Below are 288,358 nucleotides of genomic sequence, written 5' to 3'. Positions count from 1 at the left end.
TGCCCGGCTTTCCTTCTGTGACCCCTGTGATTCTGTGCCCAGCTTTCCTTCTGTGACCCCCGTGATTCTGTGCCCTTGCCTACCGTGCCGTTCACCGCTCCCGTTCCCGCTGCTGCGTCCCCTGCAGCCCTCGCCCCCCCTGACTGCCCATTCGCTGCCCCTACCTCCCGCCTCCCAGCTGCTCCTCCCTCCCACCTCCCCATATATGGCGGCCGCTGCGCGGTGAGGAGAGCGACCCTTGACCTTGTTAGGTAGGTTGCTCCCCCTCCGCACAGCACCACCTGTGCGTCCTGTCCCTGCCCCAGCTGCCGCTGCTGAGGAAAGTTGAGGCCCTCCTCCACCCGCAGGCTACCACCTGCGCCTCATCCCTGATGGCCAGTGGGAGGCCTTAGGTCTGTTCTATTGTTCATTGTACTGCCCTTATCTTTTCTTTTTGCTGTCTGTCTTCCCCCTGTGCCTGTATTTTCTCCTGTACCCTTCTGTCCTTCTGTTCCTATTGTCACCCCCATGATTCTGTGCCCGTTTTCCTTCTGTGACCCCCGTGATTCTGTGCCCGTTTTCCTTCTGTGACCCCTGTGATTCTGTGCCCGGCTTTCCTTCTGTGACCCCCGTGATTCTGTGCCCTTGCCTTCCGTGCCGTTCACCGTTCCCGTTTCTGCCGCTGCGTCCCCGCCCCCCTGAACTTCCACCTTGAGAACAACAACGACACCAACTCCTCCACCCTGATCGCCAACCTCGGACTCTGACAACTCGTCACTACACCCACCCACTCCGCCGGCCACACGCTTGACCCCATCTTCTCCGCAAGCTCCCACGTCTCCTTCAACCACACCACCGAGCTCCACTGGACCGATCACCGCTGCATCCACTTCACCTTCCGAAAATCCACCACGCACCACGGCACCCAACAGATGCCGCGCCGCTGCTGGAGCAAAGACACCGAAGCTGTCCCCATCACCCTCGCCCGAAGCCCACCCGCAGATCCGACCGACCCCAACACCGCCGCTCGCAACCTCAGACAGTGGATCAACCACTGCGCCAACATCCTCGCCCCGCTCAAGAAGCCCTCCAACACCCACACCAGCAAGAAAGCCAGCTGGTTCACCGAAGACCTCCAGGCCTCCAAGCGAACCTGCTGAAAACTAAAAAAAAACTGGATCCGTGAACGAACACCGGAAAGCTACACAGCCCACAAGAACGCCACCCACAGACACCACCACCTCATCAGATCCGCCAAAAGGACCTCCTTCAAAGACCGCCTAGACAACAGCGCACACAACAGCAAAGAGCTCTTCAACATCGTGAAGGAACTCTCCAACCCCAGCTCCAACACCAACGACATCCCATCTTCACAAGACCTGTGCAACTCGCTGGCCACCTTCTTCCATCACAAGTTCGCAAACATCCACAACAGCTTCAATGCCGTCACCACCCCGGCAACCACTGAGACCCCCGCTCCCACGACCACCACCCACACCAACCGCCTGGACCAACATCAACGACGACGACACCATCAAGATCGAAAGACCCCTGCCCACACCACATCTTCAACAAAGTCAGCAGAACCATTGCACCCCGTCTCCGGAAAACCACCAACATCTCCTTCGAGACAGCGACCTTCCCGGAGAGCTGGAAGCACGCAGAGATCAACGCCTTACTCAAGAAACCCAATGTGGACCCCAATGACCTCAAGAACTTCAGACCCATCTCCCTGCTCACGTTCCCGGCGAAGATCATCGAAAAGGCCATCAACAAACAACTGACCAGCTTCCTCAAGGAGAACAGCATCCTGGACCTGTCCCAGTCTGGGTTCCGCAGCAACCACAGCACTGAAACTGCCCTCATCGCCGCCACCGATGACATCAGGACCCTGCTAGACAACAGAGAAACCGCGGCCCTCATCCTCCTGGACCTGTCAGCCGCCTTCGACACGGTCTGCCACTGCACACTACGAACACGCCTCTACGACGCCGGAATCCAAGAGAAGGCCCTGGACTGGACCTCCTCCTTCCTCTCCGGCAGAACACAGAGCATCCGCCTCCCCCCCTTCCGCTCCGAAGCCACCGGGATCATCTGCGGCGTACCCCAAGGCTCATCCCTCAGCCCAACGTTGTTCAACGTCTACATGGCACCGCTCGCCCACATCTCACAGCGGCACGACCTCAACATCATCTCCTATGCCCACGATACCCAGCTGATCCTCTCCCTCACCAAGGACCCCCACACTGCCAAAACCAACCTCCACGAAGGAATGAAGGCCGTCACAGACTGGATGAGGAACAGCCGACTGAAGCTGAACTCGGACAAGACGGAGGTCCTCATCCTCGGATCCACCCCCTCGGCCTGGGACGACTCCTGGTGGCCGACTGCACTAAGAACACCCCCAACACCCACCGACCACATACACAACCCAGGGGTCATCCTCGACTCTCCCCTCTCCATGACAAAGCAGGTCAACGCCGTCTCCTCCTCCTGCTTCAACACCCTCCGCATGCTTCGCAGGATCTTCAAGTGGATCCCCACCGAAACAAGAAGGACGGTCACCGAGGCCCTCGTCAGCAGTAGACTGGACTACGGAAACGTACTCTACGCAGGAGCCCCGGCCAAACTCCTGAAACGGCTTCAACGCATCCAGAACGCCTCTGCACGCCTGATCCTCGACATCCCTCGTCGCAGCCACATCACACCCCACCTGAGAGACCTGCACTGGCTCCCTGTCAACAAGAGGATAACCTTCAAACTACTCACCCACGCACACAAGGCACTCCACAACACCGGACCAACGTACCTCAACAGCCGACTCAGCCTCTACACCCCCACCTGCCAGCTCCGCTCCGCAGACAGCACCCTCGCCACCATCCCCCGCATCCAAAGAGTGACCACCGGCGGCAGGTCATTCTCCCATTTCACCGCCAAGACATGGAGCACCCTCCCCATCCACCTACGGCAGACCGAAGACCTTCCGACCTTCAGAAGACTTCTCAAGACCTGGCTCTTCGAACAGTAGCAGCTCATCCCCCCCCCCCCCAGCGCCTTGAGACCCTCGCGGGTAAGTAGTGCGCTTTATAAATGCTATGATTGATTGATTATTCAAACTCCACTCAAAATGCTCCTTATGACATCAATTCTACAAATAAAACCTGAGTTTCAATCTCACCAAACCTTCTACAAAGCATCCAAATCTGAAATACCTTAGTCTACCTCCAGACAAATATCTGTAATCAAAGAAGAAAATAACATTCTCCAAGACTATCAAACCTGATTATGCCCTGGCTGTGACACTGAAGCAACACTGATCTCCACATGTGGTGATGTTAAAACCACAATTCATTCGAAAGTGGTAACAGCATTGTTACTACTAATATCCTCTGCCTTTGATGTTTTCCATCATTCTACATTACTTTAACTTGATAACATTAAAGTGAAAGAAAGTGCACTGCAAAGGATTGCATACTCCCTGACCAATCCCTCCTTGTTTCAATGTATCCCTTTGTCTGTGCACTATTCAACTTCAGTGCGGGTGTCACTCACGATTCGCCCATGCCCCCTCCTCTTCGGTGTTTACCTTAGCCTCTACCTGATCTTACCTCCTCCTTCTTCGCCAACAACCCCAAAAACGGCATTACACAAATCATACAAAAGGTTTGAAAATCTATCAGTCCTTGAGTGTCCAAACAGTGGATGCCAACAAACTCCTCAAATTAAAAATGTCAAAAGCAGAGAAACTCTCATGGGGCAAATACACCAATAATTCAACAATATGGCGTCAAACAAATGTCCCTAAGAATTCTGACCCCCCACAAACCACTCAACTTAATTGAGAAATCTAGGGCTGATAATGTCCCTCATAGCACAACTGAATCAGATTTCCCAACAAAACTTCATATGATGAGATGTCAGCACTGAAGTTTTTTTAGACATCTGTTTGTCAAAAAGTCCAAGCGACCACCTTTCTGGTGCAGATGTTCTACACAATAGAGCATATCGCTTCCTACTCTGTAATAATGAAACTACCCAACAGCTTCAGTAATAGATCCACACAATACAGCCAAGCCATCAGACTCAATGCAGTGCGAGTTGCTGCTAGTACTCAGTAGAATGGAACCAGGAAATGGTTCCACTCATCACTGCCATTTGTGCTGGGTGTGCGGTCCAGTTCACTAGCACCCAGCATGAGTCACTCGTGCTACACGCACTTGTACGTACACAAAGGATTTAAAAACCTGGCAAGCGGGGCTAAACAGGTAATATTCAGGCACCGGTGATGCGATCTAAGGTTATTAGACAAGATGAGCCCTTGATGCAGTGAGTATAGTATAGCTGAAGGGACTCCTGATAGCAGGATTCTCACACATGACTTCTTAGTTGTATTTATTTGTACATGCAGAGGGTGACTACAGTCTCGCCTTGCCACTGGAGGACCTATGAAGCAATAGTATTGCTTTTTATATGCACTTGGTGTCTCTTTTTTATGTATTGTGTGGTATATCTGTTGTATTCGAGTGCCCGATCACAGGGCGTTTAACCACTGATGTAATACGTGTTCACTATAACACTATATGGAGTACCCTTTCTTTCTAGGAGCACTGGCCATAACCACATCAGGGTGGTTTTTAGTAATATGCATGACCCTCCATTTCAGCCATACTGTTGCGGAGGTCATAACCTCTTAGAATGTGCCATTTACCATGGTAGGTTAATTCTCTGTTTATAAGTTTCACGTAACACAGAACGTAACACCAACAGTTGTGTATTCCTTGGTCCTGACAACAACCACAGGGAAGGGTGGCTTGAAACATGCACACCGTTAAGAAAGTAGGATCATTAATTCCAAATACACTTTCTACTGTTCGTCCCCGTTTTAATTTTACTGTCTAGAACAAAGTTTTCCTACCACAAAGGTATTTTTTACCTATAAAGAACCCGTCCAAGTCCTATCCCCCATCATTTTATGTAGACTATACAGTGCTCCAGTCTAAGTCACTGGTAGCAGCACACCACGAAGTACCGAGTGATGAAGCATACCATCATGGTAAACCCCTGGTGGGCGAGGGTTACTAGATTCCTGCAAGAATAAAAAAAGCCAACAATCATCTAGAATTCGAAGAGCACTAAAAACCTGGTTCTTCTATCAACATGATCACACAACACAGAAATTAATCGGTAGGGTCTGTCATGCCAACTGCGTATATACTTACGCTGCTGTGCAACACATGCTGTTTATGTGAGGCTCCCAGTTCACCGGACCATGTTTAAAGCACATCTTCAGACATCGAATACCCCAACAACCTTACAATTCACAGATTTCCAGAAATCTGATGCTAACTGCAGCGCTTCGTGGCCTCTTGGGAATGAGGCACTACATAAATGGAATAGAAGGACACTATTGAGTATTTGGGTCATTATCTCTCTGCTCTTCTTCATAACAGGTCTTGCTACTTGGGGATATAGCAAATATAACCAAGCTAGTTCCATTGTATTTTATAAAAAAAAAAAAAAAGGTACCAAATGAAGAGCTGCAACACAAATAGCCTTTCACAAATAAAGACGACAGATAAGCCTGATATTTAATCAAGAACAGAACTGACCTACGCTACCTCCAGTGTATGTGCACGTGTAAGTGGTTGTGCTCAACCAAGGTGCCTGCAGTAGACAAATAGAAGCCTTTCCGGATTAGGAAATCAAGACACTCCTAGTGGATTTGTCTGGAAAGATCAGTGGAATGGAAGCACGTACCAATTTATAGGACGTTGTGACCATGGGTCAGTTTTATCTGCCCCTGGTAGAGATAAGCGCAATTCTGAGACCATAAATTCTTTGGTTAAGGGAATGCAGATGCTACTCTTCCACTTGCTTGATACTGAGAAAATTAAACTTTGATCACATTGCAAACTTGATGTAAAGATTTGGGTGTAAAATTATTCTCGCACTGAGAAGATTCACATGGGGGGGTTCAAGACTATCAGAGGTCCTAATGTGCCTATTGGCAATGGGGATCTTGTGGCAATGATAAAAAAAATGATTATAGCACGTAACGAGGCCACAGATGCCCGTTCCAGGAGTTCAAGCAGAGACTGTTGCTGCCCCATAAAATTAGGAGAAGTCTCAGCTTGGCATGAAGTATAACCCTGGCCTACTGTTATTAAAACTACAGAGTGGCCTAGTCACCAACTCTTCTGAAATGAAACCCCATGGCCTTGTGAAGGTACAAAGAGCAGCCCTCTGACATGTAAGGAAAAAATTCCAGAATTTGGAAAGGAGAGAGTTGGACAGTAGCCATCTCTGGCCACACTTACAAACAACATGAGCCCAGATCATTTGAGAGGAGATGTCAGGCTCCTTCAATTCATCTTTATTATTATCGTCCAAATGTTCCTTTGTCTGAGAGGTGGTTAGCCTGCCAAGCAGCAAAACATGCATTAACCAGCATTTGCTGTAGCTATTTGTGTGTCTCAGTTAGGCCCACATAGAAACGATGCCTTCTTTCATCATGTACACATTTCTTAAGTTGCCTTCCCTTTCACACAATAACCTTTAATACACATTTGCGTGCATGACAATGTTGGATTAGTTTCTCTGAAACTGTTTCGCTTACAGATTCCGCTTCAGTTAACATGATCACGACTCCTTGAACACTGCGTACAAAACCTCGACACACATTGTACAAATGTCGTTCTATTTTTCATCCATGGGGTGACACGGCCATCTTTAGACCATAACAATGCTGGATTGCACAGGAATCGCAAGAATGCTTTTCATTATAAGCCAAGCACTTCCAGGTTTCGGCAGGGGAGTGCTTTGCTGTCATTAGTGAGGTCTTTACACGCTGAAGCTCCGGCCCAGCAGCTTGCTATCTCCGCAAGGGTGTTCAGCTCCTGACCAAGATGGAGAGTTACATTCTTTCCCTTCAGGTAACCGGGTTTGGATCATCCAGTACAGAAATTCTTGGCAGAACACATACACACATGCCCTAGACTCTATATTGTTTTATATGCCTGCATATATACACTGTAATAGCACAATGGTGGAGCTTTTCATTTTATTCACTGTTTTTGTGCTTCGAATTACTTTAATCTGCTTCTGTCTATTGTTTACTGCAGCACATATATTTTATGAAAGAATCACACTGTTTCAATAAACATTGATAATGTCACTCTGTGTATTCCTTATATATTTATCTGAGAATAAGATAGCACAATTGACTGAGCGAAAGGGTTCTGGATCTGTTACCACTATTCCTGGGGACATCAGGGTTGTCATGTTCAGTGGTTGGGGGATCGGGATTGTCATGTTCAGTGGTTGCCAGAACCATTGACTACCCTACAGGACTTATAGAGGCACTGTGAGCTAGCTGGTCTATAGATCAATATATCCTGGAGGGTGCATAGAATCAGTCTGGCACCATCCCAAAGGTTATGCAGTCTACAAATGTGCAGTTTCAACCGCAGGGTGGAAACTACCTGACAATTTATTAGAATGATCAGTTGTGGTCTGTAATCCATTCCCTTTAGATGGTGGTATTTCTCAACACACTTACACTCTTCCATATTGCTGAGAGTCATGCTACCAACCCCAAATCCAAGAACATGGTTCATATGAATCCGGTTTACACACAACTCTTTCAGCCTATTCCCGTCGGCGTTTCTGGGAGCTATCATTAACAGGGCCAGGCAAAGGAGCATGCGGCCGAACACCTCAGCTGATGAAATAACAATTCACTCATGGCTTGAGATTACGCCTGTGTCAGTTTAGGTAGTCTTTCTGTATGGTATGCAAAGCCCAGTGGGGGGACATGGACTTGCCCACCACTGCTTGGTCCCTGAGCTCTTGGAATCCAGGCCTAAACCCCAACAGGAGTCTCCCTAGTTTCTATCGGGTGGCAGAAAAGCAGGGCACAGGGATACCATAAGGTAATGGGCATAAAAGAGAAGTACAGTCCCTTAGCATCAGGAGCTACTGTGCAGCCTTTGTTCACTGAAAGTGGTTGGGTTGCTTACCTAACAGACAAAGCTAAACATCAAGCAATTAGGACGTTCATAAGGAAAATCACATGGTGGTGGACGTGTAACCCTGCCCTGAGTGGCCCATCTGCAGTGACATCTGGATCCTTGGTAATGATTTTTGGTCATGAGTGAACATGACCATGCTCACTCATGACCAAAAATCATTACCAAGGATCCAGATGCGTGTGAGCTATGACGCCAGCCTGTCTCATGAACTGCTGACTGCTTAGACCTGGAGGGGCACCTAAAACTTAATTAGTAGTGGGAAGAGGCCCGATTCATCTGGGTCACAAGAGTGGTACCTCCTGGCCCATCCCAGTAAAGGTCCGCTGCTTAACTCGGCGCTTGGCCTGCAATGAACTGTAGGTAGCATGAGGATGTACATGCCCCTGAGAGAGGGTAAAGTGCAGGAGAAATAGCATGAGCAGCTGCATGTGTGAATTAGGGGTTGCCTGCGGGATGATAAAGCACATAGCAGATGCTGTGTGATAAGGCATGAGTGTGCTAAAATGTATGTGTGCCCGGGAAGAGGCACAGTACATTGGAGACTGTACATGTCTGAATGCATGTGTAGGGTAATATGTGCGCTTGTGAAGAGCACAATACCAGGAAAGCACTGGGTTCCATTTTGGGAGACTGAGGGCTTGCTAGAGGAGCAGGTAGTGGTGACAGTTTCCCCCAGACAGATTTGTGGCTTGCTACTTTTCTGAGAGCTGGACGGGACACACATTAGAGGAAGGAACAGCTAGCCTCTTAAGTGCATTTCAATAGCAAGGAGGTAATTGGTCAAAGGGGCCTGGGCACAACAGAGGAAGTGGATGGATCTGATTTGAGAACCGAAGTGTAACGCTGAGGCCCATTGGTAAAATTCTGAAGCACATATCACGGAGGCTGACATCCAGGTGTGAACCTCTAGCCACTCCCTTGGTCAGTGTTTGGGGCTATCAAGATTGGAGACTGTCCTGGTGTGAAAACACGAACTTCAAATGCAGAGACACTAAATCACAAGTATGTCTGGAAAGGAATTATTCAACAAATCAATGAGAGGAGGGACTAGGAGCAATTAGAATGAGGTCCTGAACCAATGCTCCTAAAAGTCATACATTATTCCAATGGATGGTTACAGTTCCTACAGAGTGGAGGGGGAGATTACAGCCAACAGATAAGCTGTAAATAGTGGGGAATGTCTCCAAGGGTCAAGTGAGTGTGCAGAGTAAGGAAAGAGTACTCCTTAATGTGGTATCTAGTGCCCTCACACACCCTTGCGGATGTATAGCATCATCATTGGGCAAGGTTGCTCCTCATGGGGGTGGCGCTGCAGTCCCTCACGGGCCCTTGGTTAGGGGCTCTCTGGCGGAGTTCTTTTAAGGAGTTGCCACATTTGTGAGTGAGGGTGTGTGGGTAGGGAAGTGCTAGTGAGTGCTGGTTTAAAATGAGACAGGGACCTAAAAATATTTAATCAAAAAGGTCCCTGGTACAGGCTAAAAAGTTCACGGGGATGGAGATGCACAGTAGTGCTGCTATGAGAGGGGAAACAAGACCAAATAGAGTCCCACTACTCTCAACCCGTGTTGTGTATTAACAAAAGTGAATGTGAAGAAGGTCTACATGTTTCGCGCTGTTAGATGGTCCCTATTGGATCCAGGAGTACTTCGTCAGGACCAAAGAATGGATGAAAAATAGGGTTCGGGAAAAGACAGCCCGTAATCCTATATGTTACCTGGGTCAGGTTTGCTTGACAATAAATGTCCAGAATCCGTTTTTATACGTAAATCCTGTTCACAGCCTAGAGGGAGACATAAAAGCAAGGGAGGGGGGGGGGGGAAAGGGGGAAGGGGGAAAAAAAACCAATAACATATCAAGGTTTATATGATATTCTGATGGCTCAAAGGGGGGCACTGGTGCACGAGGTGTGCTTAGGTGCCTTGTGCATGAAAAGGACAACAACCGAGGTAATATCATTGTGATCATGCAGAATTGTAATGCTAGAGGTGTATCCAGCATACAGGTGAAACCCACGGTGGTGGTGGTAGGTTCCATCCTTAATCATCATCAGACATACACATTTATGGTCGTGCCATATTGAAGACCCGTAGTTCGTAGATGCAGGCAAGGGTGTGGTGGTGGACAAGAGGTTCAAAGGTGCCCACCATGACGGGTGCCCTAGTTCTAATTCACCTGGGCGTGCCTGGCGGTGATAATACGGTGATCTATAGTAATTCTCACGCTGTGACAGGGAATGGAAACTGGCCGTGGATGGATTCAATGGCCTCGTTTTAACTGTGGCGGAGAGGAACTCTGTGACGTATCGGTGATATGCAGCCTGGCAGACAGTGAGGACTGCGGTGCTACCGCGAGTGTTAGGGCGGCCAACGTGAAAATCTATATAACAAGCATTTGCAATGCAATAGGTCTCGCATTTGCGAAAGTTTGAGCTCTTGGCATTTTAAATTACAATGTCTTTTATTTATGTTTTGATAATTAACACATAAATAATAGGCATTATCATTTACAATGTCAATAGCTCAAACTCTTGTATGCGAGACCTATTGCATTGCAAAGAAGCGGCCACCATTGTCCCGGCTACTTGGAAAGGGAAAGAGCCCATGGCGCCTGAGTGTCGCATAAAAGCATGTTGTGCCTGCAGTAGGAGAAACTCATTAAAGAAAATAGTGCACGCAGTGTAACAGCAGAAGTAAAAGGGCCAGTCCTCATGGGAGACTACAAAAAATGAAGACAAGGCGGTTCTAAGGAGGGACTAACAAGCCTATTAACAAATCAGAAGCCAGCATTTCTGAAGGGTAATGACACAAACCATTGAAATATATGGGCGGAGAGTGGGCGGAGCTTCAAGGCCATACTTGAATACAGCATACCTCGCAGAGCAGCGCATGCGCGTCTCCAGGCTCAACCAAAAAAAAAAAAAGAGTTAAATCAAAAAAAAAAGATGACGCCTTAAAACATGCCATGAATATGCAATGTGAATGCATGGGGAGAGGGAGTTCTCCCATAAATCGGAGTCAGCGAAGTGAGCAATGGGAAGGCCCATTTACCCCCTTTACCCATGTCGAGTATACACACTCACTGGAGGCCCTCGCGGGGCAGCACCCGCAACACGTGCTGGACTTGTTCAAGGTGGGGTGCAGCAGAGATATGCATGAGGTGCTCCACCTGCATTCATTTCAGTCCAGACATTGGTCTGTGACTTGCATGTCCTTCAGGCCTTAACTGAGCACGTTCTGTGAGCGATGAAAGTATGTACTAGTCTGCCTGCTGAACCTGTCCAACAAAGGATCACACTTGCACCCTCCTGTGCGAGAGAGAATCCCCCTTTGCTTCTACTATGCTGTGCCTGTTCTGCGAGGAAGCCAAGCTTGCACTACTGATGTTCAATTTGTATGTGGCCTGTGATGGTTAAAACTTGCTCTGCTACTGTCCTATCTGTTCTTGCCCACTGAAGGAGTGTAGCGCTGTTTCTGCCGAAGGTTTAACTCTTCTCCGAAGAAGTGTGTTACTACTGTGAAGACAACGGACTTGCATCCAACTCGAGCTGTGGATTGCTACTCCCACAGTGTGCTGTAGCACAGGAATGTGCTTGGAAACAAAGTGCCATGGGGTTTGCGGCAGTTACAGAAATGTACAACTGAGAACAATTTTTCTAGTTCAGTAAACTAGGAGGTCATTCCTATTGGTGGTCTTTGATGGGTCTTAACTTCATCTAAAGCTGCTGAGCTAGTAACCTTACTCTGGCACACTTGAAGCTGCAGTCCTGTGTTTGCAATGTAATGTTTATTTCCATGGCAACAGATACCCGTATAAACGGAGTATTAAAACTTCAAGTGACAGCAATAAGAGTTGTATCTTGAGAATCCCTGCCTTTGGTGGCCACTTTCAGTTAACTAATAAAAAAGTAACCAAACGGTGCATAACTGCTCGGACTAGGCAGGTTTTCCAAAACATCCAGCTAGTTTTAAAGTGTTTTTCAATCCTCTGATCTTGTAATTCGGAAATAATGTGAAGGCGCCAATGGGCAGCAGCATTGTGTTCACTGCACGAGTCTGCATTCTCACCAAAACTAAACAGCGAAATTTATGGCACACTCTAGAGATGTCAAGACAGTCCATGTAACAACCCACTGACACCAGAGGCGCTTTCTGAAGAGCACCATAAAAGCGGCGAGCACAGCTTGGAATCCCATCTACACCCAGCACTTGACCGTTCGCAGAGGTCAGGCAGGACAATGGAGCGGGCGGCGGATTTCCTGCCTTCTCCTTGACCCCTTCCGGGGTTATATTGCCTCTGTAACAGCATTTTCCGAGTCACATTTTGGAGAGAATGTTTGGCTAAGATCACGTTGTTAACGAAGCATATTTCCAGCATCAATAGAGCTCTGTTTCCGTCTTGCACGTGGTCCTCCTCGTCTCGAGCGTGCAGAGCGGAGGATGCGTAGCCCGTTTACAGGAGGCACCGGCAAGCAATGTCTGATACGGGTCTCGTCCGCTCATCGTTCTTTGCAAATTTCTGCTCATCCAACTCTGCGTTTCTGTTGTCAACATAAGCCAGGCCGCCTAAGCAGCAGCTTCAAACAAGCGTGACCAATTGTTAAAATGACTTTCCTTTAAAATTGACAAGCTAAAAAGGGAGAGAGTACGATATGTGAGGCACTTTCAATCAGTCCAGGCTTCTGCGTTCTCTCACGTTGCATCTTGATTATTAGATTTCGCCAGTTGCTTCTGGGCGTAAACACCAAGCACGCAAATTGCTGGCGGATGGCACATGATAACGGATGGCACATGATAAAAGGTCGCTTGCTAATTGTGTGCTGCTTTTTACCTCAAACTCCATAAAATCAGTTACCTAAAAAAAAAGCATTTGCAATGCAATAGGTCTCGCATTGATGCGAGTTTGAGCTATTGACATTGTAAATAGCAAAGCCTTTTATTTAGGTTTTTATAAAGAAAACAAAAATAAAAGGCATTATTATTTGCAAATGTCAATAGTTCAAACTCGCGTCACTGCGATAACTATGGCATTGCAATTGCTTGTTAACTTCTAGTCTTGAAGCCGGAAGTCAGGCGCGCTTGCCCGGGACGTGGGCGGGGCCTGCTCCGGCAAAGAAACCGGCGTTGCGTGCTAACGCGGGGCTCCCATGTGGAAGGGAGAGCCCCGCGGTGGCGGCCGGAGTGAAGAGAAGCCCCGGGTCCCAGGAGGGGGCCCGGGTGAAGAATGCGGCGGCCGAGGATGACCACAGCAGCGCGGGGCTCCCAGGAATGCAGGAAAGCCCCGCAACAGAAGTGCTGCAGCCGCGAGGAGGAGCCGCCCCCCCAGAAGAGCAGCCCGGTGAGTAAAGAAGGGCTGGGGGGGGCTCCGCGTGGGCTATTGTTGCTCTGAATTGCAAAAGTACACTTTGCGCCAACATTAGCCCACACGGAGCCTCCAACGGGGCTGGCATGTTATCGGAAGCGGGACAGGAGATGTGCACATCGCGTGTGTGCACGTGCGCGTACACCAACTCAAATCCGCCAAGAGCCTGCGCGTGCCCAACTCCTGTCCCACTTCCGAGGCAAGTCAGCAACAATAGATCTCGCTGGCGGACAGCAGCGCTTCGCGCTGCGTTAGCAGGCGAGACCTAAAAAGGGAGCATGAAACTCCCAAATTACAAAACTGAAGCTGTACATCAGCTTGGAGAAGCTTAGCACAAGTTCAGCTATTGTGACCAGGACAGGTCTACCAGACATCCATGTGGGGGGGGCAACCCCCAGCAGGATCAAGAACACAAGCCTAGAACCTGTAGCACTAGCTTCTGCCTGACAAGACCAGTGGACCCTGTGAGGTGAAGCTCGCTTGGAGGGAGTAATAGCCAGTGGGGATCCGGTTGTGTGAATCCTGGGAGCAGGGTTTGAGATTCGTGTCCGTTGGCACCGTCGCACTGATTGGGCAGCCAGCCTGTGTGCAAAATCCATGAACCCCTTGCCAGGTGGTGTCAGCAATGGGGAAAAGGACTTACCAACCATGGTGCTGTAGTGTGAGAGATGGAGGGCTGCTAGCTGATACAGCACCCTGACACATAGAGGGTCGTCACCTTGTTCATGCACTCTGCGATTCCCGTTAAAGTGGAGGTTACAGTGAAGAGAGAGGACGGTCGCCCTTTATATGCTGTTGTGACCCTAACTGTGTCTCAGGAGGAAAGGGCTGTGAAGGTGGAAGAGGGCAGTTGGCCATGACCTCACATCCAGAGTAGAAGACACAGCAGGCTGTAACCTGTGGAAAGTGAGAGCAACAACTTCAACTTGCCTGTCCGGGAGTATCAAAGACATGCCTCTGGATCCCAGGAGAGACTTACCACATCTGAGAAGTGCCAAGGAGGGTGGCCACCATCATTGTAGCTTTCCGCTGTCTGGGTACAGCCGAGCTGTTGAAGGGTGCCCAGGGACTCTGAACAGCCACTCCACAAGACCAGGTAAGATTGACCAATGAGAGGGCCCAGGGCAACTTGTCCTGAACTGACATGCTCCTGTGTGGGGACTCAATGATCTTGCTAAAGAGCCACATACAACGTCTGAGACTTGAACACCTTAGCAGGGCCTAACTTGGATGTTGCCACGTGTGAATGGGGAATAACCTTTAGCCACACACATGGAAATGGGACTGGAATGCTGACCCTCTTAACAGTAGTGGGTTTGCTTCAAAAAGGCTGTGCATATTGTTTGCAGTGTCTTGTATTGTACTTTGTATTAGTAGATAAATACTGCTTTTTACATAAAAGCAATTATATGAGTGGAAAATTGTTTATTGGGTTTGCTGGATGTATTTTGAGTTGCAAGTCTGTGCTCGCCCTACACCTACCTCCTCCTGAGAAGCATTGGATGGCTCGACCCTCGCTATCAATGAGAGTGAAGTGTTGAAGGGGCACTAGGCTCAGAGCCCATAGCAGGCAGAGCCCAGGATATCAGAAGTGAAAGAATTCAAGCGCCACTGTTGGGCCCAGTATATCATGCTTGCCCTGTGGCCCTCGGAAAGGGGTTCTGACAACCAGTGAGGCAGAAATGGTTTGGATAAAAATATTGATAGGTCGTACACATAGGTGGAAATGTTCACTGAGGTTAAGCTAAGCTGCTCAATATAGTCTTCAGTGTTGGAGTACTGTTCACCACTTTTTCCCCATGAAGGGTTAAGTGCTAAAACGAATAAAGGTTTTGGAGAGGGCCGATCGCAGATGATTATGATGGATTTTGAGATATTATCCAGAAACGTGGCAAGTGAGATCTGTTAAGTGCCTATAGCAGGCCAATGTAGTCCCTCAACAAGAAGCTTGCAATTAACATTATTGAACACCCAAGGTATCATATCTATGGAGTTTATAAACATCAAGCAAAGTGCAGTATCCCAGAAAGGAATTTGGTACTATTAACAGAGAATTTTCCAATCGACAACAAAAGGGAAGAAAACGGTGAGAAAACTTAGAAAAAAATAAAGGCAAAACAAATAAAATAAGAAAATAAGGAGTACAATATATTTATTGGTAAGTACGTAGTCGTTCTGCCAACATTAGTAACCTACTTAAAAAGCAATGATCCTTGAGACACATGTATTTGTTCCTTTGCAAAATAGTATTTGCTTAGTCCTGTTTTCGAGAGTGGGAGAAATGAACTTCGTTGTACCAAACATTATTGACCTACAAGTGATTGTAAAACGGCTATAGGTTCATCCACCAAATTGTAACCTGTAGTAAATACAATCAGCAAGATTACAGCGGCCATTTCTGCAGGGTTCATGTGATATTTTGTGGTGCATCCAAGAATTTGAATGAGTCCCCGTGGCGCAGAAGAATGAGGGCACTCAGTCATGAACACGGTGACAGGGCCTGCTAAACTTCTATTTTTATACCAAACCTGCCTGCAAACTGTTTTTACCTCTTTTTATTAGTTAGATACGTGCAGAAATGACTATATAGGCTCATTTCTGATAATGATTTAAATATGGTATGCAGAAAGAGGTCTTCTTAAGGTCAGGACAGATCCTTTCCACTTGCGTTCGAAATTCAAAACCTTCAGCAAACCCGGTGTCCCACTTACTTTGCAGACTTTTTGCACACCATATTTAAATGGCCCAACCCCACTGGCACAGTGCATTTCTTCAGGAACGTTGGATCTAGTTTATCGACCATCAATCTAGTTGAGGGACTTCCAAAATCCCTTCTGAACATTTGTGGAGTTGTCTTCAGCCTGACAAAGAAATAAAACCAGTCACATGCCCAAAATGAATTCTGAAATCTAGTATCCCACTGAGAAGCAATGCTGAGACCGCAGTGTGCTATCTAGGCCTCTAGGGTATATGGAGTATGAATTGCTGATTGCTCCAAGCGAGTATTGGACTCTGTCTTTTTGTGAATGGGAAGCCTTGCAAGTGAGACCAGTCTTTTGGTGGGTGGGTTTTTCTGGAAGTTACGTTGGAACTGCCTCCAGTGGATGCGATCAACGTGAAAAACTGTTATTTTTATTTTTTTTAGTTTTAAAAGAAAGTTTATTGGGTGTAAATATAAGATATGACAGCAATACAATACAGTATATAATGACAATATAATATAAATAGGTTTTATACAGCAAGGAAAGTAGGGTAGATAGGGAGGAAAAAGGGGGAGGGGTAAAATAAAACCAATACTGGTATAACTGGACTATTATGCAAAAACATAATATTTAAATTACAGTTATTTCTCTACTATAAACTTAAGAATATAATTAGGACAGAAATAGAATACAATAACAAATGAATAACAATAACTTCAAGGAGGTTTGGAGACTTCCCTATTGGCCGGCGTATGTATAGGTAACGACTGAGCGGACGTATTCAGAAAATTAGTAATGGGTAACCATAATCAATCACGTTTAATAGCAATTACAAACGGGTGAACATAAGCCCTATCCAATCTGTGATTATAACAAATTCCATACCACCAGGCTTGAAAAGAAACATTGGGAGCATTCTTCCATGACTTAGTAATTTGTTGAAATGCAACAGCTATAAGTAATCAATAATGGAGACATTAAAAGTGGTGGAAGAGGACCAAACTTCTGAAATACTACCTAGAAAAATATGGGAACAAGAAAAAGGAATATGCGTATGAAAGATTTTGTTAATTTGCTGCCACACTTTGATCCAAAACTGATAAATAACTGGACATGTGAATAACATATGTTTAAGATCTGCTACAGGGGCTGGGCAGGACCAACAGGTAAAGGGAATGATAGGGTCAATACAATGTAGTTTGGCCGGAGTGATTAAAAGTCTATTATATATGAAAAATAACGTTTGTGCGGTATTTGCTGCCCTAGAAGATCTCCTTATTTTGGACCAAATTTTATCCCACGATGGAATAGAAAAGGATGCGTCTAAGTCAGATTCCCAACTACATTCTACTTTAGATTTATCACGAGTATGAACAGTTTCTCTTAATTTATTATAAATTTGAGAAGCCGAGGGGGAAGAGTTTAAGAGTGAAAGTGTAACAGGGGACGATTTAACATGAGCGGAGGAGGCCAGGAGAGTATCATAGGAACGTTGAGCAGCCAGAGTCAATAATATATACTTAGAATGATAGGAAGAAGGGAGAGAATAACGTACTTGAATTAAAGAGAAAGATATACAAGTATCACCTTGAAAGAGTTGGTGAGTCCATTTAAGACCAAGATTGAACCAGTCTTTCCAAAAAAGAGCTCTATTGTTAATTTTAATGTGATTATTATAGCAAATCGGGGATTGCAAAAAATGGTTGCGATCATCTAAGCCGTCTAGTATGAGCGGATGAAAAATGTTACGAATATTTTTAAGAATGGGGAGAGAAAATCTTGAGGGGGTATTAGATATAGATATAAATTCTTCAAATGAGAGAGATTGAATGACATAAGGTTCAATCTCTATCCATAAAGGTAAAAATATAGAATCAGTCATATTCTGAGATAGCAGAGAAGAGGAATATTTAAGAAAGAAGGAAGTATGATACGAAGAAAAATCAGGAAAATTAACTCCACCCAAATGTTTAGGTTGTTTAAGTTTGGAAAAAGACATCCTAGCTTTTTTGTTTTGCCACAACAATTTTGATAAAATATTATAGATATTTTTGTAACAAGATTTAGGAATATTGATTGGAAGATTAGATAAGAAAAATAAAATTATTGGAACTAACATTTTCACAGAATCTAGTCTACCCCAGCAGGATAAAAATAAGGGATGCCATTGTGATGTGGAATCAGTTAGGTTTGATTGGAGGTGTTTTAGATGAGTGAGACAGTTTGATTGGAGGTGTTTTAGATGAGTGAGACAGTATCTTTAATATTTAATATTTGTGGAGAAGTGTGGCTCAGTGGTTAGAGTGGCAGACCTCGATGCAGAGCTCTGGCCAGGGACCAGGGTTCGATTCCCGCCTCGGCAGGTCTCGGGCTCATAAATTCCTCTGACCGGATATTCTCGCCTCAATGCCTATTCTAATCATGGGTCCCACGCTGCAACTCTGGGCAATAGCTTGCTTAGTCTCCACAACGGCCCCCACAGCGCGAGGGATGCCTGGTTTCACCACGGGGGTGCCCAGGAGTGGACACTTCACAAGGAAAACCAGGAAGGGTTCCCTTGCGGTATTCGTACAAGCGCCGGGAGACCCCATGCGGGTAGCTGCGCGCTATACAAGTACAAAACATTTATATATATATATAATAGAGGGAGTAAACCATAGGCCTAAGTATTTGATTTTTGTAGGGCGCCAGTGAAAAGAGGAAGTTAAAAAAATCGGCATGGAAACAATACTTATTTAAGGGAAGGATTTCACATTTGTCAACATTGAGTCTATATCCTGAAACTGAAGCAAAAGATGAGACCTCTGAAAGAAAAGCTGGTATAGAAGTTTGAGGATTAGATATAAATAAAAGGATATCATCGGCGTAAGCTGAAAGCTTCAGGTGTTTATCGCCATATGGAAAACCTGTAATATTCTTGTTCATCTGAATTTTAGATAGTAAAGGTTCTAAAGCCAAAATAAATAAGGGGGGGGGGGGGAGGAAAACCCTGTCTGACACCTCTGAAAAGAGTTAATGAAGAGGAAACAAGGCCATTGGCTAGAATAAATGATCTAGGAAAGGAATAAAGAAGTGAAACATAAGAAAGAAATTTAGGGCCAAAACCAAACCAAGTAAGTGTTGAAAAGATAAACTGCCAATTAACCCTGTCAAATGCTTTGTCAGCATCCAATGCAACAGCTGCTAATGAGGAACTATAAGAATGGAATTTACTAAGTACATTGAAAAAGAGACGAGTATTATCAGAGAGGTGGCGGCCCTTAATGAAACCACATTGTTCTTTACCAATTAATTGTGGGGGAATGCTGTCTAAACGAAGCGCAAGAATTTTCGCAAATATCTTATAATCCAAATTAATTAAAGAAATAGGTCTGTAATTCTTACACAATGTATGATCTTTATTGTCTTTAGGAAGAAGACAAATCAAAGCTTCTTGAAATGAACCTTCAGATTTTTGGGATGCCACAAAAAATAAGAATAATTTATGTAATTTGGGAATGAGTAGATTGGAAAAATTTGGATGAGGAGAAGATTCAGGTGTATACAATGAGCGATAGAAATTGGAGAATTCTAAGAGAATATCTTTGTCTTTATGGATAATAGTATTAGATGAAGATACAATAGATTCAATTTTAGTACGTTCCTTTTGAGATAATTAGCAAGAAGATTGCCAGATTTATTTTGTGCACTGTAGAATTTAGCGCTGGATTTGAGTAAGTACAGATTTGCAGATTCATTAGAAAGTTTATTAAAAGAGAGATTGAGAAGTTCCTTTAAGTCAGATTGGCTCTTAGTTAAGTAATAAAGGTGTTCCAATTTTTTAATCTGTGTATTAAGCAATTGTATTGAGTGAGAGGCTGCACGCCGTTTTTGAGCAACAAAAGAAATAATAAAGTCTCTGGAGGCAGCTTTAAAGGAGTCCCAAATAAGTTGAGGGGATCACTGGGGAGATTCATTTTCATCGAAAAAAAGGTCGCAAAATCAAGAAAGGCTGTTGTGAATTTAGGATCTAGTAAAAGAGAATTATTAAATCTCCAGCGTCTAGTGCCTTTAATGGGAGGGAGTAGGTCCAAACTTAGTGAAACTGCAGCATGGTCGGAAATTAAAATAGAGCCTATATCTGAATGAGAAATGTGTTGAGTTAGGGCTTTGGAAATAAAAAGGTAGTCTATTCGGGATTGTGAAGAGTGAGCAGGTGAGTAATAGGTGTATTCTTGTAGCGTAGGATGACAAAGTCTCCAGGAATCCACAAGAGACCTTTGAGAAATAGTGGAAGTAAATTGAGAATGCATGATAGAAGGAGAGAATCTGGAGTTAGATCCTCTATCAATAAAGGGGTCCACAATCATATTACAGTCACCGCCAAAAATCGAATATTCGTCAGTATATTGCATTAAAGAGGAAAGGATTTGGGGCCAGAACAGTTTATCTTGGATAGTGGGAGCATAAATATTGAAAATAGTGAGAGGAATCTTATTAATCAATAAGGAAACTGCAACCCATCTACCTTCAGAATCATTATCTTGTCTTATGAGTCGAACATCCAAGCGTTTATGGCAAAGAATAGCAACGCCATTACGTTTTCCTGAACCTGGTGATGCAAAAACATGGCCTACCCAATGACGTTGTAGTTTAGTTATCTCAGTAACTGGTACATGAATTTCTTGCAGTAAAGCAATATCTCCTTTTAAGTTTGCAATATGTGATAAAACTCGCTGACGTTTAATAGGAGAACCTAAACCTTTAACATTCCAAGATATAATATTTAACGACATCTAAATCTTATACATTATAATCAAAAAGTTCTTGAGAAAAACTATGGTATGTGAAGGTGAAACATAATGCATCATTCGTCCAAATATGGATAAGAAGAGTTGTCGCAGAGAAATAGTAATTATAGATACACAAGAGTATAGAATAGAAAAAGAAATGAGGATGAGAAAAAAGATGACATGAATAAGAAAAATAAAAGAAAGACCAGAAATTAAGATGAAGCAAGAGAGTAGGGAGAAAAAGGGGGAAGGAGTGAGCATAACAAGAAATCAAAAGACAAAACAAAGCTAACATATGATAAGAAAATACGGTAATAAGAAAACGTAGCACAAAAGGACAACAGTGATGGGGTAGGTGGAGCCACATGGGGAAGGTCGGGCGCCGAACGGGAGACCGTAGGACAAAAACGACACAGAGAACATCATCCAGGAAAAAATGAAGGAAATAGAGAACAGGGGAAACACGAAAGTCGCAACCTGGTAAAAGAGAAAAAATAAAATATTAATTAATGCAGAATTTTAGAATTATACAAACAATTACAAATATAGTAGAGGGTAAAGAAATGTACAACTAAGAACAAACGATAAACAACAAACAGTTGGTAGTGAGATAATCAGGTGATATTATGCCTTAGAAGTATCCATAGAATCTCGTCTACAAGAGTTCAAAAATTGTTGAAGCATAGCAGGATCTTCATAGTTGGTCGTTCTATTATTGTAGGTCACCTTGAAGAGGCAGGGATGAAATAAGCCATAGCGAGCATTCATGCTGCGAAGTACTGGTCTCATATCTAAGAACATCTTCCGACGGTCAGCAGTTATTTTGGCATAGTCTTGAGCAAAAAAGAGATTTGATCCATTCCAAGAGATTTTTCCTCGCTGTTTGGCAGCATGTAGGACCTTAAGTAATTCATTGTACTCTAGGAAGTACAAAATGACTACTCTAAGTTTCGCCGAGGAAGATGAAGAACGAGGGTTTTGACCCAGGCGATGGGCACGTTGGATATTCAATGGTGGAGTATCAGGAAAACCAAGAAGAGTTGGAAGAAAGGATTGAAAAAAGGATATTGGGTTAGAACCTTCAAGGTCCTCAGCCAGACCATAAATGCGTAAGTTGTTACGCCTATTTCGATTTTCCAAATTTTCAACCTGTTTTTTGAGCTGCTCTATTTCTTTGTGAATAAGAGGAACTTGAACAGTGAATTCTTGAACGGAGTCAACTCGTTTCTCCAGGACATCAACTCTTTGTTCAGTATGAGACCAATTATCTTCCAAGCTCTGCAAACGAGTATTAGTTTCTTCCATGTATGGTTTGAGAGCGCGAATCTCCTCAAGGAGAAGTTCCAACAAAAGAGGCGAAGAAGAGTTAGTACGAGAACGTGGATTTGTTTTTCCTTGCTTTCTTGGCTTGGAGGATGATGTTGATGGTATTTTGGATCCCTGTTTGGAGCCCAGACGAGACGTAGAAGAAGATTAGCTTTTTATAGCAACAGTATCATTTGGAATATCATCCATGTTCTCTTGCAGGATGTTAAAGGGGTTGTAATCCTCCAAAGATGCATCTTTTGACTGCAAAGCCTCTTTACGACTAGCACGGGACGTTGCCATGGCGCATACAGTAAAAAGGCGTTCTTCAACCCAACCTGGAGAATAAATTATAGCAATATGAGCTTTCCAAAAACAAAGTAATGCACGACGCCACTGTATAGAGTGCACGTGAGGAGAAGAAACACTGGCAGTAGCTCCGGAACTCCCAAAAATTGTCACTCAAAATAAAATGAGAGAAGCAGAGAACAAAGGAAAATATCAATTAAGTGCCAAACAGCCAATATGATGAGGAGAAAAAGTGACGCAAGTCTGGAGATAGCAACCGTGAGGAGCGTCGGAGTACAAAATGACACTTAGTTCAAGAAAGCCAAGTAATGTTGCTTAACATGAGAGGAGAAATAGTAGAGACCAAAGTAAGAACAACAATTCCATGCCAAACAGGCATTGCGATGAGGAAAAACGTTGTCTCAAATATAGAGGCAGCAGAATTGAGGAGTGTCAGAGGACGAAATGGCACTTAGCTCAGGCAACTCAAATAATGCAGGTCAAAATGAGAGAAAAATAGGGCAGACTAGAGGAAGAACGGTATTTCCATGTCAGGCAGTCATTTTGGTGGAGAAAAACATTACCTCAAGCACAGAGGCGGCACACGCGAGGAGCGAGTTAAAAACAAAATGGCGGCCGCTATTCCATTTCAGCCACGAGCGATGAGCAAAGGCAGGAATACATCGTTGGTCTCACCCCACGTCTTCGCGCACATCATGGTGAATGGAGCAGCATTTCCGCCGATAAAATACACCGCTTTCACGTTCCAAAATTCAGTTAAAGTGTCCTGGAGAGCCTCCGCTGCCTCACGCCACTGCGGAGCTCCCGGGAACGGCGGCCATCACCGAAGGCTCCCAAGCCACACCCCCGTGAAAAACTGTTATGACCACAAAAAATGCAGTACTTCTACTGCCGAGCATTGCAGTTGGAGATTGTGAAAATCGTACTATATACATATATATATATATAGTAAAACATATTTTTATTGGCATCTATGAAAATCACATTAAGCCAGTCAATCCCATTACTGAAGTAGGCCATCTTTTATGGTATGAAACATTGCTTTGTAATACAATGTCTTCACATTGTAGGTAGACACATTTGCAGGTATATACGCCCCATTACATCGAGCTACTCGACCTGCCAGTACCGTAAGAATTTCTAGGATACCGCACTGTATACAAATTATTCCTTCTGTCTGTCAAGTGTATTTCTCTCAGCTGTGAGTATCTATAAACAGTTTATGTTCTGGCCCATCTCAGATAGGGGCTCCAATGGGGAGGACTCCCTAATAATGCCTCGCAAACAAACCTAGGAACAAACATGTTCTGGGTGGTGTGTTATCTCCCAGGATCTGAAAAGAACCCATTCTAGGCACCTGTTTAACTGGCTAGGTGGTGGTGGTGGTGGTGGGTGGGGGGGGAACGGGAGGGAAAATCTTGTCGGTCAGCAGCTACTCTATGTATATTTACTTATAGGGGAGCCGTTGTCTTCCGTATAAGCCATCTCAGACATGACCGATTGATCGCCTACCTCAGGAACAGCTGCTTCTATCACTAGTCGGTGTTACTTAGTGTGTGTCCTCTCACTCTACTGATCCCTAAACTATCAGTGTTTCATTTGCCCCCACCCCAGTTCAGTATTTGTCGCGGTCGGCTGAATTTTGTTCTCACTTGGATGGTCCCAACTTTCTAGGGTTGCCCTCCACTGCTCTGCAATAGGATGTCTACGTAGCCCCCTTGCCTTGCCTCTAACCAGAACCCTCCCCTCCGCACCAGCCCAGTATGTAACGTCTTGTCTCCAGCAACTCACCACTGGGCCAGTGGTAGACTTCCAGGCAATGGCTATCCTTCTTCTGCTAACAACTAGAGCCAGATCTATAATTCTGTTTCCAACTTTGCGTTTGGGCGGGCGAGGGAAGAGCCCCAGTAGGCAGACCCCAACCGTTGGATGAATCGCGCGTCCTAGTGTCTTACACACTGCTGCTATCTCTTCCTCCCATATTGGCACCAACCCGGGACATGCCCGTGTCATATGCATAAAGTCTGCATCTTAGTAACTACATCTGGGGCAACTACAGGCCTCTGGGAATCATGTGTAAATAATTAAACTGCATGAATTTAAACCTCGTCTTTTGAGAAACCATTTTGGGGTAAGCCAGGACCCTGTTCCACTCTGGTCAGAGAACTCCTCTAATACCAGTTCCCAAAGTTCACACAAATAGTTTAGAGGGGTACGGATTGCCTCTGATAAGGAACAGTAAAGCCATTTCCCTATGTGGTCGACTGATCCCAGGGTAATAGGGAATGCAACACTTGATGAGTTGTTGGCTCTTCCCTAGGCCTGGGCAGTAAATTCCACTCCGCTGAGTTTGCAGAGTTTTCTGCTCTCCGCGCTCCGCCGAGCTTGCAGAAAACTCAGCTCTACGTAGTGCAGAATTGTTTTCTTCTCTGCTTGTGAACGGTAAGTTGGCAAGCACGAGCTTCCGCTCGGGTAGAATTTCTACCTGAGCGGCAGGAAGATCAGCACGAATGGCAGTTTGCACTGCACTCTGCCACTTGCGGAACTCCGCAGAGTTTTTCTGTCACTTTGCGGATTTCCGGCTATAGCGAAACTGCGCAAACTACACCCAGGCTTACTCTTCTCTGCCCTTTCCCCACAATTCCTTAAAAGTCCGTATTAGGGCTTCATATGAAAGGAATTGGCCAGAAGGGGAGACCTGTGTCTTCCACTAAGTCTTCGAAAGGGATAAGGGAATTCTGGTGGTAAAGATCTACCACTGTGTCCAATCCCACCCTGGACCAAGTTGATAGCTGTTCAGACTTAAAGATAGAGATAGGATCCCCGTGTGGTAATCCTATCAGGGGCAAGACCGGTGAATACCTGGGAGCATCCATTGTTTTGAACACCCCTTATCTCCAACATTTTGGGGCTGTGATTAGAAGTTGCGATCACCACGGTATATCCACCGCTGGGTTAGGCAATTTAGCCAACAGTCATGAAATCTCCAGGCCTATGCTGTGCCAGTCAGGGTCTGTATTTCAAAGCAGGCCCATCCGCGTAGTGTAGGCCGGGCCCCACCCACTGACAACTAAACCCCGTAACTTGTTTGTGGGAGCGCGGTCTCCTCCCTTGATCGGAGAGGAGATACTGCTCCTACCTGGCAGTGTGTGTTTTGTGTGACCGGGCTCCGCCTCACTCCCCGGGCCTGCTGATCATTGCGGAAGACTGTTCTAGGCTATGGCCAGGCTCCACCTCCACCGCTACGACAAGTTCCTCTCTCTTCAGCAACAGGCAGTACCGTCTCTGCCCTCAGTGCAAAAGGCCGTGTGACTGGGCAGACCGTTCTTTACCGTGACAATTTGGAGTGCATCTCCAATTCCTCCATCAGCACGGAGCCCTCCCTAAGCCTTGACTCACTCCTCCATTTCACCCGGCATCGATTCCCCGCCTGTCATCTCACAGAGGTATCTGGCGCTGTCTGGCTATTCTTTTTGTTTTGGCGCCAACCCTGCCTGTCACACGTCTGCAGAAAATGCAGGGATCCGGTCTGATAGATCAGGATAAACATGGGCCAGCATGGAGCTGCAGGCTCACGTGTCCACCATCTTCGGCAGTCAAGCCGCGCCCCGTGGAATACGCACAACATGATGGGCAAATCGCTCTTCCAATGTTCGAGCAAACAACAGTTTTGATGCTTGAACAATCAATGTCACTAAGAGCCAACATGCAAGGAATGTCAACTTCTTTGGATTCTCCGGAAAACAATAGCAGATCCAGTGCAGATGCCCATGTCCCTCCTCATCTGGTGCTAAACCAAAGGAAAATAAACAACACAAGGAACATACTTATGCAATTCTAGGTGTCTCATTCTCAAAGAAAAAGACAAAAGCCACTGAATGCTATGGAGACTATATGACCCCATCACCAAATGGGGAAAAATGAACTAAGTTCAAACCGTATCATCTGAAACAAAATGAAGTGTACCGTAAAAAGTTTATACTTTTTTTTTACTCAGCCGCATTATTTACAGACATAATGCCTTGCCTTGTTTTTAATCTACCAATGTGCAAATAATCATATAATGTGTTATCATTTATATGCAATATTTTAAGCAGTATTTTATGCAAAAATGTTTTATATATATATTTTGCCATGCATTTCATTCAATAATATATATATATATATATATATATATATATATATGAGTCCAAATCCCCACTCAAACAATGAAAGAAGGGTCCGACACCGCCAGGATACATACGGGAGGATTTAATTCAAAGTAAATTCACAGCGCAAACTGGGTAACAATGTGGCAGACGCGTTTCAGCAATTCAGCTTTCTTCAGTGCCTGTTACAAACAAACAAGAGTCTCGCACCTGGTGGCTTTTTGAATATTCACTTGACCACTCCTGAAGTTTTGCTCGAGGCTCCTCCTTTACCTTTAAAGGGATATTACAACTTGCGCTGTTGAAACGGACTGCTGCATGCTGGGAGTCGTAGTCCATATGCGGATCCCCCTTAAGTAAGTGGGAAATACGAAAACACCAAGTGGCATCCCATCAATGTGGCCTCCGGACTACACCCAACCACAGCTTTCCGTTAATTAGATGTCCTCACTGAGACCCCTCGATGCTCCCTGCAGTCAGTGCTGCTCCTCTCTCCCCACGCAGTAGTGTCTTCACTCTGTGATGTTTAGATCCGCGCAGGGGGGCGCCGCGTTATGCATTTAAACAAAAGTCCAAAGGTTGCTGGCTAACGCGGTGCTTCCTGATCGAGAGGGCGTGTCGGAAAGCCAGTGCCTGCAATACTGGCATAACATAGAGTCCAAATCCCCACTCAAACAATGAAAGAAGGGTCCGACACCGCCAGGATACATACGGGAGGATTTAATTCAAAGTAAATTCACAGCGCAAACTATAAATATATATATATCTCAGGAAACTGTTCCAGCCCCGCCACATGCAGACACAAGCGGGGTAAGTCTGGCAAGGACCTCTTGAAGCAAAAATCCGCTCAAAGAATCAGGAACAAACAGGAATTCAATGCAAGTGCAGATTTATTCGGCATTGTAGTATCCAGCATATTCATCGGACATAGTGTTCGCCATTGAAGCGTTTCGCTCGCGTCCGTGAGCTTGATCACATGACGCGCTTAGGGACAACCATAGCTAAATTACAGCACATGCACTAATTCCCTTAGAAAGTGACTACTTCGTGCATGAATATAGACAACAGACTTCAAACATGGTAAAATTGCCTTGAAACTACCGACAGTGCTACAATCAGTATAAAGTCAGAATATAGATATAAAATCTACTCTAAAATCATGTAGGGTCAATTAATTATCGCTGCAAACACACATGAGCTTTTTAAAATGACATATTATAAATTAATCAAATAAATCGTAAAAATACGGTATTAGCATGCTATGTGTCCCTTGTTGTAAATAAACAACAAATGCTATTAAATGTCAAAAAAGAGAACAATGCATGTAGACCTCACCTATATACAAATGCACATAGATGTAATAGTTATGCTGCAAATATGCCAATGAGCATAAAAATGGCTAACAATATGTCTATATGCAACAACCATTATTGAGATACTCATTATCGAGTAGGAACCAATGCGGAAGAGAAAAAAATGCAAGTGCGATTAGTAATCATCAACAGTAGAACAGCAACTATCATTGAATAGGATGCAAAAGTGCAAAATAGGATGGTAACGTATACACTGCTGAATCATTCACATATATGAATATTCCCCTAAGCATTGGTCTTATCTCAATAAGCAATAACAGATAGCAGCTTAAACAGAATGTGCAACAAAACACATAATAGAATAATGATGACATCAGAGAGAATTCCCATCATAATAACAAAATTCTAAAACAATGTGCAAATAGGTAATGAAAAATAGCAGCTCAATCACATGTGCAAAATGGCGCAAATAAGGTTGATCATAGCAGCAAAAGGGTTACTTGTCACAATAGCAATCGCTATAATAATGTGCAAATTGGTTTAATATGTAAGATAGTGCAAAATGACGCAAAAATTATATGATGGTAAATTCCGATCTTAAACCGATGTGCAAAATGGCCATTTGATAGTGTATAGCAGCAAAAGAGAACAATCTGAAAGAGAACTATCAGGTCTATGAATGAGCATAAAATACCAAGAAGTCTGAAAAGTGATTTAGTGCATTGTGAAAAAAAGTGCAAAAAACTTTAAAAACATTAATGTATTGATTAAGGGAGGCGGCTGGTAAAGTCTGTTCAAGCCTGAACAGCTATACCCAAAATTACACTCATTGAACCAGTTCATTAATAAAATAAAGAATGGTTGGCAAGACCTTAATAAATGTCAGTTCTAAAACAAAAGTCAGAAAGACACCAATCTAATATTGCATCATATCATAGAAAATGGAATGTCTAAGGCATATTTGACATCAGTTCTAAAACAAAGGTCAGCAAGACAGTGATCCAATGGGGAAGCACATAGAGCATGTTTAGAGAAAATTATGTAAATCCTCGCTGTTATTAAGACCATTGGGCATCTTAGTATCTAGGGACAGGATGAAGTGGGTCTCCAATTGACGGAGAGTTTTTTCACGGTTACCACCTCTCCCAGAAATGGGAACAGCCCCTAAGACAGTATATTCGAGATCCTTAAGTTTATTGTTATGGACCAATTCAAAATGCCTCGCCACCGGATAATTGGGATCCGAATTGACGATTGCCCTGACATGCTGTAAAATGCGCTTATGTACAGGGAGCTTAGTACTCCCAATATAGTCAAGCCCACAAGTACAGCGTAATTTGTAGATCGCAAATTCTGTACGGCAAGTTAAGTAGTCCTTAATGGGAACTCTTTTATTGTCCAATACCGTAATATAGTCAGTGCTATTGGTTGCAAAAGTACACGCCCAACAGAAATTACACTTAAAAAAGCCCTTTTTGGTCAGCCAAGTAGTTTTGGGAATGATTTCTGGGCTCGATTTAACAAGGGTATCCCTCATCTAGGGTGCCCTTCTAAAGGTAATTGCCGGTAATTCTGGCAAAATAGATTTGAGTGTCATGTTGGTTAATACAATAGGCCACTGAGTGTAAATCATATTGCGTATCTGTTTCTCTTGCTGACTCAAAGTGGTGACAAATCTCACATTGGTTACATCTGTCTCGGAATTGTGTTGAGCAAGTGATGTCAGTTGTGCTTTTTTTACAATCAAAAGGTCTTCCCTAGACAGCAGATTAGCTTTAGTAAGTGCTAAGTTCAAGATTTCTCTAGAATAACCTCGATCGAGGAAGCAGACAAAGGCTTCTAGTTGGCATGTCTGACATTCTAGTTCCTCACAACATAAACAGCGAATCCAAAGGAATTCGCCGTATGGATTACTACGAATGGTATGGCGGGGATGGGCACTATCCGCATGTAGAATGGAATTCCCTGCGGTAACCTTCCGATGTAATTTGGTATGTAATTTGCCCCCACTAACATAAAGAGACATGTCAAGAAATTCAGCTTTAGCATCATCAATGTTTGCAGTAAATTTCAGATTCAAGTCATTGGTATTAATAGAATCAACAAACTCATTGGCACTCTGTCACCCTTCCAAATCATATAGATGTCATCTATATAGCGCCAGAAATACATCACATTGTTAGCCCATTCAGTGTGGTAATTGGCCCTTAGGACAAGTTCCTCCCACCAGCCCACATGTAAACATGAATAGCTGGGGGAGAAACATGCCCCCATAGCCACGCCTCTCAACTGCTGATATACCTCTGTGCCAAACAGAAAAAAGTTGTTGTACAGACAGGGTTCAATCATCATTAGCAGCATTGTATTATGGTCTCTCATACCGATATCACTTTTAGATAAGAAATATTTTGCTGCTGCTAAGCCATCTGAGTGATTAATACTAGTGTAAAGCGATTCTATGTCCATAACAACTAGTAAATAATCCGACTGCCACGTTATTTTCTTGATCTTGTTTAAAAAATCTGGAGTGACAAAAGATGGTAGCGCTAGAACAAAAGGTTGAAGATAATAGTCCACATATTTGGAAACTTTTTTCAGTAAACTTTTTTGTGCGGATATTATTGGCCTACCAGGGATAGGGTCTATTTTTTTGTGCACCTTAGGCAAGAAGTATAGAATAGGTGTCACTGGAAAGTCCACTTTTAAAAAATTCAATTCATCTTTAGTTAAAAGGCCTGGTCGCTTCCCCTGCAGTAGGCATTTAGTTATTTTTTCTTGAACTAGTCGCATCTCTTGTCGTGAAGATTTTCTGTAGCACGAAGTATCACTAAGATGTCGATTGGCTTCTGCAAGGTATTGATCTTTATGCCAAAACACAACATTGCCGCCTTTGTCAGACTTGTTGATTATGATATCATGTTTTTTCTTAAGTTTATTCATTAGAGTATGGTATTGGGCATTCTTAAATTTGTGAGTTCTTGTTTTGGAATTGACGTGACGGTTCAATTGTTTCAACTCTTCAGTTATTCTCTCACTAAAAATGTCAACAGCATCTTTTTGCATAAGAGGTTGAAAAGTGGATGAAGGTCAAAAGGGCTAGGAGCTGGTTGATTAGTGTTTATGCCCATATCTAGTAATTGTGCTTGGGTGGACACACTTTGACCAGTTTCTGGTTCATTATCCGAGAGATGAAGAAACGTTTGTAGCAGTGGAACGTCATTTACTTGTAAGGTCTCTACGGTAGCTTTTTCTACTTGCAGGGCTTTTGTCGAGGAGGAGGTTTTATTCAGTTGGAAGAATTTGAGTTTTATTTTTCTAATAAATTTATACAAATCTATTCTCGTATGATTGTAGGAGAAATTGTTTGTTGGACAATAAGAAAGTCCTAGACTCAGAATTTGAATTTCAGCATTGGATAATTTTTCTTTAGTCATATTGATTACTGTTTGATTTGGAATGTTTTTGGATTCCTCCATTTCTTTCCCCTGTATCCTCTGTTGGAACCTCTTGCGACATTTGACCCGCCTCTCTCTCCTGCTATGGTTGAGGCGTGTTCTTGTTGCCCTTGCTGTGGAGGAGGATTTCTTGGTCGCAAGGTTTGTCTCCGATCCTATCTGATAAAATTTAGCTCCTCAGCTGGTGTTATTTGATTGATAATCATTGCCATATTATTAGGTATAGTGTGTCCATTGTCCTCAGAATCACTATTAGAGGTAAGGGAATCGATATCTGAGTTCATATTAGCTGATGGACTGGCCCCAGAGTCACTTGGCTCAACAACAACATTCAGCTCCCAAGCAAGGGTAGATTACATAACAGAGAAACCCTTTAGGTGCTGTGATGTTGAAAAAAGATGAACAAGAAGAACTTTGCGATTAGCAACAATAGTATTCAAATTGACTTTTATAGGTTCAAATCAAAAGGATGAAAATATGTAAAATGAAGGGAAGCTTTAGAAGATTATGGAGATCCGGTCTCATTGACATGTTCTTGTAGTAATCTGATTCCTCAGTCACCTGTTGTAAAGACTCCTCTACTTAAATGAACACAATGTTCGAGGAAAGCAGCTCCATCCACTCTAGGATGTTTCTGGGCTAAGAAGAGTGATTCAAGGATCCATGTTGCAACACTTCAGGAGCCAGGATACTTGAATCCGGTTATCTTCACACAGTCTACATTCTGCAGTGAAAATGGGTTGAGATGGTGTACCTCATTCTGTGTAGACTTCGCCAAGCACTTTGTTGATTAGAACCAGCTTGTGCTCTTGCAAGGTGTTTTACTGACCCAGCAGGCGAATCACTTTTCTGCAGATTCCTCAGCAGAAGTCAGTGTCAAATCTTCTGGAATTCTCCAGAATGTGAAAGGATTTTCCCCCTTCCTCGTCTTTGCCCTACTATCATTTCCTGATGGCCAGTGTGCAACAATGGATTCAAAGATAAAAATCTGCACTTTTTTAAACACACGTCAGGTATTGAATACAGACATGAAAAACAATGAACAAGTGTGTCAAAATACATAATGCAATGGTTTGAAGGAACCCACTTGTGGGCTCACCACTATGAGCCCATAGGTAGTCAAGGATTCATGAATGGTAGTCAAGGATTCAAAAGCATACGGGTGCACCCTTAATGTAACCTAGACTTTGTTTCTACCTTAACTTTGATGAATAAGTTACTTACCTTCAGTAACGGCTTATCTGGTAGAGACTAGAATTGAAAAAGTTGAAATAAGTGATTCATATATTTGGATGAACAGGTTTACAGAGATAAATGTGGAATAATTATATGATCGCCACAAAGGCGTAATTTAGCTGTGCATTTGGTTGGGGCGAGACGTCGCCCCAGTTTTGAGAATGTTCTTACCCAGGTGCCATTTGGGCAGGGCACCTCACCAATCTGTACGCACTCTGCTGAAATAATGGACAAGACTCAGAGAAATAATAAGATGGTGTGCATCCCTTACCCCTAAAAGTTGAATTCTTACAGAAAGTATGCCCGACGTTGGGATTGCACCCGTAAAAAAAGATGGAAGAAAGAAGAAAAAGTAAAGTTACTAACATTGTTTGAATCCACACAGGGCGAGACATCGTGGTTCATCAAATAAGCCGGCGTTTTATTTACATGGAAATGAACTTGAAAAAACCTTTGTGTGCACTTAGTAACAATTTAATTTTGAAAATAGACGTTCAAGTTATATTAATGATTCGTAAGCTATGATGAAGGGTTATACGTTTAATGTTTTTATTATCGAGCTGTTTATTATTGAGCAGCACTATGGGAAATGAAGTTCTCTGCATTTGAAATTGTGCTACAATTTAACTATGATGGCGGGAAATTAGAGAACTGTGAGCCAATCGGAAGTCATGAAAGAAGGGAGCATGTGATCAAATAGAGGTCGAACTAGGGAGGGAATGATTGTTTGTTGAAGTCAGCTGTGCGGGAAGAGAACGCCCTGGTAGATGGGAGATGATGCGGGCCGCTTTTAATATCTTTGGCAGGTACGAAACGGTGCTGTTAGTTTCAAGTGATGTTGGAGTACAAGTTGCGCAACAGAGGTGATAAGAAATGAACGTTAATAGCAATGTTTAGATAGGGGTGGCCGGAAGTCATGGTGAATGTATGGAATAACTCAAGTGGGGGGGAGAATAGCACGTTATAGTGTGGAGATATGTGCGAGTGAAAGTGAGAGGGTGAGGTTAGAAATAGCGAAGGATTGGGTTATATATGAGGGGAAAGGAAGGTTAAGTGAGGCTTATAGAAAGTGTAAGGCAGTTTGAGCACGCAAGGAAAAATTAGAAAAAACAGCATGAGTTAATCGGGGCGATAGAGCATAAGACTCATGTGGCATGATCTGTTTGAATCACAGTTTCATATACCAGATGGAGTATTGTCCCGCGGGTACAAAAGTGAGTTACAATAGACTTGGGGTAACAGTTTACGTTGCATGTATGGTTTATTGGTTTAGAATTGCACATTATTCTTTGAGGGACGTTTATGGGGGCAAAACGCGTATAGCACTTAGTAATGGAGTTTGAAATAAAACAAATTTCGACCGCAGATTAGTAATGTTACACTACGTATAATTATGGCTTAAAATGATAATTTTTAATGTTTTGCTTTTTTTATTGTTTTGCTTGTTATTACAGTGACCCCTGACGAAGGGCAATTTAGGCCCGAAATGCATTGGGTTTTATACAAATAAAATACTGTCTTGGATGAATTTGCGTCATTCATGTTTTTGGAAGAGGTTCGGATGGCCCACCTTGAACATCAGAAAACAGAAAATTGGCATTCCATTCCACGTGTGGAAATATATAAAATTGAAAAAGTTGAAATAAGGGATTCATATATTTGGATGAACAGGTTTACAGAGATAAATGTGGAATAATTATATGATCGCCACAAAGGCGTAATTTAGCTGTGCATTTGGTTGGGGCGAGACGTCGCCCCAGTTTTGAGAGACTAGATCTAGCCACAGACCCCTTACCTTAGAATTATCCCCAGGTGTCAGACTAGATCCAGAATTCTTTCTACAGCAGTAGAGGTAGAGGCTGGTGAGCAACTCTGTAATGTCTTCGTCCACCGGATGTAACTTCGTTAGAGTCCATATAAGCCCTTCTCTGATGCACTGATGTCAGTTTATGCCGCGACTACCTTCCGCGCTAAAATGCGGAGCGACATATAGAAACTGCTATGAAAATTGTGTGCCCAAAAAGAATCCCCTTTATGAAAGACGCTTATATCAGTATTAACGGTTGTTTATTGTGTGAGATTTATATATTTTTCTTTTTACCAACTAAAAGCACAAGGGTGCATAGTAGGGCTCTGGAAGAAAAGGAGAATAAGTTTGCAGAGCGGGGAGGATGGGTGGGTCGGTAAGGAATCTGTGGCTAGATCTAGTCTGTACCAGATAAGGCATTACCAAAGGTAAGTAACTTATTCGTCTGATAGAGACGTCTAGCCACAGATTCCTTACCTTTGAATAGATACCCAAGCAAAACCATCCCAGAGGAGGGTCTGCAAAATGATTCCAAGAAATATACCGACTAGGCTATCCGGTCTGCCTACGAAAAAGAGAGACTGCGTTCCAGGAAGGGAGGGGTGAAGAAAACATCCCACCAGAATACTCAGGGAGAACCTTGTACGGAACCGAATCTGCAGCCGTGCAAAGACATGGGAGAAAATGAATGGCAGAGAACCAGACAAGTGGGGAGAACACTCCATATAAACATAGCACCCCAACACCCCCCAGAAGGACAACTGGACAAAGCGACCGAGGCAGAAGGCAAAGGACAACAGCTAAAACCTCTGGGCTAAGCCCCCAGCCAAAGAAGTAGGCATGGTATAGGGCTCCAACCACAAATAGCTGATAAAGCATTGCGAACAATAGCAATAAGTATGGCCATAGACCACTAAGGCAGAGGAAACACTTAGAGAGAGAGGAGGCTCTTTAGGACTATGCAGCATAGAATCCCAAGAAAAGAAGGTATAAAACACATTTAGAGAGATATGGAAAATTATATATATGTTATGTATGAACATAAACAAACAGAATTCACACTGCACAATTATAGGTGCCCAAAAGGCTACGTACAATGACCCTAACAGCAGCCATGGGTGGTCGAATGCGAGACAATGGCAAACTGGGAACCAGTCACAATTGCCCCATCTAAGGGGAGAGGGTGGGACGAAGTGCCCAACCCAGAAAACCGATGGAGCAGACAGAAACAGCACTACCGACAGCATGGTACGATTAGACAGGCACAAGACAATTGAAAAGAAAACCGCAGAGGAGAAACAACCCAGCTAGAATAAAGACCACAAAGGAGGACTTGAAAAAGGGCTACAGGTGGATGAGTTCAACACCCAGGAGGGCTATACAGGCAACCAGGTCATAGCGTAAAATAAATCAGTATTGGCAGACCAATGCCAGAATGAAAGTCCAACCAAAGGGCCAGTGTAAAGAAGAGAAGGAATAGATAGTGAGGCAGTGCACACAGCCTAGAAAGCAGAAAGCCAAAAGCAAGGTAAAGTCCTCGTATGCTCGGGACAACCAGCGCCCGGTCAACAAGCCAGGGAACAACGTAGGTGAGGATTCAGAATCCACCCAAGATCATACTCGGTAGCCCATACTACTAGGCGGACTGACCAGCCTCAGAGAAGCCGGAGGTACGTAGCCAGGCCCGTCGTCAAAGAGCTACCGAAAGTGCCATTGCCCGCCCAACAGAATCCGTTGTATCCATGCCACCACGAATCAGCAATGTAACTGCCTGATGGGCATACTGGATCAGCTGAGCAAGAGTGTCCCGAGAGACAACAGGGTACAAAGGGGAGAAGGCGCGAGACCAAATCCCACAAAACATGGGAAAAACGTCCTAAAATACAAGTCGTATTAAGGGACCGCAAAGCAAAGCTGGTAGCAGAAAAGATATACCGTCCCAAAGTGTCCAGTCCTTTAGATTCCCTGTCCGGAGAGACGTCGGGCACAGCGCCGATGTCGGGGGAGGCTGTAACAGCCTGAACCACAAAGCTTCATGGAGAAGGGTTACAGAAGAGGCAGAGTGGGTCTCCAGTGGCAGGATGGTGCCTATGAGCAACAGACCGGACCCCCCGGAGGCCCTTGAAACGGTCTTAGACTAAATTCCCAACAGAATATCTAAGAGGGTTTCACTAAAGGGAAGCACAGGCTCAGTTCTCAGCTGGCTCTGCTGAAGCACCCCAAGTAGGAGATCAATGGTCGCTTCCACAGAAAAAAACTGGAGCCCCAGAACAATATCAACTCTCCGCAAAAGCTGAGCAAAAACCGAGCTGGCCTCCGAAGTGAGATGAGGAGGAGAAAACAGGCCAGAGGATGGGGACGAGTCAAGGCCACTAGCGTTATCAAGGTCAGAGACCCAATGAAACTCCGGAGGGGGCTCATCTTTTGGAGCACGCACATCACCAAAATACCCCTGTGCCATGGAGAAAAAAAGCAGGGGGCTTACCCAAAAGCAGAGGAAGGTAGCCCGAAGGAGACTGATCCACCGACACCAATACTGATGTCGACCGGCGTCGAGAAGATTACACCTTGGCATCGGAGAGACGAGACAAAGAGGTGAGCGGTGTCGTCGACGGATTCAATATAGGAGTCACAGGTGGCAACCCCAAAGGGCTGTGCACTGGAGCCAAAAGGAAGTTTAGCACAGATTCGGAGGGCCCCGCTGACATCAAGGGAAGTCCTGCTGGCGTCTAGTCAGTCTAGGCCTCACCAAACTCCTCGGGCAGAGAGGTGCTCCAGAGGGAGGTTGATAGCCAAATATGGCATGAAGGGAGAGATAGTAGTCCCTTATCTGAGCCACAGTCGCCTGGGCGCAGGGAAAAACCGGAAGGCGTGGAATAGACACTTGCTCCGACTTCGATATCAGAGGATTACAAAGTAATTCAGGGACACTGCGCATAGGCAGAAAGGTCGGAGAAGGCCGCGGTGCTGAGCGCCTACGACGTGACTTACCACGCGATAGAGAGGATGAAGTACTTCGGGAGCTGGCCCTCGACATGTCCTCAGAGGAGGAAGATTACCATGACTGACAAGTTGCTGATGACCACTGTGCATCCACCAGAGTCATTTGGCGCTACTGCAGCGCTGACAATCTAAGCTGAAGACATGAGCCGCACCGTTCAGAGTCAGGGTGGGCGCCTAAACACTACATGCAAATAGGATGAGGGCTTGACATTGTAGACCCCAGAACCTCGAAGATATCCAGAAAAAAGCACACTGTCATCGACAACGCAGAGAGAGGCCTAAAAATGGCCAGAGGTACCGCACTTAGGATCCGCGTGGAAAAGAAGAAACTGACGCCAAGGGCTCGAACGACGTTACATCCAGTGGACGACATCATTATGGAGTAGCTCGGCACCCTCTACCCACGCACAGAGGTACTGCTGTAGAAACATTTCTGGATCTAGCCTGGGGATAATTCTACAGTAAGGAATCTGCGGCTAGACGTCACTATCAGATTTTGGAAGTACACTTGGATCATTTGGACACAAAGTGTGTTTACACAGGTCCCCTCCCTTTGGGCCTATTTTATCTGTAACTTTTCTCATCCCAACAGTATCAATGTTATGGTTGTGTAGCAATTTCTTTTAGTCTCTGCTTTAAAGGGCTCTAAATAGATTTGATATCTTGTGTAATGCTCATTCCCTTACTGACCATTTTTCTTCTAGTTTTAGGTCTAGTGATGCAAGCTTGAAACATAATGTTGACTCATCCCAATATTCATATGAGTATATTCAAAGAACCAATGTCTTTGCAAGGTTTCTAAGCTGCTGAGAACCTTACATTCTTTCCTATTTAATCACTGAAGGACTTCTATTATAGTGCTCTCACAAAAGGTCTTACCAAAGGACCTTGATAGAGCAGGGTTTTAAGAAAATAAAACCTGCTCGGATTAATGCCCCAGTAACCTTTTTACTAACAGTGTGTGGTGAAAAATTAACGTGCAAAACACACCCACATATGGGAGAAACGCTTTGCGCATGCGTGCACTAATGTATGACCAGACTAGGCCGTATTTCCTGAGAGAGACGCCTTGCGCATGCGTGCACTAATGTGGACTAATGCATGAAAAGACTAGGCCGCATTTACGCATTTTGCTTTCAAGAAATAAAATAATGCCGCTTCACACTAATGCTCCTGCTTAAAATAATAACATAGGCTGGTGCAAAGGTGGATGGTAAACAGTGAAAAGTGCATTTCGTGAAATAAATAAATGTTTATATTTTATTCATTGTAGTATGGGCCTACTTGGTACGACAGTTGGAAAATAGAAAAAGGAGAACAAGCAAAATTGTCTGAATGAAGGCGCAAGAAGTCAAGGTTGACCATTTACACCACGCTATTATGTGCCTGCCGAGTAACGGAAGGATGGCCGTGGAACCAAGAGAAGAGAATACACTTCTTCTGCTGAACAAGCACTGAAAACAATGTTGCATATGAAAGGAAATGGACATTGAGACGGTGGGAAAATAGTGGGACAAAGGATGTTGTTAAAAACACGGACATGACATGGTGGTGTGATTGAACACCCCCTAAATCAGCCAATGAGAGACTGAGTTTCTGCAAATGTTTCAACTACTATGGGTTGGACCTGGGGGGGTGGAGTTATTGATTAGTTGGTTCATGGTTCGAGGTTCATGTGCGGGTGGCTCGTCTGCTGGAGAGTTAGTGGGAGATCGTCCCTGTCCATCGGTTTACTGAGAGAGGCCTAGCTTTTTTCCTGACCCTGCCTAGATCCTTTATGCGGTCACTCTTTGTTCCCTGACTCTATCTCTGGGAACCCCCACTATCTCTTGGGTTAGTATAACTACATGATTTCGTACTTTACATAATTATTTGCAGATGTGTTTTTGTCACTGAAACTTATGTCTCTTTACCTATCCACTCCTTCATATGCATTTGCTCTTTGATAGGAGTATGACACTGTGTGCATTTGATGATGTTCTTTTTCTCTCCATGAGAATTTACCTTTGTTTGCTTTGTGAACCTGTACGCAATGAGCACTTACTTCTCGCATTATTTTTCGATAAACTTTATTAATCTTACCGAGAGTCTGTGAATACTTAGACAATCTAGATAGATAGATAGTTCTTAATATTACCATCAACTTCTCAACTATTGGTCCATCGACCAGAGGAAAGAGTTGGTGTGCATGATCAGTAATGTATTTAGAGTGTCAACAATATGAGCCTGTAAAGTAAACAACTGATCAACGTCTCTAACCCCTTCTGTGCCACGCCCTTTCCCCCTCCTGTGCCGGGCGTTACATTAGCGGGCGGGGTTCATGACGAGATAGTCTCGTCATGAGCACAGCGCAACAGTGCTCCATGACGAGACTATCTCGTCATGGGCACAGAAGAGGTTAAACCTGAACCCGAGCGCAACAGGGATTTCAAGAATTGGGTGAATGAGTATGGACCATTTATATGTGATGTTATTGAGTATCAATCCCTGATTAAGATCAGCGCTGGATCAGTTTTCTGGTAGCAGAGGGTGGTTAGTTATTGATGAGTTTGGTAATAATGATTGATTATTGATTATTTGTTCTTAACGTAAAAAGTTAGTGGTTTGTGTTATGTTGTCCAGAAGTACGTGTACGGAGTTACCTGAGATCCCGGGATGGCATTTAGCCTGAAGTAGGCAGAGGAAGAGTGTGGATAAAGAAATCACACTACAGAAGTACTTTGGCTGTTATGATACCGGGCTACGAAGGGCTGTAGGTGTTATATTTAGGGACTATTTCGTATGAGAGTAGATTGTTTGAAATAGTGATGGGTCCACTCCCGAAACTCTAGCCTTATCCCTAGAGGAGTACCAAGACCTCTTTTACACCAAAAAGTCCTCTTGCGAAACTTTAGCCTTAGAGGAGTACAGAGTCCACCTGTAGCTTGTTTGAGAGGTAAAATAGCGCTGGTCGTTATTTCTTACTTGCAGCGGAAGAAAAATCTCTTAGAAAAAGTGAAGACTATCTCATTAATTAGTGGAGCAGACAAAGTAGCATTGTTTGTATGTTGTTTCTAACAAGAATATTGGTTAAGAAAAACCTAGAAATACATTGCTGTATTATTTTGTGAAGGGAGGGTCAGTAGCAGGAGTAATACTGACGTCACAAAAGGTCGCGCTGGCATTGGTCAGGCAGCGGGCGTGTAGTGAGACCTGATTGTCCGGTTGGTGTGAGCTGCGCTAGTATTGGTTGAGACAGGAGATACGCAGTGAACTCTAGCCGGTTAGTGTGAGCCGGGCTAGTATTGGCTGAGATAGCAGTTACGTAGAGAGCTGTGATTGGACGGTTGGTGTGAGCCACGCTAATATTGGACGGGCATTAGTATATAGAATAAGTGGAATTATGGTTGGTGTGAGCCGCGCTAATATTGGACAGGCGTTAGTAAATAGAATAAGTGGATTTACGAAAGGATTTCCTCGTTTGTTTTGCTGAAAATATTTTAGTGAATGAGTCTGAAAAATGAAGTTGATTAGTAAAATAAAGAATTTCTTTAAAAAGGACAAACCAATAGTGACTAGAGAGGGAATTCCTATTCCACCTCCAAGAACGCCTGCTTCTTTTATGATGTTAGAACGTGGTTATCATACGTGTACTTGGTTAGAGAATTGGGTGGAATACACAAAGGATGATGGTGTTATAGCATTTCCAGAACATTATTTGCCTAATGTAAGGATTCCACAGAATTTGAGAGACCGAATGAATTACACCCGAGCCAAATCCTAGACCTACACAGTATGAAGCGCTAAAGTAATGGAAAGTTGAGGCATACAAAAGAGAGAAATTTAGAGGTAACAGAAGATAGAGAAATATAATGTCTAGATATCCTTTTGAGTGAAGAGAAAATAAAATGAAAAGATGGAGGAGAGCTGTGATAACTGAGGGTGTGTACCCATGGTTAGTTACTGTAGAACTGACAGGAGGCAACTGTAAAGAGAAAAAGAAAAATATAGAAACATCAAGATTAAGCTATGACCCTAATGATTCTGATGAGTTGTTAGATGACTTTTTGACTAAAAGACCTCCGCCATATCAGGAAAATTCAAATGGAACAGTTCCAAATGCACCTTTAATGGGAACCCCAATAAATCTGCAAGTTCCACAAGTCCCGACAATAACTAGAGTAGTACAGGAGAATGAAATGGATAATTTAAGAAAAAAAAATGTTTAATTCTTCCTATTGACATTTTCAAAAGAGAAACAGTAACATCAGTTACAAACAGCCAGTAGTCTCATTTTGTAAAATCAAAGCAGTATCAGCATCATTAAACACGTACAAATCACATTTCCCCCCAACCCGATAAAAAAAAAAAAATCACAAAGTACTTTTAGCAGCATGCAAATGGAGTCATAAGGAATCATACGAACACCCAGTGATGACACCAACTGAAATCGGGGCCTGTGATGTCCAAAATATGGAGTCCAGTTTAGGAACGAATTCCAACGGTCCGACTTTGAAATCCCATCCAACCAAACCATCCAACCCCCCCATCCCCTAGGCAGCCTGTGTGTTCTCTGCAACAGCCTGTCTCTCCCGGGCCCAATTAAGAAAAGGTTCCCAAATGTCACGCAGTCGTGATGTGGGAGGCCTAAGTTCCCAAAAGGTAGTTAGCTGTGAATGTCCATACGCAACATCCCTGATCCACTCCTTAATGGAAGGCACCCTCTTTCTACCCCAGTGTACAGCCACTAGCCGTTTAGCAAAAAGAAGAAGTAAAGCATGCAATTTACGAACTTTAACAGGAGTGTCCTTTACATAGCTCAAAAGACCTAGTTGGGGATATAAAGTTGCAGGTACACCAGTTATCTGATGTGTCAGTGTGAAAATCGTGAACCAGAATGTCGAAAGCCTCGGGCAGTCCCATGGCAAATGGAAAAAGTCGGTAGGAGTAAAAAGACAGCGCCAACAGCTTTCGTCAGCCCTAAGTCCCATGCGGTGTAGGCTCATAGGGGTTCTGTAATAGCGGTGGAGGAACTTAAAGTGAATTAGACGTAGTTTGTAGATTGGGGAGAGCTCGGAGAGCTGGTGGCAACAGTACGACCACTGTTCCTCAGTAAGCGGTTCTTGGAGGTCATTGTTCCACGCCTGAAGTGCCCTCAGCTGTGTCAAGGGTGCTGTGTTTTGTATATCTGTATATAAACGTGTAACAAGTTTACGAGGCGAGGGTGACTTCAACAAGTTTTCCAAGGCTGCCATAGGCGTCGGGGAGCACGGGAATCTTTCGTGTAGGGATCGACAGGCGGCCCTGAGCTTATAATATAAAAATAGTTCTGCGAAAGGCACTGACTGGCCCTCCTCAGCAACTGGTGGAGGACGGAAATAGCCATTTGGGTAGAGATCTGCGAAGGTGCGGAGATTCAACTTTTGAGCCACAGTCTTGCCAATACTATCCCCGAGGTGAGGCAATAAAGGGTTATGCGCTAGCAGTATGAATGGGGCATAGAAGACGGGGATACCTGCTCTTTTCCGCAGCTCTTTCAACGCCCAGCGGAGAGCTTCCACAGTGTCTAAGTCTTCCCTAGGGCGGTGACAGGGCTGATACAGGGCAACCCGCAGCGGGACAGGTGCTGCTACATCAGTCTCGACGGCCACATGTGGCTGAAAAGGGGTCGGGTGAATACAATAGTGAAGGAACTGGGCCTGCGCGCCACAGGCATATAATTGCATATATGGAGCACCCAGACCGCCCTGACTCAGCAGGAGTGTTAAAAGATCCCAGGACACCCGAGCCTGCCCACCCGCCCACACAAGCGAGATCAGCAGTGTTTTAAGAGTTAGGAAAAAGGTGAGTGGGATCGGAATATTGGCAAATAAATAAAGAAATTTAGGCAAGACTATCATTTTAGCGAGGGCTATTTTCCCCGCCAGAGAAAGGGAGAGTCTGGCCCACAGTGCGACCTTATCCCCCAACCACGTGATGGCATGCCCGTAGTTTAAGTTCCACACCTCCTGCAGGTTTCTACTAAGCCAGATGCTCAGGTATTTGACGGAGTCTTCTTCCCACTTGAGAGGGAATTCGGAGACAACTGGGGCGGTGTTGTCTGTCAAGGGGAAAATAACTGACTTGGCCCAATTGATAGAGATGTCGGATAGGCCGCCGAACCTGATGAATTCCCGAAGGAGAGGGTCGAGATTTACCGCAGGGTCAAGTTCATACAAGGTGACGTCATCCGCATATAGGGAGATGAAGAGACTCCTGATACTGAACCCGATCCCCCGGGCCGTATGATGTTGTCTTATACGCGCTGCGAGCAGTTCCATAGCGACCGCAAAAAGCAGGGGAGACAGTGGGCAGCCCTGCCGGGTGCCACGCGATATAGAGAAAGGCTCAGATAGGAGGCCGTTCACCCGGATCCTAGTCATCGGTTGGGTATAAAGTAAGCAGATGAGATTTATGAATAATGGACTGAAGCCCATGCGGCCTAGAATGGCAAAAAGGTAGGGCCATTCCAGCGTGTCGAACACTTTAGTAGTGTTGAGGAATACCGCCGCCGCTTGCACATCTGGGTGTAAGTAGTGTAAAACTGAGAAAGCCGCCCTAAGGTTCGGGGACGTTGCCCACCCAGGAATAAACCCAGACTGATCTGGCCTTGCGATTAAAGGAAGGAGGGGTTGCAACCTGTTCGCAATCAATTTAGCAAGGATCTTGACATCCACGCTGATTAAAGACAGCGGCCTATAGGAGTAAATCTCAATGTCAGGCTTCCCAGGTTTCAGTAACGTTATGATTATTGCTTCCCGCATGGAGGTTGGAAGGATGCCGTCAGTCTGGGCCACCTCGTACACCGCCAATAGATGCGGAGCAAGCTCCTCCGCGTAGGCTTTATAGAAAGCAGTAGTTAGCCCGTCGGACCCGGGGGCTTTATCAAGCGGCAGGGCTCTGATCACCTGAGCAACATCTTCCACCGTAAAAGGAAGATCTAAATAGTCTCTGTACCGCTGATTAAACCATACAAGCTCGAGGGAATCAAGAAAAGATTGCATACCTTCAGGGCATTCAGATTGGGTGGCAGTATAGAGTGTGGAATAAAAAAGGGAGAATTCGTCGAGAATAGCCTTCTGTCCTCTAATAAACCTATTGGGACCATTGGCCAGCTCAGGGATGTAAGCAGTGGAGCGAGGGGCTCGGACCATCGCCGCTAGTGTCCTCTCCGGCCGGTCTCCCTCTCCATATCGTCTGGCCTCAGCGTATTTGCCCAAAAACGTGACCTCCCGTTGAGCCTCCTCCTCAAAGTCTAAAAGTTTGGATTTCAGGAGGGACAGTGCGTCAGAGTTGTCAGAAGCATAATAAAGTGTTTCAAGATCCCCAATTTCCTTTTCTAGGGAGGCAAGTGTACCGCGAATAGCTTTCAACACCCCCGCCTGTCGAGCTATGCATTGACCCCTAATGTACACCTTAAAGGCCTCCCAAAGGGTCGCCACGGAGTCCACCGAGCCAGAATTGAGGGTGAAATATTCTAGAACATCTGCCCTGATCTCTAATGTAAATGCATCAACTAGGAGCGCATGCGTTGGTAACCGCCATGTAAACATACGGGTAGGAGAATCGGGGAGCGCCAGATGCAGAAGATAAGGGGCATGGTCAGACCGGGACCTGGGCAAGTGCAACACCTCCATGGCCCAAGTGGCAACATCGCGCGACAAGCCAGAAGTCCAACCTCGACCAGGCTCCATGATACTCTGATATACAAGTGCCCTCTCGAACCCCTGGGTGTCTGCATCGCCAAACATCAACCAAATTGCAGTCTGCTAAGATGGCGTTTAGCGCTGCGAGTCGGGTGTAAAGTGCGGGATGCCCCCTTTCTGTCTAAATCATCATTTAATACCACATTAAAATCACCCCCCCATATGATAGTTTCACAACTGGTTGCTTTAACTCTGGCCCAAATGTCCTGAAAAAAACTGGGAGCGTCTACATTGGGACCGTATAGTGTAACAATAGCGACTGAGGTGCCTCTCAGTGTACCCAGGAGAATAATGAAACACCCCTCTAGATCTGTATGTATATCCCCTTCCTTCCATTCTAGGCCCCTTCTAATCAATACAGCAACACCGTGGGAATAGTTAGAGTATATAGAGGAGTAAATCTGACTCCAACGGTTATGTCTGAGCCTAGGGGATGGTGTAACATTAAGATGAGTCTCCTGCAACATACAAAGATCAATATTGTGCCACACCAAATATGCCTGGACAAGTCTGGACTTTCTGCCATCATTCAGACCCCGGATGTTCATGTTAACAAATTCAAATTGGCTGCGTGGTGGCTAACCAGGTACATGTGATCAGGGCAAGGGCGAGAGTGCTACCACTAACAGCTGCAATTAGCTGATTGCATGCAGACAAGTGACGAAATGACATACTGGCGAAAAACAGAACATACCCCACCCACCGCCCACTCCAACCCCCCAATCAGGTTATAGAACACCCACCCAGAAAAACAAAAAAGACTCAAAATACTTAGTGTCACTGAAGGGAGCTCTTCCACGCGGGCGTGGTGGTGCCGGCGATCTCCCCCGTAATGAAACAGGGTGGCCGAGAGTGCGTAGGAGAGCACCACAATAATAATCAGAACCAAACCGAACAATCAGGGACAACCCGTTACCCAGTCTCACACCACCCCCCTGAATTGACCGTGGGTCAGTCAAAACTGATTTAAGATGCCCAGAGCTCTCCCTGTCTAGTAGCTAGAGGTGCAGACATTGGTAAAATCACAATACCCCAATCAGTCGTTATCATGGAGGCGATCAGCTTGTGGCTCTGTAGAGCAGTCGGTCTGCTTACTCCTCTTGCCTCCAACATGCTTGGCAAACTTCAAGGCCGATTTCGCATTCGTGAAGAAGTGGGATGTGCCATTGTGTGTCACTTTAAGCTTTGCAGGGTAGAGCAGTGAATAAGGAATCTGTGCCTGGAGCAAAATACGGTTAGCTGGCAGGAATTCGCGCCTTGCCGCCTGCACAGCCGGAGTAAAGTCGGAATCAAAGGAGATGTTGTTCCTTTTGTGTGCAATTGACCCCTTTTTCCGGGCCAGACGAAGGATAAGGTCACGGTCTTGATAATTCAAGATTTTTTCAAGTATGGGCCTAGGTGTTGCTCCAACCGGTGGTTTAAGACCCAAGGAGCGGTGGGCCCTTTCCACCGCGAAGACAGATGATAGGTGAGGATCAAAGAGTTCATGTAGCAGGTCCGCAACGTAAGTCTCCATCTTGGAAATGGCCATAGTTTCCGGAATCCCGGTAATACGCAAATTATTTCTACGAGACCTCGCTTCCAGGTCTTCGTTTTTGGCACGGATGATACCCAGAACTCTGTCCATGTGGAGCAATTGTTCTTTGGTTTCTACCTGGAAATCATGAAAATCCGAATGGCGATTTTCCAACACGTCCAGTCGTGTCTTGTGTGTCCCTACTTGCTTCTTGACCACATCTAGTTGGGAGGTGAGGATGTCCATATTGGTGTCGATATTACGTAGACTGGCCAGCATCTCTAACCTGAGGGTGCGTAAATCTTCCCATTGATCCTCAGTCTGTGCATCAGGCAGTCTACCCATGCTGGTCTCAGGGTCTGATTCAGCCAATTGCGTGGACCTCTTATTTTCAAAAAACAGCTTTGGCTGCTTGGCGTCTTGTTTGCCCATTGCGCGACGAGTAGGCCCAAGCGGGCCACGATCAGCACTGGTCCAGCAGCAACTACTCGGGAGGTGACAAGCGCCAGAGATGTGCGTCCAGCACACTCCAAAAGACCTCAGCCCGACTACACAGGCATATCGTCTGCCAGTGGATCACCTTCACACAGCACCCCAGAAGCAGAGGAATCTTCGAGCCACGCGTGGGCTCCTACGCGGCAGCACAGTAGCGTAGACATCCCCGTTCCTCAGCCAAACACCTCTACCGCCAGTATTTCAACTTCCACTCACCGGCTACTCCAAGCGCTGCGATGCAGCTAGGACCTCCACCCATACAGCCTCCGCAACCAGGTAGCAGACGGCCCAATCAGGGGGACTACAGGGATCGACCAGGTGAGTCCTTGTCACTTCGGCTCCTCAGTCCAGCCCAGGGTCTTTGGGGGGGGTAACAAGAGGACCAGCAATGCTGCCACGGGTGCAAACAGCACAGTCAGGCGTGGCAAGCTAGAAAACCCCGCAACTTGTCCCTTCAGAGCTTCACTGGGATCCTTAACAGTGCACACCACAGACCAAATCCAGCTCCAGACACTAGACCCCGCCGGCAGCCGCTCAGTCAGAGCCCACTCGGCTGAACACAAAATGGCGCCCAGAGCTTCTGAGTAGGCCTGCACCTACCGCCAATTCATCAGTGCTACTAGCAATCCTGCCGATTCCGTCTCCTCTCACCAACGTCAGACAGGCCAAGCCGGCACCCCAGAAGGTCCGCACCGATTGGAGAAGCCAAAGAGGGCACCGCGGTTGCAAGGTCCAGCAGCTGGGAGACCCCGGGACCGCCGCTATTGTACTGTGCCCTCCGCGACCGTCTGGGACGTCCGACCGGGCTCCGGGGCGATGTTGAAGGATCGGAGCCTCGTTCCTTGTGGCGGCGCCGCCGCACAGTGGGTTCCGCGGCACACCGCTAAGGACCCGCTGCACCGCCACAGCAGCCAGTCGTGGCCTTCTCAACTGGGACCACGGCCTCAAGTACAGTGCACCGCTGTGCTGCCCTCCAAAGGGCAGGAATCTCCCTGGCCCGCTCGGCTCACCACCAGCTCGCCCCTTGCTGCAAACTGGGTAACATGAGCCCGAATCAAACAGTCGGCACCTCCAGCTCCCGGTAACACTCCGGGTGTAGAATTGCACCGTGGATGCTCCCCCTATGCACGGATAAATTGCAGGATTAATCCCCGGCCAACTGAGCTTGCTTAGCAAGCTGCCACTCCGCAGCACGGCAAGCCACGCCCTCCATGAAATGGATAATTTAAATAAGGCAAGAGAAGAGTTAACTCAGAAAATAAATCAGTTGAGTTTGAATGCGGAAGCATTGACAGTATCGGTAACAATAGGTCCCATAGTCCCATTGTATGGAGAAAACCAGAATATCAAGTGCTTGCATTGACAGTTCCGATGAGTAGTGTCAAGAAAGAAATGGTGACGGTAGCCAATGAGGATGGACAGGCTGACACAAATACCTCATTGTTAGATCTTCCGGTTTGTGATTTGATAACTGACACCCCTAAAAGAAGTGCACAATTAGATCCAAGGAGAATAGGGCTGAATGTCAATCCAGTGACAGGGAGTTCAGTAGGTCCTTCACAAGATGAATTAGATGATTGGGTAAAGGGAATGGAAAAACAAAAACCCCAACCACAGAGTATAGATGTGAGTAAATTGAGAGTAGATTTGGAAGAAATGATTACTGGTACTATAAGCCCAGACAGACTGAGTACTTACTGAGATGAAGAATTGTTGTTTCTGTGTACAAAAAATAAAACTTGGAGAGCAAGAAATCTTCATGAGAGAATAGCAGAGGCTGCTTGTGACTTTGGAGTAGATATAGGAAAGTCAAAGGTGTTGCAGAAAACGTATAGATTGGATTTTACTCACAAGGATTTGGAGAGTTTGAATGCATCTGGTAGAACATTGCAAGTAAAGGAGTTGATGAATATTCTGAAGAAATGGGGAGATGTAGAACGACGGAAAGGTAGATGGACCAAAAAAGTAAAAAGACTACGAGAATGCCAACAAGAATGCATCCAATGTTTCCGTTAAAAAAGACAGGACAAGCTGAAATGGTGTGTCCGATGAGCGAGGTTTCAGGCGGTGGATCTGTCCACGTTCCCTGGAACAGATAGGATATATTATACTTTACGAATTACTTTTCCAGATTGAGGGAGAAACCTGTCGAATGCTACAAACAGGTAGAGAGGTTTGTGAAAGTCTGAAAAGTTTTTTTTTTTAAAACTTAGATGGTTTGTTTAAGATTGTTGTCCTAGCCGATTTGTGGACAGTGTAAAATAAGTGTTGATTGGCCAAATGAAGAATATCCTAGAGACCCTAAAACAGGTGCACCTTCAGACGGGGTGATGAAAAAATATAATCTGGTAATCACTTAGCTGAAAGGAAAAATGTCCCCTAAGGAAACAGACCGGGTTAAAATAGACATGACCACACAAGAAGCAAGAGAATCTGTACATGCTTACTATGAAAGGTTGTTACAGTTATTGAAACAGTACAGTGGCTTTGAGAATATCGGAGATAAAGATATGGGACATTTTGTGTATCATTTTGTGTTTGGATTGAAACCAGAGATTAGTCTGATGATCCAGCAACATATGATTTGCTGGCAAAGTAAAACGATTGATGAAATTTTGAGATATGCGAAAAACTGTAGTGATGATATTGAGTCAAGACAAAAAAGTTAAAGGAGAAAATTATGTGGGCGCAAGTAAAAGCAGCAGAGCAGCAAGAAGGAAACCGTGGTTCTCAAACTGATTATCAGATGAAAGGACAAAATCAAAATGGTCAAGTAGCAAGTGGAGGTAGAGGTAGAGGTAAAATGACTAGAGAGGAAGTGAAAAAGAAGTATCCTTGTCATGCGTACGGAAAGTATGGATATTGGAAGAACGAGTGTAGATCTGCTCAGAAGAATAATGGGGTAAATCAACATTTAAATCCACAGACGCAGAATGAGGTGGTTGTGAATGAACAACAACAGCAGCAGGTAGTTACTCCACAGTTACAGGTGCCACAGGTTCCTATCCCAAATAATGTGAATGTTCAAGTACAGAGGTACAGTGTGAACACTGGATTTCACAGAGGTGAACAAATTGGTAAGATTCAAAATGTGCAAATGGTTTCGCAATACTTGTTGCAGTGCAATGAGAGTGATTAAGACTCATCTCAATGACGGTGCCTGAGGGCGGAGGAAAAGTGTGTGCTTGGCGCATCTTTAGTGGTAGATCAGTCATGTCCATTTGTTGATGGAAAAGTGGAAGGTAATGATATTACATTCCTTGTGGATACTGGTGCTACCCGTTTTACTGTGAGAGCAACAGAAATTCCGAACCTACCCCTCTCGGGAGAAACTATCCAAGTTGTAGGAGTCTCATATAAGCATATTAGAACCCCCAGTCACAAAGCTAATAGAATTCAATATTGGGAGATTCAGAGACATGCATCGGTTTGTGGTATGTGATACGAGTCCGGTGAATCTATTGGGAAGAGATTTGCTATGCAAAATGAACTGCATCATCTATTGTACACCAGATGGTATTGCCTTTCAAACACCTGATGAGGATGTTGCATTCAAGATGATGCTAGCGAAGCAAGGGACTGAAGGGGATGAGTTGTTTTCACTTCTTACTGAAGAAAATGTACCTGAAGAACTGAAAGATACAGTGAGGTCAGATGTATGGGATTTCTCAAGAAAGGAGATTGGTCTGATGAAAGATATAGATCCTATTCAAGTTACGGTAAAAGAGGGTGCGGTCTATCCGAACACACCTCAGTACAAAATGAGTCCTGAAGTAATAGCAGGAGTTACTCCTGTAATTGATCAAATGATTGAGCAGGGTATTCTAAGAAAAATATTGAGCAGTCCTTGTAATTCGCCTATTAAGGGAATCAAAAAGCCCAGTGGAAAATACAGAATAGTGCAGGATTTGAGAAAAATGTATAAAATTGTAGTACCCTGTTGTCCAACAGTGCCAAATCCAGCAGTGATTCGGAACCAGATTCCCTGTGATGCAGAGTGGTACACAGTGATTGATTTGTGCAAAGCATTTTTCTTGATTTGATTTATGATTTTGTATAGCGCTGAATCAACCCAAGGGGTATCTCTGTGCTTGTAACGGCCCTACTGCATCGGCAGGCTGATTAAAAGAGATAGGTTTTAACGAGTTTTCTGAAATGAGAGATGGTCATACAATCACGGAGATGTTGTAGTAATTCATTCCAGAGAACCGGGGCCAGATATGAAAAAGCTTTGCCGCCGCTACGCGATTTTTTAATTCTGGGGATAGAGAGTAAGCATTTAGATCCTGACCTAAGAGAGCGTAGGGGAACGTAATTGGTTATTTCACTAGAGAGATAGGATGGGCCAAGACCGTTTAAGGCCTTGAAGACAATTCAGCCTATCTTTTGCATTTTGTTTGTTTTAAATTGTGTTTGCCCTTGCTTTTAGTCCACCTTTGTGCGCCCACATACCTGCACCTTAAATTGGGCCCCTCACCGCGCGTTTTGCGGACCAGCTTCATCTTTCCTTGCGCCTTCGTGTTTGGCGCCGGTCGCCATCTTGGGAGTAGCGAGTGTGCCACTTGTTTGAGCGCTCTAGCGCTCACTAGGACCACAGGTGAGCCCTACTTAAGGTGAGCTTGGTAGTAGCTCGTCCTTGGAGAAGGCAATAGCACGCACGCGTGCTAGGCTGCTGAATTGTAATATACAGAGCTGCTTCTTTTTAAAATATCCCGTTTTTGCATTTTGTTTGTTTTAAATTGTGTTTGCCCTTGCTTTTAGTCCACCTTTGTGCGCCCACATACCTGCACCTTAAATTGGGCCCCTCACCGCGCTTTTTGCGGACCAGCTTCATCTTTCCTTGCGCTTTCGTGTTTGGCGCCGGTCGCCATCTTGGGGGTGGCGAGTAGCGAGTGTGCCACTTGTTTGAGCGCTCTAGCGCTCACTAGGACCACAGGTGAGCCCTACTTAAGGTGAGCTTGGTAGTAGCTCGTCCTTGGAGAAGGCAATAGCACGCACGCGCGCTAGGCTGCTGAATTGTAATATACAGAGCTGCTTCTTTTTAAAATATCCCGTTTTTGCATTTTGTTTGTTTTAAATTGTGTTTGCCCTTGCTTTTAGTCCACCTTTGTGCGCCCACATACCTGCACCTTAAATTGGGCCCCTCACCGCGCTTTTTGCGGACCAGCTTCATCTTTCCTTGCGCCTTCGTGTTTGGCGCCGGTCGCCATCTTGGGGGTGGCGAGTAGCGAGTGTGCCACTTGTTTGAGCGCTCTAGCGCTCACTAGGACCACAGGTGAGCCCTACTTAATGCTCGCCTTCTGCCCGCAGCGGTGACGCGCAGCGGTAGCGCCGGACTCGCGCCGGAGTCAAGCCAGAGTCCTGCCCGTCTGCGCCCGTCAGCGTCCCGGAGGCGATCGGAGCGGCGGGTAGGATTCTATACACCAGGGATGTGTCCCCCTGGGACACCAGTGCTGCATTATTCCCCTGGGGAACTGCGCTCCTGTGACACCCTGGTCACAGGTTGTCGCACTGTTTTTCCCGGACGCCATCGCGGGAAACTCTGCTGCCCTGGCTGTGGCTGGCGCCCTAACCGCGCTCAGTTATCACGCCCCAACAATAACATCCTCAATGTGGGTTATCGCTGCATGCTTTTAAACACCAGGTCGGCGTGTAAACATGCGCAAGACATATTTGAGCTTCTAGATACAGTGAAGCCACTATGTCTTATGCTCACTGAAACGTGGTGGGGTGAATTTTCCAATCCAGATGTCGCCATGGCAATCCCGCCTGATTATAACATCTTCAGGAAGGATAGAGCCGAGGGGAGGGGCGGTGGAGTGGCATTGGTGGTCAAGAAAGGCACGCCCTGTGCGATTTTGCCAGGGAAGGACATCCGAGGCTCGGAGACTCTCGCTTTTTCTATCACTCTGTCTCCACATCAATCTGTTAAGGGTTTACTTGTGTATAGACCACCTGGTTCACCCGGTACGTTTTTTGAAGATCTGGACTCCGTGTTGTTGGGGCTGGCCCTGAAAGCGGAACACTGCATCGTGGCAGGGGATTTTAACTTTCGGTTGGATGATCCGTCTGACCCTGCTGCCATTAAACTTTCTGAGGCTATGGCCCCACTGGGACTGATCCCTCATTTGCAGGAGCCTACGCACGAGAAGGGGCACACTCTTGACCAGGTGTTCTCGTCTTCCCCTCTTGAGATGATTGAGATTATACCAGTACTATGGTCTGACCACTCGCTTGCCAAATTTACGATCAAAGGCACAGTCAAATCGGTGGCTGCCTTGGCACTGCAACAGGGTCGTGTCCATAGGGCATATCATCGTGTGACCCCAGAGATGCTGGCCCAGGCTGCTGTGGATTGCCCATGTTCCCTCCCTGGAGATCTGGATAGGGACTTGGAGACCCTGCAAGCTTGGCTTCTAGACAGGCTGAATGACCTTGCCCCGGATCTGACACCCCGTCTGACACCGAAACGGGTCTCTGCGCCTTGGTTTACCGCTGCACTGTCGGCTACGCGGCAGCAGTGTAAGGTGGCCGAGAGAGCGTGGCGGGCTCATTATGATACTGCAGCCAAGCTGACCTATAAAACGGTGGTCAAGGCCTATCACCGGGACATCCGCCTGGAAAAAAAAGCATATCTAGCCAGGAGAATAGATGCGGCTCCTAACTCCTGCAAGGAGATTTTCTCCATTGTGAGAGAATTTATTTCCCCACGGTCTAACATCCTGGACGAAAAACCGTCTGGTACCTGGGCTTCGGACCTTGCTGACTTTTTTACGAGCAAGATCCAACGCATACAGGATTCTTTTCCATCGCCTGGGCTTTTGGCCCAGACTAATCCTGAGGCCACTTTATCCCCGCGGGCAGGGTCTGGTGTGACGCTGAGTGTGTTTCCTCCGCTCTCTGCCCCTGACTCTTTAGCGCTAATGGGCAATCTTAAATCGGGTTCGCCCCTCGACCCTTGCCCTGCTAAATTTTTAGCGAAAGTTGCGGAGGTGATTAATCCACTGGCAAACCCGCTGTTAAATCTTTCGCTGAGTCAGGGAGTGGTCCCGTACGCCTGGAAGCAGGCGATGGTGATTCCATTGCTCAAAAAGCCAGGCCTGGATCCGAAGGCCCCGGTCAATTATAGGCCTATCTCTTTGCTGCCGGCTCTCACGAAGATTTTGGAAAAGCACGTTCAGGTTGTGCTTTCCAATTTTCTTGAGACCAATGAGATTTTGCACGCCACCCAGTCAGGTTTTCGTTCCCATCTCAGCACAGAGACTGCGCTCCTTGAGGTCTCAGAAACCATTAAAGGGGTTCTGGACTCTGGGGGCAAAGCCATGCTGGTGTTGTTGGACTTGTCGGCGGCGTTCGACACCGTCCCCCATGATGGCCTTCTCGCAAGACTCTCTGAGATAGGTCTGCGGGGGACGGTGTTCGGCTGGTTTTCCTCCTTTCTAGCCGGACGCCGGCAAACGGTCTGGACCTCGCCAGATTCCGCCGTGATGCCGCCTCTGGGAGTCGGGGTCCCACAGGGCTCTATCTTGAGCCCGACCCTATTTAACATCTTCATGACCCCGTTGGCGGCATTGGTGGAGTCGTATGGGGCCCGGATCGTATCCTATGCCGACGACACTCAGCTCCTCTTCTCATGTATGAGAGGTGGAGACTTTAATGGGGAGAGCATTCGGGATTGCCTTGGGGCTGTTTTTCAATGGTTCCAACGGAACAGCCTCAAGTGCAATTCCGATAAATCGGAGGTTCTCTTCTTTGGGTGCGACACTGAGCCAGACTGGCAGGCCTGGTGGCCGATTAATATGGTTCCCCCGTCTTGCTCCTCCCAAGTAGCCAAGAACTTGGGGGTCAAGATGGATAAGGGGTTAACATTGAAATCCCAGATCCTGGGGGTGTCGGGCATCTGCTTCGGCATCCTTAGGATGCTGCGGAGATTCCTTCCCCTGCTGTCGGAGGAGCATAGGAAGCTGACAGTGCAGGCTTTGATCGGGTCCAGGTTGGATTATTCGAACATTCTTTACCTGGGGCTGCCGGAGTATTTGCTGCAGCGGCTCCAAGTGGTGCAGAACGCTGCTGCGAGAGCTATCTTCGGATTAAATAGACGGCCAGTGTATCGGGCCTGTTGAAAATTTTGCATTGGCTCCCGATCCGGAAACGGATTGTTTTTAAGGCTTTGACTCTGGCCTACAAAGCTCTCCACGCGGTGGGAGCAAAGTACCTTCAAAAGAGACTGGTCTTTTATCATCCGACCCGGTCTTTGAGGTCGGAATCCCTGTTTTTGGCGGTTGTTCCGCGTGTGAAGAGAGCTCGTCTGGGAGGCCGCACTTTTGGACTACTGGCGCCACAGTTGTGGAACTCTCTGCCACTCACTCTGCGGGGAGCTACCAGCCTACTAGCGTTTAGGAAAGGCCTTAAAACCTGGCTGTTCACCCAGTAGCCTGTTTTTCTTGCATGTATTTGTCTGGCATTCGGTCTTTTTCTCTTCTTCTAACGTTATGTTATTATGTTGCAGCACTCCTTCTCCTAAAGCGCCGGGACACTCTTTTTGAGTAGCCGTGCGCTATACAAAAGAATAAATAACGTAACATAACATAACATCTTAAATTTCACTCTTTTCCTTACTGGAAGCCAGTGGAGCTTTTTCAAAAGGGGTACAGAGGGAGTACTGAGCGGGGCACCCGCAACTAGGTGGGCCGCCGTGTTCTGCACAACCTGCAGTTTGTTTAAGGAGGCTTCATTGGTCGAAAGAAGCAGGGCATTACAATAATCTATTCTACTCATGATCAAAGCCTGCATCAACGTTTTTCTAGTCGCAGGAGGAAGTAAGGGAAAAATTCTCCTGAGTAGACCCAAAACATAGTAGCAGGTGCCAATCGTAGAGTTGACATGGGTATCTAGAATGAGCTTTTGATCGATTTTAACACCAAGATTTTTGATCACTTCTTTAGGAGTAGGGGCTTTACCCAACTCCTCAGGTCACCAAGTAGGTGACCAACAAATGGCGGCACCTCCAAACAGCATAATCTCAGATTTTTCAGAGTTTAATTGGAGGAAATTACTTTGCATCCAAGAGGCAATATCCATCATGCCCTTGGAGAAGATATGCTGGATGTCAGATCTATTTTTGTCAAAAGTAAGGAGGAGTTGGGTATCATATGCATAAGAAATGGGATTAAAACCCAAACTTCTCATAAGTTTCGCCAGAGGGGTCACATAGATATTAAAAAGAGTCGGGCTCAAACAGCCCTGAGGGACCCCCTTGGTAACCCGGGAAGGGACAGACTTAAAAGGGCCCAGGGTGACTGTCTGAGTTCTATCCGTTAAGAAATCAGTCAACCATTTCAAAGCGAGTCCCTGAACACCCAAATCTTGTAGCCTCTCCAACAGAATCTGGTGGGAGATAGTGTCAAACGCTGCTGAAAGGTCAAGCAGCACCAAAAGTGCTGCCTGACCATTGTCCAGTGCCATCCTGGTGTTACCAGTCACCTCCACTAAGGCAGTCTCCATGCTGTGTTTGGCCCGAAAGCCAGATTGAGAAACATCAAGGGAGTGGGTGGATTCAACAAACGCCGATAGATGTTTATTCATGTGTCTTTCTATAAGCTTGCTCTGTAAGGGAAGCAAGGAAATGGGACGGTAGTTGGTCAGCTCAGAAGTATGAATTTTGAGGTTTTTACTGATAGGGATGATTTGAGCATGTTTCCATTCCGACAGGAGACTACCAGAGCTCAAAGAGCTATTGCGAATGGTGCAAATGGGTAATGCAAGTTGGGCCGAAAATTTTGAGGATACTTTAGCGGGAATAATATCAAGAGGGGAACGTGATTTGGTACATTTAAGAAGGGATATAACTTTTGTAACAGCGACAGAGAGGAAAGTGTGTAGTTGAAAGTGTATATTCATATGGTTAGAATAGTCTGCTATAGGAAGGGAGGAAAAGGAATTTGCCAAGATGATTTTCTGGTAAATATTTTCAACTTTGAATGAAGAAAGAAGAAATTTTATCACACAAAGATTGCGAAAAAGTGTCATGGTCTCGCAAGCTTTCAGGCTGGTAAAAGATTTCAAAATTTGGAAAAGCATCCTGGAGTTATTTCCAGCTTGATCTAGTAAAGATGCAATGTGAAATTTGCGGGCCTTTTTAATATTTTTATGGTGTATGGTCAAGGCAATCTTGTAGCTAACTTTGTTTTGCTCATTAAGAGAGAGTCGCCATGTTAGCTCTAGCTTTTTACAAGAGCTCTTTTCATCTCGCAAAGCAGGGGAGTACCAATCCGTAGGAGTGGTTTTCAAAGGGTGGATTAGAAGCTTCATAGGAGCTGCCTTGTAAAGGACGTTAGAAATGACTGAATTGAAATGGAGAAGTTGTTGTTCAACATTATAGGAAACGGTATCCATATCCCAAGAAAGAAACGGGGAGAGAAAGTGATCAGGCGTCAATTTATGACAAGGTCTATACCAGGAATTATTGGCGTGGCAGAGATAATAATAGGACTAGTAAATTGGAAATTGATCAAGGAATGATCTGTCCAAGTAAGCGGATTGGTGTCACCACATTCGATGTCCTGGGAGTTAGTTAGGATAAGATCTAGAGTGTGACCAGCTACATGAGTGGGAGCAAAGTTAATTCTTACAAGTCCAGAAACAAACAGATCTTGCAAGCATAGCATGGCATCCTGGTTATGAGCATCTTCACTATGGATGTTAAAATCTCCTAACAGAAGAAAATTGCGAGTAGCAATTACGTGTGGAGAGATAAAATCTTGTAATTGGCTAGTGAAGTCCAATATTGGGCCAGGGGGCCTGTACATCAGAGCTCCTTTCCAACTGCATTGTGAGAGAAGGTCTATTCTAAATATGAGGCATTCAAATGCCTCTGTACACACTTGGTCAAGGGTAGTAATGGATATAACGTCTTTGTAGATTATGGCTATACCACCACCAGCTCGGCCTATCCTGTCAAGTCTCAAAATGTGATAACCCTCAGGAATGGCCATAGTAATGGATGGGATGGAAGAGGGTTTTATCCAGGTTTCAGTGATAAACCCTATCTCAGGATTTAGGTCAGTTAAGAGGTCCCATATATTGACGGCATGCTTAGGAAGAGACCTTAACATTGGCCAGGAAACAATTCCATTTAGTGTTGTTTGATGAAGATCGATCCGAATTATGAGGGATGTTATTAAGTGAATCAGAAGATTCACCAAGACTGTTCTGAAGAGATCGATGGAGGGCAGGAGTATACAGTGCTCTGAAATATGCAGGCCAGACATGAAAATGGGCCGTCGAATAGGCAATGCGAGTGAATAAACAGCTTGGAATTCTTGATTCCCTTACATCCGGATAGTCAATATTTATTTGCATTCTGGTTTGGAGACCGTGTTTTGGCATGGTGTGGAGTTCCTCAAGGGTACACAGAGAGTCCATCGATTTTTAATCAGATTCTGAAACAGTGTTTGGAGACATTAATTATGCCGGAAAATTCAGTTTTGGTTCAGTACATTGATGACCTACTGGTGGCATCAAAGACATGAGAGGCATGAATCACAGATACAATTGCCTTACTGAACCATTTGGCAGGGGGTGGACACAAAGTGTCACCAGCAAAATTACAATTTTGTAAACAGGAAGTCTAATACTTGGGACACAAAATAGAAAAGGGAGTCAGAAAGGTGACACCAGAACGAATCAGAGTGATTCAGCAAATGAGCCCACCTAAAACTCAGAAGGAAGTACGAATGTTTTGGGAAATGATTGGATACTGCAGACAGTGGACAGTGGCTTTTCACTGATTGTGAAACCTCTAGAGAGGTTGACGTGTAAAGATGTGTCTGATCCGATTGTCTTGGATGATGAAAGATTGCAAGCTTTTGTTAGGTTGCGGGAAAGTCTGTGTCGAGCACCTGAGTTGGGAATGCCAGATTATACAAAGGATTTTGCGTTGTACTGTTGGGAGAGAGATGGATGTGCTCTTTCAGTCTTAACTCAAAAACATGGATTGGCACGACGACCAGTGGCATATTTTTCTGCTACTTTGGATTCAGTGGCTGCAGCGTTGCCAGGTTGTTTGAAAGCAGTAGCTGCTACTTGTGCAAGTCTGGAACAGAGTGAAGCGATTGTGATGGGACATTCAGTCAAAGTATATGTGCCACATTCAGTTGAGATTTTTTTGACAAGGACACTGTATTGCTCGATTTTCCCGGCCTTTTTGTGTTAAAAGGGGCCTAATGTGACTTCAGTCTCTTTCCATTCAAGTCTAAGGGTTAGAGTAGTGTATAGAGCCTATTTATTAGGCACTTCGACATGATCCTGTGTTCTTCCCCATAGATCAGGGTTTGCATACATATCCTAGGGGATAGATTCGTTAGCATTAGGGGTAATCTGTTCTGTAGTGAGGGTATTTCATGGAGCCGTGCTGAATTCAGGCCTGGTAGGCCTTAAACGGGAGAGACTCCATCTTTCCTCCTGCTCTGGCAGCTTGGGAAGTTTCTAGGTCATAGGCAGTGTTTTAGTTAGGAGGTGTTATTCACTTGGAGAGACCCGGTTCAGGCCGGCCCTTATCGAAGGATTGTATTTTTCTTCATGCCGAAGACACTACATCAGGCCGGCCGGCCGGCTGGGAACGTGTCCTTGGCATGGGGAGGTACAGGAATTTGGTGGGCGGCAGGTTATGTGCTGGAATTTTCCATGAGAAAATGCACATCTATATTAGTGAAAGTCTGAGGCAGACACTGGCACTTGCTTCTAGTCCATGGGCGGCACCTGGCCGTTAGTGGTAAAGCTGCTACTTATTCCAGGGAAGACAGATGACAAACTTGGAGGTGGAGAAAAACCGAGAAATAGATATTCCAAAGAGAAGAGAGTAGCCGATGAGGAAGAGGTCCCAGTGACTCGGAGAAAAGAGAAGGGAGTAGATCTGTGACTGCAGAGGTGTGACTTCCAGGCGAAGCCGAGGCGCAGACGAGAAGGGAACCTAGATGACCATTGAGTGCAGGCTACATACGACCAAGGTGATGTCAACCCCTTTTTATTAGAGTGTACAACTTAATCTTTCACTTTCCTTGCAAGTTGTATGTGATGTATATTATGTTCTGTGAGTGTGTATGTAGTAACTAAATAAAGTATCCAGTTTATAGTGAACCAACATGTGCTCTTGCATGAGAGGGTAGCCTATTCTTCTAGTCAGCTGTGACTTGACATGAACAGATGTTCCTGATCAGGTAGGTGGTAACTGAATAAGGGAGAAGGGAGCCCCTCGAACTGGAGAACAGGTTGTGCTCAACTAGCGGTCTTTGTGTGATCTGATGCATAGTAATACTGATTCCCTTGATGTAATGACTAAATAAAGTATCCAGTTTATAGTGAACCAACATGTGCTCTTGCATGAGAGGGTAGCCTATTCTTCTAGTCAGCTGTGACTTGACATGAACAGATGTTAATCCTGATCAGGTAGGTGGTAACTGAATAAGGGAGAAGGGAGCCCCTCGAACTGGAGAACAGGTTGTGCTCAACTAGCGGTCTTTGTGTGATCTGATACATAGTAACACTGATTCCCCTGTTGTATGTCATGGTAATAATAGGATGAGCTCGTGCTAAGGCTGCCGTCTGGGCAGGAAGTCCTGGGTCTGTTTGAGACCGCGAGGCTGCCACTTGTCTAAGGCTGCCGTCTGGGCAGGAAGTCCTGGGTCCGTTTGGGACCGCGAGGCTGTGGCTGCCGTCTGGGCAGGAAGTCCTGGGTCCGTTTGGGACCGCGAGGCTGTGGCTGCCGTCTGGGCAGGAAGTCCTGGGTCCGTTTGGGACCGCGAGGCTGTGACTGCCGTCTGGGCAGGAAGTCTGTGGCTGCCGTCTGGGCAGGAAGTCCTGGGTCCGTTTGGGACCGCGAGGCTGTGGCTGCCGTCTGGGCAGGAAGTCCTGGGTCCGTTTGGGACCGCGAGGCTGTGGCTGCCGTCTGGGCAGGAAGTCCTGGGTCCGTTTGGGACCGCGAGGCTGTGGCTGCCGTCTGGGCAGGAAGTCCTGGGTCCATTTGGGACCGCGAGGCTGTGGCTGCCGTCTGGGCAGGAAGTCCTGGGTCCATTTGGGACCGCGAGGCTGTGACTGCCGTCTGGGCAGGAAGTCTGTGGCTGCCGTCTGGGCAGGAAGTCCTGGGTCCATTTGGGACCGCGAGGCTGTGATTTGTAGGTCTTGGTATATATAGTAGGAATTCCCTGTCCTTAGGTGGTACATATATGTGGTTATTTAGGTGTGAACAGGCCCTAGGGAGGGGGTAACGTTCTGGTTTGGGTTAGAGAGGCTCTGCTGAGCGGGTTCTATCTGATCCGAAAACCAAAGCAGAACAGACACGTACCCAATATATGACCTACAGTCGGCTGACTAGGTATGAAAAAGTGATTTTGGGTGCTGAAAACGTGACAGTGGTGAGGTGCACAACAGTCAATACAGCAACCCTGTTGCCTGATTCATACTGTGAGGAAGTGAGAGATGAAGCAGATCATGATTGTTTGGATATGACAGAATTGTGCACCAAACCAAGGCCTGCTATCCAGGATACCCATTAGAGGAATCACATTGTGTGATGTTTGTTAATGGGTCATGTCTGACAAAAGAAGGAGGTGAATTGAGTTCTGTCTATGCTGTATGTACCGTGGCGACAATCCTGTCTAAAAGGGGTAAACTCTGCACGAATTGCCGAATTGATAGCTCTGATTAGAGCATGCAAAATTGCCAAAAATTTGAGGGCATCCATATTTACTGATAGTCAATATGGTTTGGCGGTCGTGAATGATTTAGGCCAATTATGAATGCAAAGGGGATTTCTGACTTCCTCAGGTTCCCCTCAGGAATAGCAAAACTGTGAAAGATTTGTTGAATGCTTTGCAATTGCCCGAAGAGATTGTAGTGGTTAAATGTTCTGGACATAAGTCAGGAAATTATTATGTGACAAAGGGCAACAGATATCCCGATCAAGTAGCGCAATTCTGTGCACGTAATTCAAAGGCCATAAACAGAGGGGTGGAAAAAGAAAATACCAATTGCCACCTAATGTTTTCTTCTTCTTTTGAAACTTGGGATGAAATTAGGCAGTTACAGGAAGAAGCAAGTGATGAAGAAAAAGAACTTTGGACTAAATCAGGTTGCAAAAAGAGAGCAGAGGACGAAGTATGGGTTTACATAGATGATAGGCCGGTCATGCCAGATTTTTTACTTTCACAAATGGCAAAGGTATACCATGGAATTGCACATGTTGGAAGAGATGCAATGATCAGGCTCTTCAAGCAGACATGGTATAACCCAAAATTCAGAGTCATTGCAGAGAGTCTGTGCCAGAGGTGCATCACCTGCCAGCAGCAAAGTCCAGGCAGAAAGACAGTTGTTAGTTACGGACGAATTGGAAAAGCAGTAGGACCGTTTACTAGGCTCCAACTTGACTTCATCGAATTACTCCCATGTAACGGACTAAAATATGTGTTGGTTGTTGTTTGTTTGTTTTCTCGCTGGATAGAGGCCTATGCAACGAGAAGGAACAACAGTCTGACTGTTGCAAAATTACTTCTGAGAGTTGATCCCTAGTTTGGGATTTCCAGTCACTTTAGAGACAGATAGGGGAGCTCATTTTAATAATGAGATAATTCAACTGATTTGTGCAGCATTACAAATTGAGCAAAAGCTACATTGTGCCTATCAACCCAAAGCATCTGGAGTGGTTGAGCAGATCAATGGAACTATAAAATCTAGGTTAGGAAAGGTGTGTGCATCCACAACACTGAAATGGCCTGATACATTATCCTTGGTATTGTTAAGTCTTAGAAGCATTCCTGATAAAAAGACTAGATTTAGTCCTCATGAAGTCCTGATGGGAAGAGCAATGAGACAAGTGATTGTACCACCATAAAAACTGATGAATATATCTGATGATCTAGTGCTTGACTATTGCAAAGGATTGGCTGATCTGGTGTGTTCTGTGTCTCATCAGGTTAGAGAAAATGCAACCACAACACAGCCGGATCAAGCAAATGATTTGAGTCCTGGAGAGTGGGTTCTTGTGAGGAAACACAAGAGGAAGTTGTGTTTAGAACCCAGGTGGAATGGACCCTATCAGATTATTTTGGTGACAACTACAGCAGTGAAGTGTGGTGGCTTGCCAAATTGGATTCATGCGAGTCATAAAAAAAAGAGTCCCAAGTACGCTCGAAAGACAAGAACAGCAGCAACTGGTAGAGCAAAGTGAATAACCAGAAGCTTAAGGTTGTGAAGCTGAAGAATATAAAGTGACAGATTCTGAAGAGCACACAGATGATGATCAACCAAGTAAAGTAGGCACCAGTTACTGGGTCTCGTGAGACTGCTGTTGAGCACGATGAAAGGGAAGTTACAGAAAGTCAAGAACATACTCAGATAAAAGAAGGGCCAAATAAAATAAACTGTGAGCCAGAAAAAGAAGGCAACGAAGCTGTTCAAGTGTAAAAAGCAAGAAAGGGTGACAATTGGCCAAGTGGAGTGAAAAGACTGAAAAACACTCTTGGGAAAAGAAAGTTAAAGAAAAGACCAGAGCAAATTAATGAAGTCTCAAGCCAAATAGAACAGGAAGAATCAGAAGAAAATTTAGTGCGAAAACAAAGAGAGTAAGAATTCCAAGCAAGAAATACACAGCTTCTGAATGGACATATGTGATATTGGAAGACATTGAAAACACAGATTCAAGAAAAGAAGACAGCACTGATACTGAGCAAATTGATGAAAGCAATTTAAAACCACTTTAAGAGAAAAAGAACTGTGAAAGGTTAGGGTGCAACATTGTCAGTCTAAATAAATTGAAGAATCCAGAAGAAAATAAAGAAAGGGGTAAAGAAGAAGGCCCTTAAGTGCAGGATTACACTATTTTAGTAGTTTGGACACATTTTTGGGGGAAAAATATAAGTTTTTTATATTTTTATAGTATACAAAAATGGCAGAAGCAACAGTGACTGGACTTCAGAAACCTAGTCTAAAACGTAGACTTATTAAAGCTTGCTTATGTAGTATCGTACTACTAATGATTATGTGGTTATTATTAACTGTCATTGTGCCTATTCTAATGGGAACTATTAACAGAAACAATACTAACTCTGTAATGAGTGAAAAAGTGAATGCGGTTACTAAAGGAACCCCTAATACTAATATAGGACAAACAGATGGAGGTATTTATCACCACGATAAATCGATTAGTGATTGCTCATTAAATGTATTTACCAAACTGTTGTAGGAGTATGTTGATACAATGGATGTGAGTGATTGTTACGTGTGCATGCAATTACCTTTGTCTGTCTCAGAGGGGGTGACCTACCATCACCTACCTTTAACATATGGTGTGTCGTGCAGGGTTTTAACCAGCTTGTTTTATGTTACAGGAAAGATGGAGTTCTACTACTCAAACATGGATTTAGTGTTTTCAGAGATTCCTTTTAGAAAAAACATGAACCCGGTGTATAGTAATAAAAATGCAGGGTTCTTGGGGGAGTTCTTCCATACTACACAGACAATAGACATAACATATGCTCATAGAAATAATCTTACATGTAGTTTACGGACTAAAGAAAAGGATTTTGTACACCAAGTAGAAGGTAGAAGACAGGAATTTCAGAAAAAGGCTGCTAAACAGAAGTCACATGTACCACCTTGGGCTTACAGGGAGGGAAATTACAAGAAAGGTGAGACTTACGCTGCAATGTCCCTGGATTGGTATCATAAAGGGAAAATCTGCTAGCTTAGACTAAAAACTGATTACAATAATTATTTCATTGGTACTAGTGAGTATGAACATACTTTCTTAATCACTGGTGGGTGGAGACTAAAAGGCGGATCTGATCCCGTTTTCCCAGGAGTTTACTGTGTGTGTGGTAAGAATGCCTATTATAGGTTGTCTGCAAATTGGTATGGTAGTTGTTACTTTGGAATTGCGTTTCCAAGAGTTTACCATATAGATAGAAATAACAAAATTAATGAAATAAAACCAGGACTAACACATAATAAGAGAAAGATTTTCAGAAATAATAGGTGATATTTTTGGAGCACTTATACCGTCAGTTGGAGTCGTTCTGAATTCGTACTAAATTCAAAAATTGTCCACAGTGGTTGATCGATTATCAACAGACACTGCTCAACGGTTCTTGATGATTGATACCAAAATGGTTGCAATCAGATCAATGGTTTTGCAAAATCGACTTGCACTTGATATCTTATTAGCAAAAGAGGGTGGAGTCTGCGGCATGTTGAAAATTCAACACTGCTGTAGTTATATCCCAGACAAAAGTAAGAATCTAGAGGGATATATTAGGAATATTACAGAATTACATGAAGATTTGACCCAACTGGAGGTTGACCGTGTTTTGGAGAAACTTGGTAAGGGTTTTTCCTCTATAGGTCAATGTTTTTCTACCATTGGGAGTAGCTTATTAGGGAAAATACTAATACAGGTTATTTCAGTAGCTGTCGTGACTATCAATAATAATGATATATAAACGTTGCAAGTGTAGTCGAGGAAGGAAGAAGGTGACTGAATCAGATAACAAGCGTAAAGCCAGAAAGAGAAAAAAAGACGAAATTGAGTTAGAAGACATGAGAGGAAACTATTATGAAATGATGAAAAACTTGGATGAAAGGATGCTGAAGAGAGAGAAAAGTAGTGAACTTTAGATAAAATAAAGATGGTAATTGGTATGATGGGTATTTTGTGATGGCTCAAAAATGCCACCAAAGGGGAGATTGATGAGGGAAAATAATTAATGATTATTTCCCCAGTAACCTTTTTACTAATAGTGTGTGGTGAAAAATTAACGTGCAAAACACACCTACATATGGGGGAAACGCTTTACTCATGCGTGCACTAATGCATGACCAGACTAGGCCGCATTTCCTGAGAGAAACGCTTTGCGCATACATGCACTAATGAGAACGAATGCATGAAAAGACTAGGCCGCATTTTATTTTCAAGAAATAAAATAATGCCACTTTACACTAATGCTTCTGCCTAAAATAATAACATGTAATGGTGCAAAGGTGGGTGGTAAACAGTGAAAAGTGCACTTCGTGAAATAAATAAATGTTTATATTTTATTCATCGTAGTATGGGCCTATTTGGTATGACAGATGGGAAATAGAAAATGCAAAACAAGCAAAATTGTCTGAATGAAGGCGCGAGAAGTCAAGGTTGAACATTTACAATATGCTATTATGTGCCTGCCAAGTAACGGAAGGATGGCTGTGGGACGAAGAGAATAAACTTCTTCTGCTGAACAAGCACTGATAAAACAATGCGGCATATGAAAGGAAATGGACGTTTGCAAACGTGATTGAGACGGTGGGAAAGTAGTGGGACAAAGGATGTTGTTAAAAACACGGACATGACATGGTGGTGTGATTGAACACCCCCTAAATCAGCCAATGAGTGACTGAGTTTCTGCAAGTGTTTCAACAATGTAGGTTTTAGGGTATAATTGGGGTGCCCTGTGGGGGTGGAGTTATTGATTAGTGGTTCGAGGCTCATCTGCGGGTGGCTCGTCTGCTGGAGAGTTAGAGGGTGATCGTCGCTGTCCGTCGGTTTGCTGAGAGAGGCCTAGCTGTTTTCCTGATCCTGCATGCTGTTAACTCTTTGTTCCCTGACTCTATTTCGGGGAATCCCCCACTATCTCCATGGCCAGGGGTGTAATATTTCTCTGAATCTCTTGGGTTAGTATAGCTACATGATTTCGTACTTTGCATAATTATTTGCAAATGTGTTTTTCACTGAAACATATGTCTCTTTACCTATCCACTCCTTCATATGCATTTGCTGTATGATATGAGTATGACACTGTTTGCATTTGATGATGATCTTTTTCTCTCCACGTGAATTTACCTTTGTTTGCTTTGTCAACCTGTATGCAAAGAGCACTTCTCTCATTATTTTTCGATAACCTTTATTAATCTTACAGAGAGTCTGTGATTATTTAGACAAGATAGATAGATAGTTCTTATTATTACCATCAACTTCTCAACTATTGGTCCATCGACCAGAGGAAAGAGTTGGTGTGCATGATCAGTCATGTATTTAGAGTGTCAAAAATATGAGCCTGTAAAGTAAACAACTGATCAACGTCTTTAAACCTGAACCCCGCGCGCAACAGGGATTTCAAGAACTGGGTGAATGAGTATGGGCCATTTGCATGTGATGTTATTGAGTATCAATTGGGCGCAAACCTCTTCATCGCCCGATACAGCAGACCACAGGATTCCCTTCCATCAAGGTGATCACGTTGCAGCACAATTGTCCCATGCGCTCTTTTTGCGGTGTGAAACAAGTTTAGGGAGCCATTAGGGAGACCAAAGTAGAAAAGTGCCATACAGAGCCCAGGTGAAAGAAGCTGCTACCGTTGCAGGCTCTTTATACGGCAGTTGCCTTCAGAAATTTGCAGCAGGGCTACCAATCAGCTAGGAAGCACCGAGAGCCGAAAGGCAAAGTATTATTTGTGCAAAATGCGTACCCCGTGAGTTTAGCATCCAACTACACTCAGAGTAGAACAAATCGTCAAAGAAATGCAAACAAAAGAGCGATTTTTTCGGGTTTATGAAAAATAAATTTATTACATAACACCTTGTTTTAACAATGTCATTTTTTAATTCAGAATACTTGCATCATTCATGTAAAATAGTTTTGATACAGTACATTGTTATGTTACAGTCCTGTTCCTTGTAAATTCAAAGGATCTACTTAACACCTTCTTTGCTGTCTTAAGGACACCCTAGAAATTGTGCGGACAAATTTAAAAAAAGAATAAAACTAAATACAACTGTAATCCTCTACACCAAGCCAGCTTTCAAACATGACGAAACATACGTGCGGGTGCTACTCACCTTTAGGAAGGCTTCTGTGCTTCCCCAATTCCAAAACATGCTCATGTCAGCAAGATGAGACATAGACTCATTTTAGTTTGTCTAAGCTTAGGGATTTAGCTCAATTGCAACGGATGCATTTACTATCTTGTAGCAGCTGTAAAACCAGTCTAGTGACAGGTTTTAACCAAGAAAAACAATACCTTGTTTGATGAAAATGAATCTTTGGGAGGCTCTTGAGAAACTTAAAATGCATTTTTTTTAATCTAAAGTACTCCTGCAGCATTGTTGGTCATTAACATCAATGGATGCGAAAAATGAATCAACATGCGCAAAAAGAAAATCACAAAACTGTACCAAATTTGTCTTCATTAATCATGGTGATTGTGTTTTTACTTTTCTTGTCATGTTAATACATATGCTTTAGAAATTATTTGAAGTAGTCTGGATACTATTGGTCAGACAATGTTGTTACATCGAGAGAAGTCACCACACATACAACAAAAACGCTTGCTCCGTCACATTTCACAGCTTTAACTGCTACAGACTGTCGCTGACCAATGGTCAGCCTGAACCAGGTCAAGTAAACGATGGAAGTAGCATACCCATAACACAAACTGTTCGAGCACTTTCATTCAAGTTTAACCCCAAATCTTTACGACTGAGGAACCACTACTCCGTTATGTGAAAAGTGGAGGACCCTGGCAAATGGACACGTTGAAGGTGTGGTTGTACAGTACATTCATATGGTCCAAGCCAGGCAGGCAGCTGCATGGTCAGTCCTGCAGCTTTAGTGACAGTACATGGACATTAAGGTGCAGCTCAGTACCGGTGCGTTTGATGGGAGTACTGTGGAGGCTGTTGGGAGGTAGTTGAATATCCCATGCTGCTCTGTGGCTGTGACGTGCTTGGTCCAGGGTTAGGATAGGCAGCATGTGGATTGGAACGCTAGAAATGATAAGATACAGAACGTATTAGTCATTTACAAGAAGCAATTTTTACAAGTCCATAGACAAAATAAATTGTGTGCAATCCCATGAATGGTAAAGAGAAAACTGTGATGTTATTTTTAGATCTTGAATAAACTTTAGCTTAGTTTAACAGTTTTCGTAAATGTACTGATCAGTATGCAGAGGTATGGTACCGTAACTAGGCTGACTATATATACCCATACTTCTAACTCAAGACAGATCTCAATGCTCTAACCTTGCTTCCTTCATACCATATTATAATCAATACAGCATCGAATGAAGTCATCATAATTGATCCTACTCACTAGACTATATGCAGGTTTCTCCAAAACCGGTCCAGGAGGGCTAGATCCATGCCGGAATTTTAAGATGACTACATTTATCTAAATGGAGATATGCTAAAAATCTGGCATGGATACGGCCCTTCAGGACAAACTTTGGAGAACCCTGAACTATAGATATTAAGTTGTACGTAGTAAATGCCAATAGGTCAATATGAGAAAAATATATATTAGGCCAAAGGCACGGCCAACAACTAGGCTATTAACAAAGTTCATAAAAAATTATGCTACTTTTCACTTCAACATTACGATCACAGTAAATCAACACCACGATTAAATGAATGATCAACAACATCAAATGAACACCTTCCTCCCATTTCATAAACTTGTTTCAAACAAACACTGAATGCTTTTTTTGGAGGGTGGGGTGGTCGGGGTGGAGGGGTCAGGGGGTGGTAAAAATGTTTTGAACAGTGAATATAAGAGTTCAAGTTTTTACATGCTCTTCTATGAAATTAAGGCGAAGACAAAGGCCACCATATATGGGAAGAATGAAAAGTACTCCAGGAGTACAGACAACAGAGACTGCACATGCAGAAATTCATAACTTCATTTGTAGGGTCATTACTTTTCTCTGTTCTCATCATGGCAATTAGAAAGGATAATGTTACTTACCCAGTATCTGTTCTTGGCATGTAGAGCTGTAGATTCACATGCTTTGCATATTCCCGCCATCTGGTGTTGGGTCCAGATGTTTACATGTTGTTTTTCTTCGAAGAAGTCTTTCCAGGCCCAAGGTAGGTGACTCCTCCTTTCAGTAATAGTGCACATGGGTATCGACTCCATTGTTAGATTGTTTTCCAACAAAGGGTGAGAATGGAGTAAGTAAGTGTAGAATAGAGATGTCTATGCATATGTATGTAAAGTAAGAAAACTGCAACAGGTATAGTTACCCGGGGAGAAGGGTGGGCGCATGTGAATCTAAAGCTCTACATGCCAAGAACAGATGGTTACTGGGTAAGTAACATTATCCGTTCGAGACATATGAGCTGCAGATCACATGCTTTGCATAGACTATACAGCAGTACACTCCCAAAGCGGTGGCTAACCTGTAGCTGATGCAGTTGTTTGAAAAAGTGTTTTAAGTACTGCCTGGCCTACATTAGCTTGTTGCCTCTACACATCTACACAATAGTGCTTGGTGAATGTGTGTGGTGTAGACCATGTTGCTGCCTTACAGATGTCAGCCAGGGGAATATTCCTTAAGAAGGTCATAGTAGCTTCTATTTTGCGGGTGGAATGCGCTCTATGGGGTATTATCAAGGTTCTTTTTGCTTCTGCATAACATGTTTGGATACATTTCACGATCCATCTTGCAATGTCCGATTTAGATATGGGTTTGCCTTTGTATGGTGGCGAAAAAGCAACAAAAAGCGGTTTTGTCTTACGAAGTTCTTTTGTTCTTTCCACATAATATAGTAGAGCTTGTCTAACATCTAATGTGTGTAGAGCTCGTTCTGCTATAGAATCAGGTTGAGGAAAGAACATAGATAATTCATCTGATTGATTGATATGAAAAACAGAAACTACTTTAGGAAGAAATTTGGGATTGGTTCGAAGAACCACTTTGTCTTTGTGAAGCTGAAAGAAAGGCTCTTGTATAGTTAGTGCCTGAAGTTCACCAACTCTCTTTAGGGAAGTGATTGCAATAAGAAAGGCAACCTTCCATGAGAGGAATTGTAATTGGCACCTGTGCATTGGATCAAATGGTGGAACCATTAGCCTTGTAAGGACTATGTTTAAGTTCCATACTGGTGCAGGTGGGACTCTTGGTGGTATCACTCTCTTTAATCCTTCCATAAAGGCCTTAATCACTGGTACTCTGAATAGAGATAAGCGTTATCTGTTTTGTAAGTATGCAGCTACTGCTGCTAGATGCAAGCGAATGGTTGTTTAGGCTGGTCCAGGTTAGTGTAAGAGATAACAGATGATGTTTTGCACCGAAGCATCAAGGGGGATGGATATGGTTATTGTTACAATAGATACAGTTTCCATTTTGATGCATAACATGCCCTAGTAGTAGGCTTTCTAGCCTCTTTTACGATATTCATACAGGCTGGTGGTAAATGTAAATAACCAAACTCTAGGACTTCAGGAGCCAAATCGCTAGGTTGAGTTCTTTGGGATTTGGATGCTTGATTTCTCCATGGCTCTGAGTGAGGGGACTGGAGTTGAGATGCAGCTTTTGGTGTGGAACTACTGGGAGCTTCAGCAGGGTGGTGAACCAAGGTTGACGTGCTCATGTGGGAGCTATGAGAATCAGTTTGAGGGATGTTTGTCTGAGCTTTCGAACTACCAACGGAATGAGTGGGAGAGGCGGAAAAGCGTAGGCAAATATCCCAGACCAGTTCATCCATAGGACATTGCCTTTGGGGAGAGGGTGTGGGAACATGGAGGCGAAGCTTTGGCAATTTGTTTTCTGAGCTGTGGCGAACAGGTCTATGTGAGGAAATCCCCATTCCTGAAAGTAGGGGAGGAGAATCTGGGGATGAAGTTCCCACTCGTGGATTTGCTGTCTCTGTCTGCTGAGAAGGTCTGCAACCTGATTGTTTACTCCTGGAAGATGTGCTGCCAGGAGATGAATCTTGTGGTGTATAGCCCATTTCCAAGTGGCTTCTGCTAGGCATGATAGTGTCCCGCCATGTTTCTGTATATAGTACATAGCTATCATGTTGTCTGTGCGGACTAGGACAGCTTTGCCCAGGAGGTGAGACTGAAAAGCTCTGAGCGCTAGAAACACTGCTAGTAGCTCTAGGTGATTTATATGGAGACTCTTGTACTTTAGACTCCATAACCATTGGATTGTGTAATTTTGTAGGCGAGAACCCCAACCAGTGAGCGATGCATCTGCTTTTAGCACTGTCTGTGGAACAGAGTCGAGAAAGGGCCGCCCTTTGTATACATGTTGTGGGTTCCACCACTGCAGAGAGCGAAGGGTGCGGCCATCTACCATCACTAGAACGGTCAACTGACCCTGCTGACTTGCTAAACATTCTTGACGGGGAAGCATGTGAAGTCTTGATCGTAATTGTTCCCCACGCAAGATGCCATCTTTCCTAGCAGTTGCATGAATACTCTTGCTGGTAATGATTGGTTAGGCTGAAACTGAGTGAGAAGGGAATGAATACTGAGAATTCTCGCTTTATTGGGAGAGGCTAGAGCATTCTGAGTGTCTATCGTTGCTCCTAGATAAGTTTGTGTGTTGGAAGGCTGTAGATGAGGCTTCAACGCGTTCACTGTAAACCCTAGTTGGTGTAGTAAGTGAATTGTGGCTTGAGTGTGTTGGAGACACATTTGGTTAGTGCTTGCTTTGATGAGCCAGTCGTCCAGGTATGGGAAGACGTGGATTTGCAGTCTTCTCAGATGGGCTGCGACTACTGCCAGGCATGTGGTAAATACCCTGGGAGCAGTGGTGACTCCAAACAGTAGTACTTTGAATTGGTAATGATGACCCACTATCATGAATCTGAGGTATTTGCAATGAGCGGGATGAATTGGAATGTGGAAATATGTGTCCTTTAAGTCTAGAATAGACAAAAAGTCGCCCTGCTGTAGAAGTGGGACCACAATGTGGAAATGCTCTGATGATATGTAGTGGTTTAGTTCTCTGAGGTCTAGAATAGGTCTCAAGGAACTGTCCTTCTTGGGAATTAGAAAATACAGGAAGTACACGCCTGACCCTTGATATTGTAACTGTACAGGCTCTATGGTGCCTTTTAACAAGAGAGACTGGACCTCCTGTTCGAGTAGGTGTAAATCTTCTGGTGACATTTTGTGAGAGCGTAGTGGAATGTTTGAAGTATTGTTGGTAAGCTCCAGGCAATAACCATGTTGGATAATTCCTAACACCCATTTGTCTGTGGTGATAGATTGCTAAATGGGGAGGAATTGTAGAAGACGTCACCCGGCAGGGGTTAAATGATTGGAAGGGGGGGGGGGGGGGGAGTGTAGGCAAATCACTGCTTGTTAGGGGAGGGGGAATTACGTGGTGTGAAACCTTTACCCCTACCTTTGCCATGGTTACCTCTGTATACTCCTCTAAAGAAGCCTCTCATAGGGGAAGACTGATTGTTGCCTTTGTACGAGGCAGCTGAATTATCCGAGGACATGGTTTTCGACCCTCCACGATAGAAGGAGCGACAAAGGAGCCACGATTAGAAGGAGACTGTAGAGCTTGTCAAATGGAGTATTTAAAATAGACTGTTGGACTTAAGGTTTGAAACAGAAATCCTCAACCATACATGCTTTCTTAATAACACACTAGTGTTGATCTCTCTAACTGCGGTGTCAGCAGCATCTAAAGCACATCTAAATGATGAATTGGAGATAAGCGTACCTTCCTGCACTAAATCCTCAGCTTCTGCTTTGTGCTCATCTGGGCGATATTGCAGCAATTGCTCCATTTCATCCCAGTGTGCTGTATCATAACAGGCTAGTAGAGCCTGGGTGTTGGCAATGCACCAATGATTTGCTGCTTGGGCGACTACTCTTTTACCAGAGGTGTCTAACAGTTTTGACTCTTTGTCTGGAGGGGGAGCATCCCCTGTAGTTTGTAAATTGGCCCATTTATGGGCATTAGAGACAACCAAAGAGTCTAGTGGTAACTGCCCTTTAATAAAAGCTGGATCAGAGGGAGCAGGCTTATATTTTTGTCTATTCTGGGGGTAAGAATACGAGCGCACATAAGGTCTTTAAAAATTATCATTGGCATGTCTCATCATAACTGTGAGCATAGATAAAGTCTGGCTGGCAATTTGTGCTGTACTGAGCGTTTCAAATAAGAAATCTTCCTCTAGAGATTCCTTGTGTAACTGTACTCCATGATATTCTGCAGCTCTCGCAAGTAATTCTAGATATCCCACATTATCGTCAGGAGGGGAAGGCTTTGCAGGGTAAAGATCTGGCTCATTATCTTTTGGAGAATCAGTGTTGAAACCATTCCAGGGATCTATCGGTAAAATATTGTCCCCCGCCCCCCCCATCTCCATCATCATCAGGTGGTGGAGAGTTAGTTGGTGTAATGAGTAAATGCTCTAATGGTGGGGAAGGTGGTGCAGGAGAACATGGTGAAGGAGGCGAGGGGTTAGTATCGACATTCTTCTTCTTTAAAGGAATATGATAAAGTGTGTCCTCTGATTCAGGTTTGCGCTTCTGAGGCGGTTTAGTAAGGAAATGTCCTGCATCTGGATTTATATAAAGTACCTTTTGTGGATTTCGGTGCCGGGATGGAGTGACTTTTTGGCGCAGAAGGTTTAGGTTCCGAAGCTGTCTTTGATTTCGGTATCAAGGATTTCAGCTCCGAAGCGGTTTTCAGCTTCGAGCCTGAAGGTTTCGGCTCGGTGCCCGACTTTGGCCGACTCGATCCCGAGCCGGAAGGCTTAGCGACGTGTTTAGGTGCTAAGCCAGAGAGCAGGGCATCAGAAACATCTTCTCGTGCTGACCATGGCCCGAAGGCGGGAGTGGAACCGAAGCCTTTTGTTAGGGCTGATTTGGATTTTTGGGCAAGTGGTGTTCGGTACTCATGGGACATTAACCTTGTTATAAGTCTTCTTTCATCTCGGAGTCCAATTCTGGAATTGATGCAAGTTCTTCTGGTTCTTCTTCGGCCCCTTGTGTGTCGAATTCGTGCTCGGATCCTTCCCCGAAGATGTCCGGCATGTATTAGACGTTTTGACTCTGCATTTCGCGACATCAAGCACGATAATCGCTGAGCGTTTTCTTCAATCGAAACGATCGGCACGCGTCGCAGTCCTGTTCGCTGCGCTCCGGAGACAAGCACAAGTTTCACACTTCGTGAGAGTCGGTGTGTGGATACTTCGCATGGCACCGAGCACAGAATTTGAATGGAGTACGTTCCTTCGACTGTGAGGTGGACCCAAAGTTTTCCGATCGAAATAGAGGTTTTCCTCAATGGATATGATATGCGGAGAAGTGGGATACGCATTTGAAACAATACCAACGTGGGTAGAGTGGATTGCACACCAAGGGGAACCCAAAGAACGGTTTTGAACCGAAGCGCAGCAATACACGTCTGAACCCGATGGCGGGAAAAAACAATATAAGACTGGAGTCGATGCCCATGCGCACTATCACCGAAAGGAGTAGTCACCTACCTCATGACCGGAAAAACTTCTTCAAAGAAAAACAACGTGCAAACATCTGGACCCAACACTAGATGGCAGGAGGAGGCAAAGCATGTGATCCACAGCTCATATGCCGCAAACAAACTATTCTCCAGAAGGTTCCGATTCCTATACCCAAAATGTACTTGATACTCATAAAACCCTCCATAGACAGATCAGTTATGGTTGACCATACTCATCTAACATGTCTACAGTTTTAAAGTTGAGGTCCATATTGAATACGAATGCAATCAGAAAGTCTTCTGGCCTTCTAGGTGGTCAAGTTCTGCTCAAGGCTCTGTCTGGGACAAAACTGTGCCTGCCAACGGCCCTCTGCTTTCTCTATGTGTAACCCTTTTTTCACATCACAACCATACTAATACAAGTCACCTAAATTAAAGATCGAGAAATTAACACTCTATGCTGTTGAAATGCGCATCAAGTTGAGATGGGTGAAGAAGTGCTGGTTTCAACTTGACTAGAAAAAGATACCAGTCCTGGTGCAAGGCCTCATATGCTTGAAAGATAAAACTGTATCTTTCCAAGGCCCTGCACCCTGTTACAACATGCCAATTCCTCCCACCATGTACCAGATACAATAGTGATGGAAACATTTTTGCCATTATTTCTACATTTAAGAAAACACTTCATGCTGGCAGAAAGGTTCATGCTGTGGAAAAAAGTGGCATAGCTTAAATACAAACAGGAACTTATGGTAGTCAAACCCACCATTTTCCTAGAATAGAGACAGACATTATCTGTTGCCAGATATCATCAAAAATATATACACAAACAGAGTGCCTTAAAAACAAGTTTTTAGATGCACGAAGAACTAACCAAACTTGAAGATTAGCATCAAGTCAATAGGAAGAAAAACTTGCAATAACTCTTTCTAGGCTGCGTTTTTTTGTACATCCATCCTTTGGTACTGTATTCTTTCATTTGCAACTGTTTGTTTAGCACGGCCATCTTTAGAGGGAATGGACCTCTCTCATGCATCATTTTATTCAAGTGACCAAACAATTGACCCAAAATCTGGCCTTCTGTGCAGTGTCGAGCAAGGGCTTTGTAAAGCAGCAATGTGCTAAACTGTGGCAACTTCCCTGTTTGGCTCTAAGAAGGCATGGAAGGGTCTTGCTAAGAAATCTTAGCCCAGCATCTATGGCTCCTATAGATGGTCAAGACTAAATCCCTCCTGGAGGTTTTGTAGCTTGTGAATCCTCAGGATTTCACCTGTTCACAAACCATGAAGTCTCTTCCACCACTGGGCTGTAATGTGTTTAGTGTTGACAAGTGTGGTCAAATCACCTATCAAATAATCAAATCTCCTGTCTGGGGTATTTCTGTTCTATCCCACAACAGCTGAATATCTCGGACAGTTAGTCTCTGATGAAGAAGTATGTACTTTGTATAAATATCCCAAAGAACTATACACAAATGCAAATCTGCATGTTATGCTTAAAATAGATCCAAAATATAGCTTTACAAAATCAATTCCCCTATCTTTAGTCCAACAACACTCGAACAGAGTTTTGAGTTAGAGAGTTCTAATTTCAACACTGGGTTGAATTGTCCACATCGCTACTTGGGATGACCTTTATACATACTAAAGAAGCTAAAGAAGATGCTATTCCTCTTGGAGGTTTTACCAGGTTTGACACAATGCACCATTCCAATCCCCCCCATTGCATTTCAAGATTGACAACCTGGACAAGACCTTCACTGGATCTCCAAGCATTTATCAGATTGCCTCTTACATCTGTCTCCTCATCTCTTCCTCCACACCAGTTCCTTCTAGTGCCCTTAAGGGCATAAACCCCCTTCCCCACTAGATACAATTTTGGCCTTAATGCTACAACTATTAAGATGGCATCCAGTCCATCCTCAAACGTTACTTTTAAAAGTTCAACAATAACAAACCTTGGTCCAGAAGTAACATGATGACTTGTGGCACTGGACTTTGTTTTGAACTAACCTAAAGAGTAGGAGGTCTATTCTGCACCATTAAAAATTCTACAGAGGATTCAGGTCATCCTGAATTTCAAATAAACATTAACAATTGGTGAAAGCATCCAACCAGATCCAAAGACTTCTTATACTGTTATTCCATTTCCTAGAATTCTCTCCTTTATTTCAAGTCACCATGACTTATGCTCTCATGTATTTAACTAAGCCAACAGTCTCTACCCGAGCAGCCTACTGCTCCGGTGTGCTCTGGAAGCATTACACTGGCTCCCAATCCATAAAAGAATCCTGTTCACGATCCTGATAATCACCTTCAGAATCTTTCACTCATCAGGTCCTCACTGTCTCCGGCCCAAGTTTGCTCGCAATGTACATCACCGTACTCTTAGATCATCCAACGCCAATTTGCTAAAACCCCCAGTGTTTAGATGTGTCTCTAAAGGGGGAAAATCTCTCGCAGTGATTGGCTCCAAAGTATGGAACCAACTCCCCAACCACCTTTTTTCTATCCAATCAGAAACTTTCTCCAGGAAGGCCCTGAAAACTTGGATCTTTACAGCTCCTGCCGCACTATGCCGAGTACTTATCTAATTCATTCCTTCACCCTCAGGTACCCAGTTCATCAAGCGATCCGCTTAGCGCCATGATGCTTCTCGGAGTGATAGCTGCGCTCTACAAATTACCGTTAACATAACATGTAAGACGACGAAAAATTGTCTGCTGCATCATTACTTATGTTGGCCTAAAAGCATTTTGTTAACTACAAGTGCCATCAAATGTCTTTGTAGACCTTCACAATGAATGGTGTGTCTATAAAGGGATAGAGCAAAATGTCTCCAACCAAAGCGGGGCTGTTACACCTCCAGATGGAGTCTCTGTTCCAAGAGCCAACTTGTGTCCTCAGTTTTGACAAGGCTCAAGTTGGAGGATCACTTCTCAAACTGTAATCTGCTAAACTAGGAAATTCACTAAATGCATTTACAAAATTGACAAACCCCTTTATTTTTAGAGGGAAAATTAAAACCTGGGGATTCCATCCCAGCTCAACACTGCATTCTGGGCAATTATTCTCAGTTAACATTTGAATTGTGATCAAAATCCTTTATGGAGGGAAATATGGACATGTGCTTCATTCATCCTTAACACATCTCCCATTGAAATGTGTATGCCCATCTGCAGCAGAGGTTCAGCACAAACCTTTTGCAGCCCATTTCTAGCCCTCACACGACACCCAAATGGTATAATAGACAGTAGCTATCACCACGCACATCTCCATCCATACAACAAGCTGCATTCCCCACTCCACATATAACCTTCTTTGGACACTATCAAGCTTATGCCACAGAGCCAAGGCTTGTTGTAACTTGATCAAAGCAATTCTGGTCATCATGCACATCAACAAATGCTTTACATACTGGAAACATTCAACACATGCACTGTTGCTTGCAAACGTTCTCACTTGTAAAAACTTTGGACAAAGATAAAGGCAGCGTGATAAGGTGACAAGCTATACAAATCCTAAAGACAACAACAGCCTCCAAGGAGAATTGCATTTCTGGATAAAACATCAACATGCTGAGGATAAAAGAGCACAGGACAAAAAAATATATAATCAGAATGAACTAATCAGCCATTGCACGAAATTGCTGATCTCAAGGTTATCACTTTATTCCAGAGTTTTCAGGGGGTTGCAATAACATACAGATTGTAGGACTGAGAAAATATGTTGCAAATGGTATGACAGAGGTATGGTTGACATAGATGTATATTCACATATTTACATCCCCATTCTGCTTCTGTGTGCCCTCTATGTTGCTCACACACATCCCTACTGTCCCACCTTGCCATCTGCAGAGTTCAAAGCCAGCTGCATCATCTACAAAGTGATCACAGCTGGCACCCCACCTATCTTGCTGACAAGCTCAGCACGTCTGGTAGGTCTGGGCAAAAAAGAAGACAGGACACCATCAAACTAGAGCAAAGAAGTTCAAAAACCAAAAACCAAAGGAATAGATCAGCACCATCTATGCATTTGGGACCTGGCAAGTATTTTTGTATTCATCTGAATCGCCATAGTCCTGCTCAAAATTAAGGGAAGAGATACCTCTTAAAAGAACACTATGACATGACACATTAAAAGTCCACATCGGTTCTATGAACCCAACTTCCCTTCCATCAAAAACTGACTACACTTTTGCCTTTGACCAAGTACAGAGAACCACTGCCTTTCAGTTCAGCTAGGTTCACCCTACACGAATAATTAATACACAGTGTATACAGCAGCATATCAGTGCGATTGCTCCATGAAGCTGTTAGACATCTGAGTTGGGCACATTCCCAGACCAAAACTAATGAGGCAAACATGAAAGTTCATTGACCTGGCAAAGGTAATTGCCAAAAGAAATATCACAAGGAAATGGTAGGCAAGTAAAGCTCCTGAATTATGATAGTGACTGCAGGATGTTGTGAAATGGACATGGGCAGAAGCAGCCACTTTGATGGACCTACGTAGAATAAACATCAAAGGCCCATCAATGGAATCTTTGGAAATAATTTTAGTAGCACTAGAAACCAAATCAGACCATTAGACCTACAGTCTCCATAGCTGTCCTGGCACGTGTTGATAACATTGATGACTGTTTTTTGTTTTAGGGAACTAAACGCTGAAATATATTGTAGTGAAGATATGGTCTTTACTGGAGTTGACAGACCAAAGCTGTGGGGTGAGGTGGGAAGGGGAGTTTCTAAGTAATAGTGTGTTGGTTATTCGCTGTACCAAACATTGGCTAGGAATGATTCCATTACCTGTATAGGTCGCATCTGATTAGTGTCTAACAGTAAAGTCGCAATGCTTAATTTGAAGAATATATACAGCTGGTTCTGGGAAGAGAACACTTCAACTCTTTAGGATATTGTGGAAAAATGTTTATTGTAGCTTTGGATTCTGTGGTTAACAAAATGATTAAAAACGAATAAAAAAATGCTCTTATACATTTGAGTTTAAAAAAAAAATCAATTCTCAACTGGTGTTAGGAAATTCAGACCTGTGAAGAATCAGATTTGTATGGGTACATCATTGGGCACTAAACAATGATCTTGCAAATATACGGTTGTATAAAACTTTTAATTGCAACAATCTCTTACCTACACTTAACACCAAGCAACTTTTCAAAGTTCAGAAATAGAAAAGCTCCTAAGAGAAGCATTAGAATTAATGGGGATGATACCACCAACCAATGATCATAAATAGAGGACATCTAAAAAATGTAACCCAAGAAGACAGAGGATTGAAAATTGGTAATGCTCCAGAAAAATGCCCATGAAAGATGGCATGCAATTGTTTTTAACCTCATACAAAGTGATTCTTGAGATCTCCAGAAGTTTGCCAGCTCACTTGAAGCAAATACTGCTAGGCTCATCCTAAACTAGGAAAAATCAGTAAATTTCAGAGGATGCTAGTGTGACTGGTTCTAGAGGTTTAACAGAAATCATACAACCCACTTAGAAAAATGACATTGGTGAAAAGACAGTCATTAAACACTTTCTTCGTTTAAGGAAAAAAAACGGAGGGAGGGTGTGAGTGGGTCAGCACTACCATCAACCATGACTGACAAAACAAAAAGACTATTACATGTTTTAAAATTGACCCAGACACAGCTACCAAAGGAAATGGCAGTCACCTTGCTGATTGCTCATGTGACAAGATCGACTATTTTTCAATGAATATGGTTGGTCCTGATATCCTTCGCATGGTCCCTCCCCACCTTTCCGCCTTCTAGCCTCCTGTTTTTGCGGATTTCGCTTTTGCTGGCCTTAGGACTCTATACACTTTACCACCACTAGCCAGTGCTTGTGCTCTCTCTTTTAAACATGGTAACATTGCCTTACACCCAATTGGCATATTTAATTTCCTTCTAAGTCTCTAGTGAAGTGGTACTAGTATACACAGGGCCTGTAAATTAAATGCTACAAGCGGGCCTGCAGCACTCATTGTCCCAGTCACTCCAGGAGCTCTTTAAACATGTCTCAGGCCTGCCACTGCAGCCTGTGTGTGCAGTTTACACTGCCATTTTAACTTGGCAAAATAAACCTTTTCCCAATCCTAAACCTTCCTTTTTAACACGTCACCCCTAGGGTAAGCCCTAAGCAGCTCAGCAGGCAGAGTGCAGTTCATTTAAAACGTTGCACATGCAGTTTTAACTTTTACATGTCCTGGTAGTGAAAAATCCTCAACTGTGCCTTTCACTACTGCAAGGCCTACCTCTCCCATAGGATAACATTGGGTAAACGTATTACATATAATAAGTGATAACTTTCAATTGGGAGCAACTAGGAATGTCGAGTTTGGTGTCTAAAGAATTGTAATTTAAAGCTGTATTTAAAGGAGACGTTCGATTTTAAATCGCAATTAAAAGACACAATTGATGGACGGAATGTAGAACAAATCAAAACATTCAACCCTAGTCAAGAGATCTGGGTTAAATCCATCATTCCTTTGCTCACCATGCCACCCCAGTTTAGACCTGGCCATATGCAAATCAGTGTTGACCCTGTGCCTCATTGGAACAGTCCAGCCCGAACTGCCAAGCTAGGTCCTCCGTGGACCGGAAACAAGCATCCTAGGACCCGTTTCGGGGTTTCATCCCTTATCAGCCAGGATAGCTTGACTCCAGTGGCACACAGAGCCCGGGACCCACGTCTGGGCATACCCAGCGCACTTAGGGCGAGGAAGCAAAAGACGCACAATTGATGTACGGAATGTAGAACAAATCAAAACATTCACCCTCAGTCAAGAGATCTGGGTTAAATCCATCATTCTTTTGCTCACTGGAGTCAAGCTATCCTGGCTGATGAGGGGTTAAACCCCGAAACCGGTCCTAGGATGCTTGTTTCCAGTCCAGGGAGAACCTGGCCTGGCAGTTCGGGCTGGACTGTTCCCATGAGGCACATGGTCAAGACTGATTTGCATATGGCTGGGTACAATCTGGAATGGCATGGTGAGCAAATACGATGGATTTAGGCCCTGATCTCTGTACTGGGGTGAATGTATGACATTGTTCTGCATTCTGTCCATCAATTGTTCTTTTTGAATTTGTCACCCCGAGTGGGACGGGTATGCCCAGACGTGGGTCCCGTGCTCTCCATGCCACTGGAGTCAAGCTATCCTGGCTGAAAATGGGTGAAACCCCGAAACAAGTCCTAAAATGCTTGTTTCCAGTCCAGGGAGGACCTGGACAGGCAGTTCGGGCTGAACAGTTCCCATGAAGCACAGATGATTTGCATATGGCTGGGTTCAAACTGGAATGGCATGGTGGGCAAATAAACTATGGATTTAGGCCCAGATCTCTGTACTGGGGTGAATGTATGACATTGTTCTACATTCTGTCCATCAATTGTTCTTTTTTACTTTTAGAAAATTGGCATTTTCTTGTCCTAACCATGTGGTGTCTGCAGCCTGTTTACTGGGTCATAGGTCTAGGTGCAGCTGGCCTTTGTGTACTGCTCCCAGACAGTAAAACAAAGGGCAATGAGGGTTGGCTTGATGGGCCACCTCTGTCTTGAGGGGGAGGAGTGGGGCACCTCACTTGCATATCACAAAGGCTCAGGCTGAGCACACTCAAAAAGGGTTTGACACTAGTCTGTTGTTAACGCAGACAGACAATCTGGAGCTAGGGCAGGGAGGCAGGAAATTTCAAGCATCCCTCCAGACCCTTCTCCTACTTCAAAGCGGGAACCAGGTATAAAAAGTGGCCACTCAGACCAAACTCTTGATTACACCTCTGGACGTGTGGAAGACTCAGAAGGAGTGCTGTGTTGCCCTGCTGTGTGAGTGAACGGACTGGACCTGCATCTTGAACCCAGGACCACCAGCATGACAGCAAAGGGTAGGTGGCTTCCCTCCTGACCATAGCCTCAGGGACAGAAGGCTACAAACAATTTGAGCTCAGCACCTGGACTCTGTCTGCTGTGAGTCCTACCCTGCCAAGTGGTGCTACCCTAGTTGTGGACCCTTGGAAGTGGGACTAAGGGTGCTCTACCTAACCCTCTGTGGTTCCAGAAAAACAGACGCAGTGCAATGCATTGTTTTGCAAGATTCTGCATCAGAACTGCTGTGCAAAGCATCTCTGGCGCATGGACCTCGCATCGCCACCGTAGCTCCTTGGAACTGCCGCTGCATGACGAATCTCCACGCATGGACCTTGCATCGCCACCGCAGCTCCTCGGAAACCCCGCAGAGCAGCTCCACACACGGACCTCGAATCCCTATGGCAGCTTTCTTGGAACCGCTGCTGCGCAGAGCATCTCCACGCAGGGACCTCGCAGCACCTCTGCTGCGCAATGTAACTTCAAATCGCTTTGCTTTCAAGACTAACAACACCCGATGAAGTCTTAAATATTCATAGTAGGAGACCAGTTTAAAGATTGCAGATGCTAGGTAGCTTGAAGAGTCCATGCTGGAGTCCCTTCGTACAGAAGAGTTCACGAGAATGCAATATATTGCCTATGAGAATGTTAGAATGGAGGACCTTGTAGGTAGACTGCTGACTAGCCAAAAAGATAGGCTTTAGCCACAGCTGTGAATCCCAATTTCAGTTCCTGCTGCATCATCGTCTTAAGAGATGTTGGGAGATTAAGCTTCTTGGGCTGAGGATACTTACAGGAGGTCAGGGCAGAAGTTTAGGCCTCAGTTTGATAGGAAAAAGCTTAGTTCCTATCTGGCACTTAAATGCCTGCAATTTGACACAGGAGCACAGAACGGGGCAGATGCATAAAGGTAAAAAAAAAAAAGCGCAATGTGGAGGAAAGATGGTGGGGCAGGAGGGAGAAAGGAGGTACCTTTTGTTCAAAAGTAATGAAAGCAGGTGCACTACAGACATCCCCCGAAAAACCCCATAAAAACAGCAGACCAGAACATGGAGCTGTCCTACACAAGCTGCTCTCTCCCAAAAACATGAGAGCACCAGGGAAGGGCAGCACATTGAAAAGAAGTACATGGGGCGGGGATATCCCCACATAACATTCAATGGTGCATTATGTTTGTCAGTGACTTTTAATCCTAGAACCACTCACATTATTCGATCATCAAGTGGCTCAGCTAGAAAAAGACATGGAAAAATAAAGTCAGTTGGTTTTGGTGTCCAATTCTCGCTGGCTGCCTAGGGGCCCTAGCAGGGGGGCATCACACTGGTGGGCAGATGATTTGTATTGCTAGTCTAGTCTTGGTGATACCAAAGGGGATGATGGACAAAGCGTTTGAGCAAATCAAACACTTACCCCCAGTCAACTGTTCTGGGTTTAATCCATCATCATTCTTTAGCTCACTCCACCACCCCAGTTCAGACATGGCCATATGCAAATCAGTCTGACCCTGTGCCTCATGGGAACAGTTCAGCCCAAACATGCCAAGCCATGTCTTTCCTGAAGGTACAAGGTGGGAAATCCAACAGTAGCTGAATAAAAGCCATTAATTTGGTCAAGAGTATCCATCATCCTGGTAAGTAGTATCAGGGAAATAGTACCAGGGACTTGTTTAATTGCACCCATGGGTAAGGCAGTAAGCTCTGAGCAAAACCGCTAGGAGCTAACAAAGCAAAGAACCGTAACCTTTGCTCATTTAGGGCAGTAGGCAGGTCCACATTTGGAGCCGTCACACTACTTTTTGTTCCAGGTCATGCTTAAGTGCAGCAACACATACTGTATTCCACTACTTATTTACACATGACACCTAAACATTTGCCACGTCGGCCACACTCACAACACGCGCTTTTAACTAGATACAGCAATAAAGTCAGGGCATGATATAATTCTGAGCAATCATCTACGACACCAAAACTCTTCCCACATATGGCATACTGCAGGTCAACACTTTTGGCATGCTACATAATCAGAGTGTGTACAACTCATATTATCGTTGATCAATGGCATTGGCTGGGAAGCATGAACCGTAGAAAAGAGATCTTTTAACACGGTTTGCCCCACTGCTGCTCGTTATGTTGATTGTACATTCACACACTAATGTTTTAACTAAGGTATGTATGAATCACCATGTAAACTGGCTCACATGTCAGCTAAAGCAGAATTTCCAATGAAAGCTACAGAGGCACCTTTTTCCCTCGGAGTGTGTGGTCTTGCGCTTAATGGATTTCCGGATAAAAAGTAGGATAACAATTGTCTAAACAGTAATTCTCAAAGTTGTGCCTTTGCTACTGGTCTTCCAAACAGTTTGTGCCACAATAATGAATTAAAGTTGGTGCACTGATTTTGTCTAATCTGTATAATACATTACTGACTGTCTGACAGTACTTAGTGTTCTTTCTGATGCAGATGCTGCATTTTGGGAAAAAGCAGGGAAGTGAACAGCTTGGTTTATGTGAAATGACATAAGCACCTTGGTGCACATTTTCAGTTCTTATGATTCCCATAACATCATGTACCTGCTTATGCGACTGCTTAACAGTCAGTTACAGTTACTAGAAAATGGATACGATACAAAGCACCAATTCAGAATACATTAACATTAACCTAATTAACACTGTATTAAAACTATGTTGGACGAGGTGTGTGATCTGGTGAATACATTAAGTTCACTTCATCTAAAAAAGCACAGCGTGAGGGAAGCTGAAAAGTGACTTTCTTTGTGCTCCTTAATTTATGCAGTGATCATAGTTAAGTATACTTTCAATAGTATAAAGAAGACGCTGCAAAGAGAATTACTTGACAGAAGGTAATTCTGGTGCATGTTTTCACCGTGTGATATGAAATGCTTCCATATTGTTGACAGGCACATGTGTCTCTCTGCCCTGCATCTTCCTGTGGATGCCCATGAATCTAACTTGCATGTTTAAATGTCCAAAACCTCAGATCTTAGGAGCCAAAGCTCCCAAGACTGTGGGTAGGAGTGTATGGCTGCCCCATGCTCCAGTGTTCATATATGTGATACTACTGGTAATTACTTACTAATGCACCAGGTGCAAAAAACAGTGGTTGCAGAGACCATGATGATTCTATGGGTATCAATGTTTAACATGACTTTCTGCATTTGTTCATCACTTCAGATAATAGCGAGGGTGGGGAAAACATGTATGCACAGAACCCTGACTAACTTGTAGACTGAAGATGTGGGTTCTTGGATGCGAAGTTTTGGCATTGTCACTTATTGCTTATTTTTAACAAATCTACGAATGGGTGTTTCCCCTGCACAAATAACCTGTATTTTCTTTGTTTTATTTAGTTTTAAGAACCTCATCTTCAGGATCACCTTCCTGTGTATGTTATAGTGAATGTATGGGAAATGGTCAAAGGCCTTAATATACACTGGTTCCAACACATGCATCTTGACTAGGCAGTTTGGGAATTTTGTCAATTTAGGTAATCCTTAGGCAGATATATTTTTTTTTAATGCCGAAAGACTTAGAAATGTTTCCCCACACAAAGTTTGTCACCTTTTCAAAATCACAACCTGGTGCTAGTTTTGCAGTTTGAGATTTAAATAATTCTGGCTGTTGGTATGAGTTTGACTGCATTGTTTTTTCCGGAGTCACTTTAACCTCTGCATGCCACTGGTCTAATTTTAAGACTTACATCCTAAGTGTGTTTTAATGTTGAAGTTCTCTTTGCTCTACCTACTAACTGATTTAATGAGATCTTTTCATATCCACATCAAACGTCTTTGAAATCAAAACTTGGTTGGAAAATTTGGGTTCCAAAATTGTTTCAGTTCCTGCACTGCAGGTTTTTTCATATATGATGCTCCAACAAATTATTGAGTTGATTTGTACATATCTAATCAGTTGAATAAATAATTCTAAACCAAAGCCATGAAGCATCATATCTGAAAATTTTTGAGAAAAAAATCAAGAATTCAATTGGAAGATACCTTTTGGACTGCATCTTTTGGACTACAATATTTAATTGTTTAAACAGTTATTATTATTCCGCTACTTCCACTGTTTGTTTGATATAGCACAAAGAAGTACTAATACAAGTCTCTGGCTTGATAAAGTGTATGCTTACTAGAGACACACTCTAAACATGGTGCACATTGGCAAAAGGTATTGAGGATAGTGTGAAAATAGGCATGTTTCTAATGCTTTCTAGAACATCAGATGCTGATGCATTACTCTTATTCTAGCAGGGAATGAGTTCCAAATTATACCTGTCTGAACTCAGGTATTTAGACCTTGCAGGATTTTCTGAAGAAATGGATGGTCAAGGCTGGAATTAGGCTACAATGAATGGAGCTATCCTAGATCAAAGAGCTGTTGTTTGGTGGTAGTTACATGGTTTGTATTGAAGGAAAGTTAGATCGAGAGCCATGGATAGCTCGATAAGCTTTTCTCATAGCAATGTAGGTGATAAATTGGGCAACCAGCGGTCAGTGTAGAAAATGAAGGCCTGGTGACCAGTGGGACTGGATGAACAAGTTACTTACCTTCGGTAATGCCTTATCTGGCAGAGACTGTCTAACCACAGTATCCTTACCTTATAACACTCCCCAGGTATCAGACTGGATCCAGAATTTTTTTGCGAGTAGTACCCCTGCATGCTGGTAGGGGCACCATTCGGCTCAGTGTGGCATTGTCTGTGCCAGAAACAATGTGCATGGTGCCTATATATAGGCACCACCCCGGCACACTTCTTTTAGTGACTTTTCACACCAGAAGCGTGGACCACAAAGAACACTGATCACTGGTGCGTTAAGCTATGGGTCTTAAAAGGAAAACAGCTCTAAACTCCAAAATCCATTTGCAAAGTGGGGAGGTTGGGGGGAGGGGTCAGTAAGGAATCTGCAGCTAGATAGAGTCTGTACCAGATAAGGAGTTACCTAAGTTAAGTAACTCGGTCATCTCACAGAGACTTCTAGGCACAGATTCCTTACCTTAGAATAGATACCCAAACAATGCCTCCCTGCAGGAGGAGCTGTGATACGATTTAGCCTAGAAAGTCCTGTAGGACCGAATGGGCTAAATGTCCGTCACACCGGATGTGACTTCAGGCAGTAGTGCTTTATAAACTTGTGCAGAGAAGCCCACGCTGCTGCCTGACAGATATCCAGGAGAGGAACTGCACCAGCTAACGCAGTGGTGGCAGCCATGTCTATGGTCTAATGAGTTTGCAAGCCCTCTGGAGGTTGCTTTCTGGCCAATGCTTAGCAGAGCTTGATGCAGAGCACCATCTTTTATGAGGTGGTTAGTTTCTACACCGCCTTTCCTTTCTTTGCTCCGACATACCCCACAAAGAGTTGATGGTCTACCCGGAACTCTTGTGTGGTCAAGGTAGAACGACAACTCTCTTTTTGGGTCCAGCCGAAGGAGTCTCTCCGCTTCTTTAGAAGGATGAGGCGGAGAGTAAAAGGTAGACAGAGTGGTGTATTGGCCTACGTGAAAGGGAGTTGCCACTTTTGGTAGAAATTATGCTCTACTCCAAGGGACCAGTTTGTCTGGATAGATGTTAAGGTACAGAGGATGTGCTGATGGTGCCCGTAACTCACCGACCCTCAGGGCAGATGCTATCACCACTAGGAAGGCCATTTTATGGTAAAAAGCCTGAGTGGGCAGTTATGTAGTGGCTCGTAGGCGCACATATCAAAAATGTGAGAACTAAGTTGAGGTTCCACTGGGGCATAATGAAAGGTGTTGGCGGAAACATACGTTGAAGACCTTTTAGAAACCAATTTACAATAGGGGATTTGAAAAGGGATGGCTGCTCTAGCAACCACAGAAATGTCAAGATGACAGAAAAATAACCTTTATTGTGCCCAAAGCTGAAGCCTGGTGGGTTAGGGTAGGAATAAACCAAAGAGCCTGGGAAAGGAGTGCAGATAGAGGGTCAGCCTCTGTACACAATGCCACTAATTTTCTACAACTGCAGGTGTATACCCTCTGGGTGGAGGGACAACTGGCTGCCAAGATAACATTGCAGACTTCGGGCGGAAGACAAAAGCTGTCAACTGTCGCTGCTCAATCTCCACGCATAAAGACAGAGCATATTGAGGTTTGGGTGCAGAACCCTGTCCCGCTGCTGCGACAGATGATCCGCCTGAAGAGGCAGATTGATCAGAGGACCAATGCTCATTCTCAACTGCTCTGGATTCCAGACTCTCTGTGCTCAATACAGAGACACAAGAATGGCTCTGGCCCAGTCGTTCCTGATCTTCTTTAGACCTCTAGGCAGCAGTAGATTGGGCGGAAAAGGATTACAGGGGGCGGGAAGTGATACAGGAGGTGGGAGCTCCCCTCGAGGCGAAACGAGTATGTGAGCAAGAGCTGACTTGGAAACTCCAGCATACAAAACTGCTGACATTGTGTGTTCTCGACTGAGGCAACTAGATCCATCCCAGACTTTCTCCAACCTTGGGAGAGACCTTGCGCCACCTCTGGATAGGGACACCATTCGAGATCCGCTAGGCATTGATGACACTGTTCATCTGCTCTGGCGTTCAGAGAACCTGCTAGGTGTTAAACCACTAGGGATATGCCCTGGTGTTCCAGCCAAATCTGAAGGCACAAGGCCTCTTGGGTTCACAACCCCACACAGGCCTATTTGTTGCAACACCACATGGTGATGTAGTTGTCTGTGAACACCTGTACCAGCCGTCCCCTGATTGAAGGAAGAAAGGCCCTAGTAGATTTGAGTGGCATCCGGATTGCGCCATAGACCAGAGTCCTCTGATCTCCACCCCTCCCACATGGCCACCCCAGCCCAGGAGTAACATCTGTCACTTTAGTCAGCTCTAGTTGGGGGAAGGGAGAAGGGTCCGCTAATGACCCAATCTCGGCTCGTTAGCCACTACTGCAGGACTTTTGCAGTTCCCTCCGAGATCCGGACCATTCCCCTGTTGCTGCACCTACTAGAACTTCAGGTCCCACTGCAGAGCCCTCATTTGCCAGCCATTTGTTACATGCAGGAGGCCATGCCACCCACCATCCTAAGAGTCAGTCTCCCTGAAATCTAGGATAGATGCTGGATTTCGCTATCATAGCCTGAATATCCTGGATTCGCCGGTTGGGAGGATAAGCCGAAAACTGCACATTGTCCAGAACATCACTGATGAAAGAGAGAGTCAGGTGTGAATTCGGCACATTGATAGTAAACCCCTGCGATTGAAGAAGGTTCGCCGTAGTCTGGAGATGGGAGATGACTGCCAGCAATAAGCTTGCTTTCAACAGCCAATTGTCAAGGTAGTGAAAGATTGGAACCCATGAGCACAGCAAATGAGCAGCGACAACCATCATCACTTTTGTGAACACCCCAGGGTAACTGGTAAGGCCAAAGGGGAGCATGGCAAACTGAAAATGCTCTTAGCCGACCATGAATTGCAGATAACGCCAGAGAGCACGCGGGACGTGGATGTAAAAATATGCATCCTGCAAGACAAATGATACCATCCAGTCTCCTGGGTCCAGGGCAGATAGGACTTGCACAAGCGTGAGCGCCTTTTTGAAGAGATTGAGAAGGTGCATGTCTAGAGCAGGACGAAGGCCTTTGTCCTTCTTGGGCACCAGAAAGCAGCAGGAATAGCAACCACGACTTACTTCTGATGCTGGGCACAAAGGAGCGGTAGTGGCACCTTTGGAAGAGCTGCAAAACCCAACAATCAGTCCTTCTTGACCTCCAGTGGTGCAGGTGACGAAGTATCTTGCCTCCCACTGGGTGCCCATGTTGGTCGCAGGGCAAGCTAAAGTGATTTGGAGGCTGCGGCTGCTGGGGAGAGAATGAGGGGTGCAGGGTTTGAGCTGGCTCAACTTCAGGAGACCTATCCCACGTGGTCTGTGGGAACCCCATACTTTGCCACAAAAAGATTGTGCGATTTGTTGGCTGTGGTGGCTGTGCGTGTAAAGATGTGGTGGAAAGCCCCTCCCGTGGCCAAAAATGCAGTGTAAGACAGACCGGGGTTGACGAGGGGCCATGGTAAGACCTAAGGACCTGGTCGTAGTCCTGCTGTCCTTAAAGAAATCCAGCGTCAAGTCCGTCTTCTATCCAAAGATACGGGAGCCATAAAAGGGCATGTCAATGAGCAAGGCATGGACATCCCCCAAAAAGGCTTGGCGCCTAAGGGTCACTGACAATTAAATCACTCTGCCAAGCTAGTCTGTTGCGTCTAGCCCACATCCCTCCTGTCATCAATTGCTTGAGAGAGTATGGCTCAGACCTCCTCCAAGACCATGGGCAGCACTTGCACAACAGAGCCCCAAATAGTATGAGTATCAACCCAAGAGGTACGTGGGGCTCATGGACAGCAGCATCACGCTAGAGGAAGAGAACATCTTCTTCCCGAAGGTATCCAGCCTTTTGAATAACAGGTCCGGGGAGTGGTAAGGAATGCTCCAGGGTTGACTTTGGAGGTGGAGGCTTGAACCACCAAGCTCTCCAGGGTGTGGTGATGGGCGAGGAAACTGGGGTCCCCTGGGGCGAGACGATGGTGGCAGGCAATTTGTTTATGCACAGGAGCCTCTGTGAAGGGCTTGGACCAGACCCTTAGTAGGAAGTCGGTAAGGGCTTCATTGAATGGGTAATGGATTGGGGAGGGCAACTCCTGGATGTCACACCTCCATCAAGACATTTGTCTCAACTACAATTGAGGGCAGTGTAAGGTCGAGGACCTCAGCTGCCGTCTGTACCACCATTGCAAAAGAGGCACACTCCTCCTTAGCCACAGTAGGGGGAAATACCAGGCCAGTGTCTGGTAGGTGTCCAGTCTAATTGCGTCCGCCAAATCCTTATACTAGTTTTCTTCAGGATCTTCTAAAGACTGGTATGACAAAAGGGTCCACAGACCCCTCCCAATCATCACCCAATCCAGGCCTGTCATAGGAATAACTTGCTCTGACATGGGGAGTATGGCGCCAGTCGGCACCGGAGCCAGCGCGGACGACGAACGTCCGGCTCCGTATTGGAGTAGGGAATGATGAAGGGGCAGTGCCACCGCTGGTCATTGGCAGCTTCGACACTGGAGCAGTGCCGGGGAAGGTCGAGGTTGCTCAACTGTCACCGCTACGGAGCCATCAATGGACTCCTAGGGCCCGACTGGTACTGAGGGCAAACCCACTGACAGAAGTCCAGTAGGAGCCTCTCCCAGACCTGTGGTGCCCCAGAGCGCTCCAGATGGGTCGGGCAACTCAGAAATGAGGTGCATGGCTTCATAACATTTCCTAAATTGGGCAGGGTCACGCCGGCTCCCGGAAATTCAGGAAGGCACAGAGACGGCCCAGGCTCCGCCTCCACCACAGAGGTAGGCCTTGAGTGCCGATGGCCCTTCTTGAGGGACTTGCCCGACTTCCCTGACGATTTACGGTTGGTTGCCGTTCGCCGGGTATGACACTAATCTTGGAACCTTCCTCGCAACCGACACCTGGAGCTTCGCAGAGTCAAACAACACCGGGTGGGGAGGAGCTTGAGGTAGCGCTTCCTCAGCGCCATAGGATGCATGGTGCGGCAGTCCTCACATGTCTTGGTGTCGTGGTCAAACTCAAGACACCAGAGACCAACCAAATGTGGGTCCGTCACCGACATTTCGTTGATCGGTGCCGCATGGTTTAAAACCTGCCTTTCTGATGGACATCATCCACACCGTGAGACAAAGTCTCAAAAACATCTTGAAAAAACGGGCAATCAAAAAATGACTGGGGGTAGCTCCTCTCCGGAACTGCACTGACTGGCACATAAAGAAAAGATCTGACGTCAGTGCAATAAAGGTGGCACCAATATAGGCACTGCACATGTCACAGCGCCAACGAAATGCAGAGCCAGATGACGCCACCTACCAGCACGCAGGGGTACTGTTCACCAAAAATATACGGATACAGTCTGATGCTTGGGGAATATTTTAAGGTAAGGGATCTGCTGCTAGAGGCCTCTATCAGATATTAAGGTTAAGAAGTTTTCTTACAGATGTGTTCTGCATACTCTGTAACTTCCAAAGTACAAAGAGGGATGCTCCAAGGTATATACAATTGGCATCATCTAAATGTGCAAGTAATAGACTGTTGGTGGATTGTACCCATGATTTACTTGAATCACCTGTGGTTTCAGTATTCAGTAAGAAGTTTGCATCCAAAATCATGCCTAAACACCTTTCTTGGTCTGAATGATCATAAGGAAGGCACAGCAATTCTAGCCATATTGGGGACAGGCAGTCTATTACCACAGCACCTTAGTTTCGAATGTTTTCAGCTTGAGATGATTTCTGGGCATCCAAGCTAGTGGCTAGCACTGGCTGACAACACAGGAAACAAGTCTAGATGTTTCTTGATGTTTATTTTAATTATGTCTAGTCTGCATAATCGACCAGTTAAGACTGAATGAGAATATCAGCTCAGACAGAAGGCTGTCCGATATTAAAGAGAAGGTTAATTGTGGATCACTGAGGACCCCAGCTGTTAGTGGTAGGGGCTCAAAGCAGAATTAATACACAGACAGAATGCCATATCTGTCAGTGCGGAAGGAAGGAATGATAGAATCTCATGTAAAGCAGGATGATTGGCGAGATCTGAAAACAGAGGTGCAGCTACTCCATTTGAGCCCACTGTGATTTTGGTCAACCATGCTGCAATCAGTGCAGAGTCTGCATTTGTGTGGACAGACTCGTGTTTGGATGTTAGTAAAAAATAATGCTTTCTTACATCAAGGGTGATAAATGTCTGAATGCTGCTCTCTGTGTGCCTAGCAGGAGACCGTTGCAAGTTGGGTCCATCTGTTTTTTTACAACTGGTTCGATGTATACAGTTTTGAGTTTATCCTTTAATATGCCCGATTCCAAGAAGTGGTTGATGAGAGCTCTGGCCGAGATGACAGCAGACTCGTTAAGGAGAATATACTCGAATATGAGTGCTGCACATAGGTTCTCTGGTGTCCCTGAAGTGCAACAAGCTTCAGTAAGGTTGGCATAATCATCAGAAGACAAACGTTTGAGGAAGACCAGCTTTAGTGAAGAGGGGTTTAGAGAGAAAGTGAACTGCCAAGAAGTCACTTTTGTGCGGATGGTTTTAGAGGTAAAGCAAATCAGATTTGGCAATTCAGCAACTTTCTTCTGAAGTTCCTTAGTTGGGTAAGCTGTATCATAGATATGTTGCGACAGTTAACCAGTTTCAACTTTGAGGCTTTACAGATTCTGGGGTGACACTCCACTGTCCGTTTGGAATGGAGGTAATTTGTGTTTTCCATTGCCCATCAGTGATGGAAAGAGATCGTATGCTTAGTCTTCTTGAACATCTCCATGTACTTTGACATGGTCAACCATGGCCTATTGTTTGATTGCCACAATGTAGCTGGGAGTTAATATAACTGCTTCAATGTACAACCCATGTAAAAAGGAGCGCCTCTATCAACAATCTTCACAAGCTAGATGCTTGATAGTAGTTATATGGTAGTCCAATTCAAAGAAAGTCTATAGAGAGTCTTTATAAATTTCCAATTCGTTGTTTATTTCAAAACTTATATTATTTCATCCAGAAAACATCACAAGACAATCCAGCTCACAGATCAGAGGCAGACCCGCCCTCTACCGACACGCTGGGCTTACAGGGCCGAGAGGGGCCATCGGAGGTGCCGAGCAGTGGCCGGGGCAACAGACAAGCACCTTAATATGGGGACAGATGGACTAAGCCTAAACTGGCAGCACGTAACCTACACTCAGCATTAAATATTGAGCTCTGATGACGTCCAGTTTGGACGAAACACGTTGACTGGATTGTCTGTTTTGATGTTTTCTGGAAGAAATAATTTAAGTTTTGAAATGAACAACAAATTGGAAATTTATAAAGACTCCCTATGGACTTTCTTTGAATTGGACCACCAAATAACTATTATCAAGCATCTAGCTTGTGAAGATTGTTGATAGAGGTGCTCCTTTTTACATAGGTTGTAGTTTGATTATAAGTGGCCTAGTGGGGGTGGAACCACTAAAAGTAGAGCGTGGTTGAAGTACAGTGATCAATTACCAGTATTATACACCAGTGCACACATTTCTAAGCCTTCACTGCCTCTTGAGTTGTATGATTAACTGCTTCAATGGTTCTCTTCCTTCTTATGTCAGCTGAGCCAGTGTATTAAGTTAGAACTTTTTTTCCCTAATCCCTGGATGCCACTTGTGGGTTCCATAGGGACACTCTTTCTCCACACGTCCGTTCATTGGGAACATAAAACTCCTACAACATTTGATATGAGTCTTGAGTGCAACACACCATTCCTATGCCTCAGGATACTTTGTTGCAGATTAAGTTTATTTGGATTGAACTGCAATTTGACAATCTTCTTCCAAGTTTAGAACAACTCAGAGCCTTGGTTCCTCCTCGTAGGCTATTGCTAAATGGGGCCAAAAATTAATTTATTTTGCATGGGACAAAGAAAGTGGATAAACAGGAGGCAACGGTCTTTTTCCCCAAACTCTTTCTTTTCACATACAGTGCTTAACCCCACAGTGAAAAAACAATGTTTTTCTTGACAGCCCTCTTTCTAAATCATCATAAGGGATTTATGTTATGAATATTGTCATAGTGCCAAAATCCTTAGATTTTCATCTCCTCTCCAATCTCAAAAAGTTTCTAATACTAATGTAACACCATGCCTCCAGCTACTGCAGGTCTTAAATGAAAAATATTACCAGACCTGCAGGTCTAGTAACTTGAATTATTTTCTTGACCCACAACTAATGCACTCGACCCATGATGTGGAGAAAAAACACTTCATGATTCAATGACTTTTTTCCCCCCTAAACTCAAAATCGCCTCCATTCTTCCAAATGCCCACAGCAATTACAGACTGAAAGCAGACTGAGTTTTATTTCACAAATGCATGTTTAATGACTTGTTCAATGGTGGGAATTTGTTTGGGATCATCTAATTATTTTATATTGGGAATCCCATGATTTTGAACAGGAGCTTAACAAAAGTGGATACGAGAGGCCAGTAATTGTTTGTACTGGAATCAGCATAGGAACAGCTGCAACAGAAAAGGTGTCATGTAAATGACAGCTTTATGAGGAAAATGTTACCCTGTAAGCATTTATTTGTGGCATTTAGTGATGTAGATTCACATGCTGTTTATACTCCTGCCACATAGTGTTGGGCTTGGACGTGTGCAAGTTGTTTTTCTACCAAGAAGCCTTTTCAAGTCATGAGCTATGGTGACTCCAGCTATTGCTGGTAATGCACATGGCCATTGGCACAATTGTCAGATTGTTTTTTACGCACAAAGGGTGAGGATATAGATGGAGCACAGAGATACAGAAAAGATGAACAGGTGAAGGAAAAGATTAAGGATGAAAGTTGAAAGCGTCTACAACATCCGAGTGCATTTGGGGAGGAAGGTGGGCGCATGTGAATCTACAGCACTACATGCCGCCAAAAGATGCTTACAGAGAAAGTATCATTTTCCGTTCATGGCATGTGCAGCAGTAGAAACGCTGGCTCTGCATAGAGTGTAAAGCAGTCCTCCCAGAAGAGGTGGAGGTGGCTAGCCGGAGGATGTTGCAAAAGATTGGAAAAGGGTACGAAATACAGCCATCCCAACGTTAGCTTGTTGGTGAACACAGTAATGTTTAGTAAAAAAAAGAAGGAGGGGTGGAGGGGTAGGACCATGTAGCTGCTTTGCAGATGTCAGCTATAGGAATATTACCCAAGAAAGCCATAGAAGCTTCTTTTTTGCAGGTTGAGTGGGGGTTGGAACTAGGCCTGGGTGGTAAATTCCGTTTTGGTAATTTTGTGTTCCACGGAGAACGATGAATTGCCGAAAATTTAGCGTTCCACGGCTTCGTGGAATTTGTTGCTTGTTCGCGTTCTCAAAATGCGTGTTCGTGAGATATTTCCCCCTGAGCACGCAAACAGCGCTTGCGAACAGGAAAAAAGGATCGAGAACAAGCAATTCCGCGTGTTCGCGGAATTTCTGCGTGCTCGCGGAGATTTCTTACTGTTTCGTGGAGTTTTGCGTAGCGCGACTACGCAAATTCCGCCCACCCCTAGTTGGAACAAACAGGCACAGGAATTTTTGCTTCAGCATAACAGATCTGTATGCATGTGACGAGCCAGCGTGCTATACCTGCGTTAGAGAGAGCACATCATTTGTGCAAAGAGGTATTGTGTCTTACGGAAGGGTTTTGTCTGGTTAATGTCATAAATAAGCACTCTCAACATCTAATGTGTAAAGAGTTTGTTCTGCTACCGACTCAGGAAGTGGGAAAAAGTAGTAGTTTAGGCCTGTGGGGAAGCTTTTAGTGTGGCACTAGAGAAAAGTCGAGAAGGGTGGTGAACTAGGAAAGCAACGCCCAGGCCAGGCTACTGAGATGAGAATGAGGGATGTTTGCAGAAGCTTCAATATAATGAATGGTAGAAGTGGAAAAGTGTAGGCAAATATCCCTGACCGGTTCATCTATAGTGCACTGCTGATGTGCTAATCATTTGCGGAACCGGGTACAGGAAGACTTGTCCCTGCAACAGGTTGCTGGCATTCCACCATTACAGAGGCAATGAGTACAAGCCCAGATCAACAGCAGATCCTCCCATGGACCCTGCACCTGTGACCATTCTGCTGCTAGACAGTCCTATAACAGGCGCATGTATAACCTGGCATATGAAACTATGGCAATGCAAGAGGGCATCATGCCTAGCGACACATGACCTTTCTGACCATTTCCTGGTGATCTGGCTGAAAAAGAAGCAACATTTTTAATGCTTATACCCTTGCTGGGTTGGGGCATGCCTTCCCTACACAAGAGTCTAGTATGGCCCCAAGGAAAGGTTGTAATTGAAGGGGCCGGAGGTGGCACTTGGTGGTATTGATGGTAAAGCATAGGCTCTACAAGAGATGTATAGTGGCTTGGTGTTCGCACTAGGCATTGCTCTTCCGCTGAGCTCTTGATCAGCCAGTCATCCAGGTAAGGGAAGACATGGATATCACTCTTTCTGAAAAGAGGGACTACCACTGCAAGACACTTTGGAAACACCCTGGAAGCTATGGTGACTCTAAAAGGCAGCACTTTGAAATGCTAATGCTGACCACTTCCTAAAAACCGTCGATGTGCAGGATGGATGGAAATGGTGGTTATGAAGTTGACTGTCAGTAGGATGTACTTATTGAGAGGCCCAAGGTCGAGGGTGGGCCTTAAGGACCCCCACTTCTTGGGACTTTGGAAGTATAGGGATTATACCACTTTGCTGCGGTGTGGCGGTAAGGTGAGCTTTATGGCCCCTCTGCTGAATCGTACTTTCATCTCCTCCTAAAGCAGATGCTGATGTTCCTAGGAGAGTTTGTCAGAAGGGAGGGATGGGTGGGTGGGATACTGCTTGGTGGTGTTTGTGTGAGTTGTAGACAGTAGTAAAAAAAACCCTTTCAACACTCTCCCGACAGGTGTTAGATGGCCAACCAGTGGTGTGCGGCGATAGTGCCACGGGCAGATGGGGTCTGAAAGGCACCCACTGCTTTGACTGTCTCCATGGCCTTCTTAATTTTCTCCAACATCTCAACAATTTGCGAGCAGAACAGATACTTGCTGTTGAAAGGCAAGTTGAGGAGATGTTGTGCCCATCATTTGAAACCAGTCACTAAAAGCCATGCGTGCCTGTGAAGGAGAGACTGGTGTTGAGGCTTTGAGCAGCGGTGTCTTCTGCATCCAGGGGGCTTCCAACGTTTGTGTTAGAGAGGATTTTGCCTTTTGCCACCAGCTCCTGACCCCATTTCCAATATTAGTCCGGGAGGTGCTAAATTATCTATTCCATTCCAAACAGTGGGCCCTTTCGTACCGTCAGAGCAGGGACACCGAATTGGCAGAAAACCAATGTGTGGCAGACTGGACAGGGAAACGTTTGCCCACCCACATTAATCTTTTTACTCTCCCAGTTGGGAGGGGGCGCATCTCCGGTGGCCTGGGAATTAGCACGCTTCTGTGCTGTGTTTATGGTGGGTCATAAGGAGACCTGGGACTGTCCCTTCCTCAAAAGCAAGAGACCCCTGAGGTGAAGCTGGTAAAGAATCCACAGGCAGTAGTGGGAAGGCTTGTCTAGTAGGATGGGACACAGGAGGAAAAAAAGGAGGCGGCATTGGACGAGGCAATGGAGGTGGTGGTAGAAGTGACTGCCATGACGTCAAGATTTATTAGGCGCCGGCTCTGAAGATGGTTATAGAGCTATCTCAAAGGTCAATTTCCACTTAGGAGGAATAGTGTCCTTGGGTTTGTCTAGTGGCTTCGGATCAAAATCGGAAACAAATTACTTGCTTTGACACTTGGTCTCTTATCGGCTGGGGCAATGCATACAGAAAAACCCCACAATTTGACCAATCTAATGGTAATACAATAAATATGAGACCAGAGAACAGTCCCTTGTTTTTTTACAGGACAGCTGAACAAGGGAAAAGGGGAAGGCTGAACACACTTCTTGGCAGCCTCCATACAGTGATGTGCAAAAGAATGAACACTTCCTAAACATTCTATGGTTTTACTTTCAAGACATTTCTAATCTTCATCCAGACCTCACCAAGTCCTAACAATCGATAAACATAACCTCATGTGATACATTGCAATCATTTGATAAACCAAAAAAAAAAAAAAACACCCAGCAACATTACGTAACCCTGCGATTCAGATATGTGCCCAATTGTTAGCAGCAAACTCTTGCAAGTAAACGTTTCATAGAAGAACGTAAGCGCCTCCCTTTCCCCTGGATGGAAATTGGGCCCACTCCTCCTTACAAAAGTGCCTAAGCTTCATGGTGTCTTAGGACATCTATTGGCACACAGCTAACTCTGTGCCACGCCACAGGATCAAAGGGTTGGAGGTTTGGACTTTGGTTTGGCCATGTCAAGATACTGAATCTTCATTCTTAGCTTTTCTATCAGACCCATTTTTGGCCAAGGACCCTCTTTTGGCCAAGTGTTAGCTGTTGCACAGATGATCAGGCATTTTTCTATAGCATGTGCTGATGTAGAGACAAATTACGATTACGAGGGGTCCAGGTACCGTGGCTGCAAAGGAAGACAAATCATCACCATTCCACTTTCATGGTTACCAAGGTTATGAGATTCCTGTGGCGATGCACAATGTTTGGATTTGTTTTTGGGCCAAAAATGCATTACAACTAAACACCTTCACTTTTTCTGGTCTCATTTCTACAAGGCCGTTTTGCCAGAAGTAGTTAGCTTTGCAAAACAGCACCAAAAATAACCAAAGCCATGCCACAATATTCTTTTAGGAAGAAAGAGCTTTCCTGGCTGTCCTTCCATCAAACCTGTACTTGCTCAAACGTTTCCGAATCGTAGAATCATGAACTCTAACATCAACTTATTCGCCTGTTGATTCCTGGATGTAGCCCTGGCTTTCTTTCTATCAGAGCATCAAACAGTCTGAGCTTGGGGTACATTTGCAGGGATGACTACAACTGGGTACAATGGCACTCGTTTTGAACTTTCTCGATTTTGCAAGTCCTATTTCCTGTGGAACGATGGACTTAATACTGTTTGGAAAGAGCTTTTTAACCACAGCCAAACGAACAGCAATATTCTCTCTCTCAATCAATGCATATGTTTTTGAATATGTAATTATCTTTACCCATAAACCTTAATGAGCCAGAGCAAACAGAGTTTACGACTTTATATACATGTTGAATGACTTCTGATGATCAAGTAGTTGTGAGCATTTGTTAAGCCGCACCCAATTCTAATTACCAACTTGAACGATATGGAAGCAGTAAGGTTTTCATTTAGTAATAGACAAATTGGTATTTGCGTGATTTGTCACATGATGTTACACTTATCTATGGTTATGGATTGGTGGGAAATAGATGTATGCCAGAGATTTCTCGTTATGTAAAATCCCACATCTAGAATTAGTTATGTGGGTTAATTTCAAGATGCAGGCCAAATTCCAAATTGACAGATGAAAGCTGATACTATCGTATAAGCTTGATAGTTCAAGCAGCATTGATAAAAAGCTACCGTGACCAGAACACAGTTGCAGTATTGCAACTATAAAATAAATTAATTTGCTATCTTAAGGGTGCATTTTTCATTTTTATTTCAGATTTCATTTACAAAAATGAAGAATGTAAGCATGGTGCCAGCTGCAGAAAACAAGTGGATGGTTGTGACAATAAATCTTCGCTCAAAAACTAATTCAGCCAAACTAGGATACGTCACAGGCAACTTCGATTCCAGCTGAATTTGTTAATCTTCATAGCTGTTCGATTTACATATGGTAAGGTAGTCAAGAGTGTTTTTATTTCAACACATAGTTGCTCGCACCTAACCCATCCTATTTACCATACTGAAGAAACCTCTGAGTGTTTGCCCAATCATCATGCAGTTACAGTGCACATGTCCAGAGCCATACATTTGACAGACACTGATGTCATTGAGTTTGGTTTACAACATTAGTTTTCACTGGTTAAAGTAATGTAACATTTGTGGCTTTATGCTGGGTTTGTAATGCATCATTAGGACCTCTTCTTGACATGTGTGCCAAATTAATAACTGGCGTTACATCATGCCAGCATTGCACATCCTAAAAGTGTGCTGGAAAATCAACATGGAAATAAGGAAGAAAGTGTCTTTTAAAATTTGCCCCAATAACGTATGATACTGTGTCTTCAAACTGTATGATGGCCCTTCCAGAAGGGATTAAAGAATTTGAGAGACTTGCAGTAGAGATAATAGTAGTATTGCATGTGTGCACAACTGAATCCATCCTCCCTGTCAACTGTATGAAATAGTTTATGGAAACCATTGCACAATGCTTTAAGTGCTTGTTTGGAAGGATGCTTCTTACCTTCTACAGCATCCACATCTTCGATGAACCACGGTAACCATCTCATTGGGGACAGTAAATTGTATACCACATTTATGGCAATTCCTTCATGTCCACCCGACCTGTGTGATGGTTGCAAGTGCAAAACATGTAAACTAAATGTATTTGTGCCATGAGCAAAGCCTGTGTGAACAATTAATGCAAAAATCAACTGTATAGTGGTTTTTGGATAATGGGTCGATGTTTCATCCGTTCATTACTGGCAAAATGTTGACCAACAGGTTTCAGCCACCTACCCTGATCTGCATCTAAACCATATCCTACCACCTTCACTTCATTAAGAAGCTAAAATTTGTAACCCCTCCACCAGACTTCATATTCATTGTTCAAGAAATTGTGATATTTCATAATGATTATGGAAATTTACAAGCACATTGCTTACTCTTAAATCAATACTTCACTCAGCTATGTGCCTATTCAAAGGAGTAAAAAAAACAATCATCACCTCAAGCATGATTCTGAATTATTACGACTGGTTTCCGCTAGAGATCAGATCTACTCTGCTACCTGAAAGGCAGACTTGCAGGTTGATCTAGTGGCACCTGGATTAAATTGTGATTAGTGTTAAATCCCTTTTTTTATTTAACAGAGGTTACATCACATTCAAATACAAGAGACATGCATAGCAAAACCAATAAGATACAAAAAAAAAAAACAACAAAAAAAAAAAACAAAAAAACAACATGACAACAAGGAAAGAGAACAGAGGGGGATAAACCTACAAGTACAATTGATTGCTTACTGATAACAGATACATTTATGTTAATTGCCCTGATAATGTTTGAGATGTTTCCATATTCATTCAAATCTTTGCATTGAGCAGATAGATCTTATTTTCACCAATGCACGTTCTTTTTCATACAAGTCTGACAGAAGAGCATGAAATTCTGAAAAAGTAGGAGGCTTAAGACTGATCCATCCGAGTGCAATACAAAGACGTGCAGTTACTAATATAATAGTAAGAAAACACGTAAAAGCAGTTTTATCATACTTTTTATATCCCAGAATAATCTCCTTTGAAGTAAGAGAGAAATCCACCCCCAGACATTGACCGGTATAGTACATCACCCTCTCCCAAAGTCTAATAACCTTGGGCACGTGTGAAACATATGAAGAATATCTGCTGCCCGCTGACCACATTTAGGGCAACATGTCGTGTCTCTAGCCCCATAAATAGAACTTAGTGATAGTTGTTGCCAACCACAGATTTTCTCTGGGGTATAGTATAACAAGCATATTGTTCAAAACTGTTGTAATTTTAGATTAATAGAGTGTACGGAGCTTTCCAAAGTATCCAGTGCCATTGTAATTTCCGATGGATCGATGGCCATTCCCAATTTCATACTCCATTTACTAGCTAAGTGGCTAATATCTGGATTCCTTAAATGGGACAACAGGGAAGAAGTAGAGCCAATTCTAGCTTTAGATGTCATATTTAAAAAATGTGCAAGCAGTGGGTGAGAACTTGGTTTTTGTAGTGATTGCCGGTTATATAAATAGTCTCGAATTTGTAGACATTTGAAAAAAAATTGATGAGGAAGATCAAAAGATCGTTGTAGATCTGAGAAAGCTAAAAAGCCACTATGATCTAACAGCTAACCCAATCTTTCTATCCCACTTCTTACCCAGCTTCGGGCAGTAACATCATGGAATATATCCGGGAAAGAAGGATTGCTCCACAGGTTAGAATATTCATGATTAATAGTATCACCCAAAGACAACTCAGAGTAATTAAGAATTTCGTTCCATATACGGACTATGTCCCTAATGGTCTTGAAACAAACTCTTTTGGGTCATTAGGTCATTTACCCTAAATAAGAACATATTGGTGTCCTTGCCAATGGCCATTACAAGACCATAATATGGATGTATATCAGTTAGCAAACTTTGCAGACGCCCCGTAAATGCTGCCCAAATATAGAGTTTGAAATTGGGCAGTTAAGTGAATGTAGCGCCCGATGGGCCCGTTTATAACCTCAAATAAAAATTCTAATGGCCCCTTCTAATTTTCGAAAAAAATAATTAGGTACCCTTATAGGAATTGCCCGAAATAGGTATAAAAATTTAGGTAGTATAATAATTTTGACTATGTTTACTCTACCTAAAATGGTTATAGGCAGACTGATACTGGATCTGATATAAATATTGCTATGTCATCTGCATAAGCAATGGCCTGGATGCGGTCCCTACTGTGCTAAAATGGAATGATACGTCCGTTACGATTTAAAGCTTGGATAAATGGCTCAATATATAACGCAAAAAGCAAAGGAGAAAGTGGACACCCTTGTCTTGTATCTCTCTGGATAGGGAGTATAGCAGAATACAAATTAGCATATATCAATTTAGCTTGTGGTTTAACATATAGAGCCTTTATCCAATTCATAAATCGTCCGGGAAATCCGTTGTTAATCAAGATCTTCCATAATGCATCCCATGCCACCCGGTCAAACGCTTTTTCAGCATCTAAAAGGATCATCCCCACTTTGCTAGAGGTTTTATTAGCAATATCCAAGACCGTTATGGCTGTATTAACATGTGCAGTAGTATCCCTACCAATTCTAAAACCATGTTGATGTTCAGAGACCAAGTCGGGCATATAAGGAGCAAGGCGGTTGGCCAAAATTTTAGAGAATATTTTAGCACCGAAATTAATAAGAGAAATTGGGCGGTAAGACCCGCATTCATCCGCCGCCTTTCCTTTCTTTAAGAAGAAGACAATGTTTGTGAGATCCCAAGAATTAGGAACCATAGTAATCTCGCTAATCTGGTTGATAACCATGCCAAACAGCGGAAGGATAGACTTTTAAAAAGTTTTATAGGACTCTACTGGTAGAGCATCATCCCCAGCAGCATGGCCAGATGGCAGCAGGGCTATTGCATTTAGTATCTCCTCTTCAGTTATACTCTGTTTAAGATTTTCGACTGCCTCTGAATTAAGAAAGTGAGGATCTGCAGACTGTAAGTATGATTCTACCAGAGTAGCATCTATTTGATCAGACTGGGTGTATAGCTCAAGATAAAATTGAAAGAACTGGTCTAGTATTGACTTACTATAGTGATGTAGCTGGCCATCTCTACCCCTGATTGAATCTATACAGGGTTTTTGCCTTTTTATCGGCTACTTGATAAGCCAATATCTTCCCTACTTGATCTCCATACTCATATTGGTTCAAACGAGTTTTATTATAAGCAGCTGCAGCTTTTTCTTTAAATTGTCGAGTCAAAAGTGCTCGTGTTAATTAAAGAGTGATATATTGCCTCGCTATTAGGTCCTTTAGACATAATCTCTTCAGCGTGCGCAAACTCTAGTTTTTTTTAAAGAGCATCAGAAACGTCCGTCCATCTCTCTAGAGAGATCCTATTTAAGCGATGAATATATTTTGGAGTAGTGCCACGTATGAAAGCCTTCATTGTATCCCATACAATTAGGGGAGAAGCAGTTGCAATATTAAATTGTAAAAATTCAGAAAGAACTCCTTGAGTATATATAACTTATTGTTGATCAAAAAGCAGATATATTGGAAATGAGAATGATCGGCTGTGCTTACCCTCAGTCGAGAGCTGCAGGCTAATCAAAAGTGGGTTATAATCGGATGTTATCCGCGGACAGACCTCCATTTGATATACACTTAAAAGGCTAATACTCACAAATGTTTAATCAATTCTGGAATAGTGGCGATGTGGACCAGAGTAATATGTAAACCCAGAGGCTGTAGCGTGTAGTGTACGCCATAAGTGCGACAACCCATGAAGTCGAAGAAGCTCGTGTATTGATTTGCGGACTCTACTCAGTCTTGGTAGGGCAGTGCGATTTGTTGAGTCAATAGCATAGTTCATAGTGCAATTAAAATCATCCGTAATAATTAATTCGCCCTGCCAATCTAGCAGCTCTAGCATTAGTTTATTGACTAACGTAGGGTCATCCTGATTTGGGCCGTATATTGCGCACAGAACAATCTTTCTATTATAAATTTCCAGTTGTAATATGACCCATCTCCCCCTGGGTCAGAAGCTTTTTAAAGTTTTTTGCAGACTAAGTATCTATCCTTAAGAACAGCTGCCCCTTGTGAAGTGCAATCTAACAGTTCAAGACCTAACTGTTTATACAGGCCCCGGTCTTTATAGATCAAATGTGTCTCAACCAATACTGCCAAATGTGGCTTGTATGCCCTAAATTCCTCTCTAACAAGCTGTCGTTTAATAGCGGAGTTTAAACCGGATACATTCCAGCTAATACATTTAATGGTCCCCATCAATACATGGATAGTTTGCCATTCCCCCCAGAGATTCTAGGAGCAAAGGTGAGAATGGATACATTTCAAACATTTTCGTATAAGAAATACGCATGACATAAGAAAAACAGTCATATCTTTTGGTCTCAATTGATTGTAATTTTGATCTGAACCCTCCGTCTTTTAAAACTCTGACAGTGAGTTTCCAGTGTAACACCCACAAATCGATAAGTGCTGTCCTCCCCCCCACCCCTAAAGTAATAACCCTCCCATCCACCCCGTAACCCAGAAAAGGAATCCACCCCTCCATCCTCTTGTCCCTCGTGGACAACATAAAGAAGCAGTGCCCCCCCCGAGAAGCTATACAGTAGAACTTATGTAGTAACCCTTGTAGTGGAAGCTAAAGTCAAAACTTAATAAAGAAGGTACCATAAATGACTAAATCCAAACTTTAAACCCAATATCCCAGAGATATTATATAATATTTTCAAAACTGGTTTGTTATTTGGAGCTTCGCTGCAGGTTATTTAGTGCCAGTAGAGCTTCCTTCTCAGTGCGGAAGATCTGTGAGTGGCCATCCCTGATGACCTTCAAGCGAGCTGGCTCTTGTAGATAAACCGTAGCCCCTAGAGTCTTCCAAGGATCAATAAGTTGCTTCATTCACCACCTCTAATCCATACTAGATTTGCACAGATCAGATCTAACTACAATAGACAGTGCATCAACAATGACTGGAGAACTAGGTCAAGTTTTAATAGCAATGGCTTGGCGAAGAAGAAAGTTTCCCACATGGATGAGTATGGGTCGTGGGCGGCGAGAATAAAGCTGATCACTTTGGTTCAGATAGATGGGTAACCTATGAGTGCGTTGTATCTGGGAATCCCAGTCCCAATCAGCGAGGTCGGGAAGGCTTTCTGAAAAATCTGAACAATAAATGTTCGAGGATCTGAACCTTCTCTACCTTCCGGTATCCCAAATATGCGCAGGTTATTCCGGCGTTGCAGATTTTCAAGCTAGTCAACCGTTCCTTTTAGAGCAGAAAGTTGAGTATCAAGCTCTTGAACTATTTTAGTAGAACATGATACAGCATCTTCATTGTCAGATAGCCTTTGCTGCCAAGCCGAGAATTCAGTTGTAAGTTTTGCCACCTGGCTGGTCTCTGCCGACAGAGATTGCTGTATTAAAGAAGTGTCCGCTCTTAGTTGTACAAAATGCTCCTGTGCTTCGGCTCTTTGTGCAATTAAAACCTGCATAATTGAAGCTAATAAGGGTTCAAGGGTCGGTGCCGCACCTGATGTATCTGTAGAGCCTACGGTCTTTGCCAGCACAAGCGTAGTAGTATCCTTTGGTGTATATACCAAATCTGAATCTAAAGGAGCCGCCTCATTAAGTCCCTTCGTAGTGTTGCCATTCGCCGTAGTGTCAGATGGAGAGGTGAGTAGGAGCCAGACAGCTGGAAGGTTTTTCCCTGAGAGCCTCGAAACAATTGCTTTGACGTCTCCTTTTGCAGTCACCCACTTGCGTAGTGGACTATTTTGAGATATAGCAAGTGACTTAGGCCGTGTAGAGTTACTAGGGAGCCCTTGTTGCTGAAGAAAGTTCGTGCCATTGGTAGCAGAAATGTTCCGGCCAGGTTTTATTGTTTAAGAAGGCTTAGTAAGACGCTTTTTCTTCTTCCTCACAGACCGAGAGTCGACATCATTGACCTCTTCAGCTGAGTAGTCCGACAAGTTGTCTATGTTAATTGATGAGAGAGAAAGATGTTGAATCTGCAGTGACAGCATGGAGATCGATATGTCCGTTATTATGAGTGGCAAGCTCCAGTGAGGATGATTTCGTTTTAGCGTCAGCCAGCATGTCTAATGGAGGAATCGCCAAAACTGCTGAGGTTTTATTCGAAGACTCGGTAGGGGTAGCTATTGAAGCATATTGAACAGAGCCTGCTAGAAGCATGTCAGATTCATTTTCAGCTAGCATATTTAATTGAGTGTTATGGATATCTTGCTTAACCAAAGCAGTAGCTGTGCCAAAAGCAGAAGCAACAGAACCCGCAGAAACACATATGTCGTTATTCATTGCTGTATCCCCTGCAACGCAGGGTATGCTCAGACGTGAGTCCCTTGCTCACTTTGCCACTGGATTCAAGCAAGCCTGGCTGAAGACGGCTGAAATGCCAGAAACCAGTCCAAGGAAGCTTGTTTCCAGTCCAGGGAAGACATGGCTTGGCAGTTCGGGCTGGACTGTTCCCATGAGGCACAGGGTCAGACTGATTTGCATATGGCCATGTCTGAACTGGGGTGGCAGAGTGGGCTAAAGAACGGTGATAGATTAAACCCAGATCAGTTGACTGGGGGTGAGTGCTTGCAATGTTCAAAACTCCGTCCATCATTTCCTTTGGTTTTTGCTTTGTTCGCCATAAGTTGGCAGGGTATGCTCAGACGCGACGCGAGTCCCTTGCTCACTTTGCCACTGGATTCAAGCAAGCCTGGCTGAAGACGGCTGAAATGCCAGAAACCGGTCCTAGGAAGCTTGTTTCCGGTCCAGGGAAGACATGGCTTGGCAGTTCAGGCTGGACTGTTCCCATGAGGCACAGGGTCAGACTGATTTGCATATGGCCATGTCTGAACTGGGGTGGCAGAGTGGACTAAAGAACGGTGATGGATTAAACCCAGATCAGTTGACTGGGGGTGAGTGCTTGCAATGTTCAACACTCCGTCCATCATTTCCTTTGGTTTTTGCTGTATCCCCTGCAACAGGCAATAGGAAAGATTACCTGTTGCGGAGAATCTGAAGTCCAGGCACTGGAGTAGCTGTCAAGCTGAGGATCGTTATCTTTCTCAGAGGCATTCACTGAATCTGCCAGCAACTCTACTTGCTTCATGACAGCACCAGCAACAGCAGCAGCAGCAGGCGTGCCTTCTAGCAGCTCATTAATGTCCCGTTGCACTGCCCCCATAACTGCCTCTGCCATAGTATTTTCCGAGGTAGCAGCGAGCAAATCAGTAACTTTTCCTGAGCTGAGCAATTTCAGAACAGGTCTCCCCATTCGTGGTGCAACTTTTTTGCCCCCCAGCGCGCCATCACTCTGCTCTCCCTCCGGAATAAACGCTGGGTTAAACATAGAGGTTGGCGCCGAATGTCGGGTTATACGAGCTACCCGCAGAGGGTTAGTCTTTGGTGGTGCCATAAGCTGTTGGTCCAGGGGATAGTAGGCTGATAAACCGGGCCACAGGGAGACCAAGCACCACAAAGTCCGTTGGCCGTGAACACAACTGCGAGTGTTCCCGAACAGAAGAAAATGCTGGGCGTCCCGCCGTAACATCCGAGGTAAGTTAATCACACCTTGTATTTTGTAGCACCATCTGTTCAAACTTCGATGCTAGCTTCAGTGGCTCAATACATATATTCAGTCATAGCTCGAGAGCTCTCGTCAGGCACTGCTTCTCAGTGTCAAATTCCTAAATGTATTTGTGCCATGAGAAAAGCCTGTGTGAACAATTAATGCAAAAATCAACTGTATAGTGGTTTTTGGATACTGGGTCGATGTTTCATCCGTTTATTACTGGCAAAATGTTGACCAACAGGTTTCAGCCACATACCCTGAGCTGCATCTAAACCATATCCTACCACCTTCACTTCATTAAGAACCTAAAATTTGTAACCCCTCCACCAGACTTCATAATAATTGTTCAAGAAATTGTGATATTTCATAATGATTATGGAAATTTACAAGCACATTGCTTACCCTTAAATCAATACTTCACTCTGCTATGTGCCTATTCAAAGGAGTAAAAAAACAATCACCACATCAAGCATGATTCTGAATTATTACGACTGATTTCCCCTAGAGATCAGATTTACTCTGCTACCTGAAAGGCAGACTTGCAGGTTGATCTAGTGGCACCTGGATTAAATTGTGATTAGTGTCAAATTCCTAAAACTCAAAAAAACTAAGACACCTAAAAAAGTCTTAATCTACCTTTCACCTTTTTTAAAGCCCTCAAGGAACACCTTTGTAAATAATCCCTCAAGGCACACCTTTCCAACGTCTTTCTCAACTAGTATCGTACTTCACTTTTCTACCCTATGTTGATTTGACATTTTTTCGAGAAATATACACACTCTCTAATGTTTTTCACTCTGTTACAAGTCTGTTATTACTGCTCATAATAGAAAACACTTTACCATATGATAAAATGGCAAGGCAACTATGACAGCTCGGTTAAAAGAGTTCGAAAGTTTTAGGCAATTGCCTGAGAAAGAAGTGGACTTTCTCTTGAACTTGAGAACTTCTAGAGATTTGCCGTTTTAGTCACTCTCACCACTCAAGATCAAGATAGTGAGTTTGTCCAGTGGGTATTCTGGAGTACCCATGAGTAAGCCTTATAAGCGATACGTGCTTTCCATTATAAAAGAGCATGATTCAAAAAAGCACTGTTTTGGAAGTTTGTAATCCTGAAAAGTTTTCCCCCGCAATTAACACCAACTTTCTTTCTGTTAGTGGATACCATGAAACCAGATTTCCACATAAAAGTTCCTACACAAGCACAGGAAAAAGCACCAATCAGTCTCAGAAATCCAAACATGAATTAAGTATTGGGGTTTACAGCACGAGGGAGGCAACAAACTCCACATTTTAAGTAAAACGACTATCTTGAAATCAGAGCACATGGCAAAAAGAAAATATTGCTTTTCCAGATTGAAACAAATTTATACAAAACAACATCAAAAGGCATATAAGCCAGTCCCTCCACTAAAATTAAATGAATTACCATAAATTGCTATTAATGTAACCAACTGACATCCGCATCTAAGCCAGCTAAGCACCCAACGACTGACATTTCCTTCAGTGCATAAAAACACGCCAGATGCCATCTACCTAAATAAATACATTTCCACCATGGACAAAACAAAAAGCTAATGACTAGTACAAAACAAAAACAAAAACAAAAACCAACATTCTCATTTGCCACTACACCATCAAATTAAATACTTTAATTAAAAAAATTGTTTTCCTACAGCATGGGCCACATCTTGTATACTGAATGTTTCAACTTTAACACTTGCGGGGACCTTTTATAACCTATTATCAATGCACAAAGCCTATCTGTCTCAGTATCTACGGCAAGGGCAAAAAGGTACAAATCTCCACAATGCGGCTTGCATTTTTTCCTTTCCGATTACTGCAATATTTTATGAAGGAGCTTTGAACATACAATACTAACAAAATGCTGAAGGTAAACCAAAAACACCTAGATAAGGTGTACCTGATAGTCTGAGGTCATGATGAGTCCGCCTGAGGTAGTGGTAGGAGGAACAACTCTCACTTTCTTCAAAGGGGGTCCCTGCGTGTGACTGTTGTCTTGGTTCCCTGGGTGGCCTGTTCCATTGGTATGGTTATTGCCCTGCTGCTGTTGCTGCTGGTTTTTCTACAATGATAAACAGGAATACAAATGATGATATTCAACACAAAATGCACTACAGAACAAATGAACAGCATAACAGATTTCTAAACGATAGGGCGCGAAGCGTACAACTATAGCTCTTACTTTGTCTCCCTTGTCATCCGGCTCTTCTTCGGTTAAGAATTCTCTTTTTGGATAAGGGATTTGACAACCTGCAAAAACACTGCAAAGAGGAGTTTTATAAAACAGCAGGCGAACAAGAAATACATTTTTAGGAGAAGCATCTTGTGGACACAGTGATTGACACAACAGGATACAACACTAGCAGAGTAAGAGTGCAGATCTGTTTACAATGTTGCTTTCAAGTCAATACAACTGCATTAATCCACGGACCCCGAAAAACTATGCAAGCACGCCCTTTCTGAAAAAAGGGTAGAAGCCAATCAGGGAAGCGCTTAGGCTCCCTTGTGAAAACATGATGAAGCATACTGTTGGACTTGTCAAGAGGATGAGAGTTTTATAGGAAACCTCACCAGGTGCCCTCTCATGAGTGGTTTGCATAGAGACCCAAGTAAGACCCCCATTTGTTGTATGTATTGATTTTGGAAAGCTGGAGTGCTCTTCTTGTTTCTTGGTCTCTCTTTGTTTACTGGCAAAGTGAATCGTGTCACAACTGGAAAGTCACTTTCCCCAAATAGAACTTTCAAGCTGAGCAACCCAAAGTAAAACATATAAAAAAAACTTAAGAGATCTTCAGAACAAAGAAAACTATGACTAAGGATTAGTTAGAGAAAAGACAAACACACTTGCAGTGCTCCTACGATAAACCTGAATTCTTGCTACAATGCTCTGTTAAAAGGATGTCAAGGAAATATTTAAACAGCTGTATAGCGCACAGTAAATACAAGACTAAAAAGAGACTGTAAACTGCTGCTGCAATGTTTGGACTTAGTAAGCCTGGGGTTTCAAAACACAGCTAAAGTAAAGAGTAGTGGCTTTTTTAAAAAAAATGTAACCAGACTAAAATGTGTTGGAGGTGAACACTGCTAATAAAATGAAATGAACAAACGTCACTTAAAATAGAAACTATAGGAGAACATATTAAGGGCCTTCCTTCAATGTGGTCAGAGGAGTCACATGGCCTTCTTTAAATTGGAATGTAATGTATTAGTGACAACATGCAATACACCAGATTTTACCCCAACACAAATAGAAACTTTTGGAGCTGTCTGTTTGGCTATCTGGCTAGAAAGAAAAAGAAACAAACATATTCCTGGAAAGTCCAAATATTTTCAAAGAGGTGACTAGAGCTGTGGCAAGAACAACGCGATTTATTCACAGATAAATATCTATGGCTTTTGGTCTTTAAAGTTTTAAAAGTGGAACCGAAGCAGGGTTGTCTGTCAATGTTCAGCTGCTCTCAGGTCCTGGAAGACCGGGCGAAAGGCCAACACCTGGGTGAATCAGGCAGGGGAAGTGACAAAGCGACACTAAGGAAACTTGCAGGCATATTCCCTTCTAGGACAGCAGTACTAGCATCAGTTTGAAAGGTGTGAAATACCATCTCAAAGATAAGCATGGGGGGGAGGAAAGTGGGGGGGCCTGTGGACAATGGAAATATCCAATACCTATGAGGCAACAACACACACATACTCCCCTCTTACAACTGCCTCTTACGACTTTCCTCAAATCCCTCCATGTTCTCCCCCCTCACCTCAACTTCACAGTCTAATCACTGACCTCTCTTCCCTCAATGGGTGAGTGTGTATGTTGCCTATCTGAGACTCTGGGAAAATGTGTGCAACCTCACCCAGCTTTCACATCAACCCTTCGAGGCACTATCACTCATTCTCACTTTCAAAGGGCTAGTGAGTGAGGGTAAAGGGTATCTGACAACCTGTGAAGATCACAATCCTATGTATCATGCCGGGGTATGTTGCACGAAGCATGAGAATATAAGCTCAGAGAAATTACACACCACACTTTGAGCAAAATGAACATAAAACACATCTCTCCAGTGACCCTCATTGGCAGGGTTGCACCTGCTATCTTACTAACACATTTTGATAAAGAAGTACTAGTTTCAAGTTGTGAATCTCCAAATATTTCAATGTATTTAAATCTGTACGAAAGCAAGGTACACCACTATTTCAATAAGAGAACCCTCAATAATTAGAGATAAAAGCAATTGAGCACCTGTCCCTGCGTTAGCTTAGTTCAGTAGCATGCACTTGAGCCCTTCTAATCACAGGTTTGAATCCCAACAAGGACACTATTGAATACATATTACAATAGATTAAATCTTCTTGTTTACAGATCGGCTCCAATCACAGCATTTTAATATCCTATTACAGTTAAAAAAGAAGCTTTGTGAACGAAATCTCTCATAAGAAGTTATTTTATATACAATCGAAAAACCTAAGTTAGCCATCAGTTCTCATATTAGGCTTTAGACAATTTACACGTAGCAGACCACAGAACAGATACATGAAGGACATGGGATGCAGCAGCAGCTTATACTATTGGGAATATGTCCAGAGGCAATATAGTGGCCTTAATGCCAGAAAGATAACATCAGCCAACAATGGTTTAGTCGTGGAAGGGTCAGGTTTGCAGACAAAAGCTCATAAGTAACTTCTAATTGATAGCTGACAGATGGGGCACATGGTTGATAAACTAGCCAACTACAATGAAGGATACAGATAAGAGAAATGGGGAAGGGTGAAAAATGGACAAATAAAAGGGTTAAACAATGGATAAAGGAGGCTACGCAAGAGTGGGCGGGAACATAAAAGGATGGATTGGTGAAAGTATGGATGAATGAATGGGGCTATAGGAGGAAGTATGGATGAGTGAACAGATAAATTGACAGATGGAGTCGTGAAAGCATAGAAGAAAATTAGATTATGGATGACTTAAAGGTTAGGGGAATGGAAGGATGGACTTGAGAGTGGGTGGTTGGACATAGGTAGTTGTGAAGGGAACTCTAAAAGAGAGGTTCAGGCTCAGTTGCTCCATGATATCAGAGGTGCTTATTTTAATTTCTGGCTACTACACTAATTTGGAGGACACAGTTGTGTGAACCTGTTAAAGCCAGATGACAAAATTGGAAGTGACCGACAACGAAGGATGAGTAGAAAAGGGAAAATCCACCAAACGATTGGGTCTTGTATGCACACAAAAAATAATTCAGATCTTCCTGTGAGACAGGCAAAAAAGGTTGGCTAGTTGTCAGTCTTGATAAAACCAAGAGGCGAGTTGCAACTGTATATCACACATGTTCAAAAGGACCAAATGGAATCATCACATCCTAGCGCTTGGAAGCCCTGTTTTTGCGGCACTTTATAAATCCCCTTAACATAACATAAATGGCCCTCTGGAACCACGAAGCTTAACAGCAGAATTGGGGCCATATTTCAGGAAGCACCAGCATCTATGATGGGGTGTGGAAATCCATCCCCAATTTCATGTCCAGCAACATTCCAGTGAATGGGGTTTCACTCATTCACAGTCAGACCGAAATGGAAAAGGGGAGACATAACTAGGTGCAGGGCTCTTACTATGCAGCCATCCAAGTAAGCGAGAAAATGCAAGTGGGCAGCCAACATGGTTAGAAAAACTGAAAGGTTCAAGTTCCTACTGAAGGAAAGTTTCTACTAGAGAGTTCCTTGCACTGGTGTTGGAAACCCTCTGTCACAAACCTCAAAAAAGTCCTGAGTGAGTTCATAAGGACATGGAAGTCTCTGAGAAGATTGCACCCCTTGAATTAGGTATTCAACATGCACAAGACTAGTCACCTGGCAATAACAGCATTTGCCGTTTTATTGCCCGTACGAGACAACAATAAATTATAGAATGATCTAGCTTATAAATAACATCCTCAAAAGAGGAAACAAAGTCTAAGTCAATAAAAAAAAAATGGAAGAAGATTCAGTTGGTAAAGATCGGATGTCATCAAAATATTGCAATTAGAGGGTGCACTTCTAGGTACCACTTTCTTTGTCGAAGATCAAGCAATGCTCTCTTCCTTGTAGGAAGTGTTCCCCAGAAGGCCATTTTCCATGTTAAAAGGTCAATGTCAAATGAAGCAACAAGACAATTAAGGTAGAGAAACTAGATTAATGTATGGCCCACTGGAAATTTTTGAAAAATCATGCAGGATTATACATCCCCAATAAGCAAGTCTAACAATCAAGTCAATCTCGTTAACAAGTATACCCCTGCCGAATGGGCTATGAAACATTCTCCATGTGTAAAGTCTTTGGCTAACGTATCAGTAGCATTAAGGAGGAGATCTTCATTCTGATGGTATCCAAGTTAAATGTTACAAAAATGGATCAGTCTGGAAGCTGCTCTTGGTGGTTTAGTAAGTTGCCATTACTCTGGAGTCTGAGTGCTGCATATCATTGTTTAGTGGCATTTAACTCAACAGAATCTTTATTTTGAAGTCTTTTTAATACACCTACCGCTTCAGCTTCTCTCCAATGTTGACGAATTCCTCCATATGCTTCGAGAATGTAGATCGTTCTGCAAATGCATTTTATAGTATTTTCATCAACAACATTTTATGAGTTAACTGGTGATGAAATTTTATATTCCCAAGGGACAGTATGCAGCAACTCACCTTAGATACTACAAAAACTCAAGATATCATAAATGGGTATCCAAGTACAGCAAAGAAGTATCCTCTACTTAATTACCTAAATGTGTATCGCACCAAAGATCATCTCATTGTAATGGCATGGTGGCTGTGTTGGAGTAATTATATTACCATTGCCTCATTGTCAATAAACATCAAGGACCAGAAGCTACTCATTCTGTGTTTATTTGAGAGTGGTGCTTGCAGACTTGTATTACATTGGATTATTTATGTTCTTCCCTTTCAATGCAATTCAGTTAGAACGAACAAGTTACTTACCTTCGGTAACGATATATCTGTAAGACACATATATTAGTTATAGATTCCTTACCTCAGAATTACCCCCAGGCGTCAGACAGGAGAATTTTTTCTCAGCATTACCCCAGCGTGTCGGTTGACTCTGCGTTAGTCGTCGGCATTGTGATCTCCAGGATGACGGCGCAATATCTACTTTTCTTTACACAACATTCCACGACAGAAGCGCAGAGCCATGCAAGACACTGACCACTGGTGTACAAAACTAGTGCCCTGAAAGGAGTCCCCTACTCTAGAAGTCAGTTCGCAGAACGGGGATGATGGGTGGTGCGGTAAGGAATTATAACTTATATACGTCTCTTACAGATATATTGTTACCGAAGGTAAGTAACTTGTTCATCTGAAAGAGACTATTAGTTATAGATTCCTTACCTTAGAATAGATACCCCAGCAATACCAACCCAGGAGAAAGTCCTTGAGAACTGAATGGCCAAAGAAGCCGTCCCTCTGGACTTGACTACCCAGGCAATAATGTTTAGTAAACATGTGCAGTGATGCCCACGTGGCTGCCTGGCAGCTGTCACTGAGGGGCACTACACGTCCCAAAGCAGTAGTGGCTGCCATCGCCCTGGTAGAATGGGCATGCAGTTCTACCGGAGGTTCCTTTTTCACCAAGTAGTAGCAGATCTTAATGCAAACGACGACCCATCAAGAGATGGTCCGTTTTTGTACAGCCCAACCTTTTTTGGCGCCCACATAGTCAACAAAGTGTTGATCGTCCACCTGGAATTGTTTTGTGAGATCCAAATAAAAGGATAATGCAGGCTTTGGATCCAGACGGCGGAGTCTCTCCTCCTCCTTGGAAGGGTGCGGGAAGAAGGTGGGCAAAGTGATGGTCTGTCCTAAGAGGAAAGAGGTAGCCACTTTGGGAAGAAAAGAAGGTAGAGTTCGAAGGACAACCTTGTCCGGATGAACAGCAAGGAAAGGAGGTTTAGAAGAAAGAGCCTGAAGCTCACTTACCCTGCAAGCAGAGGTGATGCCAACCACAAAAGCAGTCTTTCAGGTCAAGACTCTGAGAGGACAATTATGTAGTGGTTCAAAAGGAGCACACAAAGTAAGTTAAGACCAGATTCAAGTCCCACTGGGGCATTACGAAAGGAATAGGAGGAAAGTGGTGAGTAATGCCCTTAAGAAATCTATTAACAATAGGGGACTTGAAAAGAGAAGGCGAAGAAAGGCTGAAATGGCCAAAAGATAGCCTTTAAGGGTGCCCAGGGCAGAGCCCTGCTGGGTCAAAGAAAGAATAAACCTCTGAAAGAGGGGCAGAAAGAGGATCCACAGCCTTTGCTGTGCACCATGCCACAAATTTGTTCCATCTACAGGCATATACCGTTTTAGTGGAGGGATGACTGGCTGCCAAGATGACATTACAGACTTCGCGAGGAAGGTCAAAAGCTGTCAACTGTCGCCGTTCAATCTCCACGCAAGGTGGTGGAGGCTGGACAGGTTCGGGTGGAGGACCGTCCCCTGTTGCTGCAACAGAAGATCCTCCCGAAGAGGCAGTCTGATCGGAGGATCGATGGCCATGTTCAGGAGCTCAGGATACCAGACTCTTTGTGCCCAGTCCGGAGCCACAAGAATGACTTGGGCCCGGTTGCGCTTGATTTTCTTCAGCACTCTGGGCAGAAGTGGTATAGGCGGAAACGCGTATAGAAGACCACAATTGCACTCGCGAAAAAAAGAGTTGCAGAGCGAGAGCTGCCTTGGAAATTCCAACACGCAAAACTGCTGACTTGGTGCGTTTTTTTCGGTGGCGAACAGATCTAACCATGGCTCTCCCCACTGCCGAAAGAGATTTTGCATCAACCTCCGATTGAAGATGCCATTCATGATCCATCATGCACCGGCGGCTGAGTTTGTACGTACTGGCATTCAGGGAACCTGCCAGGTGTTGATCCACCAGGGACATGCCCTGATGTTCCAGCCATGTCCAGAGGTGAAGCGCCACTTGACATAGGGTCCACGACCCCACCCCGCCCTGTTTGTTGCAGTACCACATGGCGGTGGTGTTGTCCGTGAACACCTGCACTACTCTTCCTTTAACAGAAGGAAGGAATGCTTTCAGTGCAAGACGAATCCCCCGGAGCTCCAGAATGTTGATGTGGAGCCCGGACTCCGGCGGAGACCAGAGGCCTCTGATCACCACCTCTCCCATGTGGCCATCCCATCCCATCCCATCTGTCACTACTGTGAAGACTGGTTGGGGAAGGGAGAGGGATCTGCCGTTCACCCAATACTGGTTCGTTAGCCACCACTACAATTGGTGTGCAGTGCCTTCCGAGATCTGGACATCGGAAAGATTCCCCTGATGCTGCGCCCACTGGAACTTCAGGTCACACTGCAGAGCCTGCATATGCCACCTGGCATGGTCCACCAGCAGGATGCAGAAGGCCATGAGGCCCAGCAGCCTCAAAGTCAATCTCACCGAAACCCTGGATAGAGGCTGAAACATCAGTATCATAACCCGAAAATCCCAGACTCGCTGCTCGGGAGGATAAGCCTGAAACTGCGATGTATCCAGAACTGCTCCAATGAAAAGGAGCTTCTGAGAGGGGATCAGGTGCGACTTTGGCACGTTGATAGTGTACTCCAGCGAATGCAGGAGGTCCACCGTATTCTGGAGGTGGGAGACAACAGCCTGGGGCGAGCCTGCCTTCAACAGCTAGTCGTTGAGATAAGGGAAGACAGGAACGCCTGATCTGCGCAGATGAGCTGCGACCACCGCCATCACTTTCGTGAACACCCGAGGGGCGCTGGTAAGGCCAAAGGGGAGCACTGTAAACTGAAAATGCTCGTGGCCTACCGTGAACCGTAGGTAACGCCTGTGGGCTGGCAGGACGGGAATGTGGAAGTAAGCGTCCTGGAAGTCCAACGCTAACATCCAGTCTCCATGGTCCAGGGCAGACAGGACCCGTGCTAATGTCAACATTTTGAACTTCTCCTTCCAGAGGAAGCGGTTGATGTCCCTGAGAATCAATATAGGACGCAGGCCTTTGTCCTTCTTGGGCACCAGGAAGTAGTGGGAGCAACAACCATGACCTACTTCTGGGACTCACTCGATGGCTCCCTTGGCCAAGAGAGCCGTAACTTCCTGACGGAGAAGGGCTAAGTAATCCTCCGAAATGCGATTGGCCATTTCACGCTCACATATGAAAAAAAACACTCACAAAAGCCCCATGGCACTTACTACAAGATGTAATGCTTCACTTTAAGAAGATGCTTGTAAGCCCCACTGCTAATCAGTAAATATTTGCTTTTCAATTTACTGATTAGCACAACTGGCAGCTGACCCTATTTACAGGTTAGACAACTGAAGAATAAAATGGTGTTTCTGTTATTTTCTTATAGTGGTGTGTATTAGCTTCAGGAATTAATTACCAGACAACAGGCATTAAAAGTTTGGCTCATCAGCAATCAACAAGAAAGGTACTGTCAAATAAAGTGATGTAGGATCATAACAAAACAAAATGTGCATGCTTTGCTGCACCTTGCCAGTGATGCAGCATTTCACCTCCTTCACATATGAGGAGGGCAGCAGCACAAAAAAGGGAAAACCACTATTAGTGCAGTTACAAAACTGTTATGAAGAGAATACATACTCTGAAGTGGGAAGTGGATCTTCTAAGAAATACGGATCCTGCATAGCTTGTTCTGAGGTAATTCTCTTTATTGGGTCCATCGTAAGTAATTTCTGAAGCTTGGAGAAAAAGTAAAGAAATTATTAACTTGTGGAAGTAACGAATAACTTAACACACCAACAAGTGTATTTTAATTACACTGCGTCACAAATCTGGCCAAAAGATTAACCACCTTCTTTGCTTCCTATGAACATGTGTAAGTATTAGAAATTACAAATTTTGTTCTAATGTTGAGGTCACTTTAACCTAAGCTATGAAGCCAATTGGAAAGATTCACTGTACACAAATATATTACAAATTATACAAATATTTATCAGAAATATGTGAAGGCAGCCACCAACTCAGCATGGTTAACCCTACTGACAACCAGCAACAAAAAGGTTAGGTACACCTACATTCTGAGCCAAAGAGTCGTGCACCTTCCTGCAAGTCATAACTTAAGCTTAAAACATCAAAAATTAGAGAAAAGTACGATACCTGATGGAAAATGAAATGTCACAATACAGTCTTGGGAGTACAACTAGGTAAGAGTTTTAAAGTGTAAATGTGAGGATTTCAAAAGTCTAAGAGTGTACCATCAATGGTATTTAGGGTTTCCTGCACAGACTAATTTTTAAGTTAAGACACAGAACCACCGGAGAATGTATACATCTTATTTAGAAAAGTTCTGCTTACCACTAAAGTCTTTATTTAATTGAGGAGTGGAGGGTCAGTAGGAGTGGGGGGGTGGGACAGAAAAGAAGCTACAGCCCATGTAAGGGAGTCATGTAAGCTTGTGCAATTAGGAAATCAAATCAGACCCTTCTCAAATCAGTATACTAAATCATCAATCAGGCCCACCAGTGCTTTCAAACTGGAGCGGAACATAGTCCAAAACTAGGACAAAGGAGAAGGAGGATATAAAAAGATAGCTACTTGAAACTAAAAATCCCCAGCGCAGATATCGGTCAGAGTCAAATGCGTAAATCAAAACTGTCCCCCAATAGGAAGAGACTCATTGTACCTCTAAAGATGTCAAAGTACTGCTTCTCTTACAGCGACCTTGCTTCGAATTTGCACATCCAGTCAGTAGTGCTTAGTGCAGTAGACGTTGGTCTTCCTGTAACATGTTTTTAAAAAGCAGCGGCAATTGTTACCACCCATCTTGCGGAGTAGATTAATACTATTACCAAGATTGACCTGCCTGCTTTAGTGTGATGCAATATGATATAGGCCCCTAACCATTAAGCTATGACTTGTTCTAGGGCTCAATGGGCCCAGCAAGACTGCCTAAAAGCCACAAATATTTGGTTGGTCTCTGCATGTAAAACGTCAGGCACCACAGTGGCTTCATTGAGATGGAAGTTAATAGGCATTTTCAGGACAATTCTTGAATTAGTCTTCAAGTAACTCATCACAAAATTGCAGATTTGAAAGTTTCATAAACGTTATTTGATCTTGATAAATGAAATGGCAAAATATAATGGCTAGTAGAAGATCATTTTCTAAGTCACATACCTGTTATATACCTTCTGGATAGGTACAAACAGCTTTCTGTTTTGTTCCCATGTCGGTGAGTGTTCTTTGGAGGTGGCAATGACCTAAAGAGGTCATTGGAAGAACAGCGACTGCCTTGCTATTTGACTTCTGTACCTTAAGACTGCCACCAGGTGGACCTCCACAGTGTCTCTTAGGCCAGATATGCTAGGTTACAATAGGACAGGATATCATGTGGATGAGTTGCAATGGATGTAACACTTTGTTCCAACACAAAAGTAGAATATCAGTGATTTAGACTGATAAGTTTTGTTGGTAGATGAAGACCTCACTGCGTGTAGAACACACCTACAGTTGCCCGGGTTATTGAATGCACTAATTTCCAGCTGATAAAAGTCCTGCTGTGACAGACAGGTAGGCTAAATTGTGATGACAACCATGGTATTGACTATTGGTGAACAGATCTGTGTGCACATAGGCCTGCTATAAATTGACTGATCAAGATGAGACCAGGCCAAGAAAGATCATCATGCAAGTTCTTTTCAAGTTTTTCAATCACTTTCAGGATCAGGGCATATTTTGGAAAAGCCTAGACAAAGAGACCAATTGTACCTTTGTCATTTATTGACTAGTGTGATCCTAGGACATCCTTACGAGAGGGTCAGCTTTTTACAAAGAAAGCGCTAGAATGCCACAGAGGAGTGCTGCAATATTCAATCTACTTTAAGTGTAGGGGGTAGGTTTAGCACAGTCACAGCATAACAATGCATCTCTGGAAAAGAGATGGCACATACCACAACTAAATGAAAAGGTTTCTAATTATGGTGATGTGGCTCATCTCCACCCACTAAGCATTTGATATCAATTTGCTGTTACCAAAAGTGGAGAGATTGTGCCGAGTGTAGAGGTTAAGATTTAAGGGATTCATATAGTCCGTTGGGACGACTGCTTAATGCACTGGGAGAGTGATTAAACTTCCTTGGGTTTAAGTCACTGCTTTTATTGCTTGCAATAAAACCCAATCAATTTTGCATAGTCACCCCAAAGGGTGTTGACAAGTGTCAATCTATATGAATTAACGGGTCTTACAATCGTCGTGGGTCTTAGAATATTCATGTTTTTTGTGTAAACTTGAATTAATTTCAAAATTCCTTGTCTATATATTGGTCTGTAACTACTACGCAAAGGTGTTGCTTATACTTGAACAAATTATTGTTGATGTTGACAAAAATGCATTAACATAATGAATAGTGAGTTTCAGATTTGTTAACTATACTAAGTGGGTACAAGAAGAAGAGATTTTTGTATTTTTGTGTAATGTATTCTTGGTCCAACCCCTCCCTTGTTTTAAGGGTACCCTTCTTGTTTCACAAGGGTTCTTAAAGACAAAACACCTCTCTGATGGATAACCCTAGGGCAAAAAGGGACCTACCATAACACCTAGAAAAACAAAGTGCTTAATAGCAAAATACTGTTTGGGAGTTCTGTTGGATCGTTTCTGGGTAACTTGACCTCAGGCAGCATTATCTGTGTAGCTCTGGAATAGATAGAGCACTGGGGAGGACATGTAGATAACTGTAGGGAAGAAATCTGTGAATCTGGTTTTAAACAGACTATGCTTCTAAGAAGGAGCAATAATAGAGGTTCTTGCCAGATGATCGTTTTCTATGACACTCAATGTGAAGAGGAGAAGCAATGTACGCCATTACAGCCTTCAGTAACTGAAATGACAGAATTTAGCCCTTTATGGTAATATGGTACCTTCCTAAAGAGTAACTAAGTGTATCCACTGCCACCTGTGTAGTTAATAAGAGTTATTTGGATCAAATAACAAAGCCTCCTGAACACTAAAGTTTAGCTACGTGCACCAACTGTCGAATGCCTGTATAGTAACCCCAGTTCACCAAATTAGAAACTATGGAAATTTCCATGTAGAGACTGCGCCAATAACTGCATATTAAATCCAAGTCGTATGGATTCAAGCACAGCCATATGACCAGGTGTTTCTCTGTGAGTGGTGGCATCTACTCTGCCTGGATCGTAAAAGAAAATCCCGTAAAGGTCGAATTTTGCTGGGTGTTTAGTGATAGTGTTAAACAGCCTGCTATGCTGGTACATTCTTTCAGCATATCATTATTTGCCTTGAATATTAATGATAGATGCAGCAAAACACTATCACCAACAGGAAGAACCTACAACAAGTCTTAATTTTCAACAAAAGTAAAAAGTAATATGCTACATGTTGAATTATGACAGAAAGTGTAAAAAGGCAAACGGATAAAAATGGACCCTTCTAAAAGGAGTGACAGCAGGCCACATAGGAGCTGCATCTTTCCTCTTAAGAGAAGATATTGCCTTATAGAAACTCAGGCTACAGCAGATGAACTCCAAAATAGGTAAATGTTGCTGAATGGGAAGTATAACATTTCAGTCATTCCTGATATCCTGGACAAGGCTAGGCAAAAGGCATTCTTTCCCAATGATTATTTGCTCTTGTGGTATTACCCTCTGGTGCAGTAACTGCCTCCACTTTATAATTTATCAAAGGCTCTCTACAGACATGGTCTTTGTAGCAGTTTGAAACTGAACCAGGAGTTTAATTATTTAGTTGCATATAATCAGGTTAATGGACAGAACACCTGGACAGGTACCATAGGAAGAGGTCATCCAATAGACAAATGCAAAGGTTACCTTTTAGCCACAAAGCAACTATGGAGGAAACATTAATGACGGTTCATAATAAAAACATTTAAATCGTTGGCTAATAGGTAAATTATTTTGATTCGGAAATAAAATATTTTGGAACAAAGGGATGTCAGTCTGCTCAGGCATCGTTGACGTGCCAGAGACACGTCTATCTGCGACCGGATGATGCCAGACTCCTGTATGTTCTCCCCCAGAATCAAAAGTATAGATGACATACTCTCTCTCCCTCAACTGACACATGTTTACACTTAAACACTCGCTCAGGACCTAGGTAGAACATTGAGAGAAGGAGCAACCTTCGTTATCTCAAGCCAGATATTTGATGCAGTCCAAAACTTGGCTCAATTCAACATTAAATCTTGATATTATCATTGCTTTATCTCAAAACTATAGCATTATCATACTGAACAGGGCAGACAAGTTAAGTGGTGGGGGTGGGTTAGCATTTATCTGTAAATCCACCATAAATTAGACTTTTGTCACCAAAGAACTACAAAACCCTTCTTTTTTTAATAGACCACACACCCTTACAATCAACTGGCTGAGCCTTAATTTATAGACATCCAGTGCCTAAAAAGGATTTAAGAACCATTCAGTCAGATCTGTTGGCTAACCTGTGTTATTAAATCTAGTCCATTTCTGACATTGAGTGATTTCAATTATCATTTTGAAGATACCTTGGATTCCTCCAATAGGAGGCTCAATGCTCATTTGAAAGCCACAGAATCCATCCAAAGAGAACGGGCCCACTCATATTGCATGTCATATGCTGAATATCTTGCTTACAAATTTTAAGGTTTGGTGCATCCCCTTAGACCAGTGCTTTGGACAGACCACTATCTTATGTATTTTTGGAGTAATACGGATAGCTTCACCCTTGGAAACTGATAAACAATGACAACTTTTCTCAAGAGCTAGCACTCCCAGTCATATGCCAGTCATTGGACATAAATATCATTATGAGTTATCATTTTTCTATTTCTACAACCTTAGACAAGATAGCACCTGTGCAATGCAATAAGTTCATTGCTAAGGACTCTGGGATGAAATGGAAATTAGAACTGAATCACAATCAGAAATCATGACAGGAGAGCACCAAAACAAACACTTCTACAAAAAGTTAGCGTGGCCTGGAGAAATTATTTCACAGAAAGAATAGACGAAAGTGGGTCCACCACTAAAGAGCTTTTAAATATTATTAAAGAGCTTTCTAACCCCCTTCTCGGCTTCCCTTGTACACTGTTCTCTGTCACTACATGTTTTGAAAACAGACTAATTTTAATACCCTTTGAATCATTTACAAGATCTTCTGAAACCAGGTTTGAAACACAATGTTGAAAATTTCAAAAGCATTTCTAGACTTAGACAAACCATACAGTCGATCGAGTCAGGCTCCTAGGATGATACCTGCACTTTGTTTGTATGACATTCCAAAGCATGCTTTTACCACGCATGTCTTTGTTTTTTTTTTTTTTACAACGCATGCCTTCACCACACATATTCCCCTACCCAGCCCCAAGTCCTAAAAATACTTTTACCATCCTATGCCCTATCCACCCTAAATCCTAAAAATACTTTTACCACCCTATGGCTCTACCCAATCCTAACCCCTAAAAATTCAATTATCACACAATACCCTTACCCACACCACCCAAAAAAGCCAAAGAAACCCAACACCCTTACCACTAAACCCTAAACATACCCTTGCCACCCAATTTCCCCTACCCACCTCAAAAAACTAAAAATACCCTATGCCCCTATATATAGACATACATACGCTCACCTTAACTATACTTACCATGTGTGGTAAAGGAATATGCATGGTAAAGATTTGCGCTGTAAAGGCTGCGTGGTAAAGGCACTGGGTGGTTTCAACTGTGTTGTAAAGGATGTTTCACTGCCCTTTTCATATTTTAAAGGCCTATTCAGAACTTTGTATCCCTTTCTTAAAGGATCCAATTAACTTGTCCCTAACAACTGCTAAGTACCACAGGTCTGGAAGCACACCAATGAGTCCCCAATACAGTAAATGCCCTCAGCCAACCCAATACATTTCTCCAACTATCGACCGATATCCCTCATTCCATTTCCGGACACAATTTCCCCAAAATTAGTTAATTCACAATTGTTGGTCTACATAGAGGAGAACAATCTGCTGAATGCCTCTCAGTAAAGTTTCAGGGCTGGCCACAGCACTGAGAGGGCACTGCTTTCAGCTACGGATGAAATTAGGCTTAGATTGGATACAATTTGCTGGGCGGTCCTTATTCGACTTGATCTCTCCACTGCTTTTTATACCATATCCCATGCTTTTCAGATAGAAATGCTGCATGGGATCGATATTATTTCAAGAGCCGTGGCCTGGCTTCAATCTTGCCACCTTTTAAATCAGAGCACTCTTCAATCCCCCGGGGATTGCAGCTGGGTTCATCATTAAGCCTCATGCTCTTAAATATTTGCATGGCCCCTTTAGCAAATATTATGAAAGTGTGTGGGTTCGGTAACACCTTATCTGGTAGAAACTCTATCTAGCCGCAGATTCCGTATCTTAGAATTATCCACAAGCATCAGACTGGATCCAACTTTTTGTAAGCCATAACCTGAGCGTCGGTAAGTGACGTTCAGCTCTGCATGGCGTCGTCCACGCCAGAAGGTATGTGTACAGTGCCTATATAGGTGTCACCCCGGTGCGCATATATCAATTCTTTGCATGACTTTCCACGCCTAAAGCGCGGAGCCAAGAAAAACACGCACCTGTGGTGCGTTAAACTTGGGCCTTTAAGAGGGGAAATCTCTTTACTCTGAATCTGCTCTTATAGGGGGGGGATGGGTGAGTTTGTAAGGAATCTGCAGCTACATAAAGGCGTTACCGACCGTAAGTAACTTGATCATCTGATAGAGACTTGTGGCCGCAGATTCCTTACCTTAGACTAGATACCCAAGCAATAACTTCCCGGAGGTGAAGCTGCAACAAGAATTCCACTAGAAAAACCTGTAGGATTGAACAGGCAGAATGCCAGTCTCGATGGGCCCAACTGTCGAGGCAGTAGTGCTTTGTAATGTGTGCAGAGAAGCTCACGTTGCTGCCTGACAAATTTCCACAATGGTGACTCCACAAGCGAACGCAGTGGTCGCAGCCTTTGCTCTGGTAGAACGAGCTTGCAAACCTTCAGGAGGTTGCTTTTTGGCCAATGAGTAACAGATTTGATGTAGAGCATGGTCTATCGTGAGATGGTCCCTTCTTGCACCACCTTTTCATTTTTTTACTCCAACGTACCCTATGAGTTGATCGCCCAGCCGGAGCTCTTTTGAGCGGTCAAGGTTGAACGACAAGGCTCTTTTTGGGTCTAGCCAATGGAGTCTCTTCTCTTCTTTAGAGAATGAGGTGGAGCGTTAAATGTAGATAGGGTGATGGACTGACCTACATGAAAGGAAATGACAACCTTCAGTAGGGAGGAGGTTCTCGTTAGAAAAACCAGCTTGTATGGGTAGATGCTAAGTTACTAAGGCTGAAATGATAAAGCCTGTAGCTCACGGACCCGCCGGGCAGATGAAATTGCCACTCAAAAGACTAACTGTAGGAGAAGATGTGGCGCAGTCGCCAGAGCTGCTGACTTGGGAGCTGGGGATCCGGGTTCGAGTCTCTGCATCGGCGCAACATCCTGTGATTAACGCAAATCATTTAATTGCTCCGTTCCCATGGACAGTGCCTGGATACCTTCATGGGTGAATCTACAAACTTTAACTTGAACCTTTATTTAGTTAGAAGCCTGATAGGACAGTTGTTTAACTGCTCAAAAGGAGCACCCTTCAGGAATGTTAGGACTAAATTGAGGTGTCACTGAGGCATGATGAAGGGATTAGTAGAGAACACGTGTTGGAGACCTTTCAAAAACCTATGTACACTAGGGGACTTGAACAGGGATGGCTGGTCTGATAACCACAGAAATGCAGAGATGGCCTTTTAAGGTGCCCAAAGCAGAGCCCTCTTGGGCCAGAGTAAGAATAAACAGAAGAACTTGGGAAAGTGGTGCAGATAAGGGATCAAACTGCTTATCTGTACAAAATGCAACAAACTTGCTCCAACAGCAGGCATACACTGTCTTGGTGGAGGGACATCTGGCTGCCAAGGTAACATTGCAGACTTCGGGTGGAAGGTCGAGAGCTGTCAACTGTTGCTGCTCATTTCCACCCCTGAAGGCGAAGCATTGCCAGGTTCGGAAACCTAGCAACCCTCCCTTTTGCTGCGACAGAAGAGTCTACTGAAGAGGCAGCATGATCGGAGGACCTGTGCTCATGCTAAACAACTCGGGATACCAGATTCTGTGCCCAATCCAGAATGACTTGAGCCCAGTTGTTCCTGATCTTCTTGAGAAATCTGGACAGTTGTGGTATTGGTGGAAAGGCGTATAGAAGACCTGAGCTCCATTCGAGACAAAGTTTCTCTGAGCAAGAGCCGCCTTGGAAACTCAACGCGCAAAACTGCTGACATTGCAAGTTCTCAACGGAGACAAACAGATCCAAACAAAGCCCTCCCCATTCTTGGAAAAGACCATACGCCACCTCCGGAGTGAAACACAATTCAAGATCTGTTAGGCATCAACAGCCGAGTTAGTCTACCCTGGAATGGAGAGCCCATCAGGTGCTGAATGACCAAGCATATGCCCAGGTGTTCCAGCTATTTCTAGAGGTGCACAGCCTCGTGACAAAAGGTCCACGTCCCCACTCGCCCTGTTTGTTGCAGTACCACATGGGAGTGGCATTGTCTGAACACTGGAACCAGCATTTCCATGAGTGAATTAAGGAGTCCTCTGATCTCCACCTCTCCCAGATGGCTGGCCCAGCCCAGAATCTGTCACCAGTCAGCTCTGGGCCGGGAAGGGAGAAGCGTCCGACACTGACCCAATCGCTGTTTGTCAACCATGTGTGGGTGTTTTGCAGTTCCCGCCGAGATCTGGACCATGTTGGAGAGATTCCTGTGATGCTGTGCTCACTGGAACTTTAGGTCCCACTACTGTGCCTACATTTGCCAGAGGGTGCAAAGAGGCCATGAGGCCCAACAGACTCAGAGTTAGTCTCACCAAAATCCAGGATAGAGGTTGAAACGTTGGTATTATAGCCTGAATATCCTGAACCCGCCACTTAGGAGGATAAGCCCAAAACGGCTGTGTCCAGAACAGCTTTGATGAAAGGGAGTGTCTGAGAGGGAGTCAGGTGTGACTTCGGCACATTGATAATGAAGCACAGAGGTTGCAGAAGGTTTGCCGTAGTCTTGAGGTGGGACACTACTGCTTAGGGCAAGCCCGCCTTCAACAGCCAATCGTCAAGGTAGGGAAAAACTGGAATCCCTAACCTCCACAGATGAGCTGCAACCACCGCCATCTATGATATGAACACCCGATGGGCGCTGGTAAGGCCGAAGAGGAGCACGCAAACTGAAAGTGCTCATGGCCTATGGTTGAACTGCAGGCAGAACTAGGATTGGAAAATAAGCATCCTGCAAGCCCAGCGATACCATCCAGTCTCCTGGGTCTAGGGCAAACAGGACTTGTTAGCATTTTGAATTTCTCCTTTTTCAAGAAGAGACTGAGAAGGTGCGTGTCTAAAATAGGACGAATTCCCTCATCCTCCGTGGGCACCAGAAAGTAGGAATAGCAACCATTACTTACTTCTGATGCCAGCACCTTCTCTATAGCTGCCTTGGAGGCTAACACCGCCTAATGAAGCAAAAAGAGGTGGTTCTCCGTCAGCTTGTCGTAAGTAGTTGGCATGGGTGAAGAGTGGTCACAAGTGGGATGTAGTAGCCTCTTTAGATGAGCAGCAAAACCCAACGGTTTGATGTTACTGATATCAAGTAGGGCAGCTGATGGCATATCCTGCCACCCACTGGATGCCCATGATGGTAGAAGGGCATGCTAAAGGGGTTTGGAGGCTGCGGCTGCTGGGGGGTATTGGACTGGCTCGACCTCTGGCTCCCTGATACACATGGTCTGTGGGAACGGAGTCCTCGCACACAAAACTATTGTGCGGATCAATCAATCAATCAAACATTTGTATAGCGCACTACATACCCGTGAGGGTCTCAAGGCGCTGGGAGGGGGAAGGGGGGCGCTACAGATCGAACAGCCAGGTCGTGAGTAGCCTCCTGAAGGTCAGCAGATCTTGGGTCTGTCGTAGGCTCAGTGGGAGGGTGTTCCAGGTCTTGGCGGCGAGGTGGGAGAAGGATCTCCCGCCGGTGGTTGTTCTTCGGAAGCGCGGGACGGTGGCGAGTGCGAGGTCGGCGGAGCGGAGCTGGCGGTTGGGGACATAGAAGGAAAGTCGTCTGTTGAGGAAGGCTGGGCCGGTCTTGTGGAGTGCCTTGTGTGCATGGATGAGGAGCTTGAAGGATATCCTCTTGTTGACGGGCAGCCAGTGTACGTTTCTTAGGTGGGGGGTGTTGTGGCCGTGGCATGGTACGTCGAGGATCAGTCATGCCGAGGCGTTTTGGATGCGTTGCAGTCGTTTGATGAGCTTGGTCGGGGCTCCTGCGTAGAGGGCGTTTCCGTAGTGGAGTCTGCTGCTGACGAGGGCCTGGGTGACTGTTCTTCTTGTATCTGTCGGGATCCACCTGTAGATCTTGCGGAGGGTGTTGAAGCAGGAGGAGGAGACGGCGTTGACTTGCTTGGCCATGGAGAGCGTTGAGTCGAGGATGATTCCCAGGTTGCGTAAGTGGTTGGTGGGTGTCGGGGCTGCCCCCAGTGCCGTCGCTCACCAGGAGTCGTCCCAGGCTGAAGGGTTGGAGCAGAGGATGAGGACCTCCGTTTTGTCCGTGTTCAGCTTCAGTCGGCTGATCTTCATCCAGTCGGCGAAGGCCTTCATTCCTTCATGGAGATTGGCTTTGGCGGTGATTGGGTCCTTGGTGAGGGAGAGGATCAGTTGTGTCTCGTCGGCGTAGGAGATTATGTTGAGGTCGTGCTGTCGGGAGACGTGTGCGAGCGGGGCCATGTAAATGTTGAACAGTGTCGGGCTGAGGGAGGATCCCTGGGGTACGCTGCAGATGATCTCAGAGGCTTCGGATCGGAATGGGGGAAGGCGGACGCTCTGGGTTCTGCCGGAGAGGAACGAGGTGGTCCATTGCAGGGCTTTGTCTCGGATCCCTATGACGTGGAGGCGTGCGCGTAGTGTGCGGTGGCAGACGGTGTCGAAGGCGGCAGAGAGGTCCAGGAGGATGAGGGCTGCGGTCTTACCGTTGTCCAGCAGGGTCCTAATGTCGTCGGTGGCGGCGAGGAGGGCGGTCTCGGTGCTGTGGTTGCTGCGGAGCCCTGACTGGGAAGGGTCCAAGATTCTGTTTTCTTCGAGGTATCGCGTTAGCTGTCTGTTGACGATCTTCTCGATGACCTTGGCCGGGAACGGGAGCAGAGAGATGGGCCAGAAGTTCTTGAGGTGTCTAGGCTCTGCCTTGGGTTTTTTGAGTAGGGCTCTAGGGTCTGCCTTGGGTTTTTTGAGTCGGCCAGGTTTGCTAGGCACATACAGATGCGTTTGGAAGCCCCTTCTTTGGCCACAACAGGGGAGGTAGGCAAACTGGGTTTGGTGTGAGACCATGGAAAGGCCCAAGACCTAGCCCTACTGTTCATGAGGCACTGGAGCGCAGAGTCCGCCTTCTCACAAAACAAACAAAAGCCATCAAAGGGCATATACATAGGTGAGGCCTGGACATCATCCAAAAAGCCAGTAATTCTCAGCCAGGCGTGGCGCCTAAGGGACACCGAGGATTAATTTGTCCTGACCAGTGAGTCTTTCGTTTCCAGCCCACATCGCATAGGGAACATGGCTTGGTCCCTCCCATTAGCAATTTCTTGAGAGTGTATGGCTCGGTCCTCCTCCGAAACCATATGCAGCACTTGCACAACAGAGTCCCAGATGGTATGGGCTATCGACCCAAGAGGCACGCTGTGTTCACCGACCACATTGCCAGGCTGGAAGAAGAGAACATCCTCTTACCAAAGGTATCTGACTTTTTGGATTCCCTGTCCAGTGAAGTGGATGGGAATGCACAGGGGTGAACTTCGGAGGTGAAGGCTAGGACCACCAAGTTTTCTGGGGGTGGGGAGCTGGGAGAGAAAATTGGGGTCTCTTAGGGTGGGGCAACAGCAGGTGGCAATTGTCCTATGTACAGGAGCCCCTGTGCAGGACTTGGAGCAGGACCGAGTAGGACATCTGCAAGAGCTTCATTAAAGTGGAGTAATGGTTCTGTAGGGGCAACTCCCAGTTGAAGCACCTCCATCAAGAAGTTCATCTTGGCTGCCATGGAGGGCAGCAAAAGGTTCAGCTGCCCTTCACACCCCCATTGCGAAAGAGGCACCCTCCTCCGTAGCCACGGTGCGGAGGAGGGAGGGGTTTACGTGGCCAGCATCTGCAAAGGTGTCCAGTCCAATGGCATCCGCCAAATCCTCAGACCAGTTGTCCTCAGTCTCTTGTAACAGGTATCCATAAGGAGCTGCACAACTCTCCCATTTATTCCCTATTTCAGACCTCTGGTATGAATAAGACAATGGCTCAGTTATGGGAGTGTTCCCCTGACGAGATGACAGGGATGGCGCCACCGCAAGGAGTCAGTGGCATCGACCCTGGAGCAGGCGCCCGAGAAAGTCAAGGTTGCTCGACCGGCGAGCTCCGGATCCATCAATTGATCCTAAGGGCCTGACTAGTGATGGGGGTGTACCTGCTGGCGGAAGACCTGCAGGGCCCAAAGGCACTCTACCGTGGACAGATATAATGTGCATGGCCTCATAAAAATCACGTAGTTGGACGGGGGTCGCTTTGCTCCTAAAAACTCTGGGAGGCATAAAGACGGGCCAGGCTTCACCACAGAGCTAGTCCTCAAGTACCAACGCTCTTTTGTCTCGCTGGATGACTTCGACGAACGTGGGGAAGTTGAAGATTTCTTTGACTTCGTGCTCTTTTTGTGTGGGTGGGACTTAACGAATTTCACGACAACCTCATCTGCGACAACGAATGCTTAGAGTGGCTTCACGGCCATCTTGTGACCTTCCTCTCGACAAACACCGTTGTGACATCGCACTGCGAGGAACTTGAGGGACTGCTCCTTTAAGGCCTTTGGGTGCAAGTCGCTGCATTCAACGCAGGTCTTGGTGTCCTGGTCGTGCTCCAAACATCAGAGGCAAATCAAATGTGGGTCCGTCACTGACAGCTGTCGATGGCGGGCGCCACAGAGCTTGAAACCAGCCTTCCTAGCGGACATCTCGACACACCAGGATACAAAATCTTGAAAAAAACTCTCAACAGAACGTCAAAAAAGGGTCAGTCAAAAAAGACAGGGGGTAACTCTTCTTCGGGCCTGTGCTGACTGACCGGACATCAATGTGCTGGGGGACTACATAGGCACCACACACATCACTTAGGCACGGACGGACGCTACAGAAACACTAAGTGGAGCCGAATGACACCAGGGGTACTGCTCATAAACAATTTCCGGGTCCAGTCTGGCGCCTGGGGATAATTGGAAGGTAAGTAATCTACGGATGTCATATCCTATGTGGACAAAGCACCGTTAGTAATATCTATCTTCGATGTACATGGGAAGAATAAACTGAGATTTCAGGAATGTCTTTGCCCAATGGCCTGACGAATGCAACACTTTTATGCCATTTAACTTCAGGCAGTTCTGAGATCATTCTGTTTGGCAGGGCTAATAGCCTCTGGACAGGTGATCTGTGTCTAGGGAATTCAGTGAGGCCCCTGTACCTAAATATGTAGCCAAGAACCTTGGTATTTGAATAGAAAACAAACTTAGTATGAAGGAGCAGGTTAAAGCGGTCGGCGCTTGCTATTGTACTTTGTGGATGCTCCGCAAAGCCTTTAACTGGCTTCCACTGAATTGCAGAAAAATCTTTACTCAAGCACTTATACTAAGCCGGCGTAACTACAGGAACGTCCTTTACGTAAGATTGGAAGAACAGTTCCTAACAGGACTTCAAACAGTTCACAATACTGCAGTGACATTGGAATGCAGTGCTTCAGCTAGAGAAGCATCTGCGCAGATACCAAAATCTCTCCATTGGCTGCCAGTGCATATGAGGTCTGTATTCAAGTTGTTGTGTCACGTACACAAGGCCCTTACCGAACTTGGCACACTATCTGAGAACAAAGACTAGATTTTCCATTCCCAACAGAATTCTTAGATTCTCAACCTTGGCATATTCTCTGCATCTATGCATCCGCAGAGCCAGAACAGGAGCAAAAAGTAACATCTTTCTCCATTCATGCAGCATGGCACTGGAATTAACTTCCGGAGAACCTATGTCTAACAAATAATCACTGCAGCTTCAGAAAGCGGTTAAAAACTCTATTTGTGTTCACTGTACGATTTAGGCTCACTGATCCATGATAAACGGAGTGGGAGGGAACTTATTAGTGAGTCCCTTAATAAACCTCAACACTATAGGGCAAAATGTCAGATAAATGGGCTTTGAAAGGGGAATTTTCCCCACACCACTTTCCAAATTTCGCCCATCAGCCAGCATAAACTGTTTTGGTGGAGTGTCTTCTGGCCGATGCTATAACATCCACCACATCAGGAGGAAGAGAAAAACAACTCTGATTGCCCCGTTCAATCACCAGGCATGTAGGCGCAGGCTCTGGAGGTGGGGGAGGGAGGTTTAGCCCTGCGAGAGGAGGTCTGCCCTGTGAGGGAGACGGAGCAGCGCAGACAGAGAGGTGAAGGAAGTCTGTATACCATACCCTTTGCGTCCAATCCGGGGGTATTAATATGACTTGGGCCCGTCAAGGTGAATCTTCCTCAGAGCCCAAGGAATTAAGGGTATTGGGAGGACGGGGGGGAAAGGGGGGGAGGGGTGGGGGTGGAGGGAAAGTGTATAACAGCTGGGTGCCCCATTCCAATTGAGACAGGTCCCCCAGAGCTCCCTGCAACGCATACTGAAGATTGTAGAACAACGGGCAGTGTGTGCTCCCTTGGGAGGCAAATAGGTCTATCTGAAGCATACCCCATAGCTATGTGTTGCACCACTACCAGATGGAGACGCCACTCTTGATCAGCAGAAAAGTCCCGAATGAGACTGTCCGCACACACACATTTAGAACTCTGGCCAAGTGATTTGCCATGATGCAGATCTGGTGGCCCTGAGCCCACGACCAGAGTCGCAAAGCCTTTCTGCAGAGAGGATACAACCCCACTCCTCCCGGTTTATGTATCACATTGCAGTAGTATTGCCTGTTAAGACCTGAACTGACTGACTGACATATCACCTGCAATTCCAAAAGATTGATATGTAACAACCTTTCCTCCGGAGACTATTGATCTGCAAATCCCCCAGATTAGCTCACTACCCTACAGTTGAGGCATCAATTATCACTGTGGCTGTCGGTGGCAGAGGGTGAAATGACTTCCCTTGAGACAGATTGCCAGCCACACCCCACCAGTGAAGATCCACTGCAGTGTCTCTGGAGATATTGACTGATTCTCCCAGATGCTCGCTGTGCTGAAACCACTGCCTGCAGAGGTACCACTGGAGGGCCCTCATGTACCAGCGTGCATGGGTGACAAACAGAATGCAGGACACCATTAGAACTAGCAGGCTAAGACCTTCAGGACTGGAACCATAGCTCCACTGTGAAACATCGGAATCATATCCTGAATGGCCAGAATGCTCTGAGGAGGTGGGTAGGCTCAATTCACCGTAGTGTCCAGTACTGCACCTTTGAATAGTGGGCGCTGAGAGGGCTGTATCTGAGATTTAGGTACCCTGATAGTAAAACCTAGGTTGAACAACAACTACCTTGTCAAACGCAAATGATTTAACACTAACTCTGGAGTCTTGGCTTTGATCAGCGAATCATCCAGGTCAGGGAATACTGGTATTACCCAACTTCTGAGATGCGCTGTAACCACTGCCATCACCTTTGTGAAGACTCAAAGCGCGGAAGTAAGACCAAACGAAGGACCACAAACTGGTAATGCGGACACCCCACCGCAAAACGGAGATACTTCCTATACAATTTCAGAATAGGTATGTGAAAATATGCATCATGTAAATCAATAGAAACCATCCAGTCTTCCTTCTCTAGTGCAAGAATCCCTTGTGCAAGGGTCAGTATCTTGAACTTTTCCCGTCTGAGGAACCAATTCAAAATCTTGAGGATTGGCTACAAGCGACTGTACTTTTTGGGAATCAAGAAATGCCAGGAATAGCATCCCTGCCCCAGTGCCTACTCTGGAACCAACTCTACTGCACCCTTTTGAAGCAGAATTTTGAACCTCCTGTTGGAGGAGCAGAAGGCTTTCTTCTGTCCAAAAGCCCTCTTAGGGAGGAAAAGGTGGGAGAAAGTCACCCAAATATCTGTTGTTACAGATCTCCACTGAGGTAGAAAATAGGTCAACCATCCTCCCACTGGACAAGCAAACTCCAAGATAGCATAACTTATGGCTGCTTTCCTGTGACATTGGCCAGGGAGGAGAAGGAAGAAGAGGAAAAATGCTGATGGGCGGCTCCATGTAGTCCGCCTCTAACCCATCCTCTATAACTCCTGTACAGAGTATTGGAGGGATGCTGCTGGACTTGGCTCCTTCCACAAAAGTATACATTCCAGCCAATCCCACTGAAACCTGCAATACTGCCTGCAATCTTTAGGCTGCGTTTGAAGGCCCAACAATCTCGCCATCGTTTTACTGTCCTTAAACCTCTCTAAGGCAGAATCAGCTTTGGTGCCAAACCGCCATGAATCATCAGCAACTCTGAAAAATGTCCCTGAAGATCAGCAGGCAATTTCGGAAACGCCTCCTTGGCTAATTCAAATCAATGCCTGGATGTAACGTCCTAACAGATATGTGGCATTGTGGCATACAGAGCCATGCTACCAAAAGAGAAAACCTTCTTTGAAGATTGATCCATCCTTTTATATTCTCCGTCAGTCGGGATTGTGACAAAAAAAAGACTCAGGTGCCAACTTCGAAGAGCTCAGTTTTACTACCAAGCTCTTGGGTGTAGGATGCGTGGACAAGAACAACGGGTTACCTGGAGCAGGCTTATACCATCCTACAATAGATATAGACACTGCAGCCGACTGCATAGGTTTCTGCTAAACATCAAGAATAGGCTCAGCAAGGGCCTCATTAAAAGGTAACAAATGCTCAGTGGACGATGTGGATGAATGCAGCCCCTCTATCAACAAATTAGATTTAATTCCGTAGAAGGCAAAGGCAACTCCACCTCTCTGCTGCTTTTCTAATCACAGAATGATAGGAGGTGACCTCTGGTGGACCAATACCCTTTGGGGACAACAAGTCCCACTCTGGAGAAGTATCAAGGCCACTTGCCGGGGGCGTGGTCTGGCCACGCAGGAAGATGGCCGCCTGACAAGTGAGCTCCGTCGCGGGATGGACCCTTAACAGAAAAATTCCTACCTCACGTCTGCTTTGGAGTCCTCTTCTTGTGCCCTGCGACAGCCGGAGAGTGGTGGGCACGACTTGGGTGTGCTTCCGGCGATGTGACGGCGAAGTCTCCCCGGTGTTTGCTGCTCGGATGACGGAGTGGTGTGGAGCTGCGCGTCCGGCGGGGCTCGCCTGACGTATTTACACAGGCTGCTTCTCCTCCCTCCTTAAGCCGCGCCTATGCCACGAAGACCGCCTGCCCCCATGAGGCCGCGCCTTTGCTGCTACTGAAGAGCGCTCGTCTCCTCATGAGGCCGCGCCTTCGCTGCTGACGACGGGCGCCCGCCTCCTCATGAGGCCGCGCCTTCGTTGCTGACGACGGGCGCCCGCCTCCTCATGAGGCCGCGCCTTCGTTGCTCCTGACGACTGTTTGCCTCCTCATGAGGTCGCGCCTTTCTCAACCTGCCTGCAATACTTCTCTTCAGGAATGTCACCTGACAGGAGTTAGATTTTTTGGACGTGTCGTCGCTCAGCCACTGGTAGGATAATTTCCTTCTATACTCCTGTTGTGGCACACATGTCATTCGCCTCAATCAGCCAATGAGCATATTATCAGGTCAGCAAGCAATTTGCGCCTCATCACGCTAAACTGTTCTTCAAAGCTGGGAAATTTTTTGCTGCAGTTACAGTTTCGCGCCTTTTTGACTTTTGGTTACAATTGACGCTTCATGGCCTCCTTTAGCGCAGTATATATGTCCTACACAAGAGAGTGCTTTCTTCTAACGCCATTATAGCGCTCATGTCAACTCCTTCAGTCAGGCTGTGCCTTTTCTGCTTTGACTATGATTACTTTGCATTCTACAGCCCTGTTCATATTGCTGTGCATGTAGCTGTGCTTATTGTTATTACCATAAACGCGCGTATGATGTTTCATTTTATCTTACCTCTATTTACATACCTGTGAATATAGCGACAGTTGTTGTCATATTTACAAGTGTAGGCAGTGGGGGTCATTAAGCAATGATACACTTTTACATTTTACTGTCTAGAAACGCGTTATAAGTTTCTTTTTGCTTATTAATGCTGTACATATACAGTTATCAGGTGTTTCTTTTGCATGTCTTGGTGTTGTTCTGCAACTATATATAAGCATTCCTTGGCAGCAAGACGGCTTTACGTTCTTTCAAAGTTTTTATTAAACATTCTCCTCAAATGCCTGCCTCTAAGCAAGGAAACAAGGCTTCTAAACCACTTCTTTTTGCAGAAGCTCTCAAGCAATCCACCAGTATGCCTACAAAAGACAATGCCTCCTCTCCTTCCGCCTCACCTCAGGCGTCGACCTCTAATGGTGGGCAGGCGTCGGCGGCAGCTTTGCAACGTATCCTGCACGAAATATCCGAGGTCAGTCGTCGGTTAGATGACATGCACCTCACAATCACATCACTAGCTGAAGAGACTAAATCTATTAAGACAGAACTCACCACCTTTCATACGAAGTTTGAATCCCTTGATTCTAGGGTTTTGGCAGTGGAGAATCGATTGGAATCTCTTCCAAATCAAGACCGGGACCTTTTACTCTTCCATAGTAAACTCATTGACTTGGAAGACAGAAGTAGGAGGGACAACATTCGTTTTTTTGGCTTTCCAGAACGCATTGAAGGGCAGAATTCCAGTGTATTTCTGTGTCGTATACTCCCAAAGCTAACTGGTATTCCTTTCAATCCACCCCTGGAGATACAACGTGCTCATAGAATTGGTCCTCCACGTGATGATCCTGCCGCACGTCCACGACCGATTATTGCCTGTCTTCTTCGTCATGAACAAACAAGACAAATATTATCTGCGGCTCGGCTGCAAGGCTCCTTTTCCTTTGAAGGTCATCGCATTTTTATGGCAGCTGATTTCTCCAAGGAAACTAATGAGCGGCGGAAAGCCTTTCTCTCCATGCGACCTCAACTGCGTCAGCTAGGTATCAAATATGGCCTATTCGATCCAGCACGCTTTCGCGTTACCAAAGATGGAGTCTCTAAGGACTTTTTCGACCCCGAGCATCTTCAACAGTTCCTGGACCGTCTTCATCCTCAAGAAATGGAGGTTCTTACTACACCCTCACAGCAAGCTCAGTTCCATTCACCCTCTAAGTCTTCCACTACATTGTCAGATCGCAACAGGCGCCCTCCTAGCAGCCCCCGACCAAGGGGAAGGGATTTTGAACGTCTTCATCGCTCACAAGAAGATAGGAAAGCTGCAATTCAATCGGTCTCGGTTGCTACGTTTTCACAAGATCTACAGAGAGACAAGTCACGGTCTCCTCTTAAAACTCCTTCGGATGCGGACTGAATAATCCTTTCACTTCTAGAAGTTGTTGTCCTTAATACTATTGGCAGTTAGCTGTAGATTCTCTTGTCTTGAGAGTCTTATTTTTTACTGTTAATTACTTACCACATTTTTCACATGTTTTGCTGTTTTTATAATATCTGCTTGTCCCTTTTTTACCTCTCTCTTTCTAGCTTTTCATCTTATTTTCTTTTCTCCTTCAGCCTGCTTACTGTTATTCCTCTGCCTAATAATAATTCCACTCTTTCTTCTTCTTACATTCATTGCTTTTCCTGTTACAATTTATTGCCTTAAATATTTCCCCAACAATTTTGTATCTACTGGGGCGTCTTGGCGCTTAATGGTTTAATTACAGTTTTATTATTCTACTTGCATGATTCTATGTTGGTTTATTTAAACACGCATTGTATGCCTTATGATATTAGATTACTTTACATTTAATTATCACTGGATTCTCAACCTCTATTTTGCTCTACCTACCTTTTTATTACACCTAGGTTCTTTTCCACAATGTTATTCTGGGCTTCCCTTCTATATCATTATTACTCTCCTAATCTTTTCTCTTTTCTGTGGGGTCCTTTCCCGTGGCGGTGCTCTAGTGCGCCCAGGCCCGCGGGTAACAGTCTACGGTCTCGTGTTCTCTCTTTGCTTTTACTCAATATTTTCTAGTTCTCTTTAATATTATATCACCTCTCTAAATCTTATCTCCCTTTTTCTTCTTTTTTCATCATTCTTCTTATCGCTTTTTTCATGTATTCCATTTAAATCGTAGTTTCGTTTCTATTTATTTTATCCTTGTTTCCCTTTCTTTTTGTCATTTCTTTTCTTTTTCCTTTGTTTGGTTTAACACGTTGTTTTGTGCTCCATTCTACGGTTTCTGATATTTACGTTGTTCTAATATGGCAAAAACACACTCTCTTAATGCAATTACTTGGAATGTACATGGTCTCACCCATTACATAAAACGGAAAAAAGTTCTCTCCTACCTTCAGACTAAGCATGTAGATGTAGCCTTGCTTCAGGAGACCCATTTGGATGCTCTAGAATCAGACAAACTTTGTAGGGATTGGGTGGGTAAAGTTATACATAGCAGCATTCAACAAGATGAATCCACGGACACAGGCCCCCTCCGCAAATGTGGAGTTGCAATTCTTCTTCGCAAGTCCCTTCCGGTCACTGTTTCTAAAACATGGTCAGATGTAAATGGCCGCTATGTTTTTGCTAAACTTAAAATTGGTGATTCTCACGTTTGTGTAGGGTCTGTATATGCCCCTACAGGTACCAAGAAAACATTTTTTCTTCAACTATCCCGATTGTTGCTTGAAATTAATGCATCGCAATATTTGATTGGTGGTGACTGGAACGTGACGCAAGATTCTATTCTAGATAAAACTGGTCCATTAGATAGGGGTAATGCGTCAGATAGAGCTTTGCTAGGCGATATTGTGTCAGATATCGGGTTGGTTGACCATTGGCGTATCAGTCACCCAACGGATAAGGAATATACTTTCTTTTCGTCGACTCATGGTACGTTTTCTCGCCTTGACTACTTCCTTATCTCACAGAACGCAGTTAAGTTGGTCACAGATTCCTGCATCTTGGAAGCGGCATTGTCTGACCACTCTCCGGTTCTCCTTTCCCTAGACCTGGGACTTTCTAATCCTGGACGTAAGCCCTGGCGAATGAACATTCAGCGCCACAGAACTCCTGTTGGTAAATCCCAACTGCAGTCACACCTTCAAACTTATCTTTCTAATAATCAGGGATCCGTGACTTCCAGCAGGACTCTTTGGGCTGCTGCTAAGGCTACTTTAAGGGGTCAACTAATGCGCGATGCAGCACTCGCTAATAAGCAAAACGCGAGGAAGCAAGTGGAACTCGAACATGACATACAAACCTATTCTCGCCTATATATCACCTCTCCGTCCCTACAAAATCGGAAATTGCTTGAACAAGCCCGAATGGCCTTAAACAGTCTTTTTACATCTAAGGCAGAATACGCCTTACAGAAAATGAAAGGTCGACATTATGAGCAGGGAGAAAAGGCGGGAAGGTTATTAGCCGCACAGTTGCGTCAAAGGGAGGCATCTATGGCCATTCCGGCCATCAGATCTGCGCAAGGACACTTGTGCACAAAACCTCATGACATTGTCAATGAGTTCGCCTCCTTTTATGAATCCCTCTATACTTCTGATAATCGAATGAATTCGGATAAGATGAAGGCATTCCTTGCGAAAGTGCATCTCCCTTCTCTTTCAGCGGATGGTAAGGCCATCCTTGAGGGTGAAATAACTAGGGATGAGGTTTCCAGTGCGATAGCTGCTCTGCCCTATCACAAGGCCCCTGGTGAGGATGGGTTTCCTCCTGAATTCTATCGTTGGGCGGGTCTCAATATTATTGACACTCTACATGCTGCATTCCAGGAGGCGGATGCTGCATCTTCACTGGGTTCCCTTTCTAACAAAGCTATCATTGTCGTGCTACCAAAGCCAGGCAAAGATCCCCAGCTTTGCAGTAGTTATCGTCCCATTTCTCTGTTGAACTCGGATATTAAAATTCTGGCCAGTATCCTTGCGTCTCGTCTGCGTAAAGTCTTACCTTCTTTGATACATCATTCCCAAGTAGGCTTTGTACCGGGACGCTCTTCCCGGAATCATCTGCGTTCCCTGTCCCATGCACTGTGGTCGGCTCAACATCTCACAGATGATGCGTTAGCCCTTTCACTTGACGCAGAGAAAGCGTTTGATCGCATCGAATGGAACTACCTTTTCACGGTCATGGAAAAATTTGGCTTAGGTACAAAATTTATTGATAAAGTGCGTTTACTTTACGATCATCCTTCTGCTCAAGTGAACTGTGGTGGATTTCTATCTGATACCTTTACAATCAAGAGAGGGACACGCCAAGGTTGCCCACTATGCCCCCTTCTGTTTCTTTTAGCTATGGAACCTCTAGCTGCAACCATCCGTCAATCTGATGAAGTTTCTGGTATTCCCCTCCCTATTGGACATTCTAAAATATACCTGTACGCTGATGATATTTTACTCACCCTTACTCGTCTTCCTCGGTCGATCCCCTCTCTTCTTCAAATTATTAATGATTTCTCTTCCTTTTCAGGTTATAAGATTAATTGGGACAAAAGTGAGGCTCTACCTATTTCTAATGGTACCACAAAAGCTGCCATCTTTGGTTTTCCTTTTCGTTGGCAGGCCTCACGCCTCAAATACTTGGGTGTCCTAGTTAATAAAGGGTTACAGGACATGGTTACAGATAATCTATCTCCTCTTATCTCCCAAATGCGTCGGGACTTTGATAAATGGAAGGCTCTGGGTCTTTCTCTCTGGGGTAGGGCTCAGGCTGTTAAAATGGTTACTCTTCCGAGATTTATTTACATTCTAGGCATGCTTCCCCTACAGATTCCCTTATCCTTACTCCGATCAGTAGATGCCCAGATTAAAACCTTCATTTGGGGTAATGCCAAGCCACGTCTTGCCATAACTAAGCTGAAGGCTCATCAGTTATCTGGTGGCATTGGTCTCCCATCCATTGAACACTACTCCTTGGCGTTACATATCTCCCAACTCTCATATTTTTTACCTGGTATTAAAGACTTGCCACAATGGGTCCAAATAGAACGACATCTTCTATCCTCAGAATCGAATCTTACTCCTTTGTATGGTAGTGGCACTAGCCGTCTTGACCCGAAAAATCCGATTTTATCTGCCATGCATAAATCCTGGCAGAGAAGTCATAGGCTGTTGGGTTCGAATCCAAGAATTCATATCAAAGCCCCCCTATGGAATAATTCGGGCATTCGTATCAATGGTTGTATGTTATCCTGGCCTGAATGGCGTGCTGCAGGTATCCTCTATCCGGATCAGCTTCTGCATGATGGGGATTTTAAGCCATTCTCTCAGCTAAGAGTAGAATTTGATCTTCCCCTACACCATTCTTCTAAATACCTCCAGCTTCAGCAATGTCTGAAGATCCATATGGGGTCACCGCCATGGATATTACAAGATTCCCCTATTTTATCCTATTTGCACGTTTGGGGGAAATTTAAAGGTGTTACCTCCGGCATATATAAAATTTTATCGTCCCACCTCTTCTCTAAACCCCTTTCACATGATCTTCAGCGTAAATGGCAAGTTCGCCTCTCAATTTCCTTTTCTGACATTGAATGGGATCTGATTCTGGAGAATTTGAACAAGGGAGCCCGTGAATCAAGGCTTAAATTTTGTCTTTTTAAAATACTACACGATTGGCACTGGTCTCCAGTCAAATTGCACAAAGCTGGCCTTCTTTCCCATTCCAATTGCTGGAGATGCTCCAATTCAGGTTGCGATATTACTCATATCATTTGTGATTGCCCTAGTATCCGATCTTATTGGGCTTACATTGGTACTACTTTGAATTCCACTATGCCCCTAAAATTGCCACTTACACCAACTAATATCCTCCTGCATGATGTCCGCCACTCCCCAAAGCTCTCGAAGCCACAACTCCGTCTTTTTCATATCTCACTGGCTACTGCTAAAATATGTATCCTGCGTCATTGGAAATCATCTTTGCCTCCCTCTCAGGAAGATTGGTTGGTAGCGATGATACAGACTGCCTCACATGAACGCATAATCTATAACCTTCAGGATCAAGCTGACACCTTTCTCCGAATTTGGTCTCCATTTCTTAAATCAAATTCTGCTAACTCCCCTGCTTCTACTTCTATCCAAGCACATTAATCTGCTTTTACCCTCTCTTGTCCTTTGTTTATTTCTTTTCTTTTTCTTGTCTTCTGTATTCTCTGTTTTATTCGCTACAGTGTTCATCTGTCTTTATCTAATCATTTTACCTTTGTTTTATCTATTTATTTATATTTCCTGCACTTCTATTGTCTACGCTCCTTCCCTTTTTCCTCCCCTTATAGGTTATGTCTTTATAATATATCATTCTATGTCTTGACATAATTATTACTTCAATTAGTATTTATATATTTAAATGCATATTTATATCATATTCATCTAATATATATTCATCAGTATCTTTTTGCATTATTTCTCTCAACATGGATCTATTTTCTCTTCATTTTCTGTTGTTTATGCTTTGATGTATTTGTTTTATAAAACTTTAATAAAAAAAATTTCAACACAAGGCCACTTGCCACCTTCAAACTTAGGCTCCAAGGACAGCATCTCCCCTTCCTCCAGCTCCTGATTTCCTCCCAAAAAGTACTATTCCTTCTTCAAGAGCCTCTGGGCGTTTATGCATCGAATGCGTGGAAAAAGGGAAACTGACATCAGCACAGCAAAGCGCGCATCGCATGGTTCCGATGACGTAATGCGGAGTCGCGTGCAGAGCTGTAGCATTGTGAAGTCTTCATCGACGTGGGAGAGCTGTAAAGAGAGGTTTCCTTTCTTCCACCCCATGTTTCAAAGCAAAACACCAAGGGCTCACTTTGGATATTAAGTACTCGGAAGATTCTACTTTGAATCATCCTTTACAATTGCCAGCCATAGCCTCTACTACTACTGCAAGGCTACCCATCTCATTGTGGCAGTGGAGCCTACGCGGCTTGAGTTAAAGCAGAGGCGAATATTGACCATCTTGTCATCACACTTTTAAGCCATTCTAAATAATTTTTTAGGTCCCATTTCTAACCAGTAAAGAGCATCTGAGCTACAGCTCGTACTATCAAGCCTGACACCTCCAATACTTGCCAGCCTGTGTAACGAAAAGGCTACCATTGGTTTTAAAACTAGATCTGCCTCATATTGTGACAATATACCAGAAAGGACCATGCCAGCTTGAATGGGAATGTCTCAATTGACTTACTGCTGAAAGACACTTGTGAACCCCAAAGGAGAGAAGAGGCACATATCATATATACTGTTTCATTCAAGTTTCAGATTTTCATTAGTCAGCATTGAAAAATAGTATTCAATAAGTAAGCAAATATTTTGGCTGTATTATAGTTTCATAATAAAAGTCCACAAACCACCTAGAACTACAAATATACATTTAAAATGGTGTGCTGGCATTAACATTCAAAATACCATCAATACCACCACAATCACAGAACAGCTAACCTTAACACCAAACTAAGAATGCTCACTTTCCAAAAGCAACCAGCTTTGAATCAGTGTGGACATTGAATAGACAAATGTGTTTACTGCAAGACTTACCAAGTGGAATGCTTTACTATCTGGTTTTACTTTGTGCTTTTCCATGTATTTGATAAGGCTACAATTGGTATACCTACAAGACAAAAATAGTGTACAGATGACAAATTAAAAGTACAATTAATTTAAACAACATTTTGTTTTGGCAAAATTGTGCAATTTAAAACTGCTGTTGGTAATCGCTAACATTGCTCAAGGTGGTTTTATCCCCCTTAGGAACACTGGTCAAAAATTATAAAGGCAAGCAAGTCATGGAGGAAGACCAAAAGCATCTGAATTGCAGATTTTGGCATTATGGGACCAAGTGGAAGCATTTAGCACTATCAAATCGAACTATCCTTTTACGAAATTTGCATGGTCAAATTTTGACCCTAGTTTATTTATTGACTTAATGGTCCCCTGAGGCCAGGGACAAAACCAACTCTGTAGTGTAAGATAAATGGGAACCACTAGGCTCTGTAAGGAGTACTAAATTGAGAAATTATGGTATAAAGATAAGTAACATTGCTACTTACTTAATTGGTGTCTTGAGGCGCACGCTGAACATGACATTCAATGGCAGGTTGCACCATTAGAATATGTAGCAATCTAAATGTTGGTGAGTGATAAAATTAACTGAAAGTGAAATATTGAGAGATTTTTGGGTTTAAGGCAAAAACTGATTACTTTTTGTGTGAGTCTTCTCTTGTGGCTGACGGGATAAACAGCATTGATTAAAATTACTGTTCTTCATCAGTTATTATGCTTTTTTGAGACATGTATGTGCAGTTATCCAAGAGATATTCACAACTGCATAGAACACTTTGGGGTGGCAAAAGAAAATGAGCGGTTCTGAAGGAGGGAAGAGGAGCATGCAGCTTCCACATATGGAGGGTTATTATCTGGCCTAACAACGATATAATGTGATATTGTGCTCTGCAGGAGGCAAGTGACCTTGGTCTTGAGACCTCAAATGTGCAGAGGTTCGGGAAGATAAGACACAGCCCTATATTGTCAATGCTGCAATACAGAAGAGGAGCAATATATACTAACTAGTGCAAACGAGGACACCACACTAACTCGCTGCCCATATATGGTAGACAGGCACATTTCAGAGAGCCTTGAAGGAGATCTACTTCACTCACTGGAATAATAGGGGTATAAATATGATGGGTGACCATTTCTATAACGGTTTGGTTTGTTACATTCAAGGAAGCAAATGAACTGCTTAACATGCTTGATACCCAGCTTCTCCAGTAGAGAAGTCTGCGTGGCACGGGTAGGGTGGCGGGGAACGATTTCAAGTGGTATGTTAAACACAACAGGCTCAGACCGATGTAGATTGGAGCATGACATTGATCAGGTCTGTACGTGGCAATTACAGAGGATATTCCCAAGACACAGCTTAGAGTTAATGCAGTTTGGGAAAGAGGCAGAGGACAAGAAATAAATACAGAGGACTGGAGTAAAGTATGCACATTTGTTGCAAAATCTTCTAGCGATCCTATACTAAGTGCCCCCATTTTAACATTCTACACAGAACGTACACCACTCCAAGTATGTTGCATAAGAAGAATTGTTCGGGAGAGAAATTCCACAGCTGTAACCAGGAGACCACAATCTATCACTTGACATGGTTCTGCTTACGCATTGCTTCATGTTGAAAGAATGTTTGCAGTATACAGGATTAATCAGTAAACATCAAAATACAATACACCCCCAAGGCATACTTGTTGGGTAGTAAAGCATTTAAAATAAACAGAAAGATTAAAATATAAAAATAAAAAAAATAAGAAAGAGCAATGCTTCTAGTACTGGTGTTGGCAAGATGCAGAACAGCCATCAAATGGCTGCATATAGAGCCTCCTATATGGTTAAAAAATAGCAATAAGTGGGTAACTGCAGAGGAACTAAGACTAAAGTATGCACTGAAGCTAATGGACGACTGCGAAACATGGAAAACCTTTATAAAGGATCTGTGGTTTCCACAGAATGAGCGACCACCATGAACACTCTCAATGATGCGTAATACTAAAGTTGAGTTAGAACTTAGTATTAGTCAGTGCAGTAAATGTATATATAATTTCAGCCCCCGGTTTTATGGTAATTATTTTCTTAACATTTCCGTTGGTATTAATCCATAATTATGTTTTGCCCCGCTTATTGGCATTTATCCATATTTATTTTGTGTTTAGGGAATAAATGGAGGCATAAAATTGTATATTTCCATATTTACTTTACTGCTAGACATGCATTCATACTTAGATGCTTCTTGCATTTTAGAAAATTAAGCAGCAAAATATAACAGAACACTACACCCACATGTAAATATTAGCATTGTATACAAATATATGTTAGCATATGTCTACATTTAAGGACATCCCATCCTGCGTTTTTTTAACTCCTCATGCTGTATATCTGCTCAGCTGACGGCCTGGAATTCATGAAGGACAGCATGGCGAGTCAGTCACAAGAAGCACAATATTCTGTATTTTCCTGCTTGTAAACATAAATACAGACAGGAAACATGTTTTCTGTCTATATTTATCTGAAAAAAATCAGTAAAAAATGAAAACTTGAAGCCTTATATAGAATTGATGGATAACCTATTGAGATGGCTGCTTCACTTTGTTTATAATGTATCTCAATTTGCAAATAGTGGTTTATATCGGTCACCCTGTCAAACGCGGTCTACTTTATAGATAATGAATGCATGGTATGTAAATGCATTCATAAGATGTTCTGAAACTGGTTACATTTGAAATAAAGTAAGATAAAATTGGGTTTTTAAAAATGTGCGGTTTATAAAAGAGGTTTTCCCTCATCTAAAAGGTATATACGTGGGGCCACAAGTTGTTGGAATGAAATGAGCAGACAATACTTTGTTTAATGCAATTCGGATAGTACCACTATTTTGTTACTATCAGAATCTTCAGCAGTCATAAGCACGGAGCCAGGGGAGTGTACTAAAAGGCTGAATAGATGTTTGCCACCATGTGAACTTTTAGTGAGTATTTACGTACATGAGTATTTTGAGTAATAAAAACCCTCAGTTACTCTGTGAGCAAAAATTACCTTGGTTGCTCACTCTAGGTCTTTACATAGGGCTCTTACCCAAAAGGCGGCCCTGAGGTACTCATTGCAGACATGGGTGAACACAAAATAACAAACTTTGGGGATTCCTTAGTGCCAGAGATTGGCCAAACAAATGCTAAGAAATCTAGACGGGTCCCGTTTACCCAAGCTCTCTATATGTGCACATTTTCTATCCACTAATATCACTGATGGATTGTCATACCCATGCCTTTGCAAGGTTGTTCATATGCCAATAAGTTTGTAGGTGGAAGAAAGAGGCTTATTGCTAAATGTTACTACAGGTTTCAGGCAGGACTTCAGGTAAGAATTAGCATGATGGACGAGGCAGTCAATGTGTTACAGTTAGTATCAAGGGAGAGTGGCATTTGTCCATAAAAAATATTGGGACTTCTTTGGACTTGAGGACTGCCCAGCCCGTCTGGAGCAAACAGGATAACTTTTGGCATGCGTTGTATAATTTTGGCAATTATATAGAGTTGAGATAGCTGGAAGGAAACTAAGATTTTTTTTAAACCATTCTATTGAATAAGAGTCCTCTTAGAAATGAGGATCTGGGTTCCCTGGGGCTGAAGTAGAAGATTTGTTTCAGTGGCAAATACGTCTTTTAGGGACGACAAGCCTTTAAAGATGTCTGAAAGTAGTCAGACATCTTCATGTTGCTTCTGCAGATGTCCGTCAAGTGCTAAAGTCCTGGAAGGGGACCTGCTGGGATGCTGCACATTTCAACAGCATCCAATATCTGTCAGCAGCTCTTGAGGGAACCTAATCATGACCACCCTCTATGCAAATATATGGTGTTGTCAGTTTAACAGGCTGGAAACAATTGCAGGGAGAAAATAAATGGTTATGTAATCATCTGTTAATTCCAGTACCCTTGAGGGCTTGAGGAACCATTCACTAGCTCAGTCATATCAATGTGGTAGTTCCGCTTCTCTTGTGACCATTTGTCCTGTGATGAAATGCCACAGTGGCTCTCCAAAAGCCCAAGGTATCAATTATTGGACACGGAGGAGCATTCGAGAACGAGACACCTTGATGCACGTTCATCTTCTGGCCACACTGTGACACAGACTGAAAGGCCCTCCTGCTCATTGAGATCCGTTGTTCTAAGTCGCCCAATGCTTGCAGCCAATAATCTCCTAGACCTTCTTGCAAATGCAAAGAAAAGACTTCTAGGACTGTTGAAGGAGTTGCCGTTAGATGTAGCATCTTGCTTTCTCCTCCATAGGGACACTATGCAACCTTAGTGTCCAAGACTGCAAATACCCTTGACCGGCAAATATCAAGGGGCAAAGCTGACATTTCCATATTGATCGGCTTTACTACTTTCTGAAACAATTTCAAGAGTATATTAAGCACAGTACCTATTTTGAGTCTGGAGGAGGCAACTTCACTTTAAATGCCCACAAGAAAGATATGACGAAGAGTCAATATACTGATTCTCTCAATTCATCTGCTTTTTGGGCATTCTTGACTAGCTGCAAATCCCGTTTGGTGCTCTGTTCTTTAGGACAAATAAATAGCAGAAGATGCACTGCTAGTGAGTTATAACTTTCTCTCCACCTGTTTCAGCCAGTTAAAGCACACTGGTGTCTGAAAAGCAGTGGCATCAGATTGTGGTCAAACATCCAAATGTCTTGTTATAGTAACACATTTGGAAAATATTGTAAATACTCATCCCGTTGAGGTACTAGGCAGTAGTGACAGGCTAATGGAGTTACTACTAAGAAAAAGGTCTATTTCTTCCAGTTGCAGAAGGCTTTTCTGTTCGCAGATCCTTCTATTGCTTTTACAAGAGCTGCAATGTTGCTGTTTATCAAGTACAGGGTTTCAAAGAGATGGAGCTACATATGCAGGTTTACTATTGGACTTTGCAAAACTCCTTCCTTTTCTCTAGCCCATCCTCATTCTTCATTCTTTGGATCTAATGCCTATGAAAGGTTTAAAAAGGAAATGAACGTGACAATGTTACCCCTAACAACCATTACCCCTTTGTTGTCTATCACAGTAGCAATGTGCCAGCAGATCTGCTGTCTCGTTCACTGAGCTAATTGTTTGATCTTGAACCACGATTCCCACCTTGAAAACGTTCGGAAAATCCTCTCTCTCTCTAAGCACCAGGTTCACAAATTGTTGCGCTGGCTACTAGAGATCCTGACTACAAAGCTGCACAGCTTGCTCTCCTAACAATGGTAGGCGTCTGGCATGCTTTCGTGTTTTTTTCTCAGTCTATCTTGCTACACTTTCGCAATTGATTCTGTGGACATAGAGGACAAAAGCAATTTAACGTCTTTTCACTGCAGAGACAACTAGAGAATATACTGGAGTGAGGTCATGCAGAAGATTCAGAATGTGTGAAACTTTACATTTCCATTTTGCTTTCCACCAACATCAACAAAAATGGAGTTAGCATTGTGTGTATGTTAGGTTCCATTCTTTAACCAATGGAACCACTGGTCTTGTTTGTGGCTTCAGAAGCAGAGACTCATAATAGAGACATTATACATTAAGGTTATATAGCCTCAATGATGAACTTTTGGACTTTTCTCTGGTAATCTCAGTAACATCTATTGGACACTAAATCTGAAAAGAAAGAATATCCGTATTTAAAGACAGACTGCTTTCCAGTCGGAGACATATCAGAGGAGTGCATTGAGGAGTCGTCATTACAGCGGTGTCCTTTTGAATACACTCAATCACTCCAAGGGGGATCATCTCTGGTTTAATTCTCTCTCTTGGGGTCCCAACTGTTTTGTTCAATCCCAACTCTTTCCTCCAGACAGTCTTCTGAAGAGGGTCATGTTCTTTGATTGTGCATATTCCTGGACGGAAGAAGCAGCTTTATAACTGGTGATTTAAGTGAAGGCACATTCTGTAATGGCTGTTCTAGTATGCTCAGTAGCTATATGTGGCAATTGTGCCGGATAATCATCTGATGCAGTAATCTGTGGCAGATTCTTAGCTGAGACATACACATCTTGAGATGGAGAAAGGGTTCGGATCCTCATCCAGAACCTGTTGCTTGACATTGAGGTATGAGGCCTCTGTCTAATGAATTAACGTTTAAATCTCAGATTGGCCTAGATGTCGAGCAAGATTTCATCAAACAGTGCCTCAACATCAGACAGGATGATTTAGATAACCTCAACATTAAGTGCCATGAGAACTTTTGTCTGGGAAGCTTGAGCTAGGCCACACCCGGTCACAACAATAACACAAGAAGGAATTATGTTTCCTCTTCCTGCTGGAAGAGGAAGACCTAGATATTTTCCCTAACGGTCCAAACCTAACTTGAGGTCAACCCACTCTTTGTTCCTCAGTCACCTGTATAGCATCTCACCCGCAGTCCCCGATAAATGTGGTGATAAAGAGCAGAGGACCTAAACCCCTAGGACTAGACTAAAAAGAGAAAAAGGCTCCTATCTTAAAAAAAAAAGATTGGGAATTGAACCTGCAACTGGAGTTTCTAGTCAAATGTGGCTTCTAGAGAAGAATACTGTATTCAGGGATTCTAGTAGGGAAAAAAACCATACCAGAGTGGCTCTGTGGGACAGGTATTATACAAGAATTTATAAAGTGGCAGAGTTAGATTTCAGCCTTGCTAGTCCAGGCGCATCGTTCTCCTTTTGTTTTTTGTCCAGTTAAAAACTATAATGTAAAGTGGTGTATATACTCAAATGTACTTTGCCATGAGATTAAATGTGTTAGCTGCATTAAAAAAATTTAAACTGTGCCGCCACATAAGCACGTATTCTTTGTTTTAAATTACTTCTGAATCTGTAAATGAATTTAGAGTTGTGGACTGGGAGGCTGCAAATGCACAAATATAATCTATTTATGAATATCAGACAGATTTCCATAATAATACTTTGATATTTTTGCCATGTTTGCATTATCGGAAATTGTGGCTGAAGGGGTCATCCCCAATAACACAAGAGATATTGGGTAGCATGAGGCTGGTCTCTAGTCAGAGTTTATTTGTGGAAAAATGATCGGTCGGATTAATAGGTTATCAAATCCATGTTCTCATAGACAAGAGGCCAAAGGGGTGATGATAGAAAAACATCCAAAAAGGTACATTGCAGGCATGTTGGTGAAAAATAACAACAATATTAATAATACAATAAAAATCAGGAAAGCAGCATAGTGGATGGCAGAGAGCCATCCTATTCTACACTTGGCATAGGTGAGTGCAAAGGAGTTTTACTTTCCATACTAAAACTCGAGCCAGGGAAAAAGTAAAGTGCCAAATAATTTTTCTGAAGACCATACATGTTACAGCAAAGTAAGCAGGTTGGTCCATTCTCTTACCTATATCACTATATGAAAATACTTCACAGGGCTCAACAGAAACACACAATGTGTCTCTCTGTCTCTTAAGAAATCAGCAACACTTTATTGGTGGGCTCAAAAATAGGGGATGAGTTCAGGAACGCATGTCCTTCTCTACACTTGCTGAATGTCAGGGTGCACAGAGATCTGTGTTCCCCTCTATATAAAATATAAACATGTTTCTACTGTGTAGGGCTTAGGTCTAACTTCTTGCAGTGCTAAATAAAATTGCCTTCTTCTGAAGGAGATAAAATGAGTATCACAGAGTTGGGAGGGACTTGATATTTAATACAGAATGGCTCAAACTGTATTGCTCTAGAATAGATTAAAAACTAATAGATGCATGTGGTTAACATCAAACATACATTGTTTAATACTGCCATCTATACTTACTACACCTAGAAAGGCTAAAGATAAATAAACTGTCTGTAGATAGACGGACCAAGGCCCATTGGCATGATAAGGAAGTTCATATGAATGCCTTGTATAGACTTATCCAATATAAAATACCTTAACAGGAGCCAAATTACAAAACATTTCTGTAATAAACCTGATCAAGTATATAGATTGCAGCTACCCCACTGGAGGCAATATTGCATTTGTTGTGGCCATATCAGGCAAATAAGCAGTTCTAGCAGGGCGTGTTCGCAGAGCATCCCTTTAACATTGGGACTACTCCATTAGTCTTAGACATATTCTGCTTTCACGCGATATTAAACTGCAATCATTGCAGGCCAGATTTGCTGGTTTAATCTTTCTACTAGTCATAAGATGACCTCAGCTATGTAAAAGATGGTATCAGTTTCCCATATATATATTGTAACAAAATGGAGGCAGTTTAAAGGAGCGCCTATTATTCTCAGCAAAGACCGAAAACTGTTGGGAAGACTTCAAATGGTATCTGGCACTTACACACACAATTTTATGGGTATAAATGCTAATATAAAGCTCATGTGTGCATTTTATCACCTACTGTGCTAATAGTAGGGAGAGCACTACAAGAGGCTAGAAAAGCTTAGTTGTCTTAATGAATGTTTGCTACATCTATTTGTATTCTTTTAAGGGAAAATATAAAGTTAAACATAAAAATATAGATTACTAAATGTCATCAAATACAGCAGCCCTCTCTCATTTCTTATGTGGTTTCCGCCATAGTGAACTCTGGGCAGGGGGCAACTTTAGATCTGGAGAAGAGGTAAATCAGCATTGGTTGCGGGCCCCAATTAGGGCTGACCTGTGTACATCATTTTCATGCCTGCTAAACAGGTCTACCTAACACCCTAAAAAGGCCAATCCCCTAAAATGGTGAAAGGATTGAGCACCATCAATCACTTGCCACGGTCGCACTAACATTTTGACCTGCAAGAGAGTTGGGCTCTCTTGAAATGTCTCATTGTCCCTGTAGCCCAGCCTTCCTCCAACTACAAGCCTGGAATAGGTCAGTCTTCATTACGCCTGTGTATAAGAGTCTTAGCCCTTGGCATAGGGTACCCTACGGTGTTCCTAGAAAAGTACTGAAAATTATTAGTGCCTACGTTTCAAAGGGGATCAGAAACTAATCAATATGGCATTGAATTGTCTTTATCTCATGAAGAGTACATCCCTGGTATCTACTGGTGGGGGACAGGTTCTGGTGATAGCTGAATAACTCTACACTTGTTCATCCCATTGACCTTGTCTTTTGGCACAACCACTTCAGGGGTCAAGGTATTTAAAGAAAAGCTTGCAACTGTGCTGTTTTGAGGCATCAGAAAGGGACTATTTGGAGTGGAGGTTAATCTTGATTGGTACCAACAATGAACATTTGTTTGATTACTCCTTCTGCATGCTTATATGGGTCATTCAAAGATTTAAAGTACAACCATACCCAGGCCCCATGTGGTTCAGACAGACCAAGCACCACTACTTGGACAGTTTCTTGAGTGTTCTCTGGATAAGAAGGTACTAATTCTCCAAAGCAAACATCTTCTTGTTGCCAGTTCTGTCCATCTTCACGAGTCCAGCCAATTATGCAATGTCAGACTCTAGAACGGTGTTTGCATTAATTCCGAAGAACATATAAGCTTGATAATACAAGACAGTGGCAGCTAACAGTGCAACAAACCATCTAGATTTCAGCAATATAAAGTGTAGAGAGTGAGACACTTTCAATTTAAACACAGTTCAGTGAAGCTCAACTGCAGTCATTAAAAATATTCACAATTTATAGAATCTAGCTTTCGAAAAGGGTGAACTGTAATATAAATTAAGCTATTAATCACATCAACTTACGTGTTTCTCCGGAAATCTTTCATTAAAGTTGAATGTTCAGGCATCTTCTTAATGTCTTCCCAATCTTTGTCTAAGGACGGCATAGTCAATAGGATTGCAAACTATTTTCAGACCATTCAAACATAAAATACATGAGTATATTCACAAAATAAGTACTCACACTGAAATTGCATTTTAATGTCTAACATTTCAAACTGTAGCTCTGACAAATAAAAAGTAAGATTATTTCGGTAGCCCTTAAAGGAATCTAATGTCATTACACTTTGGGTAGTTCATTCAATAATATTCAGAAAAGCGTTTCCAGTACTTCCACCTCCAGAAATGTTTGGATTAAAAACAACTAAGTCACAAGCAGCGGAAAAGGAAAAGCTACTTACCTTCGGTAATGCTCTTTCTGGTGGATACTCTATCTGACCACAGATTCCTCACCTTGTGAATACCCCAGGCACCAATCTGAATCATGACATTTTTCCTGCAGTTCCCTCACACCCCAGTAGGTGGCGTTGTGTGGCTCTGTGTTGGCTCTGTCCTGCACCAGTAATGATGTTAGGGCCACATATAACCTCCACCTCCACAGTTTCTTTCTGATATCTGTCTGTACCGGACTCGGTGATCAGTGATGCTGGTTTCCGGTCCAGGGAAGACATGGCTTGGCAGTTCGGGCTGGACTTTACCCATGAGGAACAGGGTCAAGACTGATTTGCATATAGCTGTGTCTGAACTGGGGTGACGAAGTGAGATAAAGAGCGATGATGGATTCAACCCAGATCTGTGACTGGGGGTGAGTGTTTCAAAAGATTCAGCACTCCGTCCATCATCTCCTTGAGGTAAAGAACACTATCATGGAGACTGACTGCCTAATATGAAAAGGAGTGTCAACCTTCAGGGTGGAATGCAACCTTATCCTTAGGACAAGTCTGTCTGAGAAGGTGGAGTGGACAACTGTGCACTGGCTCAAACGGGTTGCCCATCAGAAAAGTGAGAACCAAATTTAGATTGCACTGGGGAAACACAAATGGTTTTTGGCGGAAACATGTGGGGCAGCTCTTTTACAAAATGCATCACAACAGGTGATTTAAACACATGATCAGAGAGGACTGATTATGTAACTGTATAAAGGCAGACAACAAAACTTTTCACTTGGCTACAGAAAGTCCTTGGTAGACTAATGAGAACATCAGATAACTGGACTTGCGGGGATGGGATTTGCCCTAAAGAACACCACACAACAAACTACTCCAACGTTCCATAGAGATGGTTTTGGAGGATGGACACCTAGCTGTCAGAATGGCAATTACCACCTCTGGTGGGAGATCAAAAGCAATCAAATGTAGCTGCTCAATCTCGAAGCCTGGATGTGTAAGTTCCGTAGGCGCAGGTGCAGGACCCTGTCCTGCTCCTTCAACAGAAGGTCCCCCGAAGGGACATCCAGGACAGAAGACAAATGCTCATGGCCAGAAGTTCCAGGTACCACACTTTCTTGGCCAACCTGGAGCCACTATGATGACTAGGCCTGGTTGTTGAGGATCTTCTTCAGAACTTTGGGCAGGAGACGTAGAAAAGGCGTGCAGGAGTCCCGAGCTCCAGTTCAACCAACAGGCATCTCCGAAAGAGAATGGTCTTGGGAACTCAAACGTGCAGATGATTGGAAACTGCGGGCTCTCAGCGGTGGCAAAAAGATCAAGCCAGGGTTCTCCTCATTACAGGAAGTTACCATGAGCCACCATAGAGTTTAGATGCCATTCTTGATGTGCAATACAACACCATTTTTTTTTCATCCGCCATTGCGTTTAAAGCTTCTCCCAGGTGTTGTGTGGCGAGAATAATTACCTGACAGCTCTACCAGTTCCAGGGGTGTGCATCCTCCTGGCACAGGACCCACAATCCTACTTCACCAAGCTGTTGCAGTTGCACAAGTTGGTGGTGTTGTCCATGATGACCTGCACTCTTTCCCCTTAATAGAAGAGACAAAAGCTTTTATGGCTTAGCGAATCGCCCACAAATCTGACAGACTGCTGTGGTGGAGGGCCTCCGCCACAGACCAGAGAACTCCGATGTCCACCTATTCCAGTTAGTTTCGGTGGGGCAGGGAGAGGGTTCGGCAAGCGGTCCACTTGTGGTCCATCATCCACCACTGCAGATCTTTAGGTCTCCTCTGATATCTGGATGGATCTGAGATTTCAGATCCCAATGCAGAACCTGCATGTGTCACCTTGCATGGGCTACTAAGCGGATGCAGAAGCCCAAGAGCCCCAGAGCTGTACACACTGAGACCCAGATCAAAGGTTGAAACATTGAGATCCTGGATTCTCGAAAGGCATCAGGAAAGCTCAACATAGCACCACATCCAGGATACCTCTAGTGAAGGGAGCCTCTGCGAAAGAGTCAGGTGTGACCGCCGTACATTGAGGGGAAATCCCAGAGATGGGAACAGATTGACAGTCATTTGGAGGTGGATGACGGCTGTTTGAGTTGAGACCCCCCCACTTCATCAGCCAGTCATTGAGGTATGGGAAGACCAGTATTCCCTACCTCTGAAGTTGGGCAACTACCACCACCATCACTTTAATAAACATCCCAAAAAACTGGTAAGGTTGAAGAGAAGCATTGAGAACTGAAAGTGTGTGTGCCCCCTGAAACTATAGGTAGCACCTGTGAGACTGTCTGGCAGGAATGTGCAAACAGGCATTGTGCAAATCCAGCACCACAATTTACCAGCTGGATCCAGGGCAGACAGAATTTGAGTGCAAAACTTTAGCATGTCCTTTTTGGAGTTCAGAGGGAGAAGGTCTAAAATAGGTCGAATTCCTCTATCCTCCTTCAGGACCAGAAAGTAACGGAGAAGCAGTCAGTCCCAACCGTGGATGCCAGTACCCTCTATACAGCTCCCTTGTTCCAAAAGAGCCTGGATATCTTTCCACAGGATGGACAAGTGGCCTCCAGAAGTCGTTGCTGCAGCATGTTTAAAGGGGTGAACAGAAAGGGTTGGCCAACTGCTGGACAACTTGAGGCATCCATCTGTCGCCACCCATGGAAGTAATAACTTATCCAGCCTTCCAACCGTTGGCAGTGTGCCACTGACAAAAAAACGAAAGGGGTTTTCCAGTGGTGGCTGTGGGAAGGGGAGAGGGGGAGGGGGGCAAGGCCAAGTGAGTGCAACATAGCTTTGACCCTGGTTTCGCCCATATGGCCAGGACAGTGTCCGTGAGGGCCTCACTGAATGAGTGGAGAGGCTCGTTGAAGGTCTGCACTGGTTGCATAATGTCTGTAACTACATTGTTTTTTATTTCCACTGAATATAGCAAGAGGTAGAGGATTTTTGTCTCCCTCCTGATGACCATCTACAGTTTTTGATACTGCTGTAAATGCGATCTTATGGATGGAGCAATTTCTGACCAACTGCGCAGAAAAATAGAAAACGAATTTAAAAAAAAGTAAGAATGGGTCACTCGAATCATCTACATGACCTCTGCAATGCTCCAGGGTTTCTTCTTCTCTAGTCTTCCGTTCAATATATAAGTACACGCCTTGCAAAAACTATTAGGTTAATACAGCATGAACTTCCAAATGTATGCACATGACATGCAAATCCATTTCGAGCTAGAAAACAAATTTGATAACTTAACTGGCAACTCTGCTTACTTGAATTATATGCTCTACAGGATGAAGGAGAATTTCATTTGCATGAAGAGACACAACAGAGATCCTTGTTGGAGGAACAACAAAGTCTCTGCAATTTGAGTGGGCTACAGGCCTCTGAAATGTGGCCAACCTCTCTAACAACTAGGAACTCAAGTCAACATAATACTTAAGGATATCAATCTTCAACTCTGGCTTACTCTGATAAATGCTAATACTTCTCCAACATGATCACAAAATTAAGCTACCATAAGCATTGGTCTTAGCACGCTTGGATTACTGTATAATTTGCTCTAGCAACCAAAAGACCTTCATTGCCACAGACGCTACATCATGGGGCAGCCAGAATGTGCTTAAATCTCTGCAGAATCGACCAAAACAAACCCATCCTAAAGCCAGGATTGAATTCAAGGTCCGATATGAAACATGAAGGCTAATGGGTTTTCAATCATCTAAATTGTGAAACAGCCACAATCCTAACCGAAAATCTTAATCCAATCATATGAGGGTTAAGGAAAAATCTGAAAATATAACTATTTTTAGGTTATGGCTGAAGAAAGTTGGACACAGTTACTAAACCACTGTGTCCAACTCCCAACTTCTTTAGGACTCTGAGTACCCTAAAGGCTGCTGCACTTTGGAAAACATCAAAACTGAAAGAGAATAAGGGCTCTAGTAACAGCTCAAGAGCTTGGTTAAACACCACCAAAGTTCAATATAAGAAATCACACCCAGAAAGATGTAGTTTGAGTAACATGACTGTGGCGATGGCTTAGATCAAGGTTGACAAGAAACCAAGAAGCTAGAGTTCTCAGAGGAAGAAAGTGATGGCTTGAGCTCCCACATAATGAGGCAACATTCGTGGAAGAAAGATTTCAGAACTAAACCAGTGAAGAGGGGGTGCAGGAGGACTTCGTGAAAATGACGAGAATTCCCGGATTCTGCTGAAGGGAGGACAGGTAAAAATGCTGAGACGTTACCACCAAATTATTGCATTAGACGACGCGGTTAATGGTAAGAAAAATTCTAAAAATTGTTAAATTTACAAATAGAAATACATAATCTGGCAGACATGTTTATGCAGAAAGGCCAAAACTTAAGGATGCCATAAAAAACTAAAAAAGGTCATTTTTATATTTTTTTATTCAGGCTAGACGATTGCAAAGTAATTACAAATTCATTTTACCATGCAGTACTAAAGTCTAGCATCACTAGAATAGCTGTTAATGGTTGGGAAGTGCAGCGTTAACAATAATTTGAATCTTTTTGTCAGAAAGAGACATAAGACAGAAAGAGAAAACCCTATTTATGCTTGTCATTTTACTCCCCACTTAATCCCAATTTGTCACCTAAATTTATAAATAAACAAGAAAGAAAAAAAGTTTTGAAAATCATATAAGCAAATATGTATATTATTCAGAACAATTTCATACAAGATGTGCAATCCTTTAAAATCCGTTTTTTTCCCCTCAAAACACACAGCTATGGGTGCTCAAGATTTTCCAACAACAAATTGGCAGCACAGTGATAAGGAATAAAGTACAGACCTGCAGGAAAACCCATGACATTGAATATCCTATCCAGCTGGTCATGGTGATAAGGATTACTAGTTTTAATATCCTCTTGCCGACAATGAAATATTGGTTCCGACGTCAGCAGCTCTGCAAATATACACCCTATCGCCCAAATATCTAGACAAACAAATAAAAGACTATTAGAAAGATTTAGTCACTATCATTTTCTGTTCATGAACAGGATCTATTCCATTAAATGGTATTCCTAAATAAAATTATTCCTTCAAATTATTTTTTAGTCCAGTGTTCTTTTTTATTCAGTACCTTGCAGCATATGAGATACAGCAGTTATAGAAAAAGCAAAACCGATAAGAATGAACCAAGGTCTAAATACAGTTTTAGCCTTTTCGTAATTAAACACCATATTTCTGAAATTTGTGGCCCAATTAAGAGTCCCTCAGTGGGGTAAATGTGCTATTTACCACACCCTATAAAATCGGACTCCCAGGTTTCAGGATTGTGTGATAAACTGCATCTATTCTGAGCTCCTGCGGAATAACATGCAGGTGGTGGTGCTTACTATACCAAAATCGTCATTCCATGGTAAATACTGTAGGTTTTTCAGTTTTATATTCTGGCAGATTTGATCTACTGAAATGTAACGGCAATTACAGTGTGTTGCAAACCATGCACAATTATGACAAGGGTTTGTACAGGGGTCAGAAAGCTCAAGCCTACTCACAATCCGGGTCTGTGTGGTACAGCACAACTTCACAAACAGCCATTTTAATAGCAAGTCAACAACGCAATGTAATATTTTCCATGTTGCACCAGCTTATAACGAGGGTCTACAAATTTTATGGTATAACTCTTTTTATTGGTTTATAACAAAATACAGCATTGAAAGCTTACAGCCATATATATCGGGTAGCCGGCTTAAAGAGCACTAATCTGAGAGCTTGACACAGCTAAATGCCAACAACCCAGAGGCATATATTATCAACCACAGGGGCGGCCCAAAAGCTCTTGAACCAGGGGCAATCAATATTTAGTCCAAACAGTGATTCAAGAACTAATTATCTTGCACAATACACCAATTACAAAACATTACACATTATAATCAAATAACATTGATAATAGTCAGAAAAGCTAAGGTAAAGAAAACAGAAAGCAAACAAGACCCTTATGTATATAATTATCAAAAGTAAAAATGTATTACAGTTAATACATTTTAAAAAAACAATGGAGCTCCATACAATGCGTTGGTACAGAGGAATAATAAATGTTTGCAGACCAAAAGCAGTGGCAGACAAAAATACGTCACAAAACAGGAGAATAACATAAAACCAAATAATGTGTCCTCAATTAATTCTCAGGTCACATATACGTCGACGGCGTTTCAACCGCTTTGTTAATATGCGGTCATCATCAGGACAAAGAGAAATTGACAGAGCATCCAAATTCTAATTTGTAGAGGTACTCCGACGTCGTTTCACAAAAAAATTGGTAAAGAACGTCCAGATAGAATGTATATAGACACATATAGAAATAAACAGTGTCCTCCACGCTCGAGAAATCATATTTCTCGAGCTATACCATGTTAAGACACTGTTTATTTCTATATGTGTCTATATACATTTTTGTCTGCCACTGCTTTTGGTCTGCAAACCTATTTCTTGTATTGTGCAAGAAAATTAGTTCTTGAACCACTGTTTGGACTAAATAACAACTCAGAGGCAGGCAGCGTAGTTCATAGGCTACATCCGGCTACCCTATAAGGAAGGCTTAGTTCTATAGCCACGTTCGTCTAGAACGTAGTCCCATGCTATTACAAGCGTGTGGCATCTATTAGATGAATTCTAACTTGGCAACAAGCCATAGGAAATGGCAAAATAGAAAAGAAAAAGGGAGGGAAAAAAGAGAACCATACCCCCACACCCCACCCAGTCCTATCCGCACCATGAATTGGGCTGGCATCTAAGCTTTTTGAGGCTTACAAGGGTGGTCTGTAGAAATGAGTCACAGAACTAGCAGTGAGTTGCAGAATGGTCTACAAATGTTAAAACTGTGACAGATGGAGCCAAGAAAAGTGTCTGGAAGCATTTTTAAATTTTTTTGGGTGTCAGGTTGCAATGGTGTTTGAGTTGATTTTGCGTACACATACATGAACCACAGGTCAAGAGTCTTGTCCTGAAAAGAAAATATATCATTGAAGAAGAAAAACCAATGTCTCTCAAAGGAAACCAAGCCAGTCACAACAGATAATTAAGAAATGATGCTAAAGCAACAGTCCAAGAAAAGAAGGCCGTTGCACCACTACCCACGTGGCCGCACAGGAAACCATGTATTTTTCTTTTCACACAAGGCACTCCATTTCTGGCAAGAATTTGGAGCAGGTTCTAAAGGTATAATAACTGCATGAGAGAAGTATGCTCACGATATTGAATCGGATAACAGTGAAGAAACCAGTGACAGTAATCATATGGAGGTGCCACCTTGACTGACGCTGCTTTCGGTCTGTCATTTTTGTGCACGTTTTAATTTTTCTTGGTAATATTGTTATAGTGGCTGGAATTTCTTAGGCAATCTTTTGTCTCTCCTATATCAAGCTTTAGATGCAACGAGGGCCAACATGAGCCACAATGCTAGATTTTTCACTGACCATACAGATTTAAATATGGGGAGAGTGATGTGGTAGAATGAAAGATAATCCTTTCCTCAATCATGGACTGTACTCCTGTTTAAATAATTCAACATCACCTGAGCAAACTTTTATGATCAGGAAAACAGTGAACTTACTGAATGCACAGAAGTGTTGCAAAGTCAATTTGATAGCTACTCATTATTAAGCAAACATCCCGGGATCAGCAGATAATACATGTATTTGGAGAAGCAGCAATATTGCATGCTTGTTGCAGTCATAAAACAGATGGAAATTGGTTCCCATGTGTATAATTGAGCGTCATAAATGCTCATTTAAGTTGTTCAGTGACATCTGTTATTTTTATCTTGTTGAAGATAATTATGACTACAAACTCAAGGATTCAGACGCCCACAAAGTAAAGTGGACAGTAAACATAATGCACCCCGTATGAAAATTAAATGACAGGAAGCAACCAGGTTAAAGCCAAAAAGACTACACAAAGTGTGAAATTAAAATGGCAAGAAAAATAGAGTTTTATTTTCAGAACACTAAAACAATGCAATGAAAACACCCATGGAAGTGACTGCATTCATTAATCTTTAGCTGCCCAGAGATACGCCCATCAGTGAAACCGTGCTGACTCACTTTAATAATCATACACGAAGGCTGCCAACAATAAGATGATGCAATAAAAATGCAATATCAACAGTAATTTGTACCGAAGGGGATATCTAGTTAAGGGTTCTCCAACAAGTAGCTCGAGAGCTACTGAGAGGTCTCCAGCTATCCGTCAGAAGCTCCTGTATGTTCAGCCTACCGGAATAAATAAAGAGCTGCAGTTCGGTTGAATTAGATAAGTTGCCAGAATTGAAAAGGAGGGATGTGAAAGTGAAATCTGTGTATTTTCATATCTGTAGTATGGAGATTTTTGAAGTTATGCTGCGTTGGGAAGTACCATTAGGGATGCTCTTTACCAGATGCCTGGCCGCAATGTGTATATGACATGCAGCAGCATTAAAAATTAAAAATTACAGTATTGTTGGTGACCTTCTCTGATGCATTGAAGGGGCCACAAGTAATATCCCACATGAAAATGCCACAAATTAATCAACTCTGAGGTAAACAAGGTGGTAAAGGAAATGGTCACTGAATGTCTAAGTACTTAGAGATGATTTTAATGGAACATAAACTTTTAGTACATAAAAGATTGGAGATACCCGACATAACCTAAAAAAGGCAAGTAGTCTCCTCGAGACCATGGATATATAACAAGCATTTGCAATGAAATAGGTCTCGCATTTACGCAAGTTTGAGCTTTTGGAATTGTAAATGACAATGTCTTTTATTTATGTTTTGGTTTGTAAAACAAATAAAAGGCATTGTCATTTGCAATGCTAATAGCTTAAACTCTTGCAAATGCGAGACCTATTGCATTGCAAATACTTGTTAGGACCGGGAATAATGTTTTGAATTCACACAAAATGCTTAGATCATCATTTGCACAACAGGGCGCGCACACTGGAGCAACCTTGAAAGCTTATAGTCTGTTTTTGGTCATGGACTTTTTAAAAATATTAAGTAAAAAAAGATTGCATCATGGGTGATTAAAGAATGTCACAACCACAAGCTTATTTAACCAATAACAATAAATTGAATATACACACTTGAGTAGATTTATCTGATACTAAACTAATATTCAACCATCTTACGTCACGAATAAAGGCTTGTAATAATAAAACCATCTCTATGGCAACAGAAGTGAAGCGAGAAGTTGTACTATAAAATTAGTTCTCTTTAAAAGAATCAAGATACAAAGGGGCCATTGAATAAAGACTTGCTCGCCTCCGTATATCCTTAATCTTTGGAAACGCGTTTGTAAATTCCTGCATAGAACAAAGGAAACGGCACCCAAAATTCCCTCGCTCAAGTGTGTTAGAAATACCAGGTTTTAGCACATGCACAGTTTCACCCTATCCCGCTATTCCAAACTTTGCAGTATTATTGACTCTCACAAATTTAACTCACACACATTCCTCAAGGGGAAAGAGGTTGTTATTGCTGAAAATGTGTTGAATTCAGATGCGGTAAAACCGTTTGTGTGTTATTCCCCATTCCAACCTAATTACCGTGGAAGTGGGTGTTAAAAATTGCCACAGAGTGTGGTAATGGAATTACCCGGGGTGATTTTTACAACACAGTATTCCATGAAACTTGCATTCAGAGGCTCAGTCCTGTCATGTCATCGGTATACCAAAAGAGGCTTTTATCAATACTTTTAACCCAATGAGGGATCAATACACTTCATATTGTCAAGTATTAACACCAATAGTTTTGCCATAGCTTTTCACAAAAGTCTCCCTACTACCTAGATATTAGTTCCACAGCGCATAGATTAATATATTAAAATAAAAAGTTAAATAAAACTGAAAGGTTAATCCGGAAACATTTCCTGTTGCAATACGAAAACAGTCACCTGCGTCTCAAGCCTGCACATAAAAGAATGTGGCAAAGTACAAAATGAAAACCGTGATTTGCAGACGTGTGCATTCTATATTGTACAATGTGCAAATTACAGTAAATAATGACAGACAACTGCGGTGTCCATACTTTATACATCTGGGTACCTGTGAAATGTTTTTCTGCTATGCATTAACTATTAGCTTCGATGATGCAAAAACGATGCATAAAACCATACGCATCATATCTATTCACCTGATAGTGATAAAAAGAATACAGACCTATAGTTTTACAAGAACTTCAGTTTTCACAACATTCTTTCTACTCTACTCGAAATCTCCATTCAATTTAAGGACCAAACGAAAAACTAGGACAGATCCTCTCGCTACTGAAAACGAGTGGTGCGCGCGCCACAGCGAGACATGTGGTTTCAATTATCGCGCCTGTGTCTGGGCAGAATAATTGAAACCACATGACGGCCGGTGCGCGTAATAGACACCAATAGGCCATGGGCGGAGCAATGTGCCCGCCTTTGGCCAATTGCGTGCTGTCTTTCATAAAAAGACACACGCAAAGGCCAATAGCGTAGCCCAAAAGGAAAAGCACACGCACAAGCGTGTGCGATTCCTAGCTCGATTTTGAAACCCCGTACAAGAGGTCTCTCGCTGTGCGAGCACTGCTGCGCACTGCAACTCAAAGGCGCGAGACCTAAAAAGGTATTACTTCAAATATGAATGACAATGAAGGGCTGTACTCTCTAAACACAAGGCTGTAATAGAATTAGTGTAGAATGGAGAAATTAATGAAGCATCTATCTGCGTGATTTTAATGTTTTTTTTGTTTTTTTACAAAATAAAGAATTTTTGTAGAAAATGTTGAAGCTTTATCTGTCTCTTTCCAGGGCTACTGTACTATAGCAAAAATTGTGACAGGCGAGTAATGTTCGCTGTTTTCAGTATTAACATTCTTCCTAACTTCCTTGTTTTATTGGGTTTCCTTTTGTAGTAAAAGCTCCCTAGACTCGCAGCAGCCTACTAAAGAATCATCATCCGTAAGGATTTGCTTAAATCCCTAACCATAGCGCACTCAATTAAGATCCATTTTTTCAGTTTACACTCCCACTCCGAGAGACTCGTTAGGACAATAAAAAAGTAATGGATGGAAATGCTTGCACATGTCACCAACGTGTCGGGCATTCCTTCTGACCTCAGGGCACTGGTACATGACAGAGTAGCTGGTTTTAAACTAGGCGCTGTATTTTCAATGGCACCATTAATCAGGAGAGCAGCTGCCTAGGGATTCTCTCTCTTCATTTCCTTGTGATTTACAATTCTTTACTAGAATGACCTGTGTACAATTAGGCGATCTCCATCTCAAAGTAGACACCCATATTCTTAGCTTTATAGATTCTTCAACATCCCTTTATGAGCGGATTAAGTTTAAGTTTTCCCTCCTCATCATCATACTTACTGTTCTTTCACTCGTGGTGTGGTGTTAAAGGTGTCCTGGAGGTTGTAACATCATAGGTAAGTATATAATGGGTCATTACATCAGGAATAGTGTCACATTACAACTTCACAGATAAGTTAACGAATATGACTTAATCAAGTAGTACTTTTATAGCGCGGTTAGCACCCCAACGGGTATCCAGGCACTGTGCTAAGAAATCAGTCGAAGAACAGAGTCTGGAGTCCCGCCTGAAGTGGGTCAATGAAGGTGAGGGGAAAGAGAGGAAGGGGAGGGCATTTCAGGATTTGGCGGAGAGGTGGGAGAATGAGCATTCTCCAGAGATGGACGCGTGGTATATGTGTGAGGCCGAGGTGGGCGGAATAGAGGTTCCTGGGAGGATAGTTGAAATGCAGGAAGTGGTTACTGTAGGTGGGTCCTTGGTCGTGGAGGGCTTTGTAGGCTTGGGGGAGAAACTTGAAATGGCATCTCTTCGAGACAGGGAGCCAGTGGAGGACCTTCAGGTACTGGGTGATGTGGGTACACTGGGCAGGTTGAGGATCAGTCTGGCAGCTGCATTCTGAATCGGCTGGAGTCTTTTCATGAGTTCGGTGGTGGTGCCTGCATAGAGTGAGTTGCCGTAGTCCAGCCGACTGGTGATGAGGGATTGTGTCACTGTTTTCCTGGTGCTGGTGGGAAGCCACTTCAAGACTTTACGGAGCATGCGGAGCACGTGGAAGCAGGCTGAGGAGACATCGTTGACCTGATGTTTCATGTAGATTTTGCTGTACAGGATGATGCAGAGGTTGCGGGCGTGGTCTTTGAGTGGTGTGGGTCCGAGCGCTGATGGCCACCAGGAGTCATTCCAGAGGGCGGTGTGTCTGCTGTAGATCAGAACTTCGGTTTTGTCTATGTTGAGCTTTAGGCAGTTGTTCTTTATCAGTATGAGACGCTCTTAAAACAGATGTGGAAGTTGGTCTTCGTTGCGGTGGAGTCTGCTGAGAATGAGAGGACGAGCTGGGTGTCGTTGGCGTAGGAGATGATGTTAATGTGCACTCAGACGAAGATGTTGAAGAGGGATGGACTGAGGGATGAGCCTTGAATGATGCTGCAGATTGTGTGCTTGGGTTGTTAGGTGAAGGGAGTGTGGCGGTCTCTCTGGTTATGCCCCATGAGAAAGGACGCAGTCCATATGAGCACCTGGTCTGTGATTCCGAACTGGTGTAGGCGATCAATGAGTGTGTGGTGGGAGACTATGTCGAAGGTTGCAGAGAGGTCGAGCAGGATCAGGGCAGCTGATTCTCCTATGTCGAGTAGGGTGTGGATGTCATCTATTGCGGGAATCAGGGATATCTCTGTGCAGTGGCTGGCTCTGAAACTGGATTGGGTAAGATCCACCAGGTTGTTTCTCTCCAGGTGTTCAGTGAGTTGGAGGACGATGGCTTTCTTCATGACTTAGGAGGGGAATGGGAGCAGTGAGATGGGATGGTAGGTCTGGCGCTCGCTGGGGTCTGCAGAGGGTTTCTTGAGAAGAGGTCCCATCTTAGCGTGAATTCCAGTCGTCGGGAAAGGCAGCTGTGGTTATGGAGGATGGAGGTGAGCTGGTGGCTGATCTCATCGCTTCCGAGGTTGAGAAGTCGGTGGAGGCATGGGTCGGTGGGTGCTCCCGAGTGGATGGAGTTCATTAGAGTGGCTGTGTTCGGTGTGGTGAGTTGTTCCAATGTGGTGAGTGGGTGGTCGACAGTGGTGATCGATGGGATGCTGATGAGGTCCATGGGTTGGGATTGAAGTTTCTGTAGATGGTTGCTATCTTGTTATGGAAGTGGTAAGCGGGGGCGTCGCAGAGTTCCTTTGAGGATGGGATCGAGTTTTCGGTGGCTGACAGGCAGCTTAACTCTCAGATGATGGTGAGGAGTTCATTGGTTTGGTTGGTGCTGGTCTCGATCCGTTGGGTCAGGGCCTCCTTTTAGAGGCATTGAGCTAGCAGTGGTAGTTGTTAACGGCTGACTTGAAGGTGGCTCGGTCAGTGTGTGGTTCCTGCTGGTGTGCCATCTTCTTTCCAGTTGTTTGCAAATGCACATCGAAGTGCTGAGTTCCAGGGTGTACCAGCTGGCTCGTTTGGTAGGTCTGTGCTTTTTTTCTGGTTTAATGGGAGTGACTCGGTCGGCGGCGCTGGTGATCGAGGCACTGAAGTTCTCTATTGCCTGGTCCAAGTTGTTGATGACGTTGGCTGTGTAAACCTGATGGCGTCAGTCCGTTGGTGCTTGGTCCAGCTGTAGAAGGGGGTGCTATGGCGGTTGGGGCGGTGTAAGGAGGTCTGGCTTGGGTGAAGTGTACAATGAAGTGGTCCGATCAGGTGAGGTCTGAGGTGTGACTGTATCAGATTCTGTTGCAGGATGTGAAGATGGGGGTACAGTGTGTGTCCTGCTTTGTGTGTGGAGCCTGTGACCAGCTCCTTGAGACCAATGTTGTCCAGTCTTTCCAGGAGGTCGGTGGGGTTGGTGTCCGTGGGGTTGTTCAGGTGGAAATTGAGGACTCACAGGAAGACGTAGTGTTCAGATTCATTGGGAAGGGATGATGAATTCAGCAATGGCTTCACTGAGGCCGGTTCGTGGCCCTGGCGTTCTGTATGTGAGGGTGCCTTTGATGGTGGTTTTGTTGTCGGTGCAGAGCAGGAAGTTCATGTGTTCCAGGATCGGCATGGTTTCATCATTTGTGATGGTGTAGGTGATCGATTCCTAATGTACAATGGCGATGCCACCTCTTTCTGTTGGTGTGATCGTGGTGTTTCATCTTGTAGTCGGTGGGTGCTGTTGTGGAGATGTCTGGGGACAATGTGGGGGTCAGCCAGGTCTCTGTAATGAAGTTGTGGGCGAAGGTGTGGATAGCGTTCCAGACTTCGGTGGCATGTCTTTACAGTAATCTGGAGTTGATTAGTAGGCAACTGAGTTGTTCCGGGGGCCTCGGACGTCGGGGCTGCCTTGGTGCTTGTTGCTGCAATGGTGGTTGGTGCTGGGATGGAGGTGAACCAGCAGCGGATGCAGGTGAAAGGTCCTGTTGTGGAGTGAGGCAACGCAAGGCAAGAGTTGCTGTTGCGTGCTCTGTCCAAGGCGCTGAGGTCTGCGGCGGAGTATCTAAGGGAGTGCGGGGGGGGGGGGGGGGGGGGAGGGGGGGCAGGGTTCCTGGCGCTGGCTGCGGTCCAGGCATGGACGGGCGCAGACAGGCTTGCCTTTGAAACAGTGGTGGGACGGCCGCACAATGGCCACGTAACGGCCTTCATAAGTTGTCCAGGGAGGTGGGAGGGGCTGCCTGGGTGGCGGGAGTGCAATGCATAGGAAAAACCTGTGGGGAGTGGGAGCCTGGGGAAACGGCAGGCAGGGCTATGGAGGAGGCAAAGTACCCAAGTGAAAAAGGCAAGAAAGCACAAAATGAGCACAAAATAAATCTCAAAATCAACAAAACGGCCTAAAGGTGATTGAAGGAGCACTTATAGCACGAGAGAGGACTTCACGCAGAAAACGGCAGAGTTTATGTATATACTTTTGCATATATTTGTATTTAAGTACACATTCCTGTAGGAAAAAGCCCCTTTTTGACATTGTCACCCCAACGTATTTGATGCAATTTTGACTGAACGTGTACTGGATTCCTGCTATCCAGGTCCCCAGTGCCAGATCTCTTTCCCAAAACAGTAGAATTGTTCCCCCATTTGGCAATACCTTTGGTACTCCTGTAAGTCCCTAGTAAATGGTACCTAGGTACCTAGGGAATGCGTACCAAAGAGGGTCTCCAAGTACTGCAGCATATATTGTGCCACCCTAAGGGGCACCCTCACCTAACTCACGTAGACTGCCACTATCTCTTGGTGCAGACAAAAGTGAAAACACGGCACAACACACAGTCCTGTATGCCATGCCTACAGACATTGCATGCAGTATATGTAAGTCTCCCCTACAGCATGCCTTACAGGCTTAAGGCAGGGTGCACTATACGGCATGTGTGGACATATCTGCATGAGCAGATATGCCCCTGTGCTGGCTAGTCCAATTACTGTCAGTACAAGTGATCGGGGAAGCCATTTTAAGTACATGTACTGAACACTAGTGAAAACAAGTTACTCCGATACATGATGGCTTCACTGAAACCAAATATGTTTGATATCAAAAGTGTCGTATTAAAAAACCCACAATGATTCTAGTGATGGATTTATTAATACATGCACCCAGAGGGCGCCCCCTGAAAACCTACCAACTAGTAGTGGGCTGACAGAATGGTCCTGACTAGCCTGCCATAACAGACTAGTTTCTGACCTCCAGGGGTGAGGGACAACACTCTCAGGAGGTCTGGTATAAAGCCTGCTCCGGCAGAGAGTGTTTTACGCCCTCTTCCAACAGGTTGAACTATACATTTGCACTCAAAAGGAAGGGGGCTTTAAAGAGCCCTCCACCTTTGGTATACAAATCTGGCTTCCCTCGGGGGGATAACACCCTCTCACGCCTGATCAGGGCACTTTTTTGGCCAGAAAGTTAGTAGTCCGAGAGGCGTGTTTGCCCCAGGTAAATTTCAGTGTCTTCCATCTTTGTAATGGTAGAATTATGAACTCTGAGACAGGGTTATGCCCACTTCCCATAGGATGTGGTCATATAGGAGGCGTACTGACCCCCAGGGGTAAGAAGCTCATTGGCTACTATCCTACACTCCCATAACACCCCTAAATCAAGTATTTAGGGGAGCCCCTGGCAGCATGAAATCAGATTCTCCCGATCTGAAAGTAGAAGATGGACACGGAAGAGTTGCAAGAAGCAAGACCAGTAACTGACTTGGCACTAACCCCGCCGGCCTGTCTGCTGTCCACGACACTTGCATCAAAGACGACTTGTCAAGCAGCTGTCTGTGCCTTCTAAAGCCTGGGAGGACTTCCAGCATAACTAAGACACAGGACCTCCTGTGGAGCAGCAGAGCACGGAAGACACCACTGCACTCGTGGCCCCTAGCCTACGTTAAAGTGGGCCAAAGATGCCCGCGTGGTCCCAAGACCCTCCATACTCTGAACTACCTTGGGTTTTCCAGCTGTGGACTTCCAGGCACCGCCTGCAGCCTCTCTGTGCAGGCTCCCTCTACCTCGAATGTTTCCGGTGACAGAAACCCGACGCCTTAGGACATCTCTGCCCCCGGTCACCCCGGCCTGAGGAGAAGAGGAGCAAAGGTGTCCCAATGTCCCAGAGCATCACGAGACCTGAGCACCCCAGTTGGTCAGCCAGTCTGGCCCCCTTGTCTAAACCTGCAGCCAAATTGTGACTGGTTCAATCCCCATTGACTTCAGCGGAGCATCCAAAGTTGTATTGCAACTCTGCACCAGCTCGCCCCAGTGACGCACGAGGTGACCTGTTGGTGCAGACTTGAACCTTGCCATATACTCACTTTAAGTTCAGGAGATTGGTCTTGTAAGTCGCTATGAAGAACTTGTTTGTGGTATTTGTCACAGGATAACATTGCCGCCTCTGAAAAGTGTATCAAGTGTCGACTTTTGAAAATTAAAAACATTTCTATCTCAAAACATACTTACCTGATTTTTATGATCTTGGTGCCAAGTGTTATCTAAAGATAAGTGTTATTTTAGGAATTGGTATGGATCTCCTTATTGAGTCGTGTGTACCATTTATTAACTGTGTGTGTATTGCAGATGTCTAACACTCCTCTCTACTAAGCCTAAGGATGCTCGACCACAGTACCCCCTAAGACAGCACACTGGGATTGCTAGAGCAAGCCCCTGTCCACATTTTTTAAGGGATACCTGAAGTTTTTGCACCGAATACCTCTTTTTGGTACACTATATAAAGAGCCAGCTTCCTACAATTCCCGTACATAAATAATTTTTTTACTTCATTATGTTTAGTATTACTTTATTATACTTTAAAAAATATATACTTTTATTCATTTGGCAGTGAATAAAATAATGTCACACCACTGTCTTGTATTATATCAATAAGGCAGTACATCTCTACATAGTACAGTTCTCAAACTACTTACATAGACTGCTTTCTCTGCTACCATACACCAATCCATGTCCCTCTTCCAGTCCAGGAGGGTTGGTGTAGCTTCCACCCACCAATGATGAGTTACGTTACGCTTTGCAATCATCAAGCCTAAAGTTACCCCAGTCTGATCAGCCCGCCCCAAGTCTGTGACCTCCCAAACATTGAGTAGACACCATATGGCTGAGAGTACATTATACTTTTTAAAAACTTTTAATTTCATTTTAATGTCTAAACCCCAAACACTTTCATATCTGGGGTACTCAAGACCTTTGAATTTTTGTAAAATGACATGTATAATACACTTACTTATAGGGGCTGTCAACCAGCCTCTGTGATCCATCGGTCCCTTGCTGCGTCATTCACATTTTCGATAAGAAGAATATTAGGAGTATTTATGAGCTTAAAAGAAGCAGCTCTGTAGAATGCCTTACTAATTCATTGAAGGACTATTGCTTGGGCAAGGAACTTCAACACCAAATGTTTCTAGTACAGTTGAATATAATTTCCTCCATCCACTGGTCTCTTTTCAAAGTTGATATCCTATTCCATTTGCTAAAGGCAATTATTTTCACAAACAATTCCTCAAATGTATTCACTTTCAAGTAGTGAGATACCTACAAATAATGACACGTTCTTGCTTAAAATGACCCTCACATTTTATATTCATGCACTAAAATAGGTACATATTCTTATAGTACTACAGTTAAACATGCCAATTTTTACAGATAGTGTTATGTTTTAATGCATTTTCCATTTTGACTTTTCACGGAAAAGCTTCGTAATTTTGTCTTCGTAGGTTCTGTAAATTTACACTGTTGATCCACAGATACAACAATGAACTGATCAATTCAGTTGAGACTGGAAAAGCCTGTGCAGACGTACATTTCTTACACTTAGGTAAGCTTATGGAATGATTTAGGCAATGTCTGGTTTACTGCTAGTGATCTCAGAGTAAGGCGTAAGTAATAATGTTCATTGCAGACACAGGGAAACCTGAGAGATTATCTGTAAAACCAATTTCCTTCCACAGGTAGGATGATTAAGCCTATAAACGCAATCTCCGGGCATGTGGGTTTGTGGATTACTTTTAGTAAAGAAAAGCACAAAAGGCAACATATCCTTTAAAATTCTTTTGTCTTTTGATCCAACTACATTCAAATAATATAGAGGAAAACATGAGTTAAGAAAAAAATGGCTTAAAAATATAGGAGTCCATTTGTTTTCATAACTCTTGAAGAATACAAAAAAGAAGAGAAATTGTTTCCTTAGCATGCAGCCCCACATTAAAGAGAAAATGCATAGTCATGAAGGCAATCTAAGGACAGTAATAATCCTTGCATACAGTGCGGTGGAAGTTAGCCCCTCAGTTCTTTATTTATGTCTCGGTGAGTGGGATCCCAGAACATTGGGCACGGTTCTTTCCTCTGTTTTTCTCCCACAAAAACCATATATTGTGTGATAATCCTTTACATTTACAGGGTTTTGTAATGATTTCTGAAAGGTAGGTGTTGGAATTTAGCCTTTTCTAAATCTTTATCTCCAACACATCAGAGACAGTCTTTTCTGTAAGAAATGTGTCCAGTGTGTGTATGTTAAAACCAGTATCAGGTGGAATACTATACTACAGAGTGCAAGAATCCAAATTATTAGAACTGGAACTTTTCCCCATTAACGCTGGAATTACTGGACAAATGCAGGCAAATGGAACTGTGGTTTGTTTGGTGAGAAGCAGAGACCAGCATGTATGACATTGCTTTGGACACTGCCTGAGTGATAACATCTATATCTAAGCAGACAAATGAATGAGCTATTATGACACCTATTCATGGAAGATGATAGGGTTCAAAAAGAGACTAGGAATGTCTAAATGAGGGGTGTGGCTATCTTAAAAACATGACAGACAAGTCTCCTGCAGTGCTGTCCTGCCTCCCCATAACCCAATATAGTCCTAGAATGGACTAACAATCAAAAGAGGATAACTGGTATTATAAACTCCATAAATAGTAGCAACCATATGAACTGGCTGAAGAAGGGACAGATGGAGGCCCAGAACTAGCAAAGCAATACTGCCTTCATGGACAACAGTGAACAAAGTAATTGCACCCATGATAGGATGGCTGAAGAAGGGCGGATACATTAATAGGCATCTGCAATGAGACAGGAGAGCTGAAGTGATGGAAAGAGCAGGTTGGAGGGTGAAACCAAAATAGGGAGAAATTGCAGCAGAGCACCTGATAATGAACCCAATTACAAGTGAGAAGTCTAAGTCTTCCTTTGTTGCAACTTGAGCCATCAAGAGAGAGGGGTTTTTGCTCCCAGTGACCAGAGAAAGGACAGTGCAGCAAGGCACGTTGGAGAGAAGATGGAGGCAAAATTGCCCGAGTCGCTGTGATCGCCCGAGCGGGTAAAAGGAGAGCAGACACTCAAACAGGGCATGGTCAGTGGAGCTTCCAAAGATGGCGCCTTCTTTTCCTTACCCAGCCAGTGCCCATTTTTTCTTCTCTCTCATCACCAATGGAGGGGGAGGGTAAGTTGGGGGATGAGTGGGAAAATCACGGTGCTTGAAAAGGCAGCGCAGACCAATGAAGAACGGGGTACCTGCAGCAACAGTTAATTTCATAGTCTAGCGATAACCTTACGTGAAAAGGATAAAAAAGGAAAATGCTACTTACCCAGTATGCATATGTTCTTGGCATATAGAGCTGTAGAGTCATATGCTGTGCATAGATCGCCATCTAGTGATGGGTCCGGATGTTTGCACTTTGTTTTTCTTTGAAGAAGTCTTTTCCAGTCATAAGGTAGTTGACTCCTCCTTTCGGTGATAGTGCGCATCGGCATCGACTCCATTGTTAGATTGTTTTCCGGCAGAGGGTGATAATGGAGTTTGTAAGAGTTGTAAAAGGAGATGTCCATAAATGCATGTATCTAAGTAAGATGTTACTGCAACAGCTATAGGTACCCGGGAAGGTGGGTGGGCGCATATGACTCTACAGCTCTATATGCCAAGAACAAATGCATACTGGGTAAGTAGCATTTTCCGTTCGAGGCATATGAGCTGTAGAGAATATGCTGTGCATAGACTACATAGCAGTTCTCTCTCAAAGCGGTTGCTAACCTGTATCTGTTGCAGTGGTCTGAAATAGTGTACGTAAAGCTACCTGGCCCACTCTAGCTTGTTGTATTGCTAACACATCTACACAATAGTGTTTTGTGAATGTGTGAGGTGTAGACCATGTTGCAGCTTTGCATAGGTCATCTATGGGTATATTTCCTAAGAATGCCAAAGAAGCCCTCAGTTTGCGTGTAGAGTGTGCTCCAGGGGGAACTGTTCACAATTCGTTTTGCTTTTGCATAGCATATTAGAAAGCACTTGAGTATCCACCTTGCAATACCTGATTTTGATATGGGATTGCCTTTGTGTGGTGGAGCAAAAGCGACAAATAGTAGATTTGTGTTACGGAAAGGTTTCGTTCTTTCTATGTAATAAAGCAATGCTCTCTTTACATCTAATGTGTGTAGGGCCCTTTCTGCCACTGAATCTGGTTGAGGAAAGAACACAGGCAACTCAACAGATTGATTGATATGAAAAGCAAAAATGACTTTAGGATTAGTCAGAAGAACCACTTTATTTTGGTGCATTTGTAAGAAGGGCTCTTCTATAGTTAATACCTGAAGCTCACCCACTCTTCTGAGTGATGTGATAGCAACAAGAAAAGCAACTTTCCATGTGAGAAATTGCAGTTCACATTTGTGCAATGGCTCAAATGTTGGACCCATTAGTCTGGGGAGAACAATGTTGAGATTCCACACTGGAGCAGGTGGACGTCTCGGGGGAGGGGGGAGTAGGGCGGGGAGAAATGATTCTTTCGAGTCCCTTCATAAAGGCTTTGATAACAGGCACTCTCAAAAGAAATAGATGTTGTCTATTCTGGAGGCATGCAGCTATTACAGCCAGATGTAGGCGTATAGACGTGTACGCTAAATTGGAACGTTGTAGATGTAACAAATAACATATAATTTTTTGTATAGAACCATCAAGACGGTTAATGTGGTTGTTATTACAGTATATCACAATCCGCTTCCACTTTGCTGCATAGCAGGCTCTTGTGGTAGGACATCTAGCCTCTTTGATAATATTCATGCAGTCTGGCGGTAGATTAAGATAGCAAAACACACAAGATGATGGACGGAATGTTGCACATTGGCAAAACATTCACCCCCAGTCACAGATCTGGGTTTAATCCATCATTATTTTGCTCACCACGCCACCCCAGTTCAGACATGGCCATATGCAAATCAGTCTTGACCCTGTGCCTCATGGGAACATTCCAGCCCGAACTGCCAAGCCATGTCTTCCCTGGACCGGAATCAAGCATCCTAGGACCGGTTTCGAGGTCTCACCCCTCATCAGCCAGGATAGCTTGACTCCAGTGGCGTAGTGAGCACGGGACCCACGTCTGGGCATACCCTTCCCACATAGGGCAAACAGCAAAACACACAATGGCATTGGCAATTTGCAACATTCCGTCCATCATCTTGTGTGTTTTGCTGTTCGCCCTATGTGGGAAGGGTATGCCCAGACATGGGTCCCGTCTGTTTCAAATGCCCTGAATTGTGTGGGTTTGGAGATGCGCCCCCCAACCGGTCAGTGATGTGTCTGCTGTCAGTACAATCTGTGGAAGCGGGTCGCTGTAGGGCCGCCCTTTTAAAAGGTTTTGTGTGTTCCACCAGTGCAGCGAGCGATGGGTGCGGCAGTCTACCAACACTAGATCTGATAAATGACTGCGAGCTTGGTTCCACTGACTTGCAAAGCCTTCCTGTAGGGGATGCCTTTGAAGTCTTGCATAGGGGACTATATAAATGCAAGATGCAATCATTCCCAGTAACTGCATGAACACTCGAGCTGGTAAGGAGTGTTGAGGCTGAAACTGAGACATCAGGGCTTGTATATTCTGGAATCTGGCTGGAGTTGGGTGTGCTAGAGCTTTTTGTGTGTTTATAGTAGCTCCTAGATATGCTTGAGACGTGGATGGTTGGAGATGGGATTGGGAAAGATTTATTGTGAATCCTAACTCGTGGAGCAATTGCACAGTTTTTTGTGTGTGTCGTAGACAGCTGTTGTGCGAGCTGGCCTTTATGAGCCAGTCGTCTAAGTATGGAAAGACATGAATATGTTGTCTTCTTAGATGGGCTGCGACTATTGCCAAGCATTTTGTGAAAACCCTGGGTGTGTTTATTACTCCGAATGGGAGAACTTTGAATTGATAGTGCTGACCTGCTACCACAAACCTGAGGTATTTGCAGAGCGCAGGGTGCTTTGGAATATGAAAGTAAGCGTCCTTTAAATCCAGAGTGGAGAGAAAGTCCCCTTGCTGAAGACAGGGAAGCACTTGCTGGAGTGTTACCATATGAAAAAGGTCCGACTGAATGTATAGATTTAGTTCTCGGAGGTCTAATATAGGCCTGAGAGAGCCATCCTTTTGGGAATTAGAAAGTAGATGAAGAACACCCCTGCTCCCTGATATGGTAAAGGGACTGGTTCTATTGCACCTTTCTGCAACTAAGAACGAACCTCTTTCTCCAGAAAGGTGAGATGTTCTTGTGGCATGAGGTGTGACCTTGGAGGAATGTTCGGTGGAGTGCTTGTAAGCTCCAGGCAATAACCAGATTGGGTAATTTGTAGAACCCACTTGTCTGATGTAATCGTATTCCAAATGGGTAGAAATTGGGAAAGACGTTCCCCGACAGGAGTGGAATGGTCAGGGGTATGGAAAGGAAGTCACTGTTTGCAGGGGAAGTGCGTGGTGAGTTACCTCTGCCTCTTCCATTGCCCTGGTTTCCTCTATATCCACCTCTAAAATAACCTCTTGAAGAGGGCGACTGATTCTAGCCCTTGTAAGAGGAGGAGGGATTGTCTGTAGACACATTTTTGGAGCTGCCCTTGTAAAATGTGCGACAAAAGGATTCTCTGTTGGAAGGTGATTGTAAGGCCTTCATAGACTTGGCAACTTCAGTATCCTTTTTCATCTTTTCTAGTGATGTATCGACAGCTGGACCAAAGAGGTGTTCTTTGTCAAAGGGTTGATTAAGAATAGAGGCTTGTACCTCAGGCTTGAATCCTGAAATTCTTAACCAAGCATGTCTACGGAGCAGTACACTTGTGTTTACTGCCCGAGCTGCTGTGTCTGCCTGATCTAAAGCACACCCCATAGAGGTATTAGTTATTATTTTACCCTCTTGAATAAAGGCACTTGCTCTAGACTTATGCTCATCAGGAAGAAATTCAATGAGCTTTTCAATCTCATCATAATGAGCTCCATCATACCTTGCCAATAGTGCTTGAGCATTGGCAATGTGCTAATGATTAGCTGCTTGTGATGCTACCCTTTTGCCTGAAGCATCAATTAGTTTGGACTCTTTATCAGGAGGAGGGGCTTCCCCTGTTTGCGAATTAGCTCTTTTACGAGCGTTAGAAACTACGAGAGAGTCCAAGGGTAACTGGCCTTTGATATATACGGGGTCGTTAGGTGCAGATTTGTATTTTCTCTCTACCCTGGGAGTGATGATTCTAGCTCTTACAGGGTCTTTAAAGATGGCATCAGCATGTTTAAGCATACCTTTTAACATTGGTAATGTTTGTGTAGCCCTTTGAGATGAACTTAGTGTGTCAAACTGAAAATCCTCCTCTAAAGTCTCATTATGAAGCTCTACTCCGTGATATTGTGCATCTCTGTTAACGAGCTCAATATATCCAATGTTATCATCTGGAGGAGAAGGTCTGGATGGCTATAGGTCGGGGTCATTATCTGGTTGTGGGTCAGCATTATAATTATCCCATGGGTCAGTATCCTGTGGTGTGTAGTCATCTATATCCCCATCCCCTGTATCCTGTGGGTCAGGTGATGGTGGTGGAGGAGAATCAGTAGGTGTAATGAGTAAATTTGGATCAATGGGTGAAGAAGGTGGAATGTATGGTGAAGAAGGGTTAGTACCTACATTTTTCCTTTTTAGAGGAATGTGGTAGTCTTCTTGTAAGCCCATTTTCTTCTTCTCAGGACGTTTGGCATGAAAATGTCCAGTTTCTAGATGAATCACAATCTCCTTCTGTTTCGGATCCGAAGCTTGAATATCGGTCCGAGGCACTTTAGTTGAAGTCCTTTCTTTAGACGCTGGTTTTGGTGTCGAAAGTTTCGGCTCCGAAGTTGTCGGTTCCGAAGATTTAGCTTTATACACCGGTGGCACAGAAACCGGAAGGTGTTTGGATTTCGACGCCGAAGGTTTCAGGTCGGCACAGGCATGGGGACGAGAAGAGCCCGAGCCGGAAGGCTGCTGTTTATGTTTCGATGCCGAACTTGAATGCTGGGCGCTCGAAACCTTTTCTCTGTGCCGACCTTGGCCCGAAGGCAGAGAAGGGACCGGAGCCTTTTTATGGGGGAGATGGTAGGGGACGGAAGTCTCTTTACTCACGATCCGTTGTCCCGGTGTGAGGTCTTCGGCGTTGGAGTCGGCTTCAGACACGGAGATGTGTTGCTCCTCCATTTCGGCTTCCTGCGCTTGTGATTCTTCTTGTTCGAACTCGTCTCAGAGGAGATCCAGCGCAAAGCCAGTTTGCTGGTACATTTCTTGACGGTCACAGTCCTTCTCATTGTGTTACAGGGATAGGCAAAGGTTGCACACTTCGTGCAAGACGGTGCAAGGAAACTTAGCGCGACACCCTGGACAGAACTTGAATGGAGTCCGTTCCATTGACTGCTATCGACCCCGGCACGGGTCGGCCCAGCGGCCTTCCACGAATCTTTCGATCGAAGGTTTTCAAGTGTAAACGATACACGGAGAATGGGAAACGCGAACGATAACCAATACCGTAGAGGGTAGTGAATTGTGTGTCGAAGGAGGCCCGAATAACGGTGCCGAACCAGAGCGCAACAATTCACATCCGAACCCGATGGCAGAAAAAAACAATCTAACAATGGAGTCGATGCCCATGCTCACTATCACCGAAAGGAAGAGTCACCTACCTCGTGACTGGAAAAGACTTCTTCAAAGAAAAACAAAGTGCAAACATCCAGACCCAACACTAGATGGCGATCTATGTACAGCATATGATCTACAGCTCATATGCCTCGAACAACTATTTCTTAAAGAGAGAGACACCCTTCACCCATGACTGTTGTTGGAGAAATGCTAGAACAAACAGAAATAGTGTTAGAGGCCCACAAAACACCTAGGACTTCTCATGCTTATACAAGAGAAACTAAAATGGCAGGTGACTTACACTACCCAAGAAGCCATCAAAGTGGGATTAAGCGGAACAGAAATATTATCCAGACAAGCTAGACACTTTTTAATTCTAACTTTGAGCTAGGATAGTGAAGACAAAGGAGAAATACCAAATACTCTGTCTTCCACAAAGAAAAAGACTGGGATAATTGGAGATGGACGAAGGATTAACCAAACCACTCCCAAAGAGAAGTAAAAAAGTAAACCAGCAGGCTATAAGAAAGAGGCAGGAAAAATGACTGGTGGTAAGGAGGGAAGGAAAGTGATTAGTCAAACGTAAATTTCCAAAAAAGAGAGGCTAAACACTGGGATACATAAAACCAAAACAACTAGCACTGGCCAAACAGTGGAAGCCATGAACAAGATGGTGAAAGACAATGGAGGACAAATTCCCAACTGCATGAAACTGCCCAAGTATGCTAGAGCAATTGCCAGTGGAGGAAGAGGAGGAAGAACAGGTTTGGCAAACCAACAGACTGACCAAGACAGGAAAGACCAGACGTCAAGATTTCCAGATGCAGAGGTAGTACTCCAAGCAATAAAAGATATGTGCTCAGCCTTGGAACTCAGTATTAGAGAAGTGGAAGTGGCTAAGCAAAGAACCTTGCAACTAGACAACAATACCAAAACGATGCAAATGACACTATGAGAAAACAGCCATTACAGCATATGCAATAGCGGAATGAATAGAAGACACAGTAAGAAGAGAAAGAAGGAATAACCTCCACATAACATGCATGCTGGAGCGGAAGGAAGATAATCTTGACAGAAATTTCTAGAGCAATAGCTGCAATAGCCAATTCAGCTGGGCAGTTTGGCCTCTTGTTTTGTTGGACAAGATACTTACACCTTTGGTACTGCCTTATCTGGTAGAGACATGATCTAGCTGTCGATTCCTTACCTTTGAATTTCCCAGGTGTCAGACTGGATCCGGAAGATTTTTTTTTTTTTAAAAGAGACCTTGCACTACCTCCAGATGGATACGCCATTCATGATGCGCAAGGCGTCGATGGCTGAGTGCATCCACCCTGGTGTTCAGAGAACCGACCAGGTGATGAACCACCAAGGATATGCCATGCTGTTCCAGTCATGTCCTGAGATGCAGGGCCTCTTGACAAAGAGTCGAAAACCCCACCCCGCCCGGTTTGTTGTAGTACCACATGGTGATGGTGTTGTCTGTGAACACCTGAACCAGTTTTCCCTTGCACTGTGTCAAGAACAGCTCCAATGAAAGGGAGCAACTGAGAGGGAGTCAAGTGTGACTTCGGCCCGTTGATAGTGAACCCCAGCGAATGCAGGAGATTCACCAAAGTCGTGGGAGACGACAGTAGGAGGCGAACCCACCTTCAACAACCAGTCGCTGACATAGGGGGAAGACTGGCACCCCTGATCTGCGCAGATGTGCTGTGACTACCGCCATCACTTTGGTGAATACCCGACGGGCGCTGTTAAAGCCAAAGCAGAGCATGGTGAAGTCAAAGCTACCGTAAACCGCAGGTAGTGCTGCTGAGCAGGCAGAATGGGAATGTGTAAATACGCGTCCTGCAATTCCAAAGCTACCATCCAGTCTCCTGGATCCAGGGCAGACAAGACCAGAGTTAGAATGAGCCCCTTGAACTTTTCATTTCAGAGGAAGCAGTTGAGGGCTTGCGGATCTAAGATAGGACAATGACATTTGTCCTCTTTCAGGTCCAGAAAGAAATAACCACAGCCTACTTCTGGTGCTGGAACTCTATGGCTTCCTTGGCCAAGAGTCATGACTTCCTCCTGAGGTAAGGTGATCCTCCAACAACCGGTTGTAAGTTGAAGGCATGGAGGGAGGGGTAATCTCGAAGGGGAGGAAGTAGCTCCTTTGGACTATCTGGAGAACCCACCTGTCTGATGTTCTCTGGCAGCCAGGAACGAGCCGCGCTCATGGCTGCGCAGAGGTTGAAGAACTTGTGCGGTCTTGTGGCTGGGGTATGGCTTGCGTGGATGAAAGTCCCTTCCATAGCCGCGAAAGGGAACGCGCTGTGGAATGTAGAGGCTTGTACCACCAAGCTCTAAGGGGTAGGGTAGTTGGTGAGGAAATTTGGGTCACCAGGTGCAGGGCAATGGCGGCAGGCAATTGACCTATTCACAGGAGCCCCTGTGCTGGGCTTGGACCAGGTTCCCAGAAGGACTTTAGTTAAGGCCTTGTTGAAAAGTCAGGAAGGGTTGAAAGGAGGAGACACCTGGCTGCACAACCTCACCTTGACTACCACTTAAGGGAGCTGAAGATCCAGGACCTCAGATGCCCTTCACACCACCATAGCGTAGGATGTTCCTTCCTCTGTAGCCACGGTAGGTGGAGAAAGCAGGCCAGAATCTGGAGAGGTATCCAGTTCGTAGGCCTCACCCAATTCCTCAAACCAGTCGTTTCCTGATAAGGCTAGTGTTCAAAAAGGTCCAGAGACCCCTCCCAATCTTACTTCTTTCCTAGCCCTTCAGAATAAGGCTGAGGAACCGACCTAGGCCCCAAGTGTTCTGTTGGCGCCGGTATCTGCATTGGTAGGCGCAGATCCGGCGTCATGAATGAAAATGGGGATGGCGGCGCTTGTCGCAATGGTACGACCAGCATCAGTTCGCATCTATCGGCGTATTCATGTTGGGTGGGGGGGGGGGGGTTCGAGGAGGAACAATTGCCACCAGAGCCGCCAGCACGGAACACAAAGGACCTCCCTCTGAGCCTCCAGGGCCCGAAGGTGGCACATGGCGTCATAAAATTATTTGAGCTGGGGGAGGGTCACTTTGGTTCCCGGAAGCGTGGAGCCGACCCAGTCGCAGGTTCAGAGAAACTAGGCCTAGAATGACGAGATTCCTCCGTCACGTAAGCAGACGGATGGGGAGAAGTTGCAGCATGATTCAACTTATGTTTTTCGTGCTTCTTACCAAACCGACGACTTCGAGTGTGAGGACAAAGACTTGGGACTCCTGGAGCGGTGCCCAGACTCTCCTCTCGAACAGGACTGTAAATGAGACCTTCAAGGAGAACAACGCAGTTTACGAGTGCCAGGCCACAACAGCTTTAGGAACCACTCCCTCAAAGCTTTCGGGGCCATGGCCCGGCAGTGGGAGCACAACTTCGAGTCATGGTCGCACTCCAGGCACCAGAGATAAACAAAGTGTGGGTCCGTCAACGACATGGGGCAGTGAAAGGCGCAGCACGGCTTGAACCCAGAAGTCTCTTAAGACATGTTATGAAAAACCTACCCACCAAAAAAGGGGTGGAGAAAATCTCAAAAAAAGCCGGTCAAAAAGTGACAGAGGGTAGCTCTCTTCACGAATCTGCACTAGCTGGCACGAAAAGAACGGACGTCAGCATGCCAAGGTGGTTCCTATACAGGAGACGACAATGTCACGCGGAGCTGACAGACACCACCTACTGACACGCAAGGCTATTGTTCGAAGAAAAATCTTCCGGATCCAGTTGGACGCCTGGGAAATTCATAGGTAAGGAATCTGCGATAGATGTCTCTATCAGATCTAGAGCGTAAACCTCTATTCGGCCTTCCGAACACCTCACCAACCAATCATGGCAAGATTCCTCAACTACTGTGACAGCTATGATATTCTTAAAGCAGCCTGAGAAATAAAAGAAATTGCATTTGAAGGGACACAAATCATGTTCTTTCCAGATTATACTAAGATAGTCAATAGATATAGAACTCAAAGACATTATTCTTTGATGTATTGGAAGGGTAGCCGAGGAGGAAAATGTCAAAATTGAAGAAAAGCATTTGCCCAAGAAAGCCAAAAGAGAGAATGGGCATCTTAACAAGAGACAAACAAAGAAGACACAAATAGCATAACAAATAAAGAAGATACACCACAAGATTAAATACTCAATCTAAGCCTGAACCAATGGACAACAAGAAAAGATACAACATAAAGAAACAAGGATGTGAAAGGTCAGAGACAATAAACAAACAGAGTAGTTAGAAACGTGTGAAATTGTAAATACACAGTATAGCAGCATACAGGAGACTTATATTGTTATTGTTGCAGTTACAATTCATCCAGCTGTACAACAAAAGGAGGGCGAAAACTGTCCAGATAATAAAGGACAAGAAATATATTTGTAGATACTGGATAATACAATGCACATCAGAGAGAGGCATGAAAGGCATGACAAACAGGTGTGTGGAACTCTTTCATGATGGACTAATAAAGCACTTTTGGAACTGCATTGGAATATACAAAGCAATGTAATTAAAATGTTCCAAAAACTACCAGTAGAAAACAAACTGGTACAAAACCAGAGGTACAAATACATTTCTCTCAGGCACACTCTGAATGCATACACAATTACTGGACTGAAATACCAGACTTCCTCCAGAGACTGAAGGTGACATAAAAAGGCACACTAAAAGACATGGACTCGGCGTTGACACTGATGAACTGGCAATAAAATCAAGATTGCAACTGATTTGGCTTAAAGGGTCAAAATCCTGCATACAGCACATTCTAATAAAAGCATGCTGTGCAAAATGAGACGGACCAAAACACCTCTATGCATAAAGCGTGGTTCAGATAAAGAAACCTTCCTACTTACAGTACAGGGAGGCAGCAAGGTACAAATGTGTTGGAAAGAAAGAACAGCTCTGCTAGCAGTGATTCTAGATTGGGAGATAACATGCACTCACCAATTTTCAATAATATGAATCCCCATCAATGAAGATCCACCTATACCAAATCCAATGTCTTGTATGTTGGGATTACGTGTAGCTAAGAGGGTCAGGGAATGAGGTAGCGCACAGAAGGTGACAAAACAAAGCAGGGATGGATATGTACATGGAAACCGAAAAAGTGTTAAATAAAGTCAGAGGTTGCTCAACGATGTTAAAATCTGGGGCAGATCGAGAAACTGCAATGGGTTAAGTGAAGAAGATAGGACTTCCACAGTTGTAGTGCTAGAGGCACTCTTGTGGTCTGACACCCTGTGATGACCTTTGACTACCATTATTTTAATTGACTTAGGTGTTTTATTTTACCCTAGCCTGAATGTACAACACCCTGCATTTGGCTTGTTTCTCTCAAAGGTTTTTTCTTGCACTCTTTCACTGGGAGCTGTCATGGAGTAGGACAGCCTTGCTAAGAACAGAACGTAGAGAGGCAGAGAGGCAGAGAGGCAGAGAGGCAGAGAGGCAGAGAGGGAGAGAGGGAGAGAGGCAGAGAGGGAGAGAGGCAGAGAGGGGGAGAGGGAGAGGGAGAGGGAGAGGGAGAGGGAGAGGGAGAGGGAGAGGGAGAGGGAGAGGGAGAGGGAGAGGGAGAGGGAGAGGGAGAGGGAGAGGGAGAGGGAGAGGGAGAGGGAGAGAGTTATGAGCAGTGGTGCACAAATGTGCACTGTGTTGTACTTTGAGCGATTAAGTGTGAGATGCTATAAGCAGTGGTGCACAAATGTGCATTGTGTTGTACATTGGTAGCATTATTAAGTTCTTACTATTGGCTTTGACACCTATCCTCATGTCATCCTGAATTCTGACTCAACCTGGCTTGAGCTTTATCTGTGCACATAGCCACACTTGCAAGTTGTTTGGGTTAATCACGTTCAAGGATTGTTTTTGTAAGAGATTGTTTAATGGACCCTGGAAGGCTTTCGTGAGCTTCGTTAAGATAAGGGCTGGAACATGCGAGAATTTAGAGGGGACGTGGGAACTCCTTTCTGCCCTGGAATGCTTGCTTGGAAGCTAGCCAGTCCTGGTAAGATTCCTTTGGCGCAGAGGGGAAGATTCTCGAACCTTCTAGTGTGTTTTGAGATTTTAAAGCTGAGGGTTGTTGACCAAGAAACCGGGATTTTGGAATCCGAATGGGGATGGACGCGTCTACTTCGATACAGCGGAACCCTGGTTGCTGAGGCCCTTATCCCGGCTGTTAATCCCCAGGTCAGGAGTGGGCTAAGATACAGTGTTTGCACCAGGTGAAGAGTATAGTTTTGATTATTGCCATTGTGATGCATGGTTCCAGTGGCTGTGGTCATTTGAGTTGTTTGAGTTTTGATTATTGCCATTGTGATGCGTGGCCAGTGACTTTAATGGTGTTCTCTTTGTGATGTGTGAATGAGTAAGGTGCACATCCAAAGTAATAATTTGATGTATGTAGTGTATATATCTCTTTCTCATCTCAAGCAGGACGTCCTATAATATTTTCTCGAGTGTTTCTCTCATTTATTTGCTGCTTGTTTCTTCATGGTATTATTAATGTATTTATCTGTTGCATTTACCAAGTGTGTTCTTGAGATAGATAGATATATATATATATATATATATATATATATACATACATACATACATACATACATACATACATACTTTTGGAATACTACCGCACCACCACTTTCTGATAATTCCAGCAGCAATCGTTGGGACTGACTACAGTCCAAGATTCCAGTTCGGGACTTCCCGTGACAGAAAAGTGGCTGGATGTTGGATTGTGGGACCGGCAGAGAGGTGCCTGTGTGATCGGTGCAACTGTCAGGATTGAGAACGCCACCCACATGGGGGAAGGTACTTACCGGGCGTCCCTACTTCTGCTACGCCCACTGTGTCCTCCTCACCTATTGGAGTGAAGCAGGCGCCATTAAATGATGGACACCGACTGCACTGTTCTGTTCAGATAGGCATCTGAGGAAGGATGGAATCCGAAATGCATTATGCCATTCCATTAAATCTGCCGGTCCAAGCGATCCTTTGTGTGTGCCTGGTCTTTCTTTGCGGGGGCCTTGGACGATATATATGAATGTTGTGCAATTTGGCATCTGGGAAAGCCTTTCTGTTAGAGAGCATTCTATAAATACACCCCAAGCCTTATTCTAAAAAGAGATTTTTTGCATTTTGTAAAATAAAACCCTTTTCTAGGTGTTGTTGTGTTAGGTCTCCTGCTTTGCAGTGGGTTTGAGCCACCGTGTGGGAGATTCTGTATTATCTGAAAGGCGAAGCAAGACAACAGTAAATAACTCAAAAGAAGAATCGACTATAAACAACTAAAAGGGCCTCAAAGAAATGGCAGTCTCAAGTCAGGAGAAATACAAAGCCAATATATGGAAAACAAATAAGTGTGTCGAGCCTAGATATATGTTATAAATATGTTGCTTGTATAACTGTACTGTTGTATCATCTTGATGACATTTTTAATTTCAGCGGAAAGGTAAAATAAAAATATTTTTAAAAAGTATAAAGAACGTCTGAATTAGATCAAAGATTAAAACAAGGACTGCCATAGTGGATGTGAGCAAGGGATAGGTTTCCCTAAAAGGTATGGGAAAGGTACAGAGCAGGTTGAGATGAGAGCGCCGATTCAAAAGGGGTTGAAAGAATAGCCGTGTTAAGTGTTTTGCATCACATAGAAAAGAAGGAGAAAGAGGAGCGGACAAGGGCAGGCATACAGTCAGGGAGGCCCCTCACCAGTTCAGAATGTGTTGTAGAGTAAAAATGTAACTATTTTATCCCACAGGTTCATGATAATGAAAACAGAAATTAATTTCATTGTAAAGGAACTTTGAAGGTCTATAGCCTCCGTTCCACTGCTGAATGAGAAATGAAAGAAACATACCCTCCGCAGTGACAGTCCCTACAGAGTAGGTCTGTCACTGAAGGAAACAGAGTCTTTGAAACTCTAAAGGGAGGACTGACAAAATCTACAGGAAACATTGTGTCACCTATGTGCATGGAGAAAATATAACTGCTCAGCAAATCTGACAATGTTCCTTTATCATTTAATAAAAAAGGTCATCTATTCAATCAGTGTAAAAAATAGATTTTGTTAACAACTCGAGGAGGTTTTCGAAATATCAATTTTTGCATCTCGTAGAGAAAATGAAAATGGCATATTTTAGGGGTGACAGTAGCTGGCAAGTTATGACAGAGTTAGAGCAGGTAGGCCTTACACAATAATATTGGTTGGTTTTGAAAGATCATTATCAGTTCATTCAACGACATTGTTTTAACAGCAAAGCTTGAGCTGGTACTGTACGCAGAAGGAGTAGCGACAATGTTTTACCAAGGAATGTGTGGTTTGTTTAAGGTGGGATATCTTTAAAAAATATATATTTTATTTATAACAGTTGGCAGTGTACAAAGCATCAGCATTCCATCAAAGTGTGACATTCACACATTGCAAACAGATTTACGTAGCAGATATATGCAGTGTGGTCAGGTACAATGAGCTCAGCCAAATTAACCTGTTGTGTACTGTATATGCTACAAGCATTTATGCTAGCAGTTCTGGCCTACCCCACCACACACGTTAATAAACAGAGGACCTGCAGACCCTGACATACATCTCGGTTGGTTAAAAGGCTGTAGCTCACGAAACAGTGTGCTCGACAGCGAAATGGTGTTCCGCCCGGGTAGGAGAGGCCGGGTCTCGTCGCAAAAGGTAAGCGGTAAAAGGCTCTCCGATATCTCTGGGACGGGATCTCAGCGGCATGAGGTCCCAGAACGCAGAGATTTGCTCCCGACAGTATGAAATGTCAGTGAGAAACTCAGATTGTGGGAGCCCCCAACCTGCCAGCGAGCACTGCAACCCTGCCTTAACCTAGTGTGAGCACATTGCTGCTAGTCTGCGAGAAGCGTGCGGTACCTCTTTCACATATTCTAGAAGCCCAGTTACTGGAGACAAGGGGATGGGTGCATCATTGACTTCCCTCAGTGTGTGGAAGAACTCAGTCCAGAAGAGTGCGACCCCGGGGCAGTACCAAGCTAGATGTATGAAGTCAGCATGGAGTGCATGGCAGCAAGAGTCAGGGAAGGGCACCATCCGCCGGAATTTGCTTAGGTGCATGGTATAGACGATGCAGAAATTTGAAATATATGAGGCGGAGCCGATAGTTAGGGTATACCATTTCAAGTTGGCTGCAGCAGAAAGGCCATTGGGCATCAGTCACAGGAGTATTGAGATCAGCGTTCCAGGCTCTACAGGCCTTTAGGACAAGTGCTGGAGAGGACAGCTGCATGTGGAGGTGGAGGCATGTTATTAGCTTATGCTGTGATGTGTTGGCATAGACATGTTGGCATAGACATGTTCTAGTGCCATAAGCATCTGTGGCGGAGCAGGGAAAATCTTGTGGATCCTGCGACGGGTGTCTCGCAGATTGAAATAGAGTAGTGTCAAGCAGCACAGGGGCAAGTGAGGGTGTGGCCACAGGGGGAGCGAGAAACTAGTCATCGGGGTAAAGATCTTCAAAGGTGTGGATACCTTGTCTGCCCGCACGCCCTATCGCTCCTTTGTCATGTAGTGGCGGGAGTGAAGGGTGGTTAGTCACAGAGACAGCAGGAACATGTAGCATTGGGGTACCAGTGCACATTCAGAGGCCGTCCAATTCAGAACGCAAGCACTGTGTGGTGTCAATCTCAGACCAAAGGACCTTGTAGGGTAGGAATAAAGCTGTGGTGAATGGCCATGGGGAGGTTCTGTCCAGTTCAATTGCCACATGTGTCTGAAACGGCATGAGATGAACCAAGTAGTGCAAATATTGTGCCTGCGCGGATATGGCACAGAGGTGCATATCCAGGGCACCCATGCCCCCGTGTGTCTGTGGCAGTCCGAGTAGGTCATACGGAGCCCGGGGTTGTTGTCCCGCCCATATCAATGTAATTAAGTTGGACCGTAGTCATTTGCAAAAAACTAGCAGTAAGGGGCATTGGAATGTTCATGAAGAGATTTTGGGGACAATGACCATTTTGGCCAGGGCAATATGGCCGGCCATAGACCATGGTAACCTGAACCATATCAGAACGCTTTCTTCTAACCAGTCTTTCGCCCGCCCATGGTTGCCCCGCATAGCTCTACGGGGTCCCTACTAATCCCGATGCCCAAATATTTGGTCGAGCCAGAGGCCCATTTGAACGGATATTCTGTAGGGATGGGTAGGGACGTCTCCGTTAAAGGAAAGATTTTACCCAGTTCACTTGGATGCGGAATAACCTCCGAACTTCACCACCTCCCGCATTAAGCGGCCCAAGTTGGTCTGCGAGTCCTACACACAAAGGGTAACATCGTCCGCATATAGCGATACAACCAGACCTCTGGATGCAAAGCCAATGCCTCTTTCCGCATGAGGTTGGTGAAGACGAGCTGCAAGGGGCTCCACTGCCACAGAAAACAGCAGGGGGCGGTGAGAGAGGACACCACTGCCTCAGGCAACGCGTGACCGTGAATGGTTCAGAGAGGAGGCAGTTGAGCCGTATGCAGGCCGTGGGAAGAGTATATAGAAGCTGAACCTGTGGAATGAATTAGGCCCCCGGTCCCAGCCTCCGCAACAATGGGAAGAGGTATGTCCATTCCAATGAACTGAACGCTTTCGTAGCGTCCAATAGTGCAGCAGAGGGGGTAATCTGTGGGTGAAGATGATGTACTACTGCTAAAAGGGTTCAGGGATTATGTGAGGTCGACCTCCCTGGAATAAATCCAGATTGGTCAGGTCGCACCATCACCGGGAGCAACCGCAGCAGCCGGTTTGCCAGACCTTTGCAAAGAAGCTATTGTCGGTATTGACGAGGGATAGGGGCCGATAGGAGTCACACTGATCTGCCTGCTTGTCCGGTTTGAGTAGTGTAACTATAAAGCCTTCTCTTAAAGATGGAGGGAGGGATCCCTATACATATGGCATCCCTATACATATCGACAAGCCTGGGGGCTAGGATCTGGGAATATTCTTTGTAAAAGGTTATGGTGAGTCAGTCAAGGCCAGGAACCTTGCCTGGGGGCAGACTTGGAAAAAATGGAGCAGCAACCCTGAAAGGTTTAAAGAGAAGCAGTAGAGGAAGCTCATGCCACGGTGTGATACATGGCACTAAAGATTCATCCTACTCTTTCATCTCTTTTACACTTGGAAAGCAAGCTTAATATCTTCAATACATAAATCCTTTCTAAAAGTATACCTGCTGAGCTTCTATCAAACAACTTATTGGTGTGACCAATGTGAATAGCTAAAAGTACATTTTTGTTCACTATTAACCAACAGTACATTCCTTAGCAATTGTACCAATGGCTAGTAGTACTTGTTCAATTATTAGTTTAATGAGTGGAACAGAAAACAGACAAACTATTTAGCAAAAACAATATCTCCTCCTACTCTGTTACTTTCCTATCTCTATGACAGAATAACTGAGGTAACAATGTTTAATAATGCTGTAGGCACAACAATTAAATAAGAGAAGATGCACAGTGCATTTTCCTTCTTTTACTTACCAATAGCTTTAGTATAATGTCTTGCTCCTAATAACAGTTCTGGGGCACGATACCAGAAGGTTACAACTACTGGATCTAAATCTGCTAAAGGCTTCAAAGGAGAATTAAATAACCTGGCAAAACCCATGTCAGCTGTAAAACAGAACAAACAAATTATCTTAATAAATATCAGATATGTAAAATACATGCAACAATTATGATTATTCTCCTGTGTAGTGACCACATTCTTAACATAAGTCTAACAAGCATCGCAGCAAGGTAATAGAGACCTCTACCAAGTGATGAATTGTCAGAAGACAAGCACATATACCATGAAGTCCACTCCAATTACTTTCACATCCTTTTTTACATGACTGATAAGGTGATCTCGATAAATGGCCCAAGATGCCATAGGACCGATCACTGCTAACAAAATACCAAAACAAAGGGTCTGGGGGTTGAAGTGCCAACCCTTATTAAAATGAATGGCAGATCATTTTTGAAAGCTTTTTGCAAAGGACATGTTTAATACTTGTACTTACACTTGGGTAGATCTACAGTCTTTATTTGGATATGCACTCAGCCAGATGTAAACTGCTTACTTGCATCAAGACCTTCATTGGATGCCACAGATGCTGCAAGTGTTTGGAATAACCTTGCTCTCGAGTCAAAAAGCATCCACCTGTCTTTTGTGTTTTTCGGGTAGTTTCTGCATTGCTTCTTTCTATTGTACAATACCTGCCTATTAGAACACTTCACCAAGAAAAGGCAGCTTGTCATGGTCTTCGTACCCACTGCATAAGGCCTCTTGCTTTTTCAGTCTTCTACTGGTGCTCTACTGGAGCTTGGGTTGACACAATATTTCCAGACAATGGAGACAATCATGATATTTAGTATCAAGGGCAGAGGAAATATCAAACTACTAACTCCAGGTGGAAGGGAAGAAACCTAATTCTATTCCAGTCAAGATATATATTTACAACAAAAGCCCAATACAATCTCTGTTGAATGTAATAGGTCTCTGGATTTTTTTAAAGTACTAACACGTTGACACACGTTGCAAAGCAGAAACAACACGGAGGTGTAGATCATTAAGGCGATAGGCGTTCGTGCCAACAACTTACAATGGACTGCAAGCCCTCCTAGATTGCTCATGAAAGAACCAGAACAGATATGTTTTTACTGAAGTCTGACTAAAGAACAGACTTTAAAGGATGATTTTGGTTAGTTTCCTGTATTACCTGTTAAAGCCCAGGCCTTATAACATAAAGGCAGCTTTTAGGGTGGAGAAGCAGGCTGCTGTACTCACTCACGTGGCATTTGAGGTAGAAGGACTACATAGCCCTTGGACTGAGGCAGGGCACGCAATGGCCGAAGAAATTGTATCAGTTCTGACTGGGCTGTGGCAAGATTTTTCCCTTTAAAATCTCTGACAATGCCTTACTCAGAGCCTCTGACAGCAATTATGTTCTTCAAGTCCTCTCAACTAACGTTCTGTGCCATTTGTAAACTGATTGCATGCAACAGGATTTTTTTTTTTAACTTTGTTCAGTTACCTGCATGAAAAGCATTTGAACAATATACCATGCAGTTTAGAAAGATTGAAAATAATGAATTCAATGTTTTGTTTTGAGATAATTTGTAAGGCAGGTTTGCTTTGCCACCGGTATAGTTTGCCACTTGAAATATAAAACAAACTACTGGCTTTGCCAATGCTAGTTAATCTCAGTCAATGAGACTGGTTTGCATAGTATTTTTCTGCTACGGTCATCCATGCATGCAAAAGGCACGCCGCCATTCACATATTGTTCAAAATGTTCATTGCTTAGCTTCAACCTGGAAGTGTATAAACAGGAATAGTACACAGAGAAAGCCACCACTATGCAGCAAATATCAGTGACCACTTTTCAGTCCTCATTTCTAACCTTCTTTATCACTTCCTTCCCCCAACTTCTTCTCTGCATCCAGTCACGTGTTTTGCCTGGTCTTTCTATCTCAGTTATGATAAGCCAATGACCGTTTGGTCAGATAATCTGCTTATCATCCATTACCTGATATTTCTGCAGTAGAAGATTAATCTCTGTTAAACAGTTAGGGTCACCGAAGTCAGTATGCTGTTTTCCAGAATATGGAGTTCTGCTCAAACAGGCTGTAACTCTGTGTGATCATCTTCTTAGAGTTCTGCTTGCTTGGGTAATGTTATACGTCCTATGTAGAAGAAAAAGGTCCCCCAAACAGTCGCATAATCAGTAACTGACCCAACATTCAACTCGAAACATTCATATATGGAAGAATGCTTCTTTTGCATCAGTGAAGTGCTAAGATTTCCCAAGTAGGTTCACTCTCAGCTGAGTCGGATAAAGCAGAACTTTTAACTTTGTGGTCTCGGGAGAAAGGAGCAGTGCGCTCTCCCAAAAATAAACAGAGAGGATGGTGTGCCCCAAACGGTCAGCAAACAGGCTCTTCAAAAAGGTGTTACAGCCTTCCCAAGTCAATGGTTTGGGGGAAGCCTAATATCCTGATGATGTGGCCAGAGCATGCATAAAAGTGCTTGTTTTTAGAAGATAAGGGTGAACATATTTTATACAACAGCACTTTGAGGTGGTCATATCTTCCAAACGAAATTCTACGCTTTGCCAAATCCAGTCCATTTTTTAATTTTTTTTATAAATCAATTCATTCTGTTCTTTAAGCTTTCTTTCCATGCCTTTGAGGATGTCAAACTTCTGGTGAACTGATCTGAAGCTCCCCTTCAACCAGGAAAGCCATCATATCAATGTAATTATCAGTGGTGTTTTTGTTCATCAGTCTTCCAGACTGGTATTGTTCGAAAGGCCAATTCTGTTCGAATGACAACTTGCAATACTACTGGTTGCCTGTGCAAACTGTGAGAAGTGTATTCACAGGTACTCCTGTTCACAGTCACAGAAATGTGGCTGAAAACCCTGAGAAGAAGTGTCTCAGACCACCTTTCAGTCAGAGGCTTTGACTACTCCTTGCTGGAAATGGGTTTGAGGAGTATTTAGCTTTAAAGGTAAACTGCACAACAGCATGACTCTGGTTTGCTTCCAGAATAGCAGACACAGCAGGATAAGTGGTTCAATAACCCCAGGCAGGTTGATATCACACTTACTCATCATGCATGATATATCAATGCCCCTCTATCTGCGGCCTCTGGCTTCACTGCTTCATGAAGCAAAGAAGCCTTTCGCACAGGGAGGTCCTTTGTCACCAAACACCAGTGTTCAATTGTCACAGCCCTCCGCCATCCCGAGGTGGTCTGAAATACCTTTGCAACCTGAGTAACCATTGAATGATCTGCTGTTCAGATGTGTGGGGAGTGGGATTACACAAAGTCAATCAGAGGGAGACCCCTACAGCTTGGGCACGTATCACCATGCTGGTCCTAGGCACACCTGCAGCCCATATCACTTAGACTTCAAGGCCTTACTTATCATTGTGCCATGGGATCACAGGGCCTAAGCTGCAGTCTCCCTTCCATCAACCTGTGATGCTTAGTCTTTGTTTCTTCTGGCACTTGGAAGCAGTAGGAGACCAGTCACCATTTTTGAGACTCAATTTTGGTCTGGTATGCAGAACGGGTATGGTGAATTTTGGATTCAGGCACAGAGCTCGGCTACTGAGCAGCCATTTCAGTTGGTCACCAGACCTCAGCTCTCAACATAACATTATAGCATGCAGCCTCAAAGGATTTTATTAAGGGCCGGTAGAAGATACAGGTGACTCAGTTTGGTGCTATGTGGTATCTGTGGATAAAGTAGTATTTCTTACATGCTACTGCAGCTATTGTATGAATGTCATTTTTTGAGTAGACATTTAGGTGACATATTCAAAACATACGTCTCTTCATGCCCAACCATATTATTTTTCTGAGACGCAGGATCCCACAAATATTCAAGAATCCCTCATCTAATATAATGGCTGTCACAACACAAGTTTTCGGTCTCTAACACAATATCACATTGCTCAGATCTACAGATCCAGAAACGACAGAGGAAAAATGCTACGTGAGTAGAGGAAATCCTAATTTGTTCAATAAATCCGGATTTGCAAATGATTTCCAGCGTAATGATCTAAACAAACCTAAAAAAACCGCAAAATATTAACTTTTAAATTCCATCCACGCCATGTTGTGCACGTATCTTAGGAAATGCCAGAGTACAGTGGAATCTTCATGTTGGGTATGGTCTAAATGTGATCGGCAAAGAGCAAAAGTTCATATGAGACTTAAATTTGGAAATACTACTTTTAGATCACCCAAACTAACTTTGCATATCCTCCATACTCCTATGCTGATCTGCAAGGATCTTGAAATCCAGATCCTCAGTTGGGTCAGAGAATGCCTTGTCTACCACATTTCATGGTATGGGAACAGAGAAGGGAAGGAAAAGAGCTGGAGTGAGAGGGAGAGGGAAGGAGTGAGTTGGAGAGAGGGGGAAAGGTTATGGTTACCATTCTAGGTCAAATTGAAATCACTGCCAGTTATGGTTAGCCAAGCAACTCACCCCAATGCCCTGCCTATGACATTATATGAAAGACTGCATCACCAATGACATCATTGAGATCATTAGTGATTTCACAGATCACCTCACCACTGACATAATTAATGAGATCACTGGGGATCCATAACTGTCGTTTGGGTAGGTCATTATTTACTGGTGTATTTTTATGTGCTGTTAGTCTTCTATTATATATCACCTACCCTTTAGCCAACTACTGCTTCCAACTCCTGTATCTGCAATACCTAGTCCTATGTGAAGTCTCTTTTTGCACATATCCACTCTGACTTGCCTTCAACCATGTGCAGTCGGGGCAAAGCTCAGAGGCTAGCTAGCGCTGGCTAAGAAGTGGGCCTAGCCTCAGTATGGGTATAACCAACTCAACACAGCATTTGGCTATGTACAGAATGGGTTGAGCACAGGGCCTTTATTCCAGTGCAGTGCCGAGCATCATTACATAGCCAGACCCTATTTTTGTTTAGCCAGTCAGTTTTGTGTCACATGAAGCTATGATGTTATTAGCAAACTAAAAATAGGCCTTTCCATTGAAAAGTGCGACTTTAAAATAACCGGGCCACTGGACGCAAAACTGGTGTTTTTCATGTAACTATGGTTTTGTGGCATATGCCATATAATCCAGCACCTGCTACATAATATACAGATTTTCAACAAAAAATATATTCTGTTCCAAACTAAGAAAGACCGAAAGTTACCATACAGACATGGCATTCACAGAGAAAAGTATTTAGCAAAAGTTAGCTGTTCACCTTTCACCCACTGACTGCTGTACTCTAATAATTAACAGGTAATAAGGGTAAAATGTTGCCCACGTATTATATCAATAACCCCAATTGAAGGTCTGAAAAAGGGTTTACTAGGAGCATTAAAAAATTTTTTTTCATGTTTAAACAGAATTCCAACAGAAAGTATTGCACTTGATGGTTCTGCTACACAGCAGATGCTGCCGCAAAGCCACAGTTTATTTTAACAGAACACTTTTAATGTAGAAAATTCTAAAAACAAGTGGGACACTTACATCACACATATGCATTTTACATTTACACACACACACACACACACACACACACACACACACACACACACACACACACACACACACACACACCTGCAGGTGTAGTAACTTGAGTTGTCTACTGAACCCAAACTAAAACACTTTACTGATCAACTGGAGAAATGACACCAGATGCCCTGGGTATACAATATATAACTACAGCATATTCAATTAGACAATGTACTTCAGTATCATCAGGCATTCAAGTGGAAAAACAACTTCAAATGGCAACAACATTATTCCTATCTGGAGGGCTCAGACAGTTCCCCAGATCAATTTTGCAACTTTCCTACTGAGTCAAACTTCAGGCATTCCAGTGGGAAGCTGACATTAGACCACGTATCTGTTGATCTTTTGTGACTGAGGCCACTTTTGCACTTATCAAATACGAAAACAGATAACGCACTGCCCTAAAAAAAAAAGGGAAGAAAATTAGGCTACTGTGGGCATGATTAGCTCTTCATTCAATCAAAATTCCGTGGGAACAGCTTAAGAAAAGAAATGGTGGATAAGATGACCAAGCACACAACATCAGATGGCACCATATTCAAGTCCCGGACAGTCGACCATACCATTTGGCCATTAACAGTCTGGGAGGCGGAGGCCATTCAGAATGTAGAAACAGCCCCTAGATTTTTCTTTGTAATATTACGTCGACCTCCTAATAAGAAACGTACATTATACATTTGCATTTCACCATACTGTTCCACAGGGCTGTTTTTTGTGTGTGTTTTTTTTTCTCAAGGAAAAGGTCCTTTCAGGGGGGCCCACAGTGTAGACACAAACCAAACCTAAAACTGAAGACAAATTCTTAAAACTGGTTTTAAAACTCAAGAGTAAACATGCCTTTGCCATTTTCATATTTGGTAGCAGCAGCTTCAAATCTAAAGTAGCAAGCCTTTAAGTGGCATGATAAAGAGGTTTGTCGTTCTCACAGATTGCTTTAACTCATCGACACCACGGCTTGAAGGTTTTGATAACACACAAACACCGACCTCCTCACCCAGTCATCAAAGACGTCACAAGCACATCACTGCACTTTCCTATGATACTAGGCGGTCCACAGTGGCTTAAATCAATAAATTACAAGGCAAAGAGAATAAATTCAATCAATATGATAAGAACATAATAAGCATACCTATTTTTACGCGTCCTCGCTCAGGGCCTTCACCCATTACTAAAATATTAGCAGGCTTCTGTGGAAGGGAAAAACAAGTTCGGAATTAGAATTTTTGGGTGTTCCATAAAGCCATTTTCTATTTGGCATCTTTTTTGAGAAGAAACCAATCAAATCATCCTGTTGCAGACCACAACATCGAAACACATGTCTAGCCCATTTATGTAGTTAATCTTTCATTTTATTTAAGTTTTTTGACACCTTTTGTGCCTAAATAGTATCTAAAAGATGCTTGAAAACAAAGAGGGCTACTCATATTCTCCTAAGAATGTCACTTCTATGTGTGATATGTAAATACTGTACGGGCAGGCAGTGAAATGACTAGCTTGGTTAACCGAGAAGAAAAGTATATATACAAATTACTTGATATTTACTAATCCTGAACTGTGTACAGGAGACAAGCCATTCCACACATCCGAGCACGAAGAATGAACCTGTTGCTTGACCCGTTTAGAGTGCCTTGAAGTGCAATAAATGAAGCCTTTGGCTGTGCTGGTGAACATTTCAAATTCATAACCATCTCATTGTGCAGTCAGGAGCCAGTGAGACTGCAACAATGCGCACCCTAACATGCCTTGCTCCACTGAAAGAGTTGCTGTGCAAATAGACAACAGTGCTGCAAATAATGACCAGTAATGTTTGATATCCAGAGCTCAGCTCTACCTCATCACAATCTTTATAATGCGAAACAGAGCCAAAGAATTAATTGGTAACAAGGTGGCGTGGTTAAGCTGAATGAATAGAGGGGATGGTGCAGTACGCTAGGATTGTGATGTTTTGGCTTATTCTAGGTGTTAAAGGGACAGTAAAGATGAATGAATGAATGAAAGTAGTAATATTTTTAGAGAGGAACTGCTATTTCAGAACTATCCTGGCGCTTCTGGAAATCAAAGTAGGAGCAAACGTTATAGCTCACCAAACAGCACTGTTTTTAACTGTGCCTTGAACAGGCTTTTCCTGGAAAGGACACAAAGGGAGGGGGGGGGGGGGAAGAGCATTCCAGAACCCAGGAGCCAGAACAGAGGACCTGCCCCCAGATTTGGTTTTGAGGAATCTAGGGATGCACAATAGGTCGTGGTTGGAAGAGCGGAGTGCCCTAGAAGAAGAGTAGTGTTTAAGGTGGACTTTGATTTAGCTGGGACCCCTCTGGTAAAGTGCTCTGTGAGTGATAAGTGTTTTGAATTTTATCCTAGAGTTGACTGGAAGCCAGTGTAGTTCTTTGAGCCCTTGTCTACTAGAGTGACGTTTGAAGATATTCAAATTGAGCCATGCTTTGGCATAATCTCGACACGTAGGGATCTTGACACCAGATACTGGGAGGCACAGAGATAACAGTATGTTGGCATAATCCAACCTGGAGGTGATTAGCGCATGTACAATAGCTTTGCAAGTGTCATGGAGAAGATATTTTAAAAGCTTTATCAGGGATTTTAACAGACCTAAGCAGGTACCAGCGGTGGCCTTGACTTGGAAATTGCAGTGTCCATGAAGACTCTTAGATTCCTGACCACTGTGGAAGGGGTGGTGGCATGTCTTAAGTTAGATGGCCAGAGACGCAGTGCCTTAAGCTGGGAGGCAGAACAAAAAATAAAAATGTCAGTTGTGTGGGAATTTAGTTGTAAACAGCTGTTCTGCATGCACTGAACAATGGACGCAAGGCAGCCCTGACCGTCCACAATGACAGTGTCAGTAAGCTGATGGAAGGACAGTATTAGTTGAGTATTTTCCGTGTAAGAGACAGCGTTAATATCCCAACTTTGTGCAAAAAAAGTTAAAGGGGCCAAATAGATGCCGAAAATGGTTTGCTAAGTGATGAACCCTGAGGAACACACTTCAGCCTATGGCTCTACACTGGGAGGTAAAGAAAGAGAGAAAGACCGCCTCCTGTCTGTCTGCTAGAAAGTAGCAAGGCCATTCCATAGTGCGGCCCGTAACTCTTGCTTGCTCCAGCCTTTGTAGAAGAATCCTGTGCAACACACTATCAAAGGTGGCGGTGAGATCTAACAAGATGGCCACCGCCTTCTGCCCAGAGTTGAGGTAGCCCCCGATGTATTCTGTTACTCCTAGAAGGGCTAATTCTGTGCTGAAACCAGGAAGCACGACCGGGTGGCATGTAGAATCTTGTTCTGTTCCACATGGCTGGTGATCTCATGGTTCACCAGGGATTCTAGCGTCTTGCCAAGGTGTGGAAGGAGAGAGATGGGCCTATAATTGCTCAAGTTGAATGGGTCAGCATTAGCTTTTTTTTTTAAATTAATACTCTTTAACAAAGGGATCACCAGTTCCTTTTTCCAGCTTACTGGCTTCTTGCCACTCTCTAAGAAAAGGTTAAAAAGAGCATTGTTTTGTGGATTTAATGGCAGGGGCCTGCCTTCGCAAGCACAGAGGCGGGACGGGTATCAGGAGGTGAGCCAGATTCGATTATAAGAATTATTTGCTCCGTATCGGCTGGTATAATTGGATCGAATGACTCAAGCCGCGCCACAGTCATGGCTGAAGAAGCCATGTAAGTTGACTCTGGAATAGGGGGATGGACCGATTGTTAAAAGTGGAGTCGATTTTTTCCACTTTCGTGTGAAACAAACAAGAAAGGGTGCTCTGCCAGAGACTGGGATGTAGAAACACTGTTTGCAGGCCTCTGGCTGCAAAAAAGTGGACTATTTTGAAAATCTTTCTGGCGGCACTATCGTTGGCTGCAATTTGCAAAGAAAACATTTTTTTGTTGCTTTTTTTGTATTTTTCCGGAACTGTTTGAGGGCAGTGCTAGAAGCCCCCTTGGGGGGGGGCAACCATAATGAAGGGGTAGATGAAAAATACCACATCCTATGTATGTCCACCCCTATGAGTGGCACCCGCTACTAGGCTACCAGTTGGGGAAGGTTAAGGTCACACATTTGCCTCTCTAAATTACTCTGCTGTTCTTTAGTCAGGATCGACCTTGTGGACATTAAAGTCTCCAAGGACTACAAAGTTAGAATGCTGTAGCTAGAAGGGGGTAAGTACAGTGATAAGTGCGTAAAGGACTGAGACAGAGCCTTTAAAGGGCAGTAAATTAAGTTTCCTGAGAAAGAGAAATTGCGATATATCTAGAGAGAAAAAACTAGTACGTAAATTAGGTCTATACCCTCAAGCTTTAGGATGGAGCAGTTGAAATTGGAAAGATGCAGATCTTAGGTGAAAAGCCCTTAAATTCCCAAACACGAAATCAACCATGTCCTCTGCATGGAAGGAGAATTTACAAATTGTAGTTGGTACAGAGAAGGTGACTGGAGAGACATTTCAAGGCTGCCATCAAGGGGACCGAAGGTAGAATGTGCTTGAGCAAGGTGGTTGCAGCAAGCAAATTAGAAAGATGTAGTAAATGCAGCCGTCAAAGAACAAATAAGCACTTTGCACACGTCAAATATACACAAATTGGGGGATGTGCAGAAAGAGCTTTTTGCAAGTCGAGTTCAAATCCACTCAGGAATTTATCTTTTTAACAGCATTTATCCCAGCATTCTGCACAGGCCTAGATGAACCCACTTACAACAGTGAGGTGGCCACAAATTTAGCAAAGGATCACACATCGTAAGCTATAAGGCACTTCTCTGATATCCAATCAGAATAAATGTTTACTAGGACAAAGGACGAATTGACACAGGGTAAGAAACTTAAACCAGAGGGCCTAAAACAAAACAAACTATCGGCAAAAACAGCACTGAAAGAGAAAAAAAAGAGAAGCCCAGTCATCAAAAGCAGCTGCAAAAACCTCTAAACTCTAGAAAGAAACGACTCACACACACAACCTTGCCCTCTGTGCACAATGGTTTGGAGAAAAATGCGTATGCATCTCACATAGTAGCAACAAAAGGACATTAAACAGAATCTTTAGTTTAGTCTCTTGCTGGTCTATGGGACTTTCTTAATACACAGCAGTGATTGCAGCCAATCTAGGAAAAAATAAGGTAAAGGTTTAATTACTACTCCACCAGCTAATGTTAAGAATGTGAAACAGGAGATGTGCCAGGAGTCAAGTTTTTTACAGTGAGGTGGGCTGGCAGAAGTTGCAAGTGTTTGGGAACCTTCTCTTATCATAGGGGGGCCGGGAGGTCCTCGAGATAAAATGATGGCAATAAAGGCTGACCTAGTTGCGATCCAGTAAGACGATGCGGTTTCCCCTGTATTACTGAACCTTGAATCTAGAAAAAAAGAGCATTGTTGAGACTTTCTAGATCTGATTTTATGACCCTGCCTATAATGAGAGGGAAGTCCAACAGTCGGGGCTCTACCAATATGGATGTTAGAAATGGGACACACCATCAAAAACGAAATCCTCTGGTGGTGGTTCTTTACAGGCATCCAGGAAGTGGTCTGATTTCTTAAGGTTTTGGCAGAGTGTTGCTGCATGATTTTGTAGTCTCTCCAGCTTCTGTATTACTTTCTTCTAAGGGCCTGTATATATTATGTTATAGTAATCTGATTAAGAAAGGAGGAGCCCGAGTATCATATTTTGAATGTCATCAGAGAATTTGCATGTGCTTATCCAAGCACAGTCCAAGTAGTCGTAATTCAAGAGAAAGGAATTTAAATACATTCTGCATTATTCAAGAATTCTAACATTTGGTCAAGTGCCGAGACCAGAATAAGAATGACAGTCACCAGGTTCCAAATTTGGTATCGAAACATCCCAAATAAAACTGCACAAAATTCCCAACTTTATCAAAAAAGAAACAAACGTGCAGTAGCCAATGTGTTTTGAATTCTGCAAGATTACCATTTATGAAGGCTGTGATCAGATTATGCACACATCAAGCATAATTTAACAATCCAACATCAGGTACCCCTTCTGTATCACACCCTACGCAACAGCAGAATTAAGTTAGAATTGTGCAGATTCTGAGATATAAAATAGATGTTTGCCTGCATCTTCAGCTCCGTGTGCTCTACCCTGTGTAGGTTCCAAACGTTTTTAGTGGGTCACAGATACTTACTGTTGGCCAGTCCATGGCAGGGATCTCCAATAAGAAGCTCGGGAGCCACTGGTAGCTCACCAGCACCCTGAAACTAGCTATCAGAGATGAAGCTAAGCCGAGTCTGTGTATTTAAAAGAAGGCAGCACTGCCCATCTCAAGACACTCAGAGTGACAGTAAGCAAACCCAATGGCAAGGTTTTATGATAATACTCATATATGCACTGTGCTGGACTACGGTGTCTGCCGCATGGCCATCTGTCTCCATTCTCAATCTAGCTAAGTCGAAAGGAGAAAGGCCATGTTGTAGGCCCTGGTCCATCTGTCGCACCAGCTGTGTGAACGATGGGCCATGAACGAAGACACCTGCCGTACACCTGAGCAACGCTCAATACTGACCAACAGGGGGGTAGAATAATAGAAGAGAGTGAAAATGTATTAGTTGGGTGCAAGATCAGCCAAGAGCTGAAAACAGCAGGGTATGGATCCAGAGCGGAGAAGAATAACGTGCTTCATGTGTGTTTGTGTGCATATTTATGTGTGTGCCTGTATCATTGTGTGCTCCATAATAAACAATGTTGCTCTCATGAAATTATGCCTAGTGTCAAGGCTCGCCACAAGCATTGGCTATCCCCACACCCCCAATGCCCTTTGTGCCAGAGGGCAAGTGATGCTTTAGTTGTTATTTAACCCCTTCGCCGCGGCGGGAATTCCGCCGCGGCGCTGGGGGGTGCGGGGGGGCAGCGCGGTGGCGCTGTGCTCATGACGGAGCCGCTCCGTCATGAGCCACGGTTGAGCTGTGCTCATGACGGAACGGTTCCGTCATGACTCCGCCCAGTTGCGTTGTCCCCCCGCACAGGCGGGGAAACAGCGCCGCGTGGGCGGAGCGGCCGCCAACGGGCGTGGCATGACGGAACCGTTCCGTCATGAGCACACGGCAACCGTGGCTCATGACGGAGCGGTTCCGTCATGAGCGGGGAAGGGGTTAATTAGACAGGTGGATTCATTGAATACGGGTGAGTTTTCTCCTGTAATTTATCCTAGTTAACCTCTCCGGTTTAAAGTGTTCATAATGTAATATTAACATATGTAGTCACTATTTTGCAGGGATTCAATTTGCAAGTAGCTCAAAACAGTGTTTCTTGAGCAGAAGTGGCTCTCACTAAATGTGGTTCGAGGAGCTACAAGGATGCCCGTGGTGAATAAACACAACTGATCTCTCCTATCGCCACTTCCCCAACACGAGCCTTTAAGCCACCATGAAATGTATATAAATGGCATAGTCTCATAACACAAATTTCAAGGAATGTGCCTCTGCAAGGTTTGTATTTGGTCTGTGAAACAAATGAGTTTAGTACACAACCCGCAGTCAACAGTTTAAGGTTAGTGGCCGAAGTCAGGCCATCAACTATTCAGCCTGATTTTGATTTCTTGTGCTATCCCCGCGTAAAAGACTTGGAAACAGAGACTATTTTTGCGAAGTATTTCGACTTTCCCCAATGCTTGTGTGTGGACAATTTTAGCCCCATTGTTTCGCACAGTGAATTCATCATAACTTTTTTACTTATTAACAACTCTCTGCCTTACTAGATTTTTCACTTTTGCTAAAACTTGATGTTGGGCTTAATTTATATTCTTCATTTCTTCAACAGTAACAGTTGAATAGTTAGGCTGTTTCACAACACCAGACATTCCCTCTGAGGACTATCCCGGTGCTCAAGGTGTCAAAGATGAGGCAAAACAACCTTTATGAAACCACGTCACTTCTGAGGACTTGGATGCTAGGCAGGATGGCAGCTTAAGAATCCCTACAGCCAACCAGGCCATTATCCAAAAACAATCTTTTGGATTCCTGACCACTGGCAGAAGCACAGCAACATTAAAAGGAAAGAATCAACATCTCACCCTCCCAGGACCAAGACTGGGAGAGAGTCCGAGATTACAGCAGACGGCAACTATTTTTAGAGGAAGCACAGCACTAAGGTGTTTGCTGTGGCGAAGCAAAAATGCGGCAGAATGATGTGTGGCAAATGTCGAGGGAGACACTGACAAAGCCTGTTATAAAGTGCATTTTTGGATCATAAACACAGCACACACTTATTTGCTCTGGAATTTGTTTGGATTAACCAGGATATCGCTGAAACACAAATCGGTCCTGGAATGAAGCATAGAAGCATAAAAGAAAAATACAGTACAACTATTTAGCTATGGGAAGAGGTTCTCAGAATCTCCCCTATAGCCCTGACATGATTCAAACATCCCCAAAACACGATTCCCCTTCATATCAACTTACCAAATCCCTGTGTAACACCCAGTTGGCATGCAAGTAGTGAATACCATCTAGAATTTGATACAACAGGGACTTCACCATTCCCCGGGGTAACTGTACAGGCTTTTTGTTTGCTTTAGAAGCTCTGTGAAACTTAATTATATGCTGAAAAAGAAGGAAAAATGTTATTATTCACTAATGAAAAAATATACAGGATTTACATTTTCATTCTTTACAAGCAACAAATACTTGAGGGCCTCCTGCAGGACATTTCACAACTTCCCCATACTTCATGATAGCACGAAATCACACAATTGTTTAGGTATAAGATTTCTTCTGAACAAAAAACACAATTGTGTATTATCCATGTTATGTAGTCTATACTTTATCAAGGGCATTTATTCCCTAGAAAAAACAGATCACCAGTATCTAAATTGATAGGCCATTGCTAATGACCTGGAATGAGTGTCAACATTTACTGTGAATAAAAAGGTCTCTTTTCATGTTTACCTAAATTAAAGAACCATTTCACAGCCTTCATTTCTTTCCATTCATGTCGAAGCTGCATTTTCATTTTCTCCGTAAACACATAAATAAGTACCATTAACACACCTTGTGAGGACTGTATTTTAGACAAGGGATTTTCCTACATAGCTGGGACAGATAAGAGGGCATCTCATCACCATTTAAAAAAATAAAATAAAAAAAAAGAAGGTATACAACCCTGAGTTTACAGTCAGCCAGCTACAACCAGGCCCCCCCCTGCCCTTATGCCAGTATGTCACCTCCTATCTCTACTCCCATCTATCTTATGAGTATGAGAGAGAGTGAGTGAGTGCGAGTGTATATGAATAAAAAATAGACGGAGTATATTGGGGCTGTCTATGTGAAAGGGGACTGTAGTAGTAACAAGTCACAGACTAGTTATGTTTAGCAACTGGAACCAACTCTAATAATAGAGTATAACATTATGCAAAGTATATTTGAAACCAGAGAGGAGGCTGGAAAGGAGAGAGACAATAGGTGTGAGCGACAAGTAAATACCAAAATGTTCAATTAATCATCAACACGGCCCTGGCCTGGAGTGGATGGACAATGCAAAGCTGTATCCCATTTGTTTTTTTGTTTCTCACCTCCATAGGAATGTGTCACTGTAAGTGTGTGGATGGCAGGGGAGGAGGTTTCTTGCATCTAAACCTGCTTCTCCATCATGGGAATCTTTAATGAATACATGAACACTGAATACTTTCCGTTGTGAACGGAAAACAGTGTCTCTCTTGCTTTTTGGAGGTTGTCTCAGGAGAAGGCACAATTCTAATCTTCTGCAAGGTCTGCTCTTGGTTGGGGGATTTTCCATGTAAATCCTCAACAAAGATCCATTTTCAGAGGTACTAGGAAGAAGCACAGATTCTGTACAGAAAATTCTGAGTAGCAGGAAAATCAGTTTGAAGTTGATGGCTTCAATGAGGTTTCCCCTGCAGTTCGATCAGATGGCCGCCTGATCTTCAACGCTGATGTTCTTAACGTGGAAAGCCTTTAGGCAGAAGATGGTGATGTTCCTTTAGCCTCAAGTACTTTGAGGTTTAATGGGAATGGGGATTGATGTGCCTTGTGCTCCTGCACCAAACATCAAATCATCTGTGCGCCTGAGGACGAATAGCTGGAGTGGTGATATGACCTTTGAGTGCCTGCCTGCACATCCATATCAAGAGAGAGAGCTGCAGTCTTTAATAGGTAAAAGCTGGCAACTGTCCTTTACAGAACATACTCAGTTCTACCTATGTTTTGTGAAAGCTACCTTACAGGTGTTTTCCACCACTATGCAAGCAAAACTGCCTCCCTCAGACAGGAGGGGTTGGTAGCCGTCATCTCAAACGAGGTGAATTAGTCATAAATAGACATATCGTCTTAAGTTCTGCTAGAATAGAAACAATAATTCCATATACAGTCACAATGTTTAGGTAACTGCCAACATGCCATTTATCTCCTACTGCTGCTATAGAACCTTTTTATGTAAGTTCACTGGAATGTCACAGTGGCAAGTCCTGCCTTGCTCTGTGCTCAGTTCTCTGCTTAAGAATCACAGAAACAACTCTATACAAAATGTTAACTATTTGATAGCTTATAAAAATGACATTGAAATGTATTCCAGGAAACTAACTATACTATTCTTAGGTGCTATCCCGGCGTCTAGATGCTATAAAACTCTAGCCTATTACACTTCCTTGGAGTGGCCAGAAACCCCTGGGATAGTGCATAAGTGGAGCATCTCCTTGGGATGGAATTCCACAGCAGCAGACTTGGAGGAGGTTCCAAAATGTTCCTTAGCTCTCAATCTTAGGCCCTCGTGGTCTCACAAGGACCCCATAGTCATTTTTAATCAGAATGGTCATTAATACACTGTATATCTATTTGACAGTCAGATTATGCACTGGCCATGGGGTGAGCATTTCACAGAACAGTGAAGGCATGGTGTGGAGGGAAGAAAATATACCTAATACGTCATAAAACCCTCCAAAAATATTCAGAAAGTGAATCAACTATGTTAAATGGCAACTGAACTAAAAAGAATCCGACTGGATTTAGTTCACAAAACAAAGCTAGGTAAATAGGCATAGAGCTCAGTGTCAACGGAACCTGACTGCTGAGTTGAAACAAGAACTGCCACACAAGTACCAAAAGTGGCCCCTCCAAGTCCTGAATCCTTAAAGGCACAGTGCTGTTATTCTCTGCATGGGGCTGTGCGGCCCACGTATTTCCTTTTTAAATTCATGCTAAAAATTCAGTACTAGATAGATTTAGAGGCTGCTGTCTCTGCTTTTACATTTTTACACTTTAACAGACTCATACAAGCAGACATACACTAAATACACCTTTTCTTCAGAAAGAAGGCAGTTGAATTGTGCCTACAAAACAACATGTTAAAATACAGGAAATAGATAAGTTAAGGGTCTAGGTTAACTATATGTTTTTTGCCCCTAGGAAAGGTAGGGAGCAGAGAGCATCAATTCCCTACAGACTGTTGAACATGGTGGAAGGGGGGGGGATAGGGAGCAACTGTAATGCTCATGCACAAATTTGAGGGATCCAGAGATATCCTCCAACCCGCCCTCTGATAAAGTGGGATGGGGTAGCGAACTAATAACCATTCCCCAGTTCCCTGTTCGTGATGGAAGGTGCTGGACAATAATGCCAACCACCTTGGGTAAAGAGGGAAAGCAATTAAAATCCTCCTGGCTCTGGTCAAGGATAAAAGTTTAAACAAATCAAATCCTTCATAGCCCTGAACCAAGGCTACAGAGAGCATAATCATTATCCTGCTTGCAGGTGGGGCTGCCTATTTTATTTTACCAGGGTTCATTAATACAGAAAAAGTCTCACCACCTTTTTAATCATAGCCTTTCCACTTTCAACAAATAAAGGACTACAATACCAATCACACAAACTTCACATCACCCATACTACATCACAACAGAACTCAACTCTGTTTTAACTCTTCAGCCAAACAAAATCCTAAACCCATAACTCCCTTACAAACAGAATCTGACTCGCTTGAGGAGGACACAGAATGGGGGGAATGCCACAATCCCATCACCATCAGTCATGCAGTACTTCCAACCTCCTCACCTTCCCATATACACAAAGAACAAACCTTACCCAATAGTAACCACACAGTTAAAAGCACCACAAGAAATAAGATAAGTGATAACCCAGACACATAACTCCCTTCCACAAAAGAAAACTTTCACATCTAAATTGTTTGCTTATGAGTGCATGTGGAATAAGAAAAAGTACATAAAACATCTGACATACTGACTGATACAGAACCAGGCATACTACTTATCATGGAAACCTGGTTGAGAAAAGACAGAGCCCAAGTACTGCATGAAGATATCATCCCCCCCACCCACGTCCCCTTTCTTCCAAAGAGAATAGGTTATAAAGAGAAACAAGCATTTGCAATGCAATCGGTCTTGCCCTTGGGACCTTATAGGTATTGCGCCAGGCAGCAGATTATCCTGGGTGCTGCAACATGGAAGCTTTAACACTAATAGGAACACCAATGTAGTGCCCCAAAATCCGTATTCCAGCTTTTACAACCAATTTATGCAATATGCATTTTTATACGAAATATTATTACAAGTTTATAAATTTCCTATGTCATCCATTTGGTTCTGCAACTGGTGCTGCCACCCTATTGACCCTAAAAGACGGGAAGGCGGGAGCCCGTCCGCAACTCAACACCTGTGAATTGATGTCCACAGCCTTTAGAATATCGATCTCAAGAAAAACTCTGAAACCAGCAAAAAAAGGAAGGCCCTTGAAGAGCTGAAAAAAAAAGTAAAGAGAACTTTCAACACGTCAGTGCCGATGGCTCAGGTACAAGAACACACAAGACAAAACGTGTTAACACAGACAACAGTATTTACAGATATAAAGGACAAATAAATCCACTACTCAACCAAAATGAACTATGCAAAATTCCCATCCAAGGAAGTCCATTATTATTTTGATGCCATCTCGCAATCCAGGGAGCTGTCAAATCTTCACTCCATTTTCACAAATCTTCTGCAATAAACTAGCAACGTACTATCAAAACAAAGCAGGCACCCTGGATGCTTATCTAAAAACCAACAACAGCTCCCATAGTATGTAGAAAACAACAATCACAGTAGATACTCCCCTTCTATCTACATCAGCCTTCTAAGAAATGACACCCTCATAATTGAAACACATAAAAGCTAGCCACACTAGCCAGCTGCCCTTCGGACCCGTAACCTCCACTTATTTCAAAACCATACTTCAATCAACATCAGCATCTATCGCATTCTGAAATTATCGCAACAACTCCTTAAAAGCATAAACTTTCCTAGAGATAAGAAGGAAGGCATGCACATGTCCACTACTTAAAAAACACCAACTTGGACCTTCGGAACCTTAATAGTTACAAAGCAATCTTCAAAGTGCCTTTCCTTAGCAAAATGATGAGAGGAGCAGTCTTTCACCAAATCTCAAAATTCATAGATCAAAACAAACTATTCTCAGTCTGGCCAACAGGATTCCGTCCTCGGAGAGGGACTGAATCTGCTCTAATCACAACCTGGGATGACCTAAAAATACAGTTGACAAAAATGGTTTTGCTGCATTACTACTCATGGACCTTTCAGGTGCTTTTGACACAGTACACTAGGGCATTTAACTTCTTAGACTGATAAAAATTGCATAGAGGTCATCGCCCTCAACTTGATTTCCTCTTATTTAAACAACAGATCATACCTGCTTCACACAATGCCTCTCTCTTCACACAGTTACTGTGTAAATCAGAAGATCCACAAGGATCCATCATCACACCTCTACTCTTTAACATGGATATTTATATGAAATTAATAAATCTTTACAATAATTTCTAAAACAGCTGCTACAACTATACTAATGACACACAGAATTCTCAAACTGAAAAGCTCCAACGACAAAAGAAAATCAAAACGTAATATCTGCCTCGTAGCCATACATCAACGGATGACGTGGAATCACATCAAACTGAATGCCTTAAAAACTGAAATACTGACTTGCAATGACTGGAAAACTAGGACCTATAGCCCTCTGTCCAGATAAGCTGGGACCTCTGCCAAAAAAAGGCACACACATGGATAATCTTAGAACTTTCTTTGACTTTGCACTTTCCATGATAACTCAGGTGGGCAGACTGTCCCAATCAACCTTCTACAAAGTGAAAACACTTCCGTTCATCTTTCCACATCATGGATTTCCTGAAAGTTTTGAAGCATCCAAAAACTCAGGAGCAAGGCTGCTTCTGAATGTAAACACACAAACCCACATGTCTATTGTCCTGAGGGCTCTACACTGGCCCCCAGTAGCAAAAAGATCCTCTTTCAAAAAACTGTGCATTTATTCACAGAACTATAAATGCAAGAACCAAAATTAATTCAAGCAAAATCACACAATATTTCCAATCCTGGAACTTGCATTCTACACTGGAATTATTGCTTACATGAAGAAAACCATTAGTGGCACTACTTTCTCTGTAGAAGTGGCAAAACTTTGGAATTCTCAACCATTCTTCTGAAGTCTAAATGATTTTCAGTGGCTCTGATCTTTGAAGGTAAAGACCTCGTTATTACCAATGTGATCCAACAAAGAAACCACATGTTTCCATTTCCTGCCTACAGACAGAAATCCTCCAGGACAATCTAAGATCAAGGAAGAGCTAAATAAGCAGAATCGCCTAAGAAACAATCCCTAATATAGAGAACCACATCCCAAATGAAGCTCAAAAAGCAATGCTTCTTTCATAATCAAACACATTAAGGTAAGATAATTGCAAAGCCTAGCAATTATCCACCCCTCAACAACTCAACAGACAAACCTGAACAACGTACTATCCAGACATACCACATAAAAATACCCCATCCCATATAAAAAAAAAAGGTACATATTCAAACAATTTCAATTATGTTGAACAGTTATGTAAAATGGAACTCACAGTATCAACACCACGAACACTAAGATTGAGCAACTTGTATCCCCCACGCACAGATAGTCAACTTGTAGCCTATTATTTCTACTCTTTATACTTCCTCGGACTACATCCTAGCTCAACATTCCAAAAATACCTGCATGATAATAACCTGATTTATAGTGAAAGATTATTCTTTCTCCACCCTTTCTAGTTGAATGGTACATTTGTTGCACTCCATCCTCTGCATGCCTTGGTGCCTCAGATTTTTCCATATCTTTTTCTGTACATCCTGCCATACTCTTTACTAACTTTCAGTTAACTAGGCACAACCCCTCCATACTTTTGATGTTTCCTGATTTTTAAACTCACTTAGAACTTTAGTCATTTATTGCAAACACGGTTTTATTTTTTCAATTGTGTGAATTTTAATTGAACTTGTATTGAAACTGACTTAGGATGCTGGGGATACGTGCTTTTTCCTGCAATTACGGGTGGAGGGAACAGCGGATATTTCTCGCTGGGCTGCTTACACGAGGCGCCTGTGCATAGCGGCCATTTTTCCACCTTGGGGACGGCTAGAGCGGCCATTTCTGTAAGTGAGCACTCTAGCTTACTTTGCATCCCCAATATATTTCGTAAGGGACACTGCGCAAACGTGGCTGTAGTAAAAACTTCAGTGGGTCTCGACTCACTTCTAGTTCGTCTCATATGCGCTTTTTATGTTTCCTGATTTTTAATTTCACTTAGCACTTTAGTCATTTATTGCAAACACTGTTTTATTTTTTAAATTGGGTGAATTTAACTTGTCTTGAAACTGACTTAGGTTGCTGGAGATCCATACATTTTCATGTGATTACGGGTGGACGGAACTGCTGATATTTCTCACTGGGCTGCCCGGCCATTTTTCCACCTTGGGGAAGGATGGAATGGCCATTTCTGTAAGTGTGCGCTTGGATCCTGTGAGAAAGTGCCATCTTTCTTGCATTGTATGCCCCCACTTTTTGCTGAATTGCTGAATGTACTTTGACTGAGTGTGCCCTGGACGCCTGCCAATCAGGTGCCCAGGGCCTATGTTCCTTCCCTAAAACAAACCAAACCCAAATTGGCAAACCCTGCCCACATGTCAGCCCCTGGTAAATGGTACCCTAGGTACCCAGGGCCTTGTGACCAGGGAAGGCCTCTAAGGGCTGCAGCACTCCTTGTGCCACTCTTAGAGGCCCTGTACCCTTACACACACACACACTGCCTTTGCAGGCTGAGTGTTTGGGTGCAAGACAAAAACAAAGTCGACATGACACACATCCCTGTGTGCCATGCCCATCACCTACACTGCCATGGCATACATCAGCCACCCCTCTAGCTGGGTGCCTTATGCCAATGGTGTGGGCGCAGGAGCCCTGTGCCCCTACAGTGCCCAGGCCCACTCCTTAGCACTGTAAGTGCAGTGCTGCCATTTAAGAGTACATGGTGCAGAGAGCTCGTCAAACACTAGCTCCACAGCACCATAATGGCAACACTAAAGACTGAGAAGTTTGGTATCAAACTTCTCAGCACATTAAACCCACACTGATGCCAGTGTGGAATTTAATGTACCAAGCACCCCAGAGGGCATCTTAGAGGTGCCCCCTTACACCTAACCTACAATCCACGTCTGCTCTGAGGCTGCCTAGGCTGCCACCCAGCAGACATGTTGCAGGACCCCTGGGTAGGAGAGCCCCTGCTCTCCTGGGCCTGCAACAATGCACATCCTGGGCGAGGTGCTAAATCTCCTCCCCCAGGATGGGCAGGGGGAAGCTTCAAAGGCATGCCGCCTCTGTGAGCTTCCCCAGGCCACTGCAACCCCCCACTCTGGCGGGAAGCTTTGGCCGGAAACCCGAAATAAGGACAGGGGATGTGCCAGCCTGCCAACCCCACCCATCAGGTGGGGGAGGCGAGGTGAAGCACATCTCCGGGCTCTCGCCATCTTGAAGATGGGGAGCCCTACCCTATCAGGACTAGGCTACTGCCCCCCTCCCACAGGCGAGAGGCAGGATAGGGGGTGTACCCACCCCAGGACAGGGACCCATTGGTCCCTGCCCTTCACCTACCTGTAACGCCCCTAAATCTAGTATTTAGGGGCACCCTGAACCTTCCTTCCCCAGATTCCAGATTAAAAACTACAAAGAAAAGCAAGAAGAAAGAAGACCTGCTCTGCAGCTGCTAAAAAGAGGAAGACACCAACTGCTTTGGCCCCAGCCCTACCGGCCTGTCGACCCTCGAACCTGCTCCTGCTCCAACCCGGCATCTCGTGGCCAGCAACCTCACAAACCCTGGAGGACCTGGCTACCTTTTGGCTCTAAGCCCCTTGGACTCTCATGAGTAGAGGCTCTACTCAAAACCTACCTCTAATCCCCGGCAGCAGCCCGGAACCGCGAACCCAGCACACTCTGCGCCAGCCAAGCCTGGCCAGTGCTGGAGTGAACAAAGACCACGAGGACGACCCCACGGCGACTGTGACCCCGAGACCGGCACCCAAGGACCTCCCTCGACACTCCTGAAGAAGCCTGCAGCCTCAGAACAAGGTGCCCCCCCTACCGCGATCAACAGAGGGTAAGATTTCCTCACACCAAAAGGCACCCATGCACGCGGCGCCCGCGGCCCCCTGTGCCCAATCCCGGGGTACCTACTTATCCTCCAACTACCCAACTTACCTCTCGAAGTGGTGGTGGCACCTGAAGAATCCTAGTCCCAGAGCTTGCAGTCTTTTTCTATACCGGAGAGTTCCCATTGAAATCAATTGAGCGCCCGAAGGCTCAAAAGCACCTTGCACCCAGCCGTCAGAGTGGCCCTGGCAGTGAAAACTCTACACCTACCTACTTCCCCACTTGCCCTGAGTAAGTGACCAGGAGCCCAGCTCCAACAGCCGCGTGGCTTGCCAGTCAGCAGCCACCAACCAAGGCCCCCCCCTATCCCTCATAGGATAACATTGGGCCTAACTCTCTGCACCCGGCCGCCCTAGAGTCGCTGAGGGTGAACCAACTGTACCTACCTGACCATGGGGGACCCCTGAGTCTATGCCCAGAACCTCAACTCTACCAGTCGAGTACTTACCCTTAAACCGATAACTCTATTTTCCTCATAGGGTAACATTGACTGGCTTTTTCCTGAAATTTCTTCTAAGTGTGGACTTTTCAAATCTTAAAATATTCACCAAAAATCAGCCGAGTAACGAAAACGAAATTACTCACCTGCTCTTAGGTGAGCTCCCAGTGCTGGATCTTGGTGCCCAGCACTGACTCTGAAAAATACTTACAACTGTACTTACCCGTAACCCAATTTTCTTCCATAGGAAATCATTGACTGTTTTTCTGTGAAATTTCTTCTAAGTGTCAATTTCTGCAATCTTTAAATATTTTTCAAAAATCGTATAATATCTGAAAACATAATTACTTACCTGTTTTGGATAAAGGTCCCAGTACTGAGTCTAGGCACCCAGTACTGGATTACAAAAGTAACGAGAACATACTGTACCTGCAACTTGAATTTTCTTCCATAGGGAATCATTGACTGTTTTCTTTGAAATATTTTCGAAGTGTCAACTTTTAAAATAGCTAAATATTGTTTAAAAGTCATTACACTAATTAAGTCGACTTTCATCACTTGATTCCGAGTACTGACCCAGGACTGAATCTAGGATCCAGTCCTGGAATTCCAAAAGTAAACTAAATAGTAATCTGTTGCAAATAACTTGTTTTTTCCATTGAGCTCAATGCATTGTTGAGTTTAAAATAGAGTTGCCTATTGCAACCACTTGTAACTGTTTACCAAAGTCAATTGCATATTGCAAAAGTATTTATATGAAACATCTCATTCTGAGAAAGTATATTTTAAATCCAAGTGTTGGTTCTAAAATAAAACGAGCATATATTTTTTTTATATATAACCCATTGGCCTAGAGTTCAGTTATTGAGTGTGTGAGACCATTTGCTGACTGAGTGTGTACAACAAATGCTTTACACTGTCCTCCGATACTGCCTTACTGCTCGACCAAGCTACCACTTTAGAGAGTAAGGTTATATCTAACTTTAGCCTCTGTCAAACCCTGGGGGACTGTGGACTCTGTACACCCTGTACCTATTAAGGAACAGTATATACAGAGCCACTTTCTCACACATTCCTAATGTATTTTGTCTGAAATGCTGTACGGATGTGCCGCCGGCGTGCCAAAAGCAAGCCCGGCTGCGCTAGTCAGCGTCCCAAAAGAGTACACCGCCAGTCACTATGCTGGTATCATCAAAAAAGGTACTCCTCGTCTCTTTTACAGCCCTTCACAACTTTGGGATTTTGCCTTCCTTCACAACTTTGGGATTTTGCCTTAACTTCCACTTGTACTACTCTTATCCCCTACTCTTGGTCTCTCTGAGACAAAGTGCACATCAAGTGATTTTTGCACTAGCCCTAGGAAACCTACAATGGATCAACTTGGCCCTAGCTCCTCTTTTGTAGCGGCCTTGATCAACTCCCGCTCCCTCCCAAAACATGCAGATAATATGCATGACCTACTGTGCGACAAATAACTTGATGCGTTGTTTATAACAGAAACTTGGCTTAGAGATTCCTCTGGTCCGGATACTTGGAAAACAGTCCCTAACGTATTTAAAATTCTGAGGAAGGATCGCGATAAGGGTAGAGGGGGGGAGGACGTGCAATTATTTACAAGGAATGCTACACTCTGGCCCCCATGGAATTAGTAGGCGCAGAGATTTTGGGCTTCACTGTCAACCTCTCAGCCAAGCAATCTTTATCTGTGGCACTTCTTTACAGGCCTCCTGGTCCTACCAGAGGGTTCATATCCTCTCTATGTGATGTTCTGACCCCTTAAACTCCCGAAAATGGGCATTGCATCTTGCTGGGAGATTTTAACCTACACATAGATTGTACAAACGCAAGAGTAAGTTAATTTCTTCTGGTGAATCTGGCTGCTATGGACCATGCCCAATCAATCTTTGCCCCTATGCATCTCGCTGGTCATACTCTAGACCAAATTTTCTCTTCCCGACCTCTTGAAGTTGATACCCCTATCCCTCTGGTCTGACCACCACATGCTTAGGTTCAAATGGACAAAGTTCAGAGCCACCCTGCTAATAAAGGCAACTTAACCTGTATGGTAAGAGCCTTCCATAAAATTCAACCGGTAGTCCTATGTAGTACACTAGAAGAGGGTAAACCCCCTCTTTACGGCAACACTGACGAGGATGTTAGCCGGATTGATAGTTGGATTGAGACTGCTATCCAAGCTCTTGCTCCAGAAAGAAGGACACAGCAACTCCGTATTAAATTGTGCCGTCCTTGGTACTCTCCTTCGCTCGAAATTCTAAAGCTAGAGTGTAAACGTATAGAGAGGCAATGGAGGGCAACTTACTGCCAAAAACCAAAAGCAGAATACAGAGAAGCACTTAGGAAATACCATAAAGAAATTAAATTAGCAACAAAACTATACTTTGAGGACAAAATCTTAAACGCAGGAAACCACTCCAGGGAAAATTTTACAATTGTTAAGTCCTTTACCTCTTCAGATGCAGGTACTAATTATAAACCTTCTTCCCAGGAATGGTGTGAACTCGCGCTTTCCTTTCATGAAAAAACAGCTTTTATTCAAGCTAGCCTCCTGGAGCTGAAAGTTGCTTGCTGGGCTACAGCACAGAGGTAAGGGTTTGCAAAGAGAAGGTGAAGGTGGGAGAGAGTTGTCCAGATGTTATTCCATCACTCTCCAGAGGTAAAGATAGCTTCTTGGATTCCTTTTCTCCCATCTCCAAAAAAGATTCTCTTCTAGCGCTAAGTCGCCTCAAATCAGGCTCCCCTTTGGATCCTGGTCCCTCCTTTGTTTTAGCCCGCGGGCAGAGGTTATTACGCTGCTGGTGAATCAGCTATTTAATACTTCCCTCTCTTGCGAAAATCTCGGTCTTGCCAAAGTTCCACGGTTTAGAAAGGCATGGTTAGGGGGCAGGTCTCGCTCCTTCCTGGGCCCCTGTCTGTGGAACAAACTTCCACTGTCTCTCAGGTGTATCAAGGAGATACCTGCGTTTCGAAAACAACGTAAGCCCTGGTGTTTTTCCTGCCCCTAGGCCTGTCCTTTCTTCTTTCCCACTGATGGTCCTAACACAGAAGCACCAGGACACTCCTTGGAGTAACAGTTGCGCTTTACAAATTACTTACATAGACAAATCATAAACCTTTCTTCTGAATAACCATTCCTGCAATACCAAAACCATTCTAAGCTATCTACTCATCTCACGCCCATAAATTTCAATTTCTCATTCGGTTTAATCTCTCCTTGCCATCTCACAATATCTAACTTCCTTCATCCTATTTATTCACCCCTTGTTCCATTTGCATCAACTCATTCCAATAATTAAGCCCAATTCTTATTAACTTAATATGTCATCATTTGAAAATGGAGGCATGTTACAGTTTTACTACAGCACATGACTAATACAATAACCAACAACTCTACAACAATAATTAATAACCACTGGGTTAACCACTAACTTTGGGGAACAGAGTAGTGTGCTACCCACCATAAAGGGCTTCAACACGCCATCGGTGATAGTAAGCACTATGAAATTAAATTACAATACAGTGTTGAACCAGCTGTCATAGTCTGGATCAGCATGCATCCTTTTACAGGGAGAAAGCCTTTGATTTATGTACAATTCAAAAACAGCCAGAGAGCCTGCATGCCTTCTTTCGCTCACCACTGCTAGAATCAACAAGCCTCTCTGAATCATAACGCAGACACACCAGATCTTTTACTTCATTTAGCCAGGCTGCCCCACTGTGCATAGCAGACATTCAAATCGGTCCATTTACCGCTACAGCAGGTGCTAAACTAAATTAGCCATCATTTTGGCTTATTAAATAATAATATAAAAGTTTAAGCAGTCAAGCAAAACATTCAAATTATAAAAATTTGACAGTAACAGAAACTCAAACAACAAAATTATATAACTGTATGCGTGGTAGAGCCATTGTAATTTGTAGTTCATTTATTCAAAATTTCACCAAACGTATCAAGAACATGTGTTTCACACTTCTCACTCATTGATTCCCTGGTGCCTTTCCAATATGACATTCTGGATCAGTGCATAAAATACAAGCACTTTGAAATGAATCCAAAAATGAAACTGGTTCACGTGTAGACTAATGTATGAATACTCCATTTATAGGGCTTTAAATTGCAAAAATCTTTTTAACATTAGACACTGGCCTACAATCTCGGCGAAGTAGCCTTTTTCATTAGAAAAAGGATCTATGCAATCAGGTTTTCTAGTTCCTGCCATAAATGTCCACACTTTACCAACTTTCAATTTTGACTTTGCTATTAAGTAACGTAACAGGAATTACATCTCACACATTGTACCAGCCGCGGTGCGTGCAGGTAACCGCAGTGAGGCGGTGGGCCGTGTAAGGGGGGGGATTTCAAGGCAAGATGCCTAGGAAAAGTAAAATAAATAATTAGTTTTCCCTCTGCATCGTCCCACGAAATGCCCCCTTACACGTCCCCACCGCCCCACTGCTATTACCTGCACGGACCGCGGCTGCATTGTACATCAAATCCTTCCCCAATAAAACTGATAAGTCAATTAATTGATGGCACAACCCTCAGATGCTTGCTTACACTACCAATATGGCAGAAACACCACACAATTGCTTTCTTTACTGAACTGCTTTATTAGAAAAGCTAAAAGAATTCGGAGGTAGTACTTACCCATAGGTCATGTTCAGCATAATCAAAAAGGAGCCATACTTTTCTGTCAGCATGAGAAAGGAACACTTTTTGCAAAGAAATCACATTTGGGTGCTTAAGTTCTCGTAACAGCTGCAAAACAAATAAAACGTTATTAGACCCAAGTACAGCAGCAGGAGGATTCCTGTTACCACAGAGGAGGAGGAGGAGAATTGTGGGAGGAAATAATCTAGTGCATATCCACAGACACATATTTTCAAACTAGTTTTGCTAAGTCCTCTTCCAGGAAATAGCAGGGACTGAATGCGAATTGAGGGCACCAAGAACATGTTACCGATACAGGTTCTTTTAATTGTTGCAATAAGCCACAGTGCCATGCATACTTAACTTGGATGGATAACCTCAAATCACCAAGCTGGTCTACAGTACAAAGGATACTTTTGCAATCTAACATACATCAGTGCTGGTATCAATCATGTCATTTTGACATTTCTGTGCTTTGGAGGGTATTCAATTTGCCAAAGAGGCACAAATACTTAGGCTTGATGATTATGCTGGCCCACTACCCATTCAGACACATAGAGATGCAGACCAGTGGCATGTTAATTATAGTAATATTTTAATAACAATGGGCTTTTTAGACCCAAATACGAAAAAGCTCTTTGCTAATTAATAAATAGGGAATTCCAAAACCCGCAAACGAAGGTCAGTGGACTTTCACCAGCTGGCACCCTACGACATGGTAAAAGAACAAGCACTGACAAAGCTAATAGGCCTCGGCAATGACCAAGCTATTGGCCTTGTTAATGTGAATGTCTTTTAGCAAAGTTGTCTACCAGTAAATCTGCTGTGGACAGGCAATCCACAGCAAATGGGAGTTGCCACTGGGAGATGAAGTGTTTTGCCCAAGTTTACAATGTCCTCTTGAAAAGTAACTGGTGTTGTGAAAAGTAACTGGTGTTGTGAAAAGTAACTGGTGTTAATGTAAAGCACTCGACTACCTTCAGGTGGTGTTGGAGCTATATAAAAAAGCACAAAAAAGTAACTGGTGCTAATGTAAAGTGCTCCAATACCTTTGGGTGGTGTTGGCACTATATAAAACTGCACATAAAAAAGTGAAAAGTATAGTCGGGGAGGAGGGGATCTGTGGAATGGAGTTCAGTGGGGCAAGCAGCAATGGGTAGGAGGTGGACGGGCAACCAACAGTAAAAGCGGGCTGCCAGGGGGAGATTAGGCAATTTGGCAGTAACCACAAAATGTGAAACTGGGCCAGAGGCGAGGGAGACAATGTGGCGTCTTCTTGAGAAAGGTTGTGGCGTAATGGCCACAATGGCCGATTATGGCGCTGGGAAGGAAGGAACGAACAAACAAACACACTCTCTACAAGTGTGCCAAGTAATAGTGGCCATGCACACATGCTCCCATCAGCATGTCAGCTATACACGAACAGAACACTAAACGGCAGAACACACCACCACTCGCTAGAACGAAACAGACTAAAGCAGCAACTGGGTTGGGGAGGGGGTGATTTCTGGATGGGGCAAGCACCGGGAGGTGCAAAGGAGCAAGCAGAGATGGAGAGAGGAGGTGGGGGAAAGGTAAAGCAGCAACGAAAGGAAAAGTAGTGAGGGAGTGACCTGTGGACGGGGCTTGAGGGAGGGTGGGAGGAGACGGAGCTGGTAAAAGCACGAGCACTGTGTAGAGTGCTGAGAAAGAAAGAAAAAAGTAGGTCATAAAAACAGGAGCAGTGGATGTTTACAAGAACTTGGTCCATGCTCTGGGAGGTGGACTAAACACAAGAAGACACCATGCCTGCCAGGGACAAATGGTGACAAAGAATATGAGACAGGCGATAGAGCCGGCAAATGTCTTCACCAAGACCTAAAAATCATCTGTATTTGGGGGGGAGGGGGGGCCTGATGCCACTGCACTTGCTGCACCATGGATAGCTACTTTTGTCCAGCTGTATACGTACATTCTTAAATTATCCGTAAATGGGTCTCTGTTCATGGTACAAAACGGCTTGCAAGGGAGTGTGGATTAAAAGGAAAGGTACATCTTCGCCTGGCCATGGGGGACTGGGAGGAGTGGGGGGGGGGGAACTAAACTCCACACAAATAAATATCTGAGGGGAACATGCATATAAAACAGACTGGAAAAGTGTTATGGACGCAGTGCATAAGGACAATTACAGGGAATAAAGAAAATGGCTTCAAAAGCCCTTACCTTGTTGAGGGAAGAAAAGGACAATAAGGAAACACAAACTCTTACACAAGAGCCTAACAAAAATTCCAATTCACAAAAATCCCAATTCATTTAATTCTAGAAAACTTTACAACATTGATGAATTCGACCAGCTTAAATTAAAACACAGGATAAAGGCTACTTAAATTGCCATCTTAAGACAGAAATTAAGAACGGCTTAGTAGTCTTAAATCTCATTCTTGTTGCTTGCACTACCACTACAGTGTGCTGCTGTGGATTGCCTAAAACAATTTTCACAAAAAGGGTGAGGGCGGAATCCATGAAATAATCTTGGCCAAGGGCCAAATTCCAGTCCATAGTTTTTTAGTCACACCAAACAGCGCACATACACTGTTGCTGCGAGGGTATTGTATAAAGTTAAGGTCTTGGAGCCCACTCATTACTTACATTTTGCAGTCTTGTCATTTGTTTTAGCTGCCTCCTAAATGGCCATTACCTGCCTTACGTTACTTTCTTTTAGTTCTCCAGACCATGACCAAGTACTAATTGATTTCATTTGATTAGTGTCCTTCCGCTGCTCACGCGGTGATACAGGGTACTTTGTGTTTTCATTTTTCCGTCCATCATTTCCACTTCCATGCTACTCCTTTGGGTTGCTTTTTAACTTCCAGTCTTTTAGCAGGTCTGTTGCCTTGAATTTTTGGGAATTGGGTGCTTCCTTTTACAGCACGAACCAAATGGCACGGACTATTCGAGCAGTTTGTGTGACTATGTGTTTGTGTGACTTTCCAGACCAGCAGTTCAGTCACATGCTCCAAGCAAGGCTGGCACTAAGCAACATAATCATTTTGTAAACACCTGCTCCTTTTCAAACACAAAATATGTGGCTTTTAAAGAGCCTCAATTTTGGGCAGCGATGCAGTTAATTCATTTCTCCTCAAAATCTGTGCGCTCAGTCTCATGTGTATTCCACATCTTCGTTGCACAAACAAAGTATGTGTCCGTTTAAAGAGCTTCAGTTTTGTGCATTTCTCCTTAAAACCTATGCCTACGTCCTCATTCTAATATGTATTCCACGGAAATCGCTTTCAGGCGCTCTATATTATTCATATGCACATGGGTGCACTAGATGCAGCCTAATGGCTCAGGCTCAAGCTCCTGATCCCACTCCCAATCCCACTCTTACGGACTCCACTTCAACCTACCAAACTACAATCCAGTCAAATCTACTTGAATCCACTCCAACGTACCCCACTCGAAACCAGCCCAATCTACGCAACTCCACTCCAACGTCCCAGACTTCAATCCAGCCCAATCTGCCAGACTTCACCACAAAGCACCCGACTCCAATCCTTCCCAATCGACCACACTCCACTTCAACGCACCCATATCCAATCCAGCCCAATCTACTCGACTACACTCCAAACCACCAGACTCCAACCTACCCCACTCCAACGTATCCGACCCCAATCTACCCTACTCCTCTCCAACGTACCCCACTCCAATCTACCCCACTCCAATGCTCCCGACTTCAATCTAGCCCATTCCAACCCAATTCGCTACACCAAATCCCCTTACCCAGCTACACCCCAATCCAATCCACACAACTACAGTTTCAGATACAATAAATACATTTAGAAAGTTTAAAACTGGTTTTTATGCACTGCAGAAATTGAGAGGCCATGAAATAAGATTTCCAAGCAAGCAACAAAACTTGTAAATCCCATATGTTCCAGACATCGAAGGCTAAAATTGGGATATGATCTCTGGTATGGGTTTAGCAAATACCTCTATATAAATCAAAGAAAAAAAAGTGTGTGTCACAAGCAATGATTTGACTTCCAAGTCTTAGATATGAATGATACAGGTTCTGGAGTACAAGTCGAGATACTCGATTGACAGCAAACAGCTTCATTTGAAATATCTTCATTCATTACTGTTAGTACAGAGTTGGTAGTCAACAATTAAAGGTACATGGATTCAAGGCAGACCAGAATAATTCAGGACCTCCGCAAAACAGAAATTTGGAGCGGGTGAGACACCAACTGATCCAGTTTTTTCCACAAGATTTCACTCATTTGTGGAGAGTACCATCATCTACTTGTAAGGTATACCTTTGCCCAACAGGAAAGCACTTTTGAACAATCATACCCACTGCTATTACTCAGGCATCTCATTTGCCCAGCACAGGGAGTGCTGTAAGTAGAAGGTGAGTGAGGAAAATTGCTAACACAGGGTCACATTAGTCGTGGCTGGCCAAGCTGCAGAAGAACACTTTGGGCCCACCTTGGGAATGGACAGCACATGCTTTGAGTAATTGCTTTACTACCGCCCAAAGACAACAGAGAATGTTGGCATTCATACCTGAAAGAGTGGGGAAGAAAACTGACCCATTTGTTTGAGGTTTTTGAGCTTCACTAATAGCATAAAAGGTTCAAACATTTTGGAGTTCCAAAACCCACTGACACAGTGATAGAAATCAGAAACTAGGATGTCATCACTACATGCTTCGGTTAGGTCCAGTCTATCATCGATATCTGATGGTCTTCATCTACAGAAATGAAAAGATCATTTTGGTTACTGCTACCATTGTTTGTTTCCTGTTTTCTACTGAAGCGGATTGCTGCACCCCATTTCAAGTGCCTGAGAATTGTTCCCCATGCTAGGGCTTTTGAACTGGGTATGAACTGATCAAGCCCATTATGTGATGTTTGTTTCAGCTGAGGGCACAGGATGGTTGACGATTTTGATTGGTACTCATGTTAGTCTACTTCCCTATACCACTCAGATCTGAGTTTTACAAATATTATAAGTTGTCTTATGCGTTTCCTTGTTTTCAGCGAGCATGCTGAGTTTTTACCTTTTCTTTTTTAGGTTAGAGTTTTGTTTGTATTTTTAGGACTCAATGTAAAATGTGTTTCACAGTTTTGGATGTTTGAAGTAAATAATTTCTTGATGCATTTCATAAAGATTTCACCCAATTGCTCCCATTTGTGTAGATTCCATCACTCAATTCTTCTTTTACCATATGCCTATGACAGTGTTTAAATTTAAGAGTGATTTTTTTTTTTTAACCGTCTGACCCTTTTGCGTCACTGTTTGCTTTACTTTTTTTTTTGTCGTTGCATTGATTATACCGCAGTACAAATGCAATCAGTCAATTAATCAGGATTTAAAAAGCGCAGCAAATCACCCTTAAGTGTCTCAAGGCACTGGAGTTGCATTCTACTTTGTGGAGATCTGTTCATTTGAACAACCAGGTCTCGAGTCCTTTCCTGGAATCCCAGAGCGATGAGGTGGTCCTGAGGTGAAGAGGAAGGTAGTTCCAAGTTTTGGCCACCAGGTGTGAGAAGGAGCGTCCTCCACTGTTGTCTTGGCGGATCCGGGGGGTGTCTGCGAGGAAGTGGATCCTAGGTGTCTGGTCGGTGGGTGTAATGAATGCGCCAGGGGTTCAATAGGCAAATGTGTATACGGTTATTCATTCCGTTTTGTTGGTTCCGACTGCCCCATTCTGTGTAGCAGCTGACCAGGAATTGCAAGTCTCATGTTACAGCATTTCTCTTTTTTTTTTGTCCAATTTAGCTCTTTAATTCTTGAAAATTATATAGGTAGCTTCAAAATCTTTCTGGTTTACAAGGTTTGCTTGAATCATCAAAATGGTGTTATCAGAGTAGTTTACTGTGAATTTTACATGGAACAACAATATCCAGCCATGAAAGGGCCCAATATCCTCTATATTCTTTCTTCCTAACAAAATTAAGTGCTTCTTCGCAAGTCTTGCCATATTTGGACAGTCCAAGTATCGTGGTAGGTATAGTAAACCACATTCTGTTCAGGAAAGTACACACACTGCTAATCTCCTCTGCACCTACAATTTTACTCTTCATTATAGTGGTTTCTAGATTTTATTGTTTTCTTGCACTTTATAGCAGTGCAATTATTTGACTGTTTAACTTACTTGGACAGCTTTTAAGGGGCTTACTAACCCAGCTGCACTTTGTGTTTAGTCCAGGTCGATGACATGTTTTCTTTTCTACCTTGGAAAGTGGGGTCAGACCTAAAAATATGTAAGATGGCGGCCATTTTTCCAATCACCTTGTTCTGCTTTATTCTACTTAATTGTTGCTCCACTGCATGCCTTAACTCTGCAACCCACGATATGGGTTGAGCTACAGATCTTTCCGACCACAGGTATGACACTTGTAACAGAACACCTGAGCAGTGGCTGAGGAAAGTGACACGACAAAAGGCAAGCCTGTCTCAGTACAGAATGGGCTCTCACTGGGAGGTGCTGCTGTGTCTCTACATGTGAAGTAAGCCAAACATGTCTACATCTACGACTACTAGCAGGCCATGCAAAGAAGCGCTGAAGAAATATATCATTTTAGCTCATTTCCATAACATTGTTCCCAACCTCAGGCGATAAGAAAGACCAGACTATTCCCTGGTTTGTGAGAAGGACCCACTCGGCCCGTCTCGGGGCTGGAAATGTAATTAATCAATGCATGCTTTGTAGTATCCCTCTTCTCATTTTATCCATTATATAAGAAGTCAGTTATGGTGGTGACCGTTATTGAATCTTGGTTTGAAAAACTTAATTTAAAGAAAGAAAAAGAAAGAAGAACTGAAATGCAAATATAGATAGATAAATGCCTGTCGGGATGTGTTAAAAAATCGTTTAGACCAAAAAGGCTTAATATTTACTTACTGCTATTTCTCTGCATGCAGACATTGAAATTCCAGTACCTTCTATTTGTTTTAAAGCATAGTCCTTCTCGTCCTTCCTGAAAAGGAAAATGAATTTTTAATAACATGCATTTTGTGTCAGTGTTTAAAGAAAGCTCTTATGTAATCCAACAGTTTGCAACATGAAACAAAAACGCTTAAGGGTTTAAATCAACACTAGGACACCAATTTAGACCTAATTTTCATCGTCAACGCAACAGGCGAAAGGTGTGCTATGGTGGATAAGGGGGACGATATATAAGACACTGAGGGTTATTATTTGCAAATATAGGAAACTGACAATGGTGGGTGCAAACATGATTGTACCTAAAGTGAAAACACATGAAGAGTACTTATGTCCAGGTTCGTCCGGTGTGAACGTCTGGGAGTGTGAAAGTGTTGAAGGAGTATCGTGGGTTTTCCAGGGATTACACAAAGGAAGTTCCCCAAATACTCATCTGAATGATTTATTACGACATGATATTACTACATAATACGTTATAGATTGGTTAAGTGTGTGCATATGAAACTGGTGCCGTTAGGTACATTATATTAAAAAAATGCATGAATAAAACCAACTCAAAACTGATCTGCTGTATCATTACTGTAGACATACGCAAGCCGTGGTAGAAGCTCAATCATAAATGTGTAGAATGGAAGAGAGGTGTACCTTTTAATCACCATGAAAGGGAAGGAAGCAAAGAAAAGAGTTGGACTGGTCAAAATGGGTTGAGCAAGGTTTAAGAGTGCTAATTATGGCAAGAATGTTATCTGGAGCTTCAATAAAGTTCTAAAAAAGATTTAGAAACCTGAAAATGATGCAGTCTTGGACAAAGGAATCAATAATAACTGAAGTCAACAACAAGCATTTGCAATGCAATAGGTCTCGCATTTGCAAACTTTTGAGCTATTGGCATTGTAAACGACAAACTTTTTATCTATGTGTTGGTTTTAAAAATGTACGCTACTTTGAGCATTGACATTGCAAATAACAATGCCTTTTATTTTTGTTTTCGTTTTTAAAACAAATAAAAGGCTTTGTCATTTACAAAGGCAATAGCTTAAACTCGCGTAAATGCGTTACCTATTGCATTGCAAATGCATGTCGATATCCTATTAGTACCAACTCTGCTACATTAAAAAAAAAAAAACTGAAGACACACATCATCAAAGAGCACCTCTGCTGACCCGACAGTGCACACATTTGACCTTCTCCCAATTATTGCAGTCCCAGGGGGGCATGCCCTCGTTCACTGTTCTGTTGCTCTTGAGCTAAGTTTGCGCTATACAACTACCAGCACATACATCCAAGGAAGCGAAAAGAACAGTTCAGTTTGTCCCGTTTTGCATCACAAGCAATAACCTTTGTAAAATGTTCCTTTGTTTGATGATGTCTGCTTGGATTTTTAGCCCCATTATGAGATCATTCAACGGATGGCCATTGTAATATGGAATCATGCCCCTTAGTTGCGACACTTTATTATTTATTTGCCAGTATACTCATATGGCAACATTATTTTTGGGCCTTCGCCGCCTCTTCAGGAAACCCAATCTGGTGTGTGATGGCTACTTGTGAAGAATCTGTGGCCTATGCATATGAGTGCTGTGATTTTTATATGTGAGGGGTGTAGTGGAATGTAGAAAAGTGTGTTGGTGTGTGTAAACGTTGTGAGGGTTTTCACGTAGGATGTGTGTGATATGTGGAAAAGACGTCTGTGTGAAATGAGTCACGTGTGTGTATATATATATATATATATATATATATATATATATATATATAGTGTTGTAGTATATGTGCGAATGTCTTTGAGGTACAGACAAGCTGTGAATGTTTGGGTATCTGCCTGTGATTTTGGCAGACAAAAAGAGCGGACAAACCACCGAGAAACAGAGAGCAGAATGCAGGATTTCAAGGAATTTAGAGGGGGGTGGGTGGATGTTTGAAGAGAAAGGGACGCTGAACGCCGTGTTGGTGAAATTGTTATGGCACGAACAGGGTCAATGCCTTTCCACGCACTGGTCGCGCCACGGGGGTCGTTATGTCCCGGGTGCTACCACATGCTGCAAGCTTCCACCCGACCCTTGACTGTCAGGTATCAGGGAAGACGCTGCCCGTCTCAGAGTCTTGTCGCACCAACCTAAGGAAAATATGCAGGGGAGACTATGAGAGGAGAGTGGAAGAAAGGGGGAGAAACATAAACACGCACTCTACCAGGGGACGTCAGACATCAACGCACTGACCCAGGCAATGAGGCTTGGAATTATAGGGGAGAGAACCGTCCTGCCCTAAGTTCTTTTGGGCAGTCTGTACCTCCTGTATTTTGTGGAACGGATAGGCCGGGTAGTAAGCGCTATATCAATATAATTTTAACAGCATATCAACTATCAGCATATGGAGCAGCATGCTACCCTTTCTCTGAAAGAGTCCCAACAGTAAGTCAACGGTACGAAGCGCTACATAAATGCATTTTCAATGCAATACCATTTCACCTATTATCGCATTTCTTCTGTTTTACATTTGAGAAAACAAGGCTTGTGATTAAAATGACCACATGTAACACAGAATGCTTCTCATTGCCTAGTTTAGAGACACGGAAAGGAATAATCTGGACCTCGGCTGAAAAGTAATTGCACTGAAGTGGGGGGCGGCTTGCTGAGTACAGTCACACCTACTGGCAATCGAAACATGCCATTTACAGTGGTGGGAAGCTGTAAGTCCAGTGCGGCAGGCGCTATGTAATGAACACTGCTCAGTGACATATTTTTCTAATCATTAACAACGGAGCCACGAAAGAGCCATACTTACTGCACAAGAGCGTGTTTGCTGAGCAAAGGCACCATCCCGAGCGCCGCGATAGCCGTGCGGCGGCAGGCGTTATGTAATGAACACAGCTCCATGACGTATTTTTGTTATTAGTGACAACAGAGCCGTGAAAGAGCCATACTTACTGCACAAGAGCGTGTTTGCTGAGCAACAGCGCCATCCCACGCGCCGCGGTGGCCGTGCATATTAAATGTATGCGCGAACCAGGCGCCATGGCAAAAAAAACATACAACAAAGTAGTCACTACATTCTAAGATACAGCCCTGCAGCGTACTTTCACTGTAGTTGGTCGATGCTGCTTCCTCCAGAAACGGAGGAAAACGGAAGTGACCTATCGGACCACTTGCCAACAATGAGCGAGATAAGAAGAGCAATGCAAGATTTCACCAATGGCAAGCGACAAAAGAGAAACACAATGGGTGGAGTTTCACTAGTAATACTGACTACTTAATGCCTCGCAGAGGCAGCACATGCTCAGCCTATGCAAAACCTAAAAAGCTTTGGATTTCTTTTAGAATTAGAAACCAACAGTGCCAGTAATTGCCAATCGCGTACTGGAGATACCGTCGCCAAGGCTTTCCACACACGGACCACTACGACTCGATGCAAGAACCTTTAATCCTTACACAAGGACTCACCCATAGGAGGCAATTATACCCCTTTTTGTTCTCCGACACCTGGAACATATTTCAGACTAACTCATGAGAGGTTTTTCTACCTCGCACTCTTCAAGCGACAGTACAGATCGGACTTTATTCTCTGTCATCATAGATGATCCGTCTTACACTTATTTTGCCCTGAAGAAGCCCATGCTTGGGCGAAACGCGTTGGCTGTATTGAACCTCACCAACAACACGAATAAAGCACAACTCGAAAAATGCAAGCGACGACGTGGACTCACTTTTTACTCTATTTCTGTTGTACATACTCCATGTTACGAGTCATAATATATTGTCTCTCATACCCCTTTTTCTGATTTCTTTTAGAAATAGAAACCAACAGTGCCAGTAATTGCCAAACCCCAAACCCTCCCCCCCCCTCCAAATCTCTATACATAGGCTTTAAAAACATCCACCACCGCCGTCTTAATTAGACATATAAACAAAAACAAAAGCACATTTGGGACTGTTGGCTGTCAGAGAAGCACACTGACAATAAGCTCCACACGCAACTGTGACTTTTAGAGCTACTGTAATCAGTCTATTTGTTGGAAATTGGGTTTCTGGTTGGTAGAGGTATATACCCTGGCCAAGCAGCAACCACAAGTCTAGCCAGGGTGAGTCACAAACACATCCTAAATTAACATGAGCTCACCCCCTGGTAACTTGCCTCAGAGCAGTCAGGCTTAACTTAAGAGTCAATATGTAAAGCATTTGTGCAGCACTTCAATCAGTAAAGCAGTGAAAAAAACCACACAAAAAGATACCCCACCTAGTTAGAAAAATAGAGCTAATTTAATTAACAAAACAAGACCAAAAAGATAAAAATAAATTAAGTGTAACCAGGGTTAGGAATTTGTAAAGATTAAACTGAAATGTAGTGCTTTAAAGTATAAAATGCCACCCAGGGCTATCTGGTCGTGCTAGACGGGGTCAAATCCAAATGTTCAAGCCGACCGCGATGGATTGCAAGTCAGATACAGGGACCAACCTCGTCCTCCTGCAAAGTACCTTATTTGCATCGTTAATGAACATCCGATGCGTGGAGCAGAGGAGGTGATGCATCGTCAATCCTTTGGATGTAGGCGCTGCGTCGGTTCAGCGCCGCGCATAATCGGGAATGTGTCAAAAAAGTAGGTGATGGGCTGCACTGATGGCAAGACGATGGGCTGCACTGATGGCAAGGCGATGTCCTCTCTTCTTGCAGCAGCTGTGATGCGTCTTTATAGAAGGAGATGCGCTAGTTCAGAGCAGTGCAATAGTGGCGATGTGTGGATTTTAGCAGTTGCAGCACTTTAGACCCACTTCCAAGGGCCCAGAAATGGATTGGCATCACTTGGCAGGTCAAGCTTCTCAGGTGAGAGTCCAGGTGCTGTAGGCAGATGGGCTGGAAGTCTTTGATGTCCCTGAGACTTCAAGCAGGAAGCAAGCCAGCAACCCCTTGGAGTCACTCTGATTCTGGGTTGGTGAGATGCAGGGCCAGTCCTTCTTACTCCCAAGCAAGGAGGGCAGCAGCTCAGCACAGCATAGCAGGTATCCAGCAGAGTATCTGGCAGAGTATCCAGTGGCCCAGAGGTATACTGAGTTGGTGGTATCAGAGATCTAGTACTTCTACCCAGTTGTGCCTTTGAAGTGGTGGAAACTTCAAAGAGATGACTCTTTAAAAAAAGAATTGGTTTCAACAAACACCTCCCATAGATGGTACAGAGAATAAAGCCACAAATACATTAGCCCTCAAATAAATGCCTTTTAAGTGCAAGGAGTCCCTGCCTTTCCTTTCTTGGCTCCAGACTAGCTACAAGGGGTATATGCCACCCTTTGTGTGGGAAAGGATACAGCTTATTCAGGTGTGTCAGCTCCTCCCTCCCATCCTGCCCAGGATGACCCATTAGTCATACCTAAGCTCCCTTTGTGTGTGGTTGTCTAGAAGGAATGCACAAAACCCAGCTGTCACCCCCCTCCCCTTCCCCAGACGTGTATCCATAGACAGGCAGACCGCACCAAGCAGTTAAAGTAAGAACATACCAACTTTCTAAAAGGGGTATTTTCAGAATTACAATTTAAAATCTGACTGCACCATGAATTGTAATTTGAAATTGTGATTCCACGGATTCCAGAGACACCGAACATGAGGGTCCAATCACCTCTTAATTGGAAATGACTCTTCTAAAATGTAATAAGGTAATCCCAATGTTATCCACTGGGAGAGATAGGCCTTGCAGTAGTGAAAAATAAAGGATTTTTCATTACCAGGATATGAAAACATAATAGTACATGTCCTACTTTTTAAATACACTGCACCCTGCCCTTGGGCTGTGACCAGGGCCTACCTAAGGGGTGACATTTGTATTAAAAAGGAAGGACTGGGCCTGGCAAGAGGGTTAACTTGCCAGACTGAGATGGCAGTTTAAAACTGCACATGCAGGCTCCGCAATGGCAGGCCTAAGACATGTTTAAAGGGCTACTTAAGTGGGTGGCACAATTGGTGCTGCATAAACTACTGAAACGCGCCATGTAAAGAGCCTGGTATACACCAAGGAAAAATCTACTCCAACCGGGCAATGGCCTACCAGGAACAAAATGGTATGTTTTACCACTTTCTCTGGGGCCACAAACATGCTGAAAGAAACCATCAAGAAAGATTGGAGAATTGTGAAGGGACTATAATAATTTAAGGAACCGCCTATGTTCACACTCAAAAGAAATAAAAGTATCAGAGACAACTTCGGCAGATCAAATACTGCATTATTCACCCAGACCCCCACATTGAGCACTAGGCTGAATTTACCACCAATAAGGGGACAACACAAGTGTGGCAATTTTTCAAATTGCAAGAATACTATCGAAGGAGAGGAGTTCACCAACAGACAAATCAGGATCAAGCACACATAATTTACAAACTATAACTCTAAGAATGTTTTATATTGCGTTATTTGCCCATGCAAAAAGCGTATTTTAGGAAGACAAACCAAGAAATATGTAAATGCATGATTCAACACAAGTCATGTATCAGGTGCAAAATACAGAATGCGCCCTTGGTACAACATCATGTGCAGATAAACCACATACACTGTGCAGACCTAAAATGGACAGTACCAAGATAAGTGAAAGCTATAATCCAGAATCTTTACTGCCAAGATTAGAGGCTCAAATGACACTTCGCCTAGGTACAACAGAAAATGGCCTGTTGGAAATAGAGAATGCCTTCACATAATTAAATAAGGAAGGAGACAGAACCTGAAATCTGAGGAGTCAAAAAAAGTGTGGGAAGAAAAATACAGAAAACTTTAAGGATTGAGGCAAATAATTGTGTTACACATACACAGGGAGAGGCAGGAATCCTGTAAAATCTTTCAGGCCCTCATTCGTTAACACACCATTCTGGCAAGGATACAAGTACTGTATGAGGGAACTAGAACTCCCAAGATCCTTTTGGATGTACTTCCGGTAACATATACGAGCAGCGAAGGCAGAAACCAAAAGAAACGAAAAGCAGCTGCACCGCGCGAAGGACACCGCATGAATGAAAGGTCAGGCAGTAGGAGAAATGCCAGTTACAATAAAAACCCAACACACAACACCAGTCGAATGTTTGCTTATACACTGATCTCCCTAAGCAGAAACCACGGTATCAGAGTTTTGCTGAGGCAGAGAGTAGTTTCAAAGGAACCCGACACGCTGCCCATCAACATAACAGTGCAAAAAGAAAAACACAAGGTAGGAGACATATGCCCTTATGATCTAGTGCATGAAATTACAAATATATCGCCGTTCTGGGGAGTTCACGAGCTACGTGTAGCTACCACACACAACCGCATTTACAGGCTTCTTTTCCCTCCTCAGCATTGGGAGCAGACAGACTCCGCTCCATTTGAATGGCACCATAATTTAGGGGTGCCTTCCTTTCAAGGAGGACTCAAGCCTCCAGTTGAAATGTAAGGTTGTTTTACCACATAAGGGCAATATTAGAAAACCTAAAAAAGTTCCATGACGATACACCCCATTGAACTCCCCTCTTCTCCCCTATGATTCAAACTTGAAGCTGAACATCTTCGCAGCAACTCATGATACCTGAGAGTAATTGCGAGGTGACATACCAAGTAACAAGTGAATAATTTAAAGGTATGTGACTACACAGGGACAAGCACAGCTAGCATTTATCATCACACACTTTTGCCATGTTCTACCTACAGTAGCTCCTACAACTTCAAGCCCTGAGGAAGGCCTTCCTTAAAGTGACATGCACATCTAGAAGGTCGAAACACGTCAGCGTAATTTTTAAGGATTTGAGGGCACCCAGCATTTGCTATAAGAAACAGAACTATGGAAAAATTATGGAAAAGAATAATAAGAACTAGGTCTCTTTGATTCTATTGCTCCTTAAATATTGTATGTGCGCCCCCATCCAAAGAGGCAATTTGATTTTTTTAAAAGTATAATATATGCATAAGAAAAAAGCATAGCATTTATGTTGGACACTTATTTTTGTGTTGTTAAAGAACTTGTAAATATTCATGTAATTGTCTTTCAGGAGTTATATCATTTATAGGTTTGTAGAGTATTGTCCTATCTTTTTGCATCAATTTGAATGAATGAATGAATGAACGAATGAACGAACGAATGAATGAAAGGACATTTGTATAGCGCATGGCTACCCGGAGGACTCCCAGCGCTGAGTGTGACTGATCGGATAGGGCGGAGGAGGATTAGGGAAACAGGAAGGTTTTTAATTGTCTTCGGAAGACTAGGTGGTTAGGTTCCCTCCGTAACTGGGGGGGCAGAGCATTCCATAGTTTGGCCACATTAAGAGAAAAAAGACGGCCGCCACTTCAGGCCCTCTTGACTTTAGGGACCGATACCAAATGAAGGTCATTGGATCGGAGATTCCCGTTAGCTTTATGTGGGCTAATCATAGGCACCAATAATGGAGGACCATTCCCTTGAAGGGATTTATGAACAATACAAAGGGCTTTAAAATTTACCCTATCCTTCACCGGCAGCCAATGCAGTGAACAAATGGATGGTTTAGCTGAGGTATGATTGGATACGCCCAGCAGCAGTCTGGCTGAACAGTTTTGGATCTTTTGTAATTTAGTCATGACTGCCGCTGGGGCACCTAAAAAAATGGCATTGCCATAGTCAATCCTTGAAAGTATCAAGGACTGGACCAGGACTTTCTTGGCTAGAGGAGGAAGGAGAGGAAGCCCTTTCCTAGCCATTCTGAGCAGGCCGAAACAGGTGGCCACTGTCTTTCTTGCCTGCACCTTGAATGACAGATCCTGGTCGAGCCAAATGCCCAGGCTCTTTATTTCAGTTTTAAAGACTGGAAGAGGGCCCATGCATACTGGCCACAAGGACTCCAATATAGCTGGGGCGGGGTTGCCCAAGATCATAATCTCTGTCTTATCCCCATTTAGCTTCAGCTGGGAGGCATTCATCCATTTAGAAACCTCAGTTAAACAAAAGAAAAGGGCCTTGGTCTGGTGGGTAGCTTGGTTAAGAGCCACGACTAATTGGGCGTCATCGGCGTAGGTTACCATTTGAATTCCAAATGGTGCAATGATTGCTGCCAAGGGGGCCAGATATATATTAAAAAGAGTCGGGCTTAATGACAAGCCTTGGGGGACGCCACATAGCAGAGGTTGAGGTAGTGAACTCACGTCTCCTTCAAAGACCTGAAAGAAGCGACCCTCTAGAAAGGAACAAAGCCATTTCAGGGCCGTACCAGCTATTCCTATTTTTTGAGGCGGTGGATAAGAGTACGATGGTTTACCGTATCGAATGCAGAGCTTAGGTCGAGAAGGATGATGGCTGCCGACCCTCCAGCGTCCACAATCTTTCTACCTTCCTCCACTACAGCTACCAGAGCGGTCTCCGTGCTCTGTCGTGGACGAAATCCGGTCTGAGAGGGGTGCAGAACACTATGAGAGTCCCAAAAATTGGAAAGTATAGAGTCCACATGTTTCTCTGCTATTTTGACGATCCCAAGAAGAAGAGAAGTGGGGCGATAGTTATCCAACTCAACCGGGTCCAGGTTAGGTTTTTTCAACAATTACTTTACCATTGCCCTTTTCCACTTCGGGGGCACTACTCCTGTCTTAAGGGAAGAATTAATCACATCTACAACAACAGGGGCGACTGTAGATACCGCCTTTCCAAAATGTTCATGGGAGCTGGGTCCCTGGGTGAGCCACTTTTCACCTGAGAGAATAGGGTCAAAAGGGTTTCTTGAGGGAGAGGGGATCCAACAGATGACTAGTGAGAGTGGCACCTTGATCATCGCGTACGTCCTCAACATAGGTCATCGATTGCAATATGTTATGAATTTTAGTACTAAAAAATTCCGCCTGTTTATTGCATTGTTTCCCGGACATATCAGGGGTGATGGGGGGGGCAGGGATTTTACTAAGTTTCTTAATGATCAGAAAGGTTTCTCTAGGGGAATTAGATGCCAGAAGAATTATTATTATTATTATTATTATTATTAATGAGTTTTATAACGCGCCTGGTTACCCTTGGGCATCCCCGCGCTCATCCAGAAAGAGACGTCATAACATGAGGCACTAGGAGTTAGGCAGGAAACAAGTAAGTTTTTAACAACTTGCGGAAACGCAGGAAACTTGATTCCAAGCGTAAATAAAGTGGAAGGGAGTTCCACAGAGTGGCCACATTGAAGGAGAATCTTCTGCCCCCAGATCTTGCCTTCCTTACTCTCGTGACCTGCAGCAGATGTTGATGGTCCGATCGAAGGGAACGAGAGGCTTTGTAGGGTTGCACCATATCCCGTAGGATGGGAGGGCCTTTCCCCTGCAAGATTTTATAGGCCATGCAGAGTGCCTTAAATTTCACCCTCTCCCTAACGGGAAGCCAGTGCAACGCCTTCAGCGCAGGTCGAGCAGACTGACGCCTGGGGAGATCCATCAGGAGCCTCGCGGCCGCGTTCTGCACCTGCTGTAATTTGTTTAGGGTGGACTCTGGGGCCCCCAGAAACAGCACATTACTAAAGTCCAGCCGGGAGATGATAAGCCCCTGAACAAGTAACCTCCTAGAGACCACAGGGAGGAGAGGTAGAATCTTCCTGGCTGAGCGGAGCAGACCAAAACACACGCCTGCGGTCTTTTTAGCGTGAGTCTTAAAGGTGAGGTCCTGCTCCAACCACACCCCCAAACTCTTGATCTCCTGTCTGGGGGTGGGAGCCACTCCCAGGCAACTGGGCCAGCTACCCGGAGACAGGGTAGGAGGGGAATTCCCCAATATCATCAATTCAGTTTTGGAGCCGTTAAGCTTGAGGGCTGAGCTACACATCCACGTGTAGATCTTATCCAGACACGTATGCAGCTGATCGGGATGGTAAGATGACTGGGGAAGGCCTACCACCAGCTGAGTATCATCAGCATAGCTGATAATCTTGACACCCAGGGGCAGTATCTCATTCTCCAGGGGGGCCATATAAATGTTAAATAAAGTAGGGCTCAACGAAGAGCCCTGTGGCACACCACACTGGAGAGGAACCGATGAAGATTTCATATGGCCTTCCCACACCTCAAACGTACGGCCAGCCAAAAAGGAAGAGAACCACTTCAGGGCCAGCCCGGAGACCCCCACCCCCGACAGTCGTTGGAGAAGCACTTGATGGTCCACAGTGTCAAATGCCGCACTGAGGTCGAGGAGGATCACTGCCACTGATCCCCCTGTATCCAGAATGCTCCTGGCATTCTCCACGACTGCCAGCAGGGCAGTATCGGTCCCCTGACCGGGGCGAAAACCAGTTTGAGAATCACCCAGAAGGGAATTGGACTCCAGGAAGCCCGAGAGACGCCGATTCACCAGTTTCTCCGCTACCTTACTAATGCCAGGAAGCAACGAGATAGGCCTAAAGCTGGCAAGGTCTGCAGGATCCAAGTTAGGCTTCTTCAAGAGAGCCTTGACAACAGCTCCCTTCCAACTCGGGGGCACCACTCCATGGGCAAAAGATAAATTTATAAGATCCGTCACTGGGCCGCCGATGGTAGAGGCTACCTGCTTAAGATATTTCATAGGTGCCGGATCTTTAGGCGAGCCACTTTTCATGGTCGTCAAGACTGCGAGAACTTCTTCCACACTGACAGGGCCGAAAGAGGCCAGCTCCGCTGTCCGCACCCTGGACAGAGACTCAAAATTACTATCAGAGGAATTCTCCACGCTCAACCGAGGGAGTGATAGTAGAATGTTATCAATTTTGGTTTTAAAGAAGGAGGCAAGTTCGGAACATTTCCCAAGAGGGTCAGCGTGGAAGACTTGAGGTTCGGGAGCTTTTAGGAGATCTTTAATGACCCTGAATGCCTCTTTTGAGGAGTTGGCCGCCGAGCCTATTCTCTCCTCAAAGAATACAGATTTAGCTACCCGAATAGCAGATTTGTACGTGCTAAGAGCCGCCCGATATTCTCTCCGGGTTGTCTCACTCCAGTCTTTTCTCCAAGACCGTTCCAGTCTCTTGCAGCCCCTTCTCAAAGTTCTCAAGTCTAATGTATACCAGGGCGCCGAGCCCACTCTTTTACCCATAGAAAGTTGTTTCTTCTTGGGGAGAAGAACATCAAGCGAGTTGGTCAGCCAGATGTTTAGCCTCTCATCGGCGACTAATGGATTGGACCCGAGGGGGGGCCGGGACGTCTCCAGATGGGCCGCCCAGGTATCAACTGAAAGTCTTGACCAGGCTCTTTCCACCTTGTATACCCTGGGAACAGATGTAACTGGAATATCAAGCTGCCACTGGGCAGACACCAAAAAATGGTCAGTCCAAGGCAGGGCCAGCGCTGGAAAAGCTTTAAGGCAGGCCGAGTTCGAAAATATCGGATCCAACAAGTGGCCCTTCCTATGAATGGCACCGAGATTAACCAAGTTAATCCCCAAAACTTGAAGATCACTTAGTAAGTCTACTCCCAAAGGGTTGTGAGGGTCATCAAAATGGATGTTAAAATCTCCCAAGGCGATGAAATTGCCAGTGGAAGAGGCAAGAAGGGCAGATGATTCCAAAAAGGAATTAAGAAAATTTCCCATGGGCCCAGGGGGACGATAGATCAAAAAGCCTGTCAGAGACGCCGTGGGTGAAAGTCGAAGAGAGAACTGACCGCTCTCACAGTCACTCATCCCTCCATCCTGCAACTTACAGACTAATGAGTCCCTATAAATGATAGCAATCCCTCCACCCCTCCCCACAGGCCTATCCAAATGTGCCATTAGGAAACCCAAAGGGAGAGCTGTGACTATGTCAGGGCCCGAGCAGGAAGAGATCCAAGTCTCGGTTAGAAATAACACATCCAACTTATGGTCCAAAATCAAGGAGTTAATTTCTGTGGCATGACTAGGTACAGACCGGCAATTCAGCAAGGCTATAGAGAGCATAGAATTATCATCGGGCATACACCGTCCCCCACTACATGTCCCACACGGTAGGAACGGTAGATCATCCTCATTGGCGTACCTACAAGGCGCGAGATTCGTGAACCGCCAGGACATAAGTTCTTCTCTCCTGTACCCAGTACGAGTGTGGCCCGGCTCCCCAGGAATGGGCATAGCGGCCAGCCCTGAGCCCGTCCGTGCCCGGACGGGCACAGACGGGCTGAACTCTGGCGTAACTCCGGCGTCAGTCCGGCGTGACCGCTGCGCGTGACCGCTACGCGTAAGCATGGCTGCCTAAATAGTCTCCAACCAAAGTGGAGAGAGGACTTGCTGGCGCGCTAGGACCCACTCACCCAAGATGGCCGCCACGAGTCAGGGGCGAAGGATCCGCAAAACGCAGTGAAAATAGCCCAATTAACGTGCAGGTATGATGGCAGAGGTGGGGGTATGCGTGGCCAAGCAGGTAGGACCTCAAATAATATTAGAAAAGTATTCCTAAAAAATTTTTTAAAAACGAGTAATTAAAAACAAACGCTGCCTCAAAACAAGCGCTGTATGAATAACGGACCGGTTTCTGGCATTTCAGCAGTTTTCAGCCAGGCTTGCAAGAATGTTTTCGTCATAAAAAGATGCATGGGCCTTCTTAATTTCTGCTCTGTATTTACAGATGGCTCTTCTATAATCATTCTTCTTACTGGCAGAGAAATCTTTCCTCCACCTTCTTTCATTTACTTTGCAACATTGTTTAAGAGCCCGCAGTTCCGCAAAGTACCAAGGGGATTTATATGAGCAGTTTTTTTTCTTAATCAAAGTTTTGGGTAAGACCTGATTTAATGAGTCTTCGATCCAGTTGCAGAAGTCCTTATCAGCTGCGATTGGACAGGGATCAGGTACAGGTCTGTTCTTCTCCAATACCTGGATCCAATTATCTGGATTGAGCTTGGACCAGGGCCGACTCAAGGTCATTAAAGGTTGGACTTGTGGGTTAAGGCTCCTGGGACACCAAGAAAGGGGAATAAGGAAGTGGTCGGACCAAGGGACGGGAATAGGGTAATCTCCTATAAGGTTCTCCAAATTGGAGAACACAGAGTCAAGGCGGTGTCCTTTCATGTGCGTGGCTCTTGAGACCTTATGCGGAAGTTGCAAGGTCGCAAGATCTGCTACCAATTAGACGGCAGTTACCGCTTTTGGGTCGTCGAAGTGTAGATTAAAATCGCCTAGGTGGATAAAGTTGGTGGACATGCTAGCTAGGTTAACAGCAGTCTCTACCAAAACTAAAAAGTAAAAACAATGTCAGTCAATTAAAAGCGGCGAAATTAGTTAAAACCACCTCTGCTCCCGGCTCAAGCCTCAGGAGAATCCGGCAGTGGTCTGCACGCTCGCGCCACCAGCGCTAAATGCCTTCTTCCAGTGGGGTGAGTGGAGACTAGCCCGCAACCCTGCCCACTCCTAAGATGGCGGCCGCGCCTGTCTGCTGCGGCCCCCCGGGATTTCCCTGAACACCCTCCTGAGTGCGAAGGTGAGTTTAAGATGACGCAAAGTCCTAACTAGTGCAAAATATTCTAATTAGTGCAAAATAGAGCAAAGTAAAAACAATGTCAGTCAATTAAAAGTGGCGAAATTAGTTAAAACCACCTCTGCTCCCGGCTCAAGCCTCAGGAGCATCCGAATATGTTTGAGGATCAAGCAGTCCTCAAAAAACAAAGTTGTTTATGTGGTCCAGTCTTTAAAGTTTTGTGTCAGCTTTGTGTCTTTATGTACATATTTAATGTGGTCCTCAATGCAATAAAGTGGGATACAATAGTGGGAGGTTTTCTATACAAATGAAAGGTCGAGTAAACATCTCCAATAAAAGTTTGAATTAAGTGGTGCGGAATTAGAACGTAGCCTCTTCCTAAAAATGGATGTATCTATGGTGTGAGGGGCTCTCTTTGTCTGTTTTCGTGTTAATAGATCCCGCCCCCCAATACCTAAACAGGATATCGCTCCCCATTGCGAAATTGACCGCAGGCCCACTAGTAGCATTTAATCGACAGGCCCTGGGCACATGTAGTGTACTTTACTAGGGACTTATAAGTAAATTAAATATTCCAATCATGGTTAAGCTAATGTTGCCATGTTTTAAGCAGAGACCACAACATCCTGGTCGACCGTGTCAGGGATGGAGGAATCCAAGGATCTGCCCTTGAATGGATAAACTACTTTCTTACAAACCGTTATCAAGCGGTCCGCCTAGGAAACTTCACAACCCCCAAGATTAAGAACACTTGCGGTGTTCCCCAGGGCTTCTCCCTCTCCCCGCATTTAATTTATACCTCCTCCCCCTGACCCACGCACTAAAAGAAAGGAAAGTCCAAACCTTCAATTATGCAGATGATTTTCAACTGATACCACCGTCCTCGAATTCCAGAGAACTATGCTGTTCATCCGTGACTGGATGAACAGCAACCACCTCAAGTTAAATCCAGATAAAACAGAAGTAATCCTCACAGGAGGCTCATTGAACCCCTGGAGCTCCCACTTCTGGCCTAAAGAACTGGGACAGCCCTCCATCCCCTCTACATCTGCAAAAACCTTGGGTGTCATAATAAATAAAGACCTCACCATAAAAAATCAAATTGGGTCCGTGATCTCAACATGTTGCTTTCCACTAAGGAAAATAAGAAAAATCAGTAGGTTCCTCACTCAGGAAGCAAAAACACAGGCAGTTCTCGCTATGGTGATATCCCACATTGATTATGCCAACTCTTTACCTTGGCATCCCGGCCTACCTCACCCACCGACTTCAAATGGTTCAAAACCAGGCGGCCAGACTGATCTTTCAAGTAAACAGGCGTCAACATATCATTCCTCTTCTTAAGAGACAACATTGGCTTCCAATACCCCAGAGATGCGACTTCAAGGTAGGATGCATCATCTTCAACTCCCTGAATAGTAAAAGCCCAAAATTCATCAACAGTTTGATCAACAGATATACTCCTACCCGCAACCTACGATCTGCCCACATGCACCTCCTGAGCACTCCATCTTTCAGGCTAAAACGCGCTGGAGGGACAAGGTTCGCCCCCCTAGGCCCCAAACTCTGGAACTCTCTGCCACTTGAGATCAGATCCTGCACAAACCTCATGAGCTTCCGCAAACTGCTAAAAACTTGGCTATTTAAACAGGCATACTAGTAACATCTAGTCTAACTCCTTCAGAGCAGCGCCAACAAACCAACCTGGTGTACGTGCGCTATACAAATAAAGATTAACATAACATAACTTTAGCACTGGTTAGAAGTGGTAAAGTGCCCAGAGTCCTAAAGTCAACAAAACGAATTCAGAATAAAGAGTAGGAGGAAGGCAAGATGTTTGGGGGTGACCCTGCAGAAAGGGCCTTTTCCAACACTGTTGTTTTAATATAACCGATTTAAAAGTTGAAAGGTAGGTGCTGCAATGGGTTTGAATGCTGTCAATGTCTACGCAAATACTATTTAAGGGTAAATGAGAAATCCTATTAGGAGGTGAATATTAGAACAAACTCACAAATCGCATATTTGGTCAACATTTTAGTCATTGGTATTGTCATTCTGATAAGGAATTTACGATTCGATAAGGTAGTAAGAAGGAATTATGCTCTTCTGTCTAGATCATAAACAAATTAGACTTCAGCAGGAGCTTAAAAGCAGCTGTTAAGTTAGCATTAGCTATAAAAAAAAGATGCAAGATTAATTTTACCCCAATACTGTTCAAATAGAGCAACAATCCTTCCTCCAACAAGCACAGTTTATCCTATTTATACACATTTTCACTCATATAGAACAACCACTCAATGCCCCCACAAAGAAATACAAATTAGACGCATTTTTAGAAGGTATTACATGCCAACTACATCTCACTTTTGCCACAGGCACATCCAAGGTCTCAGCTATAAATTTATTCACTGAAAAAACCATAGGTTTCACACATGTTATAGTTAGCTGGACATTTTACTGATAAAAAACCAATGAAATTCCCCCGTTATAGTTACTGTAGGCAACTATAACTCACGCGACCGTAATCCTCTGCTGATGCTAATACTGTATTTAGACACTTATTTGCCCATATCTTCTTCCATTAAATTTTAGCTATACATATATTACAAATATTTTTTTTTCATAAAGACACAAATGTCATCAGCAGAGGATTACGGTCGCGTGAGTTATAGTTGCCTACAGTAACTATAACGGGGGAATTTCATTGGTTTTTTATCAGTAAAATGTCCAGCTAACTATAACATGTGTGAAACCTATGGTTTTTTCAGTGAATTAGCAAGGTTTTTTAAATGCTATTTCCTAACTATAACGTGTGTGAAACCTATGGTTTTTTCAGTGAATTTGTACGGTTTTTTAAATGCTAAGTTACTTTACGCCATTTGTGGCGTGCGCGCCCACTTAACGCAGTTCGTTCCGTGCACGGTTTTTATCAACTTTAATAAGCCCTGTACATTTGGTGGCCTTCGGCCACCAAAAGCACAGGGGGTGAGGTCAATGTGGATAGTGTTTTTTTTATTTCGATTTTATAATTTCATGTTGCCAAAATTACGTTTTTTTTCTCTATTAATAAGCCCTGCACATTTGGTGGCCTGCGGCCACCAAAAGCACAGGGGGTGGGGTAAGTGTGGATAGTGTTTTTTTTATTTTTATTTTTTTACCGTAAGCGTACGGTAAGCTTACGGTAAGCGTACGGTAAATGTACGGTAAGCGTACCCCGCGAAATTGCCGAAAAAAAAATAAAACCGTTTTTGCTCTTGGGGGATGTTTGGGGACTCCCTCAACATGACTATGTGGGAGGGAGTTGTCAAAACAGCCCCGTAACATGTTTTTGGCCATCATGTTTGATAAACAACACTCAGTGCGAGAGACAAAATGGCGGACGCCGCTTCCTGGTTTCGGCCGATTCGAATGTTTACTAAGATCTAAGAGCCAATCAGAATCGCGCTCGTGCACGCCACCGTAAGCTTACGGTAAGCGTACGGTAAGCGTACCGTAAGCGGGCTCAGATATATATATTGATTTAAAGGCTATTTTCTCAGAATCTACTGAACAGATTTACACCAAACCTACAAAAGGCACTTCCTTGACCTAGGGACTACCTCTCTGCCAAATTTCTAGTAATTCTGTTCAGCCGTTCGGGCTGTAGCTCGTTCTAAAGGTCCTATGGAAAAATGCATGGGAAAAACGCGTTTTGGGACCCCCCTTTTATCTCAGCCCCCGCTTGACGAATCCCCCCCGAGACTTTCAGGGTAGGAGCGGAGCGTAGCGCCCCACCTATTTTGAGAAATTCGCGAGGATTCGTCGACCGGCGCCAAAGTTATTCAAAATAGAATGTTGAGGTTTTCCTATGGAAACGTGGTCCTAACTATAACTACCTACTGGCGACCGCCAGTAGGTAATAAGGCAAGGAGTAATATCTTTCTCACTGCTCAGATGAATCCACAAACGCTGAAAACTAAAAACCTCCTTGTATGACTGCATATGACAAATCACACTTCAGAAAAGAATAGCTGATATGATTAAAACATAAGGCATACAAAACCAGGCAAGAATACACCTGGAGGTATAGCAAAGGCATACTGCCAAACCATCAAAGTAATTTAGAACAGGAAAACTACAGATAGTCTAATGATCGCCAATCTGATAGCAACCCTCAAGTAAATCCACTTCTAAATATAAAGGCAGACTGGCACAAACCTAAATTAATTAATGCTCAGAACCAATGACTATAAATCCACAAGCAACATTGGGTCCTACAGATATTACCGCTGTTCCACAGCATAACCAGCAGCCCACCACAAAGGTCTGGGTTTAGCATGGAATCGTCATTTCAAACCGGATTCTTTTTTGGGCATGTTTCCCTTGTGAAGGCTGACCTACAAAAGCACTGCAAAGGGTGCAAAAGCGTTCCTCTTTTAAAGCACTTATGTCTGAATTCTATATACAGTCCCTCAGAGGAAAGCTAGACAGCTTCAAATACTCACCCAGCCACCATTTGTAGCCAATTACAAATAAGCCTAATGTCCTCATTACATGTTCCCTAAGCAAACCCACTGCCATCTCATTTGTGGAGGAACCAGCTCCATCCCCAAATGATTTACAACTAAATCTCCCTCACTACACTTCTCCTGGGACACAAATAACACTACCAGACAGCCAGGTGCAAATCTACCAGACCAGGAGTTGCTTTCATAATATCTGCCACACTTTCCGAAAACAAAGAATCCATTGCACTTCAAATCTAGTTCAAATAAAACTGTTATCCACAACATTCAGTAGCACAACTGTTGCACTATAAAATAAGCAATTGGCTTCTTAAATCTCAGTCCTGTCATCAATATTCAAGACCAAAACCATGGCTTGCTTCTTTATTAAGACATGGTTCACCCCAGCTCACAATCCGCTCCTAGGTCTCTTCCTAGAGAACTAATACATTCTGCAATTAGATCAGAAGGATGAGCTAGGGGTGGAATGATTGGTACATACAAAAATGTCCTTACCTGCCTGAAAGCTTTAAAGAAATAGCTATGTATGCATGAGAGACGTTTCCATCATGTGGTTAATCATCTGCAAACCTGAATTGCTGCAGATCATTGACCTTTTGATCATAGTCTGCTCTGACTGGATGCACCTTGCTTCCCTTCAACATTATTGTGCCATCGTACCATAAAAAGACATATCAAAGAGACAAATAATTTTCAGTAATCATTTATGAAAGTCAGGTATTCCATGAGCTCCTGTCATCCCTCCCCTTTCCCTCTCTATGAAAGGTCAAACCTGCAACTGTCATGATTTAAAAAATCAACAACAATGCAAAATTTTGCATCCAAAAGTTTTAATTCTAATAAAAGACCTTATGGTGAGGATTACACTTGCTCTTTCTTCATACTAACAAACAGCAGCTCAATATAAAAATACGCATTTTATTTTCAATGGCAATTAACAAATGACCCGGGACCACCAGTATGGAATATATTCTGGCTAACATGCACTACAGGTGGGAGCAAACAAAAACGATGTGTGGGAAAGGATCCAAATGATTTTCTGTAGGGAAAAACAATAAATAAGTCCATACATATGGGTACCATATGGGTACTCAGTCCCCAGACTTGTTGCTTCGTATTTTGAGCACTCACAAACCAACCCCAAGTTAACTTTCAAAACGAAACAATCTTTTCTTGAAAATGCATAAGGAAACAATTGAACAATAACACAATCTTCAATATTTCCTGATTCCTTCCTACCCATACATTTTAGTCCAAGTTGCAAAAAACACAACAGTTCATGCGCAATACGAAAGGGGAGATAGTCCAGTACACACAATGGAGGATCATTTTTAACCTCCGCACAGTCCAAAAAGTGTGTATCCGGGTGTCTTGCCTGTGACTTTCAATTAGTCGGACTCCTCCAATTCATGAAGGCGACGCGTTTTGGCACACCAAGTCAGGTCTCATCAGGAGATGGGCAAAAGGAAAACCGCAAGAATGTGCGAGAACACTGACAAGGGGCGAAACGTGGGGTGGGGGAATTTTTTTTTTCAAATATGCCACACTGAGCATCTCCCAATGAACTTTATTGCCAGGGACAAATCACTCCCTCCGCAGGCACACGCATGGAAAAGCCTCCGACTACTATGCGTCTCCAAATGCGTTTAAAAGCCGTGGAACACTTCCTACTCGCTCAACTCGGGGGAAGTACAACGCCAGCTCCGTGGAGAGATATGAAAGACGCGCACTCGGTGCTTTGGTTCCGACGAGTGAGGGGTTTCACGAGGAGCACTACAGGGCAAAATGTCATAGTTATTTATGCCTTTGATCATATAAAAGGAGGTCAGATTACTGACATTCTGTACCCCAGTAAAGTCTATATGGACAAATATATCAATAATGATGATCTTACTGAAGTTTCTGTATAAGGATCCAAACACACATTGCCTTGAGGAAGTCCTTTTGGGGATGAAACATGACAGCTGAGGTTGTCCAACTTTTCAGTAATGAAAAGAAATATAAAGTTTTGGAATTAAACAAACTTCAAGAGGTTTGAAATTATTCATCTCCGTGGCAATCGATATCCTGCGTGAATACTAATTTGATGAACATTGTGTATACCCTATCACATAGACGGGGAATTAGGGTTATAGGATAGCTGGGCTTATAGTGTTTAGCACCATTTCGATTTCTTGCCTTACGGATAGCGAGTGTGGGGTTATATAGGAGTACGAGCTACTATTGTAAATTGTTTAATGTTAAACTACGATACCCGTAACAATTAAGACAAAGCCATCATTACACTGCAGATAGAATACATATGAGCAACACATTAATAGAACATATTATATTATCAGCATGGGCAAACACTGCTTCATGAAAACGAAATAAAAGATCAACAGCATTAAACAACGACATATGAACAGAACATACAAAAAATTGGGATGAAGAATCCTTGCCTCAGTGCACTTAACTGAATTACAACTTTCAAATGCAAAAAAATAGGAAGTTTTGCATTCCATGGCTAGGTTGGAGGCTACAATTATACCAGTTCAATGTCTAGGTATCACCCGAGTGGCTATGGATGAGACTGGTTTGAAATAAACAATTTTGAATATAGAGTCCAAATACCAGTAAGCTAACCTGATAATATTTTTAACTGTAGACGAAAAACGTTTCTATAGCCATGGACTCGCTAATCATTTGTGTGTCAAACCTATCCATATCAATACCTGCTAGTGATATCTGTTTGATCCAACAGACCAAGGTTGCTAAGGACAGAGTACAAAACAATTTCACAACATTAAAAAAAAAAAGTCTCAACCACCTTGGGTCTGAACGGCCTCATTCTCAATTCAAACTGCTTTCAGTGTTGTGCAATACAAAGCTTAGGACTGTCAAGAAAAAAAGGATTAAAAACAAAAAAGCGCTTGTCAATATCTTGGTCCTCCTGAAGATCATCAATGAGTCTCCAGTACGGGTAAACATCCTATTATCCAGATCAAGTGCATTAATGTACGAGATTCTCCTACACGACATATGCAGAGTATCATGGTTAATTTAACACTTTCTTAAAGAATTTGCATTTTAAGGCCCTGATTGAAGCAATCACATTAACGTTGCATAAGAAGTCTGCCGTGGCTCAAAAGGCAGACCCATGCAGATACCAATGTTTACTGACCAGAAAGGAATCTTCTAGAAGAGGAACAAGTAATTTAAAAGTGACCAGCTAAAATTTCTGATCCGTACAAGTTAACAGTTCAACAGGACATATCTAAATCAGACAGAAAACTGGTGAGGTAAACTTTGGCCCCTCCAAAGTATCCAGATTCCATACCAAAACCCATCCAGGACATTTAATCCAGGCTAACCAGAATCTCGTTAGTTTTACTGGCCCAAGCCTGGATGAGGCAGTGAGAAGTTCATTGTGAAATTCCCAAGACTTTTATTGTCCCAAGAAGCTTGGCAGGTCATCAGTCGAAATTAGCTTGACAAAGGAATGGACCATTTCTAGAGTATTTGCTAGAATCAGAGGATGAGACTGTAGCATGGAAATGCCATGGCCAACTCCAGGAGTACAAGAAACCCATCTTGTGATTTCCACAGTTACTATGACCAGAAATAGTTTTTTTTCTTCGGATTTGGGTGGTCACCCAAGAGATAATAAAAAATGGTCGAATGGAATAATGCAGAGATCCAGTCTAATCCTGGAGAAATGTGTCAACAGCAATAGCTAGGTGGAAAAAAAAGTTTGAATTGTAGATTCAGCTAGGACACAAACATATCTATATTGTAAAATACAAATGGAGTATCAGTCTCTGACAAACTTGGGTGGTTCAACATTCAAACACTGGAGTCTACCAGACACCTGGAGTTCCGGTCTGCCAAATGATTGCACTTGCCTAGAAAGAACTCCATGTTACGGAGATGCTGTAGTCTTTGTAATCTTTCCAAAAATCATTAGTCAAATCCAGCAAAACCTTAATTTCAGTAAACCTCAACAAGTAGATGCATCATACTGCTGAGACACTGTCCATCTTTAGAAGTGCACAACAATTTATCTTCTTTCAGGCTAGGCATTTCACGGGTAAAAGAGCCTGCTAGCAGATCCAGATAATTTGCTCCTTCATCCATCTTGCAACTGTAGAAAAAGAGCCACGCCTGGCTACATATCCCATCCTGCTTGCATTAAAAGGTACAATAATATCTGGTGACAACATGAAAACGGCTCTTCTGTTCAAGGACTACATAACCTTCAATGGAGATCATACTTAGCATTTGCTGAGAGGGGAAGGAAAAAAAAGTCTGCAATAAGATAGCACTTTCCGGAGGTGAAGACTTGTCAAAATCTGAATTCATAGGTAGTGCAATGGGCACAAAAAAAAAAAACAAATAGGCTGAATCAACACCGAAAGCAAGCTCATTACACTTGCCACCTGTGCCAATGAATGAGCGTCCTAGGAAAGAGCTCTGTGTAATCCTTTATTTCTCTGATCTCCATCCATGAGAGTTGACACATTACTGATATGCAGACTACCCTGAAGCCCAGGAAGTCCATGTGTCTCATGAGTATGTCCATGTGACCCTTGAGTACCAGAAAGATTTTGTGGCCGTTGATAAAATATTATATGTATATATTGATATATATATATATATATATATATATATCTCAACATCAAATTCTGAAGCAGAGTCACCAGTCTATTAGTGTGTGGTTACTGAGATCTAGATACATTATCACATGAATTCTCAAAGTTCTCAGTTACAGAGCAAGTGGCTACATGGCACTGGTAAGGCAAAGCAGAGCCTGGGACAACTAGAAGAGGAGAGCCAAAACCTTGTGGACCTTCAGTCTTCTTGTGCCTTGAAGAGAACTGTGGTGGAGTTGGAAGACCACGATAGTGAGATATGCACCCTTTAGGTCCAAGTGCACCATCCAGGCTTTGGAAAATGAATTCCTTCTATTTATTTATTTATTTATTTTTTTATTGGCATTTTGATACAGTGCAACAAACATTGCAAATAAAAAGGAAAAAAAAACAACTAGCCAGTACAGACTCATGACATAAATTATCATATTTCACGTAACATGTCAATAACAAGTGTGATGTTCGTGTGCTCAGTCCACAGAATTCCTTCTATCTTTAAGCGATGATACAAAATGTAAGGTTTGAGGGCCCTCAGACTAAGTAGTAGTCAAAACGAATTGCCCCTTTTCTCCCCTCAAAAGTATATTTTGCGAATAATTCCTTGGGTAGAGAATTCCGATGCCCTCCCCCTAGTTTTCCAAGTGAAAAAGGAGAAGGCTCACTAGTTACTCCTAGTTTGTAATTGTAGTCACCTTCTGGTGCCACCCCTGAACTGTTCTTAAGTGTCACAGGTTTGGGACAGAAAAAACGAGGCAAAGTGGCCTTGGTCCTAGAACTTGCCAATTCGAGTTTGGCTGTTGCTGAGGGGCTCAGTTGATAGAAACGGCCAGCAGAGCACTTTCTTTCACAGCTGATCAATCCAAAAAAAGCCATAGTTAAAGATTTGTTTTCAGGCAAAAAAGGTAAGTTTTATCTACGGCTGTTAAAGTAATGATGAACATGTTACGTGCTTTCACTAAGGGACTGCCAAATAGTAAACTCTGTGCTATCGGCCCAGCTCCAGAAAAAGCCAACTTACCAAGTCTGGGGTGCCTAGGAATTAGCACATGCCTACGTCTCTCCATAGAGAGATCACAGTTTGTCTTCCACAAGAGGAAGGCAGTCCATTTGCACATTCCGCCAGTATATCAGAGCGCATAAGAAGCAGTTTCCTTGGCCGGCACGTCCAAGTCAAAGATTTCTATGATGGACTTGTCAGATCCAGAAGCTTACCATGGAAAGCCCACCAAACTCTGTTAAACCCTTTGTAGGGTCCCTTGAGAACTTCCTTAGGAACGTGGGCAGATTGGGGTCCACTTGCAGAGTAACTACCTTTCCCTTCTAACGACGTTTGGGTCATTCTTCAGTTCAGCAAAAACTGACTGTTCAACTTCATGAGCAATGTCTATAAGTATGGAGCTGTCCGAGAAAAAGATATCCAGTCTGATGATCTATTCTATGGTGTATTATATTATCAGAAAAAAAACACATTCCTTTCAACATTTGTCTGGTGGACAATGCATCATCAGTTTAGTTTCCCTCTTCTGCTCCTATGGTAAAGGACGTCAAAATCTCTGATCCACAGCCCAAGAATTCTCCAACCCATCAGACACACAATCCTCTTCTGAAGCAAACTTCTGCGGATCATAAGTGGTTTTGATATCCCGACCTGCTTGAGGAAGTGTATTGGTATGAAAAAGGAGTGCATGCATCTGGGTGCCAATCTCTTGAGTTTTGTGAAACAAAAAGCTTTTTTCCAAAAGGATCTTTTGGAAACATCCTATTGGTTATCCCTTAAGATCAGTGATTGGAGACATCTCCTGTCGGTTTGGATCCTAATCAGTACCTCTGTTTTGACCATCTTGTCCAGGTTTCTTAAAAGAAGGTCTCAGTTGGGGTTTTGTAAGCCGTTTGAGGAGCGCATGCAAGCCTTTCTTGCACTGCTTTGCTAATCAGCCCTGAGGGGTTCATCTCAATTGGAAATGTGGGCATGATCATTGCGGATGAGGTCCGGACTGACATATCTCATAGATGAATGAAATCTAAAGATAAGAAGAAAGAATTGCCTGAATAGTGCACTGCAAACTAGTGCTGCACAATTATGTTTTTTACCCCGATGGTTAAAGTGGAGATGGTCATCAGCCAAATTTGACAACAACTTTTTGTAATAAATGATATGGCAGGATGGTATCTGTACATCCATGTGCACCAGTGAGCAGAGTGTGCAGATGAAGAGGGAGGGAGAAGAAGGGAGGCAGGAAGGAGGATGAACAAGATCGGGGGGAAGAAAGAGGATAAGGGAGGATAATGGAGGTCGATGAGAAGGAAGGAGAGAGGATGAGAAGAATGAGGGAGCAAGGAGAATGGGGGAGGAGGAAGGATGAGGGAGGAAGAGGGAGGATAAGGATGAGGGAGAGGAGGAGACTCTCCCCATAAGCTGCTTCTGCCAGGATGGATTGGGTGCACACAGAGCCCACTCCCAACTATTTGCGCTCAAGGCTTCTAAACTTGTGAGAAGAATTAATAAGGTGTGATGGGAAAAATAGACTGTAACCCAGCAGCACTGCTAAAACCAGCACATACAAGCTAATTAGCGAAATGTAAGCATAATGAACATATCAAGCAATACAAACAGTACAATTAAGTGGCAGCAAAATAAAGAATTTGGGAGAGGCCCATCTCGAGCTGCTCAACAGCAAAGAATGAGGTCAAGATGGCTAGGCTAATGATGGATCTGAACTTTTGTTGTTGCGGATGGCTTTTTAAAATCACACAACTGAGGTTCTCATGTGTTATGGATACTGTAGTTCAAATTTGATACTGTGAGCTGCTGTTTATTAATGCGACGAAAGAGGAAGCAAAATCCTCACTTCCAGTCCTATTGTAGAATTAAGGATGATCTGGTCCCACCCATTCACAAAAAGACAGCCAGTACATTATATAATATGGAGATGGAGAAAACGGTCTGACTACTACACTCACTAAAGTTGAATAGGAACTACAGTAGAATGCTACATATGAAACAATCACCTATGGAATCACCAGACTCACTTTAGAACTAGACACAGTACAGAAACTATGAAACAAGATTGCCGACTATGCACTATATCTATTCATTAAAGGAAATTCGTTGCTGACATAATACCCCGGGATATTGTCCTGGACACTCTGCACACTACAATGGTGAGAAAGGTACTGTCCAGAACTAGTTCAGATTCTGTCAAATACAGCCCTGAAGAGAAAAATTGATGGCACTAAACTTCTACGAAAATCAGAGATCACTCAAGCAGAAATCTTGCTCCACCTATACATTGAACCAATAGACAAACTTTTAGATGGTTGTAGAATATTGGACCATTAGTACACTGATGATACGCTACTTAAGTGAAAATTAGGCTAGCCACAATTCTACTGACAGTCTCTTTAAACAAAAAGTAAAACTGGAAGTCTCAAGAGATATTTGAAGGTAAAATCTGGGAAAACATAGTTTGCTCTCCTGTCCCCCAACAAGTTATAAATGTATTCTTAAATGAGCAGCTGCAATGAAGTCATGGAAATTCGGTTCTGAAAATTCCTTCTGACAGAACTCCAAAAATGGTCTGGATGGTCTGGCTACAAATCAAGTCTGCTTTCTACTAAGCAGCCCAACTAGACTCCATCAGCATTGCCCATGCCCTAGACTACTTAGGTTGGTTCTCAATTGCAGATCATAACTGCTACAAAACTACTTGCATTATCTAAGAGGGCATCAAGATCAACAACCCTTTCTACCTAGTCTAGAAACTCAGGAAGAGAATCAAGAAGACAGTAGCAAATTCAACAACAAAAAAGAAACTGCTCTGGAATACTCCTTCTCAGGAAATACTGTAATGAACTGCCCAACCCACTGTCAAATGGCACCCTGTTTCCTGGTGTTCAAAAACATCCTCAAAATGTTATGATAAATAAGTGCATTTGCAAAAAACCCTCCAGATATGCCAGTAAACCGTAATATAGGTTACATTGTGTATGTTCTTAGCTTTGTATTTGATTATTGCTGTGTACTGCTTGGACATGCTCTGGGACCTGGCACTCGGTCAAGCAAAACTCCTAATAAAAAAAAGTGGAACAAACAATATGGCACCATTTGTTTATAGTTGCACTTCAGGAGCGAACTCAAAAGACCCTTGCACAAATGGATAATACAGGTAAGTTCAGTGAAAGGATATTTCTGAACACAGTTAATACTGCATAGCCTGCTTCTATATTGTAACTTCTTAGCTTTGTCTCTATATCCCCCTCATAGCAGTATCAACTGTTGTATTGCCATTTCTGTTTTTCTGCCTTTCACCGCCGCAATGCAAGGCAAGCCAGTCTCTGCCCATCCGCGCCTAGGGCCAGAAACCCTGGATCATAAACCCCACGCAGATGAACTGTTGCAGACCTCTGAACTGTGGATCCGTGGCGCGTCGACAATAACTCCTGCCGCACATCTCCACGCACCACCAGAGGACTGTTCTGCCTGTAATGCCGGTTCAGCCGCAACACTGAATCAAACAACAACGCCAGAGACACCGTACACATGACTCCATCCACCATGGCGACCAAGACTGCCAAGGCACAAGTACCAGGGCATTCTACTCCAAGCACGATGGCTCAGCAAAATGCCACGAAAATCCAGGACAGAAGCTCACCTCTCACCTCAGACGTCATCTTCCTTACAGAGATCTGGCTGTACCTCGCCTCCGCTGCAGACATTGCCTGCCCGAAGGCTACAAGATAACATACTAGGACCGAACCAACAAACAAACACAGAGGTGGAATTGCGTTCATCTACAAAGACAGCATCCACTGCATGACCTCCTCAGACGACTCAACCCTGAAAACAGAGCATCTTAACTTCCGCCACACAGATGGAAAAAGAACCATCACAGGGACCCTCGCCTACAGACCACTAGGACCATGCCCCAGCTTCTGCAACGCCATCCCTGACCTCATTGCCACATTCACCACAGACTCCAAGCGCTAAATCTTCCTAGGGATATTAACTTCCACCTCGACGACCCGAGCGACACGAATACAACCGGCCTCCTGGAAAGCATGAGCAATATCGGCCTCAAGCAACTTGTCACCAACCCTACCCACATTGCAGGACACATGCTCAATCCCATTTTTACATCCAGCGACTGAAGTAAAACTACGTCTCAAAGCTCACCTGGACTGACCACTACAGCGTCCATCTCAGGACCTACCAACACCTGCACCATGCCCCCGAGCTCCACACACAGAAATTGGAAAAAGATTTCAGGAGATCAGTGGAACAACGCTCTCAACTCCCCCCTCCCAGACAAAATATCCAATCCAGAACAGGTTGCCAAGAACTTCTGCCAGTGGGTCAAAGAATGCAACAACACAATCGCCCACGCCAAGCCAGCCAAATCCAAAGGACCTGCCAGGAGAGCCAGCTGGTTCATTGATGAGCTGAAAGCCACTAAATACCACTGCCAGCAACTAGAAATGAAGTGGCGCTCCAGCAAAGAGACAGGAGACCATACCACCTTCAAGGTAATACAGCCAGTACCACCAACTACTAAAAGAAACAAAGAAGAACACCCTAGCAGACTGCATAGAAGCCAGCGCAAACTGCAGCAAAAAACTTTTCGCCATTGTGAAGTAGTTCTCCAATCCCGCAGGCGCTGGGAACGAAATCGCCCTCTCCCCAGAACTGTGTGACACCCTGGGAGACTTCTTCCACAACAGGATCTTCAAGAACTTCAAACCCCAACCCCCCCCCCCCCCCGCCAACAGCATCAGCCTGCTCAAACCCACAAACACAAGCTCCAATCACCTCCATTGGGGCCCTTTCACAACTCAAGCTAAAATCTCCATTGTGCAATCAGGAGCCCTCACGGACCCCTGTCCCCACCAGGTCTTCAATTCCGGGAGCAAAACAATTGGCGACAAGCTCAAAAAACTCCTGAATACCTCCATCACCTCAGCCTCCTTCCCAGAGGACGGGAAACACGCTGCGGTGAGAGGTCCCTTCTGAAGAAACCATCTACAAGCCCAGCAGAACCAAAAAACTACTGGGGCATTTCCCTGATCCCCTTTCCAGTAAAGGTTGCCGAGAAGGCAATTAACCAGCAACTCACCAAACACAACCTCCTGGACCTCTCTCAACCCGAATTCCGAGCCAACCACAGCACTGAAACAGTATTGAGAGCAGCCACCGATGACATCAGGGCCCTCCTGAACTGTGACAAAATGGTAGCGTTCATCCTGCTGGACATGTCAGGTGCCTTAGACATAGTCTCCTATCACATCTTGATTAACCGACTCCACCACATCAGAATCCAGGTGGAGGCCCTCAAATGGATTGTCTCAGACCTCACTGAAAAAACCCAGAAAATCGGTCTCCTGCCATTCACCTCGAAGCCCAAGACAGGCCTTGAAAAATGTACTCACCCACTCGCTACGGCAAGTCAGATTTTATCAGGTCAAGCTATTTGTTTGCACCTACTCGTCCATTCTGAACTTAAGATGTAAAGAACAGGTGATCTTTTCATTCAGAAAGTAAATGAGCAATAAAAACGCCTTTAAATCTTGGTTTTATCTTGACACATTTGCTGTCTGTTAGAGGTTTTGGTCAAGTGAGCGGTCTGATAATCGTTGTGGTAAGATGTCAGGTTTTTTTCCCTAACACACAACATTTAAACAGCTTGTAAATTAATAGTGCAAGTATTTCAAAATATATCAAGAATTACGAAAGATACTTTTTTTTGCCATTCAGAAGTATGATGCAAAAAAGATTTAAATAGGAGCAAAACAAATCGGAACACTTTACTTGATGACGAACAAATTACATATTTGCAGAAACTCGATTTCCAAACAATGTATATTTTACAATTTTATCAGTAAAGCCACAAGTCAGTGGGAAATGCTGTGGCCATTTCAATGAAAAATCTGCTGATTGCAAATAAGTGTGCAACCACTTCATGCATGTATTTCTTAAAAGTGATAGTTTTTAAACATGATTTGAGATTCCTCCCCCCGCCCTGATGACAATGCAGTTAATGAACTAAGAGGCAAGTCAGTGATCATGTGCATCCTATGTGGCTAAATTTGTATTATACATGGAGCAAATGTTAAGTCTATTAAAATCAAACCAAAGTGTTTTTTGTACAGCTGACATGCTGAACCTACATATTTGAAGGTGCTCTCATATGAGATAAAGAAGAAAATGGTGGTTAAGTGAATTAAAATATTTGCCCAGGATCACATAATTTGAAACCAGTTAATGGGTCAGATAGCATTACAATTAGGTTAAGTACATTATTTAAGTCACTAGGCCTGCAGGTCCAGTAACAATTTTATGATTTTTCAATGCTTGTAAGATCATCATCTGCAGCGTTCCTCCAAGGATCGTCGCTCAGCCTCACCTTCTTCAACACGTACATGACCCCCCCCCCCAGGCCAACACCATCAGGTTGTACGGACTCAGCATCATCTCCCTACACCGACGACACCCAGCTCATCCTCTTGCTGTCTGAAGACCCCTCTACCACCAGAGCTAACTTCCACAGATGTCTGATAAACATCGCCGAGTAGATGAAGCACAGCTGTTTCGAGCTCAACTCGGAAAAGACTGAAGTCCTCATCTTTGAGAAGAGCACCTCGCCATTGAACGACGCATGGTGGCCTACTGAACTCTCCTCATTCTCCACCTCAACAGATCATGCCTGCAACCTCTGCATTAGCCTAGACAGAAAGCTATCTATGAAGAAGCAGGTAAACGCAGTCTCTTCCGACTGCTTCCACACCCTACGCATGTTCTGCAAGATCTCCAGTTGGCTCCCAGACAACTCCAGAAGGAAAGTCACGCAGGCCCACGTCACTAGCAGGCTGGCTATCGGAACCCACTCTACGTAGGAATCACCACAAGCCTCCTGAAGAGATTACAGACAATACAAAACTCAGAGGCCAAACTCATCCTTGACTTCCCCAAACCCACATCACACCCCACCTCAAGAAGCTACACTGGCTCCCGATCCACAAAAGATGCCAGTTCAAGATGTTGACCCACGCATACAAAGACCTGCACAATGAAAGACCAACATACATCAAACACATGACCTTCTACCAACCGACCAGACACCTACAATCCGCCTCCCTCGTCCTCGCAGACACCCCCCAGATCCGCTGAAGCAACAGCAGAGGGCACTCCTTTTCACAAATGGTTGCCAAAAAGTGGAACGACCTTCCCCTGAACCTCAAGACCGCCTCATGGCTCCAGCAATTCAGGGAAAGACTCAAGACCTGGCTATTTGAATGAACAGATCACCACGAAGCAGTTAGCAACTCCAGCGCCTTGAGACCCTCACGGGTGATTTGCACAGCTGTACAAATCCTTGATTGATAATTCTTCATAAGCAGTAATTTAACCCATTCAACTGAAAGAATTGACTGATTTAGGATTCTAAACAGAAAAAAAATGGTGATTCCGAAACAACTCTCATATATTGATTACCGTCCTTTTTTATGCTTCTTAGCCTCACAGTAAGTGGTTTACTTAGATACAGGCTTAATAAAACAAATTATCAAAACTCTCCTTATAGCAATTAACCTCATTCCATCAATATATGAAGCAGACAAAAAAAATTAAGAGAAATCCATTATGTGCTTGAGTTCCTTGTATGGGATACGAAATAAAAATCTGCTTCGATGATTTCCTTCTCTTAAAAGATACATATTCCTGGATTTTAACTCAAACAGTTAACCAAACAAAAATATCTGGCTTTGATAGAATGAGCATTTAATGTCCAAATGTTTCTACAGATGCTTGCATCTTCTCTTCGGCTTAGTGCTGATCTGCATGCTTTGGGTACACTGTGCTAATGACTGACACAGTAAAAATAAATGCTACACTTGAATTCAATTATAGTCCCATGCTGCACAGAAAATCATGGGTACAAAACCCTTTAATCAATATGAACTCTCAAGTGAATTAATTTCAAGTCATGATTTATTGTCTCATTTCAATGCTGTCCAAACTACGTAAAATTCCTTCATGTTATGCAGATTCAAATGCAGTTATTGCAGTGTGATTTCCAATGCATTTCGGACATCATATCCTTCCTCAGGGGAATATTCATGTAACATCTAGGAAGTACAATTTAATTGTATTTATCTAACTTAAAGGAAACAAAGCCACATGTTTAGTTACTAATGGTCAGCGTTTTTTGGCATTTCATCTTGGTTACATTACATGGGAGGTTTCTTTTGGTTGTTTCACAATTACAGCCCTTTACTGCGAACTATCAAGAGTTACTTGTAGGTGAACGGGTGGGTGTGTTTCTTCCGGTTGTTTCACAATTACAGCTCTTTATTGCAAATTATTTTACTTGTAAGCGAATGGGTGGGTACTGTCCGGGATTGTCGCAAAAGCTGGGTCAGGACCCAGATTGTTTGGCATGTCCCCCTCGACTGGTTACACTGAAGAGCCACTCGATAGAGAAACCTAATATAAATAAAGAGGGAGGTTGTTGCGACTCATATTTCAGCAATAGTACCCTGTAAAAGTGTAATCCAAAACACAATTCTCCAGTTTTTGTGTTTATTTATCATGAACAGATCCAATGAACCAAAAAAAGAACAGCCGACAAGTGTTTCACCTGTGGGGCCAATCGGCCAAGGGCTTTTTCAAGGCTGACAATCACAGAGAAAAACAAAGTGGTATCTGGAACATGCCATGAATTGTACAATAAATTATTGTTTTTTAGGTCACGCATGCGCTACTCTGGCGAGACATTTAGTGTGTGGGCTTTAAAAAGCCGACCACAGCCTTTTGGCTGGCATAGGGCGTGCAGTTAAAACTGAAAAAACTTTCCTAGGCAACTCAGGACCAACTGGAAATTAGGTCTTATACATGAGCAAATGATAACCACTTAAGTTCAGTGTACCACACAAAATTAATTAAAAATATTTCATTTTATTCTTATAAAAAGTTAAAATTATGACATGAACAGACATGATAGAAAATATACATAACGTAACATACAGGAAATGTATTGACTAACTAGCCAAAACATCAAACAATATTTATTCACAAACCAAAGAGAAATAATCAATTATAGTGGAAGAGGCCACAATGGCTGAGATGTAATGTGGTTTATAAGTTCTTCTACGCGCGTTTCGACGTTTAGAATGCCTTCTTCAGGAAGAGCCACATTAGATTCTGTACAAAAAAAACACATATATAAATCACATATCAAACATATAACGGTACACTGAAACTTATGCGGGGATAAAGGCTGTACAATAAATGACAAAAAAGGTGCTCAAGAGAAAAAAGATAGAAAGAATTGTAATTTGTGTGCAAAGAAAATAACGTAAAAAATTATCAGTTAGATTCAAAATATAGAAAAAAAGAAGTGACCACCTATATACATTCCAATTTTGTGACATGCACATAAAACATTTGTGGTACAGAGATCCCTGATTAGAGGGGATTCATGCAAGATAGTGTGTTGAAACTTACCCGAATGGTAATAGAATAAGTATCAGATATTGGGAATGGACGGATGCAGATGCGCATTACTGTAATAGAGATCAACCAATAAGAAGCATGAATGAAATATATCCTTTAAGTTCTATTTATGTTTTAACTAAACAGTAAAAGATAGTTACCTGTGTAACCATGATATACTGTGATGTAGCGGATATACTTTATGAAGAGTCGTTTCAATTAAAATTAGCGGCTAAAGGATGAGGCCACCAGACGAAAGGTTCAGGTAATCACGTCTGTATTGAATGATGGGTGGTGGATTTCCGCTTATTGGACTGCGCAGTGCAGTTTAAAAGCACGGTAATCTAAAAAAGATGTCAAAATGCAGTGACGTGAGAATCCATGCTTAATTAGAGTAAATCTAAGTCCAAGAATGTAAAGGCTAAATTGGTAATACCTTCAAAAATAATTGCCAGTACTCAGAACGGAGTTTCAGTTTCAACGTTATGTCAAGGTGGCACCAATGTATAAATCTGGTCCATAAACGATATTATGCCGGAATGTCTATAGCAACAGAGAATAAAGACGATGTCAAGAAAAATCAGCATGCAAATCGTACCATAGATAAAACTTAAATGGACATCTAAAGCAAATGCCAGAAATAGAATAAATCCCTGACCATCGGAATGACGTGTCTCTCCGGGAATACAAGATGTTAAATAAACGGACCAGAACACGCAACAAGATTGGTAAAAAGCAAGGTACTGAGGCCAACAGGATAAATGCAGTAAGTATTACTTGTAACAAGCCGGATGATGTTTGGTAAACTATCTCAATACATGCTAGCGATTCCGGAGAAGGTGATGAAGAAAATGATGCCGTCCGAAATTACTAGACCACCCAGTAACAAGGCGGTGTTACGATGTTACATAGTAGTGTGTCACCTTGTTTACGTTCCCCGCGCGCCCCTCCCTCCTGCGCGTGGCACTTCCCGGCTGGAATGTTGACAGCTGGAGATTCTAGTGACAGTTGACAGTTGGCATGTATGACAGTTGACATTAACCTTTTGATGTACCAGTCGCACTCCGCCTCCGGTTGAGTGTGTCGTTATTCTAAGCAATAAACTTACTCAAGTTTAATCTCTTGACGCTTCGTCTTTACAATTTGGCGACGAGTGATGGTGAACGACACACAGAAGAACCCACAAGTAAGAGATCGTGGAAATGATGTAAAAGAAGAAGAAAACTGGTCAGAAGTGCAACGGAAGTGATGAAAATGAAATAAGTGAATTTTGGTGCCAAACTGGAAAAAAAAAAAAATTGAGGAGTTGACGGTGAACTACTATTAAGTAGCACTATTTACGAAAAGAAAAGGAATTCTTGAAAAATCTACAAAAGAAAAAGGTAATATTGGCCGATGGAACTACCCAGTGGATTACAGTAGACATTGTCGAAGAGGTAGTAATCCAATTGAAGTTCAGCTGGATTTTGTGGGTTTGCGTAACAGAACTATTGACGACGCTCCGAGAGAAAAAAGAAAACGACGAAGGCGTGTGAGTAGAGACTTGTTACATAAAAAAAACAATTTAGCAAACCCACCGAAGCATTCTTCAAAATTTATCCGGAGGCGCAAATGGTCGTGTTGTAAAGAGTAAAGAATTTACCTCAGACCTTGGGCGTTCAAGATAGAACGTCGTGACGCTGAAGCTAGCGGAAGTGAGTATTCTGTTAGCGGTCTAGTTCTGGGTGCAGTCACGCACAGGAAACCGGCGTGCCGCCATTTTAACCAGGAAGTGTAACGCCGGCAACAGGTTTTGAGGCTGAAATTGACTTGAATAACATTACGATCAGCTGGAACTTTGGAAAAATAGCGTTTTTTTTTAACGGAACTCCAGCGAAAGTGTACACAACACACAGGTGTGAGTATTTTGTGGAACAAAAGGGTTTACACAAATTTTAATTAGAGAAATTTTATCAGTAAGGAAAAAAAAAAAAAAGGTATAAGGAAGTTTAACATGGCATCTAGCAATGTATACAATCTACAGCCACCAGAAGCATTTTTAAAAGGTACTGGTGCACCAAGTGTTAAATGGGAGAATTGGAAGGAGTATTTTTGCAATTATATATCAACATTTGACAAGGAGGATGAACCACTTAAACAGGAAGAAAAGAAAAAAATCTTGTTACATTCTTTGGGTGCAGGTGGTTTGACAGTATATAACAATATCACAAAGAAAACAAGAACGGATGGTGACAGAAAAGTGTACGATGAGGCTATGGAGGATTTAGATGGTTACTATAAGCCTACAGTATGTGTTGCTGTACACCGGTACAAATTCTACAGAAGGAAACAAGGGAAAGATGAAAGCATTGATGACTATGTGTCTGCACTTAAGAACTTGGCACTTTCATGCAAATTTGAAAATATGCATGATGATTTAATAAGAGACCAGATTGTCATGTGCGCAGCGAATTCGAATATACAAGATGCTCTGTGGGCAAAAGGAGAAAAACCACTCCTCCAAGTAATTGAAATAGTAAAGAAGGCTGAATTAACCGGGAGATGTGCAAAGGAAGTAATTAACGAAGGGAAGAATAAATTGGAAGAAACCAGCGTTGTGGCAAAGATAAGTAGTAAAAAAACATATTCAAAGAATAAAATGAAGGACTTATCCAGATACAAAGGAAACGCTAGTCAGTTTGAACAATTTAAGTGTTACCGTTGTGGTAGCGGAAAACATCTGGCAAATGATTGGAAATGCCCAGCAAGGAACAATAAATGTTCCCAATGTGGAATCATTGGCCATTTCCAAAAATCATGCAAAAGAAAGGGAAAAGAGAAGGTGAAATTCGTAGAGGACGAAGATGAAGAAGAGTCCGAGCATGAATCTTCTGACGAGTCTGTGTACAATTTGTGCGTAATGGAAATTAATGAGGAAACTAAAATAGAGGAGAAGTACAAGAAAAAAAAAACAACCTGCTTGGTCGAAATTGGAGGCGTGAGTATTAATATTGTAGCGGATTCTGGGTCACCGTGTACAATAATTAACCGTGAAGTATGGAAAGAGAAGTTTAAGAGCAAGGTAGGAAAACAGTTAAAGGAACCTGATATCAGCCTAAAGACATTCACTGGTGAACCAATAGAACTTATGGGGTTTAAGGAACTTAAATTTGCATTCAAGGAAAGGGAAACCAACAGCAAATTATATGTAGCAATTAATGGTCCTTCAGTACTTGGATGGAGAGATCAAGGTAAACTTGGTATAACTCTCAATCCTAATAGCGCTGAACCTGTCTTGATAACGCTACAGGAGGACTGTGATTTAGTAGAAAAGTTTCCTAAAGTATTTAATGGAAAAATAGGAAAACTAAAGGGGTTCCAACATATAATAAGATTGAAAGAAGGAGCAGAACCTTGTCTACATAAAGTAAGACAGATACCATTGTCTCTAAGACAAGAAGTTGAAACAGAAATAAACAAGCTGTTAGATGCTGAAATAATTGAGACTACTGAATCGTCAGAGTGGGTCGCACCACTGGTGGTCGCAAGAAGGGCCAACAAAAAATTAAGATTATGCATTGATTTGCGCGACCTAAACAAAAACATTCTGATAGACCAGTACCCTTTACCAAAAATAAACGAGATGTTGTCCCTTACTAAGGGCATGACTGTATTTTCAACCATTGACTTGGCAGCTGCATACCACCAAGTGCCTCTACATCCAGAGAGCAGACACCTCACTACGTTTATTACGCCTTTTGGGTGCTTTAGATTCAAAAGAGTTCCATTCGGACTAGCATCCGCAGCTGCACTATTTCAGAGACTTATGCACGAATTGTTCAAGGGAATAAAGAACATACTCATTTTCCAGGACGATATCCTCATAATGGGAAAAGACAAGAAAGACTATGACAAACAATTGGAACAAGTTCTGAAAATCATCGAGAAAGGAGGATTAACGGCGGAATACAGGAAGTGTAAGTTTAGCAAAAACTCCGTAACATACTTAGGTCATGAAATCACCAAGGATGGAGTGAAACCCAAGAAAGAATTGATCAAAGCCATCAAAGATGCACCTGTACCTCAGAATAAAGAGGAACTAAGAGCGTTCCTAGGTCTAGTGGAATACTATTCAAAGTTTGTCAAAAATTTCTCGATGAAAACACACTGTATCAGAACCCTTCTAAAAAATAAAATCAAATTTGAGTGGTCGCAAGACTGTGACAACAGTTTCAAAAACCTAAAAAAAGAAATATGTGACGCACCACCCCTTCAAGGTTTTGATAATGATTTACAATGTGTAGTCACCACAGATGCAAGCGGAAAGGGCATTGGAGCAGTATTATCCCAAGTGGAATCTGATGGTAAGGAGGTCACAATTGCCTTTGCATCCCGTTCTCTAACACAAACGGAAGAGAAGTATTCCGTAATTGAGCGAGAAGCCCTGGCGTGTGCATGGGGACTGGACCATTACAGACAATACATATGGGGAAAAAGAATAATTTTAAGGAGTGACCACAAACCCCTGACAAAGGTGCTCACAGTAAAGGGATTATTCAATGCATCTCCGAGATTAGCAAGATTGTCAATCAAATTGTTGGATTACAATTATGAAGTGCAATACTTGCCGGGATCAAAGAACGTCGTAGCGGATTTCCTAAGTCGGTTACCCTTGCACAATGTGGGAAAAACGGAAGTGGAAGAAGAACTATGTGTTGCCAGTGTAAGTGAGGAATTCCCAAGTATAACCAAAGAAGCATGGAATGAAGAATATGAAAAAGATGAAACATTAGAAGAGGTAAAGAAACATATTGTGGAAGGATGGCCAAAGAAGAGTAACATGACGAAAGAAATGCGAGCCTATTGGGAATTAAGGAATGAGCTATCTATAGAAAACGAATTGGCTTTAAGACAAGGCAAAGTGATACCTCCCACAACTTTAAGGGAAAGACTTATTGATTTATGCCATGAGGGACATCTCGGCATAAATAAAACTAAACAGAGAATAAAAAGCTGGTATTGGTGGCCAGGGTGTGACATACAGATTGAAAGAGCCGTGAGGAATTGTGTACCCTGTGAGAATTCGGATAAAACCCAACAAGTCTTAAGGCCTACATTACAACCGTTAGAATGCCCCAACATGGCTTGGGAAAGAGTTGGCGTAGATGTAATGGGTCCAGTGAGATGGCAGGATGAACAAATGTATGTTTTGGCCCTAATAGATCATTTCTCAAAATGGCCAGAAATTAAGGTCTGCAGGAAAGTGAATGCAACGGATATTGTCAAGTTCTTGGACAAAATATTCAGTAGGGAAGGCATACCAAAGGTTATTGTCAGTGACAATGGTAGTCAGTTCATGTCTGACGTTTTCAAAAAATTTGTAAACGGAAAAGGAATTAAACACAAAACTACAAGCATTTACCATCCAGCGGGAAACGGAGCCATAGAGAGGTTTAACAGGGTGATAAAAGGCATCATCCAGTTGGCCAACAATAATGGAAAATGCTGGAGAAAGGAATTGGGAAAAATGGTATGGAGCTACAGGATAACACCTGGAGAAAAAACCATGGTAAGCCCATTTGAAATGCTGAGGGGAAGAACCCCCATTTCCAAAGACAATATTGGTTGGTTAAAAAACGCAAGGAAATCAGATTGGTCTGTAGAAAGTGTAAGGAAGAAGATACAAGAGTCAAAGGAACAGAGTAAAGGACGATATGACATAAAACACAACTGCAAAGAAATCAACCTGAAAGTAGGGGACTTGGTGAGAGTAAGGAAAAGCGGAAACGTAACCAAAGGACAAAACAGGTTCTCTAACCCATTAGAAGTGAAAGAAGTATTTTGCAATTCGGCACGACTTGGTGACGGAAAAGTATGGCATGCCTCTGCAATATCTGTTTGTAAAAGGGAGGATATGACTCCTAATGGAACACTAAGTAAAATGAACATGGAGAAGAAAGAAAAAAGTGAAGAAATAGATATGACGGGTCGAGTCGAACTGGATTTTACGGATTCAGAGGAAGATGGTGATCACATGCAACAGCAACAAAAGGGACAAAACAGTACTGATGGACAGGGAAATGAAGTTGTTGAGACCATAGGTGCGAACTGTGATGCCACCACGAGTGAATCAGGGGCTTCTGTGAGTCATGGTAGTGACATTGAGTTGGAGAGTGAACTGGAAGCTGTTGAAACAAGCGGAGTAAGGTGCGCTCCTGTTGCCTGCACACCTGGAAGTCTAACTGATCTAAATAGTACACTTGAAACCTATCTGGAACCAGAGTTGGAGACGAACAATACGGAAGAAGATGCAGCCACAAGTAGATGTGGGCGCGTTGTGATTAAACCTAGTAAATACAAAGATTTTGTGTGTGAATAGCTGGTTGTTACTCTCCTCATCCAAGCTGTTCCCTTATATTCCTTTTTACTAATATCCCTTTCCATGAGGGGGGAGATGTGTTACGATGTTACATGGTAGTGTGTCACCTTGTTTACGTTCCCCGCGCGCCCCTCCCTCCTGCGCGTGGCACTTCCCGGCTGGAATGTTGACAGCTGGAGATTCTAGTGACAGTTGACAGTTGGCATGTATGACAGTTGACATTAACCTTTTGATGTACCAGTCGCACTCCGCCTCCGGTTGAGTGTGTCGTTATTCTAAGCAATAAACTTACTCAAGTTTAATCTCTTGACGCTTCGTCTTTACAGGCGGTCCCTATAATTTACGTATCATTTAAAAAATGCATGTGATGTACTTACAGAACGGCGGTGGAATACGGTTCTGCATCGCGTTCAATGTAGATCGAAAAGACGCCAGGAGTGTGATGCGTTAAATAGCCAATTCAAACGTGGTCACGTTCAGGTGATGTTTCGACGGTGCGAGCAAGGCCATAGAGTTCTATTTGATAGAAGGTATCTAAATGATAGAACTCAGAGACTGAGTGGAAATTATCTCGAAATCGAAAAAGGACTATGATGATAGAAATCTAGAGCGCTGCCTTTAACTAAGACAGGCCAAGGCCCCATGTAAAACAAACACACAAAACTACACGCAGTGAGCATGTGGACACTGTCGAGAATGAAATGGAAGGTTAAAGGATATAAGCCACCTTGATATTACCGTGCACAAAAACACAGTAAAAATAAAAATTATAAAAGTTATTACATAAAAAGGCATTGATATAAACGTACAAGAAGGTACAGTGGGGCTAACACTATTGTATTGATCACTAAATAGTAAAAGGAAACCTAGAAAACAGAAAATCTCACAGGGAATTAAGTGGAATTATACTTAATTGCCTTTTCCCACGGAATCTCATTATTTAATCCTTTCTTGTGTGTGGAGAGAGTGAAAATCCAAAAAAACTTTGCGTTTTTTGTGAATTTCATCAGTTTTAATATCTCCAATATTGTCAAGATTCTCAATTATGTACCAGCGGATGTCAGATGGTTTGTGCTGATGGTCTTTAAAATGTTTTACCAGAGGGGCATTTATTTTCAAGGTATTAACAGAAGACCGATGTTCCGTAAACCTGGTGCAGAAGGGTCTAGAAGTTTCTCCTACATATCCCATATGGCATGGGCATATGAGGAGATAGATTACGTTTTTCGTCTTACAATTTGAATTTTTTTTTTAGGTCTAATGGTGAAGCTTTGATATGTAAAGGAAGGTCCTTCTATAACAGTATCACATGCTTTACATTTGGAGCACTTGTATGTGCCTGTCACTGGTACAGCTCCGTCAATGGTTTTCTGAATGAAAGGGGTCCCTTCTTTGAATCGGGAACTGGTAACAAGATCTTTAATGTTTTTGTTCCTACGATGAGCAAATAAAGGTTTGGGTATTTTTTGACTTGATTTTCAGGATCACTGTTCTAAATATGGCAATTCGAATTGATGATTTGGCGTACTTTATTATTCATTGTCGAGTGTTTAATAATACAAACTAATTGTTTGTTAGTAGTTTGTACTTTAGGCTGAAGTAGACAATCGCGGTCATAAAAACGGGCCTGTTTAAAGGACTCGCGAATTAACCTGTGTGGGTAACCACGGGCCAAAAATGTAGATTTCAGTTACATGGCCTGAGTATCAAAATCATAGATGCTAGTACAATTTCTCCTCAACCGGAGAAATTGGCTGAATGGAATGCTCTGTTTTTGGGCACGAGGATGGTAACTCTCGAAATGTAATAATGTATTGCGTGCAGTAGGTTTAGTAAATAGGTCAACTTCTAAACTGCCTTGATTGTGTGATAATGATAAAGAAATTCGACTTGATCATCACTAGTGTGCGACATGAATCGGAGATTATTGTCGCATACATTGAGCCATTTTAAAAATTCAGATATTTTTTTCATTTGGACCGACTCAGAAGAAAACCTATCATCAGTTAGAGCTATTGGCATTGCTCATGACACTCTCAAATGGGAGACCTATTGCATTTGCACCCACACACACAAAGCCACCCACACACACACAGAGCCACCTACATACACAGAGCCACCTACATACACAGAGCCACCCACATACACAGAGCCACCCACATACACAGAGCCACTCTGCATCAAACGTAAAATAAGCTAAAGCTGGAGACAAGGTCGAGAGCAGACGACCAAGACTCCTGTCCTTGGCTCCTGCGCAGCATCACACTCAAACTACAGCATCCATCACAGCCCCGGCACAAACAAACTGCCAAACACTCCCAATGAAGAGCTCCGAGGAGCACACAGCCCTGGTCAAGGACAGGTCCAGCTAGCAGAGAAGCGAACACGAGCAACGCCTCGAAGACCTAAGCGCTCTCGTGCAAACACAAGGTGCATTAAATCGCGCAAGCGCAGCCTTCGCTAGCCGAGACCTAAAAATGCTCATGTAATTTTTTTTAACATTATAGGTTGGTGATGTTTCTGAAATAGGTCCAGGAAATAACTTGTGTACAAGATTGCTAAGTTAATGGACAGCTTATCTAATAATACCCTGATTACAAAACATGTCATATGTACGATTCTTTGTTAACAAAAAGGTACCTCATTACGGAGGGGGGGGGGGGAGGGGGACACTGGCGGCATTACACCAGCTTTAGTGCTCGTCAGAGACAGTCACATGTGAGAACACTGCCAGCAAACATGACACACGCAGTTTAAAAAAATAAAACTGCAATGTACGCTCCCCATCTTTTATAGGGCCCCCAGATAACTGTACTGTAAAAGGTTGTACTCATGCAGTGCTTGCTAACATTCCTTAAGTATTGAAGCGCTTCCCAGTCTTTTGGAATCAGGTTTCTCTGTCCTAGCCAGCCCCGTGCATTCATCTCCTCCATCCCAACCTCTAGTCCTGCAGCTTCTTCCTATCAAAGTATGACCATGGAGAAAGGCTTCTGTTCTTCCGGAGAAACTGTCAAGTCCTGAGTATCCCAATGCCAATGTACTTGTATTCAACTCTCACCATGTACTTGTCTCTAGGTCCCGTGGTGCCCCCACTCCAAGATCTCTGCAAAGAACATCCCCAGCTTTCGCACCGGTATCTGTGAAACCATCCCCTTAATCTCAGTGGTTCTTTCCCACTCCCGTCCCCGTACCTGTATGAGACTCCGAGTTTGCACCTCGCCCTCTTTTCTTCTGCTCTTCATTTTCAAAATTTGTGCGGGCTTCAGCTACGCAAGCGCAGAAGGAAGGATGTACTACGAAGGCGTGTTAACGGTCTGTCGTATGAACACACAGAATATGCGCATGCGTGCTCGTAAGGTGGAAAGCTAACTACGGCCATCTTTGTTCGGCCTTCAACTGGCACGCATCAGTGACTGAGATATGGAAAGAGAGAAGAGACTAGCACCTACCTGTATACAAAATGCGTTGCACAAGACAGAAGTGGTTTACCGTACACTAGAAATTATCTGGTTCTGAGCTCCGATGCACCGGCAAGCAGCATTTTTAGATCCGCAGCAAACTACGTTTTTCAGGAAAAAATGGCTCATTAATGCGCACCTACAGTGTAGTGCCTTACCCCACGTTAAAGCACCACTGCTCGTCTGTGATAGACATATGCAATTGCAATTAATACTAGTGTGCATCTGGTTTCTAACATTTTATTCCTTAAGGTAAGATTTTCAGGGAAATTAAGTGAGCTGCCCTAAAATCACACAATCTTATATGAAATTGGGAAGTCTGAATTTGTGGGCTGCTGGTAGCAGGTCGGCCAATGCATCATTGAGAACACTTTCCCGCCTGTTTAGCCTACATGTGTAATACAGACTAGGGGTTCTGTAATCAAGGAGAACGAACAGCTTTGCCCTACTAAACTAAACTTCCACGTTCCGCACCTCATTTTATATCCCCTCAATACTTATTAATCCCGCGTCAGAGCCCCGTTCCATTTACAGTGCAGGCTGGGTTTGCGCTTCATTCCCAGTTGTGCAGCTGGCACCACTGCACGCTGTTGAAATCTACAGGGCAGTAGGCAAGGGGCAGTTGCGCGCCCTCCTTATAATGGCTACCAAGTGGTCCAGTGTGATGGGTGACACATTTAGCCAGTTCTTTGATCCCAACCAAGAGCACTGCCAATTAGATCTTTGAGCCCGCAAGATCGATGTTCTAAGCGAAACTACAAGCCCCAGGATGCAACTTCTAATCGATCATTTACCAACTACGCATGTAATTCCATCTGGGCAATAGTCGTTCAGTGCTATGGGAGAACAGTAACCCTCTCCAGGTAGGCGATGGATTCCCTCGTCTGTAGCCAAAGCTTCTGAAAGGGATTACAAGTGTTTTGATTCTCATAAAATTGTCTTGTGTTTTTTTATGCGGCTGTCATGTAGTCCCGTCATTCCATGCGCCTTCAGTTGTAGTTTCGCGCTCACAAAAGGGAAAGTAAAACTACAAAGACCAGAATGCATAGCAAAAACACCCCACCCGACAGCTCTAGTTAATCGACACAATGTTGGGCGCACAGAACAACCCTAACCTGGCAGTTGTGGGTGTGTGTATGGATGGCAAGCGACATCTTTTGACACTCACCGATGCGGCTTAAGCTCTCCGACAAAGTTCTCCTCAACTTTTTCATGCTGCTGTTGCGGGGCGCGGTCTGCGGGAGAAGGTTCAGGTCGCACATCTAGAGCCCGCGCTGATGCGGGGCCGCAGTGGTCTGGGGTGACGAAAGCCGGTTTCTGCTGCTCCTCCGCAGCCTCTGAACACCAGCCGGGGCTCAGGGCCATGGAAGAGGAACCCCGCCTGCGAGTCCGCTCTCGGGCTTCTGAAACACCAACATGAAGTCTTACCTGAACACCACCGCCTTTCTCCGAGGCAGAGCAGAAATGCCTCGGAGAAAGGCAGCGGCATTTTCGGATTCGGGGGCCTGTTTGTCTTTTCTCTCCTCCAGCCATTGGCTGGAGGAGAGAATGAGACTTCTTGCAAAAAACACGCCCCCCGATCCGAAAAGAATGGGGCCTAATCGGAATGACTGACCTCTTCTCCAATGGCTGGCCAGCATTCAAGAGGCCAACCAATGGAGAACAGGGGAGAAGAGGGGCGGGTTCAAGCCCCTCTTCTCCAAGTCATTAAATCTCGGAGCTAGACTGCGCAAGCGCAGCCTTCGCAGCCGAGACCTAAAAAGGGAGCAATTTAATTATGAATGTGTTGCAACTCAAAATGGGCCATATAAAATATTGGCCACCGATGGAGCTACAGAAGCACCCATACTTACGCCTTTTATTTGCTTGAACAGGCTATCGCCGAACTCAAAGGTATTTTCCGTTAAAACTATTCCTAAACATAGTAGCAAAAATGTTTTCGGGCATGCAACATTATATTTGTCAATAAACCAAGAAACTGCTTCCATCGCTTTATCTTGTGGGATGTTACTATACAGCGATTCAATATCTAGTGTAACTAGAATGTTATTAACTGGAATGAATGAAAGATGTTCCACTTTGTTTATAATGGCCATGGTGTCTCTCACATATGATGGTATTTTGGAAATATGAGGTCTTAAAATGTTATCTGAATATTTTGATAAGGGCTCTGAAATAGAGCCAATAGTTGAAACAATGGGACGATAAGGGAGGGGGGGGGGGGGGGGGGCAATCAAGATCTTTATGAATTTTGGGATTCCGTAAATGCATGGCATTTTAGGTTTCGTTTGATTTAAATATTCAAATTCTTTGGTACAGATGAGCCCATTGTCCAAAGCTTGCTTAGTTAAGCGTTGAATTTTTAACTTCACTTTCAAAGTAGGGTCTTGGTTCACGGAGGTGTAAAAATTGGAATCATTCAAACGGGATTTCATCTTTTGTACATAAGTGACTGTATCCAATATTACAATTCCTTCTCCTTTGTCGCAACTTTTAATTGTTAGTGACTTATCGTTGGATATTTTTGGGAGGGACACAAATTCTTCTCAATTTAGGTTGTATATTGGTTTAGGCACAAACGTGGTAACTCTGTCAAGGCAATTCAAGACAGTATGTTCGAATACCATAACTTCTGGACCTAACTGATCTAAAGCTGGAGTGAATGTTGAAGGGTTAGACACTCCTGAAAGGTTCACCATGGTATCTGAAGAGGGGTCCCTGTCCATGAAAAACTTTTTAAGATGGATCTTGCGAAAGAACGCGATAATGTCTTGATACAGTTCAAAGACATTGGTTGTAGTATGGGGTACAAACGAACGTCCTTTAGACAGAAGATTAGTACTGGCACTATCCAATGTAGTGGAAGATAGATTGAATATAGGAATCATATTCCCTTCCTCCAATAGGGTTTTAATAATTGCCTCTCAATTGGGTCTGAAATCGAACTCTTTGCCTTCCCTTGCGGACACTGCCCTGTCCTAAAAAAGGCTGAGGGGCATTGTGAGTAGAATTGAATGCTATGTGGCCCGGGTTGTTCATATTGGTAAGAGGAACTTTCTCCTTCAGATTCAGATGTATCTGAAAAAGTATGTACTCGTCGACTACTGGCATTATCGTCGTTAGAGTAGTGATTCTGCTTGTAAAAATTCTCAGCTAGATAAGGATACGTTTTCTCCTGTGAGTTAAATCTAATGTCTTTATGTAATTTATCAGATTTACGTTTCACAAGATAGTCTTTAAAGGATGCTAGTTCCCTATCAGCTTGTTCTAATTTCTTTTTACCTTCCTCTAATGCATTATTTGTACGTATTTTTTCTTCTAGTTTTTTTTTGTTTTTTTTAGAGCGTGCGGTTACGCACACAATGACGGGCAGAAGCGCCATCTGGCTTTCTTCCCTTGTCATGGTGCGCGCACATCGCACACCACTCGACAGCCTGCTTTCACTTTTGCCGTCGCGCGCACACACCATTCGCATCCTTTTTTTTCTTTTAGCATGCGCGCGCACACAACTCCCGCTTGTTCTATATTCTCTCTGGTTTGGATGAAGGAATTCCAGCTATGCTTCTACATTCCTTTATGTACCCAGCATGAACCAGCCCTTTGCTAAAAAGCACATTTGTAGCAACTGCAGCACATCGCTGTATATATAATTTAAAGAAAAAGAAAGCTTTGTTTCGAAAACAAATGCCCCCTCGCTGGTAGTGATCCTCTTCGCAAAACCAACTACCTGCAACCAGTGCTCTAAATTGGCAGAGTACCTGCACTTTTTAATTTGAAAGGAGAGTACCTGCACTTCTCAGCATTTCTTCAGTGAGAGTGCCTTGCTTCTCAGCACTGCTGCATGGGAGAGTACCTGTAGAAAAGACACATACTCCAATCCATGTTCAAAGACCTTTATTTCCCAACTCTGAGACAGCGGAGAGACATATGCGACCTGAATACATCTCAGCAACAACTCCTCTAGTCTTGATCGTCTTCCCCATAACATGACCCTACCCGCATTCCACATTACCTCACAAGCTTCCCCAATCCAATGCATGCAAGCTGCGACACAACAGGACCTGCCCTCCTCAGGAGCAGCAGGTACTCTAAAGAGTGAGTACCTGCACTTCTATTTCAGTTTAAAGCACTGCACGTTAGAACTACATACATCACTCCACAAAATATAATGCTGTGCTACTCTTCACAACAGTCGAACATTTTTACTCAAAAGACCTCTCGTGATCATGAGACAAAAGCCAGGCCCAGGGACTTGTTTTGTTTTAAGGCTGTTCAGATCTCAGTGCAACACCACACCCTTCCTTTTGTGCATGCCTTCTGACATGGACAAAGTCTAAGCACCGCTCAGGTTACACCCCGGCGAGCCGTGCAAGTGGCCAGCGCCCAACAAGCAGTGCAAATGACATCACCGTGCGTGTGACAGCCGCAAGTGTGCCATTTAAACTGCAGAATACCTCGGTCTCACCCACGCAATCTTCAGCCTAAAACCACGACAGCGTCGTTTTCCGTTTGCCGCTTACAGCAGCTAATTTATTGGCATCTTGAAAATGTAAATAAAGCTACCGTTTAGGGCAAATAAAAAAAGTTAATGATTTTCAGTCAAAGAGGAAGCATCTTCACCACTGGACTTTTACCATGTTGTTTAGGTCGTCGGAGGTGAGAAGTAGGGGTGTAAAGCGGGTCCGCACTCCTTGGACAGCTGTTTATTCCCGTGGAGGGGAGGTGACAGCCATTCTTTACTCTTTTGGGATCTTGTCGGAGAAGGTGTTGGCGAGGACCTCACCTGGAACCTTTCAGAGAGGTTATGTTTTGTGTCTTGAGTTTTAAAGCCTCATGTCTCAGTGGTGTTTTCTTTGCACAACTGAGTTTGAAAGCTATTTTGTTTGTGGTCCTCCACGCCATACCTCTCCATCAGATAATAAAGCGGTTCGCTTGTTTCTGCTTGCTCCATCTTCCTTTTTGCTTGCAAATATTTTTGGGCTTGTTTCACAGCAGCGTGTCACCTTCGGCTATTGATTTTTTTTGGCTCTCTGCTAAGTGCGCGCTCTCCTCAGACAGCTCGTGCAGATTGGCACCTCCGATCTCATGGCACTGGCCCGGCGCTCTTTCCCCTGCCTTGTTTTAAATTCTGATTTTGTAGGGTGGGTCCCTGACAGTGCCGTTTATCTGGTTCAGCAGGATCTGCAAATCTTGGTCCGTTCAATTAAGCAGCATTCGTAATGTCCACGGCCCAGACTGAAGACCAATGACAGGCTGTGTTTATCAACCAACTGTAACGATGTTAGGTGAGATCGTGGGGTTGCTCAACCTCCTTTTTCTCACACCGTCATCCGCCACAAGAACCCCGCTTGCCACCCATTCACTCAGTAGGGCAGTCGCAGAACGGCGCAAATCCCCTCTCCCCCCTCTGCTCCTGTACCCTGTTCTTTGTTTCATTGCAGCAGTGACAGCTTGGTTTTATTTGAACCGTAAATTTGTTAAACAGCAATACATAATATCTCATGAATAAAGACCATGAATACAGATTCTACAAGAAGAAAAAACACCAAACCATATAAAAAATACAGTATTGTCAAGTAACATCAAACAAGACATTCAAAATACAGACACTTTAAAAAACATTAAAACCCATGAGCCTAAATATACAAAATAAGGGTGCAATTTATTTTAAAGTGCTGGGAATCTCGCCGCCAGGGCACAAGTTACATCCAGGGGTTGCATTTGAAATTAAATTTTTTTTTTACAAAAATCCAATCCTGTCCTTATGTTATCCTTTAAAGAAAATTGGTTTTAAAACTTAGCAGTAATCTCCTCTCCGACCATTATAAGCGGTTACAGATCAACCATGCACACATACACAACCCTAGCAGAGAGCGGTGGGAGCGTGAGTTGGGTAGGACACTCAGCCACAAAGAGTGGGAGGGAATATATTACAGAGCCAGACACTCTGCGTATCACATGGGGCTCACGGAGACACTTACGAAGATTGTGACATACTGGTACTATACCCCGGAACGCTTCCATGCAATGGACAGAGCCCGAGAGGCTATGTGCTGGAGGGGCTGCGGACCGGTGGGCAATCTGGTACACTTACTTTGGGAGTGCGAACACGTTCAACCTTACTGGACCCAGGTGCTGGATGAGGTGGACAAGCACTTTTGAGACTGAGATACCACGCTTTCCAGCCTATGTACTGTTAGGTCTCCCTAATCCTCTGACCTACCCCTTAAAATCTCGTAGAGGTAGACAGATGGCCATCGCACTAGGGTCGGCGACACAAAACATACTTACGCACTGGTGCACCCCCAACGTTCCAACTTTTACAGGCTGGCTGCACCGTCTGTGGTATGTCCTTAGTATGGAGAAATTGGCACTTACAGTGGCGGGGGAGGGAACCAGGTATGACGAGCTGTGCAACCATTTCTGTCGCTCTTGGCTGCCGAATTCCAGGAGGTCACATGCCCCAGCTATCTCCGGTTGTTGCGTCTTACGGAGACAAAACGGGCGGACTGCTGAGAGGGTAGGAGAGGGCTTAGCATAGCTTTGGTGATGGACGAGGAGCACGAACAGGGAGGGGGGCCAGAGGGGAGGGGGAGGGGGGATATCGGGGTTTTTCTTTTTTCCTATTCCTTCTCTTTTACTTAACTGTTAATTCAAAGACGTGCTATCTGTCAGCTAAGCGCACACTGGTGAGATGGTGCTCTACAGTCACTTAGATCAGTGGTTACATCGCAACCTTACAAGATGGAAGCTATATGTACATTGTATGCTATTTCTGAATTGCAATAAATAAAAACATTTAAACCATAAAACTTGGCAGTGCGTATTTAAAAAGAATATCAACAATCTAGCAAAATATGTATTCTTGTACACTGTATCAGCAACCTGCAGCCACACAACCCTGCCTAATTTTTTAATAAGTGGGCATAAGGGGGGACGAGACCTAATCTGAATTTTAAAATTGCATTGCACATTTGTAGGGTTAGCAGTTCGTGGTTCATAGGTGAGCAAGTTTGTGTAAGTAAGGGAAGAATGATTTTAGTTCCCAGAATTCACATCATTCTAGAGTGGAAGGCTTTGCACCCAAATACTACAGATCCCTTTCACTTGAAGCCCCCTCTACCCCCTCTACTACCCCTCTATCACCCCTCTTTCACCCTGCGGTGGACTAAGTGGCAGCCGGAGCCTGATAGCACTGCTTGTCCTTTAAAAAAATTAAAAGCATTGTCATAGCCAATAGGTCTCGCCTTTGGGACCTTATAAGTGTTTAGTTATGCAGCACAATATCCTTGGTACAACAACATCAACTGTTGCATGGCTAAGCACTTATAAGGTCCCAAAGGCGAGACCTATTGGCTATGCCAATGCTTGTTAAATATGTGATTAGTGAATGACAGCATGATCAGACATACAATTGTATAAGCATTTACTGAGACCAAGAAAGAGGGGGGGCAGGAAGAGAGATCAGAGTGAGAGTATGCGGGGAGTGGTGGGTGGTGGGTGGTAAGTGATTGAGACGGAGGGACATAGATATAACGAAAGAGGGGAATAGTTGGAGAACATTGAATGAAAGGGAAATGAGCAGAAGATATATGAGAGAGAGAATCAAAATGATATTTATGCCAAAGAAATTTTCCAAAGCAAACCTGGTCATCATTATGCCACAAACAATAGGCTAATCAGCACATTTAACAAGCAATAAAACACGCTATAAGTTCATTAACATAAATCATCCTGATCCACAAAAGCATTGTGAGTCAACAGATACTTTCTATACAATATGAGCATTATGTACATCATCTATCCCTTCCAAACTAAGAGAAAAATATACATTTATCATCTTAAGGTGAGTAACAGTACAATTTTATTGGAACCCCTCAAACCTGAAATGTAAGAGCAAAGCTGTTGGGTTGTAGGGAGCAAAAAACTTACCCAAAGCGTCTTATTTATAGTCATGTAATCTGAGGGGAAAATGGAAGGGAACACAATCAGAAACGTCTACCTCTGAAAACCAACAATATGTTCTGCACAGAATGAGCTTTACATGCTTACAGTCTCTGAATTAATTTACAAAAAGTCATCTAATTAGGAGCAGAAACAAAAATGCTAGTTTAGGAAAAGTTTTGCTCCCTACAACCCAATAGCTTTGCTCTTACATTTCAGGTTTGAGGGGTTCCAATAAACTTGCACTGTTACTCGCCTTAAGACGATATATGTGTATTTTTCTCTCTGTTTGTAAGGGATAGATGATGGACATAATGCTCATATTGTATAGAAAGTACCCGTTGACTCAATGCTTTTGTGGATCAGGATGATTTATGCTAATAAACTTATAGCGTTTGATTGATTGATAGATAGATAAATGTGCTTATTAGCCTATTTGGGGCATGATGATGACCAGGTTTGTTTTGGAAAATTTCTTTGGCATAAATAGCATTTTGATTCTCTCTGCGATATATCTTCATCTCATTTCCCTTTCCATCCATGTTCTCCAACTATTCCCCTCTTTTGTGATCTCCAAGTCCCTCCATCTCAATCACTTACCGCCACTCCCTGTAAACTCTCACTCTGATCTCTCTTCTTCTGCCCCTTCACCCTCTTTCTTTCTTGGTGTCGGCAAATGCTTATACAATTGTATGGCTACTCACTCTGTCTTTCACTAATCACATATTTAAAAAAACAATGGTTTATTGTACAATTCATGTCATGTTCCACATACCACTTTGTCTCTGTGATTGTCTGCCTTGAAAAAGCCCTTGGCCGATTGGCCCAACAGGCAAAACACGTGTCGGTTGTTCTTTTTTGGTTCATTGGATCTGTTAATAACAAACACGAAAACCGGAGAATTGTGCTTTGGATTACACTATCACAGGATCCTATTACTGAAATATTAGGCGCAACAACCTCCCTCTTTATTTGTACTATCAAGATTTTACAGTGGCACAACCTTCAAGCATGCAACATTTTCTCTTTTGACTTTTTAAAAAAACGTTTTTGCTGCACATGGATTACTCATTCGTTATTAAAGCATGAATGATGGACTTTCTTTTTTTGTCCACAAAATAAATTCTAACTTTTTTAGTCATCTGCTTTGTTTCCTTTAAGGGTTAATAAAATAAAATCTTTACTTCATGGATGTTACGTGAATATTGATCTGATGAAAGATATGTTGTCTGAAATGCATTGGGAATCACAATATAATAACTGCATTTCAACCAACATAGCATTAAGGAATTTTACAACGTTTAAACAGCACTAAAATGAGACAATAAATCTTGGCTTGAAATGACTTCACTTGAGAGTTTATTTTGATTAAAGGGTTTCCTACCCATGATTTTCTGTGCGGCATGTGACGTATAATTTAATTAGATTATAGCAGGTTTATAGTTATTCCTATGCAAGGACGCATGGTCAACTAAGCTAGCTCGTCGGAATGTTACACATCGCCTAACATCACGGAGGTAAATTTAGGAGTGCTCAAAGAATACATTACTCAGTTTAATAACGACTATGTAACACTACAGTAGGAATTGACTGAAAGCACTTTACAAAACGAATGTGTTCCTAGAAGTTAATGCCTGACCAACTTTAGTGGCCATGCAATTAAAACTTGCGTTGAAGCAGAATTATGAAGGGAATGGAAATTTACTTCATACCCTTACCTTTAGTCTCACTCAACACAGGCAAAGAGGCCAACCTCTGACCGCCTTGTATCCGTGCTTTAGACCCCGACTAAACTTAGAATGCATGTAAACTGTTTCCCCTTTTTTTGTTTTTTCTTCCCTTTTTATGGATGCTAATTAAAACTAGGCAATCTTGGTTAATCTCTTAAATGTATTGATGTTTGTACACATAACTTAGGTTGGAACGAGTACATGAGCCTCACAAAGCATGTTATTTTTTACCCTATACACAGGGCCATAGGAATTATGTGATTTTCTGGCTGCTGCATTCACAGCATAATTATGGAATTTCTGCAGTTGCCACATATTCTATCATCTGCAGCATGATTTGTACATTTTAACAAGAAAAATGTTTCTAGCACAAATGAATCAAAGTTACTAATAAGCATCAACAATGCCAATAAGTCTGGCTTTAAAGGAATGCTGAATAGTAATGTGAAGCATTACAAAAAATTAGCATGGCAATTTATATGTATGTGTGCAGAAACAAGGAACTGTACAATATATTGGTGGAGGTTAAAAGGTTAAGCGACAGTTGCACTGTCCAGCCAGGCCTAAACTTTTATGTAAGTAAATGACTGCCTTTTCCCCTCTGTGCTACTGCCAGAGAAAAACACAATAAATGATCTAGTTATTAAAGACACTTTAATAGCATACCAAAGTTATGCATGTACCCCTGAAAGTTCAAGCTTGGGCAGCTGTATAAATAAATAAAAAAGGTCACAACTGGTGGAGGACAAGCACTTTCATGTGGAAACACAAAACTTCTGCCAAATCAAAACATGTGCTCCTGGCCACCAACATGTGGGCGGAACCAAAGACCCTCTCAGGTGAGAGTTACATAATAGTCTGGCGACAGCTGTACTGTCAAGCCAGACCATAATAAGGTGGCGACATGCGTTATGGCAGGCATCTGCAAAGGCTGATGATGTAATTGAAGATGACACTAAGGTAAGTGAAGAGTAGACCTTTATTCATAACACCACCACAGTCCAGTGACAGGGGTCAGCTGTGGAATCTTCAGAACAGGGAGAGACAGAACCAAGGGAAAGGGGAGGGGTGGACGGAATGTACCAACTGGCAGATTATAACACACCTCTTATGCAAGGTGAACATTGAAAGAGAAGTGAAAGAGAGAGAAAGGCAAAAGGCAACAGAAAGAGAAAGGAGGGGGGGAACAAAGCGCATCAAAAAGGATATAACTGAACGTTGCTCAGGAAGAGTAGGCAAAGAACAATTAAGAGTCAGATTAGGCTATAGTCTTTGGCCCACACCGGAGGAGTTTTACTCCTCAAAGAAGCTCTGTGAACTTGAGGTAACATATTCCCAGAACTTTCGTCTCGATCGGACCTGTCAATATTCTTGGCTCCTACTTGATCCGCTGGGACTCCGGGCCCTTTTTCCCAGTTGTGAGGAACAATTCAGTCCATACTCCAGGTTTGGCCATTCACTAGTTGCATCACAATCTTGCCTAACATAGTGATTCTGTATGGTTCTGAAAATCTGGAGGCCTCCCTCCTGCGAGGTTTGGGAATGTCAACCAGAACTAGGTCTCCTTCTTGAAACAAGTGAAATTTGACTCGCTTAGTGCATATCTGCCCTTATCTTTGGCCTGGTGTTCGCCCACTTTCTTGGAGATTTAGTTACGGTCCACCACACACTTGTTTCCCATCTTCAAGTTAGGAGGGGATAACCTGGTCTTAGGTGCTCTACCCTTTATGGACATGAACAGGGAAATACCTGTGACAGTGTTGGGAGTGGAGCGATATGCCCAAATGGTGTCTTGTAAAGCTGCTAAAGCAGATGTACCAAGGGACTCTGCCCTTTGTAAGCACTCTTTAAAACACCCGGTTCATCCGCTCTACTAGTCCTTTTGCGTGGGGACAATACAGAGCAGTTTTGGCGCCAGTGATGTAATTAAAGACGATACTCAGGTAAGTGAAGAGTGGACCTTTATTCACAACACCACCACAGTCCAGTGACGGGAGTCAGCTGTGGAATCTTCAGGACAGGGAGAGACAGAACCAAGGGAAAGGAAAGGGGAGGGGTGGACGGAATGTACCAACTGGCGGATTATAACAGTTGACTTGTCACCTTTCTGCCGATTATTGCCGTATTTAGGTGTTAAACTGATACTAATTAGGTGAATGCTTGGCCAAGACAGTGTTAACGTGTAAAAATAACAAAAAACTGTCACAAAATGTGCTTTTCTTGCCACAAGATTTTGTGAACTCTGCCACATAATTTGGTCCCTCTCTGTTATGCGATTCTAGTGGCCCTGCCTATATACCATCTCAATGTTTCAAAACTAGATAATTTAATTTACCTTTTTATCTATGCTTCCATTGATATGCAGGTTTATATTATTTGTACTGACCACCAAACACTTGCTCAATTAAAAAGCACTAGTAAACTTAAATACTGCAAAATCAATAGGTCTGGTGTTGGCAGCAGCCTTTTCGATTTCTAAAGGTTTGTTAGTGTTTGTAAAACTTTATTATTGAGAAAGCTCCCATGCTCTTGACAATATAGTTTTAAAACTGCCTAAAAGCAAAAATTCTTCTTTGGTCTCAAACAACTCTCATTGCCATACTAGGCCCTGGCACTGGAGTGATCATTATTAGCTGATGTGCTCCTTATGAAGGATTAGAATGTTGTCACTCAGTAAAATTAGTTGACTGACAAAGTGCCTCATGCTGTAGGGTGAAAGAAAACATGAATGACAACAGATCAATGAATATATATATATATATATATATATAAAATCAAAAGGCCTTGGCTAATGCCAGATCTACAGAGAACGCAGACCAACAACAGTGCCTAGAGCCAACACTGTATTGGCTGAGCCACTGCCGCATACCACACAGGTTTCTAACCAGTAGCATCAAAGATTTTTTGCCTCACTGACTTAGGGATGAACAAAAGACTATAAATCTGCCTTACTGAGTTTTAACAATCTGAACCACCATCTCACCCTCATCCGATCTTGTTAACTAGCCAACTCAAACAGTAGTCTTAGTCACTGTTGTGCTAGTTGTATCTACCTACCTTTCTCTTTCTCACTCTATCCCTAATCTCACTCTCCCCTAACCTATCACTATACTTTCCTTCTATGACGTATCCCCTCTTTCACCTCTCTCTCTATATATGACGCAATGGAATGTTTATGCATTCTTCACTTAGAGACGCTTCTTGTCAGGGACATGCTTCCCACCTGCGTGTGGGCCTTAATGATATAAATACCATTTTACACTTGAATGGACTCCATGTCTTAATAGTCACAAAGAAAACAACAGGACAGGCTACTAAAATGCATAATAGCCACACGAATTTGTTGACAGGAGGCAAACCTGTCTGAGTGAGAACTGAAGCACAGGTACACCCATAAGTGTCAACTATACTACTGAGCTCAACTGGAATTACCGAGAGTTGGAAGGTTTACTTTCGGATCTAGTATAGGTTCCTTGGACTACAGAATATTTGAAAATTGGCTGGGTCGCATCTGATCGTGGGACCGATCGCCCATAGGGGAAGGCATACTGTAGGCACTGATGGGCACAAAACCACAGGTACAAGGTGACTGTCCCCGGCACCGGGGAGTTGACAGGGGGTGTGCTCCGACTCTACCCCAAACTTACCCATCTTTGCGCTTTGCCTTGAACACGTGCCCATATGTCCCTCTGCCCACTTTGCAGCCCTCGTACTCAAAGAGATCCTCCACCCGCTCGCGCTCCGCCGTCAGCTTCACTTTGAAATCATAGTCCATGTCTGCAGGGGTTGGGGACCCCCTCGCTCTACCTAGGGGCTCCGCTGCCGTACCAGCATGTACCGGCGGGAGCTGCTCAGGGGGCGGGGGGAGGAGGGTCCGCACTGTGCCCGGTTCTGTCCGCAGCATACACATATACAGCCGGTAACTTGCGGCGCCCCGCTGACGTAAAACTGTCGTGCTGGGGCCGCTTTACGGTCGTTTTACTTGTCCGTTTTCTATGTCTATGCCGCTCATATAATATACATTTGTGACACATCGGACGCAGTTGACAAAGGTGTCACGGATCAACAAGTAAACAAAACTGCGACTTAACAATTCAATGTAGGGTGTTATTAGGCTCAAGTCCGACCGGCAGAGAACAGATCGGCGTTAGAGATGTCCGAGAACAACAGACTTGTGGAAAAAGGCAGGACTGAACGTCACAATGCTGGCTTGTGAATTCATGTTTGGTAAAATTTCTCATTCCGGACGGCTCGCAAAATAGGGAAAACGCACAAAGGAGGAAAAAAAACGGAAAAAATGTAACGAAGAGTGAAAGCAGGAACCCGCAAGAGTGCGAATAAGGGGCAGGAAGTGTCGGAAGTCGTCTAAAAAAGCAGGACGTGGTTTCCAGACTTGCAGTCTTTGTTAATCTGCGCATCTTCTTAGGAGAGGTTTGGGCACCGGTACGGCTTTTAAATTGGATGAAAAAATTGGGGGTCTCAAAGAGACGTGACTGGGTGAATTAATGGCGTGGCTTAAAAACACGTGCACTAAAAATCTGTGCTGAGCATATTATAATATTTTTTTTTAATAAATGGTACAGCTACCCCTGGGGGATTCCCAGCGCTAAACGTCAGGTAAGGGAACGTCAGAACCAGCAACTCAGAACAGCCATATTTCAGCTGTCTTCGAAAGATCGATAACGAGGAACATTGTCTCAAATGTTCTGTGAGGGAGTTCCATAGCTTGGGGCCCTAATAAGCAAGCAAACGCGCTCCCCATGCATGATCGCTATACTGTCTGGATCACACAAATGAACCGGCCACTAGAAAGAAGAGACCAGGACAGATAATACGATTTAACAAAATTACGCAGGTAGCAAGGACCAACCCCAGATTTTACTCTGTACACATAACACAATGTTTTAAAGTGTATTTGCTTCTCAATTGGGAGCCAGTGCAGCTCCCATAGTAGACCCACCGTAGTGGTCCACCCTAGAAGCCTACAAAGCATCCTTGCTACAGGCTTTTGGACCATTAGCGCCCTCCAGTGAAAGTCGATGTAACGCTTGCGTTGTAATGGCAGCGTTCTAAATGCATTGCGGTGTAATCACCGCGATGTAAACGATGTTTCCCCAGCAGGACCCGGCCCACGTAAAGCTCTATTCTTCAATAAATTAAGCTCTGGAGCTTGTGGAAAATGCAGCTTTACTCATCAAATGTTTAACTCTACATTTGGGAGTCCTGTGTGCTGGGAACCTCTGTTATGAACCCAGGTGTCGTGCCTGACCTCTCAGGAATATGGCACTTGCATGCGCGTTGCCTGACCCGCTTACTGAAAAGGCATAGTGCAGAAAAGAACACTTTTGAAATCAACGTTCTTAAAAATAGGTAGTTTATTTCCTTAAAAGAGCCTGGCAGCCGACATAACCAGGAAAGCTCTTCTTCCATCTATACTCATCAACTGCCATATTTACAAAGATAATCATGGACGCCTATTACAAAAGTAAGTACAGTGTGGGACAGAAACACATGAGGAATGGCATTAGTCTACAATAAACAACAGAGACTTCACAAAACACAAAAAGCTCTGGGAATAAAGATAATAACAGATGACACGAGTGATGAGGGAAAATCAAATAACAACTAGGGCATTTATGTATTTCTCTAAACAAAGTGCATATTATTACACATGACAAGCTCTCATCTCTTCATCATAACATCCAGAACAGTTTTACTGTGCTTGAGGATGTGACCTGCACTCGTCCGCATACCAGGTGTGACCAGATATTCATGTAAAACACCTGAATATCATTGCTCCTCCGTGAAAAACTTATGGTGGCGTAACTGAAACCACCTTGCTTCTCCCGGTCACAGTGTGTCACTAGAGGTGTGAGTTCCAAATTGTGCGATTGTGCTTGTAGAGTGGAGGAGGAGCTTCCCTGCTTCCCGCGGTTCACAGTGTAGCTATTGGAGCGGAGCCGTGGCCAGGTCTGATCTGGCAAGAACCGGGGGCCAGAGACACGGGGGTGAACGGAGAGAAGTCGAGCAGGGCTGGAGCGGCAGCTGTCCAGTTTCTGCCCTCCTGCTCCCCGCTCGCTCTTTGCTCCCGTCCCATCAAATTTCTGCCCTCCCGCTCCTTGCTCCCGCGGCTCCTGCAGCTTTTGCGGCTCCGGCCCCGGCTCTGGTGGCTCTCTCGCTTGCTTGCTTCCTGCACTGAGCGCCAAGTTGAGCTGGTGAGCCAAACCGGGCATGATCGTGCCTGAGTGGAGGGCGTGTAAAATCAGAGGCTGTGCACTGTCGACCGTCGGAGCGGAGTAGAAAGCAGAGAACGATGAGGCACTAGTTGTGGATCGAGGCGCTGAGAACTTGATACCCGTAACCGGGCTT

At 43.7% G+C, this 288,358-nt stretch overlaps 1 protein-coding gene and 1 long non-coding RNA gene across 2 annotated transcripts; one reads left to right on the top strand and one right to left on the bottom strand.

Annotated features, from left to right (window-relative positions):
• Positions 1 to 33,337: 33,337 nt before the first annotated feature.
• LOC146802058 (uncharacterized) lies at positions 33,338 to 39,498 on the top strand. Its single transcript, XR_014967357.1, has 2 exons — positions 33,338 to 33,413; positions 38,691 to 39,498. It is a non-coding gene; the product is annotated as an uncharacterized LOC146802058 (long non-coding RNA).
• Positions 39,499 to 67,714: 28,216 nt separating this feature from the next.
• On the bottom strand, positions 67,715 to 285,939 carry CDK8 (cyclin dependent kinase 8). The gene is made up of 13 exons (XM_085621614.1): positions 285,637 to 285,939; positions 228,487 to 228,562; positions 221,595 to 221,705; positions 207,391 to 207,531; positions 200,107 to 200,164; positions 193,398 to 193,529; positions 161,358 to 161,501; positions 156,172 to 156,241; positions 146,497 to 146,569; positions 120,373 to 120,470; positions 111,964 to 112,042; positions 111,682 to 111,843; positions 67,715 to 68,941 (listed from the first exon to the last, which is right to left on the bottom strand). Exons 1-13 carry the CDS (start codon positions 285,897 to 285,899, stop codon positions 68,816 to 68,818), a joined length of 1,533 nt encoding a protein of 510 aa, XP_085477740.1. The 5' UTR covers positions 285,900 to 285,939; the 3' UTR covers positions 67,715 to 68,815.
• Positions 285,940 to 288,358: the final 2,419 nt, after the last annotated feature.

Source organism: Triturus cristatus, chromosome 8, assembly GCF_964204655.1.
Source record: "Triturus cristatus chromosome 8, aTriCri1.1, whole genome shotgun sequence".
In the NCBI taxonomy this organism is placed as follows: Eukaryota; Metazoa; Chordata; class Amphibia; order Caudata; family Salamandridae; genus Triturus; species Triturus cristatus.
Note: the sequence above shows the minus strand (reverse complement) of the source record. Positions and strands in the feature narration are given on the sequence as shown.

What these genes read in the sequence shown, in the direction of transcription:
- CDK8 (XM_085621614.1), bottom strand. Translation starts at nt 285,899, where the DNA reads ATGTGTATGCTGCGGACAGAACCGGGCACAGTGCGGACCCTCCTCCCC. An exon ending in AAAGATTTCCGGAGAAACAC is followed by an intron (nt 146,570 to 156,171) that starts GTAAGTTGATGT and finishes TTTGTCTTGTAG; the next exon opens with GTATACCAATTGTAGCCTTA. An exon ending in CGGATGACAAGGGAGACAAA is followed by an intron (nt 111,844 to 111,963) that starts GTAAGAGCTATA and finishes TTATCATTGTAG; the next exon opens with AAAAACCAGCAGCAACAGCA.